The sequence below is a fragment of the Staurois parvus genome, unplaced genomic scaffold, assembly GCF_062004578.1.
Source record: "Staurois parvus isolate SC_StPar_1 unplaced genomic scaffold, SC_StPar_1.0 ptg000282l, whole genome shotgun sequence".
Lineage (NCBI taxonomy): Eukaryota > Metazoa > Chordata > Amphibia > Anura > Ranidae > Staurois > Staurois parvus.
In genome coordinates, this window is record NW_028318078.1 from 12,741,121 (window position 1) to 13,029,478 (window position 288,358).

General features: G+C 41.3%; 1 protein-coding gene across 1 annotated transcript; it reads left to right on the plus strand.

Annotated features, from left to right (window-relative positions):
- Positions 1-24,513: 24,513 nt before the first annotated feature.
- On the plus strand, positions 24,514-222,133 carry CACNG2 (calcium voltage-gated channel auxiliary subunit gamma 2). The gene is made up of 4 exons (XM_089681952.1): positions 24,514-25,719; positions 156,151-156,234; positions 209,197-209,337; positions 215,067-222,133. The coding sequence occupies exons 1-4, from the start codon at positions 25,509-25,511 to the stop codon at positions 215,594-215,596; spliced, it is 966 nt and encodes a 321-aa protein (XP_089538078.1). The 5' UTR covers positions 24,514-25,508; the 3' UTR covers positions 215,597-222,133.
- The last annotated feature ends 66,225 nt before the right edge of the window (positions 222,134-288,358 follow it).

Consider the following 288,358-nt stretch of genomic DNA (forward strand, 5'->3'; position numbering starts at 1 on the left):
GGAGGACGTTCAGCTTTTGCACCGTCGGGTGCGTGCTCGCAAACTGTTGTCTCTTGGAAACGGATTCCAAGAAAGACTGCTGACGGAATCCGTGAAGAGGAGTAGCAGGAGAAGGAGCATCTGAACGAGCGGAAGATGCCAACGAGCGACAACTCCCCTCAGCAGAGGTGTTGGAGCCTTGACTGGCTGATAGAGGGCGATTGACGTCGGGTGACGGAGCAAGTAACGGAGCGGGTGATGGAGCGGGGGCTGGGGCAGGCAGAACCGCCGTATCTTTATCACGGTTTTCCCAGGCCACCAAATGGCGACGCTGCATATGCTGACGCAACGCTGTAGTCCCAACATGGGCCCCCTGGCCACGCTTGACTTTCTGGCCACATAGTCGACATACGGCTACGTTTACTTCCTCGGGCGGCTTGACGAAAAATTGCCACACCGCCGAGTAGGAAACTTTGCCCCCGATACTCCTCACTGGCTGACTGCTACTTCCTCCGTGCACACCGGCACCACTACTGGCCGTGGTGGTAGGCTGAAGTGGAGCTGGTGCTCTACTCCGTGGCCGTTTGCCTCCACTGACACTGCTGCGACCCTGCTGCCTCCTGGGCAACCCACCGACTGTTTTGCTCGCTGCCAAGCTGCCACCCTCTTCTCCTGATGATGCGGAAGCAATAGCCTGATGACGACGAGGCTGCGATCAGCCTCATCATCATCAATTAGGGTCTCCGCCTCACTACTAGCCCCCTCGGCTGCGTGTGGGTCAGGAGACAGACCTGTCTCTAGACCGGCTACCAAGCCACTCTCCTCGCCACTACTTCTTCGCCTGGCTGCTGAAGAGGCGGATGTCTCCCCCCGTTCCTGACCGCCCTCTGTTAGCTCTTCCTCACTGTACAGTGGGGCTGAGCCCACAGCATGCGATACTTCGCTTGGTGAGGGAACACCAAAGGACAGGGGCAGGTAGAGGACACGTGATTTCAGTGGGCTTGCTCCCGGGCCATGCCAACTAACGATTGTGTCTGACGTACCCACCGACCGTTGGCTGTAGGTGTCAGAGGTGACCTGGGAAGAGGAAGACGACCGAGCCAACCAATCGATGACGGCAGGGTTGTCGGTGGAGACACGACCGCTGGATGACACCGGGAGCACTGGCCTCTGGCTGTGACTAGTGCTGCCTCGACCCCTTCCTCTGCTGCCACGTCTGCTCGCTCCTAAAACATTGCCTCCTCTGCCACTCCTCTGCATGTTGTCTGACATACTCTTTTATTCAACGATTCTGTGTCCCTGAGTAACAATTCTGTGTCCCTGAGTAACAATTCTGTGTCTGTCCCTGAGTAACAATTCTGTGTCCCTGAGTAACAATTCTGTGTCCCTCAGTAACAATTCTGTGTCCCTCAGTTACAATTCTGTGTCCCTCAGTAACAATTCTGTGTCCCTCAGTAACAATTGTGTGTCTGTCCCTGAGTAACAATTCTGTGTCTGTCCCTGAGTAACAATTCTGTGTCCCTCAGTAACAATTCTGTGTCCCTCAGTAACAATTCTGTGTCTGTCCCTGAGTAACAATTCTGTGTCCCTGAGTAACAATTCTGTGTCCCTCAGTAACAATTCTGTGTCCCTCAGTAACAATTCTGTGTCTGTCCCTGAGTAACAATTCTGTGTCCCTCAGTAACAATTCTGTGTCCCTCAGTAACAATTCTGTGTCTGTCCCTGAGTAACAATTCTGTGTCCCTGAGTAACAATTCTGTGTCCCTCAGTAACAATTCTGTGTCCCTCAGTAACAATTCTGTGTCCCTCAGTAACAATTCTGTGTCTGTCCCTGAGTAACAATTCTGTGTCCCTCAGTAACAATTCTGTGTCCCTCAGTAACAATTCTGTGTCCCTCAGTAACAATTCTGTGTCTGTCCCTGAGTAACAATTCTGTGTCCCTCAGTAACAATTCTGTGTCCCTGAGTAACAATTCTGTGTCCCTCAGTAACAATTCTGTGTCTGTCCCTGAGTAACAATTCTGTGTCCCTCAGTAACAATTCTGTGTCTGTCCCTGAGTAACAATTCTGTGTCCCTGAGTAACAATTCTGTGTCCCTCAGTAACAATTCTGTGTCCCTCAGTAACAATTCTGTGTCTGTCCCTGATGAACAATTCTGTGTCCCTCAGTAACAATTCTGTGTCCCTCAGTAACAATTCTGTGTCTGTCCCTGAGTAACAATTCTGTGTCCCTCAGTAACAATTCTGTGTCCCTCAGTAACAATTCTGTGTCTGTCCCTGAGTAACAATTCTGTGTCCCTGAGTAACAATTCTGTGTCCCTGAGTAACAATTCTGTGTCCCTGAGTAACAATTTTGTGTCCCTCAGTAACAATTCTGTGTCTGTCCCTGAGTAACAATTCTGTGTCCCTCAGTAACAATTCTGTGTCCCTCAGTAACAATTCTGTGTCCCTCAGTAACAATTCTGTGTCTGTCCCTGAGTAACAATTCTGTGTCCCTCAGTAACAATTCTGTGTCCCTCAGTAACAATTCTGTGTCTGTCCCTGAGTAACAATTCTGTGTCCCTGAGTAACAATTATGTGTCCCTCAGTAACAATTCTGTGTCCCTCTGTAACAATTCTGTGTCTGTCCCTGAGTAACAATTCTGTGTCCCTCAGTAACAATTCTGTGTCCCTCAGTAACAATTCTGTGTCTGTCCCTGAGTAACAATTCTGTGTCCCTCAGTAACAATTCTGTGTCCCTCAGTAACAATTCTGTGTCTGTCCCTGAGTAACAATTCTGTGTCTGTCCCTGAGTAACAATTCTGTGTCCCTCAGTAACAATTCTGTGTCCCTCAGTAACAATTCTGTGTCCCTCAGTAACAATTCTGTGTCCCTCAGTAACAATTCTGTGTCTTTCCCTGAGTAACAATTCTGTGTCTGTCCCTGAGTAACAATTCTGTGTCTGTCCCTGAGTAACAATTCTGTGTCCCTGAGTAACAATTCTTTGTCCCTCAGTAACAATTCTGTGTCTGTCCCTGAGTAACAATTCTGTGTCTGTCCCTGAGTAACAATTCTGTGTCCCTCAGTAACAATTCTGTGTCCCTCAGTAACAATTCTGTGTCCCTCAGTAACAATTCTGTGTCCCTCAGTAACAATTCTGTGTCTGTCCCTGAGTAACAATTCTGTGTCTGTCCCTGAGTAACAATTCTGTGTCCCTCAGTAACAATTCTGTGTCCCTCAGTAACAATTCTGTGTCTGTCCCTGAGTAACAATTCTGTGTCTGTCCCTCAGTAACAATTCTGTGTCCCTCAGTAACAATTCTGTGTCCCTCAGTAACAATTCTGTGTCTGTCCCTGAGTAACAATTCTGTGTCTGTCCCTGAGTAACAATTCTGTGTCTGTCCCTGAGTAACAATTCTGTGTCTGTCCCTGAGTAACAATTCTGTGTCCCTCAGTAACAATTCTGTGTCTATCCCTGAGTAACAATTCTGTGTCTGTCCCTGAGTAACAATTCTGTGTCTGTCCCTGAGTAACAATTCTGTGTCCCTCAGTAACAATTCTGTGTCCCTCAGTAACAATTCTGTGTCTGTCCCTGAGTAACAATTCTGTGTCCCTCAGTAACAATTCTGTGTCCCTCAGTAACAATTCTGTGTCCCTCAGTAACAATTCTGTGTCTGTCCCTGAGTAACAATTCTGTGTCTGTCCCTGAGTAACAATTCTGTGTCCCTCAGTAACAATTCTGTGTCCCTCAGTAACAATTCTGTGTCTGTCCCTGAGTAACAATTCTGTGTCTGTCCCTCAGTAACAATTCTGTGTCCCTCAGTAACAATTCTGTGTCCCTCAGTAACAATTCTGTGTCTTTCCCTGAGTAACAATTCTGTGTCTGTCCCTGAGTAACAATTCTGTGTCTGTCCCTGAGTAACAATTCTGTGTCCCTGAGTAACAATTCTTTGTCCCTCAGTAACAATTCTGTGTCTGTTCCTGAGTAACAATTCTGTGTCTGTCCCTGAGTAACAATTCTGTGTCTGTCCCTGAGTAACAATTCTGTTTCCCTCAGTAACAATTCTGTGTCCCTCAGTAACAATTCTGTGTCCCTCAGTAACAATTCTGTGTCCCTCAGTAACAATTCTGTGTCTGTCCCTGAGTAACAATTCTGTGTCTGTCCCTGAGTAACAATTCTGTGTCCCTCAGTAACAATTCTGTGTCCCTCAGTAACAATTCTGTGTCTGTCCCTGAGTAACAATTCTGTGTCTGTCCCTCAGTAACAATTCTGTGTCCCTCAGTAACAATTCTGTGTCCCTCAGTAACAATTCTGTGTCCCTCAGTAACAATTCTGTGTCTGTCCCTGAGTAACAATTCTGTGTCTGTCCCTGAGTAACAATTCTGTGTCTGTCCCTGAGTAACAATTCTGTGTCCCTCAGTAACAATTCTGTGTCTATCCCTGAGTAACAATTCTGTGTCTGTCCCTGAGTAACAATTCTGTGTCTGTCCCTGAGTAACAATTCTGTGTCCCTCAGTAACAATTCTGTGTCCCTCAGTAACAATTCTGTGTCTGTCCCTGAGTAACAATTCTGTGTCCCTCAGTAACAATTCTGTGTCCCTCAGTAACAATTCTGTGTCCCTCAGTAACAATTCTGTGTCTGTCCCTGAGTAACAATTCTGTGTCTGTCCCTGAGTAACAATTCTGTGTCCCTCAGTAACAATTCTGTGTCCCTGAGTAACAATTCTGTGTCTGTCCCTGAGTAACAATTCTGTGTCTGTCCCTGAGTAACAATTCTGTGTCCCTCAGTAACAATTCTGTGTCCCTCAGTAACAATTCTGTGTCTGTCCCTGAGTAACAATTCTGTGTCCCTAAGTAACGTTTCTGTGGCCCTAAGTAACGGTTCTGTGTCCCTAAGTAACGATTCTGTGGCCCTAAGTAACGTTTCTGTGGCCCTAAGTAACGTTTCTGTGGCCCTAAGTAATGATTCTGTGGCCCTAAGTAACGTTTCTGTGGCCCTAAGTAACGTTTCTGTGGCCCTAAGTAACGATTCTGTGGCCCTAAGTAACGTTTCTGTGGCCCTAAGTAACGTTTCTGTGTCCCTAAGTAACGATTCTGTGGCCCTAAGTAACGTTTCTGTGGCCCTAAGTAACGTTTCTGTGGCCCTAAGTAACGTTTCTGTGTCCCTAACTCTCTCCCTCAATACAGCCAGGTCTGCCTCTCTTGAATGACTGGAGGCAAATGGAGAATTCTAAAATGGCCGCAATTTATAGCTCGACCATTACACAGTGCTGGCTGGCTGGCTGCTGATTGGCTAATGCGATCACATGTCATGAATGGATGCATTATGGGTCAGCGCGCCTTGTCTGCGCGCCTTCCCAGAGATCCCCGCTCCGTCGCCGCACATGTCGCCGCCATTTTTGGAAAAATTTCGATTCGCGCATCCGAAGTCTGCTAATTTTCGGATTCGTCGCGAATCGAAATTTTCCTAATATTCGAAACGAATTCCACTTCGCCAAGTTCGATTCGCTCATCTCTACTAGTAATCAAAACTACTCAACAGTTGATATGAAGGACGTTTATGAAATATGTATTTTACAATGTTAATGTTTTCATTGAATCTGAATAGTTATGTTCTTATTTTTATTCTGATCTGAAATAGTAATTTTTCAACTGTGCATTTAGCGGTTTGTCTGTGAGTCCACTTAAAGGACACTAGAGGAAAACCCTTAGCCTAAAATAGCTGTTCTAGGTTTGGCAACTTTCCATTCATTTTTGTAGAGTGTCAGTTTCATAAAAGATGATTTACAGCCTAAGGTTTGCTGTTCCTTTATTCACATCCAGATATTGTACTTGGTATTACAAGAAGAGCTAAAATAAATGTAAAGCTGAACTCTAGGATAAGGAAACGATGTGTATTTTTACTTGAATGTGGATGTGTTTTATACATTTTCTCCAGATCTGTGCAACAATAATGCATGTAACTTTGCCTCTGTTTTCTTTAATAAAGACTGCAGTTTTCTCTCCTTGTGCATGATAACTTGTCTTGTATCTGCTATGCTCCTGTAGTTTTCTGTAGGCAGCCTTTAGTGGGAGGACATACTGGGTCCCCCTCCTTCCCCCACAGCTCTGCTTTCTGCAGTATAACTGTCATTACTACTTTTACAAGACAAAAGCTGGGTTCACAAAAGTATTTGGTGCACAAAAAGTGAATTTATATCCTTTGAGGCTATTGAGAAATATATTCATGTTAAAGTTTTAAAACCTCGAATTTAGCTTTAATGACAATGTATTAATTCCCATTTTCCCATTTTACAAAACCTGTTGCTATATAATTATTATTTAACATAGATATATTTTAATTTCATGATTTCTTAACAATGGTGGAGCTAATGTAGGTGCCAATGGCAGACAAACATTACAAACCATGCACAGAGAATCAGTTGGAACCTTATGGATGCACATCAATCTTGCTCCAAGGAAGGGAATTCTCTTTAGCCATGGAATCAACCAACCTGGGTTTTAGTGTGCATGAAATAGTGCCTGCAAGTGCAACTATATTTGACCATCCCTTTCATTCCAGTTGTGTTCACAATGATGTCACCAATGACAAAACATCAGTAGTATGCAATATAAAAGTATTGGGCTGGAAGTAGACAGTATGGGAGAGAAAAGTAGGAGAAAGGGAGCAGACAGTATGAAAGAGGGAGGTAAGGAAGGGGAAAGAGGCAGTAAGGAAGATAGATGTAGTAGGCAGAAAGCAGGCAATATGGAAGAGAGATGTAGGAGGCTGGGAATAGGCAGTATTGAAGAGAGAAGAAGGAGGCAGAGAGGAGGCAGTAAAGAAAAGAGGAGTGGGAGGAAGAGAGGAGGCAGTATAGAAGAGAAGATTGGGAGGTTGGAAGCAGACAGTATGCAACAAAGAATTAGGGGACAGGAAAGAGGCAGTAAGGAAGAGAGGTGTAGGATGAAGAGAGCAGGAGCCAGAGATCAGGCAGTATGAAAAGATGAAGAGGTTGAGAACAGGAAGTTTGGAAAAGAGAAGCATGAGACAAAGAACAGGCAGTATTGAAGACAGAAGCAGGAGTCAGGGAGCAGGAAGTAAGGAATACAGAGGTAGAAACCAGAGGCTGACAATATGAGAGAGAGAGGTAGGGGGCTGGGAGTATACATACTGGGGGGGGGGGTACAACTGAGGGAATCAATGGTAGAGAAGGATATGTAAGATCATAAGCTTAAGCTTAATAATAGCACGCAAGTTGAGATTTCCAAAGTAAGCAAAATCCTCTCTTGTATTAGGAGAGGTATAGACTCCAGAGAGCGAGATATCATTTTACCCCTGTACAAATCATTGGTCAGACCTCATCTGGAATATGCAGTTCAGTTTCGGTCACCATGTCACAAGAAAGGATATCAGGGAACTGGAGAAAGTACAGAGAAGGGCAACAAAAATGATAAGAGGCAAGGAGGAGCTCAGCTATGAGGAAAGATACTTATATTAATATTTTATTAGAACTCATCTTTTATTAAACTCTCCAGTCTTTCCCGACTATAGCTAAACTAACAGGTCTGTAGTTACTTGGTAATGACTTTGATCCTTTTTTAAATATAGGCACCACATTGGCCTTATGCCAATCCAGGGTACTATGCCAGTCATTAAAGTTTCCAAATATTAGAAACAATGGCTTTTAGGCTCCTGCCATCTGGTCCAGGTGCTTTATTCACCTTTATTCTGTCTAAATATTTCTGGACCATATCAATTGGGAGCCATAGTGGATCATCTGGGGCTGTGTCAATACCATGCCCATTATGGACAAGAGCTCCCCCATACTCCTTTGTATACAGAGAGCTAAAGAAGATATTTAATAAATTTGCCTTCTCCCAGTCACCAATCCTAGATTATTTTTTAAAGGGCCTACCCTTCTATTTTCTTTTGCAATCAGTCGTTCATTTTTAATTTTTGCGTCCTTCATTTCCTTTTTAATATTCTGTTATGTTTTTTGTAAATGATGATATTGTTCCTACATTTTAATATTTTTTTAAAGCTGTTTTTTTATTATTTATAGCTTTTTTAACTTTGGACATAAGCCACAAAGGTTTTATTTTTAGCCTTTTATACTTATTGCCCATGGAAATATATTTTGCAGTGTGTTCACATAGTCTTTTTGAAGAATTCCCATTACTGTTCTGTGTCTTCCATGCTAATAATCCCTCTCAATCTAAATCTTGGAGAGCAGCACTCATCCTTGGAAAATTTGCTTTCTTAAAGTGTTACTAAACCCACAACAGTAAAATCAGTCTGTTTATGCAGTAAAGCATGCTTGTTATACTCACTGTGGAACCTAAGGGATTAATCCTCCATATTGTGTAAAAAGGATGTTAGATCCTCTTTTCTCTGATCCTCCCCTTCTTCAAGTGACTCCTAAATAGCTACTAATAGAACAGAGGCTCGGGTCATGCTGCACATGCTCAGTTTGGTGTGTATTGCTTAATAGGGTTTTTCTTCTCTTGGGAGAGTGCATGTGATCAGCACAGGGCCAGTCAGCACTCTCCAGAGGTCAGGGGTCCTGCATCCTCCTACAGGAGAATGAAAACTCATCCTACAAGCTTTAACCAGTGCTCTGCTGGACACGGATATAAGTCACAAGACTGCTCCAACTGCTGATGAGAAAATTTATTTAGCAGGTTATATTTACTAATATAATTGCATTTCCATGTTCTTTGTACTGTGGTAGACTGGATATAGTGAATGCAGGGTCCTGGATTTAGTAACACTGTTCCCCATATGTGTTTGTTGTTTGCAGCTAACATTAAAGCAGAGTTCAACCCAAAAGTGGAAGCTCCGCTTGTTTGTCTCCTCCCCCCTTCCACTGCCGTATTTGGCACTTTTTGGGGGGCAGGAGGGAGCAGATACCTGGTTTTGACAGGTACCCACTCCCACTTCTGGCTCACTTCACAGCAGCGAATTGAGCTGGAAGTTTGCCCCCGTCCTTCGGCTCCCCTTCCTCCCACAGTCTTCTGGAATACTTCACATGTCCCAGAAGACTGCCAGACCAATCAGGATGCACAGCACAGGTCCCAGGTGACCAGGTCCAGCAGAGCATCATTCCTAGTTGATGCCTCTACAAACTGTACCATAAAATTGTCTTGTAATAGGTTTATAAATGTTTGACCTTTAACCGTTCCAGCAGTGCCAATACTCCAGTTTATATCAGGGTAGTTACAATCCCCCATTATTATCACTGTCCCAACCCTTGCAGCCCTTTCCATCTGTGCAAGGAGCTGAGTCTCCACCTCCTCATTAACACTTGGTGGCCTATAACAAACTCCAACTATTACCTTTGTAGTACACACCCCCATGTGCAGTTCCACCCATAATGCTTCAGCCTCATCACACTCTCCATCAACCAGATCCTCTTTCACACTCGCTTTGAGATCACGTCTCACATGGAGATAGACAACCCCACCTGTACAGTATGTTTTAGCCTGTCTCTCTGAAAGAGAACATAGCCAGGAATATTAATGGCCCAGTCATGTGATGAATGAAGCCAAGATTCAGCAATATCAATTAAATCATAGTTCTCTTCATGCACCAAAGCTTCCAACTCACCTATTTAGCTTGCCAGACGTCTGGCATTAGTGAACAAACACTTTAATTCAGTATCACAGTTTGCTCTTGTATTTTGCATATCCCTTTTAGTAGTACAAATAGTACTATAATTTCCAGTGGTTGTTTCTAACATGGGAACCTTCTTATCACCTGCTATATCCCTGCCCCCATCTATCCCCATTCTACCCTCCATTATTGTCTTACCCCTAACTAACATGTCTATGCCATTGAATTTTCATTCACCCTCCCCCATAAATCCTAGTATTACTCTTTATAGATAGATGTGATTGTCACATGACCTGATGTAGCACCCTCCTAGATATGTTGCTAGTTTACTATAAGTACATTTAGCTCATGTGGCTCTCCTGTAATCAGCGGTTGATTGCTTTAGACTGCTCTGGGCTCTGAAGGCTGCAGGTTTGATTGCTCCGTCCTTTTTCCTGGAGGTTTGGGAGAGTCAAACAGGCAGCTGGAATATTTATATGGTTTCAGACAATCCCGAAGAAGGGTACCCAGAAGGAGGCTGGGAGGGGGAATAAATAGTTTGGAGTCTAGGGCAAAGGAGTTCTTGTCCAGGAGGAGAAGTTGTGAGGTGAGTACAGACCTGAGTGAGGGATCTGGGTGACTGTTGCTGCCGTTAACTCCCTGGTGTTCCAATACTAAGGCTTGTCTGGCCTGGGTCATTGCTTGTGGTGTCCCATTGCTGTCCATTCCCTGCGCTTTGGTTGAAGGGACCATTCTAGAAGTAGCTGCAGTGTGGGAAGTGTCCTTATATTACAGTTCAGTGTTCTGGAGTATCCCACAGCTTCTTTAAGTGCCATACAAGTTAATCTGCAATAAACTAAAAGAAAAGTATTCCCTAAACTGTTTACTGAGCCATAATAGTGAATGTTGCTGTTTGCCTGGCTGCCACCACACTAGTGGTGAAAGAACCTGGGACAAAGTCAGCGGCCTTGTGAGGGTGAGTGCTACCTTACATCGTCTGACAATGAATGCTTATGCACTATGCAAATATCAGCCTAACCCATACCCTATCAATTTGATTATACACTCTCCTTATGATCTACTATCAATTATATAATATCCACTTAAGCTCTGGAAAGTTTTACCCCCTTCATGCTATTTGGCACTGTGCTACTGTAACTGGCAATTGGGTGGTCATGCAACACTGATGACAGTATGACTGAATACACAAATTACATTTAATACACAAATTACATTTACCGTATTTTTCGCTCTATAAGATGCACTTGACCATGAGACGTGCCTAGGTTTTACAGGTGAAAAACAAGAAAAAAATATTCTGAACCAATGGACTGCAGACATAGTACAGAAAATGACCAGAGACTGCGGACACAGTACAGGAGATGACCAGAGACTGCGGACACAGTACAGGAGATGACCAGAGACTGCGGACACAGTACAGGAGATGACCAGAGACTGCGGACACAGTACAGGAAATTACCAGAGACTGCGGACATAGTACAGGAGATGACCAAACACTGTGGACATAGTACAGGAGATGACCACAGACTGCGGACACAGTACAGGAGATGACCAGAGACTGCGGACATAGTACAGGAGATGACCAGAGACTGCGGATATAGTACAGGAGATGACCAGAGACTGCGGATATAGTACAGGAGATGACCAGAGACTGCGGACACAGTACAGAAGATAACCATAGACTGCAGACATAGTACAGGAGATGACCAGAGACTGCGGACACAGTACAGGAGATGACCAGAGACTGCGGACACAGTACAGGAAATTACCAGAGACTGCGGACATAGTACAGGAGATGACCAAACACTGTGGACATAGTACAGGAGATGACCACAGACTGCGGACACAGTACAGGAGATGACCAGAGACTGCGGACATAGTACAGGAGATGACCAGAGACTGCGGACACAGTACAGAAGATAACCATAGACTGCAGACATAGTACAGGAGATGACCAGAGACTGCGGACACAGTACAGGAGATGACCAGAGACTGCGGACACAGTACAGGAAATTACCAGAGACTGCGGACATAGTACAGGAGATGACCAAACACTGTGGACATAGTACAGGAGATGACCACAGACTGCGGACACAGTACAGGAGATGACCAGAGACTGCGGACATAGTACAGGAGATGACCAGAGACTGCGGATATAGTACAGGAGATGACCAGAGACTGCGGTCATAGTACAGGAGATGACCAGAGACTGCGGACACAGTACAGATGACCAGAGACTGCGGACATAGTACAGGAGATGACCAGAGACTGCGGACACAGTGGCTCTGAGGAAGAGGCAAGTCCTTGAAATGCGTCAGCCTTTTGGATGTCTAAACTCCCTATTGCGGACTGTTACTCAGCGCGGTGTTGACCCAGCTGTTCTTTTATGATGTGCCTTGACTATATTGTCGTTTGTGAGTACAACACCTACTTTATTTTTTATTAAACATTTTTTATGGTAATGCACTAGGCCTGTGCGCCCTCTCTTTGTTATTTCCCATATAGTACAGGGGATGACCAGAGACTGCGGACATAGTACAGGGGATGACCAGAGACTGCGGACACAGTACAGATGACCAGAGACTGCAGACACAGTACAGGAGACGACCAGAGACTGCAGACATAGTACAGGAGATGACCAGAGACTGCAGACAGTACAGGAGATGACCAGAGACTGCAGACAGTACAGGAGATGACCAGGGACTGTAGACAGTACAGGGGATGACTAAGAGACTGCGGACCTTTGGGGAGGGAGGGGGAGCGGGTACCTGAATATGACAGGTGCCCGCTCTCACTTCCACGGAGTTGTCCTCCCTTTAGTGTGGGCACCCGGCTGGCGCTTTGTGAATGGCCCGGCGTCTTCTGGGACCTGTCATGTGTCCCAGAAGACGCCGGCCCATTCACAAAGCGCAGCACAGTGGGCACCTGGCTGTCACAGCTGAGTGCCCACACTAAAGATGCCGACGCAGGAAGACATTACAGCATTGGACCGAGGAACAGGTAAGGTCCTGCTGCAGAGAAGAGCTGAGCGGCCGGCCCGGTATTCTGACACGGTGGCGGCGGCGGAAATACCGGACCGGCCTCTCCATAGTCGCTCCATAAGACGCACTGACATTTTCCCCCCTTTTTTGGGGGGAAAAAGTGCGTCTTATGGAGCGAAAAATGCGGTATATCATTTTTTTCACACATATAGAGATTTCTTTTGGTGGCATTTGATGTTTTTTTTTTTTACTATATAAATGAAAAAAGACTGAAAATTTTGGAAAAAAACACATATACAATCATTTTATTTTTTGTTTTTTAATCACATTTCTTCATGAATTCAGGCCAAAGTGTATTCTGCTACATGTCCAAAAAATCCAAAAAAGTGTATATTGATTGGTTCGAGTGAAATTTATGCTGTCTACAAGCTATTGTGTATATACTGGATTTTTTATTTATTTTTTTTTTTAAACTAGTAATGGCGGTGATCAGCAGCTTATGGTGGACTGTGCAGTGGACACTGGGTGGGAACTGACTAACTGACACTAACATCCCCAGTAACAATAATACAGTGATCAGTGATATTACTATACAATGTCACTGTAGTAATGACACTGGCTGGGACAGGCTTGACATCTAGGGGGCAAATGAATAAAACTGGTGTTCCTAATAGTGCATACACAAATGGAAATTCAAACCCTACATGCCAGAATAGTACTTTCTCCCCCAAAAGTTCAAAATCAAAATCAGAAGTCTTTCTCAGCATCTTCTTATTTAATATTCTTCCTCCATATATGATTAATCCTTCATTCTCCAAGTGTCACCCTCAAGAAAAAGAAATATAACCGCACATAGTGTATTATCCTTGATACACTCACACCAACCATAAGAAATACACTCACAAAATTAGTGTAAAATTGTGCTTAAAACACTCCACCATGTGTCCATTTCTATACTCCTGTAATCCTTACTCTTACCCTCTGTTTACTTGAAAATAGCCTTTTGACACATTCCACCAACAAATTTCTCCAACATTCAGCCTCTTATCCCGTCCTTCCCTTCATAGGAGATGTACCGGACTGCATTAATCCACCAGCACAGACTATAAATGGCTCTTCTCAATCAGCAATATCCTCGGCTTCCAATGGCAAACATCTAGAACCTGCTAACCGACTTGTGCTGTACCGAATAACAGCACAGATCGAGTGGTACCTACCTGGAAATGCTGGAACACATACATGTATGTGATCCAGCACCGAGTGACAGCTGCAGTAAAAGTACACGGGGGTCCGCAACTGGATATAGTAGTCTGTTTTGATAGTAATTAAATATATAGTTTTGATAAACAGATTGCACAATCATATTTTATTGTATAAAGTCAGTTTGAGATTGACCTGTTAAGGGTATTTGTTCACGCTGAAGAATGATGATAAGGAGACCATAATCTGATATCTGTTGGTATTTTTTACCTGGCCATTAACATTAGATGGTGATGAGATGTACATTTACAAGTCAGCCACTGGGGTGCAAATATTAGGTTTAGTGCTGGTTCACACTAGTGCAATTTCTTATGCAACTTGAATCACAGAATTGCTTGACAAGGGAAATCACATTATATTCAATGGTGTCCTTTCTCATCGATGCATCGATGACTGTTTCCCAGTCTGGCCAGTTTCACCAGGCACATGCCTGCGTTTTACCATCATTTTACACAGATCAATGCACAAAAGATACAGCATGCGGGGCATCGTTTTTGTGCTCCCCATGTTGACAGGCCCCATTCAAACAATGGATTGTATCAGTTGCTTTATTTTTCCATTAGTAAAAACTGCTGTACAGCACTTAGCATTACACTGAGTGTGTACAGGCTCTCTGCAGAGTCCTGGCCACACACATCATTTTTTAGACTCAATAAAAGTTTCCATCTGCATTCAGGATGTTTTCTTTTGGTGATGCCAGGGAGCTTTTTATTCTATAATTGGATATAAATGACCAGGGTAATAGAATGGCTTTCCAATCAACTTTCAGATTAATAGATTTTTTGCATGTTCAAGAAGGCTGAATTGAAACAAAGATCGTAATCAGAGAGTAGTGGTTAATGATTCATACTCTGATTGGTCTAGGGTTGTGAGTGGTGTACCCCAAGGTTCAGTGTTGGAACCCTTACTTTTTAATATATTTATAAACGATATAGGGTCTGGGATTAAAAATAATGTTTTAGTCTGTGCAGATGACACCAAGCCGTGCAGCTGAATAACGTCCTTACAGGATGTCTCCAACTTACAAGCTCACCTCAATGCACTGTGTAATTGGGCAACTATGTGGCAAATGAGGTTCAATGTTGATAAATGTAAAGTTATGCACTTGGGGGCTAAGAATATTCATGCAGCATACATACTGGGGGGGTACAACTGGGGGAATCAATGGTGGATAAGGATCTGGGAGTTCTGGTAGATCACAAGCCTAATAATGGCATGCAATTCCAAGCTGCGGTACAAATCACTAGTAATACATCATCTGGGATATGCAGTTCAGTTTTGGGCACCAATTCACAAAAAAAACATTGGGGAACTGGAGAAAGTGTAGAGAAGGGCAACAAAACTGATAAGAGGCATGGAGGAGCTCAACCATGAGGAAAGATTAGTGGAACTGAATTTATTCTCTCTTGAGAAGAGGAGATTAAGGGGAGATATGATCAACATGTATAAATATTTTTTTTAAGGTACTTATATAGTTCTGTCAATTTACACAATGCTTTACATATATATTGTACATTCACATCAGTCCCTAACCCTCAAGGGGTGTACAACCTAAGGTCCCTAACTCACATTGATACATGCACATACTAGCGCCAATTTAGACAGGATCCAATTCACCTACCAGCATGTCTTTGGAGTGTGGGAGGAACCTGGAGTACCCAGAGGAAACCCACGCAGGCACAGGGAGAACATGCAAACTCCAGGCAGGTGGTGCCGTGGTTGGGATTCAAACCAACGACCCTAGTACTGCCAGGCGGAAGTGCTAACCATTTAGCCACTGTGCTGCCCAATACATCAGTGGTTCATATAGTGAACTCGGTATAGAGTTATTTACCCTGAGGTCATCGCAGAGGACAAGGGGGCACTCTTTACGTCTGGAGGGATAGAGATGTAATCTCCAAATACGGAAAGGTTTCTTCACAGTAAGAGCTGTGTAAATGTGGAATAGACTCCCTAAAGAATTGGTTCTGGCCAGCTCAGTGGTTTGTTTTAAAAAAGACCTGGAGTCTTTCCTAGATACACAGAATATAACTGGATACTAACATTTATAGGTAATGTTGATCCAGGGAATATCCGATTGCCTCTCAGGGGATCAGGAAACAAAATTGAATCATGCTTTGCTGGGTTTGTTGCCGTCCACTGGATCAACAGTGGAAGTTATAGGATTACAACTTTTTTATTTTTTATTTTTTTTTATGGTTGAACTAGATGGACTTTTGTCTTCTTTTTCAGCCAGACTAACTATGTAACTATGATTACACTACACACATCATGGCCCTATCTAAACAATAGGACACATTTGCAATCTGTCCAACTATTTCTGGTTTAATCTTGCCTCTTTGTCAGGCAGAATCTGCTACTCTAATGAGTGTTGTTGAGCTTTTTGACTATACATATATTGTATTGTACGGACTATGTATATTTTGCTGTACGTATATGTTATATATATATATATGTCATATGTTGTTGTATATTACAACTATTATGTACAACTATTGTTTTAGACAATTGAAACTTGGAGTCCTCCTGAAAAAGCACGCCTTGTCCCTGTGAAACGCGTAGAGGCAGTCACAAGATTAATGAGGATCTTCCTCATAACCATCTACAGTATATCTAAGCCATTGGGGAGTTTTCTCTCAGGAAATAGGTTTTTTTTGTGTTTTAACTGCAATACATTTATTTATTTAAACTAAGATTTGTTAATAAAAATTGGTACCAAAATATTTCAGTCTGTTGTCTGCGCACAACAATAAAATCCAGAGTGTCTGTTTTTTCTCCCCCCTTTAATTTTTGTTGGTAAGTTTACAGTGGAACAAATTGGATGTGGTGCATTGTAACCAATCTCTTCTCCACTCAAGTAATATTTATACTCTATGCAAATAAATGGCCAGTGCCTCCAAGGTTCTCATGCATCCGCTCATCTGAGTGGTTAAATGCTAAAAGAGCCTCTACCCAAGCCAGTGTGCGTCCAGGGTCGGTGTTTCTACAAAGTTTTGGCTGCAGATAATCAGCCAGTTTGTATGTGGCCATAGCACAGAGTGTTGCTCTGAGACAGCATTTAGTCACCTCTGAACGCAGACAAACTATCCACTGATTTGGGCCATGTGACTGTAGTCTTATAATCTATGGGCACCTACACTGTAGAAAAACAATAATTCTTTATAAATTATTAGTTATATTAATATTTATTTATAATGTAATTATTATTTATATATAATACTATATAAATATTATATTAAAAACAATAATACCATATACATTATATAAATTATTTGACAATATGAAAGCACCAACCTGCACCCTAAATTTCAGATGCCTTGCCTTTAAACACCAACTCAAATTTTCTAGTTTTTCTCATTTAGTAACTTAAAACACTTCAAACACAGTCACCCAGCAAAGGGTTAATGTTCCCATCTTTTCACCAGCCTTCCACCTCTCCTGAAGCATTCAGCATGCTATAACTGGGTTGTCAGCAGTGCAGGATGATTATCCCAATTAACTTGGAAATAATTAAGCGGCAAGCTTATGAGATCCTGTAATATCTTAACTACCAATGTAGGACAGAGAGAAAGTGCTCTTTGGAGAGTGCCACTCTTGTGACATTGATGGTGGTAGAAGACGGGCCTGGACTTTCCAGCAATGACAGGGTTAAAAGCTTTTGGAACCTCTCTACAAGACTGTAACCTGACATGAGATGCTTCCCAATTCTCTGGTCTATTCTGGGTTAAATGATTTTCTTCTTTTCCTTAAAGAGTCAACCTAAATATAACCCATTGAGACAGAGGGTGTTATTGCTGAGCTAATTCTCATTAACTAAAAATCGTGCATAGAGAAAAGAAAGAGCTAAGATAAATGTGATACCCCCCCCCCCCCTACCCTTAAAGTGGTGTTAAACCCAGAAGCCAACATTTTACTATTTTGCAGCTTACCAATCTATAGGCCTCATTTACAGGGCAGAATATATATTTTTAAATGCATTTTTCTTTTTTTATTTTGAACACTACTCTACTTCAGCCAGTGTGTTTATGCATATTGTGGAGTTTAGGTTCATATTTTAGAGGAGCATTCATGGGCATAAAAAAATGCATTCACAGAGCACAATTTACACACATATGCACATAAACACATGTAAAGGGGCATGTTTGTGTGTAAATAATTTCTAGTGAGCAGGATAAATATTCTAACCAACAGAATGAGTTTATGCACATGCAGTTCTAAATTCCATGTGCTTGTAAATGTGCACAATTACATGCCAAACAAGAATTTTTTTAATTCTGGGTTTTTTACCGTTAACTCTCGGCAGAGAGATCCAGCATACTCGTGTTTCCCCAAAAATAAGACACTGTCTTTTATTTTTTTTGGTTCAAAAAAACATACTAGGTCTTATTTTCGGGGTAGGTCTTATTTTTTAAAGGTCCAGGTGTGGACAGGGGGTGCAGAGGTGAGCTGCAGGCAGTTGTGGATGAGGGTTACTATGGAGAGGGCCGATTGATGACAGTTGTGAGCTGCAGTCAGGTGTTGCAGAGGTACTTAACAGGTGAGTTGCAGACAGGGTGCAGATATGAGCCACAGACAGGATGAAGGGGTGAGTTGCAGATGGGGAATGCAGAGGTGAGCTGTGGCCAGGGGGTGCAGAGGTGAGCTGTGGCCAGGGGGTGCAGAGCTGAACTGTGGCCAGGGGGTGCAGAGCTGAGCTGGGGGGTGCAAAAGTGGGTTGCAACTCAGCTCACCTCTGCACCCCCCCAGCTGCAGCTCACCTATGCACCCTGTCTGCAACTCACCTGACTCAATTTACCTCTGCAATACTCGACTGCAGCTCACCTTTACACATCCCCCCACTGCCCTCATAGGGTTAGCTAGCTTTGCAAAACACAGCTGTCAGCAGCCGGCCCCTCTGTATAGTAATTCCCATTTCTGGTCTTATCTTCCCACACAGTGCACCAAGTGCATTTACTCACCGCTCTGCCTCTTCCCCACTGGCCAGCGATCAGCCCTGGGGCACTGGCTTCCATGCATTAGGCTGCAGGAGGAGATGCCTCACCCCTAATCACACTGCACCCGCAGATATCTGTTCCTTTCCTATCCCTCAGTGAGTACAGAGGTAGGGAGGTTCTGTGGGAGCGGATGGTGCTGTCACTTCAGCCGCGCTTCTGTGTTTATAGGAGACAGTAGATATTGGTGTGCGCAGGGTCAGTGCCAGAGGTGGTGGAATGGCATTCTGCCATGTTCCAGCTGAAAAATATCCCTGATCACAACTAGGTCTTATTTCGGGGTAGCTCTTATACTTTAGCAATTCCCCAAAATAGTACCAGGTCTTATTTTAGGGGAAACAGGGTATATAGGAGTATTTTGCTAAGTGCGTATGCATGAAGTCTCAGACATAGGAGCTGCATTCGTTTTTTGTTTTTAGGGTTTTTTTCCTGTAATTTCACCTGGTGATTCTCCCAGTAAGGGCTCTTTCACAGCTGCATCCAGATCCTGACAATACAGCTTAAAATGGCTGTACACAAGCTGTGACAGTGCCATTTTTAACTCGAGCAGCACCGCCTGTCAAACTCACCTGTTGAGATCAATGGGGCTGCATCACAACCAAAAGCCAAATGCTTGACTTGCAGTGGCAGCAAGGTCCCATAGTGTAATCAGGAGCGGGCAGTAGTGGCTTCCAAACACCTGTCAGTCACAGCAATATACCGCCCTTTGAAAAGTAACTTTGAAAAGCGATCCACAGTAAAAAAAACTTTACAAAAGGCAGTAAGTTGACTGCCTGTCTGAAACAAACCTTAGGGCTTGTTCACACTAGCAGTGCTCTCTGAAGAGCAATCTGCACTCACATCACTCTACAGGGAGCATAGGGCAGGGAATGATGAGGCACTGTATCACCTCCTCACCACCTGCTTTAACCCTTTGGGCTCAAGCATTGCACACGGTTGCTGGGTAGTTGCCCCATTGATTTGAATAGGTTGCAATTAGCAGGCAGTTTACCCATAGAAAGAGACAAGAGATATAATCTCTGCCATGGGCAAGAAGCAAAGCTTCGCAGCAGTGGCATGTATACACCTGCCGCTGCCTCTGAAGTTAAAGGGAAAACAGTTGTAAGGCAAATCAACCACAGGGTTTTACTGCCCCCCAACTGCCCAGGGGGCTGGTTCACACCATGAATCGCACGGGAACACACAGAGCAGTGCAGTGTGTTGTGATACGGTTTGAGCCAATTCAATTTGAATGGGCTGAATCACACTGGACTGCACCAGAAGTAGTGCATGCCAAAAAACACACTTCAACCGGATCACATACTGTAGTACTTCTGTACCATGCAATCCAGTGTAGGCAAACACACTGTAGTTGTGGCCTGTGTTTGGGGAGTCATTAACTTTACATTGACACCCACTGCAGATCGCAACGGCTGTGTGCTGAACGTAGGTTTCCGACACCATGTTCTGTTGTGAACGGGTCCTAAGTCTGTTATTTTCCAACATCCTTTAGCAGACTAAGCTGTCCATCAATTGACAAAAAAATGTAACACTGACAGGGGTGCTTACAATGATCAGATTTCATTCATGTATGTAAAACCTTTATCCCAAAAGTAAAAAAAAAATAGTTTGTTCACTAATGTTCTCTAACAAATCTCTGAGGGCTTCACAGAAAAGTTGTATCTATACTGAGATTAAACTACACACAGGTGGACTCGCTTACTAATTAGATGACTTCTGAAGGCAATCGGTTACACTAGATTTTAGTTAGGGGTATCAGAGTAAAAGGGGCTGAATACAAATGCATGCCACACTTTTTAGATATTTATATGTAAAAAATTTTGAAAACCATTTATCATTTTCCTTCCACTTCACAATTATATGCCACTCAGTGTTGGTCTATCACAGAAAATCCCAATAAAGTACATATACATTTTTGGTTGTAACATGACAAAATGTGGAAAATTTCAAGGGGTATGAATATTTTTTCAAGGCACTGTATGCAGCTACTGCATTTAAAGCTGATCTCCAGACACAGAAACAGAAACTTTTATTTATATATTCCTCAAAAGGATATAAATCCATGTTGTGTACACAAAATGCCTTTACAAGTTTTTACCTTGTAAAAGTTGTAGTGTCATCATCACTGTGCTGCACGTAGTCCTCCATAACCAATTCAGAGAACTCACCAACTTTAGATGACCACCCAAAACAGGTTAGCCATTCAGCACTTAGTGTGCAGGGTTGCCACCATTCTCTTCCCACCAGAACCAACCATTTCTCATCTCCTCTCACTGCTGTTTATGTTGCATTAAACCATATGCCATAGGAGAGATAAAGGAAGACTGCCATAGTGTAAAACCTTAAAATACGCCTTTTGAAACCATCAGGATGATGAAACGCGTTGGGGCAGATAGTGATGTCATCTCAAACAGTACACCCAAAAGTGACTGGATTGTACACCCAGAAAGAAGCAGGAAGGGACCGATCATAATAGGAGTATATGGAGCAGGTACCCCAGAATTCCTGATGTGGTTAATAAGCAAATGAATCTTTTTGTAAGGCATAGCACTTTTCAATGTAAGTGGGGAATGTGAAGGAGCTTTTTATAGTGTTACTAAACCCAGGACCCTGCATTCATTCTGTATGGTCTCCCACAGTGCACAGAACATGGAAATGCAATTGTTTTAGTAAATATAAACTGCTAAATACCTTTTCTCATCAGCAGTATATAGCAGTCTTGTGACTTCCATCAGTGTCCAGCAGAGCACCGTTATAGCTTGTAGGAGGAGTTTTCTTTCTGCTATAGGAGGATGCAGAACCCCTGACCTGTGTTTGGACAGTGCTAATTGGCCCTGTGCTGATCACATACACTCTCCGAAGAAAAAAAAACCTCTCTAGCAATACACACAGTATGTGCAAAGTGACTCCACGCGATATGTCTTATCAGGAGATAAGAGGGGGCACTGGGAAAAGGGGAGGATCAGAGAAGACAGGATCAAACAGCATTTTTACACAATGCAGAGAATTAGCACCTTAGGTTCCACAGTGAGTATAACAAGTATGCTTTACTGCATATACAGACTGATTTTACTGTTGGGGGTTTAGTAACACTTTAATGCTGAAGTTTTTTAAGGTTTTACACTATGCAATTTTTTTTGTCTCTCCTATGGACCACATTTCTGTGTAATTCAGGTGTAAACCAGCCCTTAAAGTAGAATTCCAGGTTAAATCTAAGTAGTCTTAAAAATGCCCCCTCCTGACACCAATGCTGACTGACCTGTGTAAGAAAGATGTATATACTTACCTATTTTCTGCCTGCTCAAGTATGGTCACATGATCCAGCTCCCCTGTGTAAGCAGCAGCAGTAGGGGACAGTAGGGGCTCCATCAATGGATGGGCCATTAAAGCCAATGGGGGATGTCACTGCTCTAGGCAGTCAGGTGTTCTCCCGTCCCCTGCAGCCATGGGTAGCTTGACACAGAGGATAGAGACCTGACCATAGCAACCCGAAAAGCTGTTTGCAATGAAATGGAGACCCATTGCTGAAAGGAGATACAATAAATAAAAACACGAGGTGTACATTGGGGGTGCAGACTCTCATCTGAGATATATTTTGGCTTGTACGAAAGGGGGAGGGTGGAAGAGAAATAAAAAGATCTGACACCCCTTCCCCTCTCCTAGCAGCTGATTAGGGACAATCCAATCTGCATACAGATTGGTCCGACAGGGCAGAAAATTATCCATCGTTTTCATTGATCAGCCGCAGATACTTTATCAATGAATACCATTGCATTTTGATTGATCAGATTATGAGATTGCATGGTGGAAACAGAGATGTGATTGATAATTTATGATCTTAAATTAGGATTGTATCCTTTTGATTGAAATCCACTCCCTCATGTGTATCATGTAGATCAAAGGAGTTGATGACTGTAGATCGATCACTCCTATCAGAAGACATCAATTGGGAAAGATATTGATCATTATGCTTGTATGGCCAATGTTAGGACTGCAAATAGCCATAATCTTCCTTTCAATCGAGATAAACTCATTTTAGATTCGATTTATCAAACCTAGTCGATTGGCCAGGGTGGAAAACCATCAATCGTTTTGCACAAGATATTTTATTCATGAATACAATTGTGTTTCAATTAATCTGATTGCATGGTGTATTCATGAACAATTGACTGATAATTTTCCACCCTGGCCGATCAACTCAGTTTGATCTAATCTGATCTAAATTGAGTCTAAATTGATTAGAAGGGGAGTTAGGGCTACTTGACAGCTTTCCGATTCCATTGTTTTGATCAAATCCCACATTGATCAGATAATAAAATCAAAGCATGCCTGTCCACCAGTGTGATGCCATTGTTCAGATTATGAGATTACATGATGAAAACCGAAGTGTGATCAGTATGTTCCGATCATATCTTAACTACTGATCGAATTCTACTTCCCCATGAGTTGCATATTGATCAAATGAGCTGTAGCATATAGATTTATTATTCCTATTGAATTGACTGGAAAAGAAACTGATCATTTATTGAAGCATCTATGGCCACCATTAGGCTGATTGAAATGAAAAGGAGACCCATTGTTTAAAGGAGACATAAATAAAAACACAGATGCTGCTGATACAAGAGGTGTAAATTGGGGTGCTGACTCTCATCTGAGATATACTTTGAATTGTGGGGGGGAAGTAAAAAAGGGGGGTTGAAAGATCTGATGCCCCTTGTTTTCATTGATCGGCAGCACTCTGATAGTTTATTAATGAATATTATCGCATTTCGATTGATCAGATTATGAGATTGCATGGTGGTGGTGGAAACAGAGATGTGATTGATAATTCATGACCCTAAATTAAGGTTTTATTCTTTTGATTGAAATTCACTTCCCCTTGTGTGTCACATCGATCAAATGACCAAATCGGTCATTCCTATTGGAAGACATCAATTGGAAAAGATATTGATCATTATGCTTGTATGGCCAATGTTAGGGCAGCAAATAGCCATAACTTTCCTTCTAATCGGGTAAAACTAAATTTAGATTAGATTCTATCAAACCGAGTCGATTGGCCAGGGTGGAAAACTATTGCACTGAGATACTTTATTCATGAATACAATTGTGTTTCAGTTAATCAGATTGCATGGTGTATTCATGAACAACTGATTGAAAATTTTCCACCCTGGCCGATCAACTCAGTTTGAACCTATCTGATCTAAATTGAGTCTAAATCAATCAGAAGGGAAGTTATGGCAATTTCAGATTCCATTGTTTTGGTGGAATCCCACATTGAACAAATAATAAAATCAAAGTATGAGTGTCCACCATTGTGTTGCCATTGTTGAGATTATGAGATTACATGGTGAAAACCGAAATGTGATTGGTAAGTTCCAATCATAACTATTGATCAAAATCTGCTTCTCCGTGTGTTGCCTGTTGATTGAACAGGTTGTAGCATATAGATTGATTATTCCTATCAGATTGATTGGAAAAGAAACCGATCATTTATTGAAGCGTCTATGGCCACCATTAGACTGATTGCAATAAAAAAGGAGACCCATTGTTGAAAGGAGACATAATAAATAAAAACACAGACGCTGCTGATACAAGAGGTGTAAATTGGGGGCGCAGACTCTCATCTGAGATGAATTTTGACTTGCAGGGGGGGAGGGGAAGGGAAATAAAAGGGGGGGCTGTAAGATCTGACACCCCCCTCCTCCTAGAAGCTGAGCGGGGTGGTGACTTAGGACAGCAATGAGAGGAGGGACATGAAGGTTTCCAGTACAGGAGGTCCTACATGAAAGTGCTCTCCAGCAGCAGCAGCACTGGTGTCTAGGAGCTGTCCATTGTAGGAGCTGTCTATAGCCGGAGCTGTCCATTTCAGCACCACGTCCTCCGTCATCACTTCCATGCAGCAGCGGCGGAGGAAGCCCAGCCGACACCGCCAGCCTGGACAGCGCACAGGGGGCCTCGCACTGCTGATCCTCACCGACACCACCATGGATTGCAAAAGCCGCAGTCCGTCTCCAGCCAAAGCTTCCAGCATCCACAGGATACTTGTGCTGTAATCAACAGCAGGGGAGGAATCCCACACTCCATCAGACACACACACACAGCAGACAGCCAGAAGAGGGGAGAAGAAAAGATCTGTCAAGAGCAGAAAAAAAACACAAGAAAAAAATCCCCTCTGATATTTTTTTCCTTTTTTTACATGGCGCAGGCTGCAGAGCAAAAGAAGGAAAGCAGAGCCTGCATCCCTAACCCTAAAGCCTCCCCTTGCTGCCTTGGTCCTGATGCTGCTGATGGTTGGTGATGAGAAGACTGCTGGTTTATTCCTACCGACAAGAGATTCCCAATTAGCCATCACTTATGGAAACTGAAGATCAGAATTTTAGGAAAAGGGATTAAGAGAGATCAGAGCCTCTCTGCCTGTTAGCTGCTATCCTGTGTGTTGTTAGTCTGTCTGCACTATTTTCATATTCTTTTTTTTTTGTCCCCCCCCCCCTTCTCCTGCAAACCTGCATTTGGACATGATCTGATGGACAACGAGCTCTCCATCCACAAACCTTTCAGGTTTACTTTTGCTATTTTTATATTAGGATACCTCATCTTTTTGGGCACCATCCAGAACCATCACTGCTAAGCTGAGACCCCCCAGGTCCCCCTCTTATCTGCCACCTATTTAGCTCCTGCACCCCCCTGTACCAGAAGACTGTTGGATGTCTATAGAATGAAGAATTATGGGTCTGTTTGATAGAGGTGTTCAGATGCTCTTGACCACTGTGGGAGCATTCGCTGCATTCAGTTTAATGACAATTGCTGTGGGCACAGACTACTGGTTATACTCCAGAGGGGTCTGCAAGAGCAAATCTATAAGTGAAAATGAAACCAGCAAAAAGAATGAAGAAGTCATGACCCATTCTGGATTGTGGAGAACATGTTGCCTTGAAGGTATTTTGGTGACTGGCTAAAAAGCCTTTTTTTTCCTTCTCTTACATTTTTTTCACCCTCCTCCTAGCTTCCCTGCTCCCCTCCCTCTCCCCAGAATCAGAAAACTACATATTCCTCCATCTTATCATTTCATTTTTTTAAACAAGGGGTGGCTAGACTAAGCTAATAAACTGGAGGGGGGGGGAGGGGGAGGGGAGGGGTGATTGGAGAGAGACTGATCCACTTCCAGCGGTTCATTGTGATGATGTGAATGATAGATTTTGTTAAGATGGAAGCAGTGGGGCACAGAGTGTAGTAAAAGGTGTGTAGAATACATTACTCTGACTCCATGGTGTGTGCGGCGGTGTGGGAGGCTTTTCAGCTGCACTGAGCCATGCCTTCTCGGCTATGGAGCAGTGCTAGAGATGGGAGGCTGCAGCCATACCTGAGCAGGCTAAAGTCTCCTATGTAAAATGGATGTCAGGCATTGCTGATCAAGAAATCAATGGGAATAGATTAAGTGCTGTACAGGCCCAAAGCACCCTACTTACTCTACATCTGCAGGTAAGGGTAGGTCTGCCAATGGCGAGAGTGTAGACGTTACATACAGCTGCTACCTTAAAGGGGTTGTCCGTTAGCATTAGCTCATTCAGCTTTTACAGAGTGTGTGTGTGTGTGTGTGTGATCTACTGGTATGTTGTGAATAGTAGGTTGGGGCCTTGTGAGCTAATTGGCTATTAAAAAAAGATTGCACTATTGTATCAGTGTGTATGTGTATAAAATATATATCTATATATATATATATATATATATATATATATATGCTGAAAAAATACATAAATCCATCCATCCAATATCCAAATAAATAAATACACAATAATTAAATAGAAGCCCTCCATTTACGATTGACCCAGAGGAAGCCAAAAAAAAACCCTATGGAGCATGGCCAAGTTTGTTCCAGTGGGTATTTATGTGTGTGTGTGTATTTGCATATGTACTCTATCTATCTATATATCTATCTATCTATATATTATAGAGATAGGTATACTGTGTATATAGTGCCATTTTTATGTCTGTTAATGTCATTACGGTATATATATATAACTGCATTATGTTACAAGAGGCCTATGGCTGTTATGTTATTGCCTGTATTACTTTGCCGTGTTGCTGATAGTTGCTTCATCACTAGTTTGGAAACCCCTCACCCACCCTTCCTTTAACCATGTGTCCTGCCAGAAAGCCCTGCAGTGCATTGCCGTGCAAGCGGAAGGGTTAAACACAGCCCATTTGAAGGGGGATGAGGATTGTGTGCCAGGCAGAGTGAGGTAACAGTATGATTAGTATAGTGGTACACAGACCACCCAGCCCCTCCCCCACCACTCCCCTTTTCAATCACTGCAGGTCAGCAATCCAGCCTTACAACACAGTACACGCATACGTACACAAAACACTAGATGAAATATGACATGTATGGGACCTGAATATACAACATCGCTTCAAAATGATTCCAACAGACGTCAGAAAAAATGTAATTTTAAAATTGGAGAGAAAAAAAAAAACACCATAGGATAGATCCTCTTGCATCTTCTGTCTAAATGTACAAATTTTGTGTGAACTGGTATTTTTGTGTATGTTTATTGCTAACCCTGGCTGAGATGGGAACAGATTGCCAGCACACATGTCCACGCACATATACTAAAATACACACACTATACAGCGTATGCCAAGCACATACACACAGCACCACACACCATATGTAGGGTCCAGACCTTGCAGAGCTGCAGACACAAAATTTAGGCACATATGTTCACAAATCATTTGCAAACAACATACCCTTTACACCTCCTACACATATACTTCTTCTCACATTGCACACATTCAGATGTGGCCAGACAGCCTTGAACCAGACTTGGTCCACACCGAGTATACACTTAGACACATAAACGTTAAAGTGAGCTGGACACACAGCTTCTTATATTTCATATAACAAAATGTAAAGAAAAATACACACATACACATAAACACATGTGTGTAAGGTGTGTGTCAAATGTTCTTCATATGTCCACAAAGAAATGAAAATTAAGCTAAGCAGAAGCTTTTTTTTCTATAATCATTGAGAATAAAAACACAAAAGTCATAAACTCACATACCCACACAGACTGAACATTATACTTACTGCAATTACCAAATTGACAAATCTAAAAGGTCACTACAGCACAGGTACAGAAATACAAGACTTACACTGTATATTGATATTAAAAGGCAAGGTAAATATGACACCACTAATATATACATATATATATATATATATATAATATATATATATATATATATATATTGCACGTCTTCCTAGCATAATAACACCTCCACCAGCTATGAAGACAGACACACAGTCTCCAGCGCAGGCTGTCAGCCTGTGGGACATTTTGGCCCTTCCTTCTCTGGAGCTGGGCTGTGATGGGACATGCTCTGAATTGCTAAGTGTCTCCATTGAGCGATGAGAACAGTTTGACGCATTAAACACGCATAGCGCATCCGCTGAGCCTCTCCTCAGCCAAGCCAGCCTCTTAACATAATCTGCAGAGGAACATTGTACTGAATAGAATATGCCGTCCCTCCCCAGGCAGGAGAAAATCAATAGCTATGAATTCACCCTGATAGATCTGAGAGCCCCCCTCCTCCTCCTCCTCCTCCTCCTCCTCCTCCTCTTCTTCTTCTTCCTCCTCTTCTTCCCTCACTTCACAGCTTCCACCATCCACAACACCTCATTCCCACCTCCCTCCTTCCAGGAAACCTTTTCAATTGATGCTCGTATTTATTAGGTGTCCCTAAAGTGGCTAGTGGTTACAATTAAACATTTATAAGATGCTTGTAGGAATTTTTGTTTAAGCAGCCAGCTGATCCATTAGACCTTTTGCATGGCTAGAGGCTTGGGCAGCCATTGGCGGTGAAATGGTTACACTTCTTTTTTTTTTTTTGGAAGGGTGATGGAGCTGAGGAGACAGATGGAACAGTGGGGTAGTCTGGTCAGGTTACAGTTTTTGAATGATAGTCATTGGTGGGCTGAGAATGTGGATTTTTTTTTTCAGCAGTGCAGGTGTCTACATTTGAGGAGTTATCGGAAAAGAGAGGAGCCATGCGCAACGTTGAGTTTAACTGCCTGGTTAACAGAGGATTGTCTAATTTTCAAAGACTGCACAGGGTGTGTGTGGAGAGAAAGAGAGAGAAAGCACAAGGAAAGAGGAGGGTGAGGAAAAGAGAGGGAGGTGGGGGGAGAAGGCGAAAAGGGTGGGTGTGAGACAGGGGGAGGAAAAAAAAAAAAGAGGGAAAAGAGAAGACCTTTAGAGAGTGGGAGGACCAATGCAGAAGAGAGCGGGGAAGAAGAGATGGAGCAGAAGTCCCACTTTTGTTTTTTTAGATCTCCCTTTATGCACAGAAAAGCATGAACAGGCCTGTACATCATAGAGCATCACTAGAACTAGACCTTCATATTATATTAAGGTCACTGCACCCAAGCTCTTTGGCTATGAGCATTTCTACTTAGCCTGCACTTTTATATCTGTATACTTATGGTCAGCCAAGTGAGCTACCACCATTAATTGCAGATATGTATACACCAGTGGACTGACGCGTTCCTATAAAGCCTGTATCTCATGCATCTATACATACCTAAAAAGTCACAACACCATCAGTGTTTCTTAGACCACCTATAGACAGGCAAACCCCATAAGTAATTATTTTATTTGCCCACCCTCAAAGCTCTTGTCAAATGAAAACGAATGATGCTTCTGATTCATGCAGTATAGTATAGTATAGCATAGGAAAGGAAACAATCATAGGTTGACCTCAGGAGATTCTCCAACATGCTGGAAAATCTTAAACGACCCTGGGCTCAGCATCTGTCACACACATACAATATGCGACAGTCGCAAGCGATGCTTAGATCACATACATAAACACTATTGGGCTTTTGGAAAGTAAATGTCATAACACCACATGATATGGCTAACAGGCAACTCAGCAATATGGTCTCAGAATGGCTTTTCAGTTGAATAATTCAATATCTGCAGCAGCAGGGCTATAGATGTTACAGACCTAGTAAGAAGTGGTTATAAGAGGGCTCGAATCATAGGCAAAGCAGAGAGAGCACAGTTGTAATAATTTACAGATGAAGGCTGAGATGTAAGGGGGTGAGCTTCACTGAGGGCTTTGAAGGTCAAAGACAGAGCTTTGCATCTTATTCTCAGAGACAGAATATGCCAGTGTAGGTATTTGTATTATGCTGGTAGCTGTTGTATAAAGGAGACTGCTGGCAGAGCTTAGATTAATTGCGGTGCAGATAATCAATTGTAGAAGCAATCAAGGAAGGATATGATGAGTAAATTAATATCTTGAATTCATGTTTATAAAAACAACTGACAAATTGCATAGATGGAGGCAGCGGGAGTCTGAAGACTAAAGGTGAACATTAAATATGTTAAGGTCACCTCTAGGCATCAGGCTTTATATACTGAAAGCATAAAGAGATCAGTGATCACATCCTTATTGTTTTGAGGTTTTGTATGTGCTAGAAAACAGCCGCTCTGTTAAACGAGTCTGTATGTGTTCCAGTTTTTTGTAAGACACTGTAAACAGAGAGAGAAAACCTCTGCTCTCAGATGTCACTTTGGTCATATCTATCACTGAATGCAGTGGCCTTTTTTCATTCTTATGTATGCCAAAAAATCTATGATACAGAAAGAGGTTTCCATGAAACATGGAAAGCCTGTCTTTGTATGAGACTTTATCCTTTAGAAAACAGGGGTGCTTGCCCCCTACAACCCCTCTTTAGACAGCAGCAAGACTCCATCCTGTAGCAGAGAAAACCTGTAAACAACACATTGAATTGCTTCTAATAGGTACTTAGTGGATTTCATTTATTAATGTACATGACACTTCAGCACTCAGAAACCGTAGGGATGCATGTCATGGAAAACAAGTATCAAAACCACTGTGCAACCCAGGCTGGTGTGGCCCTCCTCAGATCAGGAAATTCAATAATGTATAGACAAAAAAAACAAAGAGGGCGCACATGCCTAATGTATTATTTTCAACATTTTAATAAAGAATGAAATAATACATATATACTCACAAAGAAAGAAGGTGGCATAACACGTTTCAGGGTCTGGCCCCCTTCCTCAGTGCCATTGCCTTGAGGAAGGGGGTCAGACCCCTGAAACACATCATCTGATACTGTCATCCACTCAATTCATTGAGGCTGAAAATTAACTTCAGGATTCTTTGTTTATGTTATGCCACCTCTCTTTGAGTATACATGTATTCTTTCATTCTGTATTAAAATGCTGAAAATAATGCACTAATTGTCTGTGCCCTCTTTGTATTTTTTGTCTATGCAGAGTTACATGGAACCCTAAGGTCCCTAGAGAGGTTGCTAATGGGTTCCTTGAGCAATGAGTAATTTTTGCCTCTCATATGAGTAACCACTGACACCAAGGATCTTTTGGGGAAATTTTTTCCCACTGACCACAAATGTAAGCCGCGCTCTTCCCATTGGCCATTACGCTAATAGTCAGTGAACTGTAGATATTGTCATTTTTAGAAGGCATTGCTTTATACTTTAACGTTATTTTATGGGTTCCTCTATGTTGAATCCAAAGAACAGAGGTATACCGCTCAGGCAAACAATCCAGATCAATCCACGACAGGCGCAGGCTCTGGCTCGCCACCACCCACGATGCAACAGGAAAAAGGGTCAGCCACACATGGAGGATAGATGAATATAGTGTATATTTATTGATCCATAGGACACACAAAACACCAGGACATGAATACAGGACCTGTTAACGCGTTTCACACAATCTCGTGCTTAGTCATAACTAATGTTTGAGACAGAATGTTTTAGATGACTATCATGCTGTAGATACTTAGAAAAATATCTTTGTTAGTTTACAATAAATAGTGTAATATTTAAAATTATACTGCCATCAAAACTGATAACGAAATCTGAAGCTGGACAGCTATGGTGTTTTTTGTTTTTTTTTAGCCGAGCTGAATGAAAAAAAAAAAAAAATTCCTCCATCCACACAAGCAACGTGGATTGGGGAATTCCCCCACCAGGATATCCTGACAGTGGGACTCACCAATTGGTTGCAGCCACTGTTTGAGAAAAGTTTTATAATGATCGATTTCTTTCAAGTGGGGGTGGCTATATATAGATCAAAATTCAGCCATTCCCTGCTGTACCAGTCACGTTTTGATATACCTATGGCACGCTTTAAGATGCAAAAAGGCAACTTAAAATGACTACTGAGTAGTTTAGTTTTTCATGCAGGCAGTGCTATACAGCATGAGTCAAACCCTGCTTTCTTTTACGTCTTACCTGGTGATCCTGGAACATGTCTGCTTCTGATGCCGGAACACCCTCCTTGATGTCTTTACTAAGAAGTCACAAAAAGCAAACAGGTTCAAACCTCCCTTGCAAGTCTGAATATGTCTGTAGAAACAAAAAGCACAGAGGGAGGAAGTTACACAGCAGAGGATTCAGAAAGTACCCCCCCCCCCCTTCTCTTTTGACTCCTCTATGAAGCTGGGTTTTCTTATACTGTTGGGGATTATACAGTGAAATAAAGGTAAATTGAGGTAACATTCTGACTTTGGCACAGTTGAAGTGTTTACTGGATAGCATAAGCACCTTACCGAATGCTTTTAAAGAACAGTTGGACATTCAAGTACAATCTGATTGTCTTATGGATGTCTCTTGGCTCACCCCTGAAGCTCTAAAAAGGAACAGTTACATGAATGTTCCTATTTAGACAGCAAAGCAGGAACAATTTGATATACAAACATTTTTGGCACTTTTGTATCCTGGGGAAAGCAATAGAGATCACACAAGGCTTTCAAATGAAGGAGGCTATAAGGGAATGTTAGAGGCTGCCCCATAGACATCAGATCAAAGCCTTATGTGGCCAAAAATGACTCAATAGGCATTATTTTTTATTACAGGTATTTAAAAAGTGCAGAACTTTATATACTATTCATTCACATCAGTCCTGCCCTCAAGGAGCTTCCAATCTAAGGTGTCTTTCTCACACGCATACATACAATACATGCACACTCATGGTCAGTTTGGCCAGGAGCCAATTACCTACCAGCATGTGGGAGGAAAACAGAGTACCCAGAGTAAACCTACACAAGTACAGGAAATATATACAAAATATGCATTTAGTGTTCTGGTAGGAATTTGAAAAAAGGACCCCAGCATTGCAAGGCAGAACCACTAGGCCTCTGTGCTGCCTAGTTTTGCAATTTTTAAAAGAATTATGTTGACTTAAACCTATGTACACGATAAATACCATACTGATTCCAGAGTGATTAAAATACAAATCATTATAATTTTATATTAAAAATAATAAAAAAAAGATCAATTGTTAATATAAAATAAATACCTTTCTCTTTTTAGTGTACCTCAGCCCCTATTTCATCTGAAAAATATCAAAGTATAGAGGAGAAGTGCATCACCACAAGCCTTAGGATTTGAAACAATGCCCACATATTGACCATGCCCTCACGTGTTCCTCTTAAGCCCTTCAAGGTCTGCCTCCTAATTATTTGCAAATATTGGCATCTATGTGAAAGTACCCATTTCTGTATACAGTGGTGGATTGCATGGCCTTGTGTGAGCATTGGAAAAGTAAGAGCAGGCACCTTATGGAAGCATGGTGTCTGCTACAGAGCATACTTGTTACTTTACTTGTATTGCGCACAGGTAGGGGCTGAGTGACGTATTAGGCTGTGTTTTCAAGTTGTGATGCCTAAAGTGGTATTAAACTCTAAATAAAAAATGTCATATATTGCTGCATACCAGTCATTGGATGTGGTGGCTGAATTAGTTTTCCCTTGTTAGGCTTTTTCCCTCTGTTTTTACCTGGTAATCTTCCCAGTAACACACTTTCTGTATTAGAGTGTCCCCACTCAGAATGAGCGAGCACAGAGACATCTTTGGACAACAGTATTGTCAGTCTGGGGGACAGGGTTTTTGATGTAGTAGCAGATTTAAATTCACTAACAAAGTGAAGCAGTTAGCAAAAGGTTTGTTTTGCATAAAAAAGCTGACCATTGTAAGCACCTCTGTCAGTGGTAAATGGTTTGTCTCAACCTTCCAACTGCTACATTTGCAGGACAACATGTTCTGTTGAAAAACAACAGACTTACTGGCCAGATCACTAGGTGAAAATATATGAAAGAAAGCTTAAAAAGGAAAACGAATACAGCCACCACAACTAAGAACTAATAAGCTGCACTATAACAAATGTTTGTTTTTTTGGGTTTAATACATCTTTAAGGGCCAATTCATGTATGCTCATGCGTGCAGGTGATGTGATGCGGGTACAGTAAAAAAAAAGTTGTGCTTTGTGCATCTCTGATACAGTTTCCATCAAAATGCATGTTATATAGAGTTCAATGGTAATGTGTCTAAAACTCATGAGGCAAGGAGCAGGTGTTAGTGACACCTCAGAACTGTTAGTTGTTCTTGGTGCAGAATGCTATTTCCTGAGTACTACTGTGACAGGCTAAGATACAATGCTGTCAGAGGCAGAGAAATTAGGTTTAAAGTCCATTATAGGCAAATAGAAAAAAAGACATCTATGCTGCAGTCTGTCTACAGCATTAACAGGTGTTTTTGTTTTTCTGTGTCCTTTCTGATTTTTGTTGAAATGAATGGTATGGCAACAGAATCTCTATAACAAGGTGACAACACCATTCATTTTGCAATTAAATTACTGCAGCATTGGACAGGGTAAAATTAGGTGGGCATATAGTTTTAGATTGCAGTTGCAGCAATATGGAAAAAAGATTTAAACAATGGAAATAAAAGTACACAGTTTAAAGCGGAGCTCCATCCAAAAGGGGAAGTTCCGCTTTAAGTACTGGTCCCCCGATTGGCACGTTTGGCGAACGCGGGGAAGCAGAAGTTGTCCTCTCCCCTCCCTCCCCATAGCCTTCTGGGCCACGTGACAGGTCCCAGAAGACTACAGGACCAGTCACAAGGCACAGCGCTATTTGCACGTGCGCAGTGGGCACTCGGCTGTGAAGCTGCAGGCTTCTGCCCACACTTAGGATGCCGGCGCCAGGGAGCGAGGACGGCCTTTTAAAAGTCAGCAGCTAGATTTTTTGTAGCTGCTGACTTTTATTTTTTTTGCTTGACTGGAGCTCCTCTTTAAGCACACTTGTCAATATAATAGTTTGTCTCAACCCCTATAACGCTCACTTTTGCTGGACAACTTGATTTACATGTAGATGTGAAGAAAAATATCAATAAAGGCATGTAAAATAAAAAGGAATTGATATACTGAATACTATCATTCACCTTAAAGTGGTTGTAATGCTTAAGTGGTTTTTGTTTTCTAAAATAAACATGGTATACTTACCTGCTCTGTGCAGTGGTATTGCACAAGGAGGCTCTGAACCTCTTCTGCTGGGGTCTCCACCAGCACTGTAGGCTCCTCCTCCTCTTGATGTGCCACCACAGGAAGCCATTTCTTATGGGGTGCACCTACAGGCTCGCTACAGAGTCGGACTGTGTGCATCAATAGACACACACAGCACAGCGTGGCCTTGTCCCCCACTCAGTCCTCACAGGATTGACAACTGCAGGAGCCAATGGCTCCCACTACTCTTACTGCATGTGAGGAGTGAGAGAACAGCACTGCTGTACTCAGGCACAGATCTGGATCAAGATAGGAGGTTAGGGGTGATACAAATACTGGGACATTTTTTACCTTATATTAAAGCAGGGTATGCTTTAATAAGGTAAAAAATATTCTGCCTTTAGAAAGACATTAAATGGTTACCAGAATACAATCATTTTCACCCTAGAGGGTCTTTAAATTCCACTGTTAAGATTTTATTTGTACAATAAACATAAAGCTGTTATAAATTAACTGCTAAGGTAGGTCTGTAAGACTGTTTGGCAGCTGAGACACTGGACAGTAGAATTGGATGTAGAGGAACTGCATAGAATTACAGTTGCAGTCCATGTACAACTTTTATTATAATCTTGTTCTTTACTTGAATCATCTTTTGCCAACTAAGTTAGACTGGGCATACTGTATAATCCCTATGAGCATGTTTTGTGTGCTCAACATACACCTCTTGGCAGCACTGATGTCACTATAAAACTGTTGACTATTAGGAAGGAAATCCAAACTGGACAGTAGACTGAGCACAGCCAAAATCATTATTGTCAGCACAGACCCTCTAATTTTTGTCTTTAAAATAGGTCTACAATGGCATGGTCCACTGTGAAATAGATCATGTAGCACAATCTTTAAACATAGAATAAAAACAAAAAATGTCTTTAAGAGGATTTGTATAGAGAAAATTTCCAAAGGCTAGGTGTCATAGACAGTGGTGTAGGAGCAGGTCTAGTATAGGTTGGAATTGCATCTGTGTTTCTGCCATGGGCCTAATAAGAAAGCCTATCAGGCCATATTCAAACACCCTCTCCATCACCTTCAGGAAGTGTGCAATTGCATTGCTTGGTGCAGCCTTTCTCAATGAAATCTTAGAGTTCCTACCAAAACTGCTAGGGGCTTCTTGAGTAGTGCGCAGTGATGGACTGATCTCCTGCTCAATGGTACCTGCCTATTTCCAAACCCAACATCACTTAGCAGACCCTGCTGAGCCTTTCCTCTTATCTTTAGTTAAATATACTGACACCAATGTTCTTTTACCTGTCTGTAAGTTAGCTTTCTTTTTGCTAACCATCAATGTAAGGTGGCACTATACAGGTCACCAATGCAAGGGGCATCCTTCCCACCGACGATCAGTATTAGGCGGCCATTTTCCACCACCAACCACCAATCTAAGGAGGCTTTTCCCCAACTGACCACTAAAATTTGGGGGCCTTCTTCCACTGACCACCAATACAAGGAGGCACTTTATTGACCAGCAATGTAAGAACACTGTTTGCATTGCCTGTAATTCTTGTCTTTCTTAATCAAATATGCTAGACATGTCATGTCCTTTATTATTTAATTGTTATATCTAAAACATATTGATCATTGAACTGTAGATATAATGATTGCTGGCAGGGGTTCCCTGAGACCTGAAAATTATTTTATGGATTTCTCTATGGTACAAAGTTCAGAAAGGCTGTTTTGATGCATCTCAAGGGCAAGCTCCCCTGTGGTAATTGAATAAGTACTGTTCACTCCTGCTCTCCCATAACTAGAGGTAAAGTAGAAGTGGTGGGGGTTTGGAAAAGAGGAATTCTCCACTAAGGGAGAGGGAACATGGGAACATACTGTGCTATGTTGAGGAGGTTATAGGAGTTGTAGCATTCAGGAGTAGGGTTTATGAGGAGTAAGGGTTATGAAGGGTCCAGGGCTTTATGTATAGGAAATAATGGGGTGAGCATGATAGCTTCAGGGAAGGAGTTTATAGGAGCTGGGAATTTCAGGACTGAAGTAGCCAATATGGGGTTAAAACTCCAAAGCCCCTATTAATATCTGATACTGCAGTCCAGATCAAGCTAGAGCATTGTATGTAGATATACTATGTTTAGTCTACGTTTGCATCACAAACTCCTAAATACCCATAAAAAATTCTCATGTGGGTCAGTTGTATGATTGCATTCAGTTGACTTGTGACAGTATTAATAGGATACCATCACAATAAATGCTTTTCTATCTATTTAAAATCTTGAGGTAAATGCTTGGCCTGAATAAATGTCTGACCACTTCTCAAGGCTAATGCTCAGCTTTGGGGTTTGCAAGCCCTAAATATAATGGATGAAGTCAGCCTTACAAGTGATTGTTCATCCTGCATGCTGATCTTGCATTATCTGTGCTTTTTTTCCTATTGGATCAATAGTCAGCCTTGCAGAACAACCAGCAAATAAAGGAAAAAAAACAGAAAAAAATGATTAAGTATGAAACTATTTATGTTACATTGCTGTTTAAAGCCTAAGCTTGTTTGGACCTTACTATGCATGTCATGCCTCAGTGATGTCAGTTGTTATTAATCAATTCTTAGGCCGTGTGCCTTATTGATGTCAGGAGTAACCAGTAAATGGATGGACCAAATTCTCATGAATATTGAATCAGCCCACAAAATGACTGTGAATGTAGAGTGGTTCACAGCTGCAGATATTGGCATTTAATTTTCTAAACTACTTTTGTAGCCAGAGCTTATTCTGAACATTTAAAAGCCTCCGTAATAGGTAGATAACATTAGGTGGCCCTAGTGTTGCCTATCAGGTTTGCAGGAGGCATGCACAGACCTGATGGGTAGGATGAGCAGTTATGACTATCTAAACCAGGGGTCTCCATACTTTTTAAACAATGGGCCAGTTTACTGTCCTTCAGGATTTAGGGGGGCCGGACTGTGCCCAGTGTGAGTCGAAAATGTCTTAGCATCAGTTAGAGTAAACATTGCCCCATCATTCGTTTTAATAGGAGGAATAATTCCCCATTGTTGATTTTAGCAGGAGGAATAGTGCCCCATGGTTGGTGTCATTGGGAGGAATAGTGCCTTATCGATGATGTCAGTGGGAGGCGTAGTGCCCCACTATTGGTGTTAGCAGGAGGAATAGTGCCTCAATAATGCTGTCAGTGGGAGGAATGGCGTCTCATCACTGGTGTCAGTTAGAGGAATAGTGTCCCAAGGGCCGGATAGAGTCAAGCAAAGGGCAGCATCTGGCCCCCAGGCTATAGTTTGGAGACCACTGATCTAAACTGTCACCAACTTAAAGCTGTGCCCTCAGTGTCCTGGACTCTGCTGAACAGCTATGGGGTCTCTGCTCAACAGTGTCCAAAATCGCAGGACTCTCCCACAAGATGGTTGAACTGGATGGACTTGTGTCTCTTTTTCAACCAGATTAACTATGTAACTATTTAAGACCCAGGGCATTTGAAAACTATATCTTCTTAGGCTACTGAGGCCTAGTGTGCCTTGCCTTGCATGCACTATCCTGATCTAGTGGAAACAATATAGCTGGCCATATACAGTACATGACAATTTTCAGTAAATTTCAACCACTTTCAAGCTGTTAGGAATTACAAATACAATTTAAGTGCATCAGAAATAAAGCAATCTATCACCCGTGTGTACAACCAAGCACCAGACTTTGAACTGTTGTAAAATCAAAACTGGGCAATAAAGAACAGGATCATTACAGTTTATGCAATGATTTTTCTGATGCATTTTTTGAGACAATTTCAATCTCCTCCACTGGAAGTTGATTTAAACCACCATATTATTTTTTTCAACTGCTTGGTTATTTTGACATAAAATGGAATTAAACCTACAATCGATTTATCAAGTTGCCACATATAATATATAGCTTAAGAATTGTCCAAAAAAATCCTTTTCAGCTAACTGATTTTTTTTCTTTCCCCCAGAATCTGTTAGCCAAGGGAAGTTTGCAAAGTTTGCATTGTGCCCACAGACGTAAGATCATAACCCGATTTGAAGGAAATCATACAACCAGATTACAATATATAGTTAGCTTCAGATTTCAGAAGAAAGACATAGGGTAGCAAAATACAGAACATAGGACCAGCTAAACAAAAAATTATAAATTTTTTAGACTAGCTTCTTTTTCTTTTTAATTCTTTATGTAGTGGTATACAACAGAAACAGTAAAAATGGCAGCTTCACATAATACACAGGCAATATGGAATACCAGTTACAAAATCCAAGAACAAGTACAATGCACTATAAACAAAACCACCTATGATAGCATAACAAAGATGATGCAGTAAATGCACAATTGGCCATAATGCAATAGTAACAATGGTTAGGGACCTCATATAGCTGGCTACACTGTCTTCGGTAGACAGGGAAGGATCCCTCTGATGGTCATTGAGAGCCATTGCCAGCTGAGGTGAAGTCTAATGTGGGGTAGCCTACCACCATCGGAGACTAGCTTCTTTTTTTACAGGAATATCTCTTTAAAGCAGTTCAATTAGTTTTGTAGCTATGCTTTATTAACACAGTGTGCTGTGCAGCCCAACAAATCAGAGATTTTTCCCTTCCCTTCTGCACAGGAGGTAGGTCTGAACCCCCACTGAGATTGGATGCCAATTAGACAACTGCTACAAAAAGAAAAGAATTTGCACAACCTAAAAGTTTGTGAAGTTACTGTACATAGAATGTAGTACATAGCCTTGGCACACCACCAATGTAGGATTGAAAATGAAATTTTTAGCCTATCCCTTATTACATTATATATCCCTCTGTTTTTCATTGTATGTCAAATAGTTACCACACAGTAGCATAGCTTCATGCTATAATCCCATTATAGTGTATGTACAAAACTGGATTATCACTTACTTTTTTGCCTTTGAGATGACCTCCTTGAAAACATGATCCTAAACAGGCATGATGATATATGCAGAGAAACAGAACCAAATGAGAAATCCCAAAAATCAGGAACTGTTATGGAATATACAGAACAAGGTACCGGTATATATTTGGTACTGACCCTGGAAATCACACACAGCTACAGAAGACATATCAAATAAACATAATACTCATGAATCTTAAAGTACAAGTTCACTTAAAAAAATAATAAATGCCCATTTTTTTGCAGGTAATTAAATGTGCATTGATATTTTTTTTTTCTTAGGATCCTGTAAAGCATTGTCAGGCTACTGCAGGCACTCAGTACAGCTGTCTGCCCATACTGGAGTGCAAGAAAAGTAATAAACTATGAGGGTGCTCATCAGAGCCCTCACTGTTCTTTGAGAATTACAATCCATCTGCCCCAATAATAGCTCCTCCTTTATACAGTATCTCACAGAAGTGAGTACACCCCTCACATTTCTGTAAATATTTTATTCTATCTTTTTATGTGACAACACTGAAGAAATTACACTTTGTTACAATGTAAAGTAATGAGTGTACAGCTTGTATAACAGTGTAAATTTGCTGTCCCCTCAAAATAACTCAACACACAGCCATTAATGTCTAAACCGGTGGCAACAAAAGTGAGTACACCCCTAAGTGAAAATGTCCAAATTGGGCCCAAAGTGTCAATATTTTATGTGGCAACCATTATTTTCCAGCACTGCCTTAACCCTCTTGGGCATGGAGTTCACCAGAGCTTCACAGGTTGCCACAGGAGTTCTCTTTCGCTCCTCCATAACGACATCACGGAGCTGGTGGATGTTAGAGACCTTGGGCTCCTCCACCTTTCATTTGAGGATGCCCTACAGATGCTCAATAGGGTTTAGGTCTGGAGACATGCTTGGCCAGCCCATCACCTTTACCCTCAGCTTCTTTAGTAAGGCAGTGGTCGTCTTGGAGGTGTGTTTGGGGTCGTTATCATATCATTTTGGAATACTGCCCTGTGGCCCAGTCTCCGAAGAGAGGGGATCATGCTCTGCTTCAGTATGTCACAGTACATGTTGGCATTCATGGTTCCCTCAATGAACTGTAGCTCCCCACTGCTGGCAGCACTCATGCAGCCCCAGACCATGACACTCCCACCACCATGCTTGACTGTAGGCAAGACACACTTGTCTTTGTACTGCTTACCTGGTTGCCGCCACACACGCCACCATCTGAACCAAATAAGTTTATCTTGGTCTCATCAGACCACAGGACATGGTTCCAGTAATCCATGTCCTTAGTCTCCTCATCTTCAGCAAACTGTTTACGGGCTTTCATCATCTTTAGAAGAGGCTTACTTCTGGGACGACAGCCATTCAGACCAATTTGATGCAGTGTGAGGCGTATGGTCTGAGCACTGACAGGCTGACCCCCCACCCATTCAACCTCTGCAGCAATGCTGGCAGCACTCATATGTCTATTTCCCAAAGACAACCTCTGGATATGATGCTGAGCATGTGCACTCAACTTCTTTGGTCGACCATGGTGAGGCCTGTTTTGAGTGGAACCTGTCCTGTTAAACCACTGTATGGTCTTGGCCACCGTGCCGCAGCTCAGTTTCAGTGTCTTGGCAATCTTCTTAAAGCCTAGGCCACCTTTATGTAGAGCAACAATTCTTTTTTGCAGATCCTCAGAGAGTTCTTTGCCATGAGGTGCCATGTTGAACTTCCAGTGACCAGTATGAGAGAGTGAGAGTGATAACACCAAATTTAACACACCTGCTCCCCATTCACACTTGAGACTTTGTAACACTAACGAGTCACATGACACCGGGGAGGGAAAATGGCTAATTAGGCCTAATTTCAACATGGCTAAAGAACTAATGGCTGTGTGCTGAGTTATTTTGAGGGTACGGCAAATTTACACTGTTATACAATCTGTACACTCACTACTTTACATTGTAGCAAAGTGTCATTTCTTCAGTGTTGTCACATGAAAAGATATAATAAAATATTTACAAAAATGTGAGGGGTGTACTCACTTCTGTGAGATACTGTATGTCTTTAAAACCTATACATAGAAACAAGATTTTATTACACATTGATAAGATTATACACATTAAGATTTAGTCTGATCGAAATTGATATTTTAGTTCCTGGTACATACTAGAGAGTTAAATAGGTTCTTAATTTGTGTAATATTAAAGCTGAACTCCGGGCAAAAAAACTTTCATTACAATGTATTCCTTCATAGCCACAAAGAGTATAAATCCCCTTTGTGTGCACCAAATGCCTTTGCAAACTCAATTACTGTCTTGTGAAAGTAGCAGCGACATCACCAATGTGATGTACATAGCCTGTGCAAAGAGCAGAGCCACGGGAGGGACCTAGAAAGCTCCACTTACTACAGGCCTCCTGCAAAAAATTACCGGAGGGGGCGGAGACAAGACCAGTCATCCTGCACAAGGACAGAGAGCAACGTGACTGGTCTTTATTACAGAAAGCTCCTGCACAGGTTTCACACTGAATTACTGCACAGATGTGGAAGAATACACAAACCACACCAAAATTTAAAGTAGAACTATAGGCAAAACTTTTTTTTTTCATTTTGGATAGAGCAAGGGAGGGTTATAATCCTGGTCAGATTTTTTTTGCCATACGTGCCCCATTGCAGAGATTTTCCTTAATTTCCTGTCCCATCGCCAAACAGGAAGTGAGAGAAAATCCCTTCAAATTAAGTGAATTCTTTGGGGACCCCCAGGTCACCAGAACTAGTGTCCCCATTGGAAGATTTCCCCTCTATTACTTTTCTTAGGACAACCCAAAATATGGGTTCTTTTCTTTTACTTTCAATTTCAATGATAATGGTAAACAGGACAAAGAGGGAGGGTGAATCTCCCTAATGGGGCACAGATAGCAATAAAAACTGACATGTGTTCTAACCCCTCTCCACTCTATCCAAATCTAAAAAAAAAAGGTTTTGCATTTAGTTAAAATTTAAGGAAGACCACACATGACTCTTGTATTTAGAAAACATTTGCCTATCCTAAAGTTCAGCTTTAACGAGAATGCAGTTGGTTGAGCGGAAAATCCCCAAAACTCCAGTTTGGAAAGGGAACTAAACCAACAATTATGAGAAAAGAGTCTACCCATCCGACTTCACCTATAACTAAAACACCACTTACTGAAACTGAAAAAATTCTGAAATGTGGGTTCACAGAAACCTAATATCACGATGATAACAAACAACTTCCTTACCAGTGTCAGTGCTGGAACTTGAGATTTGAGATTTGTGTATACATAAAGACTAGTCTTAAGCTGGCCACTTATAGGCTAATAAAGGTCAAAAGAAGAAAGTCAATGGTCCCCCTACCTGATCATTGGTTTGGATATTGATTAAGTGGGATGGAAAATCTAGTTGGATATTGATCGCATTGGAGCATGTACACAGTCATTAGTCAATTATTCTTGTTTTGCTGTATGATTTGAAAATTCAGCAGAGTTGCAGAACAACTGACCTGTTCTGGTTTGATCACACACATGTAAGGCCAAATCTTATAAAGCCGTATTCCAGGTTAGGATCTATATAAACAGTTCAAATGCATGCGTAGGAACTGTTTTGCCTGGCAATACATGTGTACTTCTGTATTCAGTATTGTGGTTCAGAGGCCCCTGCCACCCACATGCCAGATCATCCACCCCACGGTAACAAAGGTATAATTCCAGAAAAATTAGTTCATAGATACCATCAGCTACCTGATTAAACTGTAAAATAGAACATTGGTAGGTCAACCGTCTTCTAAGTCTGCCGTATTCAGTGTCAGCACGTGCATGAAACAGAACCTGATTGGCTCCTAGTTCTGGTCCTTCTCTTCCATTCTGAGTGGAGGAGTGGTCATAGGCAGCTCTTTTTTTTTAATTCTGCCACATGTGTCTATATGTTAGAACCATGGGAAAAATCCATGGAAAAACATATGTGAGAGAATGCTACTATAGATATCCTTCAACATCCCAGGATTATATAACATCTCTCCTAATGTGATTCTGTCCATGTATTTACAAGCTGTCGAGTGTATATGCACAAACATTTCTCATGTTGAGATATCTGTATATTCATCTGCAAGCTGTGGAATGCAAACAATCTATGCTATTATATTTCAGACAATCTAATAGGATTTAAAGTGATATTATATATTAATGCTGGTGTTGTTGTCCACTATATTCTAACTAAGTGGGTCTAAATAAGCCTTTCTCAATTATAGTTCCCCCAGAGGTTCCTAGGAGTTCCTTGAGCAATGAGCAATTTCTGACTCTTAGATAACAAATCACTGACACCAACAAACTTTTTTTTTTTTAAACTTATTTTATTGTGTATAGACACTAAAAAGAGAACATATATTCACAAAGCAGCATTCCATACAGCAAGTATTTAACAGGACTATCTTTCAAAAAGACAGAAAATTTAGTACAAATAATTGATCAGTGTGTGTAACAAATAAGCTTTACTTGATTGGTTGTATATAACACATACAAGCAAAAGTTAAGGAAAAGGTTACAAGAAAAACAAAAGGAGAACCTCATACAAAAAGGTAGGAGAACTAGTTTCACCATGTCTGCTTTCACCAATTTCCCAAATAAAAGAGGTTGTAAAGGATCAAGCTATCAGTGTGTCCTGTGGTTTCCTGTGGGCAGTTAAAGAAGGAGGGTCAGTAATCAGTGTGAGGAGAGAATCATTGGTGTCCTGACTATCCAGCCAGGCACTCCATATCTTATAGAATTTCCCCAGGTACCCTCTGGCCTTGTAGGTCAGCTTATACAAGGGTAAATTTGGTTAATCAATCTTTTCCACATATTAACTACTTCTCCGCCGCCCTATAGCACAAATACTGTTATAGGGCGACAGGGTATATATACTTGATTTTGTATTTCCGGGAAGCCGCCATTGGTGGCTACAGCTGTCAATCACCAGTTCCCGGCCAGAGATTTCCCGCAGGCACCCGGCAATCGCTGAGTATCACGGATGGGGGTCCTGCAGTCCTGCTACAAGTCGGCGCTGATCGCCACCATATAAAAAAAATTAAAATTACAGAATATATACCGCCATTTGTGGAAGGTATAACTTTCATGTAAACCAATTAATTTACATGTATTGGGATTTTTCTTTTAGCAAAGACATGTAGCAGAATACATTTTGGCCTAAATTTATGACGACATTTTAAAAATTTTCTACTGGATATGTTTTATAGCGAAAAGTCAAAAATATTGTTTTTTTTTTCAAAATTGTCAGTCTTTTTTTGTTTATAGCGTAAAAAAAAAAAAGCTTTCTTTCGGTGGTATTTGATCACCTGTGCGGTTTTTATTTTTTGCGCTATAAAAAAAAAGGCTGACAATTTTGAGAAAAAAAAACAATATTTTGGACATTTTGCTATAAAACATGTCCAGTAAAGAAAAATTAAAAAATCAAATTTAGTCATAAATTTCTGCCAAAATGCATTCTTTGCTACAAAAAACCCCAATACGTGTAAATTAGTTGGTTTACATAAAAGTTAAAGCGTTTATAAATGGCGGGAAAGATACTGGGATTTTTAAATTTTTTTTTATACTAATAATGGCGGTGATCAGCGACTTATGGCGGCGATCAGTGACTTATGGCGGTGATCAGCGACTTATGGCGGGACTGCGGGACTGCGGCGGACATTCTGATACTGGGGGGGAACTGACTTGGGGTCACTGACATCCCCAGTGACACCAATACAGTGATCAGTGCAAAAAAAAAACACTGACACTGTACTAATGGCACTGGGGAGGAAGGGGTTAACTTTATTATTCAGTGAAAGGGTTAACTGTGTGAAGGGAGTGTTTTACTAGGGGGCAGGGGGGTGTACTGCGTGGAGAAACACTGATCCGGACAGATAAACTCTTCTGTCCCGATCAGCGTGTCAGGAGCTGTCAGGGAACTGACAGAGAGCAGAGCTACTGCAGCTGTGCTCTCTGTCACTGATTGTCGCTAATCGGCAGGACATAGCCGGTAACGACCGGCTGTGACCCGGCGACTGACATCCGCGGCCGTGATCGGCGGGACAGGTAGGGCGGCGCCCCCCCTACCTGTTTTCAAACACACGGTTTAAAACATGGTTTTGCCCAGCCGTGCCGCCCTGCCGCTGTATTTCTACAGTGGCTGGGCGGCATGTGGTTAAAACAGTTGCGAAATAGCCACTGTGGTATGTGACATGTCCTATGCAAGTAAATTGAATATGTTTATTTCTGGCAGAGATAACTGTATCAGAATATCAGTAATTCTTGTCAGTTTTCTGCAGAGATATCTGGAATATCAGATTGCCATTGTGTTTGTGCTTTGAGGAGAGGGGGACAGATAGAGATGAGGCGTGTATGAACTGGGTAAAGCAGAGTCTTCTCCAATTTAGAGTTGTAAAGGTGCACCTCTCGAAAACCAAACTGAGCCTGTACAGCGTGTCGAAGCACCAGTTTGCTGGGACACCCAGTTCCTGTTGCAATCCTGAAAATGACTTGAAGGGCTCTAAGAATAGAGTTGATGGAGGTAATTTAGGTCATGTTGTGCCCACAGCAGACCACCAAAGTGTGCAAAAAAAGTCTGTAAGCCTGGGATTGAGCCAGATAGGTTGATTGGGAGATCTCAGGTGTGATGAGTCAGAGAGTAGTAGAGACAAGCACTGAGTATATATTCTCGCTGATACCCTTAAGATGTTAGTTCACCTTACTGTAGAGAGTGTCTAAAGATGAGGTTGACCAGCATCTCATGAGAGAAGACTATGGCAGCTTCTGTTGCAGTGGCTGCATTATTCAGTTGAGGGAAGAGCCACCAATGAATATATACTGTAAATAGCTAAATTTGTCAATTGTCTGCAGTCAGATGGCAAGCGAGCAAAAGTGAATCCAGGTTCATAGGGAATATATGTGATTTAGCCCAATTAACTTTGAACCTTGAGTAATGAGCAACGTCCTGAACAATTTGTAACACTTCAGCTATAGTATAGTATAGTATAGTATAGCTTGAGGGTCAGACAGTTATACCAACATGTCATCAGCAGATAAAGAGATTCATTCTTCCAACATACCAACCTGGATGCCTTTCAACAATGGAGAATTTCTAATAAGTTCCTTTAGTCATTCTATTGCAAGGGCAAACAGCAGGGGGGAAAGGTGACAGCCCTGCCTAGTCTCTCCTTGTATCCATAAAGAGGTAGAAATGCAGTCATTGATATATAGGCATTCTTGAGGCTGCATGTATAGACTTTGTGTCCAAGTGATAAAGTTGTCACCGCATACAAATGTGCACCAATATTGAAATAGGTAAGGCCATTCTATAGAGTTAAATGCCTTGTGAGTATCCAAGGCCACGAGAGCTCTAGGTTTTTGAGAGGGGTTAGGGATTTGTAGATTGGAAAGAGTCTCCGGATATTAATGTTGGTCGACCTTCCAGGGATAATTCCTAGTTGGTCTAAGCTCATCAGTGAGACAATAACCGAATTTAACCTGAGAGATAAAATTTTGGAGAGAACTTTGAGATCAGTATTAGTAAGGATATTGGTCTAAACAACTCACAATATGTGAGATCCTTATTAGGCTTATGAATCAATACAATCGGTGCCTCCCTCATAGAGGAAAGTATTTTCTCCTAAAAATAGAAGTGACCTTTTAAGCCCCGTGCAAAGGGGGGCATTCTTGCCATTGACTACCATAGTAGAGAACATTCCTCTCACTGAACACTAGCGAAATAGGGCCCTTCTCTCACACATCCAATGACTACCAACAAATGTAAGGGATAGGAGTTCGGTCTGGAGAATTAAATTTAAGCTTCCCTGACTCTTTCTATCTAAAGAGATACATGGCTCTGGTAAGAGTCTCTATTACTTAAGGTGGTGGTGTACTTCTGTTGTTTGTATTATGTAGATGCATGAAGCTTTCATTTTTACGCTGGAGTTTCTTTTATTGACTTCTTGTATATCACGGACTATTGTCATTAGTTTGGACATTTTATTTTGAATGGTTTGTGTCACATCCGCACAGAATCAATTTTGTGTATTTAGCGAGCCAATTTTTCTTTATTTATATTTGTACACAATTTATATATCTTTTTTTGTCAGCTGCTCTTTCAGGGGTATTTCACTACAGTGATTTTTATGGTATAGTTCTAAATGTAAGGGATCCTTCTCCCACTGATCACCAATCCATGAGGACACTCCTCTACTAACGACCAAAGTAAGGGAGCATCCCACTAACCGCTAATGTAAGGTGACATGACAACGACCACTAATGCACTGTAAACTATAGATACAGTAACTATTAGCAGGAGTTCACTGGGACCCTGCAAGTTATTTCAAGAGTTCCTCTGTGTTAAAACGGTTGAGAAAGACTGGTCTAAACCATCACCAAAAATTAATCAGCTGTTTCAATAGGGATATTTTAGGTACGTATACAATATGTATTAATATTTTATATACTTTGTAGTATGCTCTCTATGCAGGAATACCAAGCACTGTGTTCTGAAGTGATATTCTAAGAAACGTTTGTAATGCACAGTACTATACCTTCTGGTCACAAACAGTACAAAGATAACCATGTTGGAAAAGCATGCAGCATATAACTTGATACACCTTTGATTTTCAGGTGCAAAATAACTAACTACACATCACAGGTATCAGCTATCCAATAGCTGAAATCTACCGTATGGCAGCGGTAATCAATTTAGTAAATAAACAGGGCCTAACAAGCAGCTGTGCAATAGCTTAGTATATATATATATATATATATATATATATATATATATATATATATATATATACAGACAGGAAGTCACATGTGCTTTGTGCTTTGCTACCAAGCAATCCTGTGCAGTGCTCTGTAGCAGGATCAGAAGCCCAGAAGCTGATCAAAAAATCCTGATGGCACTTGGTGTGCATCCCACTGTTCTGAAGAGCAGATTTAAGGTCTGGAGCACAGCAGATTGTTTGTTGGGCACCAATGGAATATGGTCACCTTTAGGCTTAAAGCCCATCTGTAGTAATACTTTTAACTTTCAATATTTTTTTAAGCTTTCACTATTACAAAGACTTAACACTTGATCATTGTCATCATTAATAGGTTTGCATAGGAGTATTTGTAAAAAATCACATATTCAACAATACTTCTAACAGATTTAAGCTAAAGATCATTTATTCAGAGAGAATGTGCAGTCCCCCAAATTCTCATTGTTATTAAGAAGGTATTCAAAATTCGGCCTCCCATATACCCTGTTCCACCTAAACATTTGGAAAGATGCAAATATGCCCTGTTGCACTGCTCTATCCCAGGCTTATTTGTTCGCCAACAAAAATTGGCATCCTATCTATTCATAACATCCAAAAGATTGATTGCTCAGGCCTGGGAGAAACCCACAGTCCAGTTTCAGGGAGTGAGAGATCGTATAGCGGCTATGATGCTCAATGAACAAATGTCTTGTACAGTATACTCAAGGACACCCAAACCAAGTTCATAAATATTTGGGCACCCTGGTTGGTGTATGCCTTCCCTACTCTCTTCCTGACTAGTGTAGACTGGCTTTGACTGTCGCCCTTGTTGCTCTTTAGCCCCTGTCCCTCCTCCACCCCCCTGCCTCGCTTTCTTTCTTCCTTCGCTTCCTTTACTCTTCCTTTCTTGACGGAACTCTGGTCAATATATGTGTCCAGGACAACCTGCTTCGTTAGCTGGAATTTTACATAGTATGTCCTGGCTTGCCCCAGTGAAGGGGTGTATTTATGTCTATTATGATTTATTGTGGAAGTTATCCCTCTTTCTTCACTCATACTGTGTAAGCCTGTTTATTTTCATGTCACCAGACCTAGCCTCTACATGGGCAGATTCAGTGGTTGTTCTTGTTTTCAAAATGAGTACAAATTTTTGAAAGAGAAAAAGGTATTCAAAAAGGGAAGAGAATGGAGGAAAAGAGAAAGAAAGGAAGGATAAGAGAAGGGAAAGGGGGCAGACAAGGATATTGAGGGGTATTATGGCATTAACCCCCCCGCCCTCATCCCCTTGGGGATAGGAAGAGAAGACTAGAGATTTAGAGATTTAGGAGAAGGTTCCAGGCTTTCTAGGCTTTTCCCTATGGTAATATATAAAGAGAAGCCTCATTTTCATTTGGTAGTGAGGCATGGGCATACTGTTTTGGATCCATGGGGACTATACTTTAGGGAGTTCTTTGTGGGTGTCTGTAAGTATGCATGTCAATTTCTCACTGACAAAGTCCATGTGTTGTTCAACTGCTGCGAAATGTACAATTTGTTTTTTCCATGCTTTAGCGATAGTGTGTCTAGCTGCTAATAGCATGTATGCTGGAAGCTTAAATTGAGAGGAGTTTGAGGTGGAAAAGTGTATGTAGGAGTGTAAATTACTTGGTGAAGCCAATACTTTTCTTTTTCTTTGCAATAGTATCAAGAAGGTCTAGAACTTCTGTCAATTTTTTATTATTGTGTTCCTATTGAGTAAATCCCCCCCCCCCCCTCCCATTTATGTCCTGCAGACAGGGGTTCAACAGGACAGGAAGCAATGAGAAATCTCTCTAACTGGAAAAACGAATAAAAACACAATTATAGTACAATGGGGGAAAATTAGACCCTCTGAAAGGTTTTCAATACTGTTTGTGATTTTCTGTCTTGGTGATCTCTGTTCTCTCATTTCTTGTCCTAATGTCAAAGGGGTGTCACAGTGACACAAAGTGAGGAGAAATCTTCCCAATGGAGTCAAAGATAGATAAAAACGCACCAGAAGCTCTCATCCTTTCCCATTCAGTCCACAACAAAGATAAATGGGTTTTTGCTTTAATACATTTAATTTTAGATACATGATAATGCCTTTTAAAAAATATTGTAATCTGATTCTAATGGTAGGAACAAGTCCATAATTGACTACAATCTCCTTTTGTTCATTAAAGAGTAAAACAACACAAACATTTCGATGAATTCTCATTTGAGACATTTGGCTCAATGTAAACTTTATGCAGAATTGCACACCAGTTGTTCCCCTGTTTACAAGGCTTTAGATGTGGGCTGAGTATGGCCATCTGGCAACCTTGGCAATTGCCAAAAGGCCTGTTTCAGTCTTAACGGCCTGTTGTGAGCTTAAGGGAGCTGCTCAGATTTAGTTGGGTCTGATTTTGTGAAAATTCCAGAATCCACTGAAGCCTATGTGTTTGGCCCACTCTATCATATTGGGTTGGCAGCCATTTGCATGCCCAACTATTATTTCTCTTGTTCATTTGCCGAATGTTGAATAATACATAAATATGGGCTGGTGTACTTTTTAAGCCAGGGCTGTCTTTTAGTCCCGATCTGACTAGAACATGAATACATTTAAAAATAAATTAATATCTCCGTAGATAAAAAAAAAAATTCTAGGTACACAATGGTATAAGCTAGTATTTGTTCTGTTATGTGTGGGCAGTTTTAGACTTTCTAACCTGTTAAACCTTTACAAAATTGATGATATCTAAATGCAGTTTACAAGGATTCTTTGTTGCCAGGCAGATCTATCTTTACAAGTCCAACATGTTTAGGTTTAGTGGATCATAGCTGACAACATGATTCATTTTACCCAAGACAGAGTGCTCTGCTTCTGGTTTTCACACTAATTTCCCAGATGAATTAATCTGAACTGAATTGAATGAACATCATTTACTTAATTCAGCCTACGTTAATTGAATGGGGGACTAAGTGAAAACACTGGAAGCAAGATGCTTAGGTTCTGGGTGCAACTGATTACGTTCAATGATCAAACTGGGTGTACATAAAATATACCGCACATGCCTTGTTACTGCAGTGTTAGATCATACTGTGTGGTGCAGAATTTGTAACTGATATAGCTAGATTAAAGGTCAAAGTTTATTTTTTTAAAAACATAATTCTGCACTATATCAGTGTGTCAAGCACAATGGAATTTTTCTGTCTTGTAACGTGTTCACTTCAATGAGAACTCCACTAGGTTGCCCTACCTTCATTCCTTTTAAGTCTTATTTGGCCACCAGAAGCAAAGAGAGGAAGACCTGTGTAAAACTTGCCTTACACTAGTAAATTTTGGAATGTACAAACATTCGTAGAAACGTTTGTATGAAAATTCTCATCAGTACATTCAATGACAGGAGTGCTTCAAAAATGTTTATTTAACATTTAATTTTGCAGTGAATGGACTTTCCCAAAACAAAAATTACATTTTCCATCCTGCTCCTTCAAATGTTTTCGTCACTATGGTCAAAAACAAACATCAGTTCAACCCCCACTAATGATTAGAAACCTGAATGAAAAACAACAATTTTGCAGTAGAACTCCACTAGTGTATGGCCAGCTTAGGTTCCAATCACAACCTTGAGCCTACAAAGAGCCAGCCAATCACCAAATCATCAAAGGGCCAGCCAATCACCAATTACTAGCACCAACACATGGAAGAGAGGTGAGTCACATGCACTCACCCACATACCTAGAATTACCAGGTACTTTGCTACACTCCCAGCTGAAGAACAAGGCAATAGGGTAAAGAATGGTAGGTGATTATGCACCACTGCGTGGGCTGACAATAAAATAAGCCTGTTGCTTTTCCCTGCATGTGCAAAACACAGGTTAGCTTTACATTTCACTGTTCAAATATTCATTGAAGGTGCTTAGTGAGATTTACTTCTCATTTCACCTGACCATCCTTGACCTTGTCTCATCATGACGAATTGCAGATTGATTCGCTCAGCTCTAATAATGAGAATGAGCATAGATTGAAAATGCCTGTTTTCACTTGCTGAGATTTCTCAGAATGTTGGAAAAGCACTGTGGTTGATTCAAAATTGTTCCTATTCCTTCACAGAAAAGAGAATGAAGCATTTACTATGTGATGAGTTTCCACACCACTTGGATTAGATGTTGTGCTAGCTTGGCCCTCATGACAATGGGAAGATTTCTCATCTCTCATTGTTTCACTGATCTGCCTGTCTGAAAGAAGCTTAAAGTATACCCATAGTCATTTTGAGCGTAGTCATTTACCTCTGCAGTGTTATAGCAGACATCTCTAGCTGTCTTCTAGGGCATCCCCAGAGCTCAAAAAATATATACCTGTGCCAATAGAACTTTAGAATGGATGACAAACTAGGCCTAGGCAAAGGAACAGCTACACAATGCCTACTGTAAGAGCTACACTATGGTGTCCTTTTATGACACAGAGACTAGCTGTGATTCAGAGGATCACAACTATTCTCTGGTCATTCACAGTTTATAACACTCAGGAGAACATGTTTAGCCCTTCACTGGAGATCTGTGTTCTCCCTCCAGATTCTCCAGCCCAGAGCTGGAGAATTGGAGGGACATCAAACTAAGCAGTGATAATTTACCTCTGTTTAGTAAACTGATCTTTTACTGTAATCTCGCAAGATTATAGTAAAATCAGCCGTTTTCCAGCGTTTGTAGACTGTTCTCCCTTCGTTTGGAGAACTGATCTACATATGCTTCATAAACGGCATTCACAGGAGAACTCTGTTCTCCGAGAATGCCAGAGAACTGAGCAGCGATCTATTACTGCTGGTTCATAAACGGACACCTATATTGCCAAAAGTATTGGGATGCCCACCTTTACATGCACATGAACTTTAATGGCATCCCAGTTTTAGTCCGCAGGGTTCAATATTGAATTGGCCCACCCTTTGCAGCTATAATGACTTCAACTCTTCTGGGAAGACTGTCCGCAAGGTTTAGGAGTGTGTCTATGGGAATGTTTGACCATTTTTCCAGAAGCATATTTGTGAGGTCAGGCACTGATGTCAGGCGAGAAGGCATGGCTCGCAGTCTCCGCTTTAATTCATCCCAAAGGTGTTCTAGAAGGGACCATCCCCAAACTGTTTCCACAAAGATGGGAGCATGAAATTGTCCAAAATGTCTTGGTATGCTGACGCCTTAAGAGTTCCCTTCACTAGAACTAAGGGGCCAAGCCCAACCCCTGAAAAACAATCCCGCACCATAATCCCCCCTCCACCAAACTTTACACTTGGCACAATGCAGTCAGGCAAGGACCGTTATCCTGGCAACTGCCAAACCCAGACACGTCCATGGGATTGCCAGACAGAGAAGCAGGATTCGGCACTCCATATAACATGTCTCCACTTCTCTAGAGTCCAGTGGTGGCAGACTTTACACCACTGCATCTGACTCTTTGCATTACACTTTGTGATGTAAGGCTTGGATGCAGCTGCTTAGCGATGGAAACCCATTCCATGGAGCTCTATGCACTGTTGTCATGCTAATCTGAAGGCCACACAAAATTTGGATGTCTTTAGCTATTGATTCTGCACACAGTTGGCGACTTCTGTGCACTGTGTGCTTCAGCATGTGCTGATCCCGCTCTGTCATTTTATGTGGCCCCCCACTTCGAGTTGCTGTTGTTCCCAGTTGCTTCCACTTTGTTATAATACCACTAATAGTTGACCATGGAATATTTAGTAGCAAGGAAATTTCATGGATGGACTTTTTGCACAGGTGGCAACCTATCATGGTACCATGCTTGAATTCACTGAGCTCCTGAGAGCGACCCATTCTTTCACAAATGTTTGTAGAAGCTGTCTGCATGCCTAGGTGCTTGATTTTATACATCTGTGGCCATGGAGGTGATTGGAACACCTGAATCCAATGACTTGCAGGGGTGTCCCAAATCTTTTGGCAATGTAGTGTATCATGACCTGACCAATCAATAGTGAGATGGGGGAACTGGGAATGAGTGGGTGAAAGAACTAGCTTCTAGTTGAAGTTGGTTGACTATATTAGGGATTGGGGCCCTCGGGTGTTAGAACATATCAGGGATTGGGGCTCTCAGGTGGAAGACCATATCAGGGATTGGGGCTCCCAGGTGGTAGACCATATCAGAGATTTGGGCTCTCATTGTACTCTAGAGAATAACTGAGGATATGTTTGGGCAGCTGCAGGTATTTACCATTGTTTTCAGCTGTCACTTATTTGAAGGGACTTGCCCCTCTTTCAGGACAATATCACCCTATCCCTATTTCATCATGAGTTGTCCCTTTTTTTGTCAAATGTATATACCTATGTGCAGTATTTATAAAATGTACTATTTTACTACCGTAGGCCTTATGTTATACTAAACCTATCATCTGGCCTCTAAATTGTTGCATTTCTTGTTTTCCCAAGCTAGTATAAGAGTGAATTCACATAGGAGCAAAATATGCAGCATTCAGATTCTTAATGCTTACATTTTCTCTGAACTTGACTATGGGCTCATAAACAAAGCTCCATATTCTATTTAACAAAAAAAAAATCTGCACCTGCTGCTTTGTGTATGGAACGTATTTAACGTTGTATGCATCCTAACAGCCTAGGACACTAGGAGGCAGAAGCTTCCTGCACCCTAGCAACTAAGGACACTAGGCAGCAGGAGCTGCCTGTGTCCTAGCAACCGAGCCTGCCTGTGTCCTAGCAAAACCACTGCACACAGTAGGTAAGTATAGAAATGTTTGTAATTTAAAAAAAACAAACTGAACCTTTAGAATCGCTTTAAATAGTGTTTTGGTTTGCGGTGCTCAAACACAGTTTACTTCCACTTTAAGTCACTAGTTGCCTGGCTGTCTTGCTGTTCCATTGGATTCAATCCTGTTTGAGTTGTAGACCTAGAACAAGAAGTTGGATCACGAGTTCTAACACATTGACTATACTTGTGGTGTTCTTTTGCCAAACCAGTGAGGCAAAGTACTGAAGACTGAGACATCCAGACAAATAGCATACTCAGAAATTTAAAAAAATGTCAGTCTCCATATTTCTCTCAAAATAACATTACAAATTATCTATTACAAGTACAAGAATTATTTTACAATCAGACTCAATACATAGGTATATTAGAAACAGTTTCTCAGAAGGTAAACTTACTGGAAGCAGTTTCATGGGGCACTGGTCACATAAATATCGATGTATAGGAAATGTTATAGGGAGTGATCTTTATGGAGGAGCAGGAAATTTATATGCAATTGTTATGTGGAATTATAGGAAGTAATTAAGGGGTAAAACATAACTTACTTGAAATAGCTATCTGCTACATGGAGCTATCAGGGAGGGCCGCAAAGAGCGGCAGAAGTGATAGACCGTAGAGTTAGAGCAAAACGTTATTTGAAGCAATGGGAGGAACTGTAGGAGAGTGTTTTTTTCCTGTCTGCATCAAACTGCACCTTTTGTTTCCTTGACCAGTCAAATCTGTTCTGCGATGTTTAAAAGAATAGTTCAGTAGTTCACATCTTAAATGCGTTTTTTTATTGTTTTAAATAATATATTTTTATATATATATATTTATATATATTGTCAGTGTATCAACAAGTGTTCTTTATAAGGCACCTACTTCAATCTTCATGTCATTAAATTATTCAAATAAAAATGCAACATTTATTTAAGAAATAACACAATTAACCTCCCAAAAAATGAATCTGACATAAAAGTGACACACTTCAACAAATAAAACCTTTAACTAAATTTCCCCCATGACAATCCATCATATACAGAATCACAAAGTCTATCCAAAGTCCTTTGCAAATCATATTCAGTATTTCAAATCTTCATCTGAAATTATTGCATAAATTAGTAAATTAATTACTCTTCCTTTGTCTCCACACACAGTGTTCTCTCCACCTAAAACTGAAACCACACTCACCGGCTTTTTCTCCTCCCTAATCACAGAAAGGCAGTCACGCTATATTGGCACTCCTCCAGACTGTAAACTACTGCTCTCCCTCCACCAAACATACGTACTATTACTGTCTGCTTCCAGCACTCATTTATTTTCCAAAAAAGTCTTCGGTCATGAATGTGGTCATCATTCAATGCAATGGAAGTAAGGAAAATCACATAGAGTGTGAACTTTTTTAAATTCATTGGCACAATCTATAAAATTTCGCTCATGTGTTATTATTGCTAATTAGCACTATATAAAAGCATCCAACAGCAGATGTAATCTCCTATACCCTCCCATTTCCCCACGTATCTCCCTTTCCACTTGTGTCAGCCACTAACATTGCTAGGGGCTCAACCTGATGTATTGTGTAATATCACCAGACTCCATTCAGCGCGTTTCATCTATTTGGAGCTTATCAAAAGGTACCCTCACAGCTGTGACAAGCTGCAGCTATGAATCAGCCGTCTCCTTCCTAGCTGTTGTTGGATCAGTGGCGGCAGGAGAGGAGGGGGGCAGGGCGGACCTCAAAAATAGGGTTAGAAAGCACTTACAAACATTGGACAAAGCACAGATGACAGTGTTCAGGTTTGGTAACTAGGCCTGAGAACTGCAACCTAGATGGAGGTCACATGTTCCTCCATACCAGGGTATTTATTGAGGATTCTCAGATTCTATTTAATTCAGGTATGTGTGCTTGAATGCAACTAGTGTAAACTACCCTAAATTGTCTTTATATAAGCCTCCCATAATATGAATAAGAGCAGTTTGGAATATATTTGATCAGGGTCAAATTAGGCTCCACAATGAACAGAAGGATGACTTCATCAGTGTGCTGCTTCTCCTTCAGTCTTCAACTGGCAGACTGAGGCTCTGTCCAGGACCTGCTGTGGTCCTGTAGCCACACTAAAGGTCCCAGACAAGGCTGCCCTGCTTGGCAGGGGTGTCCATATCACAGTACTGGTGGCAGAGAATTATACGCCTTTCACCAGATAAGACAGTTCACATGTATGTATTATAACTGTGGAACAGCTTTATAAGGCCTCATACACATTTGAATTCAAAAACGCCTCTTTGGCATTTGACTTTTTGGTTTCTGCTTCTAAACGCCGCTCCGTATTAGGCTATTTAGAGGCAGGAGCATTTAGAGACAGAGAAAAAACATCACTTGTTTGTTCAAGACAGAAGCATTTTGACTGAAAAAATTTTAAAATGTGCAAAAATGCATGTAAACACATCTAAAAGTGCCTAAATGCTAGGAGCATGTAGCACTTGAGCTTTTACTCATTTCCATTTCCATGATGAAATAATAAATTAGTATTCTGGCCAATGAAATGAATGAACACCCAAGTGCTTAACGCACCTAAACGCGCATTTACAAAACTGAAGCTTAGGTGTGTTTTGAAAGTTGCTTTTCTCTGGCCAGGAGAAAAGTGTTTAGAAGAGCTCCTGTGTGCATGGGGCCTAAAAGTACTATGGTGTGCAACACTGCATTCATTTACTATCTTTGATGGTGTGTTTTGTGTATCTGATAGAAAAAGAATTTTAATTCATAGAATATTTTAAATGCACTATAAAATGTATTTTTTCAATGGTTATTTTAAAATTCAGCACTGAATACCAATTCAACAAAACACTTATCAGTCTAATATTAGTAACTGTTCATTCTAAATTATATTAGAAAAGAACGCACTTGTACTTAATTTTAAATTAATGAGATAAGTGAACTGATCTGCTTGGTTGAAGATTCACCACATACATGTGTGTCTCTGCATAACAATAGCACTTTTTGCACTCTGGACATACAGGCTGTAACGGAACCAGACCCAGACTGCACAAGGGTATTTATATACTCTCGCATCCCCGTCCAAACACCATCCACGGACCCCACCGCTGATCATGCAGGAAATAGACAGCACCCAGACTCTCTTAAGACAGGAAGTCAACTGCTTTATTTTTACACAAACACAGGATATATACACAGGGCGGGGAAATACAACCAGGAACAGGAAACACATCAGCAGTCCATCCCATCAGGAGTGAAGGGCTGCCGGAAACACCCCCCACCAAACCAAGACGCACAATAGAACAATGGGATACACCAAGTGGCAGTAGACAATAGGGGAACACATGCATCCCTTAATAGTTTGCTGGCAAGCAAGACACAATAGAACAATGGGGCAACCACATGGCAGTGAACAATGGACAACCCCCACACCCAACCTATACATGTCTACACAATATCCGGACAGAGCACCCTGCGCCCCTTACAGGCCTAACATAGCCTCTCGGTCGTCTCGCAACTCCTCCAGGGTAGGTTCTCCTTCATCGCCAAACACAAAATGATCTGTAAGGCTCTCCCACAGCAATCCAGGCCCACCAAAGTCATGTCCCCCAGGAGAGCATTCTGTTGTCACCCCTAAATATTCCTGCTCTGCGTACCATCACAAAGCCCGATATCAGTTGTCCAGCTCTACCTCCTGCTGGACCAGCTTGTCCAACTCAGTCACCCATTGCTCCTGGGGTCGCTCTCCCAGGAATGGCATCCGTAACTTCCGATGGTCCCTGGCCCGTTCCCCTGGGGTTGGATAGCACCTGCCTTTGTCCATACCAGCAGCCTGGAGGGCTCCTCTCCAAAGCACCTCCCAAATCCGCTGCCTGAGCTCCAGGTACTGATCCATAGACACAGTCCTGGGGTATGTTGCAAGAACAGTCTGCAGCAGCCCTGGGAACTCTGATGCCACGTCCATATCTCCACTGGGGTGACTGACATCTCCTTTCCTGATCTTGAATCCCGGTGGTGGTTTGGACGTGTTCACAACTTGGAAGCACAATCCCACCGCTGCCACCAATGTAACGGACCCGGACAGCGCTAGGGTATTTCCGTTATACTCTCGCTTCCCCGTCCGAACACCATCCATGGACCCCACCGCTGATCATGTAGGAAATATACAGTACCAGACTCTCTTAAGACAGTAAGTCAACTGCTTTATTTTTACACAAACACAAGATATATACACAGGGCGGGGAAATACAACCAGAAACAGGAAACACATCAGCAGGCCATCCCATCAGGAGTGAAGGGCTGCAGGAAACACCCCCCACCAAACCAAGACACACAATAGAACAATGGGATACACCAAGTGGCAGTAGACAATAGGGGAATACATGCATCCCATAATAGTTTGTTGGCAAGCAAGACACAATAGAACAATGGGGCAACCACATGGCAGTGAACAATGGACAACCCCCACACCCAACCTATACATGTCTACACAACATCCGGACAGAGCACCCTGCGCCCCTTACAGGCACAGGGTGCCTTTACACATAAGAGGGATTTGGGGAGATGATACAGGGGTCTCCCCACCCCCAAAAGTCATTCCTGTCACACAGGCTGATATACCCATAGCAAGACACCCATGCATGTTCAGCCCCCTGACATATTAATCCTGACCCAAATGCCTTTTAGGATCAGATGTTTGCTTCAAGACAAGATCTAAAATCATTGGTCCTCTTCTTAAAATGTCAGCTCATTCTGACAGCAGGGACTTTTCTTCCCAGCAGAAACACTGAAATCACAGTTGCTTATCCATTATTTTTGTATGGCAGGAGAAATTTGGCAGCCTGCCACCCTTCAAATGTAAACAAACACCAGATGTTGTAAGCTAAAAGAAAATAACTGAGAGTCTTTGTTGTGATTTTTAAGGATACATTACTTCACAGTACATGCAGCTAGAGAGGTAAGCAAGGGCTTCTTTTAAGCTTTGTTACTGCTTGGTGAGAATGTGTAAAAAATTTAAATGTCCTTAAAGTGGAGCTCCACCCAAAAGGGGAAGTTCTGCTTTAAGCCTTTGTCCCCCACTGCCCGTTAAGGGTTGGTACCTTTGGGGAGTGGGGGGAGGGGGTACCTGAATTTGATAGGAACCCCCTCCCACTTCGATCGGAAGCGGAAGTTGTCCTCCCCCCTCCCTCCCCATAGTCTTCTGGGACACATGACAGGTCCCAGAAGACTACGGGACCATTCACAAAGCGCAGTGCTACTCGCATAAGCACAGTGGGCACCCGGCTGTGAAGCCGCAAGCAGTCACAGCTGGGTGCCCACACTGAAAATGCCAGCGCTGGGGAGAGAATACGGCCACTAAAACCAGTCGTGGTGAGGACACCGCAGGATTGAGGGACAGGTAAGTGTCTGTATTTTAAAAGTCAGAAGCTACAGTTTTTGAAGCTGCTGACTTTTATTTTTTTTAAATCAACTGGAACTCTGCTTTAAGTCTGCACACAGGTGCAGCTAAATTCATGGTTAAGAAAGTACAACATGGTACAACAAAGTACAAATTGGTAGAACAAAAACAATTATTTACATTCCAGGGGAATCCATCAGTATGCTGGCATTGCAAAGTGATTTTTTAAACAAATTCTTTAATAAAAAAATTTAGCCATAAAATGAAAGTGACATCAATACAAGTATAGTGAGAATGCTCCAGATGCACGGACCAGTTCCAAAAGGAAAAAGTTGAGATATTCCTGATAGAAGCCTACATCTCTAAAATACTATACATATTGTTGCAAAGAACCCCCTAGTTCTATGGGGCTTTATTGGCATTAATCCATAAAATTAAAAGGTTTACATGATTTTTTATTGTATGTCAAAGGTATAAAAAGTCAAGACATATAAAAAGCATACAGAAGCAGCTATTTATGAGGATCATATTTGTAATTGTATCACCATCGTACAATATTCCACAATTACAGAGTTTATTTACAACATTCCAATGTTTTTCAATGAGTAAATATATTCCTTCTTCAGGGAAAAGACTCTGCAGAAGGGTGATATGATCTATAAAATGAAAAATACATTTCTTTAGAACATATCTGCTACAAACATCATACATCCATCTGCTGTATTTGTAGGAATATGAGTATACAATACTCACACCATCAGAAAATTGAAACAGAGTAATCTTCAGCCAAACTTGAAAACAGAGTCAGGTTTGCTGCTACTCCCCAGCCCAAAATTCAGTAGTTAGCAATCACTCCGGGCCTCTCCAAATAGACACTGAGGCCACCTGGATCACTGCAGAGAAGGATTAGATAATAACAGCATATGTAGGGACCAATAACAATTGTACACTCAAAACTCAACAGAAAGGATATGGTATAAAGGTCCTGACAGTAGGTCTTAATTAGAATGGGTTGAAATCGCACTGCACTGCACTGCACCAAAATTAGTGCATGCACTACTTTAAAAGAATGCACTGCAGCCGGATCTGTACTCCTGTACCATGCGATTTACTGCAGACAAACATACTGTATTTACAAACTGCATTTGAGGTGTTGGTAGCATTATATTGACACTCGCTGCAGATCTGCAGCGACCTGCGTGGAAAGCTTAAGGTCAGGTATCGACATGCCCCTGGGTGCTTCTATTAGCCTCTTACAGAACTGAAAGAATGAGGAAGAAGTGGGCTAACTCAACCTCAAATGGTAAGGCCTAGGTCTTAAGCACTGGGATCGGAAGATACATTGAATGACAACCCAATATATAAGGCGAAGGCAGGATTAGAGAGTGCAGTAGGGAAGAAGAAAGCTAAGAAAAGAAACCCTTAGCGTGTTACTTTCTAAGAATACCTAATATGTCTAGGTTTTTCCTCGACCAATGAAAAAACAAATAAGAAAGAATAATCTCAAGGTCTGGGATATTCCTTTCAAAAGCAAGTTAGAGCTGTCAGTTTCCTATTGTTATCCCTAAAGGTTTTTCTCTTTTTGTTAAATATTGGTCCAAATATCATATGAAAGATGGCCATCTTAGATGCAAAGGCTTTGCAACAATGGTTCCTACAAGTTATTTGAAATGATAAGCAACAATACATGGATGTCAGAGATCTGCATTTTGAATGTGCTGCATAGATGGGAAATTGTGTATGTCTCTTCCTTATCACAATGATAGTGTCCCTATATGCATCTTATCCTTTTTCTCTTATGGCTTTTTTTTAGCTTACCTTCTGCCTTTCTCCCACTCTTTCATATCTGTAGCACTTCCACCCCCTCCTTTTAGCCTTCAGTGCTCTCACATTCTCCTCCAAGATCCCCCGCCTTTCCCTGCCCTTGGTTTCAGACCTGAGATGAATTGAGCTGGGGACCGAGGGATGGATACTTTATTAAAAAAACAAATGCTCCCTGCTGGAAGATATTAACAGAGTCTTTTACTAAACTCACCCCCTGTGTCCTTCACAGGCTCGGGATGCCTTACTGTTCACAACCACCTGTCACATTCCCACTGACATAATTAATATGTACACTTTGGGGTTTGGGTTACCCCAATTACACTAATTTATTGGCAGCACAGTGAAATCCAGCTAATGTTACGCTTACATGTAATAGCAAACACAGTGGAATGAACAAACACAATAGAGATAAACAAATGCTACTTTTATATATAACAGGATTCGGCAACCTATAATAGGCAAGACATACTGGGGTGTACTTTCATAGTGTACTTGTACTGAAATCAATAACATGATACCCCAGTAGGTAAAAGTAGGCAGTGAAAGGACACTCAGGATGCAAATTTCATCTCTGAGCTCTGGTGTGCCCCCTATAGTGAAAGGATTTCTATTGGTTAATGGAGGCACAGTGCAGTGATTTGATGTGAGAGGTGTGGCAGAGCACCCTGGCCTTGGGGCATCTTGGGAAGCTGTCTCCGTGTTTGCTTTTATCTTTTTGGATCAGTGTTTAAATGGACTGTATAGTGGTTTTAGTACATTTCTTTCTTTCTATAATTTGGTCATGACTTACAACTAAAGATTTTAAAAATGTTTACAAAATAGAATAGAATCCAGTCAATTAAAATATATTACATAGTCATCTATCCAGCCAGCAGGTAGAGTGCTGGTCTCTTTTTCACATAATTAGCATGTCAGCTGTGCTAACAGAAGCCTCATGTATAAATAACTTGGAGAGTCATCAGAGCTGTCCAGGGGTTCAATCAGGCAAAGGGAGCCACAAAGCAAGCTTTTTCAGCTGTGCTTTCTCTTGATATAAACCCATTCTAATCTTGTAAAAAACAACAGCAGAATCAAACAACGAATTAAAATAAACAGCAAACTACCAAAAGTGTGGCTGTTGAAGCACATGACAAAATGAGATAGAAGTTATTAAGAAGAGAGACGCCAATTTGGGACATGCAGAAAAAAGATACTTATTTTCTTTTCTTAGAGGAGAAAAATGGTGTGTAACTACTGTACATCTTTTAATTGTCAGCCACTTCCACGCATTTGTGGGATTTTGGGAGCTGTGGAGGAACAATCCATCCCATGCTCCCGATATTTACACTCTACTGCACATGTGTGCCCACATTATATCTACTGTGCATACAGTGGGGATCGAAAGTTTGGGCACCCCAGCTAAAAATTTGTATTAATGTGCATAAAGAAGCCAAGGAAAGATGGAAAAATCTCCAAAAGGCATCAAATTACAGATTAGACATTCTTATAATATGTCAACAAAAGTTAGATTTTATTTCCATCATTTACACTTTAAAAATAACAGAAAACAAAAAAATGGCATCTGCAAAAGTTTGGGCACCCTGCAGAGTTAATATCTTGTACTGCCCCCTTTGGCAAGTATCACAGCTTGTAAACGCTTTTTGTAGCCAGCCAAGAGTCTTTCAATTCTTGTTTGAGGTATCTTTGCCCATTCTTCCTTACAAAAGTCTTCCAGTTCCTTGAGATTTCTGGGCTGTCTGTCACGCACTGCTCTTTTAAGGTCTATCCATAGATTTTCAATCATGTTGAGGTCAGGAGATTGTGAAAGCCATGGCAAAACCTTCAGTTTATGCTTCTTGATGATGTAATCCCCCGTGGATTTCGAGGTGTGTTTAGGATCATTATCCATTTGTAGAAGCCATCCTCTCTTTAACTTCAGCTTTTTCACAGATGGCATCAAGTTACCATCCAAAATTTGCTGAAATTTTATTGAATCCATTTTTCCTTCTACTCGTGAGATGTTCCCTGTGCCACTGCCTGCAACACAACCCCAAAGCATGATTGATCCAACCCCATGCTTAACAGTTGGACAGAGGTTCTTTTCATTAAATTCTGTGCCCCTTCTTCTCCAAATGTACCTTTGCTCATTCCGGCCAAAAAGTTCAATTTTAACCTCATCGGTCCACAGAACTTGTTTCCAAAATGCATCAGGCTTGTCTATATGTTCATTTGCAAAGTTCAAACGATGATTTTTGTGGTGAGGACGTAGAAGAGGTTTTCTTCTGATGACTCTTCCATGAAGACCATATTTGTACAAGTATCTCTTTATAGTGGAATAGTGTACCACAACTCCAGTGTCTGCCAGATCTTTCTGGAGGGATCGTGCAGTCAAACGTGGGTTTTGAATTGTTTTTCTCACAATCCTGCGAGCTGTTCTGTCTGATATTTTTCTTGGTCTTCCAGATGTTGCTTTAACTTCCACTGTTCCTGATGACTGCCATTTCTTAATTACATTCCGAACAGAGGATATTGACATCTGAAAACGCTTTGCTATCTTCTTATAGCCTTCTCCAGCTTTGTGAGCGTCAACTATTTTCAGTTTCAGTTTTCTAGACAACTGCTTAGAAGAACCCATGGTGCTGATTGTTGGGGCAAGGTCAGATGAGTCTGGGCATTTAAAAACTTTGAGAATGACATCACCTGGTCTTCCCAGACGATGATTGAGAACAATCCATGACACTGGCAGGTCTCAGCTTGGCAAAGGGGGCAGTGCATGCTATAAATTCTGCAGGGTGCCCAAACTTTTGCAGACGCCATTTTTTTGTTTTCTGTTATTTTTAAAGTGTAAATGATGGAAATAAAATCTAACTTTTGTTGACATATTATAAGAATGTCTAATCTGTAATTTGATGCCTTTTGGAGATTTTTCCATCTTTCCTTGGCTTCTTTATGCACATTAATACAAATTTTTAGCTGGGGTGCCCAAACTATCGATCCCCACTGTATATGGGGATATGGGTTGCAGCTTAGATGCAAACCAACAGCAAAAAAAAAAGGGTGTGGGCCCTTCAGGTCTGGAATTTAACAAGAAAAAAAAGCATGGGGTCTCCCAAAGAAAACATACTAGACCTTTATCCAAGCAAGCAGCCTGGCTGGACCCCTCAAACTATGAACAAACAGAGAGTGCACCAACCTAGTGCATTATCCAAGGATCCCAGTGCTCTAGGTTGGTGCGCTCTCTGTTTGTTCACAGTTGCCTTTTGGGCTACCCCAGTTGTCTGTGAGAGCAGCAAGGCCTATCATACCCGTTGGTCTACTCTCGTTATCCATACACCCCATGTGCTACAATCAGGAGAGTGTCCTTCAGTTCTTCTCATCTTCTCACTCATACAAAGGAGAATTTGACTATTCTACTCTCCCTTGAACCATACCAGGCCACATGTCCTCAACATAAGGGGGGGGGGTCCTTGCCTTCTTGTCTCCTTCTTGATAAGGACAAGAGGACAACGGCCTCTTACCTACAAGCCTGGCCTGTTGGTTGTGGGGGTCTGTGGGTGGGGAAATTATCAGAATCTAGAAGCCCCCTTTTAAAAAAAGGAAGCTCACAGATACTGGCCCTTTGCCTACACAGGGGTGCATAGTAATCCTACATGTCCCACGATCAATCACATTATCCTGTGATGTAAAGCCATGTCAGTCACAATGCAAAATGCCTGTCGACCTGCCAAAAAGAAAAAACACAATGTTCACCGACACATCTGAATTGCTTGCTTGAATCCTGACTGCTGAATGACTGGTTCTCACTGCACCCACTGTACTATACCTGATGGCATTGACCATATATGAGACCCCTAAACTTCAAATATAGTTTTAGAAATTTAAATCTGGTTGTAGATAAATTGCAAACATAGTTATTAAGAACATTTCCTGGTGCATGTGTTTTAGACTCCATGCACACTGGGCTTAAAAAAACACCAGTTCCCTTGGCAGGAATAAAAGCTGATATAGAGTGTTTTTGTACACAGTTTAGGTGTGTTTAGGAGGGTTTTTTTCTGCCAGAAAGCTCCAGTCAAAAACGCAAACCAGAAGGGTTTATTTTCCTGCCTCTAAACATTAATCTTAAAATATGCCTCTAATCATCCTAATGTGCATGGACATATAGGATAATATTGAGCTGCTTCTACATGGAAAACACAAAACTCCTGTAGAAGCAGCGATTTTTAAGCTAATGTGCATGGAGCCTTAAACTACAGTGTTTCATTAATAGACAGTGAATGTCTGATGAATGTAACAATCCCTGCTTTTTAAATATGCCCCTAAATACAGTATAATATTCATTTTCAGTACATTTTTCCTTCAAAGTGTTGGTGTAGGCCAGCTATCCCCAAACTGCGGCCTGTAGGCCCGATGGGGCCGTTTGTCTGCCTTAATCCAGCCCTTGAGGCACCGTTTCATCCACTGACACCAATGATGGGGTACCAATCTTACTACAGACATAAATTATGGGCAGGGCTGGTGCTAGAAATTTTAAAAACAGTAGAAGATATTAAATCAACCAACCATGAAACTGCAATTTTTTTTTAATTTGCAAAAATTAAGTGCCATAAGATGCCACCAGCACCAATATTAAAGACAAAATCATTGTCACGAACAGACTGTATCTGTGGCTGGCAGTGGCAGGGTGACAGTTGCAGTGAGTGGAGGATGATGGATCCACACTGATAGATCCCAGGTTGGAATTCCCAAGGAAATTGGAGGAAATAAAATGCTGTGACAACAGGCAGCCCAACCCACACACGAGAACACCTGAACTGAGCGATCCCACAGTGTCATATCCAACACAACACACCACCATCAACACTAACACAGATCAGAAGGCACTAGAAGAGCAGGCTTTGGGATTGTGATGACTTCATCACTCACTGACACATTGCACATGTGATAGATGGCCGGCCAGGTCACACTCACACAGACACAAGACATCAGAGTCACACATTACCGTCCTCCGAAAGCGCAGCTCCGCCTCCACTGTTGAATGGGAAGAGAAGGGCTGGAACTCCACAGTGATCAGCAGCCACCAGCCAGCTTGCAGTAAGGGACTGAGTCTGAGAGGAACACTGGAAGGATCGGCATCTCAGATACACTGGCCCCAGACACCGGGTATCTTCCTCCCCTCTGTTGCCCCTCCCCTCAGCTAAAGGATCATTTATGACGTGGCAGCATCCAACACAAAGAGAGTGCTGGTGTGTACTGCAGTCAGGCACCCCTGGGTAGCAGTGCACACTAGGCGGCCGCCTAGTTTGCCTAGAAGCACTGGCCCTGATTATGGGGCATTATTACTCCATTATATACCAATAAAGGGGCATTATTCCTCTCACTGATATGAACAATGGGGCAATATTCCTCCCACTAAAACCAATGATTGAGTAATTAATTTCATTGGTCACAGCCTGCACCCTCTAAAGCCTGAAGGACAGTTAACTGGCTCTTTATTTAGGTGTAGGCAAACAGCTAAATTCATAGATGAAATACATATAAGATGCATCATAGTCAACCTCTGACCTCACTTTTCTCATTGCAGTCAAAGCAAAACATTTTAGTTGAATCTGTGATCAGATAGTGAAGGAACAGAAGCTTGCTGATGATGTAATATCTATGCTCTGTCCTCCAATCAGCAATTTCTGTTTGTTAAATTGACAGCACTACCTTAAAGCCTGATTGGTCAATATTGCTGTAGTTTCCTCCCCCATTCTGCATGTTGATGTAAAGGAGGCTAGTACGAATAGAGATTAAGGTACTCTTTCAAAAGCATTTTAGTATTAGTACTAAATACATAACCGGATTTAAAGGGAGGTCCTTGATATCTGCCTTCTCCTCTGCTTTAAACGCTGCAATGTTGATAGAAAATGATTTTTCTTTTCTACCGATACAATCAGAAACAAATCCACACAGCCAAGTCCTTTTCTGTAGCACTGTCACTGGGGATGTTTGATCAAGGGAGAAAAAAAAAAAAAAAGAACCAAAAGATACATTTAACAAGTCAAGGTTCTCCAGAGTGAATGAGAGTAGAGGTGTTGCAATGTAGTGGTTAAGGTGTTAAGGCTTATTACTGAAATGTGTGGATTTAATTCCTGTGGGCATCATTCCTGGTGATCTTAGATAAACCTCACTCCTCCACCTTTCTCAATCCCCGGAGTATGTTTATCACAGTGTATCTGTGACTTATGCCCCAATAAAATGAATAGCAAGCCTGAGTATTCTTCATGGTATGTGGTGTGCTCAGTGGAAACACAAATGAGAGTGTCAAAGAATAAAGCGCCGTAATGATATCTATATTTGAGATTTCTGGTTTTCAATCAAAGGTATGTGTGCCTCAAGGCTCTTTGATGGGTCAGGGGGACTTTTGATTCTTACAGTAAATTCATCTTAATAAATCATATTTAAAAAAGGGCATCATTAGCTACTTTCCATTATTTAAAGGGAAAGTACAACGTTTTCATTTTTCGTATTGCTATGAACTGTGTTTAGAGCTAAAGATTGCAATTTTAGCAGTAATTATATTTAGTAAGTTTTTAATAAAGTACAGTAATTATGAAGTTATTACATGTGCATATTTTTTAAATCAAATCAGTAAGGAGAGGTGCAACAAGAGTACCAGACTTCTGAAGCTCATATAAAAACCCTTCAATGAAAGGCAGGCCATAGATGGGCCATTTATCGGCCGAATTTGCGGCCGATAAATGAAAAATCGGTCGGCCCCGTTGCCGATGCTGCCACCAATGTCCACGCAAAATAGCCATTTTTTGCGGATTTTCCAGCATGACCGAGAAAACTAAATGAGAAGATCCGCAAAAAACGGCTGACAGGCTGGCCCCACTAACAGCATGAATATACGACCTGTCTATGGCCTGCAAAATAGACCCAAGGAGCAGGAAAAATCAGATTACACACAAATCTGATAAATGACTGGAATGGAAAGGAACAAAAAACATTACAGAGGTCACTGATAAAATTCTGCCTTCATCATAGTTGACTATAAGGCTGCTAGTGGTCACTAGTAAAATGATATTTGAAGGGCCTAAGAACAGTTGGGCATTATCACAGAATGCTTTGAAAACAACGTAGATGATATTGGTAAAAAATATAATGGGAAAATATTTTTAGTAAAAATGTTTTAAATATTTTTAGATTCCATACAAATAATTACAAAATATGATAAAGCAATTTAAATAATTGTGTAATTTTACAAAAAAGCATTAAAAAAATTGACCAAACCCATTATGGATTATTGGAAAAATAAACATACTTATAGTAAAGGTATGTACAATACATACTTTAATATATAATAATATACTATAGGAATACATCATTTAATATAGTTGAAAAACATCATGTTACATCATCTATGCTGCGCATGGCAGGCTAGATTAGGTAAAAAAAACTATTTTGTCCATGTTTGTGTACAGGTTACATAGACCCCTGCCTAAAGAAAAGTTTCACTGGGGGCAAACTTATTGCACAGGAACACCAGTAGATAAGAAAGCCTATAGGTACCACCAAAGACACAGCTGGATGCAGTAGGTACCTGGCATTCTAAGAGGACTTGACCTAGCTCAGGAGGACAACCCTTAAAATACAAATTTTAATAAGAATAAAGCCCCCATAGACACCTTATTTGCCAGCATCAGAATTTTGTTATTGGCATCAAAGATTTCTGTATGTCTTCTGGACATTACCATTACTGATCTACAGGTGACTTTACATACAGTAATTACAGTGTTTTCACCTGGGCCTAGACTTTCAATGCCAGTACATGGACTTTTTAAAACTAAAAAAGGGGTTTTAACCATATTGTATGGTGCAATAGTGATTTTTATTTTGCTATAGCAGTATTCTTAGTAACAGTACAACTAATTTTGGCCAAGGCTTTATTTCAGATCCACAAATGATACACTCCTGGATTCAACCAGAATTGTAACTTTTATGTTAGTTTAAAAAATGTAAATTTTGATTCCATGTCCTCTTCCATTAGTATTATTGTAATACTACTTTATTACTGAATAGGTTTCAGATGCTGGTTCAATTATACATTTGTTGGATGACACCCTTCCGAGGTGCCCAAGGTGCTGGTGGGGTAAGCAGGGCCAACCATTAGAAACCATGGGGTCACATACAACACACCAAATTGTGTACTCTCCAGTTTTAGGAAACCAACCCTAATGTGTACCGTAAGTCTGAGGAACCATTGCCTTTTGTATACAAAAATCAAAGCCATGGTAACAAGATCACTCCATTCAATTTTCAGTCCAAACTAAATTTATATTTTCCTTTTTGGTAGATGCTGGAGAGTTGAATCACCTGGCCATTTCTAATATCTCTCGGGAGGTCTACTAGTGATATTTCTGTCCTTCTGTAGTTCTTGGGTCTGCACACCTGCTGTAGCCATTACAAGGGGTTTCCATTCTCTCTGATGGGGTTGTAAACATTAAATATTTGAAAATGCAAAAGAATTCCTTGGCCTGCCCACCTGCTGTGGCCATTTGAGGGGTGTCCACTCCATTATTTAATTCATTACATTATACAGCATACAAAAGGAGGTGAACAGGAATTATGGCAGGGAGATTTGAGGTATCTAGAATAAAGGTGCTTACTCACCCCACCAGGCTCCACCTATAACTAAAATTTAGCTTGACTTTCAAAATAAATACATGTAGCAGATGTGCAAAACCTTTTTTTTTATTTCACAGAAAACGGTTCTTCAGTATTCCTCTGATGGCCAGTTCTGTGACCAAAGTCATGGCATTGGGGTTATATTATGTGGCTATTGTTCATTAAATTAAATTGAAATTAGTAGAAATGCAGGAGCTCCCACTGATGACTTGTTACTTGCTAAGCCATGACCTAGAGTAGAGATGTACAGTATATGTTAGGCGATCTAAGTCAGTAACTTACTGAGTGGTGAAGCCAGGATCAGGATGACAACCATAACCAGCAATGCCAGCTCCCATGTTTCTATCATGACAGGTTCTACTAAAGCTCATAAACTGATTCAAGCAAATCACTAAGAAGAGGGAAAAGGGGAGACTTTCCAATTTAAAACAGGTGATGTTGTCTTTATGAAACCCCCAAGGGTTGAACATCAGTGTTGGAATATGTGCTGTCTGACCTTAATGACAATTGTAGATCCCATGTCTAGACAGGCCCAGGAAAAATACTTTTTTCTGCCTCTAACAAAGCAGGTATTATGTGTGTCTCTATGTTTTTTCGCTATGTACAAAAATTCAAAAAGATGTTTAAAAGGCACAGCATGTCTTTTTTTTCTCATTTTTATTCTTAGATCAAGGCCTGTTCAACATATCAAGATATAATGTTTGCTGTGCTAATGCGCACAGCATTAAAGTGTAACTAACGGCAAAACTTTTTTTTCTAGTATTGGTTAGAGTGGAGAAGAATTATAATACCTGTCAGGTTTTTATTGCTGTCTGTGGCCCTGTTTACCAGTAAGAAGTGAAGGTAAAAGAGATTCCCAAATTTTGTGTTGACACTAAAACAATAGTAGAGAGGACATATTCTAATGGTGGCTCACATTTTTCTATGTGTCCTCAGAATCTTCAAAGTGTGTTTTGGCAAAGCTCAGTGGTGACTACATGTGGCCTTTCTTGAAGAGTGGCTTTTTCCTTGCAACCCTCCCATACAAGCCACATATGTGAAAAATGTGTGATATTGATGTCACATGCACACAATGGTAACATGGTTACCCTGAGGAAGTCACGTGTCAAACGTGACGCAACGCGTCGGTACGCAGGGAGGAACTTCCAGGAACGTGGTGACGTCATTTCCGGCGTGGGGGCCATATTGGATCACCTTTTCAGATACCCATGCAGTACACCCATAGCATGTAGTAGATGAGCTGAAGACAAGAAGATTACTATGTGAGTGGGCATTTTTATTTGGATTCTATACTTAATAAACAGGTTACACTATGGAGGGTCTCTGTTTGTATTTTACTATGATCCTGGGAGGAGCTGGCTGCTAGTTGGTTGAAGGCTGGATGCGCATTCCACCATTGAGGGGAACCCTGGGAGGAGTCTGTCCTTGTAGGATCGGTTGATCTCCAAAGCGAGCTGGCCCTTTGGGGTCTAAGTAAGGAGGTGAGGGGGCATTCTGGCTATTGGAGGATTGTCACTTGTTAATCACCCACACAGCACCACAACTGCATGAGAGTGAAGTTGGAGTACCACTTTATGTGTTGTGGCTTTTGGGACTATTTATAACTATTTGTTTACAGTTGGTCTGCACATGTTTTGTGTTATTTCACAGTATTGTGTGTACAGGAAACATTTCACTATGTGCACTGTATATTCCCAGTGAGAGGGGATTCACGTGTTACACAATCATGTATATAGTAATTTACACTATTCATATATATTTATTTATATGTGGATCTCTCTGATGTGGAGGTCAGGGGGATTGAATATTATGATTATGCACTAAGTTGGTATCTATTATCACTATTTATTTATTTATTTATTCATTTATTTATTATTTAGTTTAGTCAGCGCTGCACTGTCATTCATTGTTACATGCACACAATGATCACTCTTTGTCATAAATTCCTGCGACTTCTTCAGAGTTGCTGTGGGCCTCTTGGTAGCCTCTCTGACTAGTTCCCTCCTGGCTCTTTCATCCAGTTTGGAGCGATGTCCTGATCCAGGGAGGGTCTGTGTTGTACCAAATACCTTCCACGTCATTAATAACAGACTTTACTATGCTTCTAGGACTTTTAATTTTTTTCTGGAGATCTTTTGACAGTGCTTTGCCACCCATAGTTGATCGTTTTCTTCATTTGCACTGTCAGGGGCTGAAATGGTCCAGGAAAGCTCTTTTCATGCTGAGCAAAGCAACAAAATGTGATTATTTTAAAGGGGGTGCTTCTTTTCTATACCCACTGTACAGTAAATTTTGGCCTATTCTTGATTTTGGTAGCACTGACATGAGTGGGCTATAGCGACTGTGCCTTCCAGGCAAGGCTAGGACAAGGGGTACAAGGAGGGGCAGCCGCCCAGGGTGCAACAGTAGGGAGGCCCCCTTACTGCACTCAAGAACAGTGGTTAGTAAACAAGACCAGGTTGTAGCTTCACGTCTGCTTTGATAGCTGTAAAAATTAAGAAAATGGCCACGAATGTGCAGTGCACACTCCATGACACCCATGGACACTAGCAACTTTGTAGTAGCGATTTGTAGAAGCTACAAAGCTCTCTGCATATTCTCCCTTATGATTTGTAGCTAGCTGTGGAGTTGCTGCTGTAGCTGGATAGAATGCTTATCTATGCAGATATAAATCCCTGGCGTGCTATGATCATCGGCACCTGCTTTGAATAACATGTACATTTCCTGAAGCTGGCTATTCTGTCATTATCTCCAAATGCTGCTAAAAGTCCATCACTCAGTGACTGAGCTACTAGCCTTTGGAGCTTTAGTGACATAGACCTTTCATTAACTGTAGTTCATTTTTATGCTAGCAACAAAGAACTCTTAGGAGCTACAAATCACTGTTACAAAATTGCCATTGTGACAAGAACCTTAGAAATAAGTTAGGCTTTACGGACGTTTAGAGACGCTATTTTATTTACATACTGTATGTATTCAGCAATGAACGTCCATCACCAAGATCTACAACACCAAGACACCAAATTCCCCCAATGTGTATTACTGGTAAATCATGTTATCATACAAAAAAAGTGTGTATGACTGCTGGCTAAGCTAATCAGTCCCACATATGTTAACAATGCTGGTGCAAGACTAGGGCGCTCACAAATTTAGTTTCTTATTAGGCCACACATCTAATTGAGCCTTTGTACAGTCAGCCTTGGAGGGAGGAATAGTGTTTAACTTGAAAACAGAGGTGAAAATTGAATGTTCTTTAAAAATGACAAGTTACACTTTACAAAGTAAATATTACATTTACTGCAGGTTCTTATTTTTTAATCCCCCCAACCCTATCCTCTTCTTCATGAGTCTCCTGCCAGCGCTCCAAGCTCCTCCCCCTGTTGAGTGTCCCCAATAGCAAGCCTCTTGCTATGGGGCACTTGAGCAGGCCTGCTCCTGAGCAGCTCTCCTGTGATTGGACACTGTCCAATTTCACACAGAGCATGGCTCAGCCCCGCCCCCTGCTCTCTCATTGACTCACTGGCTGTGATTGACAGCAGAAGGAGCTAAAGGCTCCCTCTGCTGTGTGAGGCAATAAAGAGAGAGAGACCCAGGGGAGCCGCAGCTCTCATGCACATCACTGGATCAAGATGGGGCTTGGGTAGGCTAAGAGGGGCTGAGAGGGGAGCTGCACCCAGAAGGTTTTTTAAATTTTGCCTTCAGAGCCACTTTAAGACACCAAATGCCTGGTGCCATAACTGATCACATCTGTAGCACCATGGTGACTGCAGATCAAGCACAGGCTAAGATGGCAGTTTCCTTGACTGTAAGGGATAGAAAGGTTTAGTTCTGCTTTAAGTCATTTTAAAATGAACCTATAAATTTGAAAAAGAATATATCCCACAAAACCAGGTACCAAAGGGTAACTGCACATTTCCTAATTAGACAGGAAAATCAGTTCTGTGTGCCATGAACCCAGGCACACACAGTACACAGACCTTGGCTTTACTCCCAGGTTGGAGCTCAGGCTCGCCAACCTCCAGTGCTATGGTGGTGTCTCTCAGCAACTCCTAGACTGCAACAATTAGAAAGTTGTTATTTGCATATTGACTGAAGGAAGAAGAAGAAGGTATGTACATACAGAGCCTGCTCTTCCATGATAATGTTGGTTTATACTTAGTTTTGTTGTGACATGTTGACTTTACCAGTAGGATAATAGACACCCTTGTACTGACTGAGATCAATGCTAGCTGACACATTTCTTCATTGCAGTCTCACTCAAATAATAATTTCACTGGCAGTTTGCCTTGAAATAACTTCTTAACCTCTTTAAATTATATCAGGTTAAAGTCAGCTAACGCAAGTAATACTTACTAACAGGATAATAAAAAATCTCTTGAAAGTGAGAAGGACAATTTAATTAAAATGCTTAACATAATAGTGTAAACAACTGTAAGTAACAGAGAGGATTATTAGGCCATGTTTATTACTGCAGCTTGTAGATTATACTGGGACCTAATGTATTTTAAAAATAATGAAGCATGATCCATTACAGGTCCCCACTGTGTCTCAGTATCTTATCACCAGCCTTCTCCCGCTAATGCTGGCCATACATGCTGAACTGAGGTCACAATCTCTATAAAACAATTGATATAACGTTTTAAGTTTTGTAGGTAGGAATATCAGCTCAAGGGAAAAATGTTGGGTGTACATAAGCCTAGTAGTGTAGAGACACATACTGTAAATGAAGGACAGACAGCTCTATTGTCATTTCTGTAGAACTCATCTATCCACAGTATTGATTGCTAGTGTGAAAACGTGATGATTGCATATATGAAGCCCAGTGTGAAAGGACCAGAAATAAATACAAAGCCCAGACTATCAATATGACAATCCCAGTGTTTATCAGTGAACTGGCTTCTCAGAGAGTAGTTATTGGCTTAATGCATGCAAAGTACACTTGCCATACACTGTCAGATTTTAAATTTGAATGTTAGTAGAAAAATTGTTCATCAAAACATTCTTTCTTGCTATCATTAAAGTGATTGTAAAGTCACAATTTTTTTTATTAATCAAGAGGTTTATACTTACCTGCTCTGTACAATGGTTTTGCACAGAACAGCCGCTTACCTCTTCTGGGGAACCCAACTGGTGCTATCCGCTCGTCATCTTCTGCGTGTGCCCCATAGCCAGCCTCTTGCTATGGGTGCACACATGTGGGCTCTCTCCTACATCAAGCTGTGTGCATCAATGGACAGATACAGCATGCGACTTGGCTTGCCCTTTGCTTTCTCCTCACAGGATTTGATTGACAGCAGCAGGAGTCAATGCCTCCTACTGCTATCAACAAAGCCCATGAGACCAGGAAGAGAGGAGAAAATCCTTGCAGACAGGCATGAGGGTGGGGCTTAGTGCCCAATATGGGGACCCTCGCAAACACACTTATTAATGCCTTGGGAACATATGTCACGGTCATGTGAAAGTCAGCGTTAATGCGTAACTCAGAAGTGAGATGTTTGCCTTTGCACAGTTCCACTTGTGAGACTCAGACACTTAACTGTTAAGCACATTTCCCACATTACTGTACATTTCCCCTAAGAAATGCAGCAGTTCTGAGGGGAGCACTGCGAAGTCTCTGTACTGCTCACCAGCAGGGCCATAGCTTGTTATCTCACTCCCAATGACAATGCGAGTTCCCACCAGACTCTTGGTGCAGAGCTCCATTGCTACTTATCTTCACACTTGACTTGGATCCACTCACTTGCTGTTTCTTGCTTCCCGTTCCTCCAGGCTAGGTCCCTACGTAGGTCTCCCGTGCCGCGATATAGGTCCCGTATATGGGATACCGATCACTAGGGAGGGGGCCAGGTTCACCAATCCCCTCATTACTGGTAAGACCATCTCCCAAGTCAGGTACCGAACTCCCGCTGGCTGGTTGCTATTGCATGCATGCCACTGCACTGGTTCCCCTTGGCAATGGCAATATAGCCGCATCTTCTCTTCATTCCCTTTTTGTACAAGCCCTGTTCGGGATACACCCTGCATGTACCATTTATGGGAAGAGCTTCAGACCAGGCACTGAGACAGTTAAAGGGACTTTTACTGAAAAACTGTGCAGCAAGTACAAACACTTCCAGCAGTCCCTTGGGTAGTGTTCTATGGCATGCTCTCTCTCCTCTTTACCCCAGGCTTGCAGTCCATACCTCTTAGTGTGGTAAAGTCCATTTGCTCAAAAAGTCCACTTTATCTTCTGTGGGACCCTGCCCGGGGCTAATATTCTGTGCAGATACTTTAGATCACAGTCAGTTTGGGGTCTACCCAAATCTTTATAAACCTTTTTTTTTTGTTTTATTTTTAGCAAATTACATCTAACATTTTGTTCTGATACCATATTTGTCTTTCTATTTAGGTATGTTCAGACTTTGACCAGTCTATGGATTATGTGGATTTTGGTTAACCATGAGAAACTATAACATGAAGATCTTTCTTTTTCAGTAAAAGCTTCATATAGTAATTTATATTAACAACAAACAAATAGGATGGAGTTCATTATTAGCAGACTCCAGTTACACAAATAAACAGTGAGGTTAATTTATTAAAGGCAAATATGTAATTCACTTTGCAAGGGTAGTTGAACTGTGCACGGGAATTTTTCCTAGAGCTTATTAAATGTGGTGCAGTTTCACTTTGCAAAAAATATTCAATTACTTTCAAGAAAATAAAAACAAAACTATTTCACTTGCATGCATAAGGATGAGCAAAAGGGGCAGCTGTGCCCAGTCCTTGTTGTGGGGCCCAAAGCAACTGTCCCATGCTTGCTAACTCTACTGGTTTACATTCCCTTGTCCCGGAAGTCTTTGTCCCAGGCTGTGTCTGATATCTCAGTGTGAAGTGCTGTCACTTATGCTGCCCAGCTCTGTCCTATTGCTATGTGCATATGACTCATGTGTGCAGACCACATCCATATAAATAAGGGCTGCATTCAAATGTAAAGAACGGCAGCAATGTGGCACTCATATCAGTGCAAATTCTTCATTACATTGATGGTCAGTGCAAATTCCCCATTACATTGATCGTCAGTTTTAATTCCCCCTAACATTGGTGGTCGGTATAGAAATGTCACCTCCCATCCCCATTCAGCACTGCCACTGATCCCATCCACCCCATGCACTGCCATTGATCCCATACTCCCAAGCACTGCCACTGATCCCATCCCTTCATAAGCACTGTAACTCATCCTGTTCCCCCAGAACTGCCACCTATCCCATCCTCCCCACCACTGCCACTGATCCCATCAACCCTCCCCCCAGCACTGCCACTGATCACACCCTCCCTCCCAGCACTGCCCATGATCCCAGGGGTCCTAGGAGTTTTCTGTCTATTAGTGCGTCCCCTAACCTCGTTAGAGATCTGGAGGAGCAAGTTGCAACACTGGGAACAAATGACAACCTTGAAAGGGGTCTTCTGCTCTCTGAGCAGGTAGCTAATGGGATTGATGTGGAGGGCGGAGGGGCTAATCAGGGTTATCAGGTAGGAAGATGGATTACTATAATGAGGCGAAGTGGTAGGGTCTCACAGAAAAGGAAGGTTTGTGCACCCAAACAGATTTGCCAAGTTGGGTGAAGATGTGGGGGTGGCAAACTCAGGGGTGGCAGCCCTGGGTGCCATTGCTATCCCTAACAGCCGGGAAGGCAGACCATTTGGGAGGGGTGGTGAGGGTAGAGCAGGAAGGCCTAGATAGCTGGTGGTAGTAGGGGATTCTATAATCAGAAGGACTGATAGAATAATTTGTCTCCAGGATCGCCTCAACTGAATGGTTTGCTGTCTCCCTGGTGCCAGGGTTCGGCATGTGGTGGACTGGATTGATATATTACTGGAAAGGGCTGGGCATGACCCAGATGTCTTGATCCATGTTGGAAACAATGACAGAATACATGGAAGGTGGAGGCTCCTTAAGAATCAATTTAAAGAACTAGGCTGCAGGTTGAAGGGAAGGACCTCCAAGGTGATATTCTCTGAAATATTACCTGTGCCATGCGCAACTCAGGAAAGACAGAGGGAGATTAGAGAACTCATTGCATGGCTAAAGACCTGGTGTAAGAGGGAAGGATTTGGGTTTCTAGAGCACTGGGATGACTTTTCATTGGGGTGCACCCTATATATACTAGAGATGGTTTGCACCTAAATGGAAGGGGCTCTGCTGTGCTGGGGGAGAGGTTTATGGGAAGGATGGAGGAGTATTTAAACTAGGATCAAGGGGGGAGGGAGAATTAGATTATAATGGGGTAGTTAGATTAGACAGGGGTCAGTACTTATTGGTGGGTGGAATGGGGAAAGATGGGGGGAGGTCTATGGCAGATGATAAAAAGGTTTCCATGTTACAAGCAACCAGTGAAATTGGTACCATTTGTATGAAAATAAAAAATACGTGTGCACAAGGTGTCAGTGCATTAAAGTGTTTGTTCACCAATGCCAGAAGTCTGCCAAACAAAATATTGAAGACGAAAAAGGGGCCATTTGGTGGACTGTATAGGCACTACAACAGTGATAAGTAAAATAATTGCTTTATTGAACATACATAGACATACAACAATTATTAAAATCTTCTACAGAGAATATACTCCCACAGTAATTGGAATTGTACAATCAAAGCAGATACAAATCATATAAGTACATATGGTATTAATACATTCCACAGTAAAAATATACCGTAACCCGGTACAGGTTTGGAATGAGATATTCTGATATCAGTGGCTGCAGTAACTTGACATGTTTCGCGATGTATATCGCTTCTTCAGGAGTTAGATTTCTACATAGAAAAAATTATATACGTTTATAAACAGCATTTTGTATTGACCAGTATTCATCACTCAGATCAATTGAATAAGTTGTCATATGTTAGTCTACAGGCAATGGTACAAGGGCTGAAAAAGAGGACCTCAGGCCTTCCCAAACAGAAGCAATCAATGGGGGAATCACAATAAATCAAGAGGGCAGGCGACAGCCCCTCAAAAGGCGTCCTGACATATAAAAAATATATATGCAACTGTTAAGAAACATGATGGGGGCCTCCTAGATGGTAAATGAGGGTATGTGGATATAAAAATTATAATTTTATAGTTCTTGTTGGAAAAAATATATTAAGCAACAGACAGCATGGATTCATGAAAGACAGAAGTTGTCAAACAAATCTGATTTCTTTTTATGAGGAGGTAAGCAAAACCTTGGACAGAGGGGTGGCGGTGGACGTGGTATACTTGGATTTTGCAAAAGCGTTCGACGGCTAATGTGTAAAGTAGTCTACAGGCTTGGAAAAATCTGTATGTAAATGGATAGAAAGCTGGCTAAAAGATTGTATTCAGAGAGTAGTGGTTAATGATTCATACTCTGAATGGTCTAGGGTTGTTAGTGTTGTAGAGGTTCAGTCTTTGCAAATGACACCAAGCTCTGCAGTGGAATAACGTCCTTACAGGATGTCTCCAACTTACAAGCTGACCTCAATGCACTGTTTAATTGGGCAACTATGTGACAAATGAGGCTTAATGTTTATAAATGTAAGGTTATGCATTTGGGGGCTAAGAATATGCATGCATCACACAAACTAACGGGGTACAACTGGGGGAATCAATGGTGGAGAAGGATCTGGGGTTCTGGTAGATCACAAGCTTAAAAATGGCATGCAATGCCAAACTGCGGTTTCTAAAGCGAGCAAAATCCTCTCTTGTATTAAAAGAGGTATAGACTCCAGAGAGATATCATTTTACCCCTGTACAAATCATTAGTAAGACCTCATCTGGAATATGCAGTTCAGTTTTGGGCACCAATTCACAAAAAGAACATTGGGGAATTGGAGATAGTACAGAGAAGGGCAACTAAACTGATAAGAGGCATGAAGGAGATCAGCTATGAGGAAAGATTAGAGGAATTGAATTTATTCTCTCTTGAGAAGAGAGAATAAAGAGAGAGAACAGGAGATTAACGGGGATATGATCAACATGTATAAATACATCAGTGGTTCATATAGTGAACTCGGTGTAGAGTTATTCACCCTGAGGTCATCACAGAGGACAAGGGGGCACTCTTTACATCTGGAGGAAAATAAATGTAATCTCCAAACACAGAAAGGTTTCTTCACAGTGAGAGCTGTGAAAATGTGGAATAGACTCCTTCAAGAGTTGGTTCTGGCCAGCTCAGTGGATTGCTTTAACCTCTTCCCATCCGGCCCGTTGTCAAAAAAATGACCAGAAGGGAGCGCTGCCAATGCGGGTGGATGTTTCTAAATGTCCCCCCCGCATCCATTGCCTGAGCACGGCTCCTGTGAACACAGATCACTCTACAGGACCTCTCTGTGAGGTCCCGATTCATGTGATCACTGATTGGCCAATCAGTGATCACATGAATAGTAGTAAACAAGATGTCACTTCCTGACATCATTGCTTACTACTTGTGAAATCTGTGAATGATCACAGAGGTCACATGGTACAAGGCTATTCACAACAGCTTTGTACCATGTGACAAGCTGTGACCAATCACAGCTCGCACAGTACTTGGCAGGAATGCAGCCAGAGAGAAGAAGAAATGATTGCTTTTACAGCCTTTATGAGTGTAAAAGCAATCAGTGTAAAAAAAAAAAAATCTTCCTCACCCCCACAAGTAGTACAGGATCACTCTAGTATATTAAAAAAAATGCACAAATAATAATATAAAATAATAAAATAAAAATGTAAAAACTATTTTGAAAAATTATAATTTTTTGTTATAAACTAATTTGTTTTTTTTTGTATTTTTACTAAAAAGATGAATACATTTTGGCCAAGATTTATGATGAAAGATTATTTATTTGCAAAATTTTATAAGAAAAACACCTTTTTTTCAAAATGTTTGGTCTTTTTCATTTATATAGCAAAAAAAAAATCAAAAAATCCCAGTGGTGAACAAATACCACCAAAATAAAGTTTTATCTGTCTCAAAACAATGCTAACAATCTCATATTGGTACAGTGTTGCATGACCACGCAATTGTCATTCAAAGTGTGATAGCACTGAAAGCTAAAAATTGGCCTGGACTGGAAGGAGGTGAAAGTGTCCGGACGTAAAGTGTTTAAAAAAGGCCTGGATTCTTTCTTGGATACACAGAATATATCTGCATACTAACATTTACAAGTAAAGTTGATCCATGGAATATCTGATTGCCTCTTGGGGGATCAGGAAGGAATTTTTTCCTGTGCAGGAGCACATTGGATCATCCTCTGCTGGGGTTTTTTTTTTTGCCTTCCTCTGGATCAACTGTTGGTGTAGGATTATAGCTTTTTTTTTTTTTTTTTTCAAATGGTTAAACTGGATGGACCTTTGTCTTTTTTCAGCCAGACTAACTCTGTAACTTTGTAACTATGTAACCTTCTCAGTCCATGGTGTGCGGGCAGTGAGTAGATGATGTGCTGTAACCTTCAGCAACCAATCAGTGAGACGTAATTAGGTGATATAACCTCTAGTAACCAATTAGTGAGTGGTAAAAATGTGCAGTAACCTCTAGCAACCAACCAGTGACCAGTAATGATGTGCAGTAACCTCTAGAAACCAATCAGTGAGCGGTAAGGATGTAAATAAATCTCTAGCAACCAATCAGTGAGCAGTAAGGATGTGCAGTAACATCTAGCAACCAATCAGCAAGCAGAAGTCATGTGCTGTAACTTCTAGCAACGAATCAGTGAGCCGTAATGTGTTCTGTAACCTCTATCAACCAGTCAGTGAGCAGCAATAATATGCTGTAACCTTTGGCAATCACAATTGCTGCCTGATCTACTGGAGTACACTGATTTAGAGTTTAGCTGCTATTTATTGTATGTCTAAGAGCAGATTGAGAGCAAAATTTTACGGGGGGCCCAAGCAAATGTTTTCCCAGGGTCCCATCAATATTAGAGATGGCCCTGTTTGCATGTAATAAAATGATGGTAGTCAGCAGAGCTTCACCTCACTCACAAAGCTCTGGGAATAATTATCTTGCAAAGTGCAATTTCCCTTGCACAGTGACCAGTTTTTTAGTCTTTAATAAATCAACCGTAAAAAATGTGATACAGGCTGTGTAACCTGGTCCTTGGTCCTGTCTGAAATGAGTACAGCATCATGTAATACATACACTTTCTTTAACCAGGTAGTCATTTCTAACCATGTACACATCAGAACCCACTCCGGAGGTTTTGGAGGTCACTGAACAGTTCCTGTGCAGTATGTATAATGTTATTGGCCCAATGTATTTTGAATTGGTAGGTTTGACTTAGGAACTGGAAGGTCTTTAGATTGGCAGACTGGATGAATGGTTTAATTCTTCTGATAAATATACCACCTCTTTATAGGTGGAAGCAGGTGTGCAAAGTCTACAGAATCATCTATTCCTTCTGAAATGCTTACCTTCTTGAGTGACAATATTCTATGACCCTGGCTGTAATGTAGGCTTTATAACTACTGCTGGTTGCCATGCATTTATTTTTCATTCTTGCATTTGTTTGCTTTCTTATTCAAGGTATTTGATATGAATTTAAAGGAAATGTCTAGTGTTTTGTAAATATTTTTATTATTTATTATGTACAGGATTAAAGAAAAATCATGTTACAAATAAAATGTAAATATTACATATTTCAATTTTAAATACATCCATAACATAAAATAAATATCACAGCAGTAGCTGTATGCTTTCGTATTGCCTCTATGAGTGTAGTTTGACCTTAAAGCAGTATTAAACCAAAGAACAAAAAATTAATACCTTGAAACTTACTACTCCTTAGATGTGGTGACTGCATTATTATTTTTTTTTTGCTTTTTTTCCCTTTTATTTTCACCTGGCGATCTGGCTAATAACACATTTATATCTTAGGGTGTCTGCATTCTGGATTAAGTAGTAAAGCAGGTACCTTTGGACAGCAGCATTGTCAGGGGAGAGGGTAGTGTTAGACTAGCAGAATTTGATGAAATAGTCTAACAAAATGAAGCTGAACTCCAGCTATTAGCAGTTACAGAAACAGTTTTTTTTCCTTTTGGGATAAAGGTTTTATACAAATGATTGAAACCATTGTAAGCACCCCAGTCAGTGGTAAATGATTTGTCTTAACTCTCTAATTGCAACCTTGTCTGAATAGCTTGGTTTGTTAAAGGATTTTGAAAAATAACAGACGTACTGGCTGGATCAACAAGGAAAAATAAAGGAAAATGTCTAAACAGGAAAACTAATACAAACACCTCATATCCAAGAATTGGTGAGCTGGAATTTAATACACTTTTGATTTTGGGGTTATTACCACATTAAGCTCTGTGACTGACCAACAGCTTTTTTTCTTTTTTAGCAAAACAAGTTAAATTAGCATGGCAAATATGTGATGCAGAGCCTAGAGCTCTGCATCTTAGTTGAAAATATGCATATTTCCCAGACAATATTTCCTATTTATCTGACTAAAAAATAAAAAATCTTTATATAACTAGTAAAAAAAGTAAAAAAACTCTTATGCACAAATTAAAAATTTGATAAACTTTACAATAATAAAACAGAGTAGCTAGTAGTTGAAAGTGCTCTTCTAAAATATAGAGGAAATCTAATTATTAAAAAGCCTAAGCTTAAGAAAAAATACAAATATAATAAAACATCGCTATACTGTATATCAATCACAAAAAAATATCTCAAATATGAGTTTCTTACAGATGCATTAAAAACAGTAAAATAAAAAGGATGATAGAATCTAATCTCACAAACTATCGGAGTCCTCTAAAATGTTTAACATATTTCTTGTATAAAAAGCACAAGCATTAGAAAACAATAATACAGTACATACAGTGGGGCAAACACGCATTTGATCCCCTTCAGATTTTGTAAGTTTTCCCACTTATAAAAAATGAAGGGTCTATAATTTTTATCAAAGGTGTATTTTAAATGATAGAGACAGAATATCAACCAAAAATCCAGAAAAAACACGATACAAATGTTGTAAATTGAGTTGCAGTTCAGTGAGTAAAAAAAGTATTTAATCCCCAAGCAAAACATGACATGGTACTTGGTGGAGAAGCCCTTGTTGGCAAGCACAGAGGTAAGACGTTTTTTGTAGTTGGTTACCAGCTTTGCATACATCTCAGGAGAGATTTTGGTCCACTCTGCTTTACAGATCTTCTCTAACTTCTTAAGGTTTCTTGGCTGTAGTTTGGCAACTTGACGTTTCAGCTCCCTCCATAAATTTTCTATAAGATTAAGGCCACTCCATGATCTTAATGTGCTTCTTCTTGAGCCACTCCTTTGTTGCATTGGTGGTATGTTTTGGGTCATTGTCATGCTGGAAGACCCATCCACGACCCATCTTCAGTGTTCTGGCTGAGGGAAGAAGGTTCTCATCCAAGATTTTACAATACATGGCCCCATCAATTGGCCCCTCAATGCAGCAAAATCGGCCTGTACCTTTATCAGAGAAACAGCCCCAAAGCATAATGTTTCCACCTCTGTGCTTGACTGTAGGGATGATGTTCTTATGGTCAGTCAGCATTTTTCTTCCTCCAAACATGGCGAGTTGAGTTAATGCCAAGGTCTTGGTCTAATCCGACCACAGCACTTTCTCCCAATCCTTCTCTGAATCATTTAGATGTTCTTTGGCAAACTTCAGACCTGTACATGTGCCTTCTTGAGGAGGGGGACCTTGCAGGCACTACAGGATTTCTATCCATGGCAGATATTGTGTTACCAATGGTTTGTTTGGTGACTGTGGTCCCAACTGCTTTGAGATCATTCACAAGCTACTCCTATGTAGTTTTGGGCTGATCCCTCACTTTTCTCATGATCATTCTTACCTCATGAGGCAAAATCTTGCCTGTAGCTACAGACCGAGGGCGATTGATGGTTATTTTGTATTTCTCCCATTTGCTCTTCGCTCCAACAGTTTTCTCCTTCTCACCAAGCTTCTTGCTGATGGTCCTGTAGCTTAATCCAGCCTTGTGCAGGTCTACAATCATATCCCTGATGTCCTTTTACAGCTCTTTGGTCTTACCCATGATTGTGAGGTTTGAATGGAAGAAAGAGATTCTGTGGACATGTGTCTTTTTACACATAACGAGTTGTCGTTATGAGCACTTTCTTAAATTAACAGGACTAATCTGTGTATCACATGAGCCAGTCTGTGGGAGCCAGAATTATTGTTGGTTGGTAGGGGATCAAATACCTATTTTACTCACTGAACTGCAACTCAACTTATAACATTTTTATTGTGTTTTTTTCTGGATTTTTGGTTGATAGTCTGCCTCTATTATTTAAAATACACCTATGATAAAAATGATAGAGTCTTCATTTTTTTGTAAGTGGGCAAACGTACAAAATCTGCCAGGATCAGATAATTATTTTCGCCACTGTATGGCATACATTCTGGGAGTTTCTAGAATACATATTATTAAACGGGTCACCACATATAGTGAACATGATAAAGAATTGGTATACACTTCCAATATATTCTTAAAAAAAAATACCACCAGCGGAAATTAATTCCAACATGCACAATTTCTTTAAAAACAAAACATTCCACAGTTCTTTCAATTTAGTTTGTAATGTACATAGTTCTCCAAAGACTCCTAAAATCAAAATCAATAATAAAGGTCAAAAATGCAACAAATAAAATTATCTTGTACTCTTTTATCTGATTTTGGTCTGTGCTCCTTTCTGCATTTATATGGAATAATCCTACTACTTCTTGGAAAAAAGTTTGGGGTCTAATTCATCCATTCAGCTTGTCTGTTGGACTTGAAAGTGTCTAGCAGTACTGAAATAGTTGAATTCAGCAATGAGATGGCATTTCTCAGCTGAAAGTAAATATTTTTCATGCTTATTGTCAGAAACTCCCTTGGAATACTATGTCTAGGAAATACAAATTTGAGTTTACCCATGCTGGTATGCGATAATTTATTTGGTGTTTTGTGGGATTTCTGGATGTCTTTAAAAATAGCCCTCAGTCAGCAAAATGTTCAGTGGCCTCCAACTATAAATTTAGGATTAAACAGACACAATCAGGTGTGTTATACAGTATCTCACAGAAGTAAGTACACCCACCCCTCACATTTTTGTAAATATTTTATTCTATATTTTCATGTGACAACACTGAAGAAATAACACTTTGCTACAATGTAAAGTAGTGAGTGTACAGCTTGTATAACAGTGTAAATTTTCTATCCCCTCAAAATAACTCAACACACAGCCATTAATGTCTAAACTGCTGGCAACAAAAGTGAGTAGACCCCTAAGTGAAAATGTCCAAATTGGGCCCAATTAGCCATTTTCCCTCCCTGGTGGCATGTGACTCCTTAGTGTTACAAAGTCTCAGGTGTGAATGGGGAGCATGTGTGTTAAATTTGGTGTTATCACTCTCACTCTCTCATACTGGTCACTGGAAGTTCAACATGGCACCTCATGGCAAAGAACTCTCTGAGGATCTGCAAAAAAGAACTGCTGCTCTACATAAAAATGGCCTAGGCTAAAAGAAGAATGCCAAGACTCTGAAACTGAGCTGCGGCATGGTGGCCAAGACTATACAGTGGTTTAACAGGACAGGTTCCACTCAGAACAGGCCTCGCCATGGTCGACCAACAAGTTGAGTGCACATGCTCAGTGTCATATCTAGAGGTTTTCTTTGGGAAATAGACTTATGAATGCTGCCAGCATTGCTGCAGAGGTCGAAGGGGTGGGGGTTAGCCTATCAGTGCTCAGACCATATGCCACACACTGCATCAAATTGTTCAGCATGGCTGTCATCCCAGAAGGAAGCCTCTTCTAAAGATGATGCACAAGAAAGCCCGCAAACAGTTTGCTGAAGACAAGCAGACTAAGGACATGGATTACTGGAACTATGTCCTGTGGTCTGATGAGACCATGATAAACTTATTTGGTTCAGATGGTGTCAAGTGTGTGTGGCGGCAACCAGGTGAGGAGTACAAAGACAAGTGTGTCTTACCTACAGTCAAGCATGGTGGTGGGAGTGTCATGGTCTGGGGCTGTATAAGTGCTGCCAGCACTGGAGAGCTACAGTTCATTGAGGGAACCATGAATGCCAACATGTACTGTGACATACTGAAGCAGAGAATGATCCCCTCCCTTCAGAGAATGGGCCGCAGGGCACTATTCCAACATGCTAATGACCCCAAACACATCTCTAAGACGACCACTGCCTTGCTAAAGAAGCTGAGGGTAAAGGTGATGGACTGGCCAAGCATGTCCCCAGGCGTGAACCCTATTGAGCATCTGTGGGGTATCCTCAAAGTGAAAGGTGGAGGAGCGCAAGGTCTCTAACATCCATCAGCTCCGTGATATCATCATGGAGGAGTAGAAAAGGACTCCAGAGGCAACCTGTGAAGCTCTGGTGAACTCCACGCCCAAGAGGGTTAAGGTAGTGCTGGAAAATAATGGTGACCACACAAAATATTGACACTTTGGGCCCAGTTCGGACATTTTCACTTAGGGGTATACTCACTTTTGTTGCCAGCAGTTTAGACATTAATGGCTGTGTGTAGCAAAGTGTCATTTCTTCAGTAAATAAAATTTGTGCAGCGCTAAAATAATAAAACAACTCATACAATGAATAAAATACTGATATGTGTCAATAAATTACAATATAAATAATCAATGAATAAATAATGATCCTGAAATATTAAAGTCTGTATAAAAAGATATAAATTAATATAATTGAGGCCCAAGGTGACACAGTTATTCCCGGTAGTTTATCAATCAGCAAAAGTTCTGTGCGCGGCAACAAATAGATAAAATGCGCACTCACCAGATGCGCAAAGATAATGCGCAATGTATTAATCAATGGAGGTCTGCCCAGAATCCCTCTTCAAGGTAGTACAGGAAAAGCAGCCCAAGATAGGTTAATATCATCATGGACCTCCGTGATCTGGCGGTGTGACATCAAGGCGTGCAGGCTCCTCCAGTACGTGTTTCGTACACACGTACGTCTTCAGTAGGGGTATGCCATTGCAGCCTGACGTCCACCTAATGTATTTATAGCATAAAATGGCAGGCCATAACGAACAGGCGCCATCTTGCCGGACACCGAACAGACTGCACATGCTCGAACTGGCGGGCGCCATTTTCTGTTGGTTAATGATCATTGTGGAAACAATGATGTAGCAAGAGTAAAAAACAACTGGAATAGAATGTAATAAAATGAACCAAAATAAGGAATAAACATAAATACCGCCATCCACGACCTCTTTGTTTCCCGCTCCCTCAACCTCCTGGCGATCACTGAAACCTGGATCCAGCCCACTGACTCTACCTCCCCTGCTGCACTCTCCTATGGAGGTCTCACCTGGACCCACTCACCCAGGCCTAACGGTCGTAAAGGTGGTGGGGTTGGTCTGCTCCTGTCACCGCAGAGCACCTTCCGAGTCCTCCCAAACCCCCCCTCCCTATCCTTCTCCTCCTTCGAGGCCCACTGCGTCCGACTATTCTCCCCAACCCCCCTGAAGATTGCTGTGATATACCGGCCTCCTGGATCCATACCCCGCTTCCTGGAAGACTTCTCCTCCTGGCTACCCTTCTTTCTCTCCTCTGAGCTACCCACCATAATTCTTGGGGATTTTAACATCCCTGTCAACCTCGACAACCCGGACACAGCCCGTCTCCTCCACCTAACCTCCTCCTTTGCACTTGCACAGTGCATACAATCCACCACCCACTCCGACGGAAATATCCTTGATCTTGTCTTCTCCAACCGATGCGCTCCCCACAACCTCACTAACACCCCCTTCCCTCTCTCTGACCACAACCTGATCACCTTCTCTATCTCCTCGTCCTCCAACGCCTACCCCTCCAAATGTCACACTAGTACCAGCCGTAACCTCCGCAACCTTAACCCTGCCTCCCTCCACTCTGCAGCTGATCAACTCCACGATCGCATCCTCCCCCTGTCCTGCCCCGACTTGGCTTTGACCGCCTACAACAATGCGCTCTCAACAGCCCTTGACTCACTAGCGCCTTTAACCACACGCAACACCAGACCCCGACCGCTCCAGCCCTGGCAGACTGATCACACCAAAACCCTCAAACGACAAAGTCGTGCCCTAGAGCGACTATGGCGCAAAACCAAATCCAAACAAGCCTTCACCCGCTACAAATCTGCCTTCCGCACCTACACCTCCTCCCTCCATGCTGCCAAACAGGCCTACTTCTTGACCCTCATCAAGGCCCTCTCCTCCAATCCTCGCCGACTCTTCTCTGCCTTCAACTCTCTACTCTCTCCACCCCCACCTCCACCCAGCACCTCACTCACTGCCCTTGAGATTGCCAATCACTTCAAAAACAAAATTGACACAATTCGCAAGGACATTGCCGCAACTCACACGCCCTCTCAACCTGTCCCCTCTCACACAGCTACCCCCTTATCCCCCCTCCCCCTCGACATAACCCGCAGGGACTTCGTCGCTGCTCAAACTCTCTCCAACCCCCTTCACCCTCACTCAGCTACCCCCTCATCACCCCTCTCCCACGGCCCCACCACTGCTCTGACCTCCTCTTCCACCCCACCCTACATTCCTCATACTGAAGCTCCCCCAACACTCCACACCTTTGACCTTACTACCATCGAGGAAGTCTCCAAGACCCTCTCTGATGCCCGCCTCACCACCTGCCCCCTCGACCCTATCCCCTCACAACTCCTACGACCTTCCTCCTCCTCCATCCTACGCTCCCTCACCCACATCTTCAATCTCTCCCTCTCCTCAGGCACTTTCCCCTCCCCTCTGAAACATGCACAAATCACCCCCATACTTAAAAAGCCCTCCCTGGACCCCAATGACCCGAACAACCTCAGACCCATCTCCCTGCTCCCATTTACATCTAAACTCCTCGAGCGCCTAGTCTACACCCGCCTATGCTCTCACCTCAACGACAACAACCTCCTCGATCCCCTACAGTCCGGCTTCCGTCCCCTACACTCCACCGAAACTGCCTTACTCAAACTCTGCAACGACCTGCTAACCGCCAAAGCTAATGGACACTATTCAGTGCTCCTACTCCTTGACCTCTCTGCGGCCTTCGACACAGTCGACCACCCCCTCCTCCTCAAAAAACTACACTCCCTCGGCCTCAGAGATTCTGCTCTCTCCTGGATCTCATCCTACCTGTCACAACGCTCTTTCAGCGTTACCTATAATGCTACCACCTCCCCCTCACTCCCCCTCTCTGTTGGGGTCCCTCAAGGCTCTGTCCTCGGGCCCCTTCTCTTCTCCATCTATACCTCCTCCCTTGGCCAACTCATACACTCTCACGGCTTCAACTACCACCTCTATGCCAACGACACACAAATCTATCTCTCAACCCCCCACCTCACCCCCTTGGTCTCAGCCCGAATCACACACCTACTGAGCGACATATCAGACTGGATGTCGCTCCACTTCCTTAAATTGAACCTCTCCAAAACCGAGTTTCTTGTCTTCCCCCCAGCCCGGACACCACCCCCCATTGATTTCTCCGTCACATCCAACAACGCTACCATCAAACCCGCCCTGCAGGCCAGAGTACTGGGTGTCATTCTGGACTCCAACCTATCCTTCCAGCCCCAAGTCCAATCTTTAACAAACTCGTGCAGACTCCACCTCCGCAACATCGCCAAAATCCGCACGTTCCTAACCCCAGAAACCACTAAACAGCTCATCCACTCCCTCATCATATCACGACTCGACTACTGCAACTCCCTCCTCACTGGCCTGCCTCGCCGCTGGCTATCCCCTCTTCAGTCCATCCTGAACACGGCTGCCAGACTCATTCACCTTTCCAACCGCTCTGTCTCCGCCACCCCCCTCTGCCAATCCCTCCACTGGCTTCCGATTGCGCAACGGATCAAATTCAAAATCCTAACGCTGACGTACAAAGCTGTCCACCATACTGCCCCGAACTACATCACTGACCTAATATCCAAGTACCGCCCAGCACGCACACTCCGCTCCTCACAAGACCTCCTTCTCTCTAGTTCCCTGGTCTCCTCCTCCCATGCCCGCCTCCAGGACTTCTCCAGGGTGTCACCCATCCTCTGGAACTCCCTGCCCCAACCCATCAGATTATCACCTACTCTCCTCTCCTTTAGGCGCACCCTGAAAACCCATCTCTTCAGGGAAGCCTACCCCACCCCCTGCTAACTTGCCTCCCTCCTCCACTCTTCCTACCACTCCATCCCCCACAGCTATCTCCTCCTGTGCCACCACCCCCTCCCTCCTAGATTGTAAGCTCGAAAGAGCAGGGCCCTTGATCCCCTCATGTTTTGCATTGTATTGGTATTGTTCTGTCACATGTTCTGTCTCCCTTTGTAATGTACAGCGCTGAGCGAACTATTGGCGCTTTATAAATACTGTATAATAATAATAATAATATAAATTCACTCAAGAGACATGATAAAATGCATGAGGAATACTAAAAAAGTTATAAAAACCCTTAAAATCGGTGTGATATATAATAGAATCAGATGACAAAAAAAACACACCCAAATGTTAAAATATATTATATAGAGAACTTAAAGTGAATGCAATGTCTAAAAAATTAGGTAAAGGAATTCAAAAATACACCAAAAAACATAAATTGGATAAAAATGCATATATAATCAAATAATTAAGAAATGCATATAGAATCAAATAGGCCAAAACGTGTATAAAACCACTGCTAGGTTAAATGAAAATAAAAAGTCATATAACTTAATAAGAAGAAGGGTTCCCGAGGCTGGTGGACATTTAAATATGTAAAATATGAGATAAAATTCAAGTATATAAAAGACCAGTTGTGGATGATCCTTAACTATTGTCGATGAAGCAATTGATGTCCACATCTATATTGTGGCCAGCTGGGGTTAACGTTTTCTTATTATATATCCACTTTGTTTCAGTTTGTGCAACCAGTCTCCTTTTATTGGATCCTCACCAATTATTTTCTACAATCTCTATGCCCATAAACTTCAAAGAGGAAGGATCTCTTCCATAATGATATCTGTAATGTTTAGATAATGAGTGTTCTCTGAATCCTCTCTTAATGTTGTATACATGCTCGCTAAATCTGTCCCTTAGTCTTCTTGTGGTGCGGCCCATATACTGCTTATGGCACGGGCACTCGAGCGAGTATACACCATAACGACTATTGCATGTAATAAAGTAGATATCTCATAGGTTTTCCCTGTAATGGTGGACTTAAATGACTCAATTTTCTTAAGGAGATTCTTGCTATATTGGCATATAACACATTTTCTGCATGGATAGAAACCTTTCATGGAGTTAAAAAACACAGGTTTGAGAGGGAGATCCACTATATTAGGTGATATTTTATTTTTCAGTGTAGGTGCTCTCCGGAAGACTATCTCTGGTCTTTCCGGAAGGACAGTAGATAAAACAGGATCACCTCGTAGGATATTCCAACTTTTGATGATAATTTTACTAATAGATTTATATTGTACTGAAAAGGATGTTATGAATGGGCAAAACTTGTTCATTTTCTGGGTATTCGAGGTGGATAGCATGGAGTCTTTGTTGAGGCTAGGTACCCAATTCATCTCTGAGTCCAATTTAGCTCTGTCATAGCCTTTATCCGCAAACCTTTGTCTTATTAGCACAGCTTTTTTGTGATAAGCCTCTATATTAGTACAATTCCTACGTACCCTCATAAATTGACCCTTGGGAATGTTTGCTAGCCAAGAGGGATGGTGGCAACTATCTGTGGAGATATAACTGTTTCTATCAGTCTCCTTAAAGAATGCCTCAGAGATTATATGTCCACCATCATTAATAAGTGTAACATCTAAAAAATTTATTTCTTTAGTACTATAAGTATATGAAAGTTTAATATTAAAAAGTTAATCAAGGCATCTTCATTACCTTGCCACAAGAGGAAGACATCATCAATATATCGCCTATAAAAGATTAATTCTGGCCACTCACGAGCATAGATCATGTCCTCCTCCCACCTGGCCAAAAACAGGTTGGCCAGGCTGGGAGCAAACTTGGCTCCCATAGCAACCCCTTTGATCTGCAAATAATATGCCTTGTTGAACCAAAACTAGTTCTTGTACATAGCAAAATCCAGAAGTTCCAGAATAAAATTCTTCTGTGATTGAGGAATATGATGCGCCTGATTTAGATCATATTTTACAGCCTGTATCCCATCATCATGATCTATGTTGCTGTATAGAGAGGCAACATCAGCAGTAACTAAAAATGTTAGTTGTTCTGGGTTCCATCTGAGGGTTTTGGTGTCATTAAGTACCTGTTTGGTATCTTTTAGATTCGACAGTGTAGTGCAGACTAGGAGCTGTAGAAAATGATCGATGTACTCCCCTATTTTTGAGCAAAGGGACCCTATACCACTGACGATTGGGTCCTTATGGATTTTAGGGAGGCAGTATAGGATTGGGAGTTTGGGTGCTTTGGGAACTAAAAAGTCTTTTTCTTTTTTATTAATGATATGATTGTCATAACCTTTATCTATCAGACCTTTCAATGATTTCTTAAACGTGGTTAATGGATCCTTAGGTAAAACAGCATAAGTGTCTTTATCACTTAAAATATTCAAAACTTCTGTCATATTGTAATTTTTGTTGAGGACCACTACTCCTCCTCCTTTGTCTGCTGGTCATATGACCAGATTTTTCTTATCTAATAGAGACTTGAGACCAAGATCAATGCTAGTCTGGTTGTGAGGAAATCTAGGTTTAAATGCTTCCATGTCTTTTAAAACCATTTCTTCAGTGTTGTCACATGAAAAGATATAATAAAATATTTACAAAAACGTGAGCGGTGTACTTACTTCTGTGAGATACTGTATGACAACAAAGTCTCTTTTTGATTGGCTGATCTATTGGCAGACCTTTCAGTCTTGTAGTCCTTGTGTTCAAAGGGCCTAGACCTTGCTTTGAGGTGGTGAAAGCCTCAACAAGATGTATGTAGCTTTTGTAGTAGTTGAGACATGCAACCTTTTGGAATTATTATTCTGAGCTTTCACATAAGTAGGTTGTTGGTAATTTACCGTCACAGACCAAAATTTAAAAATCACTAGTTTTAGCTTTGAGTAGACCACTCTTTCCCAAAAGTTACTCTATGCACTTTGAATCAACAGGCCATGGAAAGTGTATCTACAGTAGTCATCCATTTTCTGGGGTATACAGTATGTGGCAGTCATGTCATATTTCTGTCACTTCAGCAGTGTTCTTTTTAGTCTGGGTGGTTGTTTCAGAATAACTTGCAGTGGTTTATGGTCAGTTTGTACTTTTACACTAGCTCTATGGATATATTGATGTACTTTTGTCAAACCAGTTTTCAGGCTTTGAAGAAACAGAACACTATCGTCTGCTCTCAAAGCCAGCCCTCCCGGCATCTAGATCTCTTGAATGCCAGGTGTCAGGGCTGAAAAGGAGTCATGCACACTCAAAAAACACTGAAGAAATGAAGGACAACTGCACACTGATGGCTTCACCATATTTGTCAGTTTATTCCATTGACAACCATAGCAATAGTCCCCATCCAGAGACCACCTCCTCCAATGTGTTTCACCCAAGAGGGCTTCTTTAATGCATTCCACCCAATAGGTCTTAATCATAGAAACTAAGCCCTGCTGGGTGAGGTATATTGGAGAGGTAGTCTCTGGATTGGGAGTATTGCTATAGTTTGAGGAAGAAGTGGAATCTTTGAAACGCGTTACTGCCCACATTCACGGAGCCACATCATCCTGCTGATGTCATTTCCGGTCCGAAGCCATCTTGGGTCCAAAGCTGTGTTCCAAGCTGGTCACTGTGGCGGTCGGCTGCTTCCTGACACCTCACCACCATCGTTTGGATTACTGCAGCCATTAATACATGCCTGTTTATTCCTATTTTGAGTGAGTTGCCAATTTGTTAATTAAGTGTTCTTGCATGGCAAGACCACTTACTGTTATCTCACATATATATTCTTATTATTATAGCCAAATTTACCACCCTAACTCCTCTCACAGTTTTTACACTACATAGATAGTAATATATCGAAACGTGCAGATTGTTCCCGATTGGTGTGCTATTACTTTGTGGAACGTTTCGCCTTTTTTGTGGTGAAATTGGTCCCATAGGAATGAATTGCGGAATGTTCAAAACTAGAGTGTGAGCTGAAAATTCAGGACATGATTTCTAAACTACCATCACTCCCTCATTTTCAAGCCCACCTACACAAATCTTATATCAAAATGTTCAGCTATCCCTGCTGCCATGAAAAATTTCCACGGCTAAGCCATAGTCCTGATAGTTTTCACAATATGACCATTTTTTTGCAACTCTTGCCGCCCATTGACATTCATTGAAACTCCACTCTAGCCACCTCAAATTTGAAGGGCAATTTCTAAACTGTGACTGTGCCTTCATTTTTAATATTTCAGAGACATACTATGCATCAAAATGTAGGTCTGGGTGATTCTCACAATATAAAGCTCTTTGGTGTAGGATTTATAATTTTTAAACTACAACCGTTTGAAGATGGCAACCACCAGTGAAGTGAGCAAGCTGGAGCAGTTTGTTTTTAACTGCTCTTCTCTGCCCTTGCTGTAGAGTGGGTTGCCATAGGAACCCAGGTGTGTGAGCAGGCACCAGAGTGACATAAGCTAGAGTGTGAGTTGTAGACTACTGGTGGAGGCAAGAACACTTCACACAATTTCCCCAGAAATTGTAGCTTTTCTAGTTTTAATAAATACTATTGTTTTAATGCTGCACTTAGTCTGGCGCCCCTGTGTGTTCCTTTTATATATACCAATAGAGTTCCAAGCTTTGCTCTATAAGGGTGCTGCTGCCTATGGTGCATGATACTGCTGGCCCAACTAGCCATAGGACATTGAACTTTTTTATGGACTTTTCTGTATGATCTCCCTTTCTGTCAGGACTGAGCAATTTTTATTTTCTTCTGCACCTTCAACCTTTCCATCTATTGCTATGGTTGTCTGTGGAATAAACTGGCAAATACTGTTACGTCATTGGTATGAAGCTGTTCTTCAGTTCTTCTCTCTCCACTCTATCCAAATTCGAAAAAAAGTTTTGCCTATGGTTATATTATAGGTAGAATGCACAACTTTACTGCCATGTTGTATAACAACTTGAAAATGTTTGAGAAAGAGGAACTTTATTCTCCCAGAGTTAATTGTAATATAAACCTCTTCTTACCTGGGCTGGTGGATTTAGATGGATTAGCACACTCACCTGCCGATGTCCTGCTGTGATCTGCCAGAAGCTACCACACTTTGGCTGGCTGGCTGGCTTCCTCTTCCAGGTCATAGCAGCTGGTCTCCTATTAATGCTCATTTCACATGCACAGTGGGTTCTACACAGCTTCCTGGGATCTGTGACATGGGTATCCCAAGAGGCACTATGGGCAGGGGAGACTTCCTCCTGGCCTAAGCCAGAAATGTGGGCGTGCAGGGTGTAAAAAAAAACATTCCCATATATATATATATATATAATATATATATATATATATATATGTGTGTGTGTTCAAAATTGCAGAAAGTGGGGGGGAGGAAGAGTACTTTTAAATAAAGTAAAAAAAAGAGTTTAGTTTTGCTTTAAGTAGTATTCTCAATGGTTCTGCTTAATGAGGAATATATTGCATTTAATACCTTATCATACCTAATTAGAATACTAGACCATTATGTCCTGTGTTGTGGGTTTTTAAAATTGCTACCATTCTGTTTGGCTTTCCCATGATTATGATGTGTTCTGTATTTTTCACTTCTTTAATGAACTTGTACATTTTATTCTTGTTGAATTACCATTTTATCATATTCATATAACATATTATATTATCATGGTCCTGTTTGCTCAAGGCAGCTGTGATCATCTCATCTGCTACTAAGCTGTCTGTGTGTCCAAATAGTCCTGCATCTTTTCCTAAAACAATTTATCAGCAGATTTGATCCAGGCGGTAGCCAAATGAACATGTGTCATCCCTAAGGTGTATTTAAAGTACATAAAAATGATGACTGTTCATCTAGAAAGAGTTGCTGGTAGCCATCCGTCTGATGTAAGTTGATAAAGATTTGCGTTCCACACTGTAATATTGTCAGGTTTTGGAAAAAGGAAATGCTTTGTTAAAGCATTTTACCTTAAGCAATAACATTTGCAAGCAGGAGGGCTTTTTCTTTTCTTTTTTCTTGCAGAAGAGACATACTATAGGCTCAGTCCACAAAGCTAACGCACCAGGATAAGGATCTTTATATCTATAAAAATGGAAAGTTAATTTCAGTCCTATAAATTTTGAAAATTACAATTACATGATTGAAATAAAGCAGTGCAGCCCAGTGTACATTCTTGGCATGTCTTTGTGCTGGGATGAATTAACTCCTGTGGGCATGTGGTGCAGAAGTTACTTCATCCCAGGTGGACCATACAAGATGGCTGAAGTTGATAAACCCAGAAGAATACAAGGTGACTATGTTGGCACTGATGAGGGAACTAAAAAATTTGAAGGGAAGCAAGTATAGCCGACTTTAGTTTTGCTTTCAGATCTTCAACTCGGCTTCACCAGGAGGCATAATAGCAATCAGGATGCATTTTATAACCTGTCTGCAAAACTGTCCTCTCCGATATTGACTGGCCAATGGGGTCAAGGGCCTCTCATAGACATGAGATTGACAACTGATTTGGCCTTTCATCTAATATCTATACCTTTACTATTGTATGTAGTATATGTACATTTTTTTTTTGCGCAGCATCATTGGGTTTTATTGTACAGGCAGCCGGTCCACAAGTGTTTTATTCTATGTGGCTTTATTGTCAAATTTTCAAAACCAGTAACCTTTTATTCCCAGCCATATATGCAAAAAATCATCTTAAAGTTATATTAAAGGCATTTAAAAAAAAGAAAACAAACATGTCATACTTACCTGCTCTGTGCTATGGTTTTGCACAGAGCAGCCCTGATCTTCCTCTTCGCAGGTCCCCCGCTGGCACTCCTGGCCGCTCCCTCCTGCTGAGTGTCCCCAGAGCAAGCAGTGTGCTATGGGGGCAGTCAAGCTGGCTCACTCCCGAGCCACTGCTCTGTCTGGCCATTCACACACAGAGTCGTGGCTCCTCTCTCTCCTTAATGGCTCACAGGCTGTGATTGAGTCCACAGAGAGATGAGGCTTTTTTGCATATCGCTGAATCTCAATGGGGCTCAGGTAAGTAGAATAGAATGTAAGAAGATATAAAACCTTGAGCCTTTACAATCACTTTATTATGAAGTAATGGTATTGGGTATAGTTGCTTCCATTTTTAATATGATTCGTACAAACTGTATCTCCAAACCCCTAAGTGTTATTTAAATTAGGAGAATATAATGAAAAACAGCAGTAAGAACCAGAACTCCCCATAAGCCTACCAGCCTAAGGCAGATGCAATTTTCTTTCCTGCACCAAAGAAAATTGCTTGATACCCCCATCAACACAGTCAGTGGAGCTATTGTGTTCTCCTGGTGGTGGTGGTGGTGGTGGTGGGGGGTTAGTGCAGAGAGCCATCCCTGCTGGGAAAACAGTGAATTTTGCTAGCTGCTGCAACAGCTGGCAATAATCGCATGAAAAACTTGACACGCTGGTTGTACCCAAGTCATACAACAATCAAATTGGGTACAATCGGCCTGTCCATAGATGGTTCAAATTTCAGCCGTTCCCTGTTAAACCGGCCAAGATTCGAGCCATCTATGGCCAGCTTAAGTTTTCAACAGAAATTTTGGGTTGGTTAAAATAGCTTATTTTTAGCTATAGAATAAGACTGCAGGGACAGATATAACTAATGTTAGGGTAATGCAACTGAAATACGTGTACAATAGCATGGCATGCTAAAAATTGAAACTGATTCATTTTAAAGTGAATGCATCCTATACAACTGTGCAATATCCTAAACATGTGAAGCCATTGATAACTAAATGTATGCTATTTAGGCTGCAGTCATTTAGGTAGTTTCTTTACAGTGTGGCATGGACAGGCAATCTGGAATTTGCCAGAAGGGCTAGTATGTCTGTAAGAGGGTCTATGTCAGCCATTCTCTACCAGGGTTCCATGGAACTGTAGGATTCCTCCAGAGGTTGCTATAGGTTCCTTGAGCTGTGGCTGTTTTTTTTTTAATAAATTATTTTTATTGTAATTTGCAGAAACAGGTACAAAACAGACCATCTAAACTGCTCGGCAGAGCTCAGTTCAAAGAATACAAAACAATTATATTTGATTGTGCCTGCAATGTTCCAGGGCTAACACCACTTTCCTAGAACCAGTGGCATGACACTAATGATCTATTCAGCTGTCTGATATATAATATATGTCTATATATACTTTATTTTATATATATATATATATACATATATATATATATATACTGTATATATATATATATATATATATATACACATACACACACACACACTATATTGCCCAGGTGTATAAAATCAAGCACCTAGGCATGCAGACTGCTTCTACAAACATTTGTGAAAGAATGGGTCACTCTCAGGAGCTCAGTGAATTCAAGCGTGGTATTGTGATAGGTTATCACCTGTGCAAAGAGTCCATTTACTTGCTACTAAATATTCCACTGTCAACTGTTAGCGGTATTATAACAAAGTGGAAACAACTGGGAGCAACAACAACTCAGCCACAAAGTGGTAGGCCACGTAAAATGACAGAGTGGGGTCAGCGCATGCTGAAGGACACAGTGCGCAGAAGTCACCAACTGTCTGCATAGTCACTTCATGTGACCTTCAGAATAGCACAACAACAGTGCATAGAGAGCTTCATGGAATGGGTTTCCATGGCCAAGCAGCTGCATTCAAAGCCTTACATCACCAAGTGCAATGCAAAGCGTTGAATGTAGTGGTGTGAAGCACGCCACCACTGGACTCTAGAGAAGTGGAGATGTGTTCTATGGAGTGATGAATCCTGCTTCTCTGTCTGGAAATCCGATGGACATGTTTGGGTTTGGTGCCTGCCAGGAAAATGGTCCTTGCCTGATTGCATAGTGCCAAGTGTAAATTTTGTTGGAGGGGGGGATTATGGTGTGGGGTTGTTTTTCAGAGGTTGGCTTGGCTCCTCAGTTCCAGTGAAGGAAACTCTTAAGGTGTCAGAATACTAAGACATGTTGGACAATTTCATGCTGCCAACTTTGGAGGAACAGTTTGGGGATGGCTCCTTCCTGTTCCAACATGACTGCACAGCAGTGCACAAAGAAAGGTCCATAAAGACATGGATGAGCGAGTTTGGGGTGGAGAAACTGGACTGGCCTGCACAGAGTCCTGATCTCAACCTGATAGAACACAGTTGGGATGAATTAGAGCGGAGACTGTGAGCCAGGCCTTCTTGTCTGACATCAGTGCCTGACCTCACAAATGCACTTCTTGAAAAATGGTCAAACATTCCCTTAGACACACTCCTAAACCTTATGGACAACCTTTCCAGAAGAGTTGAAGCTGCAAAGGGTGGACCAACTCAATTTTGAACCCTACAGATTAAGACTGGGATGCCATTAAAATTCATGGGCATGTAAAGGCAGGCGGCCCAGTACATTTGGCGATATAATATATTTTGTATGCATTCTTTTTAATGAATTGTATCTGAGGTAATGAAAGAGACTTGTTGCACTTCTTTGGCTTGAAAGATTCCCCCAATATGAAGAGGACAGCATGGCCTAGAAGCTTCCTTAGCTACCTGTGGGAATATGAAGGCCTATAGATGGATGCTCATAATTGTGATGCATACTTACTGTTGAAACTTTAGGGCTAAAGTGTTTGTTCTTCTTCTGCATAATGCTAAATGTACAAAACACTGAGTATTGGTTTCAGGTGGATTAAACCTTTAACATGCTGCTGTCGCCTTTTTAGCAGTCTTATGTCCAGTCCCTGTTGTACATTGAGTCTGCTAGCAGCTAAAGGGATTTTAGTTCACCATAGCTCTTGCTGTTTGAGTAGTGTTTGTTCTCCGTTGAAGGTGGTTAATAAATGAAGTTGAAGGCTTCCCTAGAGTACTTGCTCTTTCCTGTGTAACACCTGTCCTGTGACAATACATACTTCTGTGCGTAGACCATCGTCTCTTTCAGCTCTCCCGGGGGCAGGATTCCCATTGTCAGCAGATTTCATATACAGACATGGAAGTGAATATCATATACACCATCCATCACTATTAGGACTCGTGGTTTCTAGTTTCTATAACCCCTGAAACGCATTCTTTATTATATCACCCACCTTTTTGTTAGTTGGTACCTGTATATTTTGGGTTTTTATGTTTAAACACAGCTTTTTTAATAATATTTAGTAACCATAAAAACTTAACCATAACCTTTTTTTCATTAAAGCCTATGTCAAAGTAAAATAAATAAAAACATATTTACTACATCAGTGAAATATGTGCACATTTCCATGTCAGTACAAAAAAGTAACTGTTGACAGGCCAGAAACATATTGTGCTCCTACAGTACCTTCCTCTTTGATATAACAACATCTCTTTGAATTCCTAAGCAGGTGGTGTCAGCCCTGCCTATGTAAATTATGATAGATTACAAAGGACACAGACCTACCCTCATCTCCTCCCCCCTCTTCATCACCATAACCCCTCCTTATGCACAGGCAAAGAATGCTGGAAGGTATTGGGCTCACAAGATTTCTGGTTAAATCAGCAGGTATTTTTTTCACTTATGACCACTGCATCAGTGGTGTTACTGGAGGGAAAAAATGGGGAGGGGACATGTTTTTCTACTTATAGCTGCTTTCTGAAGAAAATTGATTGTAAGACTTTGCACAACTTTAGTTCAAAAAAAATTTTATTTAGCTTATTTAAACTGAACATTCAAGTGGGCTTTAATGCACCTTACATACACATTGAACTTCAATATGCGATTGTTAGATAGGTTCATGTATTGCATTGCTTTAGGCACATACATTCATGAGCTTGTGACATCTTGCTATGCAAGTGTTCTGTAGTATTCTATCCTGCACAAACTCATTTCACTTTAATACATCAAGTCCTCCCTTGACTTTAAGAATGTCCACTGCACAGAAAAGGAAAAACTGTTAAAAAAAAAAACTTTATTAAAGAGACTGTCCCTCTGTTGTCAATTAAATGAAAAACTCTTTCCCTCCCTGACGGTAATCCCAAGTGTGACTCGAGGTTAATTTTCAGTACCAAAAGCGGTAACCCTGAGCCACATTTGGGATTACACTGTAGTGTAATTTACCTTGTCCTGCGATCCCGCGATGTCCTCCCACTGTGTCCTCTGGCCATGTCTTCCTGCCGATACCGGCATCCGTCTTCCAGTTTTCCTTCCCTGCAAGCGTCACGAACCGGCAGGAGATTAAAAAAAGTAAAAAACATGACATACACACAATACATTGTAATCTGTTATGATTGCATTACTGTATCAAACCATTTCACCTAAATTTTGTCCCTAGTGCTTTGTCCAGTGCTCTGCCTGCACTTTTACCGTTCTTTCTGCCTGGAAACTTGAGAACATCCATGGCATCCAAAAAGCGTCCCTTTAGGTCAAAAGCGGTTTTAGACCAGCTAGAAAACAGCAATAGTGAATTAGAATCGCTTGCAGAATTGAGCTATAGTGATTCGTGGGGAAATTTGTCATCAGACACTGAAAGTGACGGCAGCGCCGATTCTGCAACTGAGCTCAGTGATGTGCGATCTTAGTGCTTTATTTCAAATTTCAGTGTTTTTGGTTTGATTACATTATTGAATTAAATTTATTATTATTATTTTTTTTTATAATTATTTATTATTATTAGTATAAATTCTGATTTCGTGTTTCAAACTTTATCATACCGGGGATGTTTACTAGACTCTTGTTTGGACAGATTTAAGTGAGTTATTCCTAAGAATTACAGGCCTACAATATAAAACAACAAATTTGCATGCAAAACAATGTACTGCTTTGACATTCAAAAATATTGACATAATTAGACCACCAGGGAGGTTAAAAAGCTCCACCCCATCTCACATCCACTCCCCTGCTGGTCTTTTCTTCTGCTGTCCTAACCTGTGTTATATCCATGCCATCGGAGTTCACATAGGATTGATAACGTTTCCTTTCCAGACTACATTGTTTGGCTCTGATAGGCCTGAGCACTGGATAACGGAAGAAGTTCACATGCTCCCCTATAGCAGGAAGCACTGAGTATGACGCAGTGGCTCCTATGATTCTGCTTGTGAAAGGTAAGTATAACTGGGTCAGGGGGTGGGGTTTAAAGAGACCCTGTCACTTTGCCCATTCAGGACACAACAACAGTCTCTTTAGATATGGAATAGCCTGTCTAAGGAAGTAGACTTCTGCACACACATACACAGTAGGGTGCAAATAAAGCAGTGTAAGCTGGAAAAAGGGTGGTTTCTTTGCTTTATTTAACAATAAAATGCATCTTTGTTATTTACCTATGAAAACAGTGCAGAATCATGCTTTATAAATAATGCACACCTTAGCAGGAAATATGCAAAGTGCCTACATTGCCCTATTTTAGCCTGTGTTCTTTTATGAAAATCCCTCAGTGAATTGATAATTTCAAGCCCTTTTCGGAGACAGATTCGCACGCAAACAGAAGGTCAATTTGAAAACATAATCCCTTGACCAGTGGCATAGCCAGAGGGGTATCTGGGGTATCAACTATTATCAGTTCTAAAGCTCCATGGGAGGTCCAGCTGTGACCCTGACTAATGATCATATGTATACTGTCTACCCTTTGCTGCTCCAGTTGAATTACCATGATGTCTTTATCAGCTAAAAGAGGCAGCACACATTTGTCTGTATTGTGGGCTTTATAGATCTCAGTAGTCTTTGGCTCACATTCTGCATTTGGGCCCACTGTATAGCTACAGCCTTGATTTTGGACATGTGCTTTTTGTATACCTTTAACATCAAGTTACTTTAGGCTCAATTAACAAAGCTACAACACTATAAGTCAATTTATTTAAAAAAAGTGACAGTCCAAATAAGATTTGAAAGTTACAGTCACATGGCTAAATCAGAGTGCCTTAACCACGTGGGACAGCTTTGTAAATTGAGCTTATTTGCTTCAAAGAACTCATCCTGTCCCATACATAGGTGGCACATTTGAGCAGCTGGTACTCTGCATAGAGATTGTTATACACTTCATGAATTTAAGCTGGTTCCTGATGATGTCCCCACCCTCCCACCAAACATCCTATGATGTAAATGAAGGAATTTGTTAGATTTTTTTTTCTCTTTTGTTGAGAAAGAGAAAAAAAACCCTCTGAGTGATCAATGTACATTGCATGAATTGTATCAAACTTTGTAGCAGATTCCTACCTCTTGCTGCTCTGAAGAAATAGCTGTTTGTTTTACCATGTCCTTTTGCACACCAAATCTGAATGGGAGGCTCTGATTCATTTAATCACCTGGTGCACTCTCAGTGTTCAAATGAGAAATGCTAAGAAAAGAATGTATCCTTTTAGAAGCATTTAACCCTTGAGCAGTAACAAAACTAAAATTCCTATTGCAGAGGATGCCTAAAATTTGAGTTATAGAGCAGACTTTTCGGGAAATCAGCGACCCAATAACACAAGCAGAAATATAAGTTTTGGGGGTGTTCTGAACACTAATGGTTGCCATATTGCATTGCATTTTGCAGAAAATTACAGCAGCTGCAGATTGAAAATGAAAGCAAATTTCAATAACATTAAACTGTAATATGGCTTGTGTAGCAATTGTATATGCTACATGTTTATTTTGCATTGTTTTTTTCAAGAAAGTGAAGCTACCATTAAAATGTTGCTTTGTTTGCAATCTCTAGATTGCACAATGCGTTTTTTTACCTCAGGGATTGTAACGGCAAATGCTAGGGGCAATAACTAAAAGCAAGTCATATACACGCACACAATCAACATGTAGTCATGCAGGTACCTTTTAATTAGCATTTAAACCATTACATATTCTATGCATGTGAATGACCCTCTACCTAATGAACACCTGCCCTGGCACATCATAGCATTCACTCGGCACTCCAAGATATAACAGAATCCAGCTGCAATATTTTTGCACTGTCAAAACCTCCACTTTTAATATCACACGACACAGGAGGATATATCTTATAGTCATCACAATCTGCATAATAACACACACCAATAATAATGTGAGCATTACAGCATGAAATAGACACATCATTTGACAGCATCACAGCATAGAATTAATACATTACCAAAGCTATGTTAGAAGCTGGAAGGAACAAATCCCATCGGAACCATACTGCCCAGGGGGTCACGGGGAAGCCGTAAGCGCGACCAATTGATGAGCCAATATAGCCTTGGCTAAAATCCCATCATCAGAGCGTCCCCTAGCACCTAGGAGGCTTCCAATAATCTCGCTTGGACTTCTGGCTTTTAAACCATTTTTCTGGAAGCTTACCAATAGCGGGTGTGCGCCACAGCCACCTCAAGAGGAGCTAGCAGAAAGGTCCTGCGGGGATAACAGAGTCACGCTCAGCCACCATATTCTTTTTCTAAAAAGTCACACTTTAGCTTGTTATCTACCCTAAACTTCTTCTCATCTACCCTAAACTTAAAGATTTCTAACTTCTCAAGCAAGTAGACATCTTTAAACAGGTTTTTATCTTCTAATGTGAGGTTACTAGATGTCATAGACACGTTCCATTCCATAAACAAGTTTTTATCTTGCTCTCAGCACAATATCTTGTGACTGTGTTCCTTTAAATATAAAATGTGAAAAATCATACACAAATCATATAAAGTCCAGAAAAATATTATGTGACAAATAAAAAAGTGTCCAACAAATTTCACCATGTGGAAATCCACCGCCAAATAAATTGAATGAACTCACCAGAGCAATATGCTGATCAAGTTATAAATTAGCATAAACGCTTTCTGCTCTGAGAGCAATAATCTGCAAGATGATGAGACAACACTTGGAACCTGATATCTGGTCTCCAGGGGGTAATAGTCTGCAGGGAATGTGTACCATATGGATCCACTTCGTTATTAAACCACCAAATCACGCTGTTTGTGCTGGTGTCGGCTGGGACACCGTTTTTTGTAAGTGCAATGTGTTTTAATAAATCAGAAGTTTTAAGAAGTACTGCACCATGAGTTTCTGTTCTCTTATATCTCGAGTGGAGGTCTGAATATCCAAAGGATTTGGTGGTTTCTTAACGAAGTGGATCCATATGGTACACATTCCCTGCAGAGTATTACCCCCTGGAGACCAGATATCAGGTTCCAAGTGTTGTCTCATCATCTTGCAGATTATTGCTCGCAGAGCAGAAAGCATTTATGCTGATTTATAACTTGATCAGCATATTGCTCTGGTGAGTTTATTCAATTTATTTGGTGGTGGATTTACACATGGTGAAATTTGTTGGACACTTTTTTATTTGTCACATAATATTTTTCTGGACTGTATATGATTTATATATGATTTTTCACATTTTATATTTAATTTTTTTTGGGGGAGGTATGTTTAAATTAGCGCAATCTATTTTTTTAATATTTTATGCACCCTATTTTTATAGGACAGGTTTTGCAGCTGGTTTATTTGTTCACTTTATTGGTTTATATCTTCTGTGGCCCTATTTATACCACTTTATTGACTCTGTTCCTTTGGCTTACAGAAATGACATCAGTAACCTCTCATGCCCCTGGCATTTGGGCAACAATGCTTTATTGTAAAAATTACCCGAGAAACAAAGGGTCCAAGGCCAACACATTTTATAGGCATTACAGGGATACATAATCTAATCGGTAGCTAAAGCTGTCAATGAATTGGCTCAAGCAACAATTTCTGAAGGCTCAGGATCCAACAGAATATTCAAAGTCATGTTGTCCGCCAGAGCCACACTGACTGTTCTGTCAACAGGAGGTCATCTAAGTATCCAACAATAGGGATGCCATAAGAGGACAGCAGGACTAATATGTTGGTCTACACCTGAGTTGCAGAGGAGAGGCCACAGGACAGGATCCTGAGCTGGTAATGTAGGAACACCACAGCAAAATATAGGAAATGTAGATGTTCTGGAAACATGGGGATTTGCAGGTACACATCCTTAATGTCCACAGAAGTCAAAAAACCTCCCTAGTGAAGGGAGACGATGACAGATATGATGGATTTTCTGCTTTCTACCTTTCTGCTTAATGGAGATCTACTAATCTGTGAGGTGACAGAGAAAGTCTAGAGTTAAGAAACCAATAAGGGCGCAGGAAGTAACTCCAGTTTGTAGCCCTGGGATACAGCCTCCTTCACCCAAGCACCAAAGATGCAAGTTGCCAGGGTGTCCCTCCACTCTGGAAAGTGGGAGCACACCTGCTTGTCAAAGAATGCTTGTCTCAGGATTTGGCAGCATGTGAGTGCTAGAGCTTGTGGGTGGACCAGGAACCAGAATGGAGGGTCTTGACAAAGAAACAAAAAGAACCTTTCTTAACAGCCAAAGAGAGGGAATACTATTAGTCTATTCCTTAGGCTTTTTCTGCTTAGAAAGATGGGTGCTATTGAAGCATTCTAGATAAATAGTATCTACAATCAAACCAAAGAAATGTTCCTCAAAGACCTTAAGAATTCCAAAGTTCAGAACATTACCTAGGGTGCCCATGCATGGGTACTGACAGGAGAACTAAGCAAAAGCAAAAATTTGAAGATTTTAGCAGACCAACACAGCTGAAATGAAAAATGACATCCATTCATCCACTCATATTCCATGGTTTAACAAGGTACATTCATAAGCAGGAGCCATCAATACCATTAATTTAAAGGGTAAAACTGACTGGCATAATATGTAAAAAAACAAATTCCCAGATATGGACATAGCAGACAGAAATTGATCTGAACAATTCTGTCTTTAGAGAGGGTTTAAAGTGTTACTAAACTCACAACAGTAAAATCAGTCTGTATATGCAATAAAGCATGCTTGTAATACTCACTGTGAAACCTAAGGGGTTAATCCTCCACATTATGTAAAAAGGCAGTTTGTTCCTGTCTTCTCTGATCCTCCCCTTTCTTCCACAGTCCCCAATCCATCTTCTGATTGTGGAGAGCCCTAGGAGGCACTCTGCACTACTCAGTTTGGTGTGTATTGCTAGAGAGTGTTTTTTTTTCTTGGGACGGTGCGTGTAATTGCACAGAGCCTATCAGATCAGTCCAGACAGAGGGACAGGGGTCATACAGCTTCATAAGACAGTCAGATGTGATAAAAAATACTCCTCCTACAAGCTTTAACCTGTGCTTGGCCAGACATTGATAGAAGTCACAAAACTGCTATATACTGCTTATGAGAAATGGTATTTAGCAGCTTATATTTACTAAAGAAAAAGCATGTTCCATGTACTGTGGGAGACAGATATAGTGAATGCAGTTTAGTAACACTTTAGTAACCATCTAAAAATGGATCTGCAGAGGGAACCTGATCCGCACAGGAGAAGTTCAGCATGTCAGAAATGGATTTAGCAGAGGAGGGGGTAAAAGAGACAGTAATGATCCATGGGTGAGAGGAGGTCCCCAGCATACAGCTGAACCAGACCATCATACACGAACCAAATAGAACTAAGTCCTGCAGTACACTTGCATATGCAGAGTGACCCCACCTCTCCTCGCCAGAGACAGAACTGAAGGCCAAACAAAACAATCTAAGATTTAAGACCCACCCAACTGCCCAGATGTACTACGATACCAAAGGCAATGAAAAAGCCAGATAAAGGGCTCAACCAGTATCAGGCAAACTAAAAATGCATAGTGGCCACAGAGAAAGACTGGAATTGAATACATTGGTCAGTCAAAGGATTTCCATATCCACCTTGAATCTACCAGCAGATGTAGATGACTGGACAAACCTTCAGAAATTATGGGCTGTCGAAGAAAGAAAGAACATTGGAGAACTGACTGGATAGTCTTCCAATATTTTATATAACTGGCCTGAATCTACCTGTTAATTTACAGAACATTTTCCAAATAAACAGAGAACAACAGAACTGAAGATAACAAGTCCAGTCTCCTGAGGACACTAGAGAAAGACTGAAACATGATGGTTGTGAGCAAAGTTATACTGTGTTGGTCAACAGTTCTTTGTGCCAGGGTCCATTTTTCCTGTACATGGCACTATAACCCAGGTCTCTAAGAATTCCTCTGTCCCTCAATGGACAAGTAAGGAATTTTTTATTTTTTTTAAATTTGACTATGATTGAGTATTCTTTGCAAAGTGAATTTTCACTTGAACACAATCTATTCCTTTAGTTTATCAGGATCACTGTGCCAGGTAAATTGATTTTTTTTTTGCATTTGATTGGATGATTGCGATGAACACGACTTCATTGTATTTAATAAATGCAGTTAACATTCATTTTTACAAAGTAAGAAGTTTCTATTGCTTTAGAAAATCAACCCTTATGAATGTTGAAATTATATACATACAGTGTATTCATAAAGTATTCAGACCCCCTTCACTTTTTTCAATTTTGTTATGTTGCACAGCAGATATTGATGAACTGTGCCACAGCATTATAAATCAGTGCAGCAGCTGTTTCAAAGAAAGTGTAGCAAAATCTTTTTAGTATAGAAACCATATTAACAGCGCTAGCTCTGATCTCTATACAACTATTATCAAACCAAAATTAGTAAAAAATCTTCAAAAATTATAATACTGTACATATCATCAACAAATAATTAACATCCAGTGTGGTATTATTTTAAATAAGGTGTCAAGTGCTCTTTTAATATCAATAAAATTATACGAAAAAAATGTATGCTTTGTCTTTTATCAATCAAGTCTATAAATGTCTTTCTCCAAAAAAAAAGTCCAGAAAGTGCAAATAACTAAAAAAAAAATACTGTGCAGAAATTAATATTTCTTTGTGGTGCTCCAACGTGATTCACCACAAATTAGTGATGACCACCACCAAATTGTTCATTAAACGCTCACCAGACTGAGTTACTGGTGTTTGTTAAGAAACCAGCAAAGCTCGCATAACAGAAGAGGTCTTCCAATGAATCCACGGGGAGCTTTTTTGCAAATTCTAAGTGGGCTTCCATGTGTTATGCACTGAGGAGAGACTACTGTTTAGCCACTCTGCTATAAAGCCCAGATCGGTGGTGGGCTGCAGTGATGGTTGTCCTTCTGGAATGTTGTCCCATCTCCACACAGGATCTCTGGAGCGCAGTTAGAGTGACCGTTGCGTTCTTGGTCACCTCTCTTACTAAGGCCCTTCTTCCCTGATTGCTCAGTTTGGCCAGGCGACCAGCTCTTGGAAGAGTCCTGGTTGTGCCAAACTTGTTGCATTTGAGAATTATGGAGGCCACTGTGCTCTTGGGAACCATTGGTGCAGCAGAAATATTTTGTACCCTTCCCCAAATCTGTGCCTTGCAACAATCATGTCTCTGAACTCTGCAGGCAGTTCTTTTGACCTCATGGCTTTTTCTCTGATACAGTATGCATTGTCAGCTGTGAGGTCTTTTATAGAGAGGTGTGTGCCTTTACAAGTCATATCCAATCAATTTAATTTACCACAGGAGGACTCCAATCAAGATGTAGAAATATCTCAGCAACAATCAAGAGAAATGGGAGGCATCTGAGCTAAATTTCAAGTGTTGTTACAAAAGCTGAATACTTTGCCATTCTGATATTTCAGTTTTTCCTTTTTCATAAATTTGCAAAAATTTCTAAAATTCAGTTTTCACTTTACCATTATGAGGTACTTAGTATAGATTAATGAGAAAATAATGCATTTAAACAATGACTACTGCAACTCCCTCTTCATTGGCTTACCTTTACATAGGCTATCCCCTCTTCAGTCCATCATGAATGCTGCTGCCAGTCTCATCCACCTTGCCAACCGTTCAGTGTCTAGTACCCTTCTCTGCCAATCCCTCCACTGGCTTCCACTCAGCTAACAAATAAAATTCAAAGCACTAACAACAACTTACAAACCCATCCACAACTCAGCCCCCAGCTACATCACTAACTTGGTCTCAAAATACCAACCAATCTGCTCTCTTCTGTTTTCCCAAGACTTCCTACTCTTTGGTTCCTGTGTCACCTCCTCCCATGCTCGCCTCCAAAACGTCTCCCAAGCTTTTCCCATACTATGGAACTTCGTACCCCAATCTATCCGACTATCTCCTAATCTATCCATCTTTAGATGATCCCTGAAAACCCTTCTCTAAAGAAGCCTATCCTGCTTCTAACTAATAAACTGTGTTTTTACTTTCTCCATCAGTTCACCCCCCACAGCTACTACCCCACAGCTACTTGACCCTCCCTCTTAGATTGTAAACTCTAACGAGCAGGACCCTCTGATTCCTCTTGTACTAAATTGTATTGTAACAGTAATGTCTACCTTCATTTTGTAAAGCGCTGCACGAACTGTTGGTGCTATGTAAATCCTGTATAATAATAATAATAATAATAATAATAACTATAGTATCAGGCTGCAACATAACAAAATTTAAAAAAGTTAAAGGGGTCTAAATACTTTATGAATACACTGTATATTGTTATATCACGTAGCATAACAGTGAAGATTGCCATACACATACATCACACATACAATTTTCAGCAATACACCTTGAAATCCTTTGATGCTATGTTGCCTGTATCTTTTATACTTTACAGTAAATAAGTAACATTCAGCATCTATCTGCTAATCTGGAATGTCAGTTGGCATAATGGATATTTGACTTTAGCGGCATACATTTGGATTTTCTACACATGTATGGCCAATTCTATTAAAGGGCCTGCCAAATGATGCTAGGCTAGAGTGCCTGCAATTTCAGATATAAAAACATCCAAACAAGTTTTGGCTAGTCCTTTGATGTTTGCATATGGATGACTGACAAGACTATCTACAGTTGCAGAATTTTTGAAATGTAGATTGTGATAAATTGTTCCCAATGCACAGTATCCACGAGAAAGTAATACTTAAATATCAGTTTGTGCTATTGCAAAAGGACAAAGTCATTGACCTATACATTTCATCTTATTTTAGTATTTTTCATCTATGTACATTATCTGAAAACTTACGTATTCAGGGCTGACGGTTCAAAAGAACAATTTATTACACATGAAAGCTATACATGAAGGTACAAGAGAAATGAAGATATGCACACAAAAAGAATACTTGCTATGTTTATTGCTGTACAGTTTTTAGCATAGTTGCTGTGATTGCATAGTTTCCTTTCAGTAGCATAATATCAAATGGCCTTTAGATAACATTCACTGCAAATAAATAATATAAAATAAATCAGTAAGAAAAATAAACCCCTACCACATTTTCTCAATATTTCCTTGGTTATCCATCGACTAAAAGCTAGACATTATGCTTATATAGGGTAACATAAACAGATGAGCAACTTTCAAAAGAAAATTGTAATGCAATATTTTTAAAGATGTTTAACAGGTTGTTTATTCATATTCATATACTTCACAACATTTGAAAAAACTAGAGAAAGACGTATATTTCAGAATAAATACAGAGAAGTAAATTACAGATTTTAGATTATTTTTAATTCCTCTGGGAATTACCAGATAGTTTGTCTGTTTTAGAACATTTTTCTACAGAACTTTTATGATGATTTAAAGCTATCCCTACAAACAGGAATCTGTAGTTTGCATTTTTTTCTGACAGTTAAAGGACAGCTATCATGAGGATCATGTTGGCTACCATTTCTGACTATTCCTTCTAAAAATATTAGTTGCCTGGCTATCATGCTGATATAGTTCCTGCTCTGCTTCCTGAGTCACTGGAGTTGGCTTACTAAGTGCAAATACACTGTGCACTTTGGTGTATTAATCTTCCTCAGAGCTTAGAGAATACGGTGAAGATTTCCATCATCTAATCAAGTGCAAGCAAAAGTGCTGTGTTTTTTTAAATTTTCCTTGCACCTGATTGGGTATTCCTTACAAAGTGAAGCTTCACCACAATCACTAAGTTTTGGGGAAAATGAATGCAACTGCACAACTGCAAAGTGCACAGTCTATTTGCCTTTAGTAAATTATCGACTGACAATGAGCGCAGAGATAAAGAATTCAGACACTCTTCTGATATTCATTTGCAACATACATATCCTGGATCTGTGATTTAAAGCCAGATTACCAGCCTGTAGGGTCACTTAAAAAGGAAAATAAAGTTGTTTTTGCATGATTTACTAGTTAAGATAAAAAAAAACAACCAAGGAAAGCATGGTTACACTCTTAGAGTCAGTTATTAATATTATGAGTTATAACGGTGGTCGGTAACTTGTGGATCGCGGTCTGAAGACCACGGGCAGGTGACAGGTAGACCGCAAACAGGTCCCTCTCCCCCCGCAGGTGACCGACCTAGCAACCAATCACCTGTGGGTTAATGTGAAAAGTTAATTTGGCCAGTGCCTCCTCCCACCCTCCATCCTTAGCTGTGCTGCCTTCCGCTCTGCGCTGTGCACTGAGGATGTCAGCACCAGTGGATGAGGCTGGGGGAAGGGGGGGAGAAGACACTGCTGGGGGGGGAAAGGGGCCAGAGATCACTGCTATGGGAGATAGAGGGGGCAGAGGACAATACTGGGGGGGGGGAGGTGATGTGCAGAGGACACTGCTATGGGCAGGGCCACCCCCATAGCAGTGTCCTCTACCGCTTGTCATATCACCCTCCCCCTCACAGTAGTGTCCTCTGCCCCCCTTCCCCCATAGCAGTGACCTCTGCCTCCCTCCCCCAAGCAATGTCCTCTTTCATAGCATTGACCTCTAGCTCCCTTTCCCCCCCACCAGCAGTGTCCTCTCTCCCCTTTTCCTCCCATGGACAGGTATTTTAAAAATCCCAATCCCCAGCCAATTGCTGCAGCAGGAGGAAAATCCAGGGGATCGGTTCAAGTAAACGCCTCCCCCGCTGCCCCTTTCACCCTTGTTCCTCATTTTTTTTTGCTGCCTGGCCCTTCACCCAAGTGCTCCCCTTTCACAATAAATTGCGAAAAATATTAAAAAATAAAAATGTAAAAATAAAAACTGACTTCATCCACTGCCCTACTGACCCAAATCTCTGCCCTACTGACACTGTCCACTGCTCTACTGACACCATCCACTGCTCTACTGACAGACACCAAACGCTACCCCACTGACACCATCCACTGCTCTACATGACTGACACTAACCTCTGCCCTACTGAAACCGTCCACAGCCCTGCTGACTGACCCCATCCACTGCTCTACTGACTAACAACAACCTCTGCCCTACTGACACCGTCCACTGCCCTACTGACCAACACTGTCCATTTTTAAGGTATGCTAAGTTTGTATTTTTACAGTGACATTTGTTTTATTATATATTTCTGCATTTTCCTTGCTATTTAGTTAGGCCTTGCTAGTCTTCTTTTTTTTAAATGGCGCTGAAACAGTGATCTTTGATCTCTTTCATGTTGTTCAGGTAGATCTCAAATAATATTATTATCAATTATGAAGAGTAATAGCATTCACATTTTTACAATTTATTGCAACAAATGCAATAGGTAATGATAAAAAGCATATAATAAATGTTTGGCAATTAAAATGTTGTAATTAACACAGGATATTCATCAGACTTACCATATTAAAAGAAAATCAGTTCTGTGTCAGAACTAATACACATATGATTAAAAAGTACATAGTGAACACTTTGATTTCAGCCTGGACTTTCCTTCCACTACAAAAAAGCAAAGGGGAGTTCTATTATAGGTTGAAACCCTGATTCATTTGTTTGGACATTAGTGTTTTGAGGTTATATAAGCAATATTCTAAACCCTGTCCAGTGTCCAATACAAGTTATAGAATGAATACTTGTAGAATGAAAAGTTATAGAATGAATAAAATGAATGATTGTACTGGCAGCAAATAGGTTGTATACAGATAGTTTGCGGTTTGGGTAAGCTCAACCTAAAGAAAAACCTGGACCAACAGAAATATGTAGGTTGACAGTCTAGACCCCCTGCTTCTGAAATGCTAGTTGCCTGACAGTAATGCTTATTTGGTGGCTTCAGTACATTCACAGTTAAAGACCCAAGCTCAAATTGAGAGCTCTGACTTTTAGTTGCATGCATGTTTCGTGTCAGTAACTCAACAAGAACTAGAGTCAGAGGAAAAGGTATGACTGCCAGGCAATTAGGATTTTCAGGAGAAGGTCAATAATGACAGCCTCCACAATTCTCTCAGCACAGCTTTCCTTTAGGAAAACCTTTACATTCATATGGTCATATGTAAACCCCATGATCCCATAATTTTTCTGATGTGGTTAGTATTGTGGTTCAGTTGCACTATTGTGTTCTAAGCATGTGTGGTCACCACTGTATTGAGAATATGGATCTCAAGGCAAATGTATAGGATCTAAAGGCAAACATATAGAGCCTCATTTAAAATATATGTAAACCCAATCACTAAAATCTCATATGAGCTTTAATATGTTTATTTAAGTTCAGATGAATTTTCAATCTACAAATTACATTAACCGCTTCCATACAGGACACTTTTACCCCCTTCCTGCCCAGGCTTTTCAGGTTTCATTGCACTCATACTTTAAATGACAATTGCACGGTCATACAACACTGTACCCAAACTAAAATTTTATCATTTTCTTCACACAACTAGAGCTTTCTTTTGGTGGTATTTAGTCATCACTGTGGTTTTTATTTTTTGCTAAATTAACAAAAAAAGACAGAAATTTTGAAAAAAAAAACATGTTTTTCTTAGTTTCTGTTATAAAAGTTTGCAAATAGATAATTGTTCTTCATAAATTTAGGACAAGATGTATTCTGCTACATGTCTTTGGTGAAAATAACCCAAATTAGGATGTATTATTTAGTTTGTAGGAAAGTTATAGAGTTCACAAACTATGGGATATATCTGAAAATTGATCAATCCTGAAGTACTGACAGCCAATCTAATTTCTTGAGGTCCAAGAATGTCAGAACAGTACAGATATCCCCCAAATAACCCCTTTTTGCAAAGTAGACAGTCCGACTTTTTCATAAGAGGCATGGCGAGTTTTTTAAAGTTGTAATTTTTTTGTCATAATGTTTTGAAAATGAATAAATTAAAAAAATTATTTTCACAATTTTTTTTTTTACATACTGTCACCAGTGCAGTACAGCATCATCATATAACTGGCATGGAGGTGATCAGGGACACTGACTGGTGACAGTACAGAAAAAAAATGATAATTTTTATTTATTTATTTTTTTTATTATTTTTAATTTTTTATTACATTTTTTCTCTTTTTTTAAGATTTTTTTTCATATTTCACAATGACCAAAGTAGAATAATGTTACCATAGTAACATTGTACTACTTTGAGGAAGTGATCAGTTTTTTTTCTTTACACAATTTGCTTATAGCAAAGAAATACTTTGCTATAAGTAAGCATTTACCTGAATGACATCGATTCATTCAGGATTTTTTTTTGTGCTTAGCTACGGCTAATCACATGACACAGCTGGGCTGTGATTGGCCCAACTTGTGCATGTGATCGCTTTGACCATTCACAGCTAGACACACTGGTATACAATGGATGGCATGAAAGGAAGCCATCCATTGTATACAACTGTCATGTGACCTGCTGTGATTGGTCACAGCAGGTCACATGGTACTGGAAACGGGGCCGGTACACAGATCTGTCTGTGACAAATCGTGCCGCAGAGCGGCCCTGCGGGCAGGTGCACTGCGCATGCCTGAAAGGACGCCATATGGCGTCCACCCGGAGGGACAAGGTGTTTTGCCGGCCGCTTTTGTGCTATTGGCTGGGCGGGAACCGGTTAAAGTAATGTGCTAAATACAATAAAATACTGCACTTTCCACACACACACACACATATATATCCTGAGGAGGAAGGAGGAAGATTATTGACAGTGGAAAAGCCCTCCTCCCCACCTTTCACAACCCCTAATGGGTAGTACCACAATATATATATATATATATATATATATATATATATATATGTTGATGTTTATGTATGTGTGTGTGTGTGTACATAGTGTATGCAGTGTAGTAAGGTACTGAGTGGTCTCCACTGAGAGAGCAACCAACTAAACAGCGGTTATTTACCGCTGCTTATTAAACTGTATGTTTGACTGATCTCTTACTGTAATCGCACTATATCTCGTGAGATTACTGTAACAGCAGCCGTTTTCTAGAGTTCAAAGCGTTTGAAGATTCTTTCACTCCTCTTTAGGAGAAGCAATCTACATGCTTCACAAACAGGCATTCAGAGGGGATGTCAGAAAACTGAGCAGCAGTAATTTACCTCTGCATGATAAATAGACACCTTAATGTGATAAATATCCCACAAAAACCCATGAAGTGAAATTAAAGTCCACCCAACATGTCCTTTAACAACAAATTAAATAACCACAAATAAATTACTCTAAATAAATGACAAACCACTGACCCAACTTCCTGTTTACTACATTTAACAATGACAGAGGCACTTCCAATGGTCAGTTTTTACTTATTTATGCAATACCTTTATCCCAAAAGTAAAAACAAAACTGCTGATGTAACTGCTTATAAAGTGTTAGCTGGAGTTTGGCTTCATTGTGTTAGTGTATCTAAATCTGCTAGTACATCTAACACTCCCCCCCCCTAGACTGAGAATGCTGCTGCCCAAAGGTGTCTTTGTTGCTTCTTCATCCAAAGTATAGGCACTCTGATACAGGAGGTATGTTACTGGCAAGATCACCAAATGAAAACATAGGCAAAAAGAGAGGAAGGCTAATGCAACCACCATCTAGAGATTAGCAAGTTGCAATATATTAAATTTTTTGTTTTGGGTTTTGTTTTGGGTTTAATACCGCTTTTTTGCAACTCTCCAAAATAACAAAATCCTACTAATGCAAATACTTATGCAAGGGGAACCTTGGTCTGTGATTATCTGTTTTTTACATTAACAGTATGTTCCAACTGATATTGTTTATAATTCATTCAAGCACATACCCATATGTATGTATATACCTATAACTTGCATGTAAACACAGACATATACATATTATATATTTATATATCCATTTTCCCCTTGGTCTGTCTGTATATCTTTGGCTTGATACTTTTCTCTCTATATATATATATGCTGTGACTGTGGACAAGCCACCAATCAGGCCTGCTGCTAAATTCTATGTATTACCAGCCTCCTGCTGCTAACAACAGTGGGATACCATGGAACTGTGACTGAGACTCTGAACGGCCAAGCAATTAATCACCCCCTTCTGGAATTATAATAATAGTGGCTGCATTTATTGTAATTATTGATTTGAAAGCCCAGGCTGCTCTTTATTCATAAATGAGTCACAGGATCCAACTCTCTAACTAGCCCTGCAAGATGAGGAAAAGCAGGGGGTGAAATGTATGTAAAAACCTACAATGATACCTTATAAATATATAGCTTTTTTCAATGAATTTATTGATATACATGTAAGAGATCAGCTTGATGGAAATAATCTTATCAGTCTTTGTTAATGTTTATTGTTTCTGTAGATTTTGAAATGATGTATGCACATGGGGCAGCCATATTTGCTTATTAAATGCTCAGATTAAGTTTCCTGCTTTGCACTGCTACATGGTGGCTGTGCTTTACTGCTCTTCAGGGTCCACTTATAATGGCTTGAAATTTTTTAAATTTTTTTATCTCTGGGTTTTACAGTTTTCTTTTTCGTGCTATTTATACAGCTATTTTGTATTACTTTATGCAACTTTTTCCTGTTGTTCTACTTTCAAACTGTGCCTGTTTTAGTTCATTCATAACTAACTGAATGTAGTTTGCTAAAGACATGTAAATCATAAACAATTTCCTTGTTATATTCTTTTAGGGCCGGTTCACATCAGAATGTTGTGTGGAAAAGGTTCTGTGTGCATTTCCGCACCGCAGGTGAATGCACTGCCCTTGCGATCCACATCCAAGTGCCAATGTATTGTTATTGGCACCCCGAATATACCCTGTTTCCCCGAAAATAAGACCTAGTACTATTTTTGGGAATTGCTAAAGTATAAGACCTACCCCGAAAATGAGACCTAGTTGTGATCAGGGCTTTCTTTCAGCCGGAACGTGGTGGAACGCTGTTCTGCCACTGGCCCTGTGCACACCAATATCTACTGTCTTTTGTAAATACAGAAGTGCGGCTTTTGTGTTTGCACGTGACAGTCCTGCTTGTAAGTGACACCAAGGAACAGATATCTGCGGGCGCAGTGTGCAGTGTGTTTAGTGGCAGGGTGGGGAATCTCATCCTGCATCCTAATGCATGGAAACTGATGCCCCAGGGTGATCACCGGCCAGTGGGGAAGAGGCAGAGCGGTGAGTGAATGCACTTGGTGCACTGTGTGGGAAGGTAGGACTCAAAACGGGAATTACTATACAGAGGGGCCGGCTGCTGACAGCTTTGTTTTGCAAAGCTAGCTAACTCTATGAGGGCAGTGGGGGGATGTGCAAAGGTGAGCGGCAGTCAGGTGTTGCAAAGGTACATTGACAGGTGAGTTGCAGACAGGGTGCATAGGTGAGCTGCGGCTGGGGGGGGGGTGCAGAGGTGAGCTGAGTTGCAACCCACCTCTGCACCTCCAGGCCACAGCTCAGCTCTGCACTCCCCGGCCACAGCTGAGCTCTGCACCCCTTGTCCACAGCTTGCCTCTTCAACCCCCAGCCACAGCTTACCTCTGCAACTCACCCCTGCACCCTCTCTGAAACTCACCTGTCAATTCACCTCTGCAATACCTGACTGCACCTCACAACTGTCATCAGCCAACCCTCTCTATAGTAACCCTCATCCACAACTGCCTGCAGATCACCTCTGAACCTCCTTTCCACACCTAAACATTAAAAAAAGACCTACCCTGAAAATAAGACATAGTGTGTTTTTTTTGAGCCAAAAAAATATAAGACAGTGTCTTATTTTCGGGGAAACACGGTAGATCACAAACACAGTGCGTTTGCGGGCACCAAATCGCATGATACCGCAGTATCATCCAATTTGGTGCAGTGCATTTTAGTGCAGTGTGTGGTCCAGTGTGTTTTGCAGCTCATTGAAATGAATGGGCTGTTAAAACACACCGCATGGGAATTGCCATACGATCCCGGTGCGAACTGGTCCCTAGAGAATATTCTTTTGAACATCCTTTTTTGCTGATCTCCTTCAGCCCTTTTAAGTCACTTCCTGTCTATATACCTGTGTTTTAGTGACCACTGAACATCATTGCTCAGGGCAGGCTTTCTGATGGTGACAATGACAGAACAAGCCTGCACAATGTGCGTGGGCATGTTCACTTGTAATCTCCAATAAGGGCATGACAGTGTAGGATCAGAGTTGGCAGACGGTTGTCACCTCATAACAGGAGGTGGCTGAGCAAGGACTTTTATACCATTATCAATGGGTATGTTTTTAATGAAGGCTAAATTTTTTGTTTAAAATGTTTGAATTTACATTAGCATATTAAAATGTATGAGAATTAATTATTAGGTTTAGATTTTCTTTAAGGAATAACTGCACTTTGTACACTTGTCCTTTTCTACCTCCTTCCGACCCCAGCATATACAGTACTTACTTACCACTTCATCCTGTCAGTCTGTCACTGCACATAGCAAACGTATACCAAAATATTAGTGCACTGTATTGCCGCCTAAAATACAGCTAACTTCACCTTCACCCACACACCCTTTAGTGAATCTCACCAACTCACCTGAAGTAGCGTAAAAACTGGACTCAGGTTCCTGCCAACCATGTTTAGTAGGAGCCTCACAATACACAACTTCTGACTCAGAATGAATAATGCTCCTTATCTTAACATCCAATGCCCCCTCTACCCATTTCCTCCCATTTACTATTATTATTTTTTCTATTTCTTCCTTTCCTCTTTCTCATTCCTCCTGCACCACCTTCAACCTTGCTTTCCTCTCTAGACCTTTCAACTTCTTTTTCCCCCATCTCTTATACAAAGTATCTACCACACATTACCTCATGTACCCTCCATCATTTTATCAATCGTGTCTTACCTTTTAAAATCCAGGGTATAGTAGGACTGTGCTGGTGGTGGGATTATAAAATTGGGAGCTAAGTCATAAATCCAGATACTGAGTCCCATGTTATAATAAAAGCAGACATAGCATAATGAAAAATGTTTAGTCAGAAAATGAAATATGCAATCTTATACAGAAACCATTCACTTGTAATAAGAACACAGACTTTTCCCTGCACTTTGAAGTACCCAATTGTGGGTATGGTACAAAGCTATGCATGATCAATAAAGTGGGTGTTGCTTCACAGTGTATGGCTTGCAGTGTGCCACATTACCCCCTTTGCATTGCTATGTATAAGACAAGAAAAGGCCTGAGGGTACATTGAAGAGATTGCGGGAGTAAAAGAAGCCCCATTGTTGGTGTCAGTGGCAGCAAAACTAAGGCAGGCCATAGACTGGCCGTTTATCGGCCGAAAATTGGTCCGATAAACGAAAAATCAGTCGGCCCCGTTGCCGATGCTGCCACCCATTTTCCAGCATGACCGATAAAAATAAATGAGGAGATCCGCGAAAAACAGCCGAAGGGCTGTCCCCACTAACGGCGTGATAATCGGCCGATTTTTCGTGCGGATGAAAATTCAGCCGATAAATGAGTCGTCTATAGCCTACATTACCCCAGTATTAATGCTAATGTCACCAATGATAACTCCCAAGATGTGTCAGGGCCAGCAATAATCCCCAGCAAGTGTCAGGGCAAGCAATAACCCCCCAACAATAATAATATCCACCAGCAATATCTCTCAGCATTGGTGTTCAGTAGTAGCATTGGTGTTCAGCAAAGCTTCCTCTCATTCGTGCTGCTGCCATATCTATAATTTATCTGTCAGGCAGGAGATCACTCCTACTGTCAGATCAAGGTAATGTAATGTACTGAAACGCATAGTTAAAAAACAGCAATGGGTTAAAAGCCAAACTTATATGTATGGACAATAAATGACAAACATATATGCGACAGTATGCTTGAGCATTGCTTCCTTAAACAAGTCCTCTAAGGCTTACCCAGTGCAATTCCCAGGCAGGTTGCTGCGCTGGTGACAAGGATGCAATGATCCAGATGCAGGATGGCAGAATGGTCTCTCCCCAAACTAGGTAGCTTCCAGGGGATACAGGACCAACCCAGGTTTCCCTAGTGCCAGAGGTAAGCTGTGACCATGAGATTACTGTGTTTAATTATGGCAGCTAGCCAGGGAGTAAGTGATCAACCTGTGGATCACCACCCCACTTTGCATGCTATCACCCTCTTAAGCAGCAACGGCACTCAATTGAAAAATGTTGGCTGCCAGCAACACCTTCCAACAGGGGCCCTCCAGGTAAAGGTGATTTGGAGGTACCTGAGAAATTTTATGGGTGCTATAACACATCAAATCCCCCCCCCCCCCTCCGGTACCATTGTGCAACACATTTTTACTTTGATAGCATTCGTCTGCATTAAGCAATCTCAGTTTATGTCAGTTTTGGATGGGTAGCAGTGGGTTGAGTCACCAGCAACTTTTTAAATCTCTCAGTAGCTCTAGCAGTGAGATATCATATCATCAAAGCAGTTTGTTTCCACCCTCTCTTCCAGGACATACTGCAGGAGATATCTCATTATTGCAATCATCATACAAGGTCATGGCATGTAGCATGTAATTCAACTTCCCAGGAATTATGCAAAACTGTTATATAGGGTTTGGGTGAAAATAGCTCCTAAACTCTGAAAAAGGCTCTATTTATCAGTTTTCATCTAAGATTTAGGCCTCATGCACACTGGATGTTTTTTCAGTTGCTCCTAGGGGCATTGTGTCTTTTTTCTTTTCCTGTCTCTAAGCACCCCTGCATGTTAGCCTATGTGTCCATCCACACACAGGAGTTTAGAGGAGTTTAGAGGCAGAAAAAAATACTGCCATTGCATCCAGGAGCAGTGGTGTTTTGGCAGAAAAAAAAATGCTTGATGCCTGTAAATGTGTCTAAATGTGCCTTACTCTTACTCTATATTATCATTGCACACAATCCTGGAGATACGGCTCATTAATAGCAGCTGTTGTAGCCAGCTGGGACTGGAAACATCATAAGTAAATGTACATATTTACCAGCACACCATGGATCTCCAAATATGGTCCAAAGAGGTTTTATTGCAAAAATATCACATCACAGAAGAAAGTGCAACGTTTCGGAGCCATGCAGGACCCCTTCTTCAGGCATGTGATGATGTAAATGTGCCTTAACATTAGGCGCGTTTAGCGCTTGTGCGTTAATTAATTTCAATAATCAAAATAAATTATTATTCTGGTCAATTAAATTAATTAATGGCCAAGTACTTAACACGTCTAAAAAGGATTCTAAGAGAGTTGGCAAAACGTCCAGATTGCTTGAGGCCTTAAACATTTTTCAAAATTAATTGTATTGAAAAATGTGTAAATATTGGGTGAAAACTCTGATAAATGGACCCCATTATTGCATTATTTTTGCAAATAATAAATCTGAGCAAGAGGTGTTAGGTATTTTTTTCATATTATAAGTGTCCTGGAAATAAGTGAACTGGCTTCTGGAGTTGTATTAGATAAAGATATAGATATCTTATACGCATGTACATTTACTTAATACAAATAGAACGTTGTACTAGTTTACATGCAAAAAATTGATAAAAAAGTGTAAACTATGAGGGGGAACCTATATGGGACACATAGAGCAACCGTGTGATCCTCACTCTGCTCAGAATCTGCCAAACTGCTCTAGTCATGCCCAATGTGTTGTTTTCCGTGGTAGTAATCCCGCTAGAGAAAACCACTGTGACAAACACTTCATAGTGTCATTTGTATAATTAATCCATGTCCCATCTGTTGAATATATGTATTTGGGAAATTAGTGTTGTTTCCAATTACAATTTGAGAAATTCTGTCACCATTCTAAACAATATAACGATAGTTCTCCATCAAAAGAAGATTGTAAACATTTACCTCTTCTGCTACATGTGCCACTAAATCTGCAGTTGAAGTTTCTTCAGACACTTTCAAGCGTGTCAATCTCCCAGACAGTGGCTCTCGGCCACTTAGTCACTGCTAAATTCTATATTGATGTGAAGGTCCACATACACCACAGTCACCATTTGTCTGAAACAGACTGTTCACTTGTAGTCTTCTATCATGTTTACATACATATATTCACAACAATTTGCCATTCTTCAGTGGAAAATTCAGGTCATAACACTTGTTAGATTTATTAGATATTGAATGTTAGATTTGGCACCCATGATTGTACATTTTCAGATTCGCTGTGGAGACCTACCAAAATTATATACAGGTATGGAGGCAATACAAGCTCTTTAGTTAAAGTCGAGCTTGTGATCCTTTCTCCCAAACTTGTGAGGAGCGCACACAGCACCCTTTACAAAAAAATATGCACACCCTTTTACAGGTGTATTTGGTCCAGTCAGATGGCATCACAGGTCTTCTTCACTTTCTTCTCCCTTCAGGGATGGTCTGATCCAGAATGCTGCACCACCTAAAATTAGCCCATGGATACTTAGCCTTAATTAGCCCATGGTGCAAAGATAGATGTCCTCCATCTTAGATGAAAACTGATAAATAGAGCCTTTTTCAGAGTTTAGGAGCTATTTTCACCCAAACCCTATATAGCAGTTTTGCATAATTCCTGGGAAGTTGAATTATATGCTACATGCCATCATGGGAAATGACCCTACGTCTCATTCAACCTGAAAAATAGGCGCTACATTTTTTTTTAGGAGCTTTGGTGAAATATCAGGAGTCTAAACAGACCTCTGATGTTTCACCTTTCAGACAGAGAAAGGAGATTAAGGACACAGCCCTCAATCTCCTTCTCTGCAGGCTTAACTGTACAGAATGAATGGACAGGAATAACTCTGTTCAGACCTCCTCGTTCATTCATAAACTGAAGCATAGTAATCGGATTGGTACAGATCACTGACTCTATTCAAAGCACAGAAGGGGCCGGAAAGGAACACATTTACCAGCCCCTTCCCCGCTCTTCATCCTGACAAATCCCCTGCAGCAGCCAGCGGGGGAGGGGAGGGGGCGGGGGAACCCGACAGCGCTGAGGGGACTGGGGCGGATGATCACACAGAAGCCCGGGCAGGCAGGAAGTGGATAGGAGGGGCAGTGGGGCAGCATATGGCTGAACCAATCCACTCTATTTTCCTCCTGCAGAAAAATGAAAGGGTTCGGTTCTTCTATATGCCACCCTGTCACCCCTCCTATCCAGGTGCACAGGGGGCTGCACAGGCTCCCTGGAGCATGGGGCCGGGTTGCAATTGTGACCTGTATGCTCAGCCCTACTCTAGAAAGAGAGAGCTTTGTGTCCAATTTTACTCTAACTAGTTGAAAGCAGTCAAATGATAAATGATTGTTGGTTGTCAAGGTTTACTACACTATATGTACTACTCTTTACCACATATAAACTCGATAACAGTTTCCTATTACCGTATTAAATGTTTTAACCCATTGTCAATATTTATCTCAGATAAATGCAATATAGCAAAGTAATAGTATATGATCCATACAAATATGTGCCCAGAGGACTGTGTTTTACATCTGGACTCCAGACAAAAAAAAATTTAAATATATTGTATTCCTTAGTAGCTATAAAGAATATGAATCCACTTTGTATTCACCAAATGCCTTTGCAAACCCAGATATTTCCTTATAAATATAGGGGTTACATCATCACTGTGCTGCACATAGCCTGTGCTGAGAGCAGAGACGTAGGAGGGACCCAGTAGGCTCCAACCACTACAGGCTGCCTGCAGAAAACTACAGGAGGGGGCAGATACAAGACCAGTCACACTGCAAAAGGGAAGAGAGCAGCACTGATCAGTCTTTATTACAGGAAGCTCCTGCACAAAAGCAAAGTGTCACCTTGGATCATTGCATAGATCTGAGAGCAATACACTAGGCACACGAAGATTCAAGTATGAATACACATGCATATTGTATTCAGACAAGATTTATTTATTTCAGAGTTAAGCGATCATAAAAGAGAAAGGTAGGCCCAGAGCAAAAAAATAAAAAATAAGCGCAGAGTCGACATGACTCGGGGGACAATAAAGGGTTAAATTATGGGAAGGAAGTTTTGGGGGTTAAGGCTTACTTTATTGGATGGGGGATGTTGGGGAGGGTCTTCCAGGGAGGAAAAGAAGGGTCTGTCATCAGGAAGTCCAGTGGGGGAAGTTTGAAAAAAGAAGCTTTCCACCCACCCTCCCCTTTGTGCTTTGGTTTGGATTGTCACGGCGGCCTTGGCGGTGGTTGGTCTTTGGAGGAAAGAATTCTGTATGGAGACAGATTCGGGACCCATTAGTGGTATGGGGACCTTGGTACATTCCAATTAACAAGGGGTTAACTCGGAATAGGTAAAATGGAGGGCACTGAGGATAAGTAGGGTTATCCCCAAGCCGGTGTGTTGCGGCTGGGGATAAATAGGATTGTCCCTGAGTCGGTGAGTTGCAGCTGGGGGCCTAAGTTGAAGGAATGTTTTCCGCAAAAGTGAAGTTGGGTTTATGGCTCTCAAAAGACCACCACATTTTCATCTGTTTATAATTTGGAATGTTATGTTATCTATGTTAAAATAATTTATTGGTTAATAAAAGGCTGCTATGGCCATTTTGACTCCAGGAACTTGTTTGCGTATTTTGTATAGCTGAGATGGTGGAGGGTATGGCCTAGCAGGCTTGGTTAGGTTGGAAGGCATATATTCTACCCTTGTCATGATTATGGGGGTGAAACTCAAAAAAATTAGAATAGTGAAAAAGTTCATTTATTTCAGTAATGCAACTTAAAAGGTGAAACTAATATATGAGATAGACTCATTACATGCAAAGCAAGATAGTTCAAGCCGTGATTTGTCATAAGTGTGATGATTTTGGCTTACAGCTCATGAAAACCCCAAAATCCACAATCTCAGAAAATTTGAATATTATGAAAAGGTGCAATATTCTAGGCTCAAAGTGTCCCACTCTAATCAGTTAATTAAGCTATAACACCTGCAAAGGGTTCCTGAGCCTTTAAATGGTCTCTCAGTCTGGTTCAGTAGGAATCACAATCATGGGAAAGACTGCTGACCTGACAGTTGTGCAGAAAACCATCATTGACACCCTCCATAAGGAGGGAAAGCCTCAAAAGGTAATTGCAAAAGAAGTTAGATGTTCCCAAAGTGCTGTATCAAAGCACATTAATAGAAAGTTATGTGGAAGGGAAAAGTGTGGAAGAAAAAGGTGCACAAGCAGCAGGGATGACCGCAGCCTGGAGAGAATTGTCAGGAAAAGGCCATTCATAAGTGTTGGGGACTTTCACAAGGAGTGGACTGAGACTGGAGTAAGTGCATCAAGAGCCACCACACACAGACGAATCCTGGACATGGGCTTCAAATGTCGTATTCCTCTTGTCAAGCCGCTCCTGAACAACAAAGTCAGAAGCGTCTTACCTAGGCTAAAGAAAAACAGACCTGGTTTGTTGCTCAGTGGTCCAAAGTCCTTTTTTCTGATGAGAGCAACTTTTGCATCTCATTTGGAAACCAAGGACCCAGAGTATGGAGAAAGAATGGAGAGGCACACACTGCAAGATGCTTGAAGTCCAATGTGAAGTTTCCACAGTCTGCGTTGATTTGGGGAGCCATGTCATCTGCTGGTGTTGGTCCACTGTGCTTCACTAAGTCCAGGGTCAACGCAGCCGTCTGCCAGGAGATTTTGGAGCACTTCATGCTTTCTTCCACAGACGAGCTTTATGGGGATGCTGATTTCATTTTCCAGCAGGACTTGGCACCTGCCCACACTGCCACAAGCACCAAAACCTGGTTCAATGACCGTGGGATTACTGTGCTTGATTGGCCAGCAAACTCGCCTGACCTGAACCCCATAGAGAATCTATGGGGCATTGCCAAGAGAATGATGAGAGACATGAGACCAAACAATGCAGAAGAGCTGAAGGCCGCTATTGAAGCATCCTGGTCTTCCATAACACCTCAGCAGTGCCACAGGCTGATAGCTTTCATGCCATGACGCATTGAGGCACTAATTGCTGCAAAAGGGGCCCAAACCAAGTACTGAATACATATGCATGCTTATACTTTTCAGAGGTCCAATATTGTTATATGTACAATCCTTGTTTTATTGATTGCATGTAATATTCTAATTTTCTGAAATTGTGGATTTGGGGTTTTCATGAGCTGTAAACCATAATCATCACAATTATGACACATCACAGCTTGAACTATCTTGCTTTGCATGTAATGAGTCTATCTCATATATTAGTTTCACCTTTTAAATTGCATTACTGAAAAAAATGAACTTTTGCATGATATTCTAATTGTTCGAGTTTCACCTGTATAACTGATAATACTGATGACTCCTTATTAAGAAGAGGTGATGATGCTGCCCCCTTAATGCTAGAGGAGTTTAGCATTATAAGGGGCTAATATGCCTGTTCTGTGATATATGACTATTAGGATGACTTTATTAGCTTGACGTACTCTGCTTACCATGTATGATGACTAGACTAAGATAATCAATAATAACTTTGTGCATATTAAATAGGGGAGGTTGAAGCCAACACAAGAGATTGTAAGAAAGAATGTACGCTTCATGTTGTTAGCATGTTCAGAGCGTATTATATACATTTTAAAACTCAAAATAGGTTTATCATTTCCAAAGACACCTCATGGGCACCATGACTTGTTAAGATTTTACAGTTGCCAGGCTGACAGTTTGGGTGTTTGTAGTCTAAGAAGAGGTGATCTGTTTGTTTCACTTATGATGATTTATTAAGAAGAGTGAGAAATGGTTCTCTTCTGATACCCATGTACTTTGAAAAGGTGAGAAACACATTTATGGATGTGGCAAAAGCATGAGAGCTAGAAGCATGATTCTTCGTAATAAGAAGCAGTCATTGGTGTGCCTGTGAAGAAGAAAGGTTATGGAGGGGGAAATGATAGTGGTCAAACTGGTCTAGAAGAGGGATGCGTGCTAATTTAATTCTCAGTTAAATATAGAGAAATAAGAAGATCCAATGCATAGGTAGAAATCACTGTTAGCTCTCTCCATTTAGCTACTGGTGCATCCTCTGGATTCAATTGGCAAGAATCAGTGGATTCTTGCAGCTGGAGTGACCTGGAATTGTGAATTACAGTGGCTGCTCAGCCTATATAAACAAATGACAGGCTGACACTGGCCGCCGAAGTTCGCATGTAGCCACAAATAAAGTGTCTACTGCCAGCCTATATATAGGTTGAGCAGCCTTTTTTACATGCCCTTGTCATTTTAGCCACAAGAATCCATTGATTCTTGCCACTGAAATCTGGAGAATGCAGATAATTGACTGTGTGAAGGAGGTCTAAAGTTGAATTCTAGGTATGGCAATTTTTACATAGCTAGAGGTCAGGAGATCACTGAGTAGAACTCATTTTTGACAAAGCTACTCACCTTACCTGTCATGTGCCTGCAGTCATTACTCCATCTGCAGTAGCTAGAAGTGCTTACAGTGAAGGAACTATTCCTTTTGGGTTGGGACCCTGTACCTCTTGAACAACCATGCAATCTGATTCTAGTGTGAAAAAAAAGTGCATGCACCTTTCCTGCGGATACAGTGCGATTTGAGCCATGCAAAATGAATGGCTCAAATCGCACAACAGATAATTGCATGCGATTTGAAAAGGAATGTGGTGCAATTCCTGTCCGAATCACATGTGGTTTCCTGCACCACAATAGTGTGAACCGGCACTTAAAGGGACACATAAAAAAAGCCCCTTTCATACACACACACAAAAACGCATGTGTTGGGCAAACGGCAGTCGCCCTACACAGAGGCATAACTAGAACCTTCAGGCCCTGGTGCAAGAAACCATGAAAGGCCCCCCGACCCTATCCCAGGCCCCTTTCCATCGGTCCAGAGGCCTTTTCCTCCAAACCCACGGACCTTCCCACTGATCCTGGGGTTCTTTTCTTCTGTCCCGCAGTGGAACCCTTTCACATGTTCTGCATAGGGTTACCACCTTTTCTTTAAGTCCAAACACTTAACCAGCACGTGGCAATTTTTTGCCTGGGGTTCTTTTCTTCTGTCCTGCAGTGGAACCCTTTCACATGTTCTGCATAGGGTTACCACCTTTTCTTTAAGTCCAAACACTTAACCAGCACGTGGCAATTTTTTGTTTATGTAGTATACGCTAAGCATACATTTTGTGGTTAAATACCATTTCTAATCATATGGAGTTAATCACTTTACAGAATTTTGAAAACTCAAAACTTCCTGAATTATTTGCTGTAGAAAGACATTATTTGTGTTTTGAAAGACTGTCTGTAAACAGGGCTCAGTGTCACCCCCTTGATAATACAGGGGCACCCAGGGAGAACCCCATTAGATCATAGTCCCTTTATATTTTTCCCCTGGAGGAGCAAATTGTATTATGCTTTGCTGGTTTTTTTTGCCTTGCTCTGGATCAACTGTGAGTATAGGATTATAACTTTTTGTTTTTTTATGGTTGAACTAAATGGACTTTTGTCTTTTTAAGCCAGACTTACTATGTAACTACAGTGGGGATCGAAAGTTTGGGCACCCCAGCTAAAAATTTGTATTAATGTGCATAAAGAAGTCAAGGAAAGATGGAAAAATCTCCAAAAGGCATCAAATTACAGATTAGACATTCTTATAATATGTCAACAAAAGTTAGATTTTATTTCCATCATTTACACTTTCAAAATAACAGAAAACAAAAAAATGGCGTCTGCAAAAGTTTGGGCACCCTGCAGAGTTAATATCTTGTACTGCCCCCTTTGGCAAGTATCACAGCTTGTAAACACTTTTTGTAGCCAGCCAAGAGTCTTTCAATTCTTGTTTGAGGTATCTTTGCCCATTCTTCCTTACAAAAGTCTTCCAGTTCTTTGAGATTTCTGGGCTGTCTGTCACGCACTGCTCTTTTAAGGTCTATCCATAGATTTTCAATTATGTTGAGGTCAGGAGATTGTGAAGGCCATGGCAAAACCTTCAGTTTACGCCTCTTGATGTAATCCCCCGTGGATTTCGAGGTGTGTTTAGGATCATTATCCATTTGTAGAAGCCATCCTCTCTTTAACTTCAGCTTTTTCACAGATGGCATCAAGTTACCATCCAAAATTTGCTGAAATTTTATTGAATCCATTTTTCCTTCTACTCGTGAGATGTTCCCTGTGCCACTGGCTGCAACACAACCCCAAAGCATGATTGATCCAACCCCATGCTTAACAGTTGGACAGAGGTTCTTTTCATTAAATTCTGTGCCCCTTCTTCTCCAAACATACCTTTGCTCATTCCGGCCAAAAAGTTCAATTTTAACCTCATCGGTCCACAGAATTTGTTTCCAAAATGCATTAGGCTTGTCTATATGTTCATTTGCAAAGTTCAAACAATGATTTTTGTGGTGAGGACGTAGAAGAGGTCTTCTTCGGATGACTCTTCCATGAAGACCATATTTGTACAAGTATCTCTTTATAGTGGAATAGTGTACCACAACTCCAGTGTCTGCCAGATCTTTCTGGAGGGATTGTGCAGTCAAACGTGGGTTTTGAATTGTTTTTCTCACAATCCTGCGAGCTGCTCTGTCTGATATTTTTCTTGGTCTTCCAGATCTTGCTTTAACTTCCACTGTTCCTGATGACTGCCATTTCTTAATTACATTCCGAACAGAGGATATTGACCTCTGAAAACGCTTTGCTATCTTTTTATAGCCTTCTCCAACTTTGTGAGCGTCAACTATTTTCAGTTTCAGTTTTCTAGACAACTGCTTAGAAGAACCCATGGTGCTGATTGTTGGGGCAAGGTCAGATGAGTCTGGGCATTTAAAACCTTTGAGATTGACATCACCTGGTCTTCCCAGACGATGATTGAGAACAATCCATGACACTGGCAGGTCTCAGCTTTGCAAAGGGGGCAGTGCATGCTATAAATTCTGCAGGGTGCCCAAACTTTTCCAGACGCCATTTTTTTGTTTTCTGTTATTTTGAAAGTGTAAATGATGGAAATAAAATCTAACTTTTGTTGACGTATTATAAGAATGTCTAATCTGTAATTTGATGCCTTTTGGAGATTTTTCCATCTTTCCTTGGCTTCTTTATGCACAATAATACAAATTTTTAGCTGGGGTGCCCAAACTTTCGATCCCCACTGTATATATCAGTGTTGCTAATATAAAGTGACTCTGATCTAATTGGGGGGTCTCTAAGGGGGTGTCACTATAAAGGAACTCTGATCTAATGGGGGTCTGTAAGGGAGGTGCTGATATAAGGTGGCTTTGATATAATGGGTCTCTAAGGTGGGGTGCTGACTTCTGATCAGTAGTCCCCTTATATCAGTGTCCCACCCCCATTCCTTAGAGACCTCAATTAGATCTGAAAGACCTCCCTTATATCAGTGCCGTTGCCCATAGATTGCCTTACCGGGACTCAGGAGCAGCTGCAAGCCAGTAGTGTGGGAGTGGGGGAGGCTGGGAGCCGGAGCTGAGGGGCGGAGCTGGGAGGTTGAGTGGCTGCAGCTCTAGGGTTATTTTCCTCCTCTCCAGTGTGTGCAGTGTGTCATTGGTTGCTAGGACGCCTGGTGGTCCCAGGAACCAATGACTGCAAATCAAAGAGATCACAGAGGCAGGGGGGTGAGAGGCGCCCATTGGGGGAGAAAGCAGAGCGCACCGGAAGGCAGGCAAAACTGACAGGAGCTGAACCTGGAAGTTGGTCCAGCTGACTTGTGGGCCCCTCTCCACAGTGGCGGAACTCCACAGCCTGGTTGCAAGTGCGACCGTTGCAACCCTGGCAGTTCCGCCACTGCCCCTATACATGTTACATATTGCTGCACACATCAGATTGAGGGCAATAAAGTTAGCACAAGGTCTCCTACATAACTCTAAGCTGATGACCTGTAGGGGCTTTTAAAGCATTGCCTATGAAAAAAATAGTTTTTTTGTCATTTCACAGGCGCAAGCAATTTTAAGGTCTGACATTTTGAGTATCTATTTACTCTGCATAACTTCATCTTTTATATTTGCCCAAAAATTGGGTAAAAAATTAACTTTAGTGGATTTTTTACAGAAATTTTGTTTTTTATAAACCATTGCACTAATATTGTGTAACATAAAAAAAATGGAACTACCAACACTTTATTATTTGGGGTGTCTGCTTTTTTTGGGAGGTTTACGTAACCTTAAGGCCTAAACACACATAAACACAAAAATGTTAAAAATGGGTCTAGTACTCAAGTGGTTAAAATACGTGTCTTCTGTTCCCTAACATTGCGCAGTGTGGGAGCAGTGTGGAAGTTCTTGTTTGCCTCACCTGTCAGCTGCCTGTAGCCAGTAAGGGGAAGAGGGGAATGCATACCCCCTCCCCCCATGCCATTGTGGAGGAGAGTTGTGGGAGGATGATGGGGGAGGAAGGGGAGATGGCAAAATGCACCTTTATCTCAGCCTCTTGTCAATTTGGACTTCTTTTTATAATTGATGATTTTAATTGAAACAGTGTCAAATTGGTTAGTGTATTAACAAATGGTTTTGGTCATGATAGAAAAAGTTAGTGAAGAAATAGCAAAGGGAAGCCAAATAAACAGGAAAAATGCTGGACATCAAATGTTCCATGATAAAAAATGAAGAAATACTGGTTTTTGACCTTTATAAATAGGTGCCTCAGAGGACGTTTTATATGATGATGATGATGATGATTAGGTGATTAGTTAATGTATTCATGAAAATCCATTCTACCATCAAGCTATAATGTTGGTTTCTAAAATCTGCATATATATATATACACATATATATATATACACACACACACAGTAGGTGACAATCTGATGCTCTGTACAAGGTGCTACACTGATGGGTAAGTCTGAGGCAGGTGCTACACTTGGAATTCGATTATAGATGGAGATGATGTGGGCTTGAAAACATAGCTAGGAGCAAGGTGACCCTGAAAGCATTGCAACAATCCTTCAATAGCAATACCATATGAAAAATCAATATTTCTTTAACTTGTAGTCCTAAACTATAACGTTTAACTAGAAAGGTAACAGACCTTGAGATATATGAAAAAGAACCAATTCTCAGAAACAGGCTGAAAATGATTTATGTAAGAAGCATGATTAAAGATCCATAGTAGATATGTAGAACTTGTAGCTAATATGCTGCTATCAAGCCTTGACTTCTTCCATTCTTTGCAAAACCTGAGTCATTTATTAAAGCAGAGAAGTGCCAACTTTCTGTCACCTCCAATGGAGGCAGCTATACCTAGACAGCCATGCAGACTCAGAGAAAGGAAGAGTGGTGGGGGCACATTTGCCATGTAGTTTCCAGTAGGAAGAATTTTACATCTACAACAAATAAAGCAGACCTTCAACCCTTTTCCAAAGTTCCTATCTCCTGCCTCTTCCCCCTTCCCTATAACACAATTGCAAAAAAAAAAATTGTTTTAAGGTACTTTTATTTTTTTCTAAAGTCCAGGTCCTAATTCTTGCCTAGGCAAGGATGACAAACTGGGACCCTGCACATGAGCAGGAATGCCGAGGGTCACTCTGGGATCCCTTGCGGTATTTCTGTGCAGGCGCACTGTCCTGTGAACTGCCCCCTGGGATTTCTATATCAAGCATCCTGGGAGGCAGCTTGCGGGATATCATGCAAGCATTGAAATGGCATGTGGTCTTTGCCACTTTACTGGCAGTGCCAGCGGCATGTCTGCGCAGGTGCAGTGAGGTCCAGCACATGCACAAATATGCCACAGAATCTGCCTGGCCCTGTGCACCTGGCAATGATACCTGAGGCATTTCTGCACATCCGCCGGGTCTCAATCATATATCGCAGCGTCAGAGAGGAGCAGTATAGGGAGAGGTTTCCTGCAAGCAAGACAACGCTGGACTCCACGGACTAGTGTGGATTTGTTTTACCTTACATACAGGGACAAGTTTTAGGTGTTAAAAATTCTATTATTGCTTATAAGGGTGGAGTTTCTCTGTAAAGGAGAAGTATGGGACTTAAAAAATAAACATGCATATTCACCTGCATGCTTTAGCACCTGTGTGATGCTGCAGCTGTGTCATGTTGGCTCTAAGATCAAAAACTGAGTGATCACATGACTACTGATCAGGTAGTTTTTGTACTGAATGGAGAGCAATGACTGTCAGTCGCTGCTCTCTGCTCTGCTCCTCCAGTGCTAGCTGGGCTGGGGAGGGGGCGGGAGTGGCTAGCTCTGGCTTTCCAGTGCACAACCAAAGGCAGAGCCAGCTTTCAGTCAAGCAGCAGAATAGATGCAAGCTATATTATTGAGACTCTTCCCAAGCCTGTAGTGCCTCTACCTCACCAACTAATACTGGGCAATAACCTGCTATCATCTGACCCTGTGTCACAGAAAGACAAAAGTAACTGTACTCCTGTGACCCACAAGAGAAATATAGCCAAAAGAGCTTTGGCCATACTTCTCATTTAACAACAGTGACAATAGGAGTGTAGCAGAAACAGAAGAGGTGTGAAGCGAGAGAGAATTTTAAGTGTTCTGACTTCTACTGTCTCCAGGAAGACAGCATGTGTGTTTGTCTGCAAAAAATGATTGAGCTTGATCACTTTTAATAGCTTGCTCCACAAAAATGACCACACTGATTTTATTTTTTTAAAAACAGCATCCAGAACAGTGAATCAGCCCTGAGAGCACATCTACATACCAGCAAACACTAATGGGTTGATCTACTAAAAGGTGAATAGGCTGTTCACTTGTCAAAGGAATTTGCTCTTTGCAAAAGGATTTTCCCTTAGCTTAGTGAATGAGTTGAAGCTCTGTGGCTTTACTCATCCAATCCAATCATGTGGAAGCAAAAATACTGTTTTTTTATTATTTTATTTTCCTTGCAAGAGATTGGATATTCTTTGAAAAGTGAATATTCACTACATACACTAACCTAAGGGAACATTCCTTTGTATAGTAAACCACCGATCAGTTTTAAGTAAATCAGCCCCTAATAATCCTGTATCATTGCGCCATAACCCATAAAAAGCCATTTTTTTGGAGAAAGAAAATAGAGAAATAGAAAAGCAGCAGTACACAAATTACAATCAGATACACAGAAAATGAAAATACCACAAATACAAAGGACAATGCATAAACTAAAGAGCTGTAAATATAACCCCCCACTAAAAAAAACACACACATCCACTAACTAAAGTAGAACAAATATACAATAGACTTTTTTTTTTGCAAGCAGATTTTACCTAGGCAGCTCAAAATTGGGAGTGAAATTGTGTTTCCTCTGGCACAATTTCACGGGAAAATAAAATGGTAATTTTCTGGCAAAATGAGTTTCACCAAAATCACTCTACCACTCATTAGTGTACAGAGCTTATATTATTGTGCTGTAATCCCTAGCAGAAAATCACTGCTTATCCTCTGTCAATGTACAGCAGGTACATTACTATAATGTAACACAATGTGGCCACCATTCAGTGAACAATACAGACATCACTAATGTATACCAACTATTTATCAGTCCTGCTCTTCACTGTCCTCATAAGGCAAGCCATAGATGACTCTCTTTTCTTTCCTGCAACCATGGTTTGCAGGAAAAAAAATGCCTCCCATGGAGCTATTGTGTTCTGCCGGCACGAAGCCTTCTCAGCCAGCAGTACACAATGATTACTGCCGCCGGGGGTAATTGTATACAAAAAAATCCAACAAGCTGGTTGTACCGGCAGATCTCATGGGCAACCGCACCAAGTGCCAATCCTGATCTTTCTACCAAAGCAGTATATAATAGCAATGTATGAAAAGTTACAGAACTGGGGATACACCTAGGGCCCATTTTAATCAGTATGTAAACACACACGCATTATGTGGCATGCGTTAAGGCAGCCTATTCATTTTGATGATGCTGCCAGTGTGCCTATGCATGTCCAAAATTAGACATGACCCTTATTTTGTAATTTAACGCACTTCTATGGCGGTGCATTGGGACCATTACAAATGTATAACATGGCATCACACCATTGCAGCAATACAGCACAGAAGTGTGATTTGGCTCTTTAAAATATAGTATGTCAGCCTTATGTGTGCTCCTATAAACATATACAGTATGTTTTGGATGCAATGAGAAGGCAGAATGTACACGTTTAAACGATTATTGGAAATGATATAGCTCTAGTGAGAAGTGTACTACAAAATAAAGAAAAAACAGGTGGCGCACACACCTAGTGCATTATCTAAGGTTTATTGTAAGGAGTGAAAAATAAAAACATACTCACAGACAAAGCATGTATCTAAAAAGCATAGAAAAATTACGATGGCCACAACGGCAGGCAAGGTGTTCTCACTGTCAGTGCGGTCAAAAAAATCCAGAAATTTTAATGGTACTGCTTACATTGTTAAAATCTTGTTATCACATATGAAATATATACAGAAACCTTTCTGCCAGCACAAATCCAAGAGAGTCCAAACCGCCTGTGACAGTCAATATTCCCCTCTCCAAGATGGCCGCCGCTCCACTTCCGGTTCCCTTTGACGCGTTTCATCATTGGACGTAATCATAACGCGTCAAAGGTAAGTGACGTCAGACGCAAACGAGGAACCGGAAGTGGAGCGGCGGCCATCTTGGAGAGGGGAATATTGACTGTCACAGGCGGTTTGGACTCTCCTGGATCTGTGCTGGCAGAAAGGTTTCTGTATATATTTCATATGTGATAACAAGATTTTAACAATGTAAGCAGTACCATTAAAATTTCTGGATTTTAGTGTGTGGCAGTATTACACTATTTTCTGTTTCATACATGGGTATCCGGATGGCGGATATGGTGGAAATTGGTCTGAAGTACTAGTGTGGATGGATCCATACAGTGCTATGAGTTCAGAGTGAAATCTGAGGATACTGGCAGGAAGATTCATCCCATCATACAGTCTTCTTGGTGATTGACATTAATGTGATTGTGATTGTGGTCTTTATGTTTTTGCTTTTGAGGTAAATCAAGTTGCTGCAAGAGGCTGAGGATTTGTACACTTGAATCGAATTTTGGACACTTGGATTGATTTTTTTTTTTTTTTAAAAGGGACATATGATATTTTTGAGATATTTTTGATTTATTTTTTGGGATTTTATTTTGATTATATTCATAGATCTGAGGAAAGGATTTATGATACTTATTTATCACTGAGCATATCATTATTTATATTTGTACACCTCTAAGGGTAGGGGTGAAGTGTGCTTAAAAGAAATTGGGGATTAATAGTGATTATTTATTATTATTATAACTAACTATGGCTGATGCCATTAGGGGCAATGCTCCTCCCCTTGAGCTCATAAAGGGCGGAGGATAATTGGGGTTAATCAAAACAAAGGACTGGCATATAAATGCAATAATAACAAATACCTATATAAAATGCTGCAAACATCATAACAGAAATCCTCTAAAAGAATGTGTATATAGTACATTAAAATATATTAAAATATAGTAATCAAGGTATTATAAAATGATGAACATACTCAATCATGGCATTGAAAGATTTAAAAAAAATAAATAAATAAAAAACCTGTTATAAAAGTTGCAATAAGGGAGGTGTGACTGTTGCACAATCTATTGGGTACCTCATACTGGATCATGTCTGGGATGTTCATATGAAGAGAGTGTAAGCCGGTCTTTGGAGAGAAAGGTGTGATTAGCAATACATGGTAAGTATATGACACTGGATGGGAAGTGCAGTGGGGTGAAAAATGGCTGCTGGAACGTACGCCAGGGTGGTCGTGCGCTCCAGGGCCAGTCCTTTGTTTTGATCCTCCCCCCTTTACGAGCTCAAGGGGAAGAGCATTGCTCCTAATGGCATCAGCCATAGTTATTTATAGCATGACCTACATCCAGGCGGGTCACAAGCTCTGAGGAAAGGGATTCATCCACAAAACGCGTCAGTCCCAACCGCACTGACAGTTGGACACCCTACCCGTTGTTTTGGCCATCTCCACTGTCATACAAAGCATTATATACATGCTATGTTTGTGAGTATGTTTTTGTCTTTTTATGCATTTTGGATAAACCATGGATAATGCACTAGGTGTTTGCGCCACCTGTTTGCTCTTTTCTAGCAAGAAGTGTACCTGTTCATTGAAAAACAGTAAAAGAGGTTTATTGCTCCTTATAGGGTAGTAGGCAGTATAACTTTTGTGTTTTATTGTGGATTTGTGATGGAAGTTATGGCATGTACATGCCCTCTGTTTTATGAAGGCAATTCTACACTTTACAGTGCTTTAGGTGAGGGCTTTTTTGTTTCCTTGGTTACATTATTAAGAAATAACTGACCAGCCAATTTTTTTTTTTCCTTTTTGCCATTTCTTCTTTTCTGGATTTTTCTCATTCAGTAAATGGACACAAATTTGTGTCCAATAATTCTAGATTACGGGTTTTGAAAACTCCCCTTATAGTGTATTTTCACTTTTGCAGCCAAACCAGGATAACACCCGGTTTATATTTGTTACATGATCTTATTTACATAGCATAACTTTGAAAACTATTTAAAACTGCTGCTTACCTTTTTACTTGCTGAAAAACGTATTTAGCTCTCCCCTTCTATGTAATGTTAAGGAGGGGGCTGGGGAATAATAATTGCCATAGTTAACGCTGTACTGTGCTTCAGTGGTACACTGAACATTAGTGCATTGAGATCTCTGAATGGAGGGGGTGGAGCTATCAATCATCCACCCCTCTTCCATTCTTAGATCCTGTGTCATTCTTAGAAGCTGTAGTATGGCTTCTATGATTGGCGGATCTGGGCACAAAGGGCTGGCATAGTCAGGCAATTTTTATGAGTGATCCTTAGCTGTATTAATCTGGAAGAATATGGCAGTGGTGGTGGTGGGGGGGGAGAAGATTTCATCAAAAGAAGACAAAACAGCACAAGGGAAACATCCTACTGAAGGTAATGTCCCTTGTGATGATTTTTTTTTATACACTTATGCCCTAAATACCCAAAATAGAGTATTTGAAGTTCATCTTGGTACCACATCGCTTGCATTAGATACTGTATATTGTACATGGGGTGTCTCTGTGTGTATTATCACAGGGATTAATTGATATCAAGCAAGTTCATTGATTTTTGAAGTTGGGTGTAACTGAAAAACCTCAGCACCACATCCCAAAAGACAGTATGAACTAGAATAAATGGTATGCAGGATTTTTAAGGTGCCTTTATGTTCAACCTCAGGAAGAAATCCACAGCAATTTCAGTTAAAATCTATGATTTTTATTTAATAACATGTTTGTACAAAAGAAAATAATTCTAATAATAAAAGTTAGCAAGAAGATTACATTGTCTATAGTTAATACCCTGCACACCCTCATTACAACAAATCATATTGAAATACAATTACACACAGGGACACAGCATTCCTACCCCACTTTTGTTACGTATACGTATTGATGGTCCTGGTTATGAGTATTTATAAGTAATTGTGTTTATTATGATTTGTTGTAATGGGGGAGTGCAGGGTGCTGGATATAGATTTCTTCCTGAGGATGGACATAAAGGCACCTTAAAAATCCTTCATAAAATGTATTCTAGTTCATACTCTGTTCCTTACTTATATGTGAAGATGATGTGCTTCCTGTTCTGGATATTTCATTTTATAAATGGATTACAATATACAACTGAGAACTTGTGAAAGGGTAGGTAAGTCCAAAATTCTAGTTACAATGTGTTCCTTGTGTACAGTTTAGGATTTTGCAAAATTAAGGCAAGAAATGACATTTGAACCAGTGCCACGTTTCTACTTTATTATAATATAACTATACACTATATTGCCAAAAGTATTGGGACACCTGCCTTTACATGCACATGAACTTAATGGCATCCCATTCTTAGTCCGTAGGGTTCGATATTGAGTTGGCCCGCACCTTTGCAGCTATAATAGCTTCAGCTCTTCTGGGAAGGCTGGCCACAAGGTTTAGGAGTGTGTCTATGAGAATGTTTGACCATTTTTCCAAAAGTGCATTTGTGAGGTAAGGCACTGATGTCAGACTGTGAGGCCAGTCAAGTTCCTCCACCCCAAACTCGCTCATCCATGTCTTTATGGACCTTGCTTTGTGCACTAGTGCACAGTCATGTTGGAACAGGAAGGGGCCATCCCCAAACTGTTCCCACAAAGTTGAGAGCATGAAATTGTCCAAAATGTCTTGGTATTCTGATGCCTTAAGGGTTCCCTTCAGTGGAACTAAGGGGCTAAGACCAACCCCTGAAAAACAGCCCCACACCATAATCCCCCCTCCATCAAACTTTACACTTGGCACAATGCAGTCAGGCAAGTACCGTTCTCCTGGCAACCACCAAACATGGACACGTCCACCGGATTGCCAGAGAAGCGTGATTTGTCACTCCAGAGAACATGTCTCCACTGCTGTAGAGTCCAGTGGTAGCGTGCTTTACACCACTGCATCCGACGCTTTGCATTGCATTTGGTGATGTAAGGCTTGAATGCAGCTGCTCGACCATAGAAACCAATTCCAGCTGAAGCTATCTATACACTGTTGTGCTAATCTGAAGGCCGCATGAAGTTTGGAGGTCTTTAGTTACCTTTTGCATAGGTGGCAACCTATCATGGTACCATGCTTGAATTCACTGAGCTCCTGAGAGTGACCCATTCTTTCAAAAATGTTTGTAGAAGCAGACTGCATGCCTAGGTGCTTGATTTTATATACTTGTGGCTGTGGAGGTGATTGGAACACTTGAATCCAATGATGTGGAGAGGTGTCCCAATACTTTTGGCAATTTAGTGTGTGTGTGTGTGTGTGTGTGTGTACTGCATTACTATACTAAATCTAAATCTGTACTAATCCGTAAAAATTTGTATCAAGTTCTTACATGGTGTGTGCACACATGAGTTACAAAATATCACATGACAGAAGAGGAATGGGAGAAAGTAGAAAATGTCCTACTTTCTCACATATATAATCAGACTAAGATGTTTAACATGACCACATAAAAACATTATCCTGCTTCATTTAGTTGTAGCATGTTATTTTTCTTACATGTTTTGTAACTAGATAGCAAAAAAATAAAAATGGGTGACTATAGTGTAGTATAATGGTCATTGATGTAAAAACACATATTAGAGTGATCAAAACAATGGCCACTCCATGACCGTAAAGTGAAGGAGATCTGGCATAAAAGGGGCCTAAAGTAACAACATTGCTGAAGTACAGGCACATTGTGGTGTTTGCATGTATCTGTGCTAGTCTTCAGGTTGATCCCTGCAGAGTCCACCTGAATCCCAGGCCCGGGGTTTACACAAGGACTAGACTTTTCCCTAAGCTGCGATTAATCCGGGTCCCCATCATTCAATTTTTGAACCTAGAAACTTGATGAGTCATAGAGATTATGGCATTTAATAGTTAAACAGCAGGAAATGTGAATTTGGCACAGGAAGGAAGTGTTTTTCAATCTCACCATGGGCAGAGTTCTAGGCTCTCTGTGTAGTCTGAGTGAGAAAGGATTTCACTATTGCACAATAGACACTAGGTACTTTTAAGAGTCATAAACTGCTGGCCTTAAATACATCTGAAAGAATGGACAATATCTCTATTGTTTAAAGTTGGAAAATGTAGAAGTGAAAAGTTTTTGGATTATAACCAAACTTAATGTTTCACCTCTTGACTTTTTAGCATTTTTCAAAATTCTGATTCTGTTGTGTTAAACGTAAAATGAACCCATCAACCATTTTTAACTTCTAAAAATAAAAGCGCTGCCTAACAACAGGAACCACAAGGTGCCCGCAAATACATTTGTCAGTTAGACACACCCTTTCCGTGTGCCCCTCTGATCACGTTTTGTTACAAAGCGCTTGATTCCTCAGAGCTAATGGGGCAATGCCTAATGGGGCAATGCTTAGGGAAGCAGGGATTGGTAAAACTGGCATAAAAAGTAAAAGCAGGCAGCTATTATATTTATTTATCAAGGAAACCAGGATCAACCAAATCCAGTGCTCTTAACTTGCAAATGGCAGCTTCCAGCCCTGAATATATCACCTTCACAACCCCTCGCTCCCTTCCCCAATACCTCAGTGGAATGCAGAGTCTCCCTGACCGGCTTTTCATGCACAATCATCTCTAGGGTTTACAGAGAATGGCTTGAAAAAGAGGAAATATCCAGTGAGTGGCAGTTGTTGACGAAAATACCTTATTGATGTCAGAGGTCAGAGGAGAATGGGCAGACATTCAGTTGGTAGGGTCAGAATTTGGCATAAACAACAGGAAAGCATGAATCCATCCTGCTTTGTATCCAAGATTCAGGCTGGTGGTGGTGGTGTAATGCTGAGGGGGATATCTTCTTTCTTGGCACTAGCAAGGTGTACTTAATAAAGTGGTCGGTGAGTGTATAATGCCAATGCAACGCAAAAAAATAAACTTCAAAAATACCATCAGGAAGCATCTCTTTTAATTAGACTTAAAGGGCAACATTAAACTAGATAGCTACTTTAACCATGTCCCGTCCAGCCACTGTATATATATGGCCGGATGGGAGCAGAACCAATGTGGGTGGTCTACCCATACATTCAGGAGAAGCGGTGGGATCTGTGACCGCTGTGTCCGCCAGACACAGCAAAACCCCAATCATTGTACCGGGCCACTGTGAGCGACCTCCGTACCATGTGATCGCTCTGACCAATCAAAGGTACAGTAGTAAACAAGGCTGTCATTGTTTACTCTTGGGTGATCTCTGTGATTGGTCACAGCAATCACATGGCACCAGGGCCAGTCACAGTGGCCCTGTACCATGTGATAGCTGTGACCAATTACAGCATCCCAGTAGTAAACAAGGTTTCATGAATGAAACCTTTGAACAGTTTTACCAATTGCTTATTACAATGATCCTCAAAAAAATCCTGATCACCTCCCCTGAGCACTACAGTGTCACTATGGTAAACACTGCACTGCTCTGGTGACAGTATGGAAAAAAAAGTACAAGGTCCCTGATCACTGCCACATCAGTCAGGTTGTCCCTAATTACCACACCAGTTACAATCCCTAAACACTGCCACACCAGTTACAGTTTTTCTGATCACCACCACACCAGTTACAGTGTCCCTGATCATTATTATATAGTTAACTTTGCTCCTAGATAGCCTGAAGGTGTTCCTTGGATTTTCAGCCTCTCTATGTGGTTAGGCTGTGAAAATATCTCACACTTGTGGCTGTGAAAAAGTCTCACACATTTTGGGATGTAATTGTAGGTATACCTAAGTTGTGAATTTAAAACTTTTTATTAATTGACAACTTTGTGTAAAAGAATATATTTTCATTTTCTTTCCTGCATTTTCCAAACACATCTGCCTTTCAGAACATACCTTAGAGTGTTTGCTTTGCAAAATGGGGTGATTTTGTGGGTGTTTTTTCTGTATTGATGCTAAAGGGCCTCCAAAATGTGATAGCTAGGCAGGAAATTAGATGTGTAATTTATGCCCCCATTAAAACCTGAAGGTGTTCCTTGGATTTTGAGCCCCTCTTTGCGGCTAAGCTGTGGAAAAGTCTCACAAATGTAACATCTTTATACTTGGGAGGCATAGCAGAATGTGTTTAGGGGTGTATGTCTATGCTGCGTTTGAGAAAAAAACTTGTTAAAATGACAAAACGTGAAAAGTTAAATATTTCTTCATTTTCCAAAAAATTGTGACAGAAAAACTGCAACTTCGAAAACTCACAATGCCTCTTCTTAAATACCTTGGCCTTGCCAAGGGGTCATATGGGGATGATTTGTATTGTTCTGGCATTTTAGGGCCTCAAGAAATGATATAGGTAGTCATTACATGAAGACTGATCAATTTTAATTTTTATATAAATATATATATCATCATTTGTAGACTCTCTAAGTTGCACACAGACTAAATAATATGCACTCCTTTTGGGTTATTTTTGTAGCAGAATACACTTTTGTCTAAATTTATGAAGAAAGATTATTTATTTGGACAACAGAAACTAAGAAAAACATTTTTTTTTCAAAATGTTCACTCTTTTTTTTAATTATATAACAAAAATAAAAAAGCAGTGGTGAATAAATACCACAAAAAAAAGATACAAAATTTCATTTGGGTACAGTGTTGCATGACTAAGTAGTTGTTATTCAAAGTGTGTCAGTTCTGAAAGCTGAAAAATGGCCTGGACTAGAAGGAGATGAAAGTGTCCAGTCTTTAAGTGGTTAAACAACATGATTGGAAGATGTCTTAACCCTGCATCTGAAGTGGTGCAACTGTAGGTTGTACTTTTGTGAAAGTGACAGGGTTCACCTCTAAATCAGTTTCAGCCCCTTATCCTTTCCAGATAAGGGTCTTATATGGATCTAGAACAGGTAAAAAAAACAAATAAAATAAAACAATAAGCCCCCCCCCCCCCTTTCCCAAATCCATAGCAGATCTTTATCCTTCATAAGGCTCTGATATGGATTTTGCTAATTTGTTAGACCAGCGCTTGAATACTCATGTGTCTCTCAATCAGCGCTGGTCTAATATACAGTATTTGAATAACTCACCTGCCATGGGGCAGAGGGTTTCCAGCTCCTGGGACTGTAGGAGAAGAATAACTCTAGTGCGCTAATCTATTAGACCCATATCTGATATGGATTCAAAGGGGAAACCCAGTCAAAAAGACTTGCCCCTGCCCCAATCCTCAATAATTCATGTTGATGGGGACCAGGGCCTCATCTCCATATCCCGGATCCAGTGGATATGGGAGTCTGCGGGGGAAGTTATTAGAATATGGAAGACCCCTTTAAATTAAGGGGACACCAGATATCCTCTCCACTTCTCATAGAACCCCTTTGTACTCATTCACAGTAAGTAAATAAAGACACCCACACTGCCAAAGCCCCCCTCAACACTGGTAGTATGTCAACAGCCACGGCGAGGGGATCCCTCCTGATTTAAATTTTGTATCCTTATAGTGTGTGGTGGCTGCTAGGGGTGCTACAGGACGGGTGGAGGGAGTTTTTCTGGTGCTCAAGCAGCAGAAAATACTCTTCTAGCACCACCAACGGAGACGTCATAGGTTTACTTATTATTATTATACAGGATTTATATATATAGCGCCATCAGTTTGCGCAGCGCTTTACAATATAAGGGAGACAGTACAATTACATTACATTTCAGTACAGAAGGAATGTGAGGGCCCTGCTCATGGAGCTTACAATCTAAAGGAAGGGGGAGATGATACAAAAGGTGATAGCTGCGGGGGATGATTTGCTGGAGGTGATTCAATTACAGTTCTTAGGTAGAGGTGGAGGTGGGGTAGGCCTCCCTGAAGAAGTGTGTTTTCAAAGATTGCCTAAAGGCAGACAGGGTGGGGGCTGACCCGACATGCTCTGGTAGGGAGTTTCAGAGGATGGGAGAGGCTCTGAAGAAGTCCTGGAGGCGAGCGTGGGAGGAGGTGATGCGGGAGCTAGAGAGAAAGATATCATGGGAGGAGCGGAGTGGGCGATTTGGCCGGTATCTGTGGATGAGGTTGGCGATGTAGCTAGAGGCAGTGTTTTGGATGGCTTTGTAAGCTGTGGTTAGTATTTTGAAGTTTATACGTTGGGTTAGTGGAAGCCAGTGGAGGGATTGGCAGAGAGGGGCATGTAATACTACTGCCAAATGTGACCCATTCAAGTAAATAGGGTCGTGCCACAACTGTCCTGCAATCGGATGTGGTGCAGTGGTGTGGGCCTTACAGGGTAAATATAGGAAGTGAGGAGGTGACATAATTTCTCCCAGCCACCTGTCAAACACCCACTGAAAAGTGATCCACCACAGACCACTCTTAAGAATTCAAAGCATGTGTAAACAGGCCCTTAAAGGTTTGAGGCTCTGTCATGTATTTATTACAGTCCATGATTCCTCTGGGGTGATTTGTGCCTACTTCCTATATCAGTGACAGGTATCACGATGACAGGTAATCTCAACAGGGACACCAACAGCAAAGAAAAAACCTAAGAGAGGTTCTTATCCTTCCCCACATCGCTGTAACTGCTAAATTACTGTTATTTAAATTAAGTGCTGCCCATTGACACAGCAGGCCCACCTTGGTTTAACAGCTATCTGAAATTGCATGTAGTCTCGTAAAGTGAAGTCTGCTAGCCTGTATTAGTTTTATTGTATTCTAAGAAATAACATCCACAGGAAAAAAAAATGCACACTGAAAGTTATTAAAATTCACCTTAGGGTTCTGTGACCTCTATATATAGAAACTGAAACACGCATACTGCGCCATTTCATCAATTTTAAGCAAAACCGTTAAAAAATTATTCTAATTGAAGGAAATAAATATGATTAAGTGTACGATACATTGAACAATTGTTCCAATCTAGTAATTGTAAGTGTTTCCAAAACAGTAAACCAATCGACAATACAATTGTAAATAAAATTGTTCTGTGTATGGATACTATTATAAAATGTGAAGATCCTGTGTAGCATTTATTGCAACAAGTGTACAAATTAATATAGCTTCAACATTTGTGGAAGTTTTAATGTTTTGAGTGATGAATGGACATTGCTTGACAGTCAGTTGAGGTAATCAATCAAATCAAAGAAAAGAGCAGAAATCAAAGAGCAGAAATCTGTCAATTAGGCCCCTTTCATGGGAGGATTCCGTTCCCATCAGCATGGGATCTGTAAGCTGATCCCCTGCTGATTGGAGCATATTGGGCGGATGACACATCTGTGTCCATTCAGTATCTGCAGAGTGGACATGGCCAGAGCCCACTCTGCTCTATAGGCAGCCGGGAGTAAATGGATTCCACTGTCTGTTTACACCCAGTTACCTCCGGTCTGGTCCACCTAAACGGAAGAGTCCTCTTACGGTTTTCTTTTTCTTTAGTGGATCCGATCGGACCTGGAGGTAGGTGTTTGTAAATGGACAAAAGTCTGTGTACACCCACCTGTCCATAGGAAAGCATGGATCATCCAGTGAGGTCCTGAAAAACTGACAGATGGACCTGATCAGAGTGGGGCATGTGAAACTAAGGGGTCTTAAACTAAAGAAAGAGGTTGTCAGAAAACACGTGTATCTCTTTCATAAGGCCGCATTCATGCCTAATATATAAGCACCTGAAATAAATAAATACCTGAGTGTTCCAGAAATGTGAAAAAAAAATACACGTTTCTGCCCGTATTTTCAGAAATGTGCGAAAACCGTAATGAATATACTTGAGGTGCCATTATTTCTCACTGCACCCCAAATGTGGGTAGCAGTCCCAACATTTTGTTGTGCATTTTTCACATGAAACGAGAAAAAACTGCAAAACAATGGAAACGCAAAATATGTTTGGTTCAATGCCAAAAAAGGTACTTGAACTACTTTGGCATATTTTTTGCATGTAGGGCAACTCATTCAAGTGCATGGACTGCCCTATGGTAATGCACCAAAAAATGTGATGCGTTGTTCATCTGTGAATGCGGCCTTAGCCACATAGGAGCTGCATGAAAGATGCTGTTAAATGGGATGCTATTACAAATCATTGGGCCCCATACAGAGTGACTGACAGGCCCCCAGCCTGCCTGTTCAAAAAAAGTGAGTAAATAGTCCCATATCTGTCCCCAGCTCCTGCTGCTAAATCAATGGGGCCTGGAGAATTTTATCACTGGGAGCCACTGCCCATGGAATTACTGTTCATATACCCATAGGCATTGAAAGAATACAGGAGGGTCGGCTCTATTCCCCCCCAACCCACCCATCAGCGGCTAGTGAGAGATCCCACACAGAATGTAATCCCCTGCTATAACACACGGCACTGACAAAATCAACAAAGAGAACCAGTCACTATAAAAATGCAGGGATAGCCAGCCTCCATCTATTGCCACTTTTCAAGCATATTGTTTTCCACACCTCTCCAGATCTTAAAACCCAAAAATAACATACAATATAATGCAGCTAGATGTTGTATATAATGGTCTCTAGATGTTGTGGGTGTATTCTTTTTTAAACATTTTTTCTTTATTTTCACCTGGTTGTCCTGCCAGAAACTCACTTCCTGTTCCAGGGGGCAACACTCATCGCACTGCAATTGTTAAAGTGGTTTTAACCACTTCCAGTCCGGACACTTTTACCCCCTTCCTGATCAAGGCAATTTTCAGCTTTCAGCGCTATCACGCTTTGAATGACAATTGCACGGTCATGCAACACTGTACCCATATGAATTTTTTTACCATTTTTTTGAGACAGATAAAACTTTATTTTGGTGGTATTTATTCACCACTGGGATTTTTTATTTTTTTTACTATGTAAATGAAAATGTTCAAAAATTTTAAAAAAATGTGTTTTTCTTATAAAAGTTTGCAAATAAATAATATTTCATCATAAATCTTGGCCAAAATTTATTCCGTTATCTTTTTAGTAAAAAAAAAATAAGCCAAATTAGTTTGTAACCAAAAATTATAATTTTTAAACATTTTTTTTACATTTTTATTTTTTTTTTATATTATTATTTTTTATTTTTTTTTACTTACTGTCACCCTAGCAGTACAGTGTCACCATCTACTGCACTACTTTTGGGGGGTGATGAAGATTTTTTTTTTTTTTACACTGATTGCTTTTACACCCATATAGGATGTAAAAGCAATAATTTCTCTTTCTCTCTGTCTGCATTCTTGGAGCCATTGAGAACTACTGAGTGAGCTGTGATTGGTCACAGCTTGTCACATGGTACAAGGGTGTTGTGAATAGCCTTGTACCATGTGACCTCTGTGATCATTCACAGATTCACATGTAGTAAGCAATGCTGTCACAAGTGACATCTTGCTTACTACTTTGCATGTGATCACCGATTGGCCAATCAGTGATCACATGATCGGGACCTCGTACAGAGGTCCAGTCCGACGATCGGTGTTCACTGTGTCCAGAGGACACAGCGGGCACCTGATTGCGGTGCAGCGCGCTCCCGGGGAGCACGCACAAGCAGGGTGCGGGGAGGCCGTTTATAAACTGCCACCCGACCCTGCAGTGTCACCGTCTGGCCGTCCGGCCATTTATATACAACGGCCAGTCGGGAAGTGGTTAAAGACAGAAGGTTTTAACCTTCTGAATGCAGCTCTTCCCCCCAGCCCCCCACCAAAATACTTACCTAAGCCCTATCTCGATCCAGCGATGTGCAAGAGAGTAGAGCGCGCAGGAGTGCCCCATAGCAAGAAGCTAGGAGCACCAGCAGCTGGCCCAAGAAGATAAAGATCGGGGCTGTTCTTTGCAAAAGTATTGCACAGAGCAGGTAAGTATGACATGTTTGTTATTTTAACCTCTTCCCATCTGCCCTAAAGAAGAAATACTGCTACAGGGTGGCATGGGTGCACAAAATCATGTATATATACGTGATTTTGCATTTCCGGGTAGATGCTGATAATTACTCGCCACCGCCCAGTGATTTCCGAAGATCTCCGATGGAGAGGAGGACTGTTTTGTTTACAAACAGCCTCCTCCCTGTCAGCTCAGGCACAGCAGAGCCATCCAGAGTAGTGTGATTACAGTGAAGCACGCTGACATGACACCCTAGTAAAACACTCCCTGCACACAGTTAACCCTTTGATCGCCTCTCATGTTAACCCCTTCCTGCCCAATGTCATTAATACAGTGTCAGTGCTTTTTTTTTTAGCACTGATCACTGTATTGGTGTCACTGGGGATGTCAGTGACACCAAGTCAGTTCCCTCCCAGTGTCAGAATGTCCGCCACAGTCCTGCAGTCCCGTTATAAGTCGCTGATCACCGCCATTACTAGTAAAAATAAAAAAAAATTCCAGTATACATTCCACCATTTGTAAATGCTATAACTTTCACATAAACCCATTACTTTACACGTATTGGGTTTTTTTTTAGCAAAGACATGTAGCTGAATACATTTTGATGTAAATTTCTGACGATATTTGATTTTTAAAAAATTTTTTACTGGACATGCTTAATAGCAAAAAGTCAAAAATACTGTGCCGGCTTTTTTATAGCGCAAAAAATTAAAACCGCACAGGCGATAAAATAACGCCGGAAGAAAGCTCAATTCGTGGGAAAAAAAAGGACGTAAATTTCATTTGGGTGCAGTGTTGCATGACCGCACAATTGTCAGTTAAAGTAACGCAGCACCATAACGCAAAAAACGGCCTGGTCAGTAAGGTGGGGGGGGGGGGGGTAAATCCTCAGGAGGGAAAGTGGATAATAAGCTTGTAAACGAGCATTTACAATCACTTTAAGGAGCAGCTTTGTCACTACATACACCACACCTCTTCTTGTTTCCATTACATAGAAGGAAAGTTTTCTGTAGTTTACAGAAGATAGCTGGGAAGGCTGATTACATTGATTGAGGTTACAGTTCAGTTAACATAAAGTTACAAGAGCACGTGAGTCTCTTGCAAGGGAAAGGAAGGATTCCCGATAGTGGCTGGGACATGGGAGCCTATGGGTGATGTCACTGCTCCTGGATTTTCCATCCCATGTTGAGTGCTCCCTCCTCTCCCCTGCAGCAAATGCTGATCAGTGTAAATGTACCAACAAACCCCTCTGACAGAAGTAAATTAAGCACCTGACTTTTGTCAAGCTTGGGAGCCCACACACTGATTGAAATGCGGCTAGTCCCTTCTGGACCAGCCAAAATTTCAATCAGCGTATGGCCAGTTTCAGGCTGAAAAAAGAAAACTAATGCAGCTGCCACTGCCACATCACAAGAACTGATGAATTGCAATGTATTACATTTTTCATTGGGATTATCTAAACTTTAACTACTTCAGTCCCAGCCTGTATACGCCCCTTTATTACCAGAACATTTTTCAATTTCCAATGCTGTGATAGTCTGCTTGATATTTACTCCGTCATGCAACACTGGACCCAAAAGAATGTATATAATTTTTTGAAAAAGCACTTTATTTTCATGGTATTTAATAACCACTATTTTTTACTATATTAAAGGAAATAGAAACCTGTTTCCCTTACTTTCTGTTAAAATAAAAAGCCAAACAACTACAAATACTTTCAAAATGACTTCTTAGAAAGTAGACACTCCAAAATGATCTAATTTTTCAACTTTCTTTTTTTTAATGAAGAAACGTTCTGGTATTGAGGTGGGTAAAACATCAAGCTTGGGAATATGGGCATGAAGGGGTTAATGTGCAGATGTGCATGATAGGAGGGGTGAATGGGTAATTTACAGGTAACATAGTGAGGCAAGCTGGAGATCAGATGTATAGAACAGATGGGGGAAGGTGAAAGGCTTAAAACTGTCCTTATCTGCTGCTGTTGTTTTTTTGTATGTTACTCTGAAACCAATGAATGACTCATTCAATTGTTTTACCCACTTTCCAAAAGTGAAGGGCTCGCAGATGTAGATACTACACTGTTTATATGTCAGGACCTGGATCACCACTGTGCTTCCCAGAGTGGAAAGTCATAGTTTCGGTGTCCACCAGCAGGTGTGTCTGAGCAGCCAGCAGATCCCAGTAATCAGTTTCCACCTAATGCTGGATGCTGGGAGGGTATTTAGGTCCTCTCTTATTAGTTCCTCCCATTCCAGTATTTTGCTCTATTGCCAGATACTGTGCAGCATTTATTCTGATCCTGACCTTGTTCCTGCCCTGCATGCTGTATCCTGCTGCCTCTTATCTGCTTCCCTTGTACCTGATCCCAGTCCTGGTTTCCCTTCCATCTGTTCCCTGCATCTCCAGTTTACCTTGTTGATCTGTGTTCCCTGTTTGGGGACTCTGTACACAGTGCCATAGAAGGCTCCATTCACAGACATTGATGGCCACACTGGCTGTATGACAGTGCTTTGTCCAGTGCCATTTATAAAAGCCACTGGATGAATAATCGTCCATCACTTTGCTGTCACAAATTAAGATGTAGAAAAAGATGACCCAGAGATGTAAGCAGCTTGAAGTAGAACATTACTCAAAAATTGAACTATCGCTAGTTCATTGTCCGTCCACATCCTGAGTTACCGGGGGGACAAGTACCTATTTTTATCAATATCCGCTTCCACTTCTGCAATCCTCACCCAGGCAAGGATGATGCTGCTTACCCTGCCCCTTCCCCTCCCACAGCCTCCTGAGATATATCACTTGTCCCAGGAGGTTTCCGGACAATTCAGAGTGCTGCGTGAGCTCACACTCATGGGCAGTAGGAAGCTAGTTGTGGTTCCTCAGGAAGTCGCAGCCAGCTCCCATATCAAAGATGGCACTGCCAGGCACCCACAGAGGTAAAACTGAGCCGACTGCAGAAAGATGGCACTGGACTCCAGGCACTGGTAAGTACATGATTTTTAAAAGTCATTTACTACAGTATTTGTAGCTGCTGACTTTAAAAAAAAAAAAAACCCAAAAATTGAAGTTATTTATGTAAAAATTTTACATTCTCCTGTACGTATCACCTTGGACCCACTCCCTATAGGTCCTTTAATGTAATGGGCTTCCACACTGATCAATATCATGGATTAGGAGGCATAAAATAGCTGGGCCAAGCCCAAAAATGACATGACAAGCAGTATTTGCATACAAGCGACTGACCATTTAGACATGCTGTTTTCACTGAAGGTAATCTTTGGTTATGTATTTTTATTAATATAAATTGCAGTTTGGATTGCCTGTGTTGGTGACAGGTTTACTCTGACAAACTGAAGATCACTTGTAGTATTGCAGAAAATAATATTTATTAAATGAAATTATAAGAGAAATATAGGCACTACCTTATTTTAAGCTATGATGGGTTTACATTATGTTTCTAACCAGTTTTTTTTTACAGTAGCTATAGTAAAAATTGAGCTGGTGTGTGAATTTTCTTATATCTCTGGTGGGAAAAAATACATAATCATATTTAAAGTGGAACCCCAGCCAGGACTTTTATTCAATGTTTATTCAATGTTGTACAGAGTGGAAAAGGGTTAGAATGTTTTCAAAGTTCTGCTGATGTTTGCTGTTAGAAACCAGGGGGCCCATACAGCCAACATGACAGCCCCCTAAAAAAAACCCAGTTTACTATGCTTCAGTTAAGAATGAACACAGTGGGGTTCACAGCTGCACCAGATTCTGAATCAACCAGTTTTAGTAAATCTCCCCCAGTGAGTGATAGGTACCCATCACGCCTTGTGTTTATTCAGGAAAGGACTGGAAAATGTGACATATTTACTGGACCCTTCCCCTACTCTCCATCCTGAAGGATCCTATTGTGTGCTTGCAGTTTCCAGTGGGAAGGAGAGGAGGGAAGCCGGCAGCATTTGGGAGATGAGGCACACAGGGGGCCTGGGCAGCAGGGGGAAATGTATGATGCACAGGGAGGGTGATGGGTGCAGCGGGGGGGGGGGGCAATTACTGTATTCCCCTGTATGACTCTCTCTGCAACAGTTGAAAGCTAGCAGGAGGGAGAGAAGAAGAAGACAGCTTTCAGCCCCTTCAGAGAAAGTCAGACAGGGAATCGGTTCCAGTAATTGGCCCCCGCCCACATCTGATTCACCCAGCTGCCTGGGCCCCCCTGCTGGTCTGGGCCCCATATAGGAGGAGGGGTGGTACCCCCTCTAATCCCCAACCCTGGCTGTCTATATCCCCACTGCAGAGATTTTCCTAATTTCCTGTTTTACTGACACCACCCAAAGTGATGGGAAATCTCCCCAACACAGCAAAGAAAGCAATACATTTGGACAGGGGCTCTATTCCGTCTGCACTGCATTAACATTTTTAAAAATATATATATTTTGCCAAAGTCCACCTTTATTTACAAAAATATTGCAAGGTACATTTATTATAGGCAGCAAAAAGATTTCATTGCAGTCATGATGTTAATGCTTAGTTCAAGTGTGTTTGAATGGGTCATCATGTTGACAGTAACCTTGTAATGAAAATTCTGACACATTTTTCATATCTCTCCTTAGGTAATTTTAAGGGTGTGTGCAAACAGATTGACCACTTTCCAGAGGATGCAGATTATGAAGCAGACACTGCCGAATATTTTCTCCGTAAGTCCACTGATTTGTTTGCTTGCCTGTTCACATGAATATATTAAAGCAAGCCTGTGTTTTGCCCATTGAGTGCAAAGCAATATGATGGCTTTAAGCAGACCTTGTGCTAAAATGCAATGTCTGGGCCCCTTACTATATAGAAAATCATCTGTTGAGAGTATGTCCAAAAGATACTTGTAAGGTTAAGTTCAAGTGGGCGGCCAGGGGTGGTAAAAACAGCCTGCATGCTATATTTTCATTTACTTACATTCCTCTGTTTTCATTTCCTCTAGTTATTATACATGAGGCCCACGGGTCTTCTAAGCATATTGGACATTTTACTGCCTCAAAATGTTCAAACACATTGCTGAAATTACTCACTTATTTTGTATAACACATCAAGAAATGAAACAGCTCTTCGCAGTCTGTGTTCCCTACGAGCTTCTAGAGGAACCCAAATATTTTCTTCTTAGTTTCACAGTTGTTAGCCTGCATCGAAGTAAGCCCATGTTTAATGATTTCACGCTAGAAACAGTAAGATATGTTAAAAATTGCATTTACATTAACCTTTTAATTTCATATAAGCCATGATGGTAAAATGTGAGATATGAAAATAAAACAGCATATTCAATAATGCGTGACAATGACGATGATGATGATGTGCAAATTTCAGTAACCCAATTGCAGCCAATCAGAATTCTCTATTACAGCTAGAGAGATTTTTATAGTTGACGTGTCAATGCACAATCTATATCATCACTGTTTCTTTTTTTTTACATTCTTTATTTAAGAAAGGGTTACATCACATACTGTACACAAAACAGAGAGGTGTTGTACAGATCATATTCATCAGGAAGAAAATACTGTAGATCGCATGGATATTACAGGTTATGAAATCAATTGTCTATACCTCTATAGAAGCTTTACGTACATTTCAAACAAGTGGCTGAAGGCATGTTCTAAGTACTGCAATGTCACCCAGATTTTAGTAAAGAAACAAAATGAAGGAATTGGTTATAGGGTAAGGGGGGAGGATGGGTATTCAATTAATGCGGTCTTCAGTTTGGGGGCAATTCAGCTTGGTGGTGAGTAGTGGGGTTTGGAAAAAAAAAGAAAAACAAAAGTGTGGGGGAGGGGGGAGAAGGCAAGATAAGGAACCAATGGTGGTTGGGGGGGGGGGGATGGGAGAGATGGGACTCACAATCCTGTACCATCTGCAGGCATGTAGGGATAAGGGTACTGTCCCACTGGGCCTTCTGACGCAATTCCAACACAGTAAGAATAAAGAAGTAGGTTGACTGCTGTCCAATCACTGTTTTTTGTTTGTTTGTTTGTTTGTTTGTTTTGCTTTGCTTTTGTTTGCACTGCATCAGTAAATTGGTCACATAGGGATCACAAAAGAATAAACATAAAAAAAATGATTTGCCCAGGACCACCCAGAATAGGCAGTCTACCAAAGAAAATATTATAGACAATGTCGCATAGGTAAAAAAAATAAAAAATCAGTGAACTACTAATGTTAGCAAGCAAACACTGCAGTTATTCTTAAAGGGAAATTATAGTGTTTTTAGTGAGTCCACATTTCATTGTTTACCTTAAAGGGTACCACCCCTTGGACCTTGCTTCTCATAGCAGCTGACAACTCATGGGGCCCCCGGGCAATAGGGGATCATGGGGCCCCTGTGTCCTCACCCACACTCAAACCACACCCAAAATGAAAAGTATTAGGGGCATCTCATGGGGCCCCCTACTGACCCTGGGCCCTCGAGCGGTGCCCGAGTGCCCAAATGGTCAGTCCGCCCCTGGTCACGTGGTTGATTGCCATTGCAGACATTATGATGGATACTCACTCTGGGACTGTGTTTGCTGTGTAAAGTATACAGACAGCAACGCAAACAGCACGAGAGCTGGACATCACATGCAGTGAGGTCCAGAAGTTAGTTTACCTTTAAATGATTCATGAAAAGGTGAACTTACCTTTTCATTATATATATATATATATACATATATATATATATATTTTTTTATTATTATTATTTTTTACTAGTCTGTTCCTTATGGGACAAAGTGTATGTAGTACTTTCAGTGTAGCTAGGTGCTTCCTAACCCTAGCTATGAATTAGTTCTAACCTTCACGCCCTTTTTGCCTGCCATAAGCAATCCAACAAAAGCTAGGAAAGAGATGGCTGCTTCATTACAACAGCTTGTCTCGGCTCTGAGTACTTTACCAGTACAAGCAATGGCAAGTGGAATGCAGAAGCTGACATGTTCCCCCTTTGTCTGCATTTCTCCTGCTTGTCAGGGGAAAGTGCTCAGAGCTGAAACAAGCTGCCATTATGAAGCTGTCATCTCCTGTTGTTGATCTGGCCATGGCACAAGGGGAAGGGGTCAAGTCAGACCTAGTGGACAAAGAAGACAGAACAGTAAAAAAATAAAGTGACACCTCTAACCAATATTACAGATAGCTAAAAAGATTATTAGTGTCGTTGTTTACATATTTAAGAGGTGGAAATTTCTCATTGCTCAAGGAACACCTAAGAACCCTGATTGAGAAAGACTGGTCTAATGGGTAATATAAAGCTGAAGATTTTTTTCTTATTACATGGTCTTGCAACAGCCAACAGTCCTTTCCTTTGCTCTCCAGTGCTGGAATGTAGGCAGGAACTCCTACATCATATACAATTCAGGGCCAGAAGTTCTGCTGGTCCTGATTGTGTGTGACTATGTAAATGAGAGGAGCAGTGAAATACAGGTCAGAGCCTGGGGAGGAAAGTGGCTTCAGGGGACTGGTCATCACAACTGGAATAGGTAGGGAGGAGTAAGACAATGGGACCATGGAGTAAGGTAAGTAATACTCTGTTTTGATCATCCCCTACACAAAAAAGCTTTATATTAATCATTAGTTGTTGGGGGGATCAATTGTAATTTTTTAATTTTTGCCACGAGTTAATATTAAGGTCTGTTTCACACTAGTGCGATTTCAGATTTGATTTGAGCATGACAAAGGAAATCACATTGTTTTCAATGGTGTCCGTTTACATCAATGGGACTGAGCGTGCAGCATTTTTGGAAAAGGTTCCTGTACTGGTGTGATTCCAGTGCGATGTTGGTGCCATAAAATATACTCACCCTATCAAAGTTGAATCCAAGTAGCACTACAAAAATCACACTAAAAGTTGGATCAAAATCGTATTGCAGCACTGTGAATTGAGCCAATAAGGCACCAACCGCATAGGGAGAGCATTGTTTTCGATGAACAAATATAGTCGCATCTATAAATATACAGTATAAAATTACAAAACATATACAGATCAAGATTTTTAAACCACATTGATTAGATTATTTATATTAAACTGGTCTCTTACTTCTATTTTTCAAAAAGTCTATTTGATTGATTTCAATTGGCTTTTTCTGTAATCCACTGCAACCATGATCCAGAAAGCACCTCATATTTGTAATGGGAGATTATGTCTGTAGCTTGTGCCTTGCAACTTCCTCATTTTCTCTGCTTCCTGTATGACCAATCTGACTCATAGTTCTCCAACTGATAGCTGTAAGGACCTGTAAATATTGATACTCTATAGCAGTGCCCAAAAAAGAAAATCTGGGCCCCCTTCAGTTTTATGCCATAATGTGCTAGTATGCAGTGAATACTAGCTCATTATGACATACATATCTATAAAACAAAACCCTCCAGCGGCACTCTGTCACTGCTGCCGGGGCTTCCATCTTCACCTCATCTTCCTTCTGAGTTTGCGAGCTCCTACCAATTGTATGGTCAAACCATGATGACGTCAGTCCCGTGGATGTGTAAGGGAGCCATGGCATAGTGCTCTGCATTCCACGGCATCCTGGTCCTGAATGCAGGGTGTCATTACACATGCATGGGTGATGTCATCGGCTATTGCCGATCTGAATATCTTCTAAATGGTGCACGTTTAGAAGGTATTCATTGTACCCACAGGTAAACATGACCGTAAGCTTATATGTAGGTATAATTCCACACACAGAGTCAGTGGCGGACTGACAACTCATGGGTCCCCCGGGCAATAGGGGATCATGGGGCCCCTGTGTCCTTGCCCAAACTCAAAAAAGCCTATGAAAAAGGTACCAGGGGCATCTCATGGGGCCCCCTACTGACCCCGGGCCCTCGGGCAGTGCCTGAGTTTCCAAATGGTCAGTCCGCCCCTGCACAGAGTTAACTACCACTTAAAGTTTAGACTGGAGTGTACCTCAAATTTCCAACTTCTATACACAATTGTGATACAGATACTAAGACATACACAATTTAGGTTATCAATTGATATGAAGCCATAAACACATAACGTATCCTCCAAACCCACAGCTGGAACAGTGCATTGAAAAATTGTCCATATGTAAAAATCTTCATGGTGAATCAATACTCCAACTCTAAGTGATTGAAACACTCCTCTTCATGAACCGTGTTCTACTCATGCTACCTTTCCATTAGGAATGCACTCACCTTAATGCCTGAGCTATTATACGTAGACAGGCCAGACTGGCGTGTGTCCCTTCTCCAGGCTTTTATTAGTCGCATCTGCTTCATGAAATGTTCTGTGCAGCATCTCTCAAAACTAAAAAAGGGAATGCAGCCACATAGCATAAAACAGTATGCACAATTAATTTTAAAACAAAAAAACACTCTCAAATAAAAGGTGCACTCCAATCTGCACACAGGAAAAAAATGGTTTGCATAAATTGTTGGCATACCATTAACTACTTCAGTACTAACTTGTAATATCCCTTCATTACCAGGCCATTTTTCAGTTTTCAGTATTGTGATACTTTCTGACAATTTCTCAGCATGCGACAGTGTACCCAAATCAATTTTATGTCATTTACTGAGGCAGATAGAACTTTCCTTTGGTGGTATTAATCACCACTGAGGGTTTTTATATTTTACTAAATAAAGGAAAAAAGACCAAACCATTTGAAAAAAAAACAATTTATCTTACTTTCTGTTACCAAAAATATCAAATACAGATGCCAGAACAGCAAAGGAATTGATCTAATGGTCCCTTTTTGGAAAAAAGACACCCCAAGTTGATCTATTTTTTTCCAACATTCTGGTATTGATTGGGTAAAAACATGGAGCTTGCTAATGGTGCACCAAATACATTCAATGTACAGGTAATACACAGAGGAAGGAAGAGTTGAAGGGGTTAATGTGCAGCTCATATGAGGTGGAAGGAAGGAGATGAAAATGTGCAGTTGTGCAGGACAAGGGAGGTGAAGGGGTCAATAAACAGGACACTGTAGAGACAGGTAAGGGCTGGGATAGAAGACGAGGGTGGGAATGAAAAAGTTATAAACCACCTCGCAACCTTGGGATCCACTGTTCTGGAACTATTGAATAAATGATTCATTCATTAGTTATTTCATACTCCCCTTCCTCTGTTGTAAGACAAAGTCTCTCTAATGTAAACACTACACTGTTTACATCTGTGATCAATGCAATTGGTCATCACAGCTATCACATGATACAGAACCACTTGGATTTGTACAAGGTGTCTGTGAATTAAGCCATCCAGTGATGGCCCAAAATTAATAATTAAGCCATCCAGTGATGGCATCATTGGATGGCTCAAGAGAAAATAGTTTTATTACCATGCAGCAGCAGATCACTATAGTGTTGATCTACTGCTGTAGGGAGATGCTGGACAGACCCGCAACAACTCTGCCTGGGCCTCCGTACATTACTCATGATGTCACATCACTTTCAATGTAAACACAATGTTAAAAAGCATTGTGTTTACGTTGGATCATTACAGCGATCTGCTTCAAACACTCTTGAATCACTGTGTAGCTAGATCCAAAGCTGGATACAGATCATTTGAGCTCCTGGGCTCACTGCTGGATGCTGGCTGTTACTGACAGCCTACACCCATGCCTCGACCTACCAGAGCAGCTGGTTCCCAGTGCCGCACCTATTTGCCCCAATGTTAGATTTGATTTTACATTCTTGCATTCCATATTATTTCTTGTATTATTGCAGAGATTTGTAGATCAGCTGCAATAGAACAAACACTCAGATTTAGCATCTCCCTACTGCCCTCCTTAACAATTGGTAAGATAAGTTGTCAGCAATGCAGGGAAGTGATTTCCAAGTATGACCTAAAATTATCCCATAACCTCCTTCTCTGGAGCATGTCCCAGCATTCGTTTTTTTTAATCTTGCTCCTGTAGGAGAAACAGCTTTTGCTACTCCATATCAAATCTTGCCGGGGCAGCTGCTAGGAATCAGAAGGGTTCTTTACATCAGTTCCTTTTGATGTAGGAAAATCCTCAGACCTACATCTCCTAACAGCCTTTTTCTTACACATAGCCTATAAGTGGCAGCATAGTTTTTACTGGGAATAAATTCAACGTGTGCATGTGGAGAGGGACAGAGAGGGGGAAAGATAAGTAGAAATTAGTATGAGAGCCCAAGCAGGACTAACAATATATCTTGGGATTTCAGTGCAGCAGAGACAGTGCTTTAAGCCACCAACAGCGAGTTAGGAGTTCACTTAATTTCTGGTAGGATCACCAGGTATTTTTCTGCACTTGCAGCAATTTTAAAGAGATAAAACATGCAATGCATATTTATTTTATTGACTTATTAATTATAGGCATTTATATAGCACTGATAATGATAATGTACAGATAATGTACATATTGTACATTCACAATAGCCTCTGGCTTCAAGCAACTTCCAAACTAAGGTCTCTATCTCTCATGCATAGATATACAGTACATACTAGGGCCAATTTAAGCAGAATCCAGTTAACCCACCAGCGTGTCTTTGGAGTGTGGGAGTAAACCGGAGTGCTTGGAAGAAAACCATGGAGGCCATGTACACTACAGGAAGAAAATGTCCTCATTAGGATTTACTGCATAGACATAATGGATTTTTAAATTTTGTCCATATAAACACTTTCATGTGTCAGTAGACAAATACACCAGCATTGTGAAAAGAATCCGTAAAACACAACCATGATTTATCAGAATGAGACAGAGCATGTGGATTTAAAGTGATTGTAAAATTGTAAACATTTTTTTTCTTTTAAAATAATAAACATATCATACTTACCTGCTCTGTGAAATTGTTTTGCACAGAGCAGCCATGATCCTCCCTTTCTGGGAACTCCCACCGCTGCTACAGGCTCCTCCTCTGCTCAGTGTGCTACCATAGGAAGCCGTTTCCTATTGTGGCACCCCTGCAGAGTCAATCCTGAGCCCCGCTGTCTCTGTCTATTAATGCACACAGTTCAGCTCAGCTCAGCACTGCCCAGCCCTGCTCCCCTGTCTCTGCTAATAGGATTTGACTACTGATGCTGCCGAGTCCCTGTGAGAAGAGAAAGAGAGGGGATTGATGTCTGCAGCCAGGGACAGCACTGTATCGCTGACAAGCTCAGGTAAGTATTTAGAGAAGTGATGCATAGAGATTAAACAAATCTTCCTATATAGGTTGTACCTGTTTGTCTATAGCCGTCTGTCTCCTACATCCATTTAAAGTGCAGAATTTACACAGGATCTCTCATCTCTGAAAAGCAGGGGGTGCAGAGCTGAAGGCACATCAGTGAGGAGACCTCTGACAGCTGATTGGAGGGAAGGAACACACCCCCTTCACACACCACACAGGAACAGAGCTGAGGCTGGCAATCACAGGCTGTGACCTCCCCGTCACCATTTTTCTCATGTTAGGAAAACTTTTCATAAGTGACTTATGCAGATAGCAGTAGAATGAAGTAGCAGACAGAAATGACACTTAGGGGTTTATTTACTAAAGCTGGAGAAGCTTGCATAGAAACCAATCAGCTTCTAACCTCAGCTTGTTCAATGAAGCTTTGGCAATGAAACCTGGCAATGAAACTCTCCAGCTTTAGTAAATAAACCCCTTAGTGTTCTTAATTGAGACAAGTACACACTATAGAGGGATATGCTTTTTTCATACTGTATTCCTGAGGTTTGCAAGCACTTTAAACCTTTCTCTGGCAGGTCCTTACTTCGTACAGACCTGACCAGGGGCGGACGGACCATACGGGCATTGCCCTTGGGCCTGGGTCAGTGGGGGGCCCGGTGAGAGGCTCACTGGGCACAATTCACTAAGCAGTATCTTATCGCATCTGAGTATGCGGTAGGATACTGCATAGCATTTTTTAAAAAAAATTTGAATTCACCAAAAAACACAACTAAAATACTGCGTGAGTTATTTTATCAAGTCATGTGGTATTTTAATAGTGAAAACCATGCATTAATGTTTCAGCTGTCAGCGGGGTTCCCCACTAACAGCTGAATGTAAAATAAAGAATTACCGGCAATTAAAAAGATAATTTAAAAACCGGCGTGGGGTCTCTCTCCATCCATACCAAGCCCTTCAGGTCTGGTATGGGTTTTGAGGGGAACTCTCACGCCAAAAATTAAAAAAAAAAATGATGCCCGCCGCCACTGCTACCCGAAAAAATAAAAACATTTTAAAAAAGGCTCCGACGCCGACTCCCAGCTGTGTGACTGCTCCGCTGGCTTGACAGTTGTTAAATATGTAAGGGGCGGGGCCATTCGGGGACATCACCTGTGTGACCTGCCCCTTGTGGCATCATTAACCGTGGCATGCTGGGTCAATGATGTCACAAGGAGGTGGGGCCACACGTGTGATGTCTCTGGGTGGCCCTGCCCCTTACATATTTAAGAACTGTCAAGCCAACGGAGCAGTCAGATGGTTAGGAGCAGAGCCTTTTTTTTTCTTTCTTTTTCCGGGTAGCGACGGCGGCGGGCATCATGATTGATGTTGGATCTACTTCGGGGGACATTCTTTTATTTTCCTTCTTTTAATAAAGGACTTGTCTTTTTTCACACTACACTTTTTTTTGTGAATGGGTAGCGGTAGCATGTACCCCATACTCATTCACATAAGGGGGGGCAGTATCTGGGGGGCCCCCTTGCTAAAGGAGGCTTCCAGATTTTGATAAGCCCCCTGCCCGCAGACTCCCACAAACACAGGCTAGGTTTGTAGGGAAGAGGCCCTTGTCCCCATCAACATGGGGACAAGGTGCTTTGGGGGGAACCCCCCAAAGCACCCCCCCCATGTTGAGGGCATGTGGCCTGACTGATGACCTGTAGGGGCTTTTGAAGAGTCGCCTATAGAAAGTATAGGGTACTAAAGTTTGTCGTCATTTCAAAAGAGCACAGAAATTTAAGGTTTGACATGTTGTGTATCTGTTTACTCGGTACAACCTTGCCTTTTATATTTTATCATAAATTTGGGTAATTTATTGCATTTATTTGCCTTAAAATTCACTTTAGTGTGTTTTTTACTGAAAGTTTGCATTTGCTGGACCTTTTCGGTAATATCACGTGACATAAAAAATTGGAACTACCACTATTATATTCTCTAGGGTGTCTGCTTTCAGAAAATATATAATGTTTTGCGGTTTTGTGTAATCTTCAGGCCTAAAATTATTTTTTAAACGTGTGCAAAAAATGCAAAAACGGCTCAGGCAGCAAAAGGACTAAAGTAAAAGCACCAATGCTTTAGAACCACTTTAATGTGCACATGTATGTACATATGTACATATTATACATAGCCAGGTTTTTACATTGATGTTGCTCTAATCACAATAATGCCACAGACATTCCAAAACAAATAATGAGATGAAAAGACAATAGATAATACACTATAACATAATCAGTAAATGGAAGGAATATGGGAGTGAAGGGAAAGGTGAAATAATAAAGGTCCAAAATGAGGACCAAAAGGTGTAACAGACAATAAACCGTGACCGTGGGCAAAACGCACAGAAATGATCAGGGAAAAATAAAATATTAACTAAATCACAGTAATAGTGGGACATATGAGTCCGTCATAACATAAATTAAATAACATGAATACAACTAATGAGAAAGTGGAGCAAAATGTGAAAAATACAAAATGAAGTGCTTAAATGTTAAAAGTGGACATACCACTTATCACAGAAGAATGACAATAACAAAGCACAGTGAGGCCCAAAAATGTGACCATGCGACTAAAAGGTCATAACACAATGTGCATCAAAAGGCCATGTGACATAAAATGACTAATAAGTGACCATATAAATGCCATAAATAAATGTGGCAAACATATATAGAGTGTAACTGGTATAAAACAGAAAATGGTGATAAAAACGCACAGTGAAACCAAATGAATGTATTACTGTGCACCATAAAATACCATAACACAATGAAGAAATAAATAACGTGACTAAAGACATAAAGTCCATGTGCAAAAATGTCCAACAAAAACAGCTGCTCTATCAGTCATCACTCTCTGCTCTGCCCACCCCTCTCCCCCCTCCTGCGCTCAATGGAGCACTGGGCTGAAGAGGGGGAGGAAATGGCTGGCTCAGGTTCTCAGTGAATCGTAAGAGAGGTTGAACCAGTTGCCGCTCCAAACTCTGGGTTTCCCCAGCCTGGACCTGCTGGAGAAACATTAAGTGCAATGTTGTATTCTTGCTTGAATCTTGGAGTGTTTCATGTACTTTCTCCAGATCTGTGCAGTACTCCATTGTGAATCTTTGCCTCTATGCAGGAGTTCCCTGTAATAAAGACCATTCACTGCTGCTCTCTCTCCTTGTGCATGGTGACTAGCCTTGTCTCTGCACCGTCCTGCAGGTTTCTTCAGACATGTTTGTGTAGAAGTGGAAAACCCAGTCCCTTCTGCGCTTGGGGATGGACTCAATGTCATTAAGACCACATTTGGAAATACTTGGGATATGCACGCCTTGCTGCACTCAAAGAACCGGGGGAGTCCAAAGTACTGAATAGAGAAAAACAAACAGAGGGCGCACCAGCCTAGCGCATTACCCTAAAAATGTTTAATGAATGTAAATAATAAGTATTATACTCACATATGATCAGTAAATAAAAGGCACATCATAAAGAAACAGCTCTGTCCAATTCACACTGCGTGTCTATCTGTAGTGAGAACTCAAAAGTCTGACGCATTTCGAGGACTAGCCTCTTCCTCAGAGAGAATTTAACAGGCAGAGCCACCTGTCAAGCACCGTAGTTCCAGTTAAAACTGCCGCGGATGCGAAGCCCCCTGTTTTTACATCTCCCTCACCCGCCAGTGTGAAAGAGCTCTTAAACACTTTATAGCTATTATTTATTTATTATAGGTACTTATATAGCGCCGTCATTTTACACAGCGCTTTACACATATATTGCACATTTACATCAGTCCCTAACCCTGAAGAGGCCTACAATGTAAGGTCCCTAACTCACCTTCATACATACACATACTAAGGTCAATTTAGACAGGAGCCAATTAACCTACCAGCATGTCTTTGGAGTATTATTTGTTTTTATTAATTCTTTATAATTATTCAGATTTTGATTACACTATTTTTTTATGGATGCATGTTGGGGTTTTAGTTTCCCACTTATAAAGTGGGAGTGCACATTGGAATTTTTAGTTGGTGTACAATATGGAGTGTTCCTTTTTATATTGAATATAGTGGAGTGACTGATTTTTTTGGGGGTGATTTTTGCATTTTATGTTGTTGGGTGGTATCAGTTAAAATTTTTGTGTATTTACTAGGATTGAGTGCTGCAGTTGAATTTATTTGATTTGTACACATTTTCTCTTTGCTGGCTGCTCTGGATACTTGCTTTTCAAATTAGGGTAAGAGGAAAAGGCTCTTTTGGGGAGGAGGGGGGTTTATTGAAAATGATAGATATTTGTCAACTTCAGTATTTTTGTATTGCTGAAGAAAACAAATTTAAACTCATAATGGTTTGCATGACTACTGTAACCAAGCAGTGGGTCTTTGAATTGAATTAAATTTGATTTCAGTGCTGATTAAACTGCTTCTGTTCGTTATTATGGAAATGTGCAAGAAAGACAACAGAAATTTGCCCTACTTTTGTTTGTTCCTATAACTCATGTTCTAATACATCTGATAACTATATAAATCAACTGGATGTGATGCAGACTGCTCTCAGCACAGCCAAACCGAGCATCATAGTAACCGTACTGTTATATCTGTGCATATTCTGAAAGGCAGCTGTCCTTGCAGAGGATAACGGAATCCTTATTGACCTAACATGACAATGGGATTAATTCTCTGGAACGATTCCCCACTTCTACTATTTACTAATTATAGTGGAATAGTTTTTCTAAGAGAGTGATCCAAGTCCTTTTAATCCAAGCAAGTAAATCTGCAATCTCCAGCCCAGTTGCGAGGAAACAGTATAGTCTGAGCAACCTTATGCAGACTAATCCTATTTTTCTGTGCTACTGCTGAAAACTGCTTTAGCCAATTTACCATTACACAGGCTGCTATTTGCATCTCATGCAATCTCTGAGCAAGTGCTAAAGTGTACTTCCAACCCTTCCCTACCATTTTCAAAAGGGTAAGAAACAAGAAAGAAATTTACTCTCACTTCCTGTCCTGGCGATTAAGCCTAGGATCAAATCTGTGTGGGTTTGCGGCCTGCATTTGTTCAGGCATGGCAGCCCATTTATTTTAAAAAGGTGCTTGCACCCTTTTCAAAACACAGCCGCAGGGAAATTTGCATGGTGTTTTTGCACAAAGCAATTTCCCTGCAGTTCCTTCACCCGAAAACGTGCCTATGGGTTGAGATGCATATACAATAGAGTTGTGGTCTGAAGCATCATATGTGATATGCCTCCATCTCTAAATAAATATATATATATATATATATATATATACACACACACACACACACACACAATGAAAATCCATTGGTCACGGGATGAGGCAGATCACATAATCACATACAAAACATAATAGGGTTGGTGCACTTAATGACCAGTTTTATTGTTCAGTAGCTAGACACAATAAAGTAATTGTGCACACCTTATTGCAGATTGCATTTCACAATAAATAGACAAAATTACGACTAAAAACGGGGAATAGTGAGTTGATGCATTATGTGCTAAATAGACATTATATAGACATAAATGCATAGCTGATCAAATTTTCTATTTTCTATTTCATAGTGTTATTTAAACATGATTATATGACATATTGCAACCCAAAATATTCATTGCATCTCAGAACTTGACTTCATTTTGTGGATCACTGTCCACTTCCTCAGGAGTAGATGAAAGATAAGTGTCTATAAAAATAAATAAATAACAGAATGAAAGCATCATATAGAAAAATGAAAACGCTCCCAAAAGCGGGGTTGAGATGAAAGGGGGTGCCATTAAGAATAAATGGCAGCTTCGTGCATCTCTACAGAGCATTGCAAGTTGGTTGCAGGTGGTTGCGGGAACAGCTGTGATTCCCAAAGCTGCATTCTCCTGCTCAAGTGTGAACCTAGCCTAAGGGTTGTTGCAAAAATACAGAAAAGGTAGAGATGGTTTGAACAACAGCTCAATGTGTGCTTCAGTTTTCACAAATCAAGGTCTTGGATTAAACTAGTGGTCTCCAAACTGCGTCCCAGCCAGATACAGGCCCTTTGCTTGCATTTATCCAGCCCTTGGGACACTGTTTCTTCCACTGATACGAGACACTATTCTTACCACTGACACTAATTATAAGGTACTATTCCTTCCACTGACACCGACAGTGATGCATAACTCCTCCAACTGATAAAGTGTTAAAAACGACTGGGCACTATTCCTCCCACTGACATCAACGATAAGGCACTATTCCTCCCACTAATACCAATGATGAGGCACTATTCCTCCCATTAATACCAATGATGAGGCACTATTCCTCCCACCAATACCAATGATGAGGCACTTTTCCTCCCTCCCACTAATACCAATGATGAGGCACTATTCCTCCCACTAATACCAATGATGAGGCACAATTCCTCCCACTAATACCAATGATGAGGCACTATTTCTCCAACTAATACCGATGATAGGGCACTGTTCCTCCTCCTCTGACCACTATACACATAATATTTTTTGCACCCACCAACCCCCAAGCCTGAGACATTGTCTATTCCTAATGATGCTAGGGCAGCTTCTACACCCACTGGCCACAGTCCAACCCTCTTAAAATCTGAAGGACCATAAACTGCCAATTTGTTTAGAAAGTCTGAGGACCCCTGCTCTAAACAGGAAACTTGCAATGAGGGTAGAGTTAACAAAGCCCCATGTCTTTGCTTTGTCTCTGGACACACAGCAGAAGTAGCGTCTACCATAGTAATAGTTTTAGTTTTCTACATTTTGCTAAACATTCAAACAGGCTAGCAGTAATGATGAAAAATTTCTGGATTTTTGAGATTGGGGATGGGAGGGGGGAGGGCTTAAGTCAGGGCTTTAACCACTTGCCCTCCTGAGGATTTACCCCCCTGACCAGGCCTTTTTTTTTGCTATTTGGCGCTGCACTATTTCAACTGGTAATTGCACGGTCATGCAATTCTGTACCCAAACAAAATTTATGTCCTTTTGTTCACACAAACAGAGCTTTCTTTTGGTGGTATTTGGTCACCTGTGCGCTTTTTATTTTTTGAGCTATAAACAAAAAAATATCAAAAATTTTCAAAAAAAAAAACAATATTTTTTACTTTCGGCTATAAAAAATATATAGTAAACTATATAGTAAAGTTAGTCATACATTTAGGCCAAAGTGTAATCTGCTACATGTTTTTGGTAAAAAAATCCTAATAAGTGTATATTGATTGCTTTGTGTGAAAGTTATAGCGTCTACAAACTATGTTATAGATACTGCAATTTACGCCATTTTTTTGCTATACAACGCTGTGCTAGTTTAACTGACAATTGAGCGGTTATGCAATACAGTACATAAATTAAATGTATGTCCTTTTTTCACACAAATAGAGCTTTCTTTTGGTGGTATTTGATCACCTGTGCGCTTTTTATTTTTGGTGCTATAAACAAAAAATTTTTTTTAGGTAGTCAGGAAGTGTAATGAGGAAATAAAGCCCTTTAAAAGCCTGAAGGTGCTTATTGGATTTTGGGGTCCTGTACTTGGCTAGACTGCCAAAACATCTCTCACATGTGGTACCCCCATACTCGGGAGAAGTAGCAGAATATATTTTGGGGAGTAATTCCACATATACCCATGGCATGAGTGAGCAGTAAATCATTTAAGTGACAATTTTGTGTAAAAAAAAAATATTTTTTTTTCGTCATTTTCCAAAAACTTATGGTAAAAAATATATTCTTCTGTTGATTCAACATGCCTCTCAGCAAATAGTTTGCGGTGTCTACTTTCCAAAAAGGGGTCATTTTGGGGGGTGGGGGCATTTTATGCCCAGCATTAGAAGTTTATGCCACACATCACTCACTCTTCTAACCACCTGAAGATCAAGCCTTTTCTGACACTTTGTCACATGAAAAAAATCTGTATTTTTTGCTAGGAAATTAATTTAAACCCCCAAACATTATATATATTTTTTAAAGCAGACACCCTAGTGAATAAAATGGTGGGTTCTACAATTTTTTATGTCACATAGTCAAAAGCAAATTTAACAAAAATATACACTTTTTTTACTTTTAATGCACAAAAACACAATATATTGGCCAATTATTTGGTACAATATAAAAGATGATGTTATGCCGAGTAAATAGATACCAAACATGACATGATTTAAAACTGTGCATGACCCATGCAATGGCGACAAACTGCATATGTTTTTAATATCCATAGGCAACATTTTAAAAGCCTTTACAAGCTACCATTTTAGATTTACAGAGGAGGTCTAGTGTTAGAATTACTGCCCTTGATTATGACGTTCACGGCAATACCTCACATGTATGGTGCAAACGCTGTTTACATACCGGCACAGGGGCCTTTTTTTTTAAGTTATTTTGATTTGTTTTATTATTTTTACACTGTCCCTTTAATTTTTTTATCACTTTTAATGCTATCACAGGGAATGCAAATATCCTCTATAACTTCAATGGGCATTTTCATATATTCTTTTTTGAGAAATCTGGGGTCTATCAGACTATAGATATCTCCTCTGCCCTTACATTATCTAATCAAACCAAGATCGGTGTGATCAGATGCTTTCTCAATTTACAAATGGCTCTGTTTATATCCTGCAAAACTGAAGTGATGAAATGCTCGTAGCTTCCGATTTCTTAGACTATAGAGATGATTGGCACCATTCTGGTCTCCAATCAGCTCTAGGGTCAGCTAGCAGAAACACCGATGGCACGGGACTGCCCGAGAAGGCCGTGGAAGGCAGCAGGGGAGGGGGGGTCATCATCTCCCACTGCTTGTAAAAGCAATCCTGCAGCTAATTAGCCACTAGGATTGATTTTACATGAAAGCCTGGAAAAAGGAAAAAAAGGATGCCAGGATGATGCCTGCAGCTGTAGGCATCATCCTGGTATAACCATTCAAGTTCAGTGATGTACCAGTACGTCACTAGTCCTTGTTGGTTATATATGCTATGTTCTTTTTTTCTTTTGAATGCAGCCTGTGGGCTGAATGAAAAAAAGAGAATAAATCTCTTCCAGAAAAAGTGTGTGGTATTCCCACTATTAGAATATACCGCCCTGCATCCACCCACTTCTAATGGTGGGTACACTTACGTCGCACGGTGCCACATGCGTCAATTCCAAGATTGTACAAATGTCTAAATAGTTGCACGCTTGAATAAAAATTGTCCACGTATAAGTAGTACCCCATATGTAAAAAGGATGACACCAAGTCCCAAACTATCTTGCCACTGCTCCCCATGTAGCCTGGGCATCCAGGGGGCTCCACATGACTAGCTTCTCCCTCTTAAATCCAAAACTTATATTTTAACTTAAATTTTTGGATAAGGTGATTTACGAGGGGCCAAATTTTGTGGAGCCGGTCAAATTCAGGGTCACTCCGAGGACGACAGAGTGTGTTGTCGTTGAAATGCATAAAACGCATTATACTCTCATATCTATGCCTTGCCATGGCAGCAGAGAACACAGGCAATCGGGTCTGCGGACCAATACAACCACAATTAATTTTTTTAGTAATGCCCATGTTGAGGGTTATGCCCATAAAAACTTTAAATTCAGAAACCGTAATGGGTTTCCATGCGAATGGTCTGGCAAGGTTTGATTTTGGGTTGTCGACGATAAACTCAAGGGAAGTATTTAAATTTGCTGTTTCCACCTGAATTCCAGGATTGGCAGTGAATGGGGAAAGTACAGGCGCTGCAGAATTTGTGGGCTTTGCAAGCACGTCCGGAAGAATACTAGGGGCTCTACAGGCATGTGTGTGAATTCTTCGTGGCTGCGGGACACTACTTCTGCTTGTCGCCGCACTAGCTTGTACTGCACATCACCAAGTGATACTGCAGTGCTGGTATGTGAAACACCAGGAGGACTAGGCTGCTGGTGCTCCCCAGCTCACCACAAGGTAGAGCGGCACTAGTACTGAGACTCTACTGCATATGAGAGTCAACATGCGATTGTAACATCTCAGCAACCTGGGAATGGGGTCAGGTACACCTGATCTTAGCAGGGACCTCTTCTCCATTGTCTGAACTATCTGTCAGGGTGCCGATGCCAGTGCCTACAGGTTCGTATTCTGAGGCTGATTTTGTCAGGGAGACTTCTCCTTCGCTCTCACCTGTTCAGAATCCTGTAGGTCTCTTCACTAGAGTACCTTTCCAGTGACATTTTGGCCACTAAATTTATAGGTACCTAGTGCGACTCCCGGAAAAAAGAGCACCTGGCTGTCAAGGACTGCTTTAACCGCTACAAGAAAATTTACCGGCAAGTGCTAACAGGGATCAGGCCTAATTCTGTGAACACTGCGGTTTTGTGTGCAATGTACCAAGTGACAGTGATCTAATGGCACTGTACTTGCTGGGGGAGAAGGGGGGGGGGTCAGTGTAGGGGTTAAATGCAGGTGCTGGCATGTTCCGGGGCTGATCCTGCTAACGCTGTATTTTTGGGGACACTATACTAATGTGAACGCTGGTATAGTGCTGATATGATCAAAGATATTGATCCGTTCAGACACTATACTAGCAATAGAGGTTTATTGTCTATGTGAGCGTGTTCCTGGCAATCAAGGGGTTCATTGTGATTACTGATGTACTGATGGGCAATCTGACACTATCTGGGAGGAGTGCTAACTGACGCTAATGCTATCTGAGGTCGCCGGCGACACTAATACAGTGATCAGCAAAAAACTGTACACTATACTAATGACACTGGTGACAGGGCAGTGAAGGGTTTAACGGGGGGGTGATCAAGGGGTTAAATGTGTCCTAAAGTGTTCTAACTGTGTGCAAGTGTGCTGCTTGTACTCACTGAGTCTTGATTCTTTTCTCTCTGGGTCAAAATGTGCCCAGAGAAGATGTCATCACTACCTGTATCTGTGTAACTGTAAACACAGATACAGGAAGATCGCTGATAGGACAGGGAATAATCAACCGACTTAGGCTGACCATCACTGGCCTAAATCGGATGATTGATAGGGATCAAATCATGGTACCTGCGGGTCAGCCCGCAAAAACCACGGGAGAGTGAATCACATACACACACACACACACACACTCATATATATATATATATATATATATATATATATATACACACACACACACATGATTTTGCGCGCCCGTGCCGCCCTGTAGCAGTATTTCTGCTGTAGGGCGGCATGGAAGCGGTTAAACTGCAAAATACAATTAAAATACATATGTGAATTGTTTTACTTGTTAAAAGGTAAGTGATGTGGTTTAGCCAGTCTGGTGATCTACACAGCCCAACTGCAGCCAGGAAATTGTTACTTTCCTGGTTCAGCTATGCAGCTTTGAGTGCTACATGCCTACTTTCAGTCTTTAGACAATGAATCAGCATGTTCAGTAATCAGGTAGGTGTCTTAGAAGTATGATCCAGAAATTGATTGATTCTGGCTATGCATTATGTCAGTGGTGTGAGAATCATGTGGCTAGCAAATCCTTTGCCAGATAAAACAGTTCACAAAGATGTGTTTGACTGTATTTAGCTTTTTGAGTGGCATTCAGCTTTAAAGCCCAACTGAACTTTCAGTTTAAATAAGCTAAATGAACTCAAGGTTCATCAAAATGAAAGGTGCTCTATTTATCACAGTTCATTTTCAGGGCTCAGTCGCACCATGTGCAGTGACCTGTCTTAATCTACACAGATCAACACAGGCTCACTGCTAGGGCACATAAAATAAATTGATTTCTAAGTGCCCTGTTCACAGTGCTTAAAAGTGGGTTGCAGTATGCTGGATAAAAATGCAGACATGCTCACCTAAAGTCACCATTAACCTCCCTAGCGGTATTCCCGAGTGTAGCTCGGGGTAAAATTTCAGTACCAAAAGCGGTAACCCCGAGCTACACTCGGGCTTACCATGCGGCGCTGCATAGGGATTCCCTGCAGAGCTTACCTTGTCCTTCACTCCCGCGATGTGTCCCCTGCAGCGTCCCCGGCCATCTCCGGCCAATGCCGGCATCCGGCTTCTGTGTTCCGGTCCCTGTGACGTCGGCGGGAAATTTTAAAATTTTTAAAAATTTCTAAACAAATTTTACATAGTAAAACATTGCTGTTTCAAACCATTTCACATACATTTTGTCCCTAGTGCTTTGTCCTGTCCCCGTCTGCATTTTTACTGTTCTTTCTGCCTGGAAACTTAGAAAAGTCCATAGCGTCCAAAAAGCGTCCCTTTAGGTCAAAAGCAGGTTTAGATCAGCTAGAGAACAGCAATAGTAAATCAGAACCACTTGCAGAATTGAGTAATAATGATTCGTGGGGGAAATTCGTCATCAGACACTGAAAACGATTTTGCGACTTTGCTCAGTGATGTGCAAACTCGGCACTATATTTCAAATTTCAGTGTTTTTGGTTTGATTATATTATTGAATTAAATGTATTATTATTATATTAGAATTTTTTATGAATATTTATTAAATTATAATTTATGATTTTGTGTTTCAAATTTTATCATACCCGGGATGTTTAATAGACTCTTGTTCGGACAGATTTCAGTAAGTTATTCCTAAAAATTACAGCCTACAATAAAAAAACTACATATTTCCATGCAAAATAATGGTACCGCTTTCAGCACCAAAAATCTGAAATAATCATACCGCCAGGGAGGTTAAGCTGGCCATAGATTGGTAAAATTTTGAACGATTCTTAGGGAAAGAATGCTCTAAGAAAGTTTGTTCTTCTTTCTAATTATTAGTTGGTCAAATTGCCGTTCATTTTTGCCCACGGTCAAAAGAAAACTCAAAGGAGCAGGACTGAAATTTTCTAACAGTGCATGTGGTTTTTAGTTTGGTACAGTTCATTTACCGCAAAATCAAATGTTAAAACCAAACAAAATCTTTCGAACAACATTCGAATGTTCTGAAAATTTTCATGCAAACTTTCCTATTGAAATTTTCCTAAAAACTTTTGTTTGAAATTCCATTCATGGCCAGCTTTAGTCACTGCATCAGAACTCCTCTGGGGTGCATAGAAATGAATGAACTGACATTTTAATTATGTAAAAAAAGGGAAACAGTGCCTTACACTATACCAATGAAAGCACCACCAGCCACTGCGCATGCACTCAAACATTGGCCTGCACACTAAAACAAGATGTGGGCTGGTGTGAGCAAACCCTAAAAAGCAGCCACAGCTTATGCCAGCATGCTGCAGAGAAGGACCCTTGCTCTCTCTGTAGAAGCAGTGGTCTCTCTGCAAACATCCAGCACTGAGTCAGAGCTGGAGCTTTTCGATAGGCAAGGAGCAGGTAGCTGTATATCTTTAAATGCAATTTGTTTTTATGCATCAGTTAAACTGAAAATTCAATTGGGCTGTAAAAGCTGAAGTTTAGAGAATGTTTTTTTTAATCAGCACCAGGGACAGTACTTAATAAATGAAAAGTGTCCCTTTTGCTGGTGACTGCTGTGGAAGTCTTCAGTCCTCTGCCACCACAATACCCCCGCAGCTGTAATCTTCCACTGCTGCAGGATTTATACCAGCCACCCATCGCATGTGACCCACCCATGTGACAACATCTCCAGGGTCATGCCGGGTCAATGACGTCACACAGCGGCAGGGTCACACGCTTTATGTCACTGGGTGGCCCGTCCCTTACATATTTAAGAACTGTCAAGCTGGCGGAGCAGTAAGATGACCAGGAGCCAGCGTCAGGAGCTGAGACTTTTTTTTCTTTTTTCGGGTAGCGGCGTTGGCAGGCATCGTGATTGATGTTGGATTTACTTCGGGGGAAATTCTCTTATTTTCCTTCTTTTAATAAAGGACTTGTCAAAGACTGTCTCCTGTCTTTAAGGTTCTGATAAACCCCCCACCTGCAGACCCCCACAACCACAGCCCAGAGTTGTGGGGAAGAGGCCCTTGTCCCCATCAACATGGGGACAAGGTGCTTTGGGGAGGAGCTCCCCTGCCCCAAAGCAACCAGCCCCCAAGTTAAGGGCATGTGGCCTGCTTTGGTTCAGGAGGGGGGGGGGGACTTATCCTGACCTGCCAGGCTACATGCTCAGATAAGGGTCTGGTATGGATTTTAGGGGGGACCCCATGCCATTTTGTTTTTAAATTTTGGCATGGGGGTTCCCCTCAAAATCCAAACCAGACCCGAAGGGCTTGGTATGGATGGAGAGGGGGACCCCACACCGTTTTTCTATTATTGTTTTAATTGTTTACATTCAGCTGTCAGTGGGGAACCCTGCTGACAGCTGATGACTCATAGGTTGTTAGGGACTCCACGGCCACCCATTCCTTAACAACCCATGACAGATACTAGTACATACCGCATGCCTGGACCACTACTTAATTATCACATGCATTTAATTATTTATTTCCTTTTGTGTATTGTCTTTAAGGTCTTTTTATGCTGTATTTATAGAGTGTTTTGCTATTTTTGGTAAATACAGCATACTAGCAATAGTGAATTGACATGTTCAGTATCGCATGCGATATGTGGTCATGTGACTTAACTCATGCGATAAGCTTTAGTGAATTGTGCCTATACTGCTACAGGGTGGCAAGGGTGCGCAAAATCACATATATATACATAATTTTGCATTTCCGGGTAGATGGCATGTGCAAGCCCTACCATCGCCACTATTCACGGCCTCGGCTGTCAACCACCGGGTCCCGGCCAGTGATTACTCACCGTCACCTGGTGATCAAGGAGCATTACCGACGGAGGGAGAGAACTTCAAGTAAACAATGCAGTTCTCTCCCCTGTCAGCTCCTGCACACTGCTATGCATGGCTTTGCACAGCAGAGCCATGCAAAGCAGTGTGCTTACAGTGAAACACACACACACAGCTTACAGTAAAACAGCACACAGTTAACCCTTTGATCGCCCCAGATGTTAACCCCTTCCTGCCCAGTGCCATTAGTACAATGTCAGTGCTTTTTATTAGCACTGATCACTTCATTGGTGTCACTGGGGATGTCAGTGACACCAAGTCAGTTCCCCGCAGTGTCAGAATGCCCGCCGCAGTCCTGTAGTAAGTCGCTGATCGTCGCCATTACTAGTAAAAAATTTTAAAAAGCCCCAGTACATATACCACCATTTGTAAATGCTATAACTTTCAAGTAAACCAATTAATTTACACGTATTGGGATTTTTTTTTAGCAAAGACATGTAGCAGAATACATTTTGGCCTAAATTTATGACGAAATTAGATTTTTTTTCATTTTTTTACTGGACATGTTTAATAGCAAAAAGTCAAAAATATTTTTTTCTCAAAATTTATGGTCTTTTTTTTATAACGCAAAAAATAAAAAATGCACAGGCTGTCATAATACCACCAAAAGAAAGCTCTGTTTGTGGGGAAAAAAAGGACGCAAATTTCATTTGGATGCAGTGTTGCATGACTGCGCAATTGTCAGTTAAATTAACGCAGCGCCGTAACGCAAAAAATGGTCTGATGAGGAAGGGGGGTAAATCCTCTGGAGGGCAAGTCATTTAAGTGGATAGGGATCAGTAAGTTTAGAAACTTCAAGATTGTTGAGATTAATAGGAGGAGGCTAGAAATAATTGAAATACAATGTGGAAATGAATATACAGATAAGATTTTACATTTTGACGATACATACGCTTTAAGCTGTAAGAGTGAATGAAAGTTCCATTTAACATGACTGGCTGTGTAAAGTCTGATGGCCTGTAGAACATTGAGTAAATCACTGTGAGCCTTGTTTGTGCATGTATGAGTCTACATTAGTAGAAAGCTACCACCAATTACTGTGTCTGCAATCCCTGTCCATGCCTTTTACAGCAAAAGCACTAGAATTTTAAAGCAGATATATTACAATTATCTTTTGTGGTGTCACGTTGAAGTCACACCTGTAATTTTCTCGTGAGTGATTCAGAGACGTTAAACTGAGGAAAGGTATGGTTAGTGGTAATATCACCAACATATTTCAATATTACAAGTTCTTAGGTGTTAAAACATTTGCGTGTTTGTTAAACATTACAAAACACACTTTTATATAACAAATTATATTTAACCATAGTGCATGTGTGCATCACTGCAGAAAAAGGACTGCAGTTACTAAGGCAGAGTGGTGGTCCTAAAGCAGTGGTAGTACCAGGAGCTTCTGCCAGAATATCCAAAAATACACAGCATATTTGCACATTATAACACACTTACCTTGCAAACTGCCCTGTTCTGGCAACGCAACGTCTGCGCTTCCCCTTATCACTGTGTTGCCTGCACTTCCATATTCTCCCAGTCTCCTTCCAGATCCAGAGCCTTGGCCATCTTACCCACATGGAAGAAAAATATATTTTAAATATATTTTAAAAATATTCTTCCCAAATATATTGACATACAGTGGGGCAAAAAAGTATTTAGTCAGCCACCAATTGTGCAAGTTCTCCCACTTAAAAAGATGAGAGGCCTGTAATTGGCATCATAGGTAGACCTCAACTATGAGAGACAAAATGAGAAAAAAATTCAGACAATCACATTGGCTGATTTGGAAAGAATTTATTTGCAAATTATGGTGGAAAATAAGTATTTGGTCAATATCAAAAATTCATCTCAATACTTTGTTATATATCCTTTGTTGGCAATGACAGAGGTCAAACGTTTCCTGTAAGTCTTCACAAGGTTGGCACACACTGTTGCTGGTATGTTGGCCCATTCCTCCATGCAGATCTCCTCTAGAGCAGTGATGTTTTGGGGCTGTCGCTGGGCAACACGGACTTTCAACTCCCTCCAAAGGTTTTCTATGGGGTTGAGATCTGGAGACTGGTTAGGCCACTCCAGGACCTTGAAATGCTTCTTACGAAGCCACTCCTTCGTTGCCCGGGCGGTATGTTTGGGATCATTGTCATGTTGGAAGACCCAGCCACGTTTCATCTTCAATGCCCTTGCTGATGGAAGGAGGTTTGCACTCAAAATCTCACGATACATGGCCCCATTCATTCTGTCCTGTACATGGATCAGTCGTCCTGGTCCCTTTGTGGAGAAACAGCCCCAAAGCATGATGTTGCCATCCCCATGCTTCACAGTAGGTATGGTGTTCTTTGGATGCAACTGAGCATTCTCTCTGCTCCAAACACGACAAGTTGTGTTTCTACCAAACAGTTCTATTTTGGTTTCATCTGACCATATGACATTCTCCCAATCCTCTTCTGGATCATTCAAATGCTCTCTAGCAAACTTTAGACGTGCCCAGACATGTACTGGCTTAAGCAGGGGGACACGTCTGGCACTGCAGGATCTGAGTCCCTGGCGGCGTAGTGTGTTACTGAGGGTAGCCTTTGTTACGTTGGTCCCAGCTCTCTGCAGGTCATTCACTAGGTCCCCTCATGTGGTCCTGGGATTTTTGCTCACCAATCTTGTGATCATTTTGACCCCATGGGATGAGATCTTGCGTGGAGGCCCAGATCGAGGGAGATTATCAGTGGTCTTGTATGTCTTCCATTTTCTAATTATTGCTCCCACTGGTTGCCTATTGCAGATTCAGTCTTCCCAGCCTGGTGCAGGTCTACAATTTTGTTTCTGGTGTCCTTCGACAGCTCTTTGGTCTTCACCATAGTGGAGTTAGGAGTGTGACTGTTTGAGGTTGTGGACAGGTGTCTTTTATACTGATAACAAGTTCAAACAGGTGCCATTGATACAGGTAATGAGTGCAGGACAGAGGAGCCTCTTAAAGAAGAAGGTACAGGTCTGTGAGAGCCAGAAATCTTGCTTGTTTGTAGGTGACCAAATACTTATTTTCCACCATAATTTGCAAATAAATGCTTTCCAAATCAGCCAATGTGATTGTCTGGATTTTTTTTCTCATTTTGTCTCTCATAGTTGAGGTCTACCTATGATGCCAATTACAGGCCTCTTTCATCTTTTTAAGTGGGAGAACTTGCACAGTTGGTGGCTGACTAAATACTTTTCTGCCCCACTGTATATTTGAAATGCTGCAATTTTGGCCATATTCAATATATTTATAAATATATATATATATATATATATATATATATATATATAAAATGTTGAAATGCATTTTTATTACAAAATATATGAAAAATATTTTTAAAAATACATTGCTAATGTACTGTATGTCTATAAAAATACAAATCTACATTTTTGGAATGCATTTACAAATATATGTAAAAATATATGTTAAAATTACTTTTTTATATGTTAAAAAAAATCAAAAGAATATATTTAAAAAAATATTCTTCCCAAATACATTGACATATATTTGAAATGCTACAATTCTGCCCATATTCAATATATTTCAAAATATATTTCAATATATATGTGTGTGTGTGTGTGTGTGTGTTAAAAAAAATCTGAAGAGTATATTTTTTAAAAATATATTTTTAAAAATATATATTTTTTAAAATATATTCTTCAGATTTTTTTTAACATATACTAAAGTCACTTTAACATATATTTTTACATATATTTGTAAATGCATTCCAAAAATGTAGATTAGGATTTTTAAAGACATACAGTATATCTGAAATTTATTTTTAAAAATATTTTCATATATTTTGTAATAAAAACACAATTCAGCATCATACAGTATATATATACAGTTGTGTTCAAAATAATAGCAGTCAGACATCACTAACCTGATCAATCACTGTTTTTGGTAGAAATGATATTTCTACATGGCAAATAATTTACAAGCAGGTGTAGTAGAGTAATAAAAATCCAACAGACCCAACAGTCATGACATGCATGCTGCTGATTCTGTGTAATTGAATCACTAATTGAAAGGGGCATGTTCAAAATAATAGCAGTGTGGAGTTCTATTAGTGAGGTCATTCATTCTTTGAAAAACAGGTGGCAATTATTGCCCTTATTTAAGGAAGGAAGGCAGCAACTGTTGTACATGCTGGTTACAGTACATTTCTCTCTGAAATTCTGAGGAAAATGGGTCGTTCCAGACATTGTTCAGAAGAACAGCGTACCTTGATTAAAAAGTTGATTGGAGAGGGGAAAACATAAAGAAGTGCAGAAAATGATAGGCTGCTCAGCTAAAATGATCGCAAATGCTTTAAAATGGCAACCAAAACCTAAAAGACGTGGAAGAAAGCAAAAAACTACCATTCGAATGGATAGAAGAATAGCCAAAATGGCAAGGACTCAGCCAACAATCAGCTCCAGGAAGATCAAAGAAGGTCTAAAGTTACCTGCGAGTACTGTTACAATTAGAAGACGCCTATGTGAAGCCAAGCTATCTGCAAGAAGCCCCCGCAAAGTCCCACTGTTGAAAAAAATATGTGCTGAAGAGGTTACAATTTGCCAAAGAGCACATTGACTGGCCTAAAGAGAAATGGCGCAACATTTTGTGGACTGATGAAAGTAAGATTGTTCTTTTTGGGTCTAGTGGCCGGAGACAGCTTGTCAGACGACCCCCAAACACTGAATTCAAGCCACAGTACACTGTGAAGACAGTGAAGCATGGTTGTGCAAGCATCATGATATGGGGATATTTCTCATACTACAGTGTTGTGCCTATTTATCACATACCAGGGATCATGAATCAGTTTGAATACATCAGAATACTTGAAGAGGTCATGCTGCCTTATGCTGAAGAGGAAATGCTCTTGAAATGAATGTTCCAACAAGACAACAACCCCAAACACACCAGTAAACGTGCAACATCTTGGTTCCAGACCAACAAGATTGATGTTATGGAGTGGCCAGCCCAATCCCCGGATCTTAATCCAATAGAAAACTTGTGGGGTGACATCAAAAATGCCGTTTCTGAGGCAAAACCAAGAAATAGAGAAGAACTGTGGAATGTAGTCCAATCATCCTGGGCTGGAATACCTGTTCACAGGTGCCAGAAGTTGGTTGACTCCATGCAACACAGATGTCCAGCAGTTCTCGGAAACAGTGCTTATACAACTAAATATTAATTAAGTGATTCAAAGGAAAGCAAAATCTTCAAACATTTTTCAGTTTATATAGTGAATGTTTGAGTTTGTAAAGAAGAATACAAACACTGCTATTTTTTTGAACAGTCTAATATTCACTTTTCTTCAATTTTTTTAGAGGAACAACACAAATTTGATCTATTTTTCTTCATGTTTTGGTTTGGAATAGAATGTGTAGTGTTCCCAATGCATTTGTGTGTATGGAAATAAAACCTATTAGAAGGATTTTGAGCTTTCTTCACTTTTTTCAACACATTGCTATTATTGTGAACACAACGGTGTATATACAGTATATATATATATATATATATATATATATATATATATATATATATATTGAAATATATTTTTAAATATATTGAATATGGCCAAAATTGTAGCATTTCAAATATATGTCAATATATTTGGGAAGAATATTTTTTAAATATATTTCAAATATATTTTTCTTCCATGTGAGTTATTGGTGCAGGTAGGGAGTTACTTTGTTCTGGCACTTGGCAAATATTGTACACTGAGCTGAAAATGCCTGACTGTTAGGCCTCGTACACCATATGTGCAGAAAAACTGATGGAAACTGACATGCAGATTTCACTTGCAAAAACATCAGTTTACATCAGTTTTCATGTGCGCTTCATTGAGTTTTATACACGTTGCAGATCCCTACATGGAAAAAAATCTGCATGTGATACTAGTGTTGTGGTGTGAACAGGGCACATCGAGAACCACTGATTTCATTGTGGCCTTGCAGAACACGTGCAGAAAAACAGACGACTCTGCACCATGGTGTGAACGAGCCCTTAGTGTACAACAAATAAAAAACTACAGGGGAGAAAACGTAACCACTTGTGCTCTTTGTGCTTACCCTCTTTGTGACCAGGGCATTGTTTTTTTGGCTATTCGGCACTGCTCTACTTTAACTGGTAATTGTGCAGTCATGGAACACTGTACCCAAATGTAATTTATATAATTTTTTCATTCAAATAGAGCTTTCTTTTGGTGGTATTTGATCACCACTGGGTTTTTTATTTTTTATTATAGATCGAAAATAGATAGAAAAAGGTTGAACATTTTGAGAAAACAATACAGTATTTTCTGTTATAAAACATATCCATATATTTGAAAATTGATTGGTCCTTCTATACTCATGACCTATCTCATTTCTTGAGGCCCTAAAATACCAGGAGAATATAAATACCCCCCAAGTGACTCCTTGGAATGTAGGCAGTCTGAGGTATTTAGTAAGAGGCATGGTGAGTTTTTTGAAGTTGTAATTTTCAGTCACAGTTTTTTTTCACATTCTGTTTTTACAAACTGTCATCAGTGCAGTAGAGAGTCATCATCATGATATGAATGTGTTTTAAAATTTTGCAAACAAATAATCTTTGTTCATAAATGTAGGCCAAAATGTAATCTGCTACATTTCTTTGGTAAACATAACCAAAATCAGTGTATATTATTTAGTCTGTGTGAAAACAATAGAGTCTACAAACTATGGTATATGTATTTGAAAATGTATCGGTTTTGACTTACTGAAACTTATATCATTTATTGAGGCCAGGACCATACAAATAAGCCCCAAATGACCTTTTTTGGAAAATAGACCGACTAGGGTATTTAGTAAGAGGCATGTTGAAGTTTTAATTTTTTTTTCATATTTTTTGGAAAATGAAGAAATTAACCACTAGCCTACAGGGCACTTATACCCCCTTCCTGCCCAGGCCAGTTTCCAGCTTTAAGCTCTGTCACATTTTGAATGACAATTGCGCGGTCATGCAACACTGTACCCATATGAAATTTTTTGCATTTTTTTTTAGACAGATAGAGCTTTCTTTTGGTGGTATTTAATCACCTCTGGGTTTTTTTTTTTCTTAAAGAAACCAAAAACCACTGAAAATTTTGAAAAAAAAAAACATTTTTCTTAGTTTTTGTTATACAATTTTGTAAATAAGTGATTTTTCGCCTTCACTGATGTGCGCTAATGAGGCTGCAGTTATGGGCACTGATAAGCTGCACTGATGGACACTGATAGGTGGCACTGATGAGGAGGCACTGGCAGGTTGCACTGATGGGCATTGACAGGCATCACTGATGGGCACTGAAAGGCAGCACTGATACATGACACTGATATATGGCACTGATAGGCGGCACTGATAGGCGGCACTGACTAGCACTCTTAGGCAGCACTGACTGGCACTGTTAGGCAGCACTGACTGGCACTGATAGGCGGTACTGACCGGCACTGATAGGTGGCACTGATAGGCGGCACTGATGCGCACTGATAGGTGACACTGATTGGCACTGATAGGTGGCACTGATTGGCACTGATAGGTGGCACTGACTGGCAGCACTGATAGGTGGCACTGATTGGTATTGATAGGTGGCACTGACTGGCACTGATGGGTGACATTGAAAGGCAGCTCAGATGGGCACTGATATGTGGCATTGATGTGCACTGGTATGCACTGATATGTGGCACTGATGTGGCACTGATGGGCACTGGCACGTGGCACTGATGAGCACTGACTGCTAGCACTGATGGAAACTGGGGCCACACTAATCATCAGTGCCCTGATGATCAGTGTACATGTCCCCTCCGCGGAAAGCCGATTACCGGCTCCCCTCTCCTCTCGAGCTGTTAGCGTGACAGCTCGAGAGGAGAAACATCTTTGGCTCTTTCCGTGATCCGCTGTGTCCGAGGGACGCAGCGCACCGGCGATCGCCGTGCTGCGCGCTCCCTGAGCCGCGCATGCACAATGAGAATGGAAGGACGTCATATGACATCCTATCAGAACGAGAGAACCACCTTGCGCTTGTCATTGTACTATATGGCGGGCGGAAGGTGGTTAAATAACATGTTTTTTTCACTATTTTTTTTAACATACTGTCACTATTGCAGTGTCATCATATGACTGGTGTTGCAGTGATCAGGTATACTGACTGCTGACAGTATGTAAAAGAAAAAAAAAAAATATATATATATATATATATATATATATACAGTCAGGTCCATAAATATTGGGACATCGACACAATTCTAACATTTTTGGCTCTATACACCACCACAATGGATTTGAAATGAAACAAACAAGATGTGCTTTAACTGTAGACTGTCCGCTTTAATTTGAGGGTATTTACATCCAAATCAGGTGAACGGTGTAGGAATTACAACAGTTTGCATATGTGCCTCCCACTTTTTAAGGGACCAAAAGTAATGGAACAATTGGCTTCTCAGCTATTCCATGGCCAGGTGTGTGTTATTCCCTCATTATCCCAATTACAATGAGCAGATAAAAGGTCCAGAGTTCATTTCAAGTGTGCTGTTTGCATTTGGAATCTGTTGCTGTCAACTCTCAAGATGAGATCCAAAGAGCTGTCACTATCAGTGAAGCAAGCCATCATTAGGCTGAAAAAACAAAACAAACCCATCCGAGAGATAGAAATAACATTAGCCATGGCCAAAACAACTGTTTGGAACATTCTTAAAAAGAAGGAACGCACCGGTGAGCTCAGCAACACCAAAAGACCCGGAAGACCACGGAAAACAACTGTGGTGGATGATCGAAGAATTCTTTCCTTGGTGAAGAAAACACCCTTCACAACAGTTGGCCAGATCAAGAACACTCTCCAGGAGGTAGGTGTATGTGTGTCAAAGTCAACAATCAAGAGAAGACTTCACCAGAGTGAATACAGAGGGTTCACCACAAGATGGAAACCATTGGTGAGCCTCAAAAACAGGAAGGCCAGATTAGAGTTTGCCAAACGACATGTAAAAAAGCCTTCACAGTTCTGGAACAACATCCTATGGACAGATGAGACCAAGATCAACTTGTACCAGAGTGATGGGAAGAGAAGAGTATGGAGAAGGAAAGGAACTGCTCATGATCCTAAGCATACCACCTCATCAGTGAAGCATGGTGGTGGTAGTGTCATGGCGTGGGCATGTATGGCTGCCAATGGAACTGCTTCTCTTGTATTTATTGATGATGTGACTGCTGACAAAAGCAGCAGGATGAATTCTGAAGTGTTTCGGGAATATTATCTGCTCATATTCAGCTAAATGCTTCACAACTCATTGGACGCCGCTTCACAGTGCAGATGGACAATGACCCAAAGCATACTGCAAAAGCAACCAAAGAGTTTTTTAAGGGAAAGAAGTGGAATGTTCTGCAATGGCCAAGTCAATCACCTGACCTGAATCCGATTGAGCATGCATTTCACTTGCTGAAGACAAAACTGAAGGGAAAATGCCCCAAGAACAAACAGGAACTGAAGACAGTTGCAGTAGAGGCCTGGCAGAGCATCACCAGGGATGAAACCCAGCGTCTGGTGATGTCTATGCATTCCATACTTCAAACTGTAATTGACTGCAAAGGATTTGCAACCAAGTATTAAAAAGTGAAAGTTTGATTTATGATTATTATTCTGTCCCATTACTTTTGGTCCCTTAAAAAGTGGGATGCACATATGCAAACTGTTGTAATTCCTACACCGTTCACCTGATTTGGATGTAAATACCCTCAAATTAAAGCTGACAGTCTTCAGTTAAAGCACATCTTGTTTGTTTCATTTCAAATCCATTGTGGTGGTGTAAAGGGCCAAAAATGTTAGAATTGTGTCGATGTCCCAATATTTATGGACCTGACTGTATATACAGTGGGGATCGAAAGTTTGGGCACCCCAGCTAAAAATGTGTATTAATGTGCATAAAGAAGCCAAGGAAAGATGGAAAACTCTCCAAAAGGCATCAAATTACAGATTAGACATTCTTATAATATGTCAACAAAAGTTAGATTTTATTTCCATCATTTACACTTTCAAAATAACAGAAAACAAAAAAATGGCGTCTGCAAAAGTTTGGGCACCCTGCAGAGTTAATATCTTGTACTGCCCCCTTTGGCAAGTATCACAGCTTGTAAACGCTTTTTGTAGCCAGCCAAGAGTCTTTCAATTCTTGTTTGAGGTATCTTTGCCCATTCTTCCTTACAAAAGTCTTCCAGTTCTTTGAGATTTCTGTGCTGTCTGTCACGCACTGCTCTTTTAAGGTCTATCCATAGATTTTCAATTATGTTGAGGTCAGGAGATTGTGAAGGCCATGGCAAAACCTTCAGTTTACGCCTCTTGATGTAATCCCCCGTGGATTTCGAGGTGTGTTTAGGATCATTATCCATTTGTAGAAGCCATTCTCTCTTTAACTTCAGCTTTTTCACAGATGGCATCAAGTTACCATCCAAAATTTGCTGAAAGTTTATTGAATCCATTTTTCCTTCTACTCGTGAGATGTTCCCTGTGCCACTGGCTGCAACACAACCCCAAAGCATGATTGATCCAACCCCATGCTTAGCAGTTGGACAGAGGTTCTTTTCATTAAATTCTGTGCCCCTTCTTCTCCAAACGTACCTTTGCTCATTCCGGCCAAAAAGTTCAATTTTAACCTCATCGGTCCACAGAACTTGTTTCCAAAATGCATCAGGCTTGTCTATATGTTCATTTGCAAAGTTCAAACGATGATTTTTGTGGTGAGAACGTAGAAGAGGTTTTCTTCTGATGACTCTTCCATGAAGACCATATTTGTACAAGTATCTCTTTATAGTGGAATAGTGTACCACAACTCCAGTGTCTGCCAGATCTTTCTGGAGGGATCATGCAGTCAAACGTGGGTTTTGAATTGTTTTTCTCACAATCCTGCGAGCTGTTCTGTCTGATATTTTTCTTGGTCTTCCAGATGTTGCTTTAACTTCCACTGTTCCTGATGACTGCCATTTCTTAATTACATTCCGAACAGAGGATATTGACATCTGAAAACGCTTTGCTATCTTCTTATAGCCTTCTCCAGCTTTGTGAGCGTCAACTATTTTCAGTTTCAGTTTTCTAGACAACTGCTTAGAAGAACCCATGGTGCTGATTGTTGGGGCAAGGTCAGATGAGTCTGGGCATTTAAAACCTTTGAGATTGACATCACCTGGTCTTCCCAGACGATAATTGAGAACAATCCATGACACTGGCAGGTCTCTGCTTTGCAAAGGGGGCAGTGCATGCTATCAATTCTGCAGGGTGCCCAAACTTTTGCAGACACCATTTTTTTGTTTTCTGTTATTTTGAAAGTACAAATGATGGAAATAAAATCTAACTTTTGTTGACATATTATAAGAATGTCTAATCTGTAATTTGATGCCTTTTGGAGATTTTTCCATCTTTCCTTGGCTTCTTTATGCACATTAATATAACTTTTTAGCTGGGGTGCCCAAACCTTCGATCCCCACTGTATATATATATATACACGTGTGCGCGTGGGGGGGGGGGCATTCAAGTCACACACCGAGACTTTTAATTTTACAGGTATAAAAAGGAATGGGGGATAGCATGGTGGTACTATGTGTAGTGGTAAGTGGTGTGCCCTATTACTGATAGGCGGCGCACATGTCGCGGGCCAGTCCAGAGACCGTTAATCATGATGGCAGACAACAGTTACTGCGTGCATGGAACAGCGTGTGCTGATGATGTTTCTTGTGAATGAAGGGGTAAAACCTGCAGATGTCTACAAAAGACTCCAAGCACAGTACGATGATGAGATGCTCAGCCGCAGTAAGACATTTGAATGGTGTAAACATTTCAAAGATAGCCGCACGCTGTCAGTGACGATCCCGCTGTGGTGGTTCCCAGCCAACAGCAGTCACTGTGAACATTCAGTGCATGGATCACCTGATCCTGGATAATCAATGCATAACCTGTCGTGAAATTGTACAAGAGACGAATCTTTCTGTGGGAATGGTGAACACGATGAAGTTAGACAGGCTGTCCTAGGATGGTTCAGGTGTACTGACAATTCTACGCTGAAGCTTCCCAGTCATTAGTTAAACTCTGGGAAAAGTGTATAAATGTAGCAGGGGAATATGTCAAAATATAAATGTAGTTTCCACTCCTTGAAATGTGTTCTTTTATTATATAAACTGAAAAGTACCGTTTTGACTTGAACGCCCCTCGTATATAAAATCATTTTTTTATTCAATTCTTTAAACTTTTTTTTTTTTAACACCCTGTCATTAGAGTAGCTAAGCATCACCATAGTGACACTGTACTACTTTGGGGGGGGATCAGGATTTTTTTTTTTTTTTACACTGTCATTGCTTATACAGTTCAGATCACTGTATAATCAATAGTTTTAGCTGTCATGAATGGGTTATTTCTTGAACAGCTTGCTTTTGTTTGTGATCTGTGATTGCCTACAGCTAATCACATGGTACAGGTAGCATAGTACCATGTGATTGCTGTGGGCCAATCACAGATCACAACAGTAAGCAAGCTGTTTATGAATGGAACCCCATTCATGACAGGACGTTTACTTTGTTATTATGTGATCGCTATGACCAGTCACAGCTATCAAATTATTCCCAGTTAACGGTAACAGTGACACATACAGGAGGAGCGCAAACCGGAGCAGGCACAATGATGTAGAGTACATGTTCGTGACTGTGCCTGCACATGCCGCCCACCCACATTACAATTACTGTGGATGGTTGGCAAGTGCTTAAAGTGTTACTAAACCCACAACAGTAAACTCAGTCTGTATATGCAGTAAAGCATGCTTGTTATACTCACTGTGGAACCTAAGGGCTTAATCTTCTGCATTGTGTAAAAACGCTGTTTGATACTGACTTCTCTGATCCTCCCCTTCTTCCAGTGTCCCCCTCTTATCTCCTGATAAGAAATATCGTGTGGAGTCACTTTGCACATGCTCAGTTTGGTGTGTATTGCTAGAGAGTTTTTTTCTTGGGAGAGTGCATGTGATCAGCACAGGGACAATCAGCACTGTCCAGACAGAGGTCAGGGGTCCTGAATCCTGCTAGAGCAAAATTAAAATTCCTCCTACAAGCTTTAACGTGCTTGGCTGGACACTGATATAGGTCACAAGACTGCTCTAACTGCTGACGAGAAAAGGTATTTAGCAGTCTATATTTACTAACATAATTGCATTTCCATGTAGTGTGTACTGTGGGAGACCAGATGCAGGGTCCTGGGTTTAGTAACACTTTAAATGAGTCTTATGGTCACAGCATACACTTTCATTTCATTTTATAACATCAGCATTGTAATAGCAACACAAAAATATATATTGATATAATATTTGACAATCCAATATAAGATTACTTGAAAAATCTCCTTTCATGTTGTGATTGCTGCCTGTCTGCTGGCCATCTCTTTCAACAAATTCCTGTATTGCTTTGCAGCTTCTCTTCTGCTGTTTACTTTCCCTTTCTAGGGACTACATATCCCATGGTACTTTGCTGCCTGTAAGCATTGATTCCTGAAGTGATTCAGCCTTCTGAAGCTCCTCCTCTTAGCACCTCAGTAGTTCAAATGGCAGGCTCTGTGAAACGCGTGACACTGTGCCTACTTACAGGGCATAATGAGTTTGTGTCACAGAATTCAAGGAAGTAAATGTGTGGGGATGATCACAAAGTATGTTTACAAACTTCAAGATTCAGATTCATAGAAGAAGGCTAGAAATAAGTGAAATCCATTGTGGAAACTACTGTAATAGATGATTTTACATTTTGGCCACAGATATGCTTTAATGGCAGAAGAGAGACAGTCTCTTCTATCATAAATACCTACCTGTTAGAATTTGTTCCTATTACAAGTTAAGTTCTGCTTTAAAAGCCTGAAAAGACCATACCAGTGCCCTGATCACCACCATACTAGTGCCAGTGTCAACAGGGTCAGTGTCTCTAAGTGTAGTAATGCCAGACCAGTATATGCCAGCACCAATGTCCTGATCACCACCACACTAGTGCCATAGTCAACAGAGTCAGTGAAGCCAACAATACTGTTTAGATCACTAGTCATACAAGTGTCAACAGAGCCATTCAAGCCAGCAACAGTTTTCTGATCACCGCCATACCAGTGTCAACAGAGCCAGTGTCCCCAAGTGCATTGATGCCAGACCAGTATATGCCAGCGCTAGTGTCCTGATCACCACCACACTAGTGCCATTGTCAACAGAGTCAGTGAAGCCAACAATACTGTTTAGATCACTAGTCATACCAGTGTCAACAGAGCCATTCAAGCCAGCAACAGTTTTCTGATCACCGCCATACCAGTGTCAACAGAGCCAGTGTCCCCAAGTGCATTGATGCCAGACCAGTATATGCCAGCGCTAGTGTCCTGATCACCACCACACTAGTGCCATTGTCAACAGAGTCAGTGAAGCCAACAATACTGTTTAGATCACTAGTCATACCAGTGTCAACAGAGCCATTCAAGCCAGCAACAGTTTTCTGATCACCGCCATACCAGTGTCAACAGAGCCAGTGTCCCCAAGTGCATTGATGCCAGACCAGTATATGCCAGCGCTAGTGTCCTGATCACCACCACACTAGTGACATTGTCAACAGAGTCAGTGAAGCCAACAATACTGTTTAGATCGCTAGTCATCCCAGTGTCAGCAGAGCCATTCAAGCCAGCACTAGTGTTCATCACCACACTAGTGTCGGTGTCAACAGAGCCAGTGTCCCCGATTGCAGTGATACCAGAGTAGAATATGCCAGCACCAGTGTCCTGATCACTGCCACACCAGTTTCATTACCAACAGAGTTAGTGAAGCCACTAATACTGTTCTGATCACTCTTCAGCAGAACCATTCAAGCCAGGAACAGCGTTCTAATCGCCTCCACACCTGTACAGTGCCACCAGAACATGAACGGCATGTACAGAAAAAGATTCACAAGTGAAGAGGCCTTTCCAGTTTTGAGCATGATAGATGACGGTAGCAGGAGAGCATTGGTTCAGTAACTGCCTCTGATTCAGAAAAGGAAAGTGTCCATACAAAAAGAATCGTGCTCTAAACAACAGGAGGTGAACACAAGCAGCGCACTATATCCTGATGAAGTGGCAGACACCAGCAGCACACTACATGCGGATGAAAGGCACAGTACAAGCAGTGGGGTGTCACATCAACCAGAAAGGATTAGGGCCCATACTGAGGTCCCAGAGGCACTTTCAAATCCTTTTTGGATACCTTCTAGTTTAGCAGCACCTATCATCCCCGCATTTACAGCCCAAGCAGGCATTCAGGCAGAAACTGAAATTTTTACACCCCTTCTGTTTTTTTTATTTGTTCTTCACAAAAAATTTACTTAATTTAAATGTGGATCTATGTAACCTTTATGCTCAGCATGACATCACCAATAATCCCAGTTCCATGTACTGTATGCCTGTCCATTTGAGTGGAAGCCTATCCAAGTTGCAGAATTGAAAAACTTTCTTGGCCTAACCAAATAAAACTCACAAAATACTGCACTGCATATTGACCATGCCTCTGTCTGCCACCTGAACTAAACCTGGCCTGTTAGTTGACCCTGTTTCTGCCTGGTGTCTGGACTGATCCTTTAGCTGTATACCGAACACATCTCTGCCTTCCATCTGAACTGACCCTGGACTGCTTATCAACTGTTTGTGCCTGCTGCGTGTTTGCTAACCATGTCTCTGCCTGCCTCCAGTACTGACCTATTACCACGTCCCACTGACTACATTCCTGTGAGACACCAGTCCCACCTATTCTCTGTGGACAACTGCACAAATGGAACCACATGAACTCTTTTGTTCACCTTTTGTTCAGCATGCTGTACTTCCTATCTGAACAAAAGGTGATCATAGCATTGTGCTATTGGGGCAGCCACATAACAGTAGGTTAGGCCTGCTTGGCTTTTTTGGAATGAGGCCTGCTATAGGTGAAGCCACACTAATCTATACTCCCTGACCACTTGTACAGAGGCAGTGTTGGTTGATTTCTATGATACACAAGATGCAATGTCAGGTACATAATCAGTCCAAACACTGAAAAGGTCTTAGGGCCCTTTCACACCCAACGCAGTAGGATGCAGTTGACTGCATTCTGGACTGCACTTCAACTGCATAGACAGTCTAAAATCAATGTAATCCTATGGGCATAGTTCACATCATTGTAGTGTAGTGTAGTAGTGTAGTGCAGTTAAAAAAAAAAGTAGAACATGGTGCATTTTTCTGCACTGCAATACAGGTGAACAAGCTGCTGATGCTATACAAACACGCTTCAAATGCACTGCACCTCACCGCATGTTACTAAATATTATAACCTGTCTCCCCCATTCCACTTCCTGAATCTGTGCATGTGGTGTGTGTGGAGAGCAGTGTATAGCCATAATGGCGTACAGGTCACCCATAGATGCAGAGCACCTCATCACAGTGGTCCAGGAGTACCCTGTGCTCTATGACACCAGACATAAGCATTATAAGGACAACAGAAGAAAAGGGCAGATCTGGGAGAAAATTACAGCAAGAATTTACCCAGATTATGAAGAAATGGACACAGACAGAAAGGAGAACACTGGTAAGATGGTTACTGCATGTGTTTATCAGGATAGCCATTCAGTCATGAAGTGTTCAAAATAGAGTGCAGTGATCACATGGACCCCTCTTCTGCCTTTAACAATGATAGGACATGCTTCTCTCTACACACTATGAAGAAAAAGGGACCTACAGTAAAAGGAAATAGAAGAAAGCCAAGCCCAAAAACGCATAGAAAAATGCACTGCAACTGCATGATAAATGCAGTGCAAACCGCATGCAAATGCACATCAAAACGTGCTTCAAATGCATGTAAACATGCAGTCAAAAACATGCAGTTATGTGCAATTTATGGTGTGAATGGGTCCTTAAACATGTGGTATCCCCATGCTCAGGAGGAGTGGCAAAATGTGTTTGGGGTGTAATTTTAAGTATACCCATTCTGTGTGTTACAAATATCTTATTAATTAACAACTTTGTGTTAAAAGAGAAATATACATTTTCATTTTCTTTCCACATTCCACTTGTGGAAAAAATACTCACTATGCCTTTTGGAAAATACTTTGGGGTGTTTGCTTTTCAAAATGTGGTCATTTTGAGGGTGTTTCTGCTGTCCTGGTGCTCCTGGGCCTCCAAAGGTAGTCAGGAAAGTGGATGTGTAATGTATGCCCCTAGAAAGTCTTAAAGCGTTATTAAAGGTTCATTTTTTTTTTTTTTGTAAAATAACACATGCCTATACTTACCTGCTGTGTGCAGTGGTTTTGCACAGAGCAGCCTGGATCCTCCTCTTCTCGGGGCCCCTGCAGGCTCTCCTGGCTCCTCTTTTCTGTCGGGTGCCCTCACAGCAAGCAGCTTGCTATGGGAGCACCCACTGTTCTGGGCTTGGCCCCCTCTCTCTCCTCATTGGCTAACTGGCTGTGATTGACAGCAGCAGGAGCCAATGGCTCCTTCTTGCTGTCTCAGCCAATGAGGTGGCAGAGACCCAGGACAGCTGAGGCTGTTAGGCACATCGAAGGTTTGCAATGGGGTTCAGGTAAGTATTGAAGGGGCTGGGGGCACTGCTGCAAATAGGTTTTTTACCTTCATGCATAGAATGCATGAAGGTAAAAAACCTTGAGCCTTTACAACCACTTTAAGATGGTCTTTGGATGTTGGGCCTCTCTATGTGGCTAGGCTGTGAAAAAGTCTTACATACAGTGAAGGAAAGAAGTATTTGATCCTCTGCTGATTTTGAATGTTTGCCCACTCACAAAGAAATGATCAGTCTAAAAATCGAATGGTAGGTGTATTGTAACACTGAGAGACAAAATGGCAACAAAAAATTCAAAAGAAATGCATGTCTAACAAATTATGCACTGATTTGCATGTTCATGAGGGAAATAAGTATTTGATCCCCTTCACTAAACATGAATTAGTACTTGGTGGCAAATCCCTTGTTGGCAATCACAGAGGTCAGACATTTCCTGTAGTTGGCCACCAGGTTTGCACATATCTCAGTAGGGATTTTGGCCCACTCCTCTTGGCAGATCCTCTCTAAGTCATTAAGGTTTGGTGGCTGACGTTTGCCAACTCCAACTTTCAGCTCCCTCCACAGATTTTCAATCAGATTAAGGTCTGGAGACTGGCTAGGCCACTCCAGGCCCTTAATGTGCTTCTTCTTGAGCCGCTCCTTTGTTGCCTTGGCCTTGTGTTTTGGGTCATTGTCATGCTGGAACACCCATCCACGACCCATTTTCAATTCCCTGGTTGAGGGAAGAAGGTTCTCACCCAAGATTTGATGGTACATTGCCCCGTCCATTGTCCCTTTGATGCGGTGCAGTTGTACTATCCCCTTAGCAGAAAAAAACCCCAAAGCAGAATGTTTCCACCGCCATGTTTAACAGTTGGGATGGTGTTCTTGGGGTTATAGGCAGCATTCCTCCTCCTCCAAACATGGTGAGTTGAGTTGATGCCAAAGAGCTCGATTTTGGTCTCACCTGACCACAACATTTTCTACCAGTCCTCCTCTGCATCATTCAGATGTTCAGTGGCAAACATCACACACGCCTGGACATGTGCTTTCTTGAGCAGAGGGACCTTGCTGAATGATAGGGGATAAAATACTTATTTCCCTTATGAACATGCAAATCAGTGCATAATTTTGTTATACATGCATTTCTTTCAATTTTTTTGCTGCTATTCTGTCTCTCTGTGTTACAATACACCTACCATTTGATTTTTAGACTGATCATTTCTTTGTGAGTGAGCAAACATTCAAAATCAGCAGGGGATCAAATACTTATTTCCTTCACTGTATGTGTTATTACCATAATCATAGAATGTGTTTTGAGAAGTAAGTCTAAGTATACCTATGCTGTATGTTAGAAATATCTTCTTAATTGGCAAATATCTGTAAAATAATATTTCTTCTTTTTCTTTCCACATTTTCAAAACTTGTGGGCAAAAAATTACATTTCCAAGAGACTCACTATTTCTCTCAAAAATGTGGTCATATTGTGGGTGTTTATAGTACCTTGGTGCCTCCACAAATGTGAAAGGTAGTCAGGAAATGTATGCTCTTCAAAAGCCTTATGGTGCTGTTGGGTTTTGTGCTTGTCTATGTGGTTAGATTGTGAAAAAGTCTCACACATGTGGTATCACCATACTAGAGAAGAGTAGCAGAATGTGTTTTGGGGTGTAGTTTGAAGTATGTCTATGCTGTGTGTGAGATTTAACTTGCTAAAATGACAATTTTTATATACAGTTGCAAGAAAGAGTATGTGAACCCCTTGGGATTATGTGGAGTTTTGCATGAATTGGGCATAAAATGTGCTCTGAACATCATCTAAGTCACAACAATAGAAGAACACAGTCTGCTGAACATAATACTACACAAACATTAGATGTTGCCATGGTTTAATTGCACATAACATGTAAACATCCACAGTGCAGGGAGGAAAAAGTATGTGAACCTTTGGACCTAATAACTGGTTGACCCTCCTTTGGCAGCAATAACCTCAACCAAACGTTTCCTGTAGTTGCAGATCAGACCTGCACAACAATCTGGAGTAATTTTGGACCACTCCTCTTCACAAAACTGTTTCAGTGTAGCAATATTCTTGGGATGTCTGGTGTGAATCGCTCTCTTAAGGTCATTCCACAGCATTTCAATCGGGTTGAGGTCAGGACTCTGACTGGGCCACTCCAGAAGGTGTATTCTGTGCTGTTGCAGCCATTGTTTTGCTGAATTACTTGTATGCTTTGGGTCATGGTCCTGTTGCATCACCCATCCTCTGCGGAGCTTCAGTTGGCGGACAGATGGTCATACGTTTTCCTGCAAAATGTCTTGATAAACTCTGGAATTCATTTTCCCATCAATGACAACAATCCGTCCAGGCCCTGAGGCAGCAAAGCAGCCCCAAACCATGATGCTCCCTCTGCCATGTTTTACAGTGGGGATGAGGTTTTGATGTTGGTGTGCTGTGCCTTTTTTTCTCCACACATAGTGTTGTGTGTTCTTCCCAAACAACTCAATCTTGGTTTCATCTGTCCACAGTATATTTTGCCAGTAGTGCTGTGGAACATCCAGGTGCTTTTTTGCAAACTTCAAACGTGCTGCAATATTCTTTTTGGACAGCAATGGCTTCCTCCGTGGTGTCCTCCCATGTACTCCATTGTTGTTTAATGTTTTCCTTATTGTAGATGTGTCAACAAAAATGTTAGCATGTGCCAGAGATTTCTGTAGGTCTTTAGCTGACACTCTGGGATTCTTCTTTACCTCATGCAGCATTCTGCGCTGTGCTCTTGCAGTCATTTTTACAGGACGACCCCGCCTAGGGAGAGAAGCAACAGTGCTAAACTTTCTCCATTTGTAGACAGTCTGTCTTACCGTGGACACATGAACATCAAGGCTTTTGGAGATACTTTTGTAACCCTTTCCAGCTTCATGCAAGTCAACAATTCTTGATCGTAGGTCTTCTGAGATCTCTTTTCTGCGAGGCATGGTTCACATCAGACAGTGCTTCTTGAAACCAGTAAACCCAAAACAGGTGTGTGTTTTTTAAGGGCAGGACAGCTGTCAGCAACACATCCAATATCATCACACTTATTGGAGTCAAGGTTGGCTCACTCCTGGCTCCAATTAGCTCTGGGAGAAGTCATTAAGCTAGGGCCTCACATACTTTTTCCTCCCTGCACTGTGAATGTTTACATGGTATGTGCAATTAAACCATGGCAACATCTAATGTTTGTGTAGTATTATGTTCAGCAGACTGTGTTCTTCTATTGTTGTGACTTAGATGACGTTCAGAGCACATTTTATGCCCAATTCATGCAAAACTCCACGTAATCCCAAGGGGTTCACATACTTTTTCTTGCAACTGTACTTTCATCCTTTATCAAAAAATGTTTGTAAAAAAAAATTACAACTTCAAAAAACTCATAATGCCTCTTACTAAATATCTCAGATGGTTTACTTTCCAAAAGTAAGTGATCGCAGTGATCTACAGGCCCCCCGGATCCATAGCCCGCTTCCTGGATGACTTTGCCGCCTGGCTTCCCTTCTTCCTCTCCTCTGAGCTACCAACCATCATCCTCGGGGACTTCAACATCCCCATCAACGACAACACCCCAGCTACCTCCCAACTCCTCCACCTAACCTCCTCCTTCGCGCTCACACAATACACTCAATCCTCCACCCACATCAATGGGAACACCCTGGACCTCGTCTTCTCCCACCTCTGTACCCTTAACCACTTCACTAACACCCCCTTCCCTCTCTCCGACCACCACCTCCTCATGTTCTCCATCTCCCCTTCCCCTAACTCCCCCCCCCCCAGTGCGCCAAACCATCACCAGCCGCAACCTCCGCAACCTGCACCCGGCCCCCCTCCACTCAGCTGCCGACCACTTACACGACAGCATCCTTCCACTGTCATGTCCTGACCTAGCCACCACCGCGTACAACGACTCACTATCAGCTACCCTAGACTTTCTGGCACCCCTAACCACACGCAACATCAAACCCAGACCGCTCCAACCATGGCAGAACGACCATACTAAATGCCTCAAACGTCGCAGTCGTGCGCTGGAGAGACTATGGCGCAAAACCAGGTCCCCTCATGCATTCTCCCTCTACAAATCTGCCTTCCTCACCTACACCTCCTCCCTCCACGCCGCCAAGCAGGCCTACTTTGTTAACCTGATCAACACCCTCTCCACCTGCCCTCGCCGACTCTTCTCCACCTTCAACTCCCGGCTCTCCCCCCCCCCCTCCTCCACTCAGTACCTCACTTACCGCCCACGAGATTGCCACTCATCTCCACAACAAGATTGACGCAATCTGCAAGGACATAGTCAACTTGCAATCTACCTCCCCATCTAGCCTCCCCCTTTCCATCACCCCCTCATCTCTCCCCTCCTCTGACCTCGCAACGGCCCCCCACCACACCCAAGGCCCTGCCTACCGTAACCCCCCCATCACTGCACTCCTTCAGCCCTACTACCACTGAGGAAGTCACCAGAGTCTTCTCAGAAGCCCGCCTCACTACCTGCCCCCTGGACCCTATCCCCTCTCAACTCCTCCGGTCACCCCCCTCTTCCCTCATCCGCTCCCTTACCCACATCTTCAATCTCTCCCTCTCTACTGGCGTCTTCCCCTCCCCCCTAAAACATGCGCACATCACCCCCATACTCAAAAAGCCCTCCCTGGACCCCACTGACCTCAACAACCTCAGACCAATTTCCCTGCTGCCACTCACTTCCAAGCTCCTTGAGCGCTTGGTCTTCGATCGCCTAAGCGCCCACCTAACTGACAGCAACCTCCTTGACCCACTACAGTCCGGCTTCCGTCCCCTACACTCCACCGAAACTGCCCTCCTCAAAATCACCAACGATCTACTAACCGCCAAAGGCGACTACTCTGTCCTCCTCCTCCTAGACCTCTCCGCGGCCTTTGACACAGTCGACCACCCCCTCCTCCTTAATAAACTACTCTCCCTTGGCATCAGAGACACCGCTCTCTCTTGGTTCTCGTCCTATCTATCCCAACGCTCCTTCAGCGTTTCCTACAACGATGCCACCTCCTCTTCCCTCCCCCTCTCTGTTGGGGTCCCCCAGGGCTCTGTCCTTGGACCCCTTCTCTTCTCCATCTACACCTCCTCCCTTGGCAAACTCATACACTCCCACGGCTTCAATTACCACCTCTACGCTGATGATACTCAAATCTACCTATCCACCCCTCACCTCACCCCCACATTCTCCGCCCGCATCACTCACCTCCTAAACGACATCTCTGACTGGATGTCGCTCCATTTCCTCAAGCTCAACCTCTCCAAAACCGAGCTTCTCGTCTTCCCCCCAGCCCGTGCCCCCCCCCATCCTTTCCATCACTACCAACAACACCACCATCAATCCCGCCCAGCAAGCCAAGGTCCTTGGCGTCATTCTGGACTCAAACCTTTCCTTTCAACCTCATATCAGATCACTTACAAACACATGCAGGCTCCACCTCCGGAACATCGCAAAGATACGCTCCTTCCTTACCCCAGACACCACTAAACTACTCGTACACTCCCTGATATCTCACGCCTTGACTACTGCAACTCCCTCCTCACCGGCTTACCCCAGTGCAAACTCTCCCCGCTTCAGACCATCCTGAACTCAGCTGCCACACTCATCCACCTCACCAGCCGCTCCACCTCTGCCACCCCCCTCTGCCTCTCCCTCCACTGGCTCCCCATTGCCCAACGCATTAAATTCAAATTGCTCACCCTGACCTATAAGGCCATTCACAACACTGCCCCTAACTACCTCACCGACCTGATTCCCAGGTACCACCCTACCCGTACCCTTCGCTCTTCACAGGACCTCCTTCTATCTTGCTCCCTGGTCTCCTCCTCTCACGCACGACTGCAAGACTTCTCCAGGTCCTCCCCCATCCTCTGGAACTCACTACCCCAATCCATCAGACTGTCACCTTCCCTCCTCACCTTCAGGCGCTCCCTGAAAACCCACCTCTTCAGGGAAGCCTACCCCACCCTCACCTAACAGCCGCTGCCCTTCCCTCCTCCTACCACTCCATCCCCCACAGCCGTTTCCTCCTGTGCCTCTACCCTCTCCCTCCTAGATTGTAAGCTCGAAAGAGTAGGGCCCTCTTACCCCTTGTGTGCTGTTTGATGTTACTGTTCTGTTTCATGTATTGCCCCCCCCTCTATTGTACAGCGCTGAGCAAACCCTTTGGCGCTATATAAACTCGATAAATAAATAAATTAAATAAATAAAAAGGGGTTGTTTGGGAGATATTTGTAGTGACTTTACATTTTAGGGCCTCAAGAAATGAGACAGACAGTCAGAACATAAGGAATGATCAATTTTCAGATATATATACCATAGTTTGTAGATTCTGTAACTTTCACATAGACTAAAAAATGTACACCTGTGTTTTTTTCATCAAAGAAATATAGCAGAATAAATTTTAGCCTAAATAGGCAATAGGGGATCATGGGGCCCCTGTGTCCTTGCCCAAACTCAAAAAAGCCTATGAAAAAGGTACCAGGGGCATCTCATGGGGCCCCCTACTGACCCCGGGCCCTCGGGCAGTTTCCAAATGGTCAGTCCGCCCCTGGCTCTATCTATCTCAAAAAAATTATTAAAAATTATTTTGGGCACAATGCCATATAGCTATATATATAGTAATTGTCATTGAAAGTGTGACTGCTCTGAAATCTAAAAAATGTCCTGGACTGGAAGGGGTGAAACAGTCCAGACTTGAAGTGGTTAAAACTGAAAGTTTTGTAGGGCTTTATTTTTGTGTTGTGTTGTTTATTTACTCTTTATCTACAAGCTAGTAACCTTTGGGCTTGAAATGAAGCATTAGTACTGACTGAGCTCAGTTTATCAAACAATACAAAGTATTTACAGGTAGAATTTAGGCTAAAATACCAGAGACAAATGTAGAAAAAACATGGCCCTCCAACAGGTCAGACTAATGATATAAGCAAAATTAGTGTATGACAACTGTAAAACCAAATAAACATGAAAACAAACAATAATTACACAACTCAATCTGTTTCCCTTATACAGTATATAACTTGTGTTAAATTATAGAGTTGTAGTTTAATAGCAAGTTGTGAAGAGGCATGGTGGGTAATTCATAGCCAAAGCAAGCCAACTTTAAATGAGTTTACAGAATGTAATGGAATTGGAATGATATAAGAGGAAATCTGATTAGTTTCTAGGAGTTATTAGGCATTATTATTAATGCAACATATACTGTGTGGGTTTTGTAGTGCAATAGAGGCAAGAAAATCACACCTAGCTAATATGATATTGTAGGAACTGTACTTATTCTAGTGATTTTTTTTGCAGGAGAAATGTACTTGGGGTTCCTGTCTTTTGCAATATGCACCACTACCGAGATCTCATATACTGTATATTGCCAATAGAGATGAGTGAATATGTCTTGCATTGATTCATGGGGGGGGGGGTCCTGCTTGAAATCCACAAAACCACAACATTAGCTCAGCTCAGTTTAAATACATGAGCAGCACCCCAATAGGATTAATTTCAACTTACCCATGGACATAGCAGCCACAACAGATATAAAAGCTACAGGAAGATTTACTATTAAAAAAATAAAGCTAAAATTCTCAACTTAGCCAGTGGCACAACAAATTAATGGTATAGTTTGTGAGCATCTTTTTTCCCAGCACTACACTGCATAAAAACACAAACCCAATTCCCTGAACTCCCTCCCATCCCTGTGTCCCCAATAATTTAAAAAATTTTAAAAATATAGACTTCAGGTATACGTTTGATAGAAACTGGCTAGCATCAGAACAGTGAGCATTTGATTAGGCAACTCATAGAAAGAAACAAGACAAGTTTTATCTTGAAATAAAAATGAGAGTTTATTATTTAAGAGACAATAGCCACTGATATGGTACAGTGGCTGGAGAAAATGTAAGCATCTTGGTAAGGCTGGCCATAGACAGACCGTTTATCGGCCAATAAATGAAAAATCAGTCGTTGACGATGCTGCCACCAATGTCTCTGAAAAACGGCCATTTTTTGTGGATTTTCCAGCATGACCGATAAAAAAAGAAACGAGAAGATCCACGAAAAAAATTGCCCCACTAATGGCGTGAATATCGGCTGGTTTTTCGTGCGGACGAAAATTCGGCCGATAAACGACCCATCTATGGCCTGCATAAGGTTGCAGTGTAAGAGGCAGAGACGAGGCAGGTTTTACATTATTTGAGAGACAATAGCCACAAATATTTGTAAATATGTAAAATAGCTGGACAGTATGTAAGCACTTTAGATAGGGTTGCCATGCAAGAATGGGAGACAAGGCACATTTTATCTTGAAAAAAACATTAGACTGTATTAATTCAGAGGATTTTCCTGCAGTAAACATTAAAAATGTAACTGCTGAAATTCAGCTGCTTAAACATTTTGAGACACAAAGTAGGATTTACACTGCAACAAAAATTGCAGAAATTTGACGACTGAGGTCCAGCTATGGAAATATCGTGTGGCACCTTTACAGTGCCTGGGCACTGGAATGGCCACAAACTTTAAAACACAAAGCAGAATTTACCCTACAGCAAACATAAAACATTTGACAGCCTATGAGGTAATTATGAGTGGATCATAATTCCAGGATGCATGGTGGCGGGAATATGACTTTGCAATGCTGATTTTTTTTCAATTCTTTTGTGTATATAGTGGTAGTTTTGTTTCTATGACCCATATGAGAAAGGACTGTTACTTGACATCTCGCTGATTTAATATACTGTAATGTTGTGAACTGTAGAATATGGGGTTGCATGTCCTGATGTGACCTAATTGCACTGGATTACACTAAGGGGTTATATACTAAAATTGGAGCATGCAGAATTTGGTGCAACTCTGCATAGAGGCCAATCATCTTCCAGGTTTTATTGTCAAAGCTTAACTGAACAAGCTGAATTTAGAAGATGATTGGCTGCCATGCATGGCTGCACCGGACTCTGAGTAATCCAATTTTAGTAAATCTTCAGCTAAGTGTTTTCTGTATAGCACTTTATTCTTATTCTATGTATAAATCAATAACAATAGATTTCAGAAAAAATAGCAGCTGATTTACAGCTGTATAAATATTCTGTGGCACCTTTACAGTGCCTAGGCACTGGAATAGGCTACAAAGTTTGAGACACAAAGTAGGATTTACCCTGCAGCAGAAATTTGGCAGCCGAAGTCCAGCTGTAGAAACATTGTAAGGCATCTTTACATTCCTCCAGATCTCCAGAACAGCCCAGTAAAGATGGTAGAAAGTGGCAATGCAGAAGTAATTTTTTTTAGGGCAACTTTATTTAAAAAAAAAAATCTTTCTTCAGTTGCCAAAAACTTGTGGCAAACAATGAAATCCTCAAAAACTCAGCATGCCTGTTAGCAAACACCTTTAAGTGTATGCATTCTGAAATGTAGTAATTTTGTAGGTGTTTCTACCTTTCTCCTGTCCTGGCACTTCTAAGCCTCTTGCTGGGGGGCACTCGCCAATGGCTGCCACCGGCCTCAGTAAAGTCTGTGAATGCAGCAAGAGAGCAGAGGAGGCTGCCAGCAGGGACAGCGTTGATCGAGAGCGGTGTCAGGTAAATGTTCGGGGGGGGGGGGGCACAGACAGTGGAAAGTTTCACAAATCCCCTGCTGATCAGAAGAGACGCAACTGGTGTGAAAGGGCCCTAAGTATGTTGAACAGTAATGTTACTGACTTTCAAATTCTGACTTAGACAAAAGTCAACAGGAAAGCCCTCATGTCCTCTAATGCCTTCCCTGGCCATTTATGTACACAGAGCAAGACAACACCGTCACTATGCCTATGACTTACAGACTAATTCTTTGTGCAAAAGGCAAGATGGTGGCATTCAATCAGGGAATAACTTGTCTTCTACAAACAGACAAGAGCAACGTTTTTGATTGCTGGTTCTGTTCTTTACAAACTACAGTTCAACAGTTCTTAACTTTCTGTAGACACTGGCAAAGGACAGGGTTGCTTTAAAGTGATACTAAAGTAAAAAAAAAATGTTTTTAATAAAATAACAAACATGTTATACTAACCTGCCCTGTGCAGTGGTATTGCACAGAGCAGCCCTGATCCTCCTCTTCTCAGGTCCCATACCAGACATCTTGGCTGTTTCTCTTCTTTGTGTGTCCCTATAGCAAGCTGATTGCTATGGAGGCACACAGGGGTTTATTTACTAAACCTGGTTGACTCAGAATCTTGTCCACTTCTGCATAAAAACCAATCAGCTTCCAGGTTTTATTGCTGAAGCTTAACTGAACATGCTAAGGTTAGAAGCTGATTGGCTACCATGCACAGGTGCCCAAGATTCTGAGTCAACCAGGTTTAGTAAATAAACCCCACAGTGTCTGCACACTCCAGAGATGTGTGTCTATGGAGCCGAGCTCCATAAACGTACACAGCAGGACTTAGCCCCACCCCTACTTCCTACTCGCTGCTGCTCGAGTGCTGTGTGAAGAGGAAAAGAGGGGAGAAGAGATGAATCCATGCACGGCGCTGCTTCTATTCTCCCCTTTCTTACCCTTCACACAGGGAAAGGGGGAGGGGGGCGGTTGGGCATAGAGAAATAGAATTTTTTTTTTACCTTAATGCAAGGAATTCATTAAGGTAAAAAAAAGGAATTTTTAGCTTTAGTAACATTTTAAGCAAAGTTGGTTGATCCAGGACCCACCACATACTGTGATTGAACAATGAAGGAGGAGCAGGACATTGATTAGGTAATCCATGTATTTTATCATCCTGTAAACATGTTCAGACAGTTCTGATAAAAGCATGCGAGTTCCAACTGGCTCAGAATGACCCTCTGTCTCCCATCCGGAATATTAATATACAGAGGATAACAGAAGGAAATAATTCAATCATTGTTTTCATTTTTACATAAATGAAATAAAATGTGTTTTCAAACTTGCCTTGAGGTCAGCTTTGAATTGAAGGTAAAGGATATCTAAACCCAAAAACAAAAACTGAATATACTGTAGCTTACCAGTCCTTAGATCTGGTGGCTTGACTGTGTTAGTTTTCTTTTTCAGGCTAAGTACATTTTCTGCAAGTACACAAAAATTACCTGTTGACCTTCCCAGAATGCCAGTGTCCTTGTAACGTCTTGTGAACTACAGAACACATTCTTCCGATATGGAGATGAGATGAGGTGTTTATAGTCCATAGGAGAGCAGCCTAGGCTGATACTGCTGCTCCATAGGTACAATAAAGTGAGCAAGTGTTGTCATTCTAGGAGAGAAATTGTATTTCTGGCAGGATTACCAGGTGAAAATACTGTATAAAAAAGGAAACAAATGCAGCCTTCGCATCTAAGGACTGGTAAGCTACAACATATTAATTTTTGATTCTGAGTTTAGATATGCTTTAGCTACGTTGAACATGATTAAAAGAAAACATTGATTTTTAGCAAGTTGAAAGACGCAAGCTATTATCTGGTCAAAAATCGTGCTGTTTTTAGGTCGTCCATGTAAAATCATTACAACAGATACAGTATGTAAGCTTTGAGAGATTGAGGTGTGCACTGTGCCTCATTCTCAACCGATTTGTGGTTCATAGTTAGATATGAGCTCCGGTGTGATCGGATGCTTTCCTGAATTCATGTGGCTGAGCCTGCCAGGATGCTGTCACTCGTAATGGGCCAACCAACTATGGCTAAGGTATTCCTTTCCTCGCAAACGCATGCTGCATGTATATGCGCAGGAATCCCCCTGCTTCAGATGATTGCTCCATTACAGGTGATAGCTTCCTGAAGGGCTTGGCCATGTGGGTTCGGAAGAGCATCTGAATATGTCAGAGCTCCTCTCTGAGCATGAACCACACATCATGAGAAATGAAGAAAACACCAGAGGTCATCTCTTCCCATAATGTACATTATGTATATGTTATATATATATATATATATATAATATTTATGGTCATTCTTAGTTTGTGACAGGTTCTCTTCAAGCCACCCCATTCTCCTCCCTAAAACACCAGTATCTTTTTTTTCTCCTTTTCACAGTGTTTCCTCCCAAATGGAGTCAGAGGCAGGAGACACAGATGCAAGGGAAAATGAACCATACACATTTAAGACCCTTTTTAAATATGCTAACCTATTTCTCTAAGTTATCAGTAACTGTTAGCCACAGCATTTTTATTGTACTTACTTATATGACAGAGTAAGCTGTGCACAGGAAACTACCTGCCAAATAGACAGAACGTTTCTTCAGTTCTACTGCACTTCTGAAACATTCAAATATTGGTTTTAATAGTGGCTGCTTAAATAAACTGCCTTTTCTTTTACGTTTATTGTTCATTAAGGACTCTTGCGTGTGGGAGTGAGAAAATGCAATTTTTGTATCTATTTTTTTTTTGGGGGGGGGGGGGGGTTATGGATCTGGACATAGCTGTATGGTTTTCAGCCCATGCACACATGTAAAAAATGTATGAAGAACACAGACTATTCTAAGAATATAATATTGAAGAAAAAAACTGAAAATGCTAAATATTAAAGGAAATTTGTTTTGGGAGATCAATGGAATAGTCATTATTGACCTCTGCTTTTTCACCTGGATAATATTCTGATGCTTTGACCTTTTTGCTGAGCCAGAACAAGCATAAAAATAAGTAATTCTGACACATTCCTTAAACTCATTTACAACATGCTCATTTTGGGTCTGGCTGAAAAATCGAAATTTAGACATCTAAAATTTCTAGAAAGAGGCCCGCAATAGCAACCCCATACTTTGCTCATGACAGAGCCATCTTGAAGACAATCATATGTGTCTACATCCTGAGAAAAATCTCTATATCCTGCTGGAAAAATGACATATTTTGTTTAGAAATCAATTAAAAAAATGCCAGCAGGGTTCATTGGGTATAGCATTTTAGTGCCTTTTGTAAAGGAAAATTGTCACAAGAGAAATGTGTAGGTGGGCATTTCTGACCTCAATGAATAGCACGCAACACAACGCACATTGAGCAGATATATTGAGAGAATGCATAGCAACATGAGAGTTGCCACAACGTAGTCTACAACAAGAGGCCAGACGCTGGTAAGTGATCAGAAGAGCAGGACTCGAGTCTGCTGGTTCTCGGTTAAATGCATGTTTAGTCATTTGGTGTTGAACAGAGCAAATCAGTACAATGCAGTATACAAAAATGCTTCTGGCTCTGTTATGTACTTTTAGTCTACCCCAGGAAAAAAATCATAAGCAATTGTATATTTTTGATGCCATAACCACCCAATATTGTGAGAAGTTTTAAAGTCTGAACATAAATATATACGATGTCCACTACTTTTACACTTTCTTTTTACAGGGGCTGTGAGGGCTTCCAGTATATTCCCTATCCTCAGTGTAATTCTGCTCTTCATGGGAGGGCTTTGCATTGCTGCCAGCGAGTTCTACAAAACCCGACACAATATCATATTAAGTGCTGGAATTTTCTTTGTGTCTGCAGGTAACATACATCATTATTCGTACACAATTAGTAATTTTCTGTTTTGATACTGTACTGTTGATACTATTTGAGCAAAAAGTGGTCTAAAGTGGTCCTACGATGCAAAATTGTAATTTAAAGGAGTTTTATGATTTCATCGAAAATTTAGTGAGACCCCTTTAGTCCAAAATTCATGCACATGATATATACAATGGGCTTCTATGCCAGAAGCTCAGCACTGGTAGTTTTTATCTGGGTGTTCCTTGTACGGTACCCTACCGTAGGATCCCCTCACAATAATACTCTCTGTAACTCTAACTAAGGTGCTAACCCATAATGTAACCACAACCCTAAAGCTAAGCCTCCCTGTAACCCCAACCCTCATAATAGCCCTCCCTGTAACGCCAACACCCACAATTACCTTCTTTACAACCCCATTTCTAATACTAACCTATAACCCTATCCCTCATTTTCCCCTCTTTGTAACCACAGAATCTGGACCAGTTTCCCACTGTGGCTGTTGTACCTAACTAAAGGCAGTCACTGTTTGGCTAACAATTTTCTGTGCAACTTCTTTGATTTTTCATTCATAGGATGTAGAGCAGGAGAGTGTAGATAGGGCCACCATCAAACTGAAAATCAGAAAGTTCATACTCAGTGTATGGCCAGCTTAAACGTCTCTGTAACGCCACCCTTCACACTAACCTTCCCAGTAAGCCCAACACTCACATTAACCCATTCTGTAGCCCTACCCTCACGCTAACCCTCCATAATGAAAATGTAACCCCTTGTATACATACACTGTCTGTAGTAAGAAACTTTTCCTGGAATTTTTAAAGACTGGGCCAGGCAGATCTTGCAAAAGTGTCTCTCATGTGTTCTAAAAGGGGTGAAGAATGTGCCAAATTTATGTACTTGTCTAGAACTTGTACTTGAATTTGGCTCATGCTGCGCCACTTTTAGAATGAATGTGAGACACATTCGCAAAATCTGTATAAGCCAGTTTTTCTCTCTGTAGGCCCAAAGAGAGTTGGTCCTAATTAGGTCCACTTTTACATTTGGCACATTCCATGCAACACAATGTAAAAGTGGCGCATTTTAGAACTATCTGAATTTGGTATACAAGTCGCTGTCAGTCCCAAGAATGTCACAAATGCTTCATGAACTTGGCGCAATACATTAACAAGTGGGATTAAAACCAGAAAAGTAATGCAGCACCTTTATTGAATCCCCCCCCCCCCTCCCCCATTGTGTATTGCTGCAGCAGGGACCTGAAAAACAGCAGAAGTAGCTTTTTCCTCAGCTAAAGAAAGCTTCATACTAAACTTTTTTATAACGTGGCTGACTTTAGTTACATAGTTAGTCTGGCTGAAAAAAGACAAAAGTCCATCCAGTTCAACCCAAAAAAAAAAAGTTATAATCCTACACTCACTGTTGATCCAGAAGAAGACAAAAAAACAGCAAAGCATTATCCAATTTGCTCCTTCAGGGAAAAAAATTCCTTTTTGATCCCCTGAGAGGCAATCAGCTTTACCTATCAATGTTAGTAACCAGTTATATTCTGTGTATCCAAGAAAGAATCCAGGCCTTTTTTAAAGCAATCCACTGAGCTGCCCAGAACCAACTTTCGAGGGAGTCTATTCCACATTTTCATAGCTCTTACTGTGAAGAAAACTTTCCATGTTTGGAGATTACATTTCTTTTCCTCCAGACGTAAAGAGTGCCCCCTTGTCCTCTGTGATGACCTCAGGGTGAATAGGTCTACACCGAGTTCACTATATGGACCACTGATGTGTTTATTATACATGTTGATCATATCCCCCCTTAATCTCCTCTTCTCAATAGAGAATAAATTCAGTTCCCCCAATCTTTCTTTAGATTGATAAAATACATTTTAGTGATTCAGGGATATGTAAAAATATTTATTAGATAAAAATATATGTTTCTGAATGTTATTTATTTCCAATGTAAAGGATACAAGTTCAAGTGGTAGTGGCAACGGTAACCAAACACAGGACAGGGACATCTTAGGAACAGTTCAACAAGGTTTTTCTAGCACTTTTATTTAGCAAAGCAATAAATAAACAGCTTAATGCAGGAGAGCTTTGTACAGCAAGTCCATAGCATAAAACAAAAAATATCTGCTAAACTTCTGCCAGTTTCCAATAAACAAATTGTCCTCTAATAGGTTCCCCAAAACAAAGAGCACATGTACCTTTTAGCATTTTGTCAATAGTCAGCATTTCATCCAGCAGCATGTTGTCCCAGCAGAGAGAGAAAGAGCCCTTGAGCCTAAAGCTGGCCTTACACCAGTAGAAATTTCTTTTGAAAAATTTAGTTTTCAGAACTTGTGTTTTTCCCTAGCTAATAGAGTTGAATTGACAATCATTTTTGACTGTAGTGATGACAAAATGATGAAGCGGGATGGAAATTCTTTTAAAATTCTGTGTGCGGTGAATTCCATCAGTTCCAGAAGCAAACCTTAAAAGCAAACAGCAAAACAGCAATTTTGAAGGACATTCATAAAGTCTCTTATCAAATGTACCGATGAGGTTTTTCATACAAATGTCAGTATGAAGATCTAGCAGTGTATGGTCAGCTTTAGTCAGCTCATATATAAAAAGGACTGGGGACGGCTGACTATTTAGTAAGGTCTTGCTAACAGGTAAAACATGGACCTAAGACTGGGGGGCTTTATCTCACCCAAAGCTTTACAAAGCCTCCGGGACCCAGTACAGGACCCATTACGGGATAAGTTCAAGAACATGTTACATGTCCCACCTGCTTTCAAGGTGGAACATGTAACATGTTCCCGCTCCTACAGCCTCTCCCCCCCTCCACATAACAGCGGGCCAAGGATTTTCTTTCCCCACACTGGCGCCTCATTCCTTCGCACAGTCCTGTGAATGAAAAGACTACAAGTACCGACAGCCTTTGCAGCTGACAGCTTGCAGTCTTTACTGAACTATGAGGGCGCTGGTAAGCATCCTTGTAGTTCATTGATTCTTCCTGGACTGAAGTAACTGCCTGCCCATATTGGAGGTACAGGCAGACTGCTACACTGACAGTCTGCAGGAGCCTGACATTGCACCCGCGATCTGCTGATCATGGGTGCAATGCTTTCTAGGGTCCTAAGAAAAAAAAATGCACATATTTTAGCTGCATAAAAAACTGCTTTTTAAGGTGAATGTATCCTTTATTGTCTGAGAAAACAACAAATTTTGTTTCCTCCATAATAGGCACAAACCCTAGAGTCCCTCACCATGTACATGTGAGAAGTCTCAGTGACACATATACCCCGTCTACAATCTTGCCAGCAAGTGTCTCACTCTAGGTTTAAAAGAATCTGTCTATTTATTATATATCTTCATGTATGTAGCAGTATCTTATCTTATCTGACACCATCCAAAGGCAGATTAAGGCAATGGCATTTCTGAACGAATATTACAAGTTGCAGGACAACACCTTCACTTAGGGTTTTTGACTTAGTGCTGCACAATTCTTCATTTGTGTCAGTCCCACTGCTTGAAAAGCTATGCTGCCATAACATCTGAAATATTGGATAAAATGTAATGAATGTGCTCAAATCAAAAGCTTCACCTTCTTTCATCAAGTGCTTTCCTTTTTATACTGAGGAGCTGTGGTTGATGCAGAATAGAGGTAACTGAACAAACAGGTCTTCTTGAAAAAAGAAGATAGAGAAGAAGATACCAGTTAAAGCATTACTCCAAGTAAACAGCTAAATACAAATTGAAATACATATATATTTACTGTCTTAGCTGCAAAAGGATTTGTCATTCTGTTCAGCCAATCTTGAGGTTCACACATACACTATATTGCCAAAAGTATTGGGACGCTTGCCTTTACACGCACATGAACTTTAATGGAATCCCAGTCTTCGTCCATAGGGTTCAATATTGAGTTAGCCCACCCTTTGCAGTTATAACAGCTTCAACTCTTCTGGGACGGCTGTCCACAAGGTTTAGGAGTGTGTCTATGGGAGTGTTTGACCATACTTCCAGAAGCGCATTTGTGAGGTCAGGCACTGATGTCGGTCACTGATGTCGGGTGATTAGGCCTGGCTCGCAATCTCAGCTCTAATTCATCCAAAGGTGTTCTATCGGGTTTAGGTCAGGACTCTATGCAGGCCAGTCAAGTTCCTTCACCTCAAACTCACTCAGCCATGTTATGGACCTCGCTTTGTGCACTAGTGCACAGTCATGTTGGAATAGGAAGGGGGTATCCCTTAAATTGTTCCCCCAAAGTTGGGAGCATGAAATTGTCCAAAATGTCTTGGTATACTGGCACCTTAAGAGTTTCCTTTACTGGAACTAAGGGGCCAAGCGCAACCCCTGAAAAACAACCCCACACCATAATCTCCCCTCCACCAAGCTTTACACTTGGCACAATGCAGTCAGGCAAGTACCGTTCTCCTGGCAACTGCCAAACCCAGAGACTGCCATCAGATTGGCAGACAGAGAAGCGTAATTCATCACACCAGAGAGCATGTCTTTACTGCTCTAGAGTCCAATGGCGGCATGCTTTACACCACTGCATCTGACACTTTGCATTACACTTGGTGATGTAAGGCTTGGATGCAGCTGCACAGCCATGGAAACCAATTCCATGAAGCTATCTATGCACTGTTGTTGTGCTAATCTGAAGGCCACATGAAAGTTTGACTCTGCAGACAGTTGGCGACTTCTGTGCACTGTGTGTTTCAGCATGCACTGACCCTACTTTGTGGCTGAGTTGCTGTTCCCAGTTGCTTCCACTTTGTTATAATACCACTAACAGTTGACTGTGGAATATTTAGTAGCAAGGAAATTTCGCGGTGGACTTATTGCACAGGTGGCAACCTATCACGATACCATGCTTGAATTCACTGAGCTCCTGAGAGCAACCCATTCTTTCACAAATGTTTGTAGAAGCAGTCTGCATGACTAGGTGCCTGAGTTTATACACCTGTGGCCATTGAGGTGATTAGAACACCTGAATCCAATGATTTGGAGGGGTGTCCCAATACGTTTGGCAATATAGTGTATTTGTCACACTGCACCAGGCAGTTTTTTTCTTAGTTAGCAATGCTTTTTGTGTTGCCTCCCTACCTCCAACCTACTCTTTGTACAATGAATAAGCACCATCACCTCTGTCCAGATAAAATGAAGTTGTGGTTGAACAGTATGGCCAATATGTGTAAATCAGTGGCTAAAAATGCAAATCCCATTGCATATTAAACAGTAAACGTGTATTTTTTTTATCTTTGAATTCAGCCGAGTGCCTATACTTCCACTTTTTCATATGTTCCCCATAGTTCTTACCCTACTCGCAGGTCCCATGTTGCCCCCTAAGTTGGTAGACACACTATTGCCTAGTGACTGAAGGAGTGGGTTTAACAGTAGTTTTGAGGAAGGGAAGACTTAGTGCCTAGAACCACACTTGTATTGAAGTTTTCACATAGCATCATGAATCAAAATGTTATATAATATCGGGTAGATTTACTAAAACTGATGCACTCAGTCTGATGCAGCTGTGCGTGGTAGCCAATCAGCTTCTAACTTCAGTCTGTTCAATTAAGCTTTGGTAATAAAACCTGGAAGCCAATTGGTTTCTATGCAGAGTTGCATCAGATTTTGTACTCTCCAGTTTTAGTAAATAAACCTCTATGTGTTGTAGTTCTGAATTATAGTTGGCATCTTCTTACGGTGAAGTACTTTAATCTCCTTCTTTCTCCTGTATATATTTAACAGGTCTGAGCAACATCATTGGAATCATTGTCTACATATCAGCCAATGCAGGTGACCCTTCCAAAAGCGACTCAAAGAAAAACAGCTACTCATATGGCTGGTCTTTTTACTTTGGGGCCCTTTCCTTCATTATTGCTGAAATGGTGGGAGTGCTTGCTGTTCACATGTTCATTGACCGCCACAAACAACTGAGGGCCACAGCACGGGCCACGGACTACCTCCAGTCCTCTGCAATCACTCGCATTCCGAGCTATCGCTATCGTTATCAGAGGCGTAGCCGCTCCAGTTCCCGGTCTACGGAGCCATCCCACTCCCGTGATGCCTCTCCTGTGGGCCTTAAGGGCTTCAACACCCTTCCCTCCACTGAGATCTCCATGTACACGCTGAGCCGCGACCCCCTCAAGTCGGCTGGGACCCCCACGGCCACTTATAACTCGGATAACAGCTTCCTCCAAGTTCATAACTGTATACCCAAAGATAATAAGGACTCTGCGCACACCAACACAGCCAACCGCAGGACCACCCCAGTATGAAACAGGATGAAGCAAGAAAAGAAAGACAAAGAGGGATAGAACAAAGAGGGTCAGAAAGCTAAAGTAGTGTGGTCTAGAGATAAGGATCTGTGTATCAAGCTTTTGGCTGTCATTTTAATCAACTAGTGAACTGTTTTGGTTCTAAATTAGGTTCCAAAGCTAGTCTTTCCATTTCTACACAGACACCTCAACATTTAAACAGTAATATCAAATGTTTTGGAATTCAATAGCAACCCAGCTGTTTCAAGACTTCTGTAACCACAGAAAAATGGAAGCAAGTTTCAGAAAGAAACTGCTGAAATCATATACTAGTAACCTTCAATTTTTATTCAAATGTTTAACCTCAAAACCAAATTTTAACATTTCTATGGGTTTAAAATAAGAGCCAGAGACAGGAAAGAATATGAGGCCATCTTAGAAACTTGAAGTCAAGGAAAACACGTTCTTCACTTGACCTTCAGTGAAATTTATTGTACAGAGCAATTAAACAAAGTCTGATACACAGATCTGTATGGCTAGGACAGGTACTTCCTTTCAAAAATAGCCTCAAAATGTTTCCATTTGCATAACTACACACAACTGCTTCTACGCAAATATTCTAGATGGTCTGTGGGATTGTCTGAAACAGAACATCTTGCCAAATTCAGAAAGTCATATCCAATGTCTAGAACCAAATTATTTCACTTTGCATATAAAACCACTGCTGCATAATATATGCAGTAAACATCATAATTTAGAAACAAGTGGAGGACCTTTAAAGGCTGTAATTGTTACATGCTAGTATATAACATTTTGAGGTTCTATTTTTTGAAAAATGCATTCTGTCTAAAACACAGTCTTGCTTGTATGGGGATTAATAACAATAATTATAAAAATTGCCTTGCGAAACAAAAGAAATTTATGATAGTGGGTACCCATGTTTAAACATTACTATTAAAAACATTTATGCAGCATATTTACTGGGAACGTGATAACAATATATAACCACATTGAACAACATACTGCATCACCATCGTGTATACCATCATTGTGCAAAGGCAAAATGGCAGAGTGTGCATACATATATATATATATATATATATATATATATATATACATGCACATGTACAAAGGAATTGTGAAGTATATTGTTTTTATTTCTTATCTTGCTTAGAGGGTTTTCAAGATTTCATAAAATTTGATATTATTTGTATACCTCTACCCTGTACAAGCAAACTGTAGCGTTTAACCCTTTCATTATATTTATTTGGTAAGAATGAAAGGGTTAAACAAAGGTGTAATGGTGGAATGAAAAAGACTGAAAGGGCTAGAGACCCAAACTGAGCAAGAACATGCAAGTACAGAGAACAAAGTGCTAAAAGAAGTGAAGAAAAACAGATTTCTTAAAAAAAAGACAAAAAAAATCAAAACACATTAAAAAAAAATCCCAAAAAGGATAGAATGAACCAAACGAAGAAAAAAATGCATGAATTCCCTCTATGTACCTGTTCATTTAACTGATTCATTTAAAAAAAACGATCAAAGCAAAAGGACGAGAATACTGGGGCAAAAAAAAAAAATTATGGGGAAGGGGAGAAAAAAAATGTGAAGAATTTTCAATGAATAAACATGTTGTTTTTTCTGGGTGGGGAAAGTGGGTAGGTCATAGGATTTGTTTTATTTAATTATACTATATTTTTGTCTGAAATTATTTAATTTATTATTATTTATTATTATTTTTTCTTTTACAAATTCAGTAGGGGCTACCATAAGAACGGATGCAGAAAATGCCAAGCCAGGTTTTTAAACCACTTTTTTAAACATTTGCATTGTAACAAAGATTAATAATATTCCCACATGAAAGACATTAGTAAGACTCAAAAAATAAAAATATTGATGCTACTCAGTCACTTTTCCTTCAGTTGTCAAAGAAATATAAACACATACATATAGAAGTCTATACATAGAAATATATAGGTATAACTATATCTATATATAAAAATGTATATATTTATATCGCTTTCTATATAAATATATGTATGTGTATAGGTTTAAAAATATATATATATTTATTTTTCTATTATCATATAGTATTAGGTCAAGGAATTTAATTTACAGGGAATGTATGTTTAAAAAGATTTGTGACATTTATCTTACATATAGGGAACATTTTTATTATAAAAATATACGGTATATTTTAATTTTCTTTACAAACATGGAGTGGAATAGCACTGCACCAAATTGTCAGCGCTAGAGATGCGCTACAAGTATGTTATGCATTTAACTAACTTATCCACTATACAGTATATATTAGACATATATTATATTGCATTAGTGCAAATACATGGTAGGATTACAGAGATAAGTATGGGACACTGTTTGCAATGTAAAGAAATGAAAAGATAGCAACAACCAGCTTTTCCAACTACCAGCAACATCTTTACTAACCCACATGTTTAGGACTTATAAAAGACTGTTGTATTTTAAAAATAAGAAACTATTGAGGAAATCTTTCCTTACTATTTGTATGGTCACCTAGACAGGGAAAATAATCTGCACAGATGATGTCATTGGTTCTCATGGGTCTGTTAGAAATGTCATGAACCCCCATTCTGTTATAGCACTGTCTAAGTACTAGAGCCCAAAGTGGACACAAGAAGAAAGATTAAATCTTTTATAATATAGTACAGCAGGCTATAGGTGGGATGGAAAATCTGAGAATTGCAATCAACAAAGAAGGGCTGGTTCAGACAAAACAAATACTGGTTGGACATGTATATACCCATATCAGGATTCCCATCATGCAGGGGCCAGTACAACAGATCAGTCACTGGAATGGGATCCATATTGTTTGCCACATGCTATATCAACTTTAAAATGAACTTGTCAGTTGGTTGAAGCATTTAAAAGTAAAGGATAAGTTATGCCTGTCATTTCCCTGTGCAGGGAGATCAATTCTGTGTCCTTTGAACTCGTATTGGACAGAATAGTGGAGGTTAAATTAGAGATCATGGAAGTCAGGTCCCTGTAACAAACTTAAACTCAATCAAAAGGCTTACAGAATCTATATGTTAATATCAGACATCTTCTGGTGGCTGTTTTTATGTATAACTATTAGTTAAAATGTTAAAAAATTCTGACAGGTGCACTTTGACAGATTGAGCTCAGTCAGAGTAGAGTATACATTGTACATCAGCCATAAAATAAGTTGGCAGTGACTTCTGATTGTTGTCTGTGACAACTTTCTGAATATAGTAGCAGGTGTGAATACATATTGCAATTTTCTAGATAACTACTAGAAAGGAACACTTGGAATAAAATATGTATATGTTTTGTCTGATTACTACTCAGCAGAATCCATGAGAACATGCTAAAAAAAGACGAGGTTTAGCGGGCAAAATAAAAAAAGCTGTGGTTGTATCGGTAGGTGGGTCATCACAGTTCATTATGGTGGTCCACGGAATACCCCATCCTATCACTGATTGTACTTCTAAAAATACAAGAGTTTTAACAGATGATAATTCTGAGGCAATCTAGGTAATGCAGGATGAGTATATATTTCCTATTTCCTTAATTTCTAAACACCCATATAGTAACATATAAACCCCCACTGCACATTGAAGAGTAGAATTTTATCTGAACCTTTATTGAAATAACAATCATATCCTGCATCCTAATATCTATACTGGTACCAGGTTCTCTCTGATGTTGGTCACCTCACCAAGTTCTAGAACATTAGTCATATCACCCTGCTGGGTCACATTTTGTGACCCATGATTTGGCATTAGGTCATAGGACCAGTTTGAGAGGTAGCTCAGTGCACTGGGTACTGTAGAAAACATATTTCGTCACTTATTTTACTACTTTTGAATATAAAGGTGAACATCAGGAAAAACATTATTTTAAATAGATTCGACAATAGACACAAATGGCATAAAACCACTTTGTGCGCACCAAGTGTCTTTGTAAACCCAGTTATTACCTTGTAAAAGTAGCAGTGACATTGCCTCTGTGCTCCACATAGCTTGTGCAGAAAGCTGAGCTGCAGGAGGAATCCAGCAGGCCCTAAAACTACAGACTGCCTTCAGAAAACTACAGGAGGGGGCAGATACAAGCCCAGTCACCCTGCACAAGAAGAGAGATCAGCAGTGACTAGTCTTTATTACAGGAAGCTCCTGCACAGAGGCAAAGATTCACACTGGATAACTGCACAGATATGAAATACACAAAGCACACCAAGATTCAAGTAAAAATACACATCCTGGAGTTCACCTATAAAGGAGCAAGATTCAGGTTTTATTTCAGTATGTGATGTTGGCTGACATTTTTCATAAAGAAAGACTAAGCAGACAAGGGCCCGAGTTGGTTAAAAATAACTGGTTAGCTGATTAATGGAAGTGCCACAACTGTAGGCCATTTTCGGCAGTAGCTTAGCCTTTAGGCCTAGTTCACACTGGCTTTGAAAGCAGGCGTTTGAGGGGTGTTTTTAACGCTCCTCAAACGCCTATGGAAATGATACTATGGGCAGCACACAGTACTGTTCACATTATCAAAACATGAAGCGTCAGGAGGAGTTTGAAGCCTTTCCAAGCCTATTATTCAAGTCTATTGTGATGCTCCTCAAACGCCCTGGCTGGCGTTTGCAGTGCGATTGTGGCGTGTTAATGCCATTAGAGTTTATTATAGGCATTTGAGGTGCAGTTTTAACACTTGTAAAACGCTTATAAAATGCCTCAAAACCGCGCATAGGGTGTTTGAGGAGCGTTAAAAACGCCCATACTAAAGCTCATTAATGCCTGTCTAACACCCATACTACAGGGGCTTATTTAAAGAGTTAGAAATTTAGTGAAGTGTAAACAAGCCCTTGAGGTACTTGCAAGAGAAGAAAAGCCAGATAGGCCTTTATTTAATATTATTATTGCAATTGCATGCATTGGCCCAGAGGAACCAATTAGATTTTTTTTATTGTAGTAAGTGTAGTATTTCATGCCAGTTGCTCACAATTCACCTTGCACTGATCCGAGAACTGTAAACTGAAATCTAATTGGTTGCTATCTTGCTATAGATGATTGCATTTGGCACATAGTCCTTGTTTTTGCAAATGCCTTAAAAAATCCAGACAGCATACAATGTAACATATATCTGATGCAAAATGACAGTTTAGTCTTTACTGTACTTTGCAACATTCTGCATACACTATGCTATTTTGTGATTTGCACAAACTCTGCTGCTCCCGCAGCTATCAGCTAGCAGTGTTGCACAACCTGAAGCCCCGACTGTATCATGCAGTGTGCTGAAAATGATGCAGTCATTGCAAATTTCTCTTCTCAGACAGGCTACACGATAGCCGAGATGCTTACTGCAAGGGGTTAAATACTGCCAAACTGAGATTTATTGTTTGCAATTAGAGATATAGGATTATCAACTAACAGTTTATAGAGAAGTTATAGGGAGCAGTTATGCAGCGTAGTAAGAGGAATTATATGGGAGGATTATGTGGCATAGTAAGAGGATTATAGGAAAATGTTTATACTGAGTAATAAGAGTTATAGAGACTAGAATATGAAACAATAGGATGAATTATATAACATCACACATGGATTATAATTTAAAGAATCCAGCTCTGTGTGTCCGTGTGCAATTTTTTTTATTGCTTGCTAATTTATTTATCTATTTGTAATGAAAGTTACACTTGAATGTCCCTTATAATAACAATGCTCCAATGTATTTCTTTTTAAAGGGGTAGTCCATGTAAAACTGTCATCTCAGGTTTCAGTAGATGCCACCAGATTGAACCACACAGTGGCTTCTTGGGGACTCTGCCAATGAGAACTCTGCGCCTGTATTTCAATGTCTACCTAGCTGCTGCAGCCACTGCAAGAGGGCCTGATGCTCTCTGCTGAAGTTTGCATTTATTTAAGGTGCCGCGTGCTCTTCCAGTGTGGAGTTCTCACTATCACATACCCTGAGATATGTAAAAAGCCAGCACGTGGTTTAGCCCATCAGTATCCACCCATTATCTGAAATACTAGTTTTGAGTGGACTGAACCTTTAATTTTTGGGGCCTCAGGGAACATCCAAAAAAAAAAAAGAAAATCAGCCCATCTCAAAATATTTTTGTAGATTATTGATTAATTTGCTTAATGGCATGAAAAATGGTTTTAAGCGCCTGGCCTGGCATTGTCTGTGTTTGCCTATCTGTTTATAAACCTTGTGGTTGCCGACCCTCCCTGGGAGGTACAGGTCGAAACTATAAGCTAAAGTCCCAAAACAAACACTGGGGAAGCTAGTAGAGATTTTCTGACTACCATTTAATTTATAAGAATAATTCAACAAAACAACCTTTTTTATTTTCTTTTTGTTCTTTTTTTAATAAAATAACGACTAAAAAAAAATCAGATATAAATAAATGTAAATATGTAACAGAAGTCCTGGAGAGAAGGTGGATATGGTGAATTCTTTCATTATGGGGTCTTGGGATATAACATGATTGTTATTATTTATTTTTTGTCTCCGCTAAACACTGTGACATCCAAACAAGAGATGAGTTTAAAAGTTGCCCTTGCTGTACCTGTGATGTGTATACCTGTCATGGTGTAGCAATGTCTTTGAAATGGAGAGACTGCTGTTGACAGTGATGCCTGTGATGTGTACAGTGTTGTTTGCAAGGTTGAAGTGTGTGGATAAGATAGTGTGAACACTGATGAACCTTGAAGCATTTGCTGGGATAGACCAAAACTAGATGTCAATGGAGACCCTGCCCTGTAGCAAACTGTCCCAAATACAAGGGAACCTGTTAAAAAATATATTGACAAATCCAAGTACATTTGAAGATCTGGATTTACCCATATTTTGTAGAGGCATTTGTTGGATTCATGAAGACTACTGTTCAACATTGTAGAGGGAAAATAGACACGATGAAATCTGCTGAAACTCCAGCCAGTATGGACTAAAGACATCCATGGGCAATAGCTAATAGTTACCTGATCTGGCTTTCTTTGGCTGGAGTAGACGACAATCAAATGTCTATGTAGTAATACTCAACAGGCCTGAACAAGTTTTCCCAAGAATGGTAAAAATCTTTGCTAATGTTGTCTTCACACAGCGCCCCTTACATTGCCTCAAAAAGGAAAGGTTGTTCATATAGATAGTACCTGTTTAGGGGAGAAACTGACCCAGGATGTATTGTGCGATGGTTATAGTGGTTGTAAACCCTTACATATACCCAGTAAAGTGAGTGGTCTCAGGTGACACAGAGAGATGAAATAAATCCTCCTACATAAGTTGTGCCTGTTTATCCGCAGGGGGGTGGAGAGCTGAAATTACACTCTACAGAGCTCAGTGTGGAGAGCTCTGAGAGCTGATTGGAGGGAAGTGACACCCCCCCCCCCTCCTCACAACACACAGGAACAGAACTGAAGCTATCAATCTGCTAAACACTGTCAACAGTTTTCTCCTGGTGTCAGATGTGACTCATGATGAAAGCAGAGGAATGAAGCAGCAGACAGAAATAACACTTAGTGCTTTTAATTGAGACAAGTACACACTATAGAGAGATATGCTTTGCTCATATTCCATGTCTGATATATACAACCACTTTAAAGCAGAACTTCACTCTCTCAATCAACATGGACTATTTTTAATCCTTATGCTGCTAGCATTAGTACATGGATAGGAAAGTATCTCATATTTAGGTGTTTTAAACTTTTTTTTTTACATTTCTTTAGTTACTTCCTGATTTCCAAGCCTAGGCAAATGATGTCATACATCCCAGCAGTCTTCAGGAGGGGAGGGTTCTCAGTTCAGACAATGACTGAGCAAAGGGCAGATGTATTCCTGGAAGTAAATGCTACATGCATCATCTTCCCTTACGCAAGATGGTCACTGGCAGAAATGCCTGAAGGTGTTTTTCTAAATAATTTCTTAGTGAAATAAAGCATGGAGACATAAATGGATGAGTGAGTTTGCTTTGAATATTAACAATTAATTAAATAGCATTTTCGGTTTGTGGTGCTCAGATGCAGTGCAATTCCACTTTACGTCATGTGCACAAGCAAATGTTAGCTAATGTCTATGGCCAGCTTCAGACAAAACATCACAGCAATGTCTCCATGGGTGAATTATTTGCAATACTTTTGTTCACCAAATTCAGACTACTTAACTGGCAAGTCTTATAACATTTACTGCTTTATAGAAACGGGAATGTTACTGGCCCTAGCATTTTATAATAAGATATCTAGATGTTGTAAAACTTTTTGAAACAAGTGAATGTATCAGCTAATGTGTGGTGAATCTTGGGTGAATCTGAGATTCAATTCTTTACAAACAGGCAACTATGAGTCTAGTAGCTGATACTGAGCGCTACTGGTATAGAGCCAAATTAATAGTGACCAGTGATGATCATCATCCTTGCTAATTTTTAATACTTTACTGGTCACTATTAATTTCGCTCTATACCAATAGCGCTCAGTATCAGCTACTGTTCTATTTACATATGTCTCCTATGGTTTATTGAGCAGCTGTGGTTATAGCCTTCACAAGCTACAAGACCTCATTTTTGGTTACCAGTGCTCAAGAAGTTTGTCAATTTCAGCTATGAGACTAGATTATATATTTCACTTCTTATAGGTGTGCCAGCCTGAACTGTATTTTTATATGGCTCAACATGTTTATAGGCACATTGGGGGTTATTTACTAAAACTGCATGGTGCAAAATCTGGTGCAGCTTTACATAGAACCCAATCGGCTTCCAGGTTTTATTGTAAAAGCTTAATTGAACAAGCTGAAGTTAGAAGCTGATTGGCTACCATGCACAGCTGCACCAGATACTGTGTGCACCAGTTTTAGTAAATCTACCCCACTGCCACAACAATATTACACCGCCCATAATGATTATACTGTCTATAAGTATCACATACCTCATCAGTGAAATTTTAGGTATGACAGCAGTATGAATACTTAAAAGGGTCATTCTAACCAAGACTGATATTAAAAGTGTATGTGCAGCCAAAATGTTTTTTTTTTTTTTTTAGTTGTGGAAAAGGGGACAAGAGCTAGAACACCTGTAAGCTCTTTACATGGCTGGACATACACTTTAAATTAGGGTTCCTCAAGCATTCTAAACAAAGGGACAGTTCACTGCCACACTTTAGATAGGTCAAACTGTGGTCTTTGGCAGTAAACAGTTCTCCAGGCTCAGTGGTGACTGGTAGTAGAAAATGTCCTAGCACCTGTGGTTAGAGGAAGAAGGAACAATGCCCCATCGCTGGTTTCAGTTGCTAGGAATAGTGCTCTATTGTTGGTATCACTGAGAGTATAGTGCCCCACCATAGCTGTCAGTAGGAGGAATAGTGCCCCATCACTAATGTCAGTGGGAGGAATCATTCCCCCATTGTTGGCAGTAATAAAATTGTGCCCCCTCCTTGGTTTCAGTGAGAAAAATAGTGCAATGTTGCCCCAAGGACTGGTTAAAATCAAGCAAAGGGCCACATCAACCCTATGGGCTATAGTTTGGGTCCACTGCTTTCAATGCTTTGGCAGCTGCTGAAGAGTTAAATTGTCGTATATCTCTTACATATATCTTGTATAAGTAAAACAACAAATATAACAGGTTACACATCAAAATACTATGTTACAGTGTGTACATAAAAAAGGACAATAGACATCATATAGTTAAAAAAAAACAAAAAAACAATAACTAGGCCATGGTAAGACAGCAAAGTTTAAGTTAAAGGGAATAGGAAAAAGAAAAAAGGGGGGTGGAAAAAAAGAAAGTGGGGGGAGTAGGTAGGGGACGGAAGTCCTTGAGAGCAAATAAGATTACCAGAGAATTCAATGTTCTTAGTTAGGGAGTTACAAAAAAAGAAAGCCTAGACAGGAGCCTAAGCAAGTGTTAATGCATGCAAGGATATGGTTGAAAAACCCTCAAAAACGGTAATGAACTCAATGTAAGTAATAAGGAGTTGTCTACCTACGAAGGTTTTTGGTAGTGAAAGTGAAGAAGCTTATTACAACATACAGTAGATAAAGCTCTGAAGCTTTTACTTTCTCTATGGGCTCACCAACACGTCCACGTAGTATGGGTCTGGAAGGGTATCCCTTTTAAGTTTTATTAGTATTTTATTTTCAGGGATCGAACAGGAACACCAGAAGGTGAAAAGGCACACCCAAAATCCAAGGTGGGTGGAAACAGATGCCGAAAGATTCATGTTTGTGACTTTTTCTGTAACTAAAAGATCACTTTGGGTAGAATAGCCTTTATAGTGCACGTAAACCAATATCTGTTTTTCAGTATGTTTGGTATGATGTTTCACTGTATACTATTTTTGTACCACATTTTTTTTATTTATTGCAAAAGTTTTTATATAGAGACTGTAACAGTAACAAAACTTCCTGTTTCAGGCAGACATTGCAAAGCCACTGTCTCACTATTATCCGCAACGTTGTCAGTCTGCAGTCTTGACTCCTTCAATTGGCCATTGGGCTTCCCACCAGGTCTATCAGAAAAGCAGCCCAACAGCCAAATGAAGGAGGCTGACATCAATGCTGCTAATTCTCAGCATTTTCAGTGTTATCAGCCAGAAATAAGAAGTGTTGGTACTGGCAGAGTTTCCAGGTATGAAACTTTGCAACAGGTTTACAAATATAATTTGCTTAATAAATACAGTGAAATGTGATGCCAAAGATACTGAAAAATAGGTTTACATACAGTTTAACTGTTGTATTTCATAAAATAACATAAGAAAAGCACTGGCAGATGAAATTACAACCCTATTTATCTATATTTTTATAAACTGCCCTGGCATTTCTGAGTGACTGGATTTGTAATTTAGCTGTGTACTTGTAATGTTCCTTGTATTCATGTGTGGTTTCCAGTGGATTTTACATTTTCAATCCATTGTGAGGTCATTCAAGATAGGAGTGCTATGATGATCTCACAAGTACTGCCCAGTCCTGAAACACATTTAGAAGCTGGCAGAGCTTCTGTAATTATAATCATTGGACTATGTATTTATTCTTTTAATAATCAAACTCCTCCCCTCCCTCCATTGATACCTGCCTAAAGTACATTTCTGAAGAAATAGGTAGAGGAAGCCCGATCGCTGCACACCTCACCCTGCTGGAGTGGTTAGTAGGTAAAAGCAGCCTTAGCTCGATCCATCCAAACCACGCCCCCAACATGGTGCTGACCAATCAGAAGCTGTCTAGCCCATACTGTCTTCCCTGCAAGGAGAGGAGAGAAAGCTGTGAGGATTTCAAATCCCCAGACCTGTGAAGAGGCTTTCTCTACTCTCCTTGCAGGGATGACAGTACAGGCTAGATGACTTCTGATTGGTCAGCACTGTGGCAGTGCTGACCAATCACAAATCATGTTGCCCATACTGTCATCCCTGCACTGAGAGGAGAGAAAGCCACGGGGATATAAAATCCCCAGCTTTTTCTTCTGTGACAGTATGGGATTGTTAAAGGGATGTTTCCCACACCACTCCTTCTATGACCAGCCTGGGTTCACACAGGAGCAGTGGGGAAACTGCATGAGATTTGGACAGGAATTGCATTCCTGTTCAAATTGCCTGCTATTCTTTGTGGTACAATTTGCGTCCATACATTTTTTATTGACGCAAATCACATTACAAATTATTGGTACTTGGTAACGGCGAGTGCTTGACCAAAAGTATTGGTACTTGTAGTTGCCAATCAAAAAAGTTTATCAGTGCATCCCTATTTGCTTTCTAGAAAAGGTGCTACTGATTATAAAGCATCATGGGAACTGGGTACTAGGAATCTCCCAGAATCGCATGGGTCAGTGCACTCTAACTGAACAATTCTTAGAGAATCATTCAGTTGAAGCTTTGCAGCAGATAGGATATACAGAGGGATCAAAGCAGCCCCAAAATTAACTATAGACATTTTCACGTTTAACAGTGAAGACCCGGTATGTGCCAAAAATAGTAAAAAGAATGTTGATGCATTTTTATTTAAATGGTAAACAAGAAATTGGAGTAATATTTAATTAAAGCTTGTTTTCAAACCAGGACATTTTTCTGTTAACATCTTATGCACAATTGTGAACTGGCAAGGGGTCAAAAAATTCCTACACCAGCTAGCAGAAGACAGAGTAACAGCATCTACCTCCCACAAGAGACATGCACATTGCAAGATGTTGGTGTTACTTGTTTTGACAGCAGTGCTGGGGAATTTTCCTGACACTTAGACTAGTTAAGCATCCTCTTCATACTTCAACATAGCCAACATAGGCAACCTAGGGCTGCAGGGCTCCCGGGGTTTAACACACAGCCAGCTACCCATTTTGAGGCTGACTATTAGTATCTTGTCCTGTATGTAATAAAAGGTTCCAGACTGCAAATCTGCCATTTAGGGTCCCTACTCTTCCTACAAACATTGAGCATTTTTGTTTCTGGAACAACGTATCGTGTATTTACAGTTTACCATACTGACCATACATCTAGGGTCAAACCACTAGCAGAGTGGGGTGACAACTTCTCTAGTCTTCTGGTCATCAGTGCTAGGTGTTTTTCAGCAGCTCCACTCTGAGCTTTGAAGTTGCTCATGTGGCTATCATGTCTTATCTTGTTACTATTGTACTAAGGCTAGGCATTAAACTAGGGATGGAATAAGCAAACATAAGGTAGTTGGCCTAGGAAGCGAAAAAATTTAAGCCTAGTGCTCTGGATACTTACAAAGTCAAATTTACTCAGTTTGTAGAAAAAGTATCAACAGTATACCTGTTGCCCAAGAGTGAACACCACAAGAGGTCAGCTATTACTTTCATTTCCCAGAAAGCTTCCTCTGTGGCCCTCTTTGATCTAGCTTCACTTTCTTACTGAGGTCCAGTGAGACTACCTTAGTGTCCAGCAAGGGCACTTTCACGGAACAGGGGGATTGCTTTTCAGTGGAACTGGAAAAGTAACAGTAACAAAGTGAAATGAAATAAGAGGAGGGCACAGAAGTGGCTTTTCCTAATAATGAAAGCAATTGCAGATATCTATTGGTGTTGACTCTTAGGCAGGATGTATACTTTAAAAAAAGTGAAGTCACAGTTCCTGATGTATTTGTTTATACATTGAAGCCAATAGGTCAGCACACCTCCCAACTTTCTAAGATGGAAAAGAGGGACACAGTGTAGCATGCAGTATGGAGGCAAGGCCACACCCCTACCCTGTCACCAATTATGTAAACCATGAAGAATTAATATGCAAAATATGATTGGTTAAACAGATTTTACCACTACTTTTCCTTTATATCAGCTTTACATAATAACAAACATAATAATTTTGAGGTTGTGTGAAGATTTTATGTACTTATTTCTGATAAACAGTACATTTTTAATAGAGGTCTATACATCAGGCCAAAGAAGAGGAATAACTAAGAAGCATTGAGGGTCTTGTTCACCAATGACAGTCCCCATTCATCTGCAAGTACGGGAAGTATACCAGAATCATAATCTTGCACTGATGGGTCTCCAACAGGGGTGGCATTTTGGTTTACCTTTAAAAATACCTAGTGCATTTAGTGTGTGCATTGTGCGGGTTTGTGTTTATGTATGTGTGGTGCAAAAATTGGGCTCAGTGAAAGACGGGCCTTGTACTGTGTACACTCTTGGCTACTACCAAAGGTGATTTGGAAATCCACATACTGTATAGTCACTGCTACTGTAAAGGCTTCAACTGCTTTCAACAGCATTCGTAGCTGTTATCAGAAGACTGTTACCAGAAGGCTCTCATGGCAAACATGACCAGAGGTTTCCAGTACACTCAAGTGATAACATCAACAGCAGCCACAATGATATTTTTGTTGTATGGTGGCCCAAAGGAATAAAAGTATGCATACGAGTCTGCTATTAACTGCCAGCCCCACTGGTATGTACAGTGAATGCCATACACACTCACCACAGTGATTATGTCAATGTTGAACTCCACTCAAAACGTTTTGTTTTTTTAGTTCTGTTAGGATGGAGAAGAATTCGCTCTGCTACCTACTGGGTGTCGATGTGGCATAAAACATAAACATAAAACAGGGCAGAGGCGATAACCTTTGCTTCTAACACTTTATTAAGAAGTAATGATTATAAATTTAGCAACAGAATAAAATGAAACAGTGTTTGCATCAATCATTCAATCACATGCAACGCAAGCTCCTGTTTATTTTATTCTCATACACATTACTGGGTATTCAAAGTTGGGATAGCTTCACCTCCTGAAGTGAACATCCATTGCATTATTTAAACTTTGTGATTATATAAGCAATTATAGGTGCATCAAATAGTGTGCATAAATCTCTTGATGCAGTTTGACAATACCTTTTTATATATAGACAGATCAAGTGTGATTAAGTGTCTGGCTTCACTGTGGAAACTCAAAAGCTTTTGTTCCAGGGTTATTTATGTTCCGAGGAATGCAAAGGTAAAGTATTTTATGGCTACCTATATTAACTGAGGTTTAGCCCTATGTACTGATCAGTGCATGTCCAGACTGTCGTGGTATTATTTCAGCAGATAATTTGGGAATGCTATCCCCATTTGCAGCCCGACATACTGTACAGCCCTAGACATGTGAAGGGCACTATTGCTGTGCTAGGCTTCTCAGCTGATTTGAATGAGACTGGTCCTGATGCTGCACAATCACACATGTAAATGACGTGGTGGTTCCTATGAAGGCAAGCTCCATAAATACATGGAGCTGTTGATATCAACTATATGAACAAATAATGGAAAACATGAAATGTGGTGACACTAATTTAGGTACCAAATTAAGCCTCTGTGAGTCATTACAGAATTAAATTTTAACTGAAATATGCTGTATGTTCTGTAAGCAGGCATAATCAGGCTATTACTGAAACCCAATATGATACAAGAGTTTCAGACTACAAGGAACCTCAGCATTCACCAGGAGTCCAGTACTTACACCATGTTTAGCTGTCCATTTTGACATTTTGTGAATCAAGTGACAACACATTGAGGTTGATTTACTAAAACGGAAGAGTGCAAAATTTGGTGCAGCTGTGCATGGTAGCCAATCAGCTTCTAACTTCAGTTTATCTAATTAAGCTTTGACAAAAAAAAAAAAAGCTGATTGGTTTCTATGCAGAGCTGCACCAGATTTTGCACTCCTCAGTTTTAATAAATCAACCCCATAGCATCCAATCAGAACTTATCATGCCATTACCTGGCTACAATGAACTAATATCTCATTGCCATGGGCCATTTATTGAACATTTTATTTCTCTTTGCTCCATCTCTAAATACATAGGATGGTTTACATTCAACAAAAGCAACCACTTGGCACAGTCATTGTTTTACAACCATTTTTATATCAGCTGCTCAGCTGGTTTATAGAAGCATTTCATGTACATACACCGAACTATGAAATGTTCATTACATTGGTTTATACATTCATTAACAAATAATAATTTGGAAAACCAAGAGAACCTTAAAGGCTGGTAAGAAATTGTCGAAACACCATACAGAAGAAGAAATAAATGTCAGGTCTCAATTTTGTAACATTTAATCTATTTCTGGCAACCAAACACCATAGAAAACACTGTCATTGATATATTGGCCCCTAGAACATGGCAATATTTATTAACCCTTGAAAGCAAGAAAAAAAACTATAATGTAATAGCTGTTGATAAGTTACCCACAAAAGGTTAAATTCCTTTTACTGCAGTCTATTTAAATCTAACATGTCTAATTCTATTGCTATGTCTCCCACCCTCCCCCATGTCTTCAATCCCACCTAATAAGCCCCATGTCACCCCCTGTGTCTCTGTCCTTTCTGTCTCCTTTCTCTTTCTTCTTTGCTTCTATCCTTCTTTTTTTTTTCTCTTCCACCCTCCCTTTCTGTCTCTATCCCCCTCCTTCTCCGTTTATCTCCCTCCTCCCTCTCCCCTTGCGCTCTGCCTCTCTCTCTCTCTCTCTCTCTCCCGCACTGCAGGCCTGTTTATCCCCTGCAGTCCACTATCACAGTGAGGAATGTTCTGCACCTAGCATCTCATGTCATGCAGCAGGAGCTGTGTGGGGGCAACTGAGCGTCCACCCACCTGCAGCATCCACTGCCATTAGCTCTGTGCCTGTTCTAACAGATACACTAACATTCACTGCAATCAGATCTATATTTGCATAGAGACAGAATAAAACACAAGACTGCATACATCTATACTGTATATATAAGAACTCACAAATTCTAATAATGATAGCGGATAAAGTGGTCATCTAGAATGGGCTATCACTGGACAGTCATTTTTCTCAGACAAATTGGACCATATGTTGTAGTTTTTCTCCCTGTGCAAATATGTTATCTTTTCCCCACTAGAGAGCTATATTTCATAACATGCAAATAACAACTGTGTGCACAGAAAGCAGCCAAACTCCTGGAGGATGAAGGGCCCAATTTATTAATATGTGACACTATTTTAAAATTCAGTAAAATTAAGTGAAATGCATCTGTATTCATTTTTGTGCAGGAAGTTGAAAAACATCAAACTTTTCATTCACAGGTTGGATCTTTGTCAGGAATGCAGACACACTTTATTGCACATCACCTTGTTTCACACTTTAGTAAATCAGTTTCTATGCATCTTAAAGCAGTCTGGTGGTTTTTCTCATGCAGAGCAAAGCACCACCACCACCACCACCGTTAATTCCAGCAGAACTTAGTCATCATTTGTTCATTCTCTGCCTCTCTGTTCTGACACTGAGAGAGATGGGAAATCTTAAAAAAAACAAGAAAATGAAATTGACAAGCATTAGATAAAAATCAAAAAGATGCTGTTAAACACACCCTATTTACAGCACTGTTTGCGCAGTACTGATCCAGCACTGTCCCCCTTATGGGTTACAGGACACTCAGCATCTTTCAACCCCCTTCTTGTAATCCCAGGGAGCCAAGGGCCTGCTCTGGACTCACGGGGAAATTCTGCATTCAGGATCTGCCAACTATCTGAGCTGCAAGAGTGTGAACAGGACCTGTGAGGTTACTGGACTGAGTTGAAAATACCTGAAAAAAAAGTATGTATATAAATTTTTTTAAAGGGTTCAGGGTGCTCTGGGGGGGTTCTCAAGCTTAGATTAGAGTTTAAAATCAAACCTATTGCTTTGTCCTTCATGTCACAGTGAATGCCATAACAAACGTATCCTCATACAGTCAGCACTATACGCTATGCAAGCAGTACCTTAAATTACCCCTTCACTATAGTAACGTCTAGAAAACCTTAAAGTGGTATTAAAGGCAATTTTTTTTAAATATCATAACATGTCATACTTACCTGCTCTGTGCAGTGCTTTTACACAGAACAGACCCTGATCCTCCTCTTTTCGGTTCTCCCACCACTCCTCCTGCCTAGTGCCCTCAGAGCATGTAGCATGCTATGGAGGCACCCAAGCAGGCTTGCTCCCACGCCGCTGCTCTGCAGGTCCATTCACAAGCAGAGCCGTGGCTCAACCCGGCCCCTTCTCTCTCATCATTGGCTCAGTGGCTGTGATTGACAGCAATGTGAACCAATGTCTCAATGAGGAGGGAGAGTCCCCAAAGAGCCAAGGTGCACAGGTAAGTATTAGGGGGGCTGGGGGGCTGCTGCACGCGGATGGTTTTTTGCCTACACACACAGAATGCATGAAGGTAAAAAACCTTGAGCCTTTACAACCACTTTAACCTGTAAAAGAAGAGAGTAAATACTTACTGCTCCTGCAGCCTGTGCTGCTGAACATTCCATTCCATTCTTGAGAAATCATCCTCCAAAATCTGCTGGGAATGGACCAGGGTTGCCAACCATCCAAAAATATATAAACAGTTTGTACATGAAGGCTGATTTACAAACTGTCCATAAACGTCTGTTATGAACAGCAGCTTCCCACTGGGCGGCTTCAGAACTGCACATGCGTGGTTCTGAATCCAGCCAGGCCCAGACAAGGGGGTGGACACGCGGTGACATCATGGTGCCTTTTATGAATTGTAGCAGGGCCGGGGGAGCTGGACTGGAGAGGACTGGTGGTGGTGGAAAAGAGGATAGGCTCAGAGGTGGTGATGAAGCAAAGCAGAGGAGGAGCGAGCCACCCAGAGGACCTTCTGACTAAGCCTGGTCTGCACCCGAGCAAGCAAGCATTCGTAAGTCAGGAGGTTAGTGTGACATTACTCCAGCCAGGCCAGACAGTCTCTGTGGAGGGGTCACTGATGTAAGGGGGAGTGAATAAATTAAGGTAAGGGGGACACTGATATTCCCCCTTATATTATCCTCCTTTACCCTAGTGTATTTCCTCTGCAGAAGGTGGTCCCCAGAGTCCCCCTCCCCACATCAGAGTTCCCCTTTGCCTCAGAGTCTGCAGGTTTTCCCCTTACAGTGCAAGGGGGAACTCTGCGGACCTTACTGTAAGGGGGAACTCAGTTTTGAGTATATTAACCTGACCTTCATGTAAAAGGTGAAATATGTTTTATGCCTTTTGTTATACCTTAAGCACATTGCTAGTCACACTAGCTACATGTCTGTAGCTTGAATATGGATATTTGCACTAAAAATGGTCATTTTGGCTAACTTTTTGAACTGTCAGTAAAAATCTGGCGCTGTCAGTAAAGTGTTTGCTTCGTGTCTGTAAAAAATGATCTGTCAGTAAATTTCTTCTGTTGTGTTAGTAAATTTCACTACAGGAGGTTGGTAACCCTGGAACTGACACAAGAATGTTAAAGTGTTACTAAACCCATGACCCTGCATTCACTATATCTGGCCTCCCACAGTACACAGAACATGGAAATGCAAATATTTAGCAACTATAAAATGCTAATTACCTTTTCTCATCAGCAGTTAGAGCAGTCTCGTGACTTTTAGTGTCCAGCAGAACACTGGTTAAAGCTTGTAGGAGGAGTTTTCATTCTCCCCTTATTGTCCTATGAGACTGCATAACCCCTGACCCTGGACAGTGCTTATTGGCCCTTTTCTGATCACATGCACTCTCCCAAGAAAAAAAAAGCTCTCTAACAACACACACAAATCTAAGCATGTGCAGCTTGCCCCCAAGGCTCTGTTCTATCAGCAGATGGATTGGGGACAGTAGAAGAAGGGGAGGATCAGAGAAGACAGGATCAAACATCCCTTTTACACAATGCAGAGGATTAAGCCCTTAAATTCCACAGTGAGTATTACAAGCATGCTTTACTGAATATACAGAGTGATTTTACTGTTGTGGGTTGAGTAACACTTTAACCTCCTAGGTCCCTGCAGCTCACACTGATTCCTTCTGCTGACCTCTATTCATTAAAAGAAACACCAGAGATGCAGGAATTGCAAGGAGGAACCAGCAACAGCTGTAAAGGACCCTGGAGATTGACAGTCCTGTAAGTGTCAGTTTCCCAACAGATATCTCATCAATGCAGTGGCATTCAGCACTGCAGGCAGCAGAAGTGGTAAGCATTTACAATTTTCTTCTATAGGGGGAGGTTTACTATAGTGATGGTGACATTAAATTAATTGGTCATGCTTGTATTTCCATCCCAGGTCATCTCACAATCCATGGAAGGTGCCAACAGCTAAATGAGAGGAACCAGCATAAGGCTGTGGTATTACAGAAAAAGTCAAGCATTTAAGAGAATTTGCTCAGAAAATGATGTGCTTCTAACTAAAGTTATGTACATCCACACTGATACTTTCTTTTAGGATGCTGTTAATTGGTCTGTGTATGTGACGTAAGAGGTTTGATTTAAGCTACCCATAATGTATTCATGAATACAATACAAAATCCCCAGCCAATTGTTCTCAGGGAATAGCAGGTTGATTTGGTTTAATTTTTCCAATCACTATGGTTTCACTGAGATAATGCCACCTACACACTCTCTGTCCACTGCAATGTGAGCATGCTTGAAGATGCATATGTTTGTTTAACTGTTCAGCCCACATATTAAACTAAAATCCTATTCAAGGACTGGCTTAAAGCAAAACTCAAAAACTGCCCTTTAGTTCAGTTATGTATTTTTAACAGCATTTACTAAACTGGTGCAAAGGTAGAGTCAAAAATGCAAAACAACTTCAGGATGACAAAATAACAAGCATACATTACAGAATGATGGAAACTGCAAAAACATAGCAATGTCTGTTACTTAATCTGAGTATTATGCAGCTGCACAGCATATTCTCTGTACGACTCTATAATAACAGACAGTATGAGCATCCAATCCTAAAAACAGACGGATGGGGATCTGTTCCCCTTCCGACCAGTGGATTGGATGGCAGTCGGGTGTAAACAGACAGGTGGTACATTTACATCCGACTGTCCATAAAGGAGAGCAGGCTGTGTCCATGTCTGCTCTGCATAAGCAGATGGGACACGGACCTGTCATCTGCCTGCTCAGTGGGGATCAGCAGACAGATCCCCTGCTGAACAAGCAGATCGCAGGTGGAGTCTGCCCCGTGTGAAAGAGGTCTTAAGCTGAGAATCACTACTTCAGTAAAACATTACAGAACACAACTACTTGCAATTATTCTCTTCAACATCATCCCTCACAGTGAAGTCCAGGGTAGCTCTGGTAAGACAGGTGAACACACCACTGAAAGTTGAGTAATCTGGGAAGCTCCCAGTAACTGGGTCTTTTGGAGAAGTTGCTGCTATTAGGTTCTGACTTGGCTGCTCAGTTACCGATTATAACAGTGAGGGGCCTCTCAACTGGGTGCAAATCATTTGCCCAGCTATCTTTAACTTATCAGGTAAGCCTCACTGAGCTGCTGAGTGAAGGAGGAAACATACCTTCCCTGGGCATGTGCATGCACTCTGCTAAACACCACCCCACATTAACTCGCTGTCCCTGATAAGTCTGAAGACTATTCATGTTCATCCTGCTCAAAGTGCACAAAGGTTCCCCAAACATAGGTCTCTAATAGAGCTTCAGGGATTGAGTATGAACTCCATCTTCCAGGATAAAAGGCACCAGTCTTGGTCCTCAAGCCCCACAGTGGTAGCATGGACCTGAGATGGGTGACCTTTGGGCTGTATAATATTGTCAGTATCCATTGCTTTATCTGAGAGTCTTAGAGGTAATGATGGAAAAGCTGTAAGCGGCCACCATTGAAACTCTGGTAGCAAAGATGTTTATGGCTCATGACACATGACACAGGATAGGCTTCTCAAAAAACCCTGAAGGTCCACTCTGTGAGTCTCCATGTGTTTTACGGGTTAAGGTGTAGACATCTCTATCTCTTCCACTGATCTAACACCACCCATGACTGGTCTTTAAGAAAGTGTTGGGCTTCAGACAGGGATCATGTACACTCCCATATCCAGGAAGTTGGAGTGTCTTCAATTACTTTTGTGGCCACTGTGGCCAGTACTTAGTAGAATGTGGTCTTCAGTATCTTTCGACTCCTTGTAGCAAAGCATTCTAGTTTAACAGCTTTTACTGTGTATATTTGGAGAAGTGTTTCTGAAGATGGCCCAGCTCAACAGCACAAGAATGGTGACCTTGACCACCTCCAAGGGGGAGGGGCTTCTTGCCCCCACCTCTCCTCCTCCATGAGCAGGCATCCCCTTCTTGACGCATGGAGGAGTATCCCCATCTTTAATTTGTTGTAGATAAATTTGGAGCTGAGCCATCCCTTCTGTCAGTTTCTGGATGGCCAACTCCCTTGGAGCCATCTGACCTTTATGACAGGCATAAGTGCTTCCAAGACTGTACTTCTCTGCTCCTGACACAACATGGCAACTTCTTTATAAGGCCCCATGTACACGGGACATTTCTGGATGATGGAAACTGACTGCTGGAAAACGTAGGTTAAAAAATGTCTGTTTAGACGCGTTTGCATACCGCATTAATGCACGTTTATGCGGGCTTATGAACATTTGCGTTTAGAATCGTTTTTTAAAGATAACATCAAAAGACCTTCCAAAATGCCCAGAATGCACTGAAAAAAACAGTAAAAAATTAACTATTTTAGACATTTTGAGAGAGGTAGTTGTAGCCGTATTAGTGCACTTGAGTACTGACATGATACTTTTTTTATTTGCACTAACATACAATTTTGAGGACAAGCTTTTGGGGTATGTCCCCTTCTTCAAGGTCCAAGCAGTACTATTACAAAGTTTTAGCAGAATGTTAGAAGAGATGTGGGGATGAGAGAAAGAAAAAAAAAAAGTAGAAAGAAACACAAGCCTAGGGTTAGACTAGAGATAAGACACAGTAATGCAAATGCAAAGACTGGGGGGGGAGAACAACACTCACAGAGGGAGTCATAAAAATGTTGGATAATGATTGAGGAATCCCATGTCCAAATTAAGGCCCTTAGACATTTTGTGAGAAATAGAGAGAGCTGAAGCAGAGAGAGCAGTATTTGTTGAGATTAACTGTTTTTTTATTTTTTTTGTGGTGTTTGGATGTGTTCCAGCTCATTTCTGTGCAGACATTATTGCACCAGTGTCTAACATATTTTTCTTCATGCAAAACCTCAAAGTATGGTGTGCTAGGTCCATTTGAGTACCAGGCAAACGCTTTGCATGCATTTTTGATGATGAAAAAAGACTCGACAGCATCTGGAAATGAAAAAGTTAAAAAAAAAATTCAAACGCAAACGCCTATAAACATGGTTAGCCAAGTTTACATGCGTTTACAAGCGTTTTGCGTTTGAAACGCTGATAAAATCTACTGCTGAACGCAAGTTTTCTGTGTTCAAAAAAATTACTGTAAACTCAACTGCCTGTAAATGACGATGTGTACACATTGGAAAACATTACGGTGAGTTCAGGAGCTGCTGAAAAAAATGCTGAACAGCTCCTAAACGTGAGTTTATCAGCTGAAGTGTACATGAGCCCTAACAGTTCATGTTACTTCAAATTGGGGTTTCTTCTATCTTTTCCTTGCAAAGCTTCTATGACCTTGGCAGGCAGCAGCTTATCTACAAAATATTGCTTCAGCTATCTGTCTGCAACACCCCAGCCAAGCCATCCTATTCAGCATCTTTCCCTATGGCCTATCTCTCCTGCTGGTCTTGCAGCTCCAGTGCATATTGCTGAATGGATTCTCCCACTCAATCCCTTCTGCTTATGAAGTGAGCCCTAAGGTCTCCTAAAGCTGCAGTTTGGCTATACACTGCTTCTAAGAAGTTAGAACTGAACTCTAGAAAAATAAACATTTTTAACATTTACTATGTGAAAATGATTGATCTCTAATGGTGTGTCCCATGTGTGGATGCTGCTTGCATTAGGTAAACATCTTATTTTCAAAACAAGGCTTTCCAAGAATGGACAATGGGAGGTAGTGGCATTCATCTGCCCCTCCTCTCCTCTTATCCATTCACAGAATGCTTTGTAGTCTGAGAAAAGAATACAAGACATTTTGTGAACAGATGAAGTGGAGAATGAGAAAGCCATTGTAATCACTGTACAAGCCGAATCTGTAAGTTTCAGAGTTAGAATCTTGGTGCCTATAGTATTGTAATGGTTAAATGACAATACGAGTATTACGTAACACAGCAGTATCCACAATTATTAAAGGAAATTAATTTTTTCATAACAAATATCAAAAAAACGTTTTTTTTTTCAAGAGTTCAGCTTTAAATATTTTGTCTCGGGAATCCTAGTATTCCTCAGAGAGGTACAGGATTACCTTTCTTGCTTCCACTCCAGGTCAGTTCTGCCTGCTGAGTGGACGAGGTTCCAAATGATCACATCAGGTCCTGCAATCTATTGACCCAATCCCTGACCTGACCCTTTGTACTTTGCAGTGGGAATCCTACCAGGAATAAGGATTCATTATTGTAGGGTCAGTGGTTTGCCTACTTCCCTCTAGCATAACCAGGTGCCACAGTCACACCACTCCCATCACATTGTCTGACATGGGCGATCCTGTTTGAAGATACCAATTTTAAAGCTGAACTCTGCTGAAAGTAAAGATCCTCCCATGAAGTGGGACTGCCCCTGCACAGCATGGGTTAAATGGAAGCTTATGTTTAGTGGACGGGGAAAAACAGCTCTACTTACCTGACCCCTCTATTCCCACAGGCCCCCCTGTGCTGACCAGTGTTTCAGTGGTTGGATGCCCTTTGACATCACCAAGGCTGATTCAGAGCCCATGTCCTTGCATTAGACATCAGGACATCAAGGGGCAGTCCACTGTCACAGCACAGGGGAGCGCTGTCTGCCAGAAAAGCAGAGGATTGGGTAAATAAAACTTCTTCTTATGGTCCCTAAACCAAAATTAGCATTTAACCCTCTCAGTGCAGTCCAAGGTAGGATTTTTACCCCCTTCATGACCAGGGTATTTTTTGTTATTCAACACTGTGCTACTTTACTGGCAATTGCTGGGTCAAGCAACACTGTACCAAAATGAAATTCATATCATTGTTTCACAGAAATAGTTTTCTTTTGGTGGTATTTAATCACCACTGGGTTTTTTATTTTTTATTATATAAATGAAAAAAATACGAAAACGTTTGAAAAAAACCCACGTTTTTCTTAGTTTCTGTTTTGAAATTTTGCAAACAAATAATCTTTGTTCATAAATGTAGGCCAAAATGTAGTCTGCTACATTTCTTTGGTAAAAATAACTAAAATCAGCATATATTATTTAGTCTGTGTAAAAGCTATAGAGTCTATAAACTATGGTATATACTGTATATTTGAAAATCTATCAGTTCTGACTTACTGACACCTATATCATTTCTTGAAGCCAGGACCATACAAATAAGCCCGAAATAACTCATTTTTGGAAAATAGACAGACCAGGGTATTTAGTAGGAGGCATGTTGAAGATTAAATTTTTTTGTCATATTTTTGGGAAAATGAAGAAATTAAATAACAGTTGTTTTTTTCACAATTTTTTTTAACATACTGTCACTATTGCAGTGTCATCATATGACTGGTGTTGCAGTGATCAGGGATACTGACTGATGACAGTATGTTACAAAAAAAATTAAATTCTTTTTTAAATTCAATTTTCATTAACTTTTTTCTATTTTATGTATTATGTACTATTTTTTGTACATACTGTCATGAGAGTAGTTCAGTGTCACCATAGTGACACTTTATTACTTTAGGGGTGATCAGAGGTTTTTGTTTTTTTTTGTTTTTTTGTGATTGCTCATAGCACTGATGATCACTGTTATAAGCAATGGCCCAGGTACCATCTGATAGCTGTGGGCCAATCACAGCATCACAATAGTAAGCAAGCTGTCATGAATGGAAGCCAATCGTAACGCTCTTGCTTATATGTTATCATGTGATAGCTACAATTTGTCATAGTGATCATGAGATACACTGGTCGCTCGAAGCGGCCGGGTACCAAACACTGTGATCCGATGTGTTAATCTGACACAGTGGTCACAGAATCACACCAGTGCACATGAGTTTAACAAAATAGGTAATTTGCAGCATGATCAGAAAGAGAGCAAACCATAGTTTACTAAACAAACGATAACGAAAAACTGTTTCAGGATGGCAAAAAACATGCATATACTGCAGAATAATGAAAGCTGCACAAACATAGACTCTATACAGCATTGCCTCTGTGACTCAGTCAATGTAATGTGGCTGAATACCACTTGTAAATCTCTGTACAACTCTGTAAGCCAAAAAGTCAAGGTGAGAATTAGCTGGGGGATCCAAGGACAAAGCACAACCCCATGGGAATTGGAGTACTGGTAGCAATAAAGAAGGGGTTCCTGATAGAACTTGGGCCTTTTTGGGAGGCTGGGTGCTATTATGCTGTTGCCCACATATCAGTTTGGACAGTGCAGAGCCTCTCACCTGACCACCCAGCTATCTCTGATTCATCAGGTGCAGCATATCTGAGATACTGAGGAAGGGGTGCTAAGAAACGTATCTTTCCTAGGGGGGGGGGTCTAGGAACCTAGAAAGGAGAGAAGGAGCTGGGAAAAGGAGTTAAAAGGGCCTGCATTTGAGCATGGTGAGTAACCACAGTGGCTAAATGCTTAGCACTTCCGCCTGGCAGTACTAGGGTCATTGGTTCGAATCCCAACCATGGCACCACCTGCCTGGAGTTTGCATGTTCTCCCTGTGCCTGTGTGGGTTTCCTCTAGGTACTCCCGTTTCCTCCCACACGCCAAAGACATGATGGTAAGTTAATTGGATTCTGTATAAATTGGCCCTAGTATGTGTATGTAGGTTAGGGTCCTTAGATTGTTCGCCCCTTGAGGGTTAGGGACTGATGTGAATACTATATAAGTACCTGTAATGAATAAATAAATGAGCATTATGCTACATTTGTTCTAAGGATAAATTGAACTCTGGAATCTCTGTCCAGAAAAGTCAGGCACAGGGAAAAGGACTAGTCACCCATATTGCATATGTTTTCCCTGTTGGTCGTAAATTTCTAGAGGATAAATATAACAAAGAACTTCCTGGAGCTGAACTCCAGGATCCTGTCTACTTTGGACCCTTAGCTCCCTTTCCCTGGTCACCCATATTGCATATGTTTTCCCTGCTGGTCGTAAATTTCTAGAGGATAAATATAACAAAGAACTTCCTGGAGCTGAACTCCAGGATCCTGTCTACTTTGAACCCTTAGCTCCCTTTCCCTGTGCACATAAATCTGTTAATTTTTCACAAATAATGCCTTACTGATTTATGTTTTTACTTTATGTGACATCATTGCTCCTTTTGTACAGTGTACTGGGCACAAGTGAAGGAGAGCTCTAGACTGGTGTTGCACACTACACCTGTTTTTTATTGGGAAATCAGAAATACATTTCCCATGATACCATGCAAATCCACTAGTGTGGTGGGCATGGCTGCTAAGCAATGGCTGTGGGCAGGTCATAACCCAATGCTTTGTATACTGTACCCACCCACAGAGAGAAGCATAATGTAAGCAGTTAAAGCGGTATTAAAACGCAAAAGCAAACATTTATTTTATTGCTTAGCATATCTTAGATGTGGTGGCTGCATAGGTTTCCATTTTTAGGCTTTTATGTCTTTCTTTTATGTCTGTTGTTTATCAACAGAAAAAGCTCTCAAATCTAGCATTTAGATTGTTGAGACAAACCATTTACCACTCACGGGGGTGCTTACAATGATTAGCTTGTATTTTTTCTGTGAAACCCTTATCCCAAATGGAAAAAAAACTGTTGCTATAACTGCTTGTGTGACTGCATTATGAGCTGGAGTAGGCTTCAATTTTTCAGTGTATCTAAATCAGCTAGTCCATCTAACATTCCCCTCCACCAAGACTGACAATGCTGCTGTCCAATGGTGCCCCTGTGTTCCTTCATCCAGAGTGTATGCACTCTAAAACAGAAGGTGTGTTACTAGCCAGATCACCAGGTGAAAATAAAGGGAAAAAAAGATTAAAAAAAGAAAATTATTGAAGTCACATGTAAGGACTAATAAGCTGCCATATATTACATTTTTGTTTTACGTTTAATACCGTTTTAACCTGTCCAGAGGAGGAAACATGACTGGAAGTGATTTCTCCATGGAAAAAACAATGGCGCCTGGTTGTACAACCTGAAACATATAATACAGAGGAAGCATGAGGGACAGTTTTGGGGGAGGAAAAAAAATGTAAAAGAAATAAAAAAAAGCACTTTGCTAATAATATTTTATGCTTCCAGGCTGGAGTTCAGTTTTAATTTCTTGAGTTCAGTTCAGTATTGTTGGAATACAGTGTTCATATTTTTGTGCAACAACTACATCAGTATTCAGTAGAGATATATTCTTCAACCAGTAGATGGCAGTGTTTAAAAGATTGTAGCTGCATTTATGGTACTGTATACTCTATGTCTTTTCCTGAATAAAGTTTCCTGTTTCCTGGTTGCAGTGAAGCAAGTAGAAAAGCACATGTGGACTGTGCACTGTCTGTTCTGTAGGTCTATATACAGAAGTTTATTTGCCACTTTAGAACGGTGGGTGGAGCCATGCAAATTGTTCTGCTATACCCCTGGTCCAGTTATGGATCCAGAACTGCTGGTTTACAGCACAGATACAGCTTGTTAAGGGAGAATAATTTACTACAAACTGCATGCAAAGGTTTCAGGCTTGTATAATTACCTGTAATCTAGGTTTATATTATTTTCCCATAATCCTTGGCACAGAAATCAGACAAGTGTTGGAGGTTATCCCTGTGAGGCTTTCAGGCTCTGTTGTTTTAAACACAATTTCCTATTATCATGTTTTCGAGCACTGGGAACCTGAGGCAGCTTTCAGCACAGGGAGGCTCATAGCATTGTACTGATGGTCTTTCATAGTCTGAAGAGCAGACACAGAAGCTGCAAAAGTGAATATTACAGACATCATTCTGGCTATGCAGTGTGGGAATCACAAAAGTAGCCGCAGTAGGGAGAGCAGCACATCACTGTTTCTTACACCTTGTTATTACATAAAAATTAATTATGTATTTCTCATTGACTGGTAACAAGAACACACTGTGTCAAGCTCCATTTTATTTAATCACATTATTAGATCTGGTCTACTATTAATTAATTAATGGAATATACACTAAGAAAAATAAAGTTATCCCTCCATAAACATTGACATTTAACAGTCTGTCTTTAGGGCACTGAAATGATTGCATGGGCTAACAAATGTTATATATGATACAAAACGCTGACAAAATGAAGTCATCATATGTAGTTTTGTAATACAGTCCCGCTGATCATTATAAATTAAATAGGCGTACCAGCTGCTTGTCTCCTTGGAGTTCTCTGACTCTGCCCTTAGCTACTAAGAAGATTCTTACAAACTGAAATTAGAATCACAGAATTTCAATACAGCCTCTTTTATATATTACTTATACCTTACACGCTGCAGGCAATAACATTCTATTGTTTTGTCCCTTAATATTAGATTTATGCTGCAGTAATTAGTTGTCCTCACTATTTACAATGTCAGCATACTCTGCAGCATGAAAGGAAGCAATTTACGTACTTGTGGAACTAAAATTAACAGCATGTCATGACGGCAATATGATTTACTTAGGTCTACTTACATTCCTTTCATTCTAAAAAATACATGTAATATTTCACAGTGTAACCAGATGAAACATTTATTATGCAAAGCTAACAAAGCCACACCAATAATCTGTCCAGATTGTCACCATGTTGCAGGAGCTGCTCTGTGGTAGTGTAAAACCCTGCTACAAGTGGATGCAGGAAGTTAAAACAAACACAAGGTGGCAGTGTCCTGCAGAACAGTGGCATTCACACTTTGTAGAGCAGCCCCATGGAACTTGTATGCTGAACCGCAAGTCTTTGTTAACCACTTGCCCTCCAGAGGATTTACCCCCTCCTTCCCGACCAGGCCGTTTGTTACGTTACAGCGCTGCATTACTTTAACTGAAAATTGTGCGGTCATGCACCCAAATTAAATTTATGTCCCTTTTTTCCCACAAATTGATTTTCTTTCAGTGGTACTTGATCACCTGTGCATTTTTAATTTTTTGCACTATATAAAAAAAAAAGACTGACAATTTTGAGGAAAAAAAACAATATTTTTGACTTTTTGCTATTAACCACTTGCCTACTGGGCCTTCCTGCCCAGGCCAATTATCAGCTTTCAGCACTGTCGCACTATGAATGAAAATTGTGCGGTCATGCAACATTGTACAAATATGACATTTTTATCATTTTTTCACACAAATAGAACTTTCTCTTGGTGGTATTTAATTGCCGCTGGGTGTTTTATTTTTTACGCTATCAACAAAAAAAGAGCAAAAATTTTGAAAAAAAAGGTTTTCTTTGTTTCTATTATAAAATTTTTCAAACACGTAATTTTTCTCCTTCACTGATGTGTGTTGATGAGGTTGCACTGATAGGTAGCACTGATGGGCAGCACTGATAGGCAGCACTGACAGGCGGCACTGATGAGGTGACACAGATAGGCAGCACTGATGGGTATTGATAGGCAGCACTGATGAGCTGGCACTGATGAGGCAGCACTGATAATGATGCACTGATATGCAACAATGATGGGCACTGATAGGTGGCACTGATGGGTGGCACTGACTGGCGGCACTGCTGGGCAGCATTGATGGGTGGCATTGATGGGGGGCACTGCTGGGCACAGGTGGGTGGTACTGCTAGACACTGATGGGCACAGGTGGGTGGCACTGCTCGGCACTTGTGGGCGGCACTGGTGGGTGGTACAGCTGGGCACTGATCATCAGAGCCCTGATAATCGGTGCCGATCTGTCCTCTGACAATTGCCGGTTCTCAGCAGTACTTTAATCACTCTGTGACAGCGTAAAGAAAGTGCAGCCGATAACCGGCAACTGCATATACCAGTGATATGCTGTGTCATTGGATACGGCTGATGACATGGTAAAAGGCCAAATTGATTCGCCTTTTACCACATTACATGATCAGCTGTGTCCATAGGGAGGGTGCGTTCTGGGAGGACGTCATATGACTCCCTCCCAGAACTGGACAAACAGCAAGTGGTTAAACATATCCAGTAAAAAAAATTGAAAAATCAAATTTCGTCATAAATTTAGGCCAAAATGTATTCTGCTACATGTCTTTGCTAAAAAAAAATCCCAATACATGTAAATTCATTGGTTTACGTGAAAGTTTTAGCGTTCACAAATGGCGGTATAGATACTGTAATTTTTTTTTTTTGATTTTTACTAGTAATGGCGGCGTTCAGCGACTTATAGTGGGACTGTGGGACTGCGGCGGACATTCTGACACTGGGGGGAACTGACTTGGGGGCCGTGTCAGTGTGCTTGCACAGCCATCCAAAGCAGTGTGCCCGAGCTGACAAGGAGGAGAACTGTTAGTAAACAAAACAGTTCTCCCCTCTGTCGGAGATCATCGGAAATCACCAGCCGGGACCTGGTGATTGACAGCCATGGTTGTAGTAATAGTACGTACAGAGATGGATGTGAACCTCCATTTTGCCAAAGGGCCTCCATCTTGTATCATTTCTATTCCAAGTCAGCTTCCCACTCCCTCTCTGTTGAGTGACATGTGGTTTCTGTGTGCTGGGTTCAGAAGTGCATAGACATCAGGCACAGCGGGACAGCTTCATGGTTATAAATTCCAAATTAGCTGGTGCCCGTGTGTATGTTAGCTTCTCAATCTGAGATAATCGTAAAGCCATAAACCAGTCCTTGACTGGACTTCAAACACATTCCGAGATAGCCGTAAAACAGACATCACATTTAAAACCCACTTTCCCATATAATTTCATATCTTAAGATAGGAAATCATTACCAGGAAACCAAGCATATATTCGGATAGCTCAGTTTAATGTGAGTCGTCTGATATCTTACACCCCTAGTTGAAGTCTACAGGAGAGCAGAAAGCCATATAGTTCTAGCTGGAATAGTGAAATATGCCATGTTTGATGTCTGAACGTTCAGGATATCATTCTGCATATTAATCTACTAGTGGCTAGGCAGCTACATGTACCTAGGGAAGGTTATTGACCATGGCATAACTTGGGAGGGATTTGGTCATAGCCTGAGTTCCCAGCCTAAAAACACCCCTCCCCAAATGTGGCGATTGGTTCTCTGCTTTAAGGAGACACCCTGCTGAGTTCCTAGAAAAAGGCTGTTATGCTTGGAGAAGTTAAGTTGAAGAATTCTCCCTTTTAACATCGGAACCAACTTGGGAGACGGTACCTTTTTACTCTGAAACTTGATCTGCTTAACCCAGGACTTTTGGCAAGTACTCTAGCTCTCTAAACTTCTTTCTGTTATCTCTTTGCTGTGTTATTGCTCTCTGTATGTACAGTCAGGTCCATAAATATTGGGACATCGACACAATTCTAACATTTTTGCCTCTATACACCACCACAATGGATTTGAAATGAAACAAATAAGATGTGCTTTAACTGCACACTGTCAGCTTTAATTTGAGGGTATTTACATCCAAATCAGGTGAACGGTGTAGGAATTACAACAGTTTGCATATGTGCCTCCCACTTGTTAAGGGACCAAAAGTAATGGGACAATTGGCTTCTCAGCTGTTCCATGGCCAGGTGTGTGTTATTTCCTCATTATCCCAATTACAATGAGCAGATAAAAGGTCCAGAGTTCATTTCAAGTGTGCTATTTGCATTTGGAATCTGTTGCTGTCAACTCTCAAGATAAGATCCAAAGAGCTGTCACTATCAGTGAAGCAAGCCATCATTAGGCTGAAAAAACAAAACAAACTCATCAGAGAGATAGCAAAAACATTAGGCGTGGCCAAAACAACTGTTTGGAACATTCTGAAAAAGAAGGAATGCACCGGTGAGCTCAGCAACACCAGAAGACCCGAAAGACCACGGAAAACAACTGTGGTGGATGACTGAAGAATTCTTTCCCTGGTGAAGAAAACACCCTTCACAACAGTTGGCCAGATCAAGAACACTCTCCAGGAGGTAGGTGTATGTGTGTCAAAGTCAACAATCCAGAGACAACTTCACCAGAGTGAATACAGAGGGTTCACCACAAGATGTAAATCATTGGTGAGCCTCAAATACAGGAAGACCAAATTAGAGTTTGCCAAACGACATCTAAAAAGCCTTCACAGTTCTGGAACAACATCCTATGGACAGATGAGACCAAGATCAACTTGTACCAGAGTGATGGGAAGAGAAGAGTATGGAGAAGGAAAGGAACAGCTCATGATCCTAAGCATACCACCTCATCAGTGAAGCATGGTGATGGTAGTGTCATGGCGTGGGCATGTATGGCTGCCAATGGAACTGGTTCTCTTGTATTTGTTGATGATGTGACTGCTGACAAAAGCAGCAGGATGAATTCTGAAGTGTTTTGGGCAATATTATCTGATCATATTCAGCCAAATGCTTCAAAACTCATTGGACGCCGCTTCACAGTGCAGATGGACAATGACCCAAAGCATACTGCAAAAGCAACCAAAGAGTTTTTTTTAAGGGAAAGAAGTGGAATGGTATGCAGTGGCCAAGTCAATCACCTGACCTGAATCCGATTGAGCATGCATTTCACTTGCTGAAGACAAGACTGAAGGGAAAATGCCCCAAGAACAAGCAGGAACTGAAGACCGTTGCAGTAGAGGCCTGGCAGAGCATCACCAGGGATGAAACCCAGTGTCTGGTGATGTCTATGCGTTCTAGACTTCAGGCTGTAATTGACTGCAAAGGATTTACAACAAGTATTAAAAAGTGAAAGTTTGATTTATGATTATTATTCTGTCCCATTACTTTTGGTCCCTTAACAAGTGGGAGGCACATATGCAAACTGTTGTAATTCCTACACCATTCACCTGATTTGGATGTAAATACCCTCAAATTAAAGCAGACAGTCTGCAGTTAAAGCAATCTTGTTCGTTTCATTTCAAATCCATTGTGGTGGTGTATAGAGCCAAAAATGTTAGAATTGTGTCGATGTCCCAATATTTATGGACCTGACTGTATATATATATATATATATATATATTGGCTACATCTTTTTCTGTGAATACTTTTATTGCACCATTTTGGTAATAAATCTTATTTTATCTTTATGAAGTGTTGAGCTGTTTCTAAAGCTCTTTAATGCAAACTAAGAATCCCTGTCTCTGAAGAGCGCTACTGTGTGTTTTTAAACCTCTATATACCTCTGCCTGTGGTGACAGTGGTATACAGATGATTATTCAAATATCATAGTGTTATTGCAACTATTGGCGAGTTTCCTACTTTTCTCTACAAAAAGGTGGCAATGTGAAGGGTTAATTGCGTAATTAACCTGACCCAGTAACAATCGCTCTCAGGCTGCAGGTACATAGATGTGGTCCATTAGCTGGAAAATCTTTGTGCAGGGTGCAGCTGAGCATGGTATTGTTACACACGTGACAGCGCAGTTTTAGATTGGCTAGTCCTTCGGTCACAAGTTGGTGAGAAGGGCTGGGGGTCTGACGCCACGTCCGTCACATATTGGTGGCAGTGGTGGGATAGTTTGCATTAGAGCTTCAGTGCATTGTTAGGAATTAGCACTGCACTGAAGGATTGTAACCTTTGTGGAAACAGTCCTTAGAGACAAGCGTTGCATATTTTTTATATATATAGCGAGAGACATATAGCAACAGCTCCTTCCTTTTTCTGCTTTCTATTCTACCTTTGCTTGCAGTTATGCCTGGTTCAGTAGAATACAAGAAAATGAGCAAAAGTGATTTAAGTGCTGAGAGAGAAGCTGCGGAACGCCAGGCAGCAGCTAACAGAGAGGCTGCGGAATGCCAAGAAGCAGCGGCCAAAGAGGCTGTGGAACGCCAGTCAGCGGCGGATGGAGAGGCTGTGGAACGCCAGGCAGCAGCGGCCAGAGAGGCTGTGGAATGCCACGCAGCGGCGGACAGAATGGAACACCAGGCAGCGGCTGAGAGAGAGGCGGTGCAGAGGGAAGCTGATCGTCGGCACAAGCTGGAGATGGCTAGGCTCCAGCAGCAGCGACAGGTTCAGAACCTCGGGTCCCTAGAGCGTAGGGACACCTCTCGGCCATGGGTCCAGCAGCCAAATTTCCAGTAATGAAAAAAGATGGTGACATTGACATGTATTTGCTGTCATTTGAAAAAACTTGCCGTCAGTACCATCTGCCCCAAGCACAATGGGCTCGGTACCTGATACCAGGGCTACGAGGCAAGGCCGTGGATGCGGTTATTGAGTTGCCAGCGGAGCAGGACGACAGTTACGAAACTCTAAAAGAAGCCATTGTCCGGGAGTACCAGATGGCCCCAAAAGTGTACCGCAAGCGGTTTAGGTCCTCGCAAGAGGGACCTAAGGACTCTTACACGGATATGGTAGGTCGCTTACGCACCACATTCCGTCAGTGGACCAGAGAACTGAAAGCTGACTCCTATGAGTCTCTGGAGGATCTCATGATACGAGATCAGCTCCTGCATATCTGTCCAGCAGACATCAGACAGTTGTCTTGGAGAGAGAACCAGCATCTGCTGAAGCTGCAGCCGATCTGGCCGACACCTATGTCCACACGCGGCTGTCTGACCATCGCAAGGCTCCTCCGAATGGCTGGAAAGGAGGGAAATCACCCATAGCAACCCCTCTTACGCCGGTGAGCCAAGCTCCCCCTCACCCAACACCTGCAGTACTTGGGGCCAAGCCATCCCTGCCTGACAACCGCAGATGTTACACCTGTGGGAAACCCGGACATCTCAGGACGCAGTGTCCTGAGCAGAAGCAGATGACATTACCTGGTCAGCTGGCCAGCAACTCTTCTTCAGTGCTGTTTGTCCGCAGGAAGACTCGGGTAACCCCCGCCAACTTGCTGCCAGTCACTGTGGGCAACCAGTCTGTAACTGGTTTCTGTGACACCGTTGCAGAAGTCACCTTGATCCGACCAGAGGTGATTGAGAAAAGGAACCTCATCCCAGGAAAGTTCCTTACCCTCACGGGAGTTGGGGGGACCGGTTCACGCATACCCTGTGCAAAGGTATTCATCGATTGGGGTGTGGGAAGGGGGATGAGGGAGGTGGGGGTCTTGGATAAAATTCCCACACCTGTTTTGTTGGGTGCCGATTTGGGTACTCTTGTGTCCTATTATGCCCCTGCCAAGAACACGATGAAGGCCCCCCTGGAACTCTCTGGACATGCCAAGGTACTGTGTGCAGATGTTGGGGTAATGTCTGGGCAACCTGTGGATGGACAGAGGAAGGGGGCTGGGAATAGAGTGGGTTACAGGTTTCTCCATTAGCTGGAGAAGGAGAGGAAATCCCCTTGCATGGGGAGGTAATGAACTCATGTGTCATTGATGTTACAAACGTAACTGTTGATAATGATGATGATAATGATGACGATGATGCTGATATTGATAATGATGACAATGATGTTGATACTGATAATGTTGATGATAATAATGATGCATTTTCATTGTTGGGGGTCACCCACAGTGCTGTGAAGTGGGCAGAGGTAAATCTCTGGGTGCTGAGCAAAGGAATGGTCTGGATAGGCCTTTTTCTTGCTCCTGCTCAGAGGATCCTACCTTGATAACCTCCCAGCAGTTGTCTTTGTATGGTACTGGACAGCTGGTTGGTACTTGTAGTCCCACCGCCAAGGCAGCACTGGGGAATGACCAAAATGTTGCATCCATCAGCAGGCTAGCTGTGAGCTTCCCTGCTGAGAAAGGTAAACAACAGTTGGTTGAGACTAGTAGTCCTACAGCCAAGGCAGCACTGGGGAATGACCAAAATGTGGACTTCAGAAGCAAGCTAGCTGTGAGCTTCCCTGCTGAGAAAGGTAAACAACAGCTTGATTGGGACAGTGAAATGAATGGTCTACCAGCAGGGGGCTTGGGGACTGAAAGAGTGTCACCTGATCTAGCCTGTCAAAGTGTATGGGGAAAATCTGAAGCCAGGGAGGAAGTCACCTCCATTTCTGGCTTAGATTCACTCCCCAAAAACCAGGCCGACCAACATATGGCATAGGCAGTGACAGCACACCTGGATTGGAAGTGCGAGGGGCCCTGTTGGAGTTGATAGCTGGCCCTCAGAGAGGGAGCTTCGGCCTTCAGCTCCAATCACCTTTCCTTTCCATTCAGGTGCAGAAGCTGCCGGCAAGGCGACTGGTAGACGGTGACTGGGTTCAGGGAAACCTGGGGAGAGCTCACCGTGCTGTTCATGAGTTGGACGGCAGGGTGTATCCTTCCCTCATGCCTTCGGCCCTCCTCATCTCACAGGAGGTACAGACTGAATGGGCCAAAGAGAGAGAGGGAATATTGCAGTCAGGGATCCAGAGGTCCCGCAGGGTCTGGGCATCACCGGTAGTCTCGGTCCCCAAACAGGATCAGATGACCAGGCTTTGTGAGGAACTTGGAAAACTGCCAGCCCCGTGGTTGTGGCCTACCCCATGCCCAGGAGCCATGAAGCATCTGGCAGGTGCCCGCTGTCTAACCATCATGGACCTGAACAGAGGGTATGGGCCACCATCTCTAACCCAGGAGGCTCAGGACGAGTCAGCCTTCACCACCCCATGTGGCTTGCCTGAAGGTTGCTACATGTACCTAGGGAAGGTTATTGACCATGGTATAACTTGGGAGGGATTTGGTCATAGCCTGAGTTCCCCGCCTAAAACACCCCTCCCCAAATGAGGTGATTGGTTCTCTGTTTTAAGGAGATACCCTGCTGAGTTCCTAGAAAAAGGCTGTTATGCTTGGAGAAGTTAAGTTGAAGAATTCTCCCTTTTAACATCGGAACCAACTTGGGAGACGGTACCCTTTTGCTCTGAAACTTGATCTGCTTAACCCAGGACTTTTGGCAAATATTGGCTACATCTTTTTCTGTAAATACTTTTATTGCACCATTTTGACCTTTTTAGTAATAAATCTTATTTTCTGAAAAGTGTTGAACTGTTTCTAAAGCTCTTTAATGCAAACTAAGAATCCCTGTCTCTGAAGAGCGCTACTGTGTGATTTTAAACCTCTATATACCTCTGCCTGCGGTGACAGTGGAATACAGACGATTATTCAAACATCATAGTGTTATTGCTAATATTGGCAAGTTTCCTACTTTTCTCTACAAAAAGGCGGTGGTGGCAGTGTGAAGGGTTAATTGCGTAATTAACCTGACCCAGTAATAATCGCTCTCAGGCTGCAGGTACATAGATTGTGGTCTATTAGCCAAATCTTTGTGCAGGGTGCAGCTGAGCGTGGTATTGTTACGCACGTGACAGCGCGGTTTTAGATTGGCTAGTTTTTCGGTCACAAGTTGGTGAGAACGGCTGGGGGTCTGACGCCACGTCCATCACAATGGTCCCCACCCGGAAATGCAAAATCACATAAATATACGTGATTTTGCGCAACCTTGCCACCCTGTAGCAGTATTTCTGCTATAGGGCGGTCTGGAAGTGCTTAATAAAACAGTGTAGTAAAGAACTACATTTCCCAGAGGAGCTGGCGTGTGGGCAGAGGCATATATATATATATATATATATATATATATATATATATATATATATATATATATACATACACACACACAGTATATGCGGCTCAAATCTATTTGTCAAACCATTCAGTTGTGGATCTATTTGGGACAGTCACTTATGAATGAATACATGAATGATAAACGTATTTTAGTTGGTTGGTGGCAGAAGTATGAACACCAGCTAGAACAACAGTTAAACTTCAACAATTTTTTTTTTGAAAGAGAAAATAAGCCATATAAAAGGGAAAGAAGTCTGTACATTTCCCCAAAAACTGGAAAACAAGAATAAATAATATCCGGACAAACCACAAACTATGTGGAGAAAATGGGACAGTGGTGCTGAATAAAACACCACCCTATTTTACTAAAAAAAATTCAGTCAGTCAGCAAACAAGGTGGTCAGATAAAAGTCCCCTGTTTACAGTATGTGAGGCAGTCATAAAAGATGACACATTTGATAAAATGCAGTCAAAGCTAGAAAGTATGCAAAGATATCATACACCTCAACTAGCCAGGGTCTTCAAAGGATTTCTGATGAGGCCCTGTCATAAATGGTCAAGTCGAAAATTAGTCTGGAGTGCAGTTTAAGACAAACATATCCGTGAGACCAGTACAGTGACCTATATTAACCTATATCTGAGCTCCCATGAATCACAAATTCTCAGGTTGAATTTCAAATTCCATAACTCCTATGGTTATAGAGTCACTGTGTCAAAAAAGTAGCTACACCTCCTGATTTTAGAAGGTGGTACTCTGGCACCATCTTGAGCAGTCTCTTTATTCCTCTTTGTCATGTTGAATCTATGAAACAAGCTGACAAGCTACTGAAGAACAGAACAGAGCTGCTGGATGTGTACCTGTGCACACGGCCATCCAAGCCAAACCCACCAGCTACACTAATGTTGATATCACTCAGTTAAACACCAAACACGGCTATATTCCAATGTCCAGCAGTTATTAGCTAATAAGACCCTTTAGACCTATGAGAAAGAAACATCATAAACCTAAAAATTTGGTGCCTAACAAATTACAATTTCATTCTACCAAATAATATGCCGGTTTTCAGATAGTGAAATCTTTTCATACGGAAATATAGATTTATTCAGGATAGCTAGCACTAAGAATGTGCCCGCTGCGTATACTAAAATACTCCAGCACACCTACAACACACCCATCAAACTCCTCACAGACAAGAAAAGATGCCTGCACCAGTAAGCTCTTGTTTTATAGTTGGAGCTATGAAAGATTATTGAGAGCAAAGTTAAGGAATATAACCTAACATTTCTTATTCCTGATATGTGCCTGCTGTACCATGTACTTGTATGAAAGTGTCCTGTTCTTTTTGAAATCTCTAGTGTTCCTGCCAGTCCCTCTGCTTTTCTATTAAAAACTGACCACACTGAGCAGGAAAACACACTGTGGTCAGTTCCCAAGCTATGATCAGACATTTGCTGACACTGCTTAGTGTGCTGCTGTGTCTCCTCCCTTGGCCCGTATGCAGCTGAAAGCAGAGGGAATGCGATCACTTATAAAAAAGGGAAAAAAAGGTATTGATAATGTTTATTTATGTGTATACACAAATGTTTTGTCTTTCATTTCTATTTTAAACTGAATGGGTTGTTTTACAAGATGAGGGTTTACAACCAATTTAAGAGGGCTGGTGACTCTTACAACATCAGATTAAAGGCTAAGTTCACCTTTTCGGGCAGAATTCCACTTTTCAGAATAAATAGAAGCTTCTTCTAATGTTGCTCTTTCTCTTCAATCTAAGCATTGAAAGTGTGATCTCTGTAACTTACAGTTGTGATGAAATAGCGATAACTCCAATCTCAGTTGGATACCACAGTCAGTGACTCAATCGAGATGATATCTTGTAGACCTTGTAAAGTTTATTCCATAAACTGAGAGAATCTTACAAAAATTAACATCTGATAGGTCAAAAGATCATAATGTGACCTGCTTCATGACATGAGGTTAGAAGCTGCAATACATTGCAAAGCAAGTGTTTTCTGTGCAGTTTTCCGTGTTTTTGGAAATGCGCCAATGTGAATGGAGTCTCATGGTTCTTGTGTAAATGCACCAATTTCACATCCAGTCCCTAATCACACATAGCGTCATGGGAGAGCATGTTTTGGCTCATTTTCCCTGCAACACATACAAGGCAGCCCATTAATTTCAATGGGCTGTCCTACATGTGGCAAAGTAGCTCATGGGACATTACACATATGCAATTCATTTTGGTCCGAATATAAATTTGGACTAATTCTGGTTATTTGGAGATGTATCCAAATCTCCTAATGAAATAGTAAAGACTTTTGTTGAAATTCGTTTAGTTTTGAATACTCGTTTTCTAACAAATTAAAAATTTTCAGAACAATTCAAATCGGTCGCAAATTGATCAACCAATCTTAATTCTATTTGAAGAATAGCTGGTTGCTAAGGCGTGGACCAGCAAGCCAGCCGCTGCATCCTTAACAACTGATGACTCATCAGCTGCCAGCTGAATGTAAAAAAAACAATTGGCGGAATTAAAAATTCTTGAAAAAAGCTGCGTGGGGGCCCCCCCTCATCCATACCAGGCCCTTTTTCGAGCATGCAGTCCAGCAGGCCAGGAAAGGGGGGAGAGCAAGTTTTGGGGTGCATTGGGATAGGGGGTTTCTTCCCCACAATCCTGGCCTGATGGTTGTGGGGGTACAGGAGGTGACATATCGGAATTTGGAAGCAGCCCCCGCCATGTGAATGCGTATGGGCTACCCTGAAAAAAAGCTCTGCACCCGACGAGGGGTTTTTAATAAAAGACTTGTCAAAAAAATTTTGTTGTGTTTTTACTCGTTTTTTTACACTTTATTGGTGAATGAGTAGGAGTAGTACCCCATACTCATTCATATGGGGGGGGGCGGTCAGGATCTGGCGGCAACCTTGTTAAAGGGAGCTTCTGGATTTCAATGTCACCCCCCGCAACCTCACAACCACTAGGCCAGGGTTGTGGGGAAGAGGCCCTTGTTTTCATCAACATGGGGACAAGGTGCTTTGCCCACAATTTTTTTTTTTTTACATTCAGCTGACAGCAGAGGACCCCACTGATAGCTGATAAGTCATCGGTGTTTAAGGATGCATTGGATGGCTTCTCAGCCAGCTCTTTAGCAACCATCTATTCTTCAAATAGAATTCGGATCGGCCGATCAAACTTTTGACCGATTCGAATTCTAATTGTTCCAAAAATTCAAAATTCATTATAAAATTAATAGCTGGTGATCTACTTCCGTCTCATGATTTTCATGTCCCATTTTCCTTTGCTTCATGGAACTTTGCCAGGACACTGGGTTTGCCTCCTAGAACATGTAACAGGAACCTCCAAGAATGCAGCCTTAAGGCCGGGGATATCATTCTAGAAAATTCAGACCACAGGTTACAGTCTTCCTTTCTCTCAGCTGTGGTAGCTGCAGGCAAATCTGAGACAGTGAAGAAGCACTTTTGTGTACCCTGCATTCCAAATTGCTATTAGAGGTGATTTACCATAAAGTCTGACATGGTTGCAGAAAATTCTTCCCTGGATTATGCAGAGGCGGTGGACACACATGGGGGAGTTAGGGAACACTACAAGGAGCAGGGAACAATTGTTGAGGCTGTTGGCATCAGTCCATTGATCAGCAGAGGATATCGGGCCATCTGTGACTTCATCACTGTAAGACAGCAGGGATTCCACAGATGATTGTCCTGTGAGGATCCTGGTGGAGCTACATCTTAGGAGAGAGCAAAAAGGTTTAGAGAGTGGGAAGTGGTGTGCACATGCGCAGTGTCCCAAAACAAGGGAAATTCACTCATATTCAGCAGAGCAGATGTTGGGTGTCAATCTTAAAATAGCCAAAACATACTAAAAAAAGTAGGCATTGAGTTCCAGATTTAAAAAGTGGTGCAGGCTCCCATTGCTACCACTGGCCTGAGTTTGCCTTCCTCTGGATCAATTGTGGGTATAGGATTATAACTATGTAACTATGAGACCATAAGGCTCCAGTGTTAACCTCTGCAGGGGTGCACCCAGAGAAATATTACCAAGCACCCACCAGCTTCCCTTAAAGATCAAGGCTTTTAAAGTGTTGCTAAACCCACAACAGTAAAATCAGTCTGTATATGCAGTACTCACTGTGAAACCTAAGGGGTTATCCTCTGCATTGTGTAAAAAGGATGTTTATTCCTGTCTTCTCTGATCCTCCCCTTATTCCACTGTCCCCGACTCATCTCATCATAGAACAGAGACTTGGGGACAAGCTGTACATGCTCAGTTTGCTGTGTATTGTATCAGTGTATCAGCACAGGGCCAATCAACACTGTCCACACGGAGGGTCAGGGGTCCTGCTCTCTCATAGGACAGTGAGAGGAGAATTAAAACTCCTCCAGTGCTCTGCTGGACACTGATAGAAGTCACAAGACTGCTTATTACTGCTGATGAGAAAGGGTGTTTAGCAATTTATATTTACTAAAATAATTTCATTTCCATGTCCTGAGTACTATGGGAGACCAGATATAGTGAATGCAGGTTCCTGGGTTTAGTAACACTTTAACTTACAGCAGTGGTGGTCTGGAAGATGCCCTTTGGACCCCACAATGCAGACAAGCTGGAAAGTGCCAGGAAGGATCCAGGACAACATGCTCCATCCAGACAGTCTTTGCCACCTCCAGTGAGCATACTCAGTAAGGAGTCTTCAAGGACTTGGTTCCATATGCAGGTGCACCACGGCCGTGGGCCTGTAAAATTGCTCTGCGTCTGACTCACATACATACGTACATTATGTGTCTTGGAGAGTGCTCACATCAGAGCCCATCACAGGCTGTCTGTGGATCTTCAGCACAACGGGTCTTTGAGTATAGGCTCCAAAGCTGTGTTAAGGATCAGAGCTCTCTGGCTCTGCAGTAAATGAAGGTTCTTGCAGAAGAAGGGGATCTTGATAGAAATAAAAGAAGTCTTGTTGAAAAGGTTTTGCTTCTCTTAAAAAGAGAAATATATCCATTCTTCTTAGACTGATGGGAGCTAACAGCTAAAATAGGCAGTAGTATACAGTGAGGAACAGAAGTAGTTGAACACCCTGCGATTTTGCTCTCACTTAGAAATCATGGAGGGGTCTGAAATTCACATTGTAGGTGCATTCCCACTCTGAGAGACAGAATGTAAAAAAAAATTCAGAAAATCACATTGTATGATTTTTAAAGAATTAATTTGTCTTGCACTGCTGAACATACCGTATTTTTCGCTCCATAAGACGCACTTTTTTCCCCTCAAAAAAGGGGGGAAAATGTCAGTGCGTCTTATGGAGCGAATATGGAGCGGCTGGTCCGGTATTTCCACCGCAGCCGTGTCAGAATACCGGGCCGGCCGCTCAACTCTGCAGCAGGACCTTACCTGTTCCTCGGTCCATCGCTGTGCAGTCTTCCCACGCCGGCTTCTTTAGTGTGGGCTCTTGGCTTTACAGCCGGGTGCCCAATGCGCGAGTAGCGCTGCACTTTGTGAATGGTATGGCGTCTTCTGGGACACATGACAGTTCCCAGAAGACGACGGACCAATCACAAAGTGCAGCGCTTCTCGTGCATGCGCACTGGGCACCCGGCTGTTAGCCGGGTGCCCCCACTAAAGGGAGGACAACTCCGCGGAAGGGGGAGCGGGTACCTGTCAAACTCAGGTACCAGCTCCCCCTCCCTCCCTCCCCAAAGGTCAGCAGTCATCTCCTGTACTGTCCGCAGTCTCTGGTCATCTCCTGCACTGTTCACAGTCTCTGGTCATCCCCTGCACTGTCCGCAGTCTCTGGTCATCTCCTGCACTGTCCGCAGTCTCTGGTAATCCCCTGCACTGTCCGCAGTCTCTTAGTCATCCCCTGCACTGCCCGCAGTCTCTTGGTCATCCCCTGCTCTGTCCCCAGTCTCTGGTCATTCCCTGCACTGTCCGCAGTCTCTGGTCATCCCCTGCACTGTCCGCAGTCTCTTGGTCATCCCCTGCACTGTCCGCAGTCTCTGGTCATCCCCTGCACTGTCCGCAGTCTCTTGGTCATCCCCTGCACTGTCCGCAGTCTCTGGTCATCCCATGCACTGTCCGCAGTCTCTTGGTCATCCCCTGCACTGTCCGCAGTCTCTGGTCATCCCCTGCACTGTCCGCAGTCTCTGGTCATCCCCTGCACTGTCCGCAGTCTCTGGTCATCTCCTGCACTGTCCGCAGTCTCTTGGTCATCCCCTGCACTGTCCGCAGTCTCTGGTCATCTCCTGTACTGTGTCCGTAGTCTCTGGTCATCTCCTGTACTGTGTCCGTAGTCTCTGGTCATCTCCTGTACTATATCTGCAGTCTCTGGTCATCTCCTGTACTATGTCTGCAGTCTCTGGTCATCTCCTGTACTATGTCTGCAGTCCATTGGTTCAGAATATTTTTTATCTTGTTTTCTGCCTCTAAAACCTAGGTGCGTCTTATGGTCAGGTGCGTCTTATGGAGCTAAAACTACGGTAAGTATTTGAACACCTAAGAAACAGCAAGAATTCTGGCTCCCAAAGACCTGTTACTGTGCCTTTAAAAAGTCCACCTCTACTCCACTCTTTAATCTAACTTAGTAGCACCTGTCTGAGCTCTTTAAAGACACCTGTCCACCCCACAGTCAGACGCCAACTACTACCATGGGCAAGACCAAAGATCTGTCAAAAGACACCAGAGACAAAATTGTGGACCTCCACAAGACTGGAAAGGGCTACGAGGCAATTGCCAAGCAGCTTGGTGAAAATAGAGCAATTGTTAGAAAATGGAAGAGGCTAAAGACGACTGTCAGTCTCCCTTGGACTGGGGCTCCATGCAAAATCTCACCTCGTGGGGTATCACTGATGATAAGAAAGGTGAGGAATCAGCCCAGAACTACAAGGGAGGCGCTGATCAATGACAAGAAGAGAGCTGGGACCACAGTTTCAAAGGTCACTGTCGTTAAAACACTACGCCATCATGGTTTCAAATCATGCCTTGCACGGAAGGTTCCCCTTCTCAAGTCATCACATGTCCAGGCCCGTCTGAAGTTTGCCAGTGACCATCTGGATGATCCGGAGGAGGCATGGGAGAAAGTCATGTGGTCAGATGAGACCAAAGTAGAACTTTTTGGTCTAAACTTCACTCGTCGTGTTTGGAGGAAAAAGAAGGATGAGTTGCATCCCAAGAACACCATCCCTACTGTGAAGCATGGGGGTGGTAACATCATGCTTTGGGGGTGCTTTTCTGCGAAGGGGACAGGACAACTGCACTGTATTAAGGAGAGGATGAATGTGGCCATTTATTGTGAGATTTTGAGCAACAACCTCCTTCCCTCAGTCAGAGCATTGAAGTTGGGTCGTGGCTGGGTCTTCCAACATGACAACGACCCGAAGCACACAGCCAGGATAACCAAGGAGTGGCTCAGTAAGAAGCATATCAAGGTTCTGGAGTGGCCTAGCCAGTCTCCAGACCTAAATCCAATAGAACATCTATGGAGGGAGCTGAAACTCTGTGTTGCTCAGTGACAGCCCCGAAACCTGACAGATCTAGAGGAGATCGGTGTGGAGGAGTGGGCCAAAATCCCTGTTGCAGTGTGTGCAAACCTGGTCAAGAACTACAGGAAACGTTTGACCTCTGTAATTGCAAACAAAGGCTTCTGTGCCAAATATTAACACTGATTTTCTCAGGTGTTCAAATACTTATGTTCAGCAGTGCAAGACAAATAAATTCTTTAAAAATCATACAATGTGATTTCCTGAATTTTTTTTTAAATTCTGTCTCTCAGAGTGGGAATGCACCTACAATGTGAATTTCACACCCCTCCATGATTTCTAATTGGGAGAACTTGCAAAATCGCAGGGTGTTCAAATACTTCTGTTCCTCACTGTAACTATCTGGTGTCAAAATTAACACTATGTCCCGTAATGAATGATAAAGAAATCTTTTTTTTATTGTATTATAACAATTAGGTACTATATATGTTGACAAATGGGTGAAGCCTGTTACAAAATGTATATGTGCCTAGTAGCAGCAAAACCTCACACTACTGTCCTGATACTTTGATACTGCCAATGGGAATATAGGCCAAAACTTCTTTAAATTCTGTTCAACTTTTTATAGAATAAAATTCAGGAACAAGCCACATTTTTTTTGCAGCACAGACACCAGTTGACAACAATAAAAAAGCTTGATAAACCTGTCCGAGTCTAGTCAGAATTTAGTAAGTTCTTTTTTATAGCATTAGTATACTCCTTGGTGCACATTGGGAAAAGCAAATAACCTGCTAAAAACACTGATTGAGGAGAGTGCTGTCCTGTACTGGGAGTTGTTTAGTGAAAAAAATAGCTTGAACATAAAACAAAAAAATAGCAATCAGGGGCGGACTGACAACTCATGGGGCACCTGGGCAATAGGGGATCATGGGGCCCCTGTGTCCTTGCCCAAACTCAAAAAAGCCTATGAAAAAGGTACCAGGGGCATCTCATGGTGCCCCCTACTGACCCCTAGTTGTGGGATGATTCCTCACTGTTCTCATGATCATTGACACTCCACAAGGTGAGATCTTGCATGGTGCACCAGACCTAGGGAGACTGACAGTTGTTTTGTGTTTCTTCCATTTGCGAATGATTGCACCAACTGTTGTCACCTTCTCACCAAGCTGCTTGCCGATAGGTCTACAATCTTGTCCCTGACATCCTTGGACAGCTCTTTGGTCTTTGCCATGGTGGAGAGTTTGGAATCTGATTGATTGCTTCTGTGGACAGGTGTCTTTTATACAGGTAACAAAATGAGGTTAGCGGCACTCCCTTTAGGATACTGCTTCTAATCTCAGCTTGTTACCTGTATTAAAGACACCTGGTAGCCAGAAATCCTGCTGAATGATAGGGGATCAAATACTTATTTCCCTCATGAACATGCAAATCAGTTAGGCATGCATTTCTTTTGAATTTTTTGTTGCTATTCTGTCTCTCAGTGTTACAATACACCTACCATTCGATTTTTAGACTGATAATTTTTTTGTGAGTGGGCAAACATTCAAAATCAGCAGGGGATTAAATACTTATTTCCTTCAAAAAAGAATCTTGTGTCAATCTGTGATCTTATATGTGTATATTCATGCATGTTCCATCTTAAAGAACACCCATACATATATACATTGGTATGAAAGAGGAACTCCGGGAATTTACTTAAGAAATTATTGTACTTCAAGATGCTAATGGTGGTTTTTACTAAGTTAGTATTTGCATAGTGATAGGAATGCATCCCATGTGGCAGTGCTTGGCATACCAGTAGGTCAGTAAAGCATCCAGCACTGCATTAAAGGACAGGGGAGGGAGCAAAGCCCATCCTACACTCACACACAGCAGCTTTTACATAATAGGAATATTTAGCTTAAGATTTGATGGTCCTTAAAATGTATGCATATCCCCTTACTCATCTAAGATGATTTGATCTGACAGTTATAGCAACAAGGCTGCTTTCTGGTGGCCACAGTGGGAAACTGCATACTAGGAAAGCACAGCTCTGCCCAGCGGCCTTATCCTATTAGCCTATTACAATTAGCTTCAATCCGTTACTGCCAATAAGACTCACACAGCACCACAGCACACCAACTGTAAAGCCCTCTGATAATAAAGTAGTTTAAAGCACACTGAAAACTGAACCAGATGCTGTGCTTCACTTCCCAGCCTGACAGCCAATTTTGAACTTACACATCCTCAAGCTTACAGCATCGTTTAAAAAAAAAAATTCCCTTTTATAGTGAAAAGATGAACTGTTCAAAAGCTAAAAATAAAAATAAATCTTTCAAAGCTTTATGATATATACAGTATATATCAAGCAAAAGTGTGGCCCTTTGCTGCTCAGTTAAAAAACATAAAGGACAAAAAGGTATGTGTGGTTGTGAAAAAAAATGAAGCATGTATCTAATTTTGTGTTGTGCATAATTAAAGTGATAAATGTTGTGTGATTTCTGTAAAAAATGTAAAACATAAAAGTAAAAATGTGCCCAGACTATGCATGCTAAAATATTTACAAATTTCGAGCACACAGTAAAAACACTTTAAAACAAGTCTTAATCCAATTCTGTAGCTATAGACATTGCAGAGAAATTTATTTTCAAAATTCACAAAAAGAGGAATCCTGGCAGCCCACCAGCCCTCTAATGTAAACTACTAGCAGATGTTTCTAAGCTGTTAAAGATCTACAGAAACTGACTTCAGAGCTTTTGATGCAATCTTAGTTTTTTAGGTATAGGTTTAAAGACAATACAAAACAAAATCAAAACAGTCATAAAGGCACAAAGTGGTGTACACTGTGGAGGATAGTATCGAAAGGCATACAGTTAGAATTGTAGGTAGTGTAGATGCATGAAGGTACGTCAGCCAAACCTTTATGAGCACTGACAGGTTAAAGCGGAGTTCCACTCACCGGTCAAAAAATAAAAGTCAGCAGCTACAAAAACTGTAGCTGCTGACTTTAAAAAAAAAACAGCCACTTACCTGTCCCTCGGTCCCATGGTGTGTCCCCCGCAGCCCGTTTCACCAGCCATCCTGGATTCCAGGAGGCCCGCATCTTCAGTGTGGGCACCCAGTTGTGATAGCTTGCAGATACCCACTGCGCATAATGTAGATGGCTGAGGGTGTGTGTATCACTTACCAGGGGAGAAGATATCATCAGAATGGAAAGTAGGCAAGCCAGTGGAGGCAGTGTGATGCTTTTGGCAATGCCATCCTGAAAAACCTTGGGTCCTGCCATTCATTTGGATTTTACTTGACACATACCACTTACCTAAAAATTATTGCTGACCAAGTATACCCCTTCATAAAAATGGTATTTCCTGATGGCAGTGGCCTCCTTCAGCAGGATAATGCACTCTGCCACACTGCAAAAAAGGTTCAAGAATGATTTGAGGGCCACAACAATTTTGAGGTGTTGACTTGGCCTCCAAATTCTCCATATCTCAATCCAATCGAGCATCTGTGGCATGCGCTAGAAAACCTATCACAGCTTCCGAAATGTAAAACTTTTTTGGGCATAACCCTCAACATTGGCATTACCAAAAAGAATGAATTTCGGTCATATTGGTCCACAGACCCTATTTATCATATGTCCATGTTCTCTGCTGTTACATATATGCCCAACATGGACCACCAACTGGAATTTGAGTGATTACAATGGGATGGTGCCTGCAGCTACAGGCATCATCCTGACATCGTTTTTTTCAGCTGGAGTTTGGCTTTCATGTAAAAACAATCCTGGCTTCTAATTAGCTACTGGATCACTTTTACAAGCAGCGGGAAGGTACTCCCCCGCCTCCTTCCAAGGTTTTCTTGGGCTTTCCTGTCCCACAGGGGAACCAAAATTGCAGCCGGTAGTTTCGTTGGCTGACAATAGAGCTGATCGGAGACTGGAATGCCTCCAATCATCTCTATGGTCTAATAGACCGGAACCTATGAGCATTTCATCATTTCCAATTCCCCAGATATAAACAGCACCATTTTAAAATTGGGAAAGCATCTGATCACACCAATCTTGGTGTGATCAGATGCTTTAAGGGTAGAGGAGAGATCTAGAGTCTAATAGACCCCAGATTTCTCAGAAAAGAATACATGACACTGCCTATTGGTATCACACGGGATATTTACATTCCCTGTGATAACAATAAAAGTGATAAAAAAAATTAAAGGGACAGTGTAAAACTAATTGACCTATGGCAACACTACAATCCTAGATTGTAAGCTCGAAAGAGTAGGGCCCTCGAACCCCTCGTGTTTTGTCTTGTTACTGTATTGTCTCATGTACTGTCCCCCACTATAATGTACAGCACTGAGCAAACCTTTTGGCGCTATATAAATAATGTATAATATTAATAACCCCCTCTAACTCCTCCCCGTCTAACGAGCAGAGGAGGCGGAGCATTGCTCCCAAGGCATTCAGCCATGGTTATTTATAGCATGACCTTCATGCAGGCTGGTCAGTAGCTCTAAGGAAAGGGACTCGTCCCTGAAATGCGTCAGCCATTTGACCACAATGACAGTTGGAACACCTTGCCCGTTGTTGCGACCATCTCCATTATACAAAAGCTTTTTATCATGCTATGTCTGTGATTATGTTTTTGTCTCTTACTCCTTTCAATAAATCTTGGATAATGCACTAGGTGTTTGCGCCACCTGTCTGCTCTTTTTCCAGTGGTTGATTTCCCCCGTCTGAGGAGGGCTGCATCTCTGAAGCATTATCTGTAGGCCACTCCTGCCCTGGTTCCCTTGGTCTCCCTTTGGTATTTTATTTCCTGGAGTGCTGGAGAGCACATACGGTTAACCACTATTGTCCAACCAATAAGATTTCTATTACCGCCCAGACTTTTCTGTAATTGTAATATATAAAAATACTCATCCTGGAAATCAAATGGGCAAATGTGCTGACATCTACAAAAGTAAATAATGTGACTCTGAAGTTGTAGCTCAGTGATAAATGTACGGACAGCTAGAAAGCCCAGGAGAAGGTATTTTTTCACAAGACATATTTCATAGTACTGAAATGAGATTGGATGGTGGGGCGTAACAAGAAGAGCTAATCGCCACTTTCACTGAGACAGACCTGAAAAACTGATAGCTGTACAAGGAGATGTTAGATTTATGCCTGACTGCGAACATGACTGCTGAGAAGACAGGTTTGCTCATCTCTTTTTTTTAAAACTCCAAAGCAATGAAAAAATAATTAAATATATATACTATATATACAAGCAGGTGGACTGGTCACAGGACCTCTAAACAGTAATGATTGAGAACCTTTCTAATGTTCTGTATACAAGTAAACCTGTCATGAGAGGAAGCCGTCTGGCTGCCAATCTGATTCTCTTACTACTTTACATATTTTTCTCAGACTTTCCTGATCTGTATAGTGAACTCGGTGTAGAGCTATTCACCCTGAGGTGATCACAGAGGACAAGGGGGCACTCTTTACGTCTGGAGGAAAAGAAATTTAAACTCCAAACACAGAAAAGTTTCTTCACAGTGAGAGCTATGAAAATGTGGAATAGACTCCCTGAAGAGTTGGTTCTGGCCAGCTCAGTGGATTGCTTCAAAAAAGGCCTGGATTATTTCTTAGATACACAGAATATAACTGGATACTAACATTTAAAGGGGAAGTTGATCCAGGGAATATCCGATTGCCTCTCAGGGGATCAGGAATTTTTTTTTCCAAGCAGGAGCAAATTGGATCATGCTTTGCTGGGTTTTTTTGCCTTCCTCTGGATCAACTGTGGGTATAGGATTATAACTTTTTTTTTTCTTATGGTTGAACTGGATGGATTTTTGTCTTTTTTTAGCCAGACTAACTATGTAACTATGTATACTTGTTTCAGGTCTGTCACTCAGACAGTGTTCTGTCCTCACTATATGTTTCCCTGCGTTTAACTTGACATGCAGCTAAACCCTCTTATTCTGCATTAGGCCAGACTGAATGTAACCTTGAAGCTTTATTAACAAAACAGGGTGGGGTGAAACTATTGAGGAAAAACAAATGAGAAATACATGTGATCAATATACGAAACATACAAAACACGAAATGATAAGGTTGTCAATGGCAATAACCAGCGATGCTGCCTGTAGGGGATGTAAATTCAGTTCATGAAATGTGCTGGTTCCTTCCCCTCAGTTAAGATGGAGTCTGAGCTCCCAAGATGCACCTGTTTCCTTTTCTTAGAATGAATTTTTTATTAAGTACATAATTTCTGCAAAACAGTGAATTTATGTCAGGCTCCATCTAGTGGCCAAATTTAATATTGCAAGCTGAATTTCTCTGCTGGAGGCAGAACAGACAGTAGTAGCCTAGGAATTGCCTATGATGCGCACAGGTTTGCACAGTGCAGTGCATTCCTGTGCAATTCACATCATTCAAATTGCACTGTATCGCACCAAAAGTAGTGCATGCACTACTTTTAGAAATGCACTGCGGCCACATCACATGGTAGTTTTGTACCATGTGATCCAGGGCAGGTAAATGCATTGCGTTTGTGACCTGCTTTTGGGGTGTAATTAATATTGCACTGACATCTGCTGGGGATCGCAAGGGCAGTGTGTTTTGAACGTGGTGCAGGAAATGCGCACAGATTGTGGGTTTCCCTCACCATTTTCTAGTGTGAACTGGGGTTTAAAGTCAATGGGTCAGCAAAGCAATGTGAAAGAGGCCTAATTATTGTGAATACCTGCTTCACTTTCAAAGTAAAAGACACCATCATACAATCCACAACACCGAAAATATGTTGTGCATTATCTGTTCCAACCACCTGTATACAGTCATATGAATACAAACTAAAGCCAAAGTACTGCTAATCAGATCATGGTCAACAAATGGCTATATCTCTCATCAGCACAAGGTTAAAAAGTTTAATATCAACATTTACTTGATACCAGTAGATGTAGTAAACATACAAGGTACACAAAACCAAGTAAGCAGTGTGCCCTGACAGTGAGGAAAGCAAAAAGAATTCTGGGATACATCATTAGAGAGATCATCACTAGCATGACAAAGGAGGTCCAGATTCCCTTACATGGATCTTTACTTATACCCAGGGGCGAACTGACAACTCATGGGGCCCCCGGGCAATAGGGGATCATGGGGCCCCTGTGTCCTTGCCCAAACTAAAAAAAGCCTATGAAAAGGTACCAGGGGCATCTCATTGGGCCCCCTACTGACCCCGGGCCCTCGGGCAGTGCCCGCGTTTCCAAATGGTCAGTCCGCCCCTGCTTATACCTCATTTAGAAATCAGTGTCCAGTTCTGGAGACCTCATTTACCAAAAAATATTGATAAGATACAATGGAGGGAATTCAATAAAGCTGCTGCGCCACGTTTCTGGCGTTAATCCCTCTTGTTAATGCATAGCGTCAAATTCATAAAACATTTGCAACACTTTTGGTTCTGACTTGTGCACCAAATTGAGGTACTTCTAAAATTTAGTCATTTTTTATTTCAGCTGCTTATATAGCGCGGTCAATTTAGGCAGCGCTTTACATATATACAGTCATGGCCGAAATTGTTGGCACCCTTGATATTTTTCCTGAAAATCAAGTATTTCACACAAAAAAGGTATTGCATTAACACATGTTTTGCTATACACATGTTTATTCCCTTTGTATGTATTGGAACAAATATAAAACAGAGGCAGAAAAGCAAATATGACATAATGTCACACAAAACCCCAAAAATGGGCTGGACAAAAGTATTGGCACCCTTAACTTAATATTTGGTTGCACACCCTTTGGAAAACATAACTGAAATCAGTCGCTTCCTATAACCATCAATAAGCTTCTGACACCTCTCACCCGGAATTTTGGACCACTCTTCCTTTGCAAACAGCTCCAGGTCTCTCTTATTGGAAGGACACCTTTTCCCAACAGCAATTTTAAGATCTCTCCACAGGTGTTCAATGGGATTTAGATCTGGGCTCATTGCTGGCCACTTCAGAACTCTCCAGCGCTTCTTTGCCATCCATTTCTGAGTGCTTTTTGACGTATGTTTGGGGTCATTGTCCTGCTGGAAGACCCAGGATCTTGGACGCAAACCCAGCTTTCTGACACTGGGCCCTACAGTGCGACCCAAAATCCTTTGGTAATCCTCAGATTTCATGATGCCTTGCACACAGTCAAGGCACCCAGTGCCAGAGGCAGCAAAACAACCCCAAAACATCATTGAACCTCCACCATATTTTACCGTAGGTACTGTGTTTTGTTCTTTGTAGGCCTCATTCCGTTTTCGGTAAACAGTAGAATGATGTGCTTTACCGAAAAGCTCTATCTTGGTCTCATCTGTCCACAAGACGTTTTCCCAGAAGGCTTTTGGCTTACTCAAGTACATTTTGGCAAACTGTAGTCTTGCTTTTTTATGTCTCTGTGTCAGCAGTGGGGTCCTCCTGGGTCTCCTGCCATAGCGTTTCATTTCATTTAAATGTCGACGGATAGTTCGCGCTGACACTGATGCTCCCTGAGCCTGCAGGACAGCTTGAATGTCTTTGGAACATGTTTGGGGCTGCTTATCCACCATCCGGACTATTCTGCGTTGCAATCTTTCATCAATTTTCCTCATCCGTCCACGACCAGGGAGATTAGCTACAGTGCCATGGGTTGCAAACTTCTTGATAATGTTGCGCACTGTGGACAAAGGCAAATCTAGTTCTCTGGAGATGGACTTGTAACCTTGAGATTGTTGATATTTTGCCACAATTTTGGTTCTCAGGTCCTCAGACAGTTCTCGTCTCCTCTTTCTGTTGTCCATGCTTAGTGTGGCACAGACAGACACACAATGCAAAGGTTAAGTGAACGTCTCTCCTTTTTATCTGCTTTCAGGTGTGATTTCTATATTGCCCACACCTGTTACTTGCCCCAGGTGAGTTTACAGGAGCATCACATGCTTGTAACATTCTTATTTATCCGCAGTTGTGAAAGGGTGCCAATACTTTTGTCCAGCCCATTTTTGGAGGTTTGTGTGACATTATGTCGAATTTGCTTTCTTTCCTCCCTTTTTTTGTTTTGTCCCAATACACACAAAGGGAATAAACATGTGTATAGCAAAACATGTGTTAATGCAATACGTTTCGTGAGAAATACATGATTTTCAGGAAAAATATCAAGGGTGCCAACAATTTCGGCCATGACTGTATACAGAGGGGCAAAAGAGTATTTAGTCAGCCACCAATTGTGCAAGTTCTCCCACTTAAAAAGATGAGAGAGGCCTGTAATTGGCATCATAGGTAGACCTCAACTATGAGAGACAAAATGAGAAAAACAAATCCAGACAATCACATTGGCTGATTTGGAAAGAATTTATTTGCAAATTATGGTGGAAAATAAGTATTTGTTCACCTACAAACAAGCAAGATTTCTGGCTCTCACAGACCTGTTCTTCTTCTTTAAGAGGCTCCTCTGTCCTGCACTCATTACCTGTATCAATGGCAGCTGTTTGAACTTGTTATCAGTATAAAAGACACCTGTCCACAACCTCAAACAGTCACACTCCAAACTCCACTATGGTGAAGACCAAAGAGCTGTCGAAGGACACCAGAAACAAAATTGTAGACCTGCACCAGGCTGGGAAGACTGAATCTGCAATAGGCAAGCAGCTTGGTGTGAACAAATCAACTGTGGGAGCAATAATTAGAAAATGGAAGACATACAAGACCACTGATAATCTCCCTCGATCTGGGGCTCCACGCAAGATCTCACCCTGCAGGGTCAAAATGATCACAAGAACGGTGAGAAAAAATCCCAGGACCACACGAGGGGACGTAGTGAATGACCTGCAGAGAGCTGGGACCAACGTAACAAAGGCTACCATCAGTAACACACTACGCCGCCAGGGACTCAGATCCTGCAGTGCCAGACGTGTCCCCCTGCTTAAGCCAGTACATGTCCGGGCCCGTCTGAAGTTTGCTAGAGAGCATTTGGATGATCGAGAAGAGGATTAGGTGAATGTCATATGGTCAGATGAAACCAAAATAGAACTGTTTGGTAGAAACACAACTCGTCATGTTTGGAGGAGAGAGAATGCTGAGTTGCATCCAAAGAACACCATAGCTACTGTGAACCATGGGGGTGGCAACATCATGCTTTGGGGATGTTTCTCCGCAAAGGGACCAGGATGACTGATCCATGTACAGGACAGAATGAATAGGGCCATGTATCGTGAGATTTTGAGTGCAAACCTTCTTCCATCAGCAAGGGCATTGAAGATGAAACGTGGCTGGGTCTTCCAACATGACAATGATCCCAAACATACCGCCCGGGCAATGAAGGAGTGGCTTCGTAAGAAGCATTTCAAGGTCCTGGAGTGGCCTAGCCAGTCTTCAGATCTCAACCCCATAGAAAACCTTTGGAGGGAGTTGAAAGTCCGTGTTGCCCAGCGACAGACCCAAAACATCACTGCTCTAGAGGAGATCTGCATGGAGGAATGGGCCAACATACCAGCAACAGTGTGTGCCAACCTTGTGAAGACTTACAGGAAACGTTTGACATCTGTCATTGCCAACAAAGGATATATAACAAAGTATTGAGATGAACTTTTGAAATTGACCGAATACTTATTTTCCACCATAATTTGCAAATAAATTCTTTCCAAATCAGCCAATGTGATTGTCTGGATTTTTTTTCTCATTTTGTCTCTCATAGTTGAGGTCTACCTATGATGCCAATTACAGGCCTCTCTCATCTTTTTAAGTGGGAGAACTTGCACAATTGGTGGCTAACTAAATACTTTTTTGCCCCACTGTATATATATTGTACATTCACATCAGTCCCTAACCCTCAAGGGGCGTACAATCTAAGGTCCCTAACTCACATTCATACGTACACATACTAGGGCCAATTTAGACAGGATCCAATTAACCTACCAGCATGTCTTTGGAGTGTGGGAGGAAACTGGAGTACCCGGAGCAAACCCACGCAGGCACAGGGAGAACATGCAAACTCCAGGCAGGTGGTGCCGTGGCTGGGATTTGAACCAACGACCCTAGTACTGCCAGGTGGAAGTGCTAACCATTTAGCCACTGTGCTGCCATGTACCTTTTTTACAGTGTGTCACATTGAATGTGCCAAATGTAAAAGTGGAGTTAATTAAGATCAACTCTCTTTTGGCATTCAGAGAGAAAAACTGTCTCAGATTAGGTTCGCACCTATGCAGGTTGCAGTTGATGCATTTTCCAGGTGCGCTTTATGTTTTTGACACTTTTTTTAAGGAATTTTGCTTTTTTGGGAGATGTCTGTTGTCATGTAGGAGAAACCAGCAAAAACACAACGGAAAAGCAAGAACTGTGTTTTTGATGCATTTCTGCTGTGTTTTCATTGAAGTCTATGGAACCAAAAACACAACCTACTGCAGACAAAAAAAGTCCCTGATCCTTTCCAAAAAATGCATCGGTTGAAAATGCACAGATGTGAATGTGTCCCATAGGAAATCATGTCAAATGGACTGTAGTGTGTTTCTGCAAAACTGAATATGCACAGCAAAATGCATAGGTGTGAACCTAGCCTCAGACAGATTTTGAAAAAGGGTCTCATAAGCATTCTAAAAGTGGTGCAGCATGAGTTCTAGACAGGTACATGAATTTGGGGCATTCTTCACCACTTTTAGAATGCAAGAAAGAGACTTTCGCATAATCTGCCTGTGCAAATCTTTATGAATTCCAGGGATGAGTCCAGAGATGGGCAAAAATGGTGAAAGGTATGAGGAGTAAAATATATCTGGAGAGACATAACCAAAAGCTACACATTCTTTTCATTTTTGATAGAGTAAGGAAAGGTTATACCCCTGACAGTTTTTTTTTTTCATCAGAATCCCATAGAGAAGATTTCCCTTCACTTTCTGTCTCATAGCCAAATATGAAGCTAATATCAAGAATACAGAAACCTTACCTCACTCTAGTAGGAAAACAATTCAAAACTAACCTTAGTTTATTTTCTGAAAGAGTAGTTGATGCATGCAGTGGATTCCAGCAAAGGAAGTCAATCAGTCCGCAGTAAGGGCCAATTTAGACTTACACATTGCGGTAACACTCATGTTACCGCAATGTGTTACATTAGGGCAACATTCATGTGTTGACGCTTGCTCTCATGCACAGCAATGCACCTTAGTGTTTTGTGGTGCGTTACTTTACAAAATTTATGGCATAGCCCAAGGTTTTGGTGTATTGGCAGCCCATTTTTATTCAATGAGCTACCTTAACAAAGTGCAAGTTAATGCTTGACATAACACATGTTAATACACCACAATAATGTACCTGGGCCCTTAGAGCTGCCTTTTTTTTAACCAGGGTGCCTTCAGGTGTTTTCAGGAGTGCATTGGCAAAATGCCTAAAAATTGCCCAAAAAATTGTATACAAGCCAGCAGGTGGATCAAGCCTGCCTTTTAGTTCCACAAAACCACAGGTTTTCATTGTGCACCATTATTACCTTCTAGCCTCTGATGGCCTAACAACCAATGACGTCATCGGTTGATGAGGACGTCTGGCACCTGGACAGCATTTTCGCTTGTCCCTCCCCTGTCCCTCTCCATGAGCACTGCCGTCATGTTAGCTGACTGAGGTAGAGAAACTGAGGAAGAAGAGAAACATTGGAATACTAGTCAGTACCATATCATCTATACCAGCCCTTTTCAACCTGGGTGCCTTCAGGATTCTTCAGCGGTGCCTTGGCAAAATGCCTAAAAAGTGCAGCGTAAACTGTTGGCACTATACACCCTGTTCCAAATTATTATGCAAATTCTATTTAAGTGTCACAAAGATTAAATATTTTGTTTTTCAGTTTAACTCATGGATGACATTGTGTCTCAGGGCTCTTTTGATCACTGAAAACAATCTCGGACACATGTAATAATTAGACTGGCAGGTGAGCCCAATTTAAGGAAAAACTACTAAAGGACGGTGTTCCACATTATTAAAAAGAGTACCATTTTCAAGCAATATGGGGAAGAAAAAGATCTCTCTGCTGCCGAAAAGAGTGAAATAGTTCAATGCCTTGGATGAGGTATGAAAACATTAGATATTCACGAAAACTTAAGCGTGATCATCGCACTATTAAGAGATTTGTGGCTGATGCAGAGCACAGACGGGTTCGTGCAGATAAAGGCACATTGAGGAAGATTCCTGCCAGATCCATGCATCGGATCAAGAGAGCAGCTGCTAAAATACCATTACATAGCAGCAAACAGATATGTGAAGCTGCTGGTGCCTCCGGAGTCCCACGGACATCAAGGTGTAGAGTCCTCCAGAGTCTTGCAACTGTGCAGAAACCTTCTATTCGGCCACCACTAACCAATGCACAAGCAGAAACGCCTGCATTGGGCAGAAAAATACATGAAGACTAATTTTCAAACAGTCCTGTTCACTGATGAGTGCTGTGCAACCCTGGATGGTCCAGATGGATGGAGTAGTGGACAGCCACCCTGTTCCAACAAGGCTGCGACATCAGCAAGGCGGTGGTGAAGTCATGGTTTGGGCCAGAATCATGGGAACAGAGCTGGTCGGCCCCTTTAGGGTCCCTGAAGGTGTAAAGATGACCTCTGCAAAGTATGTGGAGTTTATGACTGACCACTTTCTTCCCTGGTACAGAAGGAAGAACTGTTCTTTCCGCAATAAAATCATCTTCATGCATGACAATGCACCATCTCATGCTGAAAAGAATACCTCTGCATCAATGGCTGCTATGGGGATAAAAGGAGAGAAAGTCATGGTGTGGCCTCCATCCTCCCCTGACCTCAATTCTATTGAGAACCTTTGGAGCATCCTCAAGCAAAAGATCTATGAGGGTGGGAGGCAGTTTACATCCAAACAGCAGCTCTGGGAGGCTATTCTGACATCTTGCAAACAAATTCAAGCAGAAACTGTCCAAAAACTCACAAGTTCAATGGATGCAAGACTTGTGAAGCTGCTATCAAATAAGGGGCCTATGTTAAAATGTAACGTGACCTGTTAAAATGTTTGAAAAGTTAAAATGTTGTTAAAAGTTTGATTGAAATAGCTTTTGATTTCAGTAAATATGCTGCAAACACAACAAATGACAATTTTCAGTTCTTTACAACCTATAAAGTGTTTTGAAACTTACTGTGCGTAATAATTTGGAACAGTGCATTGTACGTTTTTTATGTTTAAAAAAATCCTGTTATCATTAGGAGGTTTGTTCAATAAAATGTGAATTGTACTCTTAATAGTTGATAACATGAGAATTATGCTGACTGTTATTTACATCAATTATTTAGGTAAATGAGAAAAATATCATTTGCATAATAATTTGGAACAGGGTGTATATATATCCTGTATAATAATAATATACAAGCCAGCAACTGGATCAAGCCTGCCTTTTAGTTACACAAAGCCAGAGGTTTTCATTGTGCACCATTATAACCTTCTAGCAAACAGCGTCTTAACAACCAATGATGTCATAATTTGATAAGGAGAATGTTGGGCACCTGCACAGCATGCCCCTTCTTTGCCCTTATCCATTAGCACTGCCATCACATTAGCTATGTGAGGTAGAGAAACTGAGGGAGAAGAGAAACATTGGAATACTAGTCAGTACCAGGGTGCAAAGGTGTATTTGCTTTGGAAGAATAAATCACTTCTAACGATGACTGTCCTACGTCAATAATATAAAACATATAGTTAATACTATAACACATATCGCCAATACTAATCAGCAATAATTATAAAAACCATTGAAAATATTAATTGTCAATACTATAACAAATATCACCAGTTCTAAAATACATATCTGCAATATCAATCACCAATACTATAATACATATTGCGAATACTAAAATACATACCAGCAATACTAATTGAAAATACTAAAATACATATCAGCAACACTATATTACGCATCGCCAACACTAAACGGAAATACTGTAATACATATCAGCAATATTAACCACCAATAATATAATACCTATCCTCACTACTAATTGTCAACACTATAACACATATTGGACAACACTAATTGTTAATACTATACTACATATCAGCAATACTAATAGCCAATACTATCATACATAACGGTAATACTACTCGCCAATACTATGCCACATATTTGAAATACTGGTCATGAATACTATAACACATATTAGCAATGCTAATCACCAATATTATAATAAATATTGGAAATACTAATCACGAATACTAAATCGGCAATATAATAACACATATCACCAACAAAATTGCCGATATGTATTTTAGTATTGCAGATCTGTATTACAGGTGCATCTCAATAAATTAGAATCAAAAAGTTTATTTATTTCAGTAATTCAATTCAAAAAGTGAAACTCATACAGTGAAGGAAATAAGTATTTGATCCCCTGCTGATTTTGAATGTTTGCCCACTCACAAAGAAATGATCAGTCTAAAAATGGAATGGTAGGTGTATTGTAACACTGACAGAATAGCAACAAAAAATTCAAAAGAAATGCATATCTAACAAATTATGCACTGATTTGCAGGTTCATGAGGGAAATAAGTATTTGATCCCCTATCATTTAGCAGGATTTCTGGCTACCAGGTGTCTTTCATACAGGTAACAAGCTGAGATTAGAAGCAGTCTCTTAAAGGGAGTGCTGCTAATCTAATTTTGTTACCTATATAAAATACACCTGTCCACAGAAGCAATCAAACAATCAGATTCCAAACTCTGGGCTACAAAACTATTGCCAAACAGTTTGGTGAGAAGGTGACAACAGTTGGTGCAATTATTTGCAAATGGAAGAAACATAAAACAACTACTGTATTAGTCTCCCTATGTGTGGTGCACATGTAAGATCTCACCTCGTGGAGTGTCAATGATCATGAGAACAGTGAGGAATCATCCCACAACTACACGTGAGGATCTTGTCAATGATCTCCAGGCAGTTGGGACCACAGTCACCAAGAAAAAAATTGGTAACATACAACGCCGACAAGGATTGAAATCCTGCAGTGCCCCCACGGTCGCTCTGCTCAAGAAAGCACATGTCCAGGCCTGTCTGAAGTTTGCCACTGAACATCTGAATGAAGCAGAGGAGGACTGGTTGAAAGTGTTATGGTCAGATATGACCAAAATTGAGCTCTTTGGCATCAACTCAACTCGTCATGTTTGGAGGAGGAGGAATGGTGCCTATGACCCCAAGAACACCATTCCATCTGTCAAACATGATGGTGGAAACATTCTGCTTTGGGGGTGTTTTTCTGCTAAGGGGACAGGACAATTGCACTGCATCAAAGGATGGATGGGGCAATGTACCATCAAATCTTGGGTGAGAACCTTCTTCCCTCAGCCAGGGCATTGAAAATGGGTCATGGATGGGTGTTCCAGCATGACAATGACCCAAAACACACGGCCAAGGCAACAAAGAAGTGGCACAAGAAGAAGCACATTAAGGTCCTGGAGTGGCCTAGCCAGCCTCCAGACCTTAATCCGATTGAAAATTTGTGGAGGGAGCTGAAAGTTCGAGTTGACATACGTCAGCCATCAAACCTTAATGACTTGGAGAGGATCTGCCAAGAGGATTGGGCCAAAATCCCTCCTGAGATGTGTGCAATCCTGTTGGCCAACTACAGGAAACGTCTGACCTCTGTGATTGCCATGTTTTGTGAAGTGGATCAAATACTTATTTCCCTCATGAACATGCAAATCAGTGCATAATTTGTTAGACATGCATTTCTTTTGAATTTTTTGTTGCTATTCTGTCTCTCACTGTTACAATACACCTACCATTCCATTTTTAGACTGATAATTTCTTTGTGAGTGGACAAACATTCAAAATCAGGGGATCAAATACTTATTTCATTCACTGTATATTATATAGATTCATTACACACAGAGTGATATATTTCAAGCATTTCTTTCATTTAATTTTGATGATTATAGTTTACAGCTAGTGAAAGCCAAAAATTCAGTGTCTCAAAGAATTTGAATATTGTGAAAAAGTTCAATATTGTAGACTCGTGGTGTCACACTCTAATCAACTAATTAACGCAAAACACCTGTAAAGGTTTCCTGAGCCTTTAAATGGTCTCTCAGTCTTGTTCAGAAGGTTACACAATCATGGGGAAGACTGCTGACTTGACAGTTGTCCAGAAGATAGTCACTGACACCCTCCACAAGTAGGGTAAGTCACAAAAGGTCATTGCAAAAGAAGCTGGCTGTTCACAGGGTGCTATATCCAAGCATATTAATGAAAAAACTGAGTGGAAGAAAAAGTGTGGTAGAAAATAGTGCACAAGCAACAGGAATAACCGCAGCCTTGAGAGGATTGTGAAGCAAAGGCCATTCAAGAATTTGCGGGAGATCCACAAGGAGAGGACTACGACTGGCGTCAGTGCTTCAAGAGCCACCACACACACAGATGTATCCAGGACATGGGCTACAACTGTCACATTCCTTGTGTCAAGCCACTCCTAAACCAGAGACGATATCATAAGTGTTTTAACTTGGCTAAGGAGAAAAAGGACTGGACTCTTGCGCTCAGTAGTCCAAAGTCCTCTTTTCGGATGAAAGTAAATTTTGTATTTCATTTGGAAATCAAGGTCTCAGAGTCTGGAGGAAGAGTGGAGAGGCACAGAATCCACATTGCATAAGGTCCAGTGTGCAGTTTCCACAGTCAGTAAATATTTTGGGGAGCCATGTCACCTACTGGTATTGGTCCACTGTGTTTTATCAAGTCCAAAATCAGCGCAGCCCTCTACCAGGAAATTCTACAGCACTTTATGCTTTCCTCTGCGGACCAGGTTTATGGAGATATTGATTTCATTTTCCAGGAAGACTTGGCACCTGCCCATACTGCCAAAGTTACCAATACCTGGTTTAATGATCACTGTGCTTGATTGGCCAGCAAACTCGCCTGAGCTAAACCCCATAGAGAATCTGTGAGGTGTTGTCAAGAGGAAGATGAGAGACACCAGATCCAACAGTGCAGATAGGCTGAAGGCTGTTATCAAAGCAACCTGGGCTTCCATAACCCCTCAACAGTGCCATAGGCTGATTGCCTCCTTTCCACGCAGCATTGATGCAATAATTCATGTAAAAGGAACCCCGACCAAGTATTGAGTGCATACTACACTTACATGGACATACTTTTCAGTATGCATTTTTTTCGATTGGTCTTATGTAATATTCTAATTTTCTAATTTTCTGAGATACTGAATTTTGGGTTTTCACTAGCTGTAAGCCATAATCATCAAAATTAAAGAAGGAAATGCTTAAAATACATCACTCAAAATTAAAGGAACAAGACGGGCAAAGGGAGTGGCGATAGGATTTGGAAAAAATATAAAGTTTACTTTGGATGAAATGCTGGAAGATCCAGCAGGCTGTTATTTATTTTTAAGAGGAAACTTGCAGGGAACAGTGTACATTAGCAAATATTTATTGCCCTAATAAAAACCCGACGGTATATTTGGAAGGAATATTTGGAAAACTTACAGACTTTAAAAGGGGTAGCATGATTGTGGAAGGTGACTTAAATTTTTTCATGGACCCAGAGATGGATGTCTCTTTATGTGCCAAGAGAGAGGGAGATAGAAGTCTAAAGAATGTTAAAAAAAGTTGTATCAATGTCAGCTGATGGACGCTTGGAGGGTTAAGCACCCAAGAGAAAGAGACTATACCTTCTTCTCTGTGGCGCACAGGATGTATTCAAGATTGCATTATATGTTGGTGAAAACTAACATAGATGTAATAACTATATCGGACCATGCTCCTGTCACAATGAGACTATGGTTTGAAAGGGAACAGAATAAAATAAACATGTGGCAATTAAATGAGACCAGTTTACAAACCCAGAAATGGAAATAAGAGTAAAGCAAGAAATAGAACAACATTTTAAGTTAAACGAATCTGGGGAGGTTTCAGTTGCCACTGTATGGGAAGCACATAAGGCCTATATTAGGGGTATACTGATTCCAATAGGGATGGAGAAAAAGAAAGAACAGGGGAAAAAAAATAAGGTTATTAAACGGAAGAACTATATCAGTTGGAACAATAAAAAGAAAATAAATATAGAGTTACAACAGGAGATAATATTAAAAAGAGAGGAGAATAAGGATCTCATGGAACAAGAAACAAGGAAGATTTTTAATAGAGTTTCTAAGGAAAGATATCGGTGGGAGAATAAACTGAGGAAACCTCTAATGAAAAATCTGAAAGAAAAGAGATCGAGGAACTTTATTGAGAAAATTAAAAATGAGAAAGGCGAAATGGTTTATTCGACCACTGAAATCGCTAACACATTTCAGAGATACTATAGCGAACAATATGGAGCAGAATTTAAGAATCAGAAGGCATCAGAGGAAGAGAGAAGGGGGAAAAGGCAGAGATATATGAACGAGGCCAGTTTACCTAGATTGGACAAATCCAAGTTAACAGCTTTAGCTTAATATCAAAAGAAGAAGTAAATTTAGCACTGAAGAGTACAGTTGTAGATAAGAGCCCTAATGGATTCACTGTGGGATATTACAAGAAGTTTAAAGAGTATCTAGTCCCCAAACTGTGTATACACATGAATGCATTGGGAGAAGAGACAAAGATGAAGGAGGAGTCACTACAGGCATATATCACAGTAATACCCAAGGAGGGGAAAGATTGGTCTCTGTGTACCAGTTACAGACCTATATCTTTGTTGAATGCAGATACAAAATTATATGCAAAGGTACTAGCAACAAGGATGAAAGAGTTGATGTCTGATTGGATACACTTAGACCAAGTGCGATTTATTCCGGGTAGAAAAAGAAGGGATAATGGATAAGAAAAAAAAAAAGTGCTTATCCTGCAAAAGAGTGGAAGAGGAGAGGCACCGGTGATCATTTTATCGGTTGATGCGGAAAAGGCCATTGATAGAGTAGATTGGAGATTTCTGATAGGTATGTTGAAGACACTAGGAATTGGGCCCAGAATGATGCGATGGATAAAAAGCTATATAGGAATCCATCAGCCACAGTGAATGTATTGGATCATTGTCAGGGTTTTTTAGGAAGTATAATGGAACTAGACAGGGATGTCCATTATCCCCGCTGCTGTTCGTGATTTCCTTGTAACTGCTATTAGCAACCATAAGAAATAGTGTAGACGTCAAAGGAATGTAGATAGGGGCCTTCGAACATAAAGTAGCAGAATATGCAGATTATATGCTGTTCTATATTACAAACCCTAGATTAACATTACCAAACTTAATGAGAAAATTTAAAGAATATGGAGAGTTATCAAACCTGAAAATTAATCCCTTGAAAAGTGAGATTTTAAATATAAACGTCCCAAAGGCTGAGAAACAAATCTTACAAAAATAATTTCCGTTTACATAGAGGGAAAAAGAACGAAAATATTTGGGAATAAAATTAACAACGCCTATAAAAATATATATCTGGTAAATTATATTCCACTAATAAATGAGATAAAGGATTAATTGAGGAAAACTTCCATGGAAACATCCTGGATAGGTCGGATATATATCATTAAGATGACCATAGTACCAAAAGTTGTATATAAATATATTATGCTTCCAATATATCTACCAGGGTCTTTTTTTACTCAGATATGTGGGGGCTAATAAAAAAAACAAGAATTAAATATGAAGTTTTGTGCAGTAATAAAAAAGGGGGATTAAACATGCCAGATTTTAAAAGATATTATAATTCGGTGTTATTATCACGAATTGCAGATTGGATACATAATCCATGGGGAGAAGTTGGGTAAAAATGAAGAGTTCACTTAGTAAGGCACCAATAGATAAGATTATTTGGATACCACATAAGTTCCGCAATTTGGATGAAGATACAATCACATTGACGCTGAATGTATTAAAGCGGAGCTTCACCCAAAAGGGGAAGTTCTGCTTTAAGGACTGCTCCCCCGCTCCCCATTAACGATTGGCACCTTTGGGGGGCAGGGGGGGAGCGGGCACCCTAATTTGACAGGTACCGGCTCCCAATTGCGGTTGGACTGCCTAGGCGATCGGAAACGGAAGGTGTCCTCCCTCATTCCCTCCCCGTAGTCTTCTGGGACACGTGACAGGTCCCAGAAGACGACAGGACCATTCATGAAGCGCAGCGCTACTCGCACATGCACAGTGGGTACCCGGCTGTGAAGCCACAAGCAGTCACAGCCGGCTGCCCACACTGAAGTTGCCGGCCTCCAGGAATTCAGAACGGCCGGTGAAACGGGCTGTGGGGGACACACCACGGGACCGAGGGACAGGTAAGTGGCTGTTTTTTAAAAGTCAGCAGCTATAGTTTTTGTAGATGCTTACTTTTATTTTTTGACAGGATGAGTGGAACTCCGCTTTAAGGATTTTGGATGAAATGCACAAGCAGAAGGATTGGAAGTTCGATTCTTTGTCAATCCCATTGGTGGGAACTAAGTTTTTCCCACCCAGGAATGATAATATCTCAGGGAAATGGATAAATGATAGAAACGCATGTTTAAAAGAAATTGTGGATAAAGGAGTTTTATGTTCTTTACACGATTTAAAAAATAAGATGGAAATATTTTTTACACTGGATGAATGGCGGTATTATCAAATAAGACATTTTGTTGCAAAGCTCCCACAGCCACTAAATACCGAGGAAGAAATGTATCCTTTAGAACAGGGGTCTCCAAACTATGGCCCTCTAGCTGTTAGAGTACTACAAGTCCCATCATGCCTCTGCCTCTGGGAGTCTTGCCTGTGGCTTTCAGAGTCTTTGTCAGGAATGGATTCACCACTGGTGGTGGGACTCACCTGCCGTGTGGGCTGCAGTACCAGGGCTGGCCAGCGGGTGCTCTCAGCAACCAGAAGCTCACTTCTGCAGTCAGCCATCAGCTAAAGCTGATTGCAGGAGGTGTATTTAAGCAGGACCAGGCCTGTGATCAGGGCCTTGGTGTATGTTTCCCATGAGTCCCTGTACCTGGTATCCTGTGTTCCTGATCCTTGATCCTGACCTCTGCTGACCGTCTCCTGTTGAACCCCTGGCTTGCCTGACCATCCTTCTGCCTGATCCTCTGTACCGTGCTGCCCATGAGTTACTGAACCCGGCTTGTGACCCTGACTATTCTCTGCCTGCTCCTCCGGTACCTCACTGCCCGCACGTTGCTGACCTGGCCTGCCTGACGCTACCCAGATGATCCATTCCGCACGGATCCAGTCACTACTGTCCAAACCTGCCAGCCCCTTCACATCAGGCTTTCCCCCGGTACATACCCTCAGCAGGGACCCCTCTACCACAGTTGGGTGCACTCAGGGGCCGCGACCTGGTCTCAGTCCTGCGCCAAGTCCATCCCCACCATCAGGGGCTCTGGTGAAAAGGCAGACTGGGGCTTAGACTCCGCGCCCTGGGGAATCCTGGTCTGTGGGTCACTAGAGATCCCGCCGGGCAGTGCCTGACATTACCTTATGGCCTGCCTGACCATTCCACCTCTCCAGCCCTGACTATGCCTGTGTTCCCACACATTTCTGGTCATACCCGGATCCCTAACAGTCTTGCAAGGCTTCATGGGACTTGCAGTTCCTCAACACTTGGAGAGCCATACTTTGGAGACCCCTGCTTTAGAGCAACTGTTTAGCTCAAATAGAATACAAAAGCACGCTGCCTCTAGGATTTATAAAATCCTTATTGAAATAGATGGACCAAAGGTTTTTGGAGAAGTAGGAAATGGAGTTTGGAACAATAATGAATGAACATCAAAAAAATAAAATGTTTAGACTAATACACGGGGCGGTGAATATGAATATAATATGAATAGAGATTAATTCTAAATGTCTAGTAAGATGGTACATTACACCTTATGTGATGCATAAACTAAGGCCAGAGGCCTCACCCCAGTGTTGGAGGCGATGTGGAAGTAAGGGCACAATGGCACATATCTGGTTGGATTTCCTAAAATACAGGAGTTTTGGAGGGAGATAATTCAATATATACAAGAGATACTGAAGATTAGTGTACTGTTAGAGCCATGGGTATGTCTATTTCACAAATCAGAGCTTTCGGTGAAGCAATATAAAAACGGGATATTGTTCCATCTTCTAAAGCTTTATTCCTAAATACTGGCAAACAACAGAGCCCCAAAAATAAAAGATTGGATAGAGTTTAGTATAAATACAAAAAAAAAAAGAATGGGGATGAAAGGGGATTTAAGTGAGTTTGAATGTGGCATGGTTGTTGGTGCTAGACGGGCTGGTCTGAGTATTTCAAAAACTGCTGATCTACTGGGATTTTCATGCACAACCATCTCTAGGGTTTACTGAGAATGGTCCAAAAAAGAGAAAATATCCAGTGAGCAGCAGTTGTGTTGACGAAAATGCCTTATTGATGTCAAAGGTCAGAAGAGAATGGGCAGACTGGTTCCAGATGATAGAAAGGCAACAGTAACTCAATTAACCACTTGTTACAGCCAAGGTATGCAGAATACCAGCTCTGAAAGCACATGTCGAACCTTGAAGCAGATGGGCTATAGAAGCAGAAGACCACACCAGGTGCCACTCCTGTCAGCTAAGTCAGGAAACAGAGGCTACATTTCACATAGGCTCACCAAACTTGAGCAATAGAAGATTATAGCAATGTTGCCTGATCTGATGAGTCTCCATTTCAGCTGCAACATTCAGATGGTAGGGTCAGAAATTGGTGTAAACAGCATGAAAGCATGGATCCATCCTGCCTTGTATCAACTGTTCAGGTTGGTGGTGGTGGTGGTGTAATGGTGTGGGGGATATTTTCTTGGTACACGTTGGCCTTACACTTAAGGGGCTTAGTACCAACTGAGCATCGTTTAAACACCACGGCCTACCTGAGTATTGTTGCTGACAATGTCCATTCCTTTATGACTACAGTGTGCCCATCTTCTGATGGCTACTTCCAGCACGATAATGCACCATGTCACAAAGCTCAAATCATCTCAAACTGGTTTCTTGAACATGTCAATGGGTTCACTGTACTCCAATGGCCTCCACAGTCCCCAGATCTCAATCCAAAATAAGCCCCTTTGGGATGTGGTGGAACGGAAGATTCGCATCATGGTTGTGCAGCTGACAAATCTGCAGCAATTGCAGGACGCTATCATGTCAATATGGACCAAAATCTCTGAAGAATGTTTAAAACACCTTGTTGAACCTATGCCATGAAGAATAAAGGAAGTTCTGGAGGCAAAAGAGGGTCCAACCCGGTACTAGCAAGCTGTATCTAATAACATGGCCAATGAGTGTATATCACCCATTACCAATACCATGTATTCAGATATGTATACATTTAGTACATATAACCCATCATAATATATATATATCACATAGCACTGACACCATGTGTTCATATAACCTATACCAGCCTTTTTCAACCTGGGTGCCTTCAGGCTTCTTCAGGGGTGCCTTGGCAAAATGTCTAAAAAGTGCTGCGTAAACTGTTGGCGCTATATAAATCCTTTATAATAATAACAATATATACAAGCCAGCAGGTGGATCAAGCCTGCCTTTTAGTTACACAAAGCCGGAGGTTTTCATTGTCCACCATTATAACCTTCTAGCAACCAGCGTCCTAACAACCAATGACTTCATCGTTTGATAATGAGGATGTTGGGCACCTGCACAGCATGCCCCTTATTTGCCCCTCTCCATTAGCACTGGGGTCACATTAGCTGAATGAGGGAGAGAAACTGAGGGAGAAGAGAAACATTGGAATACTAGTCAGTACCAGGGTGAAAAGGTATATATGCTTTGGAAGAAAGTCACCTCTAACTTTAAGAGTCCTATGTGTGTGGATGTTGCTGTGTTAAGTAAAACTATTGGTTTAGTGTTTTACATATTAGAATGGGGTGTCTCGAGATTGTGCAGACTTTTAAAGGGTACTCTGACTGAAAAAAGGTTGAAAAACATTGCCTTAGAGCAGTGGTCTCCAAACTGTGGCCCAAGGGCCGGATGTGCTTGCCTTTGTCTGGCCCTCAAGGCACTATTTCTCCCACTGACACCAATGATAGGGCACAATTCCTCCCACTGACACCAATCATGGGGCACTATTCCTTCCACTGACACCAACAATGGGGCACCATCCTTCCCACTGACACCAATGATGGGTCACTATTCCTCCCACTGACACCAACAATAGGGTACCATTGCTCCCACTGACACCAATGATAGGGCACTATTCCTTCCACTGACGCCAACAATGGGGCACTATTGCTCCTCCTACTGACCACATGCGCTAATTTTTTAAATCCCACTGACCATCAATTCTGAGACATTGTGGACTGAGGACAGTCAACTGGGCCTTTGTTTATGAAGTTTGGAGACCCCTCCCTTAGAGAATTTAACCATGCTTGGGACAAACACAGATCTATGCTTTGACAAAAACAAAAATAACTAAATAAATAGGGGCAGACTCAACTGACCACTTGGTGTTTTTCTGCTGTCGCTCTTCCATGTTTGTTAGATGTACCTATAGCAGCCCATAGATTATGCCATTTTCTTTCCTTCCACCTTCTTTCCTTGGAAGGAAAGAAAATCACTCCCGCAGTGCTATTGTGTTCTGCCAGCTGGGAGCCTTCCCAGCTGGCAGAGCACAATGATTACTGCTAGCAGCTATAGCTGCCAGCAGTAATCACATGTAAAAAATCTGACAAGCTGGTTGTATAACCAGCCTGTCCATAGATGGATTGAATCTTGGCCAGTCCCTGCTGAACCATCGAGGATTCGATCCATCTATTGCCAGGCTAACACAGTATCCCACAATTCAGAGCTTTCTGAGCTTCTCCAGATATCGAAAGGTATGCTTAGGCACTAGATGACTACTTTGTAGTGACATTTGCATTTTATTAGGTTTATTCTAATTACAGGTGTACTTTAAGGGGAAACAGATTTTTTTTTCTAAGATGATTTGTATTGGGTTTACATGAGCTAAATCCAAAAACACAACAATATTCTCCTTACAACAATGATGGAAAGGCAGACAAAGGTCCCAAAATACAATAGGACATGGAGCAGCCACACGAGTGGTATTGGTTTGACACTGTAAACAGTACAGAATTTTTGGTGCAGAGAGGATCTTACTGGAGAACACTTGTCATGGAAGCACAGAGACCAAAGTACATTAAACCAGGTTTCAATGAAACAGGTTATGAAGGACAGTCAGCAAGAGTGAGGAAAGGAGGTCCACAATCCCCACATTTTGTCAAAAAGAGCTGGGTGGATTCTGTATATGTTAACTTGGAATAGGGAAGAACAGAGTTAATGTGCCATATGCACATAGAGATTAATGGAGTAAGTAGGCCTTCCAAGTAAGGTAGGTAATAGCAGTTAGGGTCCATGCACACTGGGCATAAAAATACTGCTTATACAGGCATTTGGATTTTTATTTCCAGCCTGTATAAGCAACTCTTTGTTAGCGTATGTGTTCATGCACATTAGGGCGTTTACAGGCATATTTGCAGAAAATGCTCATTATACAGGCATTTGGCTTTTTTTCGTCAGCCTGCAGAAGCAACTCTGTGGTATTCTATTTGTCCATGCACATTTGTGAGTTTAGACGTATATTTGCAGAGTAGCACTTTCAGGCAGAAAAAAAACATCACAATGGGCATTTTTCTGCCGCTTTTTCTGCCAGGGGTTCTGGCTTTTTCTCTGCCCCTAGTGTGCATGGGCTCTAATGCTAACGATGTTCACTCGTAAACATCCATCACAAACATCACTTGTCATGACTACAGGTTTAAAAAATGTAAGTTCCCATTGTCCTGTATTTTGTGTGAAATAGTACTCCTGAGTAGTTTTCTGCAAACTGATCATATCCTATAGTCTGCATTGAAATAGTTAACTAAAGCTAGGATGTCTTGCCACCAGCCAGAGAATGCATTTTCTACACAGCAAAGTATTTGGCAGCACCTAGAGGTTAATATGCAGTACTGCAGACCTATAAATATAAAACATGTAACTACAATGATTATTATCAGCAGAATAACTAATGACCTTAGCCACATTTTGATCGGACCCTCCAGCAACCTCCCCACAGTCACTGATGCTACCATAAATCAGGGGCTGGTAGCAGGAGAGCTGAATACATAGAAAGTGTATTGTTAGGGATTGGTGCTGTGAACAGTGCACTGAAAGAGGCAAGTGAGGGGCATTAGTGCAGGGAATACTAATTCTGTCCCTCTTCCACCACCACAGCAAACAAGTGCACAAATAGGTGGCGTACTAGTTAGTAAACAAAGAAAAAAGCTATGGTCACAATAATAATGAACATCGCAATTTTTTTATATTGTGACATAATTGTTGGCACTTCTGTACAAAATTACTTTGTAAGGCTCATTTACATATGTGTGCTGTGCTGTGCACTGGCCAATTAAGTGTATTTCTACAGTTGCCATAGCCAAGTGTTTATGAAACTGTTCACATGCAATCACACATGGTACAATTGCATTCAGTTTGGGACAGATGAGTGGCCCTGAACACAGACAGTTTGAGTTTGGTGGCAGTCATCTGTCCCTAACTGCATGTTATCACACCATGTGCA

What these genes read in the sequence shown, in the direction of transcription:
- CACNG2 (XM_089681952.1), top strand. Translation starts at nt 25,509, where the DNA reads ATGGGTCTGTTTGATAGAGGTGTTCAGATGCTCTTGACCACTGTGGGA. An exon ending in GAGAACATGTTGCCTTGAAG is followed by an intron (nt 25,720 to 156,150) that starts GTATTTTGGTGA and finishes ATCTCTCCTTAG; the next exon opens with GTAATTTTAAGGGTGTGTGC. An exon ending in AATTTTCTTTGTGTCTGCAG is followed by an intron (nt 209,338 to 215,066) that starts GTAACATACATC and finishes TATATTTAACAG; the next exon opens with GTCTGAGCAACATCATTGGA.